This window comes from Bombina bombina, chromosome 6, assembly GCF_027579735.1.
Source record: "Bombina bombina isolate aBomBom1 chromosome 6, aBomBom1.pri, whole genome shotgun sequence".
Classification (NCBI taxonomy): domain Eukaryota; kingdom Metazoa; phylum Chordata; class Amphibia; order Anura; family Bombinatoridae; genus Bombina; species Bombina bombina.
Genome location: NC_069504.1, coordinates 474,498,506 through 474,786,863, shown reverse-complemented (window position 1 = coordinate 474,786,863; position 288,358 = coordinate 474,498,506). Strand labels below are relative to the sequence as shown.

Sequence of the window (288,358 nt, the reverse complement as noted above, 5' to 3'; positions counted from 1 at the left end):
ATTCCTCTGGTTCAGAGGATTCTGTCTCAGAGGTTGATGCTGATAAATCTTCATATTTATTTAAAATGGAATTTATTCGTTCTTTACTTAAAGAAGTCCTAATTGCTTTAGAAATAGAGGATTCTGGTCCTCTTGATACTAAATCTAAACGTTTAAATAAGGTTTTTAAAACTCCTGTAGTTATTCCAGAAGTTTTTCCTGTCCCTGATGCTATTTCTGCAGTAATTTCCAAAGAATGGGATAATTTGGGTAATTCATTTACTCCTTCTAAACGTTTTAAGCAATTATATCCTGTGCCGTCTGACAGATTAGAATTTTGGGACAAGATCCCTAAAGTTGATGGGGCTATTTCTACCCTTGCTAAACGTACTACTATTCCTACGTCAGATGGTACTTCGTTTAAGGATCCTCTAGATAGGAAAATTGAGTCCTTTCTAAGAAAAGCTTATCTGTGTTCAGGTAATCTTCTTAGACCTGCTATATCTTTGGCTGATGTTGCTGCAGCTTCAACTTTTTGGTTGGAAACTTTAGCGCAACAAGTAACACATCGTGATTCTCATGATATTATTATTCTTCTTCAACATGCTAATAATTTTATCTGTGATGCCATTTTTGATATTATCAGAGTTGATGTCAGGTTTATGTCTCTAGCTATTTTAGCTAGAAGAGCTTTATGGCTTAAAACTTGGAATGCTGATATGGCTTCTAAATCAACTTTACTTTCCATTTCTTTCCAGGGTAACAAATTATTTGGTTCTCAGTTGGATTCCATTATTTCAACTGTTACTGGTGGGAAAGGAACTTTTTTACCACAGGATAAAAAATCTAAAGGTTAAAACAGGGCTAATAATCGTTTTCGTTCCTTTCGTTTCAACAAAGAACAAAAGCCTGATCCTTCATCCTCAGGAGCAGTTTCAGTTTGGAGACCATCTCCAGTTTGGAATAAATCCAAGCCAGCTAGAAAGGCAAAGCCTGCTTCTAAGTCCACATGAAGGTGCGGCCCTCATTCCAGCTCAGCTGGTAGGGGGCAGGTTACGTTTTTTCAAGGAAATTTGGATCAATTCTGTTCACAATCTTTGGATTCAGAGCATTGTTTCAGAAGGGTACAGAATTTGTTTCAAGTTGAGACCTCCTGCAAAGAGATTTTTTCTTTCCCGTGTCCCAGTAAATCCAGTAAAAGCTCAAGCATTTCTGAAATGTGTTTCAGATCTAGAGTTGACTGGAGTAATTATGCCAGTTCCAGTTCCGGAACAGGGGATGGGGTTTTATTCAAATCTCTTCATTGTACCAAAGAAGGAGAATTCTTTCAGACCAGTTCTGGATCTAAAAATATTGAATCGTTATGTAAGGATACCAACGTTCAAGATGGTAACTGTAAGGACTATCTTACCTTTTGTTCAGCAAGGGAATTATATGTCCACAATAGATTTACAGGATGCATATCTGCATATTCCGATTCATCCAGATCATTATCAGTTCCTGAGATTCTCGTTTCTGGACAAGCATTACCAGTTTGTGGCTCTGCCGTTTGGCCTAGCTACAGCTCCAAGAATTTTTACAAAGGTTCTCGGTGCCCTGCTGTCTGTAATCAGAGAACAGGGTATTGTGGTATTTCCTTATTTGGACGATATCTTGGTACTTGCTCAGTCTTTACATTTAGCAGAATCTCATACGAATCGACTTGTGTTGTTTCTTCAAGATCATGGTTGGAGGATCAATTTACCAAAAAGTTCTTTGATTCCTCAGACAAGGGTAACCTTTCTGGGTTTCCAGATGGATTCAGTGTCCATGACTCTGTCTTTAACAGACAAGAGACGTCTAAAGTTGATTACAGCTTGTCGAAACCTTCAGTCACAATCATTCCCTTCGGTAGCCTTATGCATGGAAATTCTAGGTCTTATGACTGCTGCATCGGACGCGATCCCCTTTGCTCGTTTTCACATGCGACCTCTTCAGCTCTGTATGCTGAAGCAATGGTGCAAGGATTACACGAAGATATCTCAATTAATATCTTTAAAACCGATTGTTCGGCACTCTCTAACATGGTGGACAGATCACCATCGTTTAATTCAGGGGGCTTCCTTTGTGCTTCCGACCTGGACTGTAATTTCAACAGATGCAAGTCTCACAGGTTGGGGAGCTGTGTGGGGATCTCTGACGGCACAAGGAGTTTGGGAATCTCAGGAGGTGAGATTACCGATCAATATTTTGGAACTCCGTGCAATTTTCAGAGCTCTTCAGTTTTGGCCTCTTCTGAAGAGAGAATCGTTCATTTGTTTTCAGACAGACAATGTCACAACTGTGGCATACATCAATCATCAAGGAGGGACTCACAGTCCTCTGGCTATGAAAGAAGTATCTCGAATTTTGGTTTGGGCGGAATCCAGCTCCTGTCTAATCTCTGCGGTTCATATCCCAGGTGTAGACAATTGGGAAGCGGATTATCTCAGTCGCCAAATGTTGCATCCGGGCGAATGGTCTCTTCACCCAGATGTATTTCTTCAGATTGTTCAAATGTGGGAACTTCCAGAAATAGATCTGATGGCGTCCCATCTAAACAAGAAACTTCCCAGGTATCTGTCCAGATCCCGGGATCCTCAGGCGGAGGCAGTGGATGCATTATCACTTCCTTGGAAGTATCATCCTGCCTATATCTTTCCGCCTCTAGTTCTTCTTCCAGGAGTAATCTCCAAGATTCTGAAGGAATGCTCGTTTGTTCTGCTGGTAGCTCCAGCATGGCCTCACAGGTTTTGGTATGCGGATCTTGTCCGGATGGCCTCTTGCCAACCGTGGACTCTTCCGTTAAGACCAGACCTTCTGTCACAAGGTCCTTTTTTCCATCAGGATCTGAAATCCTTAAATTTAAAGGTATGGAGATTGAACGCTTGATTCTTGGTCAAAGAGGTTTCTCTGACTCTGTGATTAATACTATGTTACAGGCTCGTAAATCTGTATCTCGAGAGATATATTATAGAGTCTGGAAGACTTATATTTCTTGGTGTCTTTCTCATCATTTTTCCTGGCATTCTTTTAGAATACCGAGAATTTTACAGTTCCTTCAGGATGGTTTAGATAAGGGTTTGTCCGCAAGTTCTTTGAAAGGACAAATCTCTGCTCTTTCTGTTCTTTTTCACAGAAAGATTGCTATTCTTCCTGATATTCATTGTTTTGTACAAGCTTTGGTTCATATAAAACCTGTCATTAAGTCAATTTCTCCTCCTTGGAGTTTGAATTTGGTTCTGGGAGCTCTTCAAGCTCATCCGTTTGAACCTATGCATTCATTGGACATTAAATTTCTTTCTTGGAAAGTTTTGTTCCTTTTGGCCATCTCTTCTGCCAGAAGAGTTTCTGAATTATCTGCTCTTTCTTGTGAGTCTCCTTTTCTGATTTTTCATCAGGATAAGGCGGTGTTGCGAACTTCTTTTGAATTTTTACCTAAAGTTGTGAATTCCAACAACATTAGTAGAGAAATTGTGGTTCCTAAGAATTCTAAGGAGAAATCGTTGCATTCTTTGGATGTTGTTAGAGCTTTGAAATATTATGTTGAAGCTACGAAATCTTTTCGTAAGACTTCTAGTCTATTTGTTATCTTTTCCGGTTCTAGAAAAGGCCAGAAAGCTTCTGCCATTTCTTTGGCATCTTGGTTGAAATCTTTAATTCATCTTGCCTATGTTGAGTCGGGTAAAACTTCGCCTCAGAGAATTACAGCTCATTCTACTAGGTCAGTTTCTACTTCCTGGGCGTTTAGGAATGAAGCTTCGGTTGACCAGATCTGCAAAGCAGCTACTTGGTCCTCTTTGCATACTTTTACTAAATTCTACCATTTTGATGTATTTTCTTCTTCTGAAGCAGTTTTTGGTAGAAAAGTACTTCAGGCAGCGGTTTCAGTTTTAATCTTCTGCTTATGTTTTTCGTTAAACTTTATTTGGGTGTGGATTATTTTCAGCAGGAATTGGCTGTCTTTATTTTATCCCTCCCTCTCTAGTGACTCTTGTGTGGAAAGATCCACTTCTTGGGTAGTCATTATCCCATACGTCACTAGCTCATGGACTCTTGCTAATTACATGAAAGAAAACATAATTTATGTAAGAACTTACCTGATAAATTCATTTCTTTCATATTAGCAAGAGTCCATGAGGCCCGCCCTTTTTTTGTGGTGGTTATGATTTTGTATAAAGCACAATTATTCCAATTCCTTATTTTATATGCTTTCGCACTTTTTTATCACCCCACTTCTTGGCTATTCGTTAAACTGAATTGTGGGTGTGGTGAGGGGTGTATTTATAGGCATTTTGAGGTTTGGGAAACTTTGCCCCTCCTGGTAGGAATGTATATCCCATACGTCACTAGCTCATGGACTCTTGCTAATATGAAAGAAATGAATTTATCAGGTAAGTTCTTACATAAATTATGTTTTTGTTTGTCCAACCTGGACTGTAATCACAACAGATGCAAGTCTTTCAGGTTGGGGAGCTGTCTGGGGATCTCTGACAGCACAATGGGTTTGGAAATCTCAAGAGGTGAGGTTACCAATCAATATTTTATAACTTTGTGCTATTTACAGGGCTCTTCAGATTTGGCCTCTGTTGAAGAGAGAACCATTCATTTGTTTTCAGACAGACAATATCACAACTGTGGCATATGTCAATCATCAGGGTGGGACTCACAGTCCCCTAGCTATGAATGAAGTATCTCGGATACTTTCTTGGATGGAATCCAGCTCTCTAATTTCTGTGGTACATATCCCACGTGTAGACAATTGATAAGCGGATTATCTCAGCCGTCAGACTTTACATCCGGGGCAGTGGTCTCTCCATCCAGATGTGTTTTTTCAGATTGTTCAGATGTGGGGTCTTTTAAAAATAGATCTGATGGCTTCCCATCTAAACAAGAAACTTCCCAGGTACTTGTCCAAGTCCAGGGATCCTCAGGCGGAGTCGGTGGATGAGTCAGCAGTTCCTTGGTTTTACCAACCTGCTTATATCTTCCCGCCTCTATTTCTTCCAAGAGTGATCTCCAAGATCATCATGGAACAATCTTTTGTGTTTCTGGTAGCACCAGCATGGCCTCATAGGTTCTGGTATGCGGATCTTGTCCGGATGTCCAGTTGCCAACCTTGTCCACTTCCTTTAAGATCAGACCTTCTGTCTCAAGGACCGTTTTTCCATCAGGATCTCAAATCGTTACATTTGAAGGTATGGAAATTGAATGCTTAGTGCTTAGTCAGCTTAGTCATAGAGGTTTCTCTGACTCAGTGATTTATACTATGTTACAGGCTCGTAAATCAAGTTTGGAAGACATATTTCATGGTATTCTTCTCATAAATTCTCCTCGCATTCTTTTAGAATTCCTAGAATTTTACAGTTTCTTCAGGATGGTTTGGATAAAGGTTTGTCTGCAAGTTCCTTGAAGGGACAAAATCTCTGTTCTTTCTGTTTTATTTCACAGAAAGATTGCTAAGCTTCCTGATATTCACTGCTTTGTGCAGGCTTTGGTCCGTATCAAGCCTGTTATTAAATCAATCTCTCCTCCTTGGAGTCTTAATTTGGTTTTGAAGGCTTTACAGGCTCCTCCTTTTGAGCCTATGCAATATTTGGATATTAAACTACTTTCTTGGAAAGTGTTGTTCCTTTTAGCTATCTCTTCTGCTAGAAGAGTTTTCGAATTATCTGCTCTTTCTTGTGAGTCTCCTTTTTCTGATTTTCCATCAGGATAAGGCAGTTTTGAGGACTTCGTTTAAGTTTTTGCCTAAAGTTGTGAATTCTAACAACATTAATAGGGAAATTATTGTTCCCTATTTGTGTCCTAATCCTAAGAATGGAGAGATCCTTGCATTCTCTGGATGTTGCAAGAGCTTTGAAATATTATGTTGAAGCTACTAAAGATTTCAGGAAGACTTCTAGTCTATTTGTTGCCTTTTCTGGTCCTAGGAAAGGTCAGAAAGCTTCTGCCATTTTCTTGGCATGTTGGTTAACCCCTTAACGACCAAGGACGTATGCCACACGTCCTCAAAAAAAAGACAGTTAATGACCGAGGACGTGTGGCGTACGTCCTTGGTCTGGAAAGCAGCTGGAAGCGATCCTGCTCGCTTCCAGCTGCTTTCCGGTTATTGCAGTGATGCCTCGATATGGAGGCATCCTGCAATAACCCCCCTTGGCCATCCGATGCAGAGAGAGCCACTCTGTGGCCCTCTCTGCACCGGACATCGGTGGCCGGTATAGTTGGTGGGTGGGAGCTTACGTGGGAGGCGGGTGGGCGGCCATCGGTGCTCAGTGTGGAGTGGAGGGGGGCGGGATCGGGGGCGGGAGCTACGAGGGCGTGCACGGGAGCGCGCGCGTGCACGGGGGGTGGTGGGCGGGCGCGTGCACTGGGTGGGAGCGGGTGGGAACCGCTACACTACAGAAAAAAAAGGTTAAAAATTAAAAACACAATTACTGTAAAATATCATCTAAGGGACCTGGAAGGGGTTGGGGGTTGGTCTCGGTGGGGGGGGAAAGCTACACTACAGAAAAGGGATTTTTTTTTTTAAAAAAAGGCACATTTTGTTACAAAACTGGGTACTGGCAGACAGCTGCCAGTACCCAAGATGGCGCCCATTATTGCAGAGGGGAAGGGTTAGAGAGCAGTTTGGTGGGGGATCAGTGAGGTTGGGGTCTAAGGGGGGATCCTACACATCAGCATATGTAAATATGCTTTTTTTTTTTTTTTTTTAAAAGGGCCAAATACCTTTTATTTTAGTACTGGCAGAGTTTCTGCCAGTACTTAAGATGGCGGGGACAATTGTGGGGTGGGGGAGGGAAGAGAGCTATTTGGGAGGGATCAGGGGGTCTGATGTTTCAGGTGGGAGGCTGAGCTCTACACTAAAGCTAAAATTAACCCTGCAAGCTCCCTACAAGCTACATAATTAACCCCTTCACTGCTAGCCATAATACACGTGTGATGCGCAGCGGCATTTAGAGGCCTTCTAATTACCAAAAAGCAATGCCAAAGCCATATATGTCTGCTATTTCTGAACAAAGGGGATCCCAGAGAAGCATTTACAACCATTTGTGCCATAATTGCAGAAGCTGTTTGTAAATAATTTCAGTGAGAAACCTAAAATTGAGAAAAAATTAAAGTTTTTTTTTAATTTGATCGCATTTGGCGGTGAAATGGTGGCATGAAATATACCAAAATTGGCCTAGATCAATACTTGGGGTTGTCTACTACACTACACTAAAGCTAAAACTACCCCAAAAAGCTCCCTACATGCACCCTAATTAACCCCTTCACTGCTGGGCATAATACACGTGTGGTGCGCAGTGGCATTTAGCGGCCTTCTAATTACCAAAAAGCAACACCAAAGTCATATATGTCTGCTATTTCTGAACAAAGGGGATCCCAGAGAAGAATTTACAACCATTTATGCCATAATTGCACAAGCTGTTTGTAAATAATTTAAGTTAGAAACCAAAGGTTTGTGAAAAAATTTGTGAAAAGTGAACGATTTTTTTGTATTTGATTGCATTTGACGGTGAAATGGTGGCATGAAATATACCAAAACGGGCCTAGATCAATACTTTGGGATGTCTACTAAAAAAAAATATATACATGTCAATGGATATTCAGAGATTCCTGAAAGATATCAGTGCTCTAATGTAACTATCGCTAATTTTGAAAAGAAATGGTTTGGAAATAGCAAAGTGCTACTTGTATTTATGGCCCTATAGTTTACAAAAAAGCAAAGAACTTGTAAACATTGGGTATTTCTAAACTCAGGACAAAATTTAGAAACTATTTAGCATGGGTGTTTTTTGGTGGTTGTAGATGTGTAACAGATTTTGGGGGTCAAAGTTAGAAAAAGTGTGTTTTTTTCTATTTTTTCCTCATATTTTATAATTTTTTTTATAGTAAATTATAAGATATGATGAAAATAATGGTATCTTAAGAAAGTCCATTTAATGGCGAGAAAAACGATATATAATATGTGTGGGTACAGTAAATGAGTAAGAGGAAAATTACAGCTAAACACAAACACTGCAGAAATGTAAAAATAGCCTTGGTCCCAAACGGACAGAAAATGGAAAAGTGCTGTGGTCATTAAGGGGTTAAAGCTTTTAATTCATCAGGCTTATTTGGAGTCGGGTCAGGCCCCGCCTCAGAAAATCACAGCTCATTCTACTAGATCAGTTTTCACTTTGTGGGCTTTTAAGAATGAAGCTTCAGTTGATCAGATTTGCAAAGCAGCAACTTGGTCTTCTTTGCATACATTTACTAAATTCTACCGTTTTTATGTATTTGCCTCTTCGGAAGCAGTTTTTGGTAGAAAAGTTCTTCAGGCAGCTGTTTCAGTTTGATTCCTCTGCTTATGTTTTACGTTTTTTCTTTTCAATTATGAGAAAAACTTATTTTTTTGGATGTGGATTTAATTTTTTCAGCAGAAAATGGCTGTTCTTATTTTTATCCCTCCCTCTCTAGTGACTCTTCTGTTGAGTGCCACATCTTGGGTATTACTTTCCCATACGTCACTAGCTCATGGACTCTTGCCAATTACATAAAAGAAAACATAATTTATGTAAGAACTTACCTGATAAATTCATTTCTTTCATATTGGGAAGAGTCCATGAGACCCACCCTGTTTATGGTGGTTATGATTTTTTGTATAAAACACATTATATTTCCAGTTCCTTTTTTGATGCTTTCTACTCCTTTCTACTCCTTTTTCTATCACCCCACTACTTGGCTATTCGTTAAACTGAATTGTGGGTGTGGTGAGGGGTGTATTTATAGGCATTTTGAGGTTTGGGAAACTTTGCCTCTCCAGGTAGGATTGTATATCCCATACGTCACTAGCTCATGGACTCTTGCCAATATGAAAGAAATTAATTTATCAGGTAAGTTCTTAAATAAATTATGTTTTTTCTGTCCCTGATGCTGTCTCTGAGATGGTTTCTTAAGAATGGGCCAGGTAATCCCTTTAATCCTTCAGCAATGTTTATGTGTTTGTTTCCTTTCCGGCTACTAAAATTAACTTTGGGTAACTGTTCCTGAAGTTGACAGGGGGGGGGGGGGTCATTTCTACCTTGGATAAGTATTCTTCTTTCCCTTTGGTAAATAGTTCTTCATTTTAAACCCCTTAGATAGGAAGTTAGAATAGTTCCATACAAGGGTTTTCAACAAGCAAGTTGTATTTTTAGGCCACCAGTTTTTTACAGTTGGTTTAAAAGACTTTCTAAGCAATTTTCTGATGTTTCTTCTAGTGAAGTTTTATGAGCCATTTGGCATTGTTCAAATGTGCTAATGCTTTGATTTGTGTTGCTGTTATTGACATCATTTAGTTTAACTCTAAGAATATGTCTTTAATAGAACTCTAGAAGGACTTTATGGTTAAAGTATTAATTTGATAATATGGTTTCTAAATCCAGGTTTTATCTCTCTGCTTTCAGGGAAAGATGTTGTTTGGTTCTGGTTTGGATTTTATTATCTCTACTGTGTCTGGAAGCCAGGGAACTTTTTTATCCTCAGGACAGGAGTCCAGAGGCTAATCTAGAGCATCAAATTGTTTTCACCCCTTTTTGTCAGAACAGGGAACAAATGTTGGATTCCTCCTTTCAGAAACAGGGTTCATTTGGCTCTGTCTATAAGCCTAGTTAATTCTGGAACAAGTCTAGTATTCCAGGGAATCTACTCCCTTATCCAAGTCTGTTTGATGGTATGGCTTCTGATCCAGAAACTCTGGCGGGGGAGCAGGTTAGTTACCTGGGTTCTAAGTATAGTTTCTCAGGGTTATTTAATAGGTTTCAGAGCTAGGCCTTACATGTTCCTTAGATCCTGTGAAGGATCAGGCCTTGTTCATTCAAGTTTCAGGTCTATCGAAGTGCTTGTTCCTGTTCCTTTGTTGGAACAGGGGATGAGATTTTATTCAAATCTCTTTGTAGTTCCAAAGTAGGAAATAATAAAAAGGAAACTATTTGACTGAACTACTTGTTCAGTCAGTTTATGCCCTCATTAGATTTTAAGGCTGTCCTCCTTCATGTTCCAATTCAGGGAACATTATTCATTTTTAAGGTTTGCCTCTCTAAACAAACTCTTTCTGTTTGTTGTTCTACCAAATTTTTAATAACGTTCTGGGAACAACTTTTTGTCTGTGATTAGAATTCAGGGAATTAAAGTGTTTTCTTGCATGAGCTTTATTTTTTTCCTTTTAGCAGAAGCTCATTTTTTCAGACTGTTGTGGTTTCTTTTACAATAGGGGTGGAAAAATTAATTTTCCAAGGAGTTCTCTATTTTCTCAGACAAGGTTTTTTTTTTCTGAAAGCTCAGAAAGATACATGGAGATTGACGGTTTCTCTGATTCTGTTGTTGAGACTTTGATATATAGGCCCCAAGCCTGTGACTAGGAAGATTTATCATAAGGTCTAAAAGGCCTGTATTTGTTAGTGTAAAGATCATGTTTTTTTTCGCCAGCCATTCTTTTAGAATTCCTTGGGTTTTGTTTCATTTGCAGGATGGTTTAGATATAGATGTATCTGCCAGCTATTTGAAAGGTCAGGTATTCTGTTCTTTCAATTTTGTTCCCCTAGGACAGCGGGTACGTGGCAGACCGGTTGGGGGTACTTGAAAATATTATTGGTAATGGCGGAATTTGAGCCAGCGCTTCCCGCCATAATCAAAAATGTTTTATTTCTTTTTGGTCCTCCTAGCGCTACTGGTTGCACGCTGCAGCTAGGCAGATTGGTGGGACAGAGTAAATGCGAGCGCTACACTTTATAACGTGGGATGTTTGAGCAGGAATGAGGGGCGGGCATTAGGGCAACATCCTGCGCTAGTGCTACAGAACACAGGAATCACATCTGGTGAGTGTCCACGTGCTCTCCCGGGGCTCTCTTCCTGCAATTTTCCTTCCGCTGCAAAATACTCTGCTTCTTTTGGATCATCTGTACCCTCACTTCAGATCTCCCTTCTGCTGTAATGGCTCTGCAATTACCGGATCATCTTCACCACTTTCTGTCTTCCTTTCCGCTGCTATCATGCTGCAATCCAGCCTCCTACATACCTAACCAGGAACCGCAAGTATTTTAACTTCATTCTGGGGATTAACTTAAGTTAAATCCAGTAAAATTGACAAATGTAACAGGTTCATAATGCAGCAATTATATTTTGCCAGACTCTTCTGGAGAAATCCTAAGTGCTTTATTATTCCCAAACAAGCACTGAGCTTGTCATGCATATAGTAAGAATAAATATCGCAGTAAGCTTGATGCAGCTCCTGATTTGAAGTTATATCTATCTTTATTTGAACCTGATTTTAAAAAACTCAGTTCCATGAAACAAGCTCAAGGGGGCATATCTATCAAGCTCCGTACAGAGCTTGAAGCCCTGTGTTTCTGGCGAGCCTTCAGGCTCGACAGAAACACCAGTTATGAAGCAGCGGTCTAAAGGCCGCTGCTCCATAACCTGTCTGCCTGTTCTAAACAGGCGGACAGACATCACCGCAATTCAACCCGATCGAGTATGATTGGGTTGATTGACACCCCCCTGCTGGCGGCCGATTGGCAATGCTGAATACGGAGAGCATATTGCTCTCTGCATTCAGCGAGATCTGTCGGACCTGATCCGCACTGTCGGATCAGGTCCAAAAGACCTTTGTTAAATAGACCCCAAGGATCGCATTAAAATTATTAAGAGCCACGTTGGAAGATTTTTATATTAAGAAGAATAATTGTTATGTACTTTTATCATAAGTTAATATGGTTAAAAAATATTTTTATGCAGGTTTTATTTGATCTTAAGTTAGGCTGCTATTATAAAAATTTTAAATACATTATAAAATGTAAAATCAAAAATAAAAGCCTTTAAATGTCATTAGGTTCATTTGAGTCATTTGATTTAGCTGCTAACCAAAGAAAATAAAAAAAAATAAAAAACTTTTTTGAAGGATGGGTGGGGGTAATGAAGAGAGGGGGTACTCATAAATGAAAAGCCTAATCAAGGGGTACGGGAGAGAAAAAAGGTTGGGAACCGCTGTCCTAGAAGATTATTTTGGGTTTTTTTTGCTCTAGCTTTGGCTATATTTGAACCCTTTTCTTAATCCAATTTGTCTTTCTTTGGAAGATTCTTGCTTTCTTTTGGCAATGTCTTCTGCTAGAAGAGTCTCTGAGTTGTCTGCTCTTTCGTGTGATTCTTCCTATTCTATTTTTCATCAGGATAAGGCAGTTTTATCGTCTGCAGTTTACATTTTTCCTAAGGTTGTGTATTCAGATTATATGTCAGAAAGTTGTTGTCTCTTCTTTATGTCTTAATACTAGAATTCTTCAGAGAGGCTTCTACGTATCTAGGATGTTGTAAGAGCCTTGAGTATTATAAAGATTTCAGACAAACTTCCAGTTTGTTTGTTCACTTTTCTGGTTCCAGCAAGGGGTGGACAGCTTCTGCTGTTTCTTTGGCTTCTTGGTTGATACTTTTGATCAATAAGGCTTTCTTGGAGGTAGGTTAGCCTCAACCTAGATGGATTTCTGCCCATTCTTTCAGTTCAGTTTCCTCTTTTTGGGTTTTTTAGAATGAGGTTTCTGTTGACCAATTTTGCAAGGTAGCTTCTTGGTCTTTTTGCATACCTTTACTAAATTTCATCATTTTGACGTTTTTTGTTTCTTCTGTGGCAGCCTTTGGTAGAAGGTCCTTCAGGCAGTTGTATCAGGATAATTTTAATTTTGCCTGTTGGTCTTTTTAATTGCATATTACCCTGTTTATTATTTGGGTTCTATTTGGGTTGTGGATTTTGTGTCACTGTGAAAAAACAAGTCCTTTTTATCCCGCCCATATTTTTTATTACTCATAGACTCAACAGCTTGGTTATTAGTTCCCAGGAGTAATGGATTGTGGACTCCACGAGACCCTCACCCTGTTTCTTTGGTGTTGGTTTATTTTTGCGCACATCTTTTTCCACTGCTCCTACTATTTTGCTCTTATTTATTTTCCTACCTATTTCCTACCTATTTTGCATGGCTATATGCCGGACTGAGTTGCCAGTGAGGTGGGAGGGTTTTTTATAGAGCTCTTGGGGTTTGAGAATCTTTGCCACCTCCTAATGGCAGGGAAGAGTAATTCCCAGGAGTAATGGATCGTGAACTCTCACCACCATGAAATAAATGAATTTATCAGGTAAGCATTAATTGTATTTTTCAGTGTTTCAGTGTTTTTGCCAAAGCTTGTGACAGACTTCCATTCAAAAGATATCATTTGCTTTCTATTCTACACATAAAAAGCTTGTGGATGGAAAACCACTTTATAATTTGATGTTTTGATGTCTGCACTATAATGTTAACAGGACAAAGTATTCATATGTCTACAGTTTCCTCTTGGATTGACCAGTATATTTCAAAACTTTATAAATTTACACATTTTACAATTCCTGAAGGGCTCAGTGCACATTTTACTCAGTCTCAGACATCACAACATCTTGGAAGCTATAAGCGGCAATGTTGAAAACTTTTCCCACGTTCATCTGTCATTACAAGTTGTATGTCTTTCAATCTTTCTCTGCTAAATTTGGCAGGAAAATTATGACTGTTTTGCTTTATTAAAATCAATTTTACATTTATTTATTTTTTGGCTATATCCTATTACTTACCAGGATACTCATCCCTTGTTTTTCATCCTATGAAGGACAGTCTATTAACAGGGGTTTAAAAACTTGATACAAGTCAATGGGGTTTATTTTCTTAATGCCCCCTTCAGAAAGGGAAACTTTCTGGTAAGTATTAGCTGACATATAGGCCAAGGTATCCAATTATTTGCTGTTGATAATTTTCTCATGCTATGTATTCCTTTGCTGAATTACTTGTACAGCACTGGATAGTTTTAACTATTTTCTAAATGTTGTTTTATTGCAGCCGCACTGCAATAAATGATGCCCACAGCAATAAAATGAAGCCCCCTGCAATAAAATGATGTCCCCAGCCCCCTCCCACAATAAAATGATGTCCCCCAGCAATAAAATGGTGCCCTAAGCCCCCCTGCAATAAAGTGATGCCACCAGCACCCCTGCAAAAAAAGATGCACCAGCAATAAAATGCGCCCCCCCCCCCCGCGACCCCCCCCTCTCTAAAAAAAAACCCAGCAGTTATCTGCACAAGCAATTATTTAGATGATTCTGAGAATCTGCACTTTGTGGAAAGACAGTGACACGCAGTAATTATAAGGGAATAGGGAGGTCTATAAAAGAGAACTTGTTCTTTGGGTTCTGCAATGCAATCTGCACCATACGAAACCAAACAAGCCTTGTTTGGTTTCGTATGGTGCAGATTGCAGAACCCAAAGAACAAGTTGTTCACAAGGTCCTTACCTACCAAGAAGATCAGCTCAGCTCAGCTGCTGACTCACGACACAACACCATCACACCCGGCCCAGGTTGTCAGTCTCACTCAGACTAGACTATGCGCCCATTGCGCCGCTGCCTCTCTCTCTAGTCTCTAGTAGTGACTAGTCTGGTCTCTTCCCGCCCGATGTTCAGAGTGACTTCGATGACGTCACTCACAAGGGCTCAGCGCTGATTGGCTGGGCAATTGGCTGGGGCTCCCGAGGCGCGCCTCTTGGGAGCAATATGGGCCGCAAACTGAGAGACTTAACCACTGGGTGGCAGTCTCTGCGGGTCCCATATAAAAAAATATCCTCAGACATCCATATTGCGCAAAGGGAGGGCAGCTGAACGGCTCAGCGCCTCTCCTTCCTTGCACAATATGGATGAGTAGGTAATTTAAAAAAAATAATACTTATGCACTTTGAATTTGAGTGCATTAGTGCAGCCATGTTGGCAAACTTTGAAGTGGTGGGGGGTTGGGGGGGTAGAGTATACAAACAAAAAAATAAAAAGTATAAATGAAAAAATAAATAAAAAATGTATATATATTTTTTTACAAATTATTACAAAAAAGTGTAATTACACTCACAGGACAGGTGAGGCGCTGCCTCACCTGCCTCCTATGACTGCACGTCACTGCCAGGAGAAGATAAAAACACCCTTACATTCTAGAGCTTTGCTCCACCTACATACTCCTAGTAATCCTCTACTGCACTTATTTATTTATTTTATTCCAGAAAGAGAAGTGTTCTTAACCCTTCACATTGTTGCGATCGCTTCTTTAACCCATAACTGCATTTATTTGGCATAATTTAGGCTTTTGTCATTTTAAGACAGCAGCAGGGACATGAGCACTTCCTGACTCAAATTAAAATGTGTTATTTTGATAGTGGTTTCACCAGGAATTATAGGGGACTATTTCTACAGTAGTTCACTAGGGTTTAAGAGCTGCTGGATTGTTACGCTGCATAATGGTTAATTTCCTCCCGTTTCCTGTGCAGTAGCACTCTTTGAAGTTCATAAGCTGGTTCCTTGTGGTCCAACGAGGTGGTGAAAGCAGTATAGTACAGTTTCCTTTGGCTCCAATTTTCTGTTTCCAAGTCCTAAAATGCCTAACCTAGTTAACCTAGTAATTTAGATTACTGAATCACTGTTTCTTTTTTTTTTTTTGTCATGTCAATAACTTCCACTTGTTTGACGGTCTGTAAACATGTAATTTGTGTATGGGTTTGGGCTAACTTTGAAAATGCATGCATTCCACAGGTTTTGGATATTCTAAAGATTGCATAGTTATGAGGTTTTTATTATTATTAATTTTATGGTCAGATTATGAGTGGAGCGCTATTTTAACATGCGCCTGCAAAGGGTCAAATTTGTTGTGTATGGGTGCACGTTAAATAACCAGCCATTACAAGTGGCTTGTTAATGTGACCGCAAGCTTGCAGTTTCACTTTACGCTAGAAATCATTAGCCAGAGATCAGATCTCTGGTTAATGATAAAAAGTTGCCCCAATTGCCCCAAAATAAAGAGGACACTAGAGTATCATTATATAAACATATGAGCATCTTTATTTTTTTTCCCCAAAACTGCACAAAGCAGTTATAAGGGGTTAAAGTGAGGGGATGTGGGGTGTTAGAAAAAAAAAAGCACTGAAAGTGCCTTTACATGGAGCTCAATGGGAGACTGTGTTTTCACTATAAATATATATGTATGTGTTCATATACATATATATTTATTTATTGCTGCCTGATTTGCCCGCTGTGCTGGGTGGTTTGCTGTGTCTATCGGCATCAGAAAGAGGCTCACTCCCATTTGAAGCCTATGGAAACACGCTCTCCTGAGCTTACGTAAGCGCAATATTGCACTCCACTCGTAATCTAGCCCTTAGTCTTCTGAAAGTTCGGGCTCCACTTTCAATTATTAGAAAAAAAAGGTTAATATTATTATTTCAAGCATTCCGCTGTGGGTTCTAATTTTTGTTTTCAGATTTATCCATATATATTATATATATTATTTTTTTTCTATTTTTTCTTTTTTAAATTAAAGTGAATGTCAATTTTGATGCTAAAATGCCTGTTTGTTTTTTTAAAAAATTTGATTAAAAACAGGGGCACTTTAATTCATCAAAATTTACATTTCACTCCTGTTGAGAAAAAAAATCTTGCCTTTTAATCTTCACAGGAGCTCCAGCTTCCTCCACCCATCGCAAAGCCTCTTCCTGGATCTAAAATGGGGAATCCGGCTTCCTCCAATCACGGCGTTGAATCAGACACTGATTCCCTCGGGGTGGAATCCGTGATTCATCATCATTTCTGACATCAGAAATGGCTTGCAACGACCGGAGGAAGCTGGAGCTGCTGTGAAGATTAAAAGGTAAGTTTTTTTTTTTCTCAACAGGAGTGAAATGTAAATTTTGATGAATTAAAGTGCCCCTGTTTTTAATCAAATTTTTAAAAACCAGGCACTTTAGCATCAAAATTGACATTCACTTTAAGTATCTTAAAATTGCATGCTCTATCTGAATCATGAAAGATCAATCTTGACTTGAGTGTTTCAGTTTTGGAAGTTTCAGCGTCTTCCATGCCTTGATTGATGAACAATTGTACATAGGGAACACTGAAAATCAACACAGATGTTGCTAAATGACTACTGGGCGCAGAGTTGCCCATAGTTGTAGATAGTTATACTGCGAAGACTGTAGTCACATTCAATCTAGTTGTGGGTCTACTAACTGGGGATGTGCAAAATGTCATTTTCGGCATTTGTTTCACTAAAAATAAAATGGCTGCTGTCAGCGGCATTCGGTTATTTTTGTCACCAGATTTATTAGAGAAAATCTGTAACACAAATATTTGTTTTTGCACAAATGATTAGCTGTTACTTCTGGTATACTGTTGCTAATAGAGGCCTCTATTTTTTCCTCCCAGTGTTGCACTATGTATTTTTGTTTTTCTCTTTAGACCACACTGTTTATATGGAGAGAGAGAGAGGATTGTTAACTGATGTTTTGCTGTTGTGAAGTCCGCATTGAACAGTTTAACCAAGAGGATTCCATTTGTATTTTTATATGTTTTATGTTTTTTTATTTATTATGACTGTATTGCAAGTTTTTTTAAAAACTAGTATAGTTAAAGTATACAATAAACTGGAAATTAAACTTAGTTTGATTGTATAGAGCATAACATTTTAAACAACTTACCAAATGCTTTTTGAGGTTACAAAGCTGATAAACATAGGTAAGGTTACAATATAGTCATGAACAGAAACATATGTCTATATAATAGCATTAAAAAAAAGGTCCAACACATATCCCAAAGATGTAGTATGTGGTACACTGTTTTTGGATTAGCGCAGTATAATGGTACAAAATTTAAACCGTATACCTCTCATATAGTAACACATAACTATAGGGTAAAACATTAGACATAAGTACAACTAGTGATGATCGGCCTAGCCATTCTATAATGAACCTCTTTTATTGTTGTTTCTGACTATTTCCCATATTAATACAGGGTCGCTCTTGGACCATGAACATTAAGAATAGACAAAATTGGGAATGGTATTATTAAGATCAAGGGTGTAAGGGAAATAATTAGTAAAATAGAAGTAAATAAGAATATAATGTAATTGGTCAAAATAATCTGGACAGTACTTCTATAGTTAAAGATTATTTTCTAATAATAATTTGGGTGTATGAACCATAGGATGCATTTTCCGATATTTAAACTCGGGAGGCGGGGGGAAGATCTGTTTTTAAACTATGGGAGTTATAGTAGCAGAGAGTACATATCTTGTCAGTATGGAGATACCTAGACACATTTAATGAGGGGGAAGCATCCGGGTAGATGGGTTGTATTCTATAAGTGTATAAAAGTCATATAGGGCTGAAATAAGGGTATACTGTATAAAACAAATAAATACGGTAATAAACAATCCATCTATTAAAGGTCAAAAAAGTATTCAGCCCTCTAGTGTACTGTTCAGTTATTCACACTATGGTATTAACTATGTTGATTAGCTATCAAACAAGACACTTATGTGTACAAGATAGAGGGTATATAAAATACCTGAAACTAACCTCTGGACGTTTATTGCATTTCAGTAGGTCATTAAATACGGGGTGTTATGAAAGGTTTTATAATCAATATTTTATATTAGTTTATGCCATGGTAATTTGCTACTAAAATATGCGATAAGTTCAAGAAGAACCTGTGGGGAACATAAACCATAGTCCTAAACAGTTATAGGTTATAGCATAGCTTTAGAATCTAGCTCTGTTCTCAGGGGGAAGTAAAGGCAATTTTAAAATTTGAGTCTCTACCCCAAAAAAAAAATCCATCGTAGGAGCCTAAGATCCGGTACATAAATTCAGGGAGTACTGCTTGTGACATAATGGGTATTAAATAGAAACTAAAAATTAAAGTAAAGTAGGACCGCTCAACTATTGGCTATTGCCCTCAGGGAACATAATAGATGTACTATAAGTCTAAGCCATAAACTAGCAATTTAGTGTGGAACGCCATGCTGTCTCAGTCGTAGACAGCACAGCGTAGGGAAAACATAATCAGAGTGAATGGTTTGCTATAGTAGTATAGGTAAATAATATGTTCTTTGTTCTGAGCAATGAACTTTACAATAGCCTAAAAGTGCATGTCTGCAAAGTACAACATAAACTTCTACAACTCATAGATGTATTCTAACTATATTCAAATAGTATTATAATCACATTTATGTCAAAGTGACCCCTCTGTACACTGTCTTATTTGTATTATATTAATGTAATAGGCTGCTGGGGAAATTATGTTAAGGTTATCAAGTAGTAAAAAATGGCTGTACTAATCTTGTTATGACACATCAGAGACTATAGGATGGGATATCTATAGTTGTAGGATATAAAATGTGCTTATATACATAGGTCTGCATTACCTTGCTAATGGTACAATAGCAAACAGCAGGCATAGTAGATATGTGGGTATAATGTAATGCTAGCTCCACAACCAAACAGTAATACTTTAAATGTGCCATGGAGGAGAGATTGGGGGAGTGGGTTACTTAAGAGTTATGTACAATTTCTATGCAGGATTAGCGTTGACAGTCCCCTAATAAGGATTTGTAGGATATTATAAGTAAACTTACAGTATAACGAAACATATCAACTCGAAATAAGATAACTATCAAACAGTAGTTACAATTAGTATATTTACGATTGTCGTATATGAACAAACTTAAATACCTTAAGGTGAGCTAAGGAGAATAAACAGGCAAAAATAAATTAAGTATTGTAGTTGCTTTGTTCAGCCTACACCAGAACTGCGGGGCCCATAGGTAGCACTCTAATTGATGCAGGCTCTGGCCTAGCTGCTGGATCAAATTCAATTTCTTGTAAACCAACTGTGGCAGTCTCAAGGATCGATGTTCCACAGTGCCGAAATGACCTAGGTATCAGTTCTCCAACTTCTCCACATAGTTCTGAATATTCTTTGTGCAGGTCTGTGTCGACGAACCAGAGCAATATCTTCGGGGTTCTGCATGGCTCTGTTGGGTGGGTCACCGGTTTATCTTGCGTAGGTGTCAAGCCATAATGGATTCTTGTGCGTTGGTAGTATGAGACCATTCATATGCCCTATTGGTTTCTTTCAGGGATACTAGCGTCTTGCTGTCGGAGTCCATTGCTATCAGGATCGGATCCTGCAAAGCACTCCATTTCTGTAGACATTGCTGGGCATCATCAATGGACCCTCTTTTGCATATAGATGACACTGCCAGAGCTATTGTCTTCTCCAACTCCTTAAAATGAGTGCTGATTAACTTCTGTATATTCTCCTCCCATCTATAGATCGAATCCATTATGTCGTTAGTATAGATTACTAGTATGTCTATATTACACACAGGCTGCGTCTAAGGCAAACAGTCACTCGTGGTCATTCCAAACGGCTTAGGTTCTGGTAATTGCTGTTGCAAATGTTTAAAACCCCATCAAGTGGATCTTTAAAAAGTTTGCTTTACCAGTTCGTGAATATGAGTCATAAAGTTTGTTGGAATCTATTGATTAAACCTCTAAATCAGTTAGTTTTGCAGGAGCTCGTGAACTGTCTTTTCTCTTCTGTAGCTGGCTCTGCCCCCCCCTCACATAATCTATTTTAAAATTATTCTGCTAGTGGCTTTGTCCAGTCATTTTTATGAACTTTTTCACTTTAATTTCTGCTGAAGGTGGTTCCTTTTTTAATTATAGTTCCTTCCTTCTTTTTGAATCCTAGGAACATACAAAAGGCTTTTCTTCACAGGTTTGTTATTAGTGCAATCAAATATTTTGAAAGCTACTAAAGAAATTCGATTTCTAGATTTTAGCACCTGGAAGATCTAGAAAGCGTTCAATAGTTTATTTTGCCTCAGGGCCTGATGGCTTGGGTCACTTGGGTAATTGCAGCTTCCTGAGCTTGTAATTATAAAGCCTTAATGAAACAATAATGCAAGGTGAACACCTTATGCTTTCTCAGAGCTAAGTGCAGGTTTTGTCTCACCTTTGCATTCATATGATTCAACTTTGATACCGACCCACTAGCACTGATATGTTTATTCAGGAGTAAGGGCCTAGTGATCAGTATCTCACAGTTATGTAGGTAGAGAATTCAAAATATTTTATTAGCATTATATTGAAATATAAGTATATCAAGATTCAATGAGTAATCAAAAAATATTAATTTATATTAATGTATTCATCTTCAGCACAACTTACTAATTATCTGTGGGAGGGGTTGTTGCTTTTGAATTTACTGCTTTGGTAAAGTCTAATTTGTGATCGCTACTAGGGTGATTGAGTCAAGATATAAACTGAAATTAAACAATTTTATCAAATGTTCTGTATTGTAGCTTTAATTAAGTAGATTAATTTACCAATCATACGTAAAATAGGTGTCATATAGCACAAGAAGAAATTTGTGCTTTGTGCACCTCTCTTCTGTGTCAGAAATGTCCTCTATTTGTGACTAATAATTAGTGAAGTGAACAAAGATATAGGAATTTTGTCCCTCATGGTTTAATGTAAAAATGTGTATAATTTATATTTTAGCAACCTTGAACAAAAAATCACTAACTTTTCAGAAGTAACTGTAAAAAGGAATGTACTGATAATAGGTTCTGTAATATTCTATCTAAATTCATTCAAATAAAAAACCCTCAAATAAAAGCCCTGTTTAATGTGATTTCACGTGCCTATGTTTGTATGCACAGGAACATGGGACATTAAGTGATAAATGACCTCCGGGGCTGACATTTCTTTCTAAGGCATTTTTCAAATGTATTCATTTGTCCGTAGCTGATAACACAAGTTGCATTTGTCACCTTGCTGGCAGCTGCTGGCAGACACGCCTTGCGAAGTTACACAGCTTTACAACACACCACTCACCACTCCTGGATCTGCAGCAACAACATGATGGAGTTTGAAACAACATCCAGAATGTAAGTATACAAGCTACAAAAAAAATCATATAATTTATCTACCTTTAATACCTTTTAATAGATCATTTTATGGTGAGGAAAATATAATTCTATGGGGGAAAAATATATTTTCAGCAAAATACTGTTTCAGAATCCTTAAGTATCATGGAAAACAAATCATGGACGGGCACATAGGATTTAAGCATATGAGGCTTAAATGGATAGGAAAGTGAAAATTAAACTTGCATAATTCAGATAGAGGATGTAATTTTAAGACACTTTTAAATTCTCCTCTGTTTTCAAATGTGCTTTGTTCTCTTGGTTGAAAAAAGAATACGCACATATCCTACACTAGTGGGAGCTAGCTGCTGATTGGTGCCTGCATACATTTGTCTCTTGTGATTGGCTATCTAGATGTGTTCATCTAGCTGCTAGTAGTGCAATGCTGTTTCTTCAGCAAAGGATAACAAGATAATGAAGCAATTTTGATAATAGAAGTATATTGGAAAGTTGTTTAAAATCTTATTTTCTATCCAAATTGTGAAAGAAAATTTTGAGGTTCCTTTAATTGCATCCTAACATCTAACACATTTTTATGTAACAACAAGAATTAGTTCAGGAAGGTAACATTTAGGTAAACTGATGCTACAGCACAAAATATTCTACTGGCAAGTAGTAAGCTCAACAGAAAGGTGAGAGAAAGGTGAGAGATTATTAATCGTTTTTGTAAAGGGTGCAATAATAATCATTTCTCACAATACAAATATCCACCTGCAAATCATTTGTCTGGTTCTCATAATAACTTACTAAGCCAAGGTGACAATTCTAAACACATGAGCACAGTTCCTTGTGTCTTCTCAAGAAGTTGTTTCCAGTGCCACCTGCTATAAAGAAAAAAACAGTATGGTGGATGCACATGGATTGATATTTCATGTATGGTCAGATTGTATTTGGATTTTGCATGTGAAGCATTAACTTTTATCTTTACATTTTAGTGTAAACCTTTTGTGTCTGTGATACAAATAGATGTATTCATTGAGGAGCTGGATGTTTTGCAGTTTATCCTTAATTTCATAGAAAGAATAGGAATAAGACTGCTAGAATAGGAATCCTGCTGAACGCTCTCACCTGGAAACATGATATTTTAAACAACACAGTTCAGTATAATCAGTTTAAATGTTGCATATTAGGGTTAAGCTTATATTGCAGCCTTCTCTGGTAGGAAGACTTTTCAATAGTAAATTCAAGCATAGTTTAAAGGGACATAAAACCTACATTTTTTCTTTCATGATTTATATAGAGAATAAACTTATGAAATAGATCAAAACAGTGCAACTCCGACTTACATTAATTTATTAAAACATACAGTAAGCACATAAAACCAATGCACTTACTAGATAAAAGATTAGTCCATATCAGACTTAGACGCTGGTTGCAGATGAACGAGTGAGCATTTGGAGGACTTTTCACTGCAAAATTTTATAACTGTGATGTGTCTGGACTAATCTTTTATCTAGTAAGTGCATTGGTTTTATGTGCTTACTGTGGGCTAGGTTACAAGTGGAGCACAAATTTATTGCGCAAACTGCAAACTGGCAAATTTGTGCTGGTATTATTCAGTGGATTGCTAATATTGCTTGTGCACAAGCAATATTTAGCGCTCCACTTGTCATCTAGCCCTGTATGTTCAAATAAATTAACGTGAGTCAGAACTGCGCTGTTTTTATCTATTTCAGACCCAAGATTTTAATATACTCCAGTTTTTTTTTTTTGTTTTTTTTTTTAAATAAGCAGCAACTCCCTGAATGTTTTTAAGGTGCACATTGCTTGTATTCATCTGGGCAAAAACTGTGGATTATCATTAATTTTCTGGTGACTATATTAATGTTTATAAATTGGCTTAAAGCACTTTTTTGGAGGGTGTGTGTTATTTAAATGTGATTGTTTATGTGGTACATTGTTTGTTTTGTGCTGATACATTCCTTTTTGTTTTAGATAGAGCATGTCATTTAAAAAAAAAAAACAATTTACTAACATTATCACATTTTCTCAGTTCTCTTGCACCAAGATTACGAGTTTTGCGGTAACAGGGGTGCGTTGCTAACAAGCATTTTTTTTTTAATGCTCCCTTAAGACAACGCAGGTATTACAGGTTTTTTTAAACCCGGTGTTAGACGCAAAAAGGTGAGCATAGAGCAAAATTTAGCTCCACATCTCACCTCAATACCAGCGTTGCTCACGGTAGCGGTAAACTGGCTAAACGTGCTCGTGCATGATTTCCCCTTAGGAAACAATGGGGCAGATTCAGCTGATAAAAAACCTGCAAAAAAAGCAGCGTTCAGCTTCTAGCGCAGCCCCATTGATTCCTATGGGGAAATACTTTTTATGACTACATCTAACACCCTAACATGAACCCTGAGTCTAAACACCCCTAATCTTACACTTATTAACCCCTAATCTGCCACCCCCGACATCACCAACACCTACATTATACTTATTAACCCCTAATCTGCCGCTCCAGACACCACCGCCACCTACATTATCCCTATGAACCCCTAATCTGCTGCCCCCAACATCGCTGACACCTACATTATATTTATTAACCCCTAATCTGCCCCCCATGTCACCACAACCTACCTACATTTATTAACCCCTAATCTGCCACCCCATCGTCGCCGCTACTATATTACATTTATTAACCCCTAAACCTAAGTCTAACCCTAAGTCTAACCCCCCCTAACTTAAATATAATTTAAATAAAACAAAATAAAATTACTACAATTAAATAAATTAACCCTATTTAAAACTAAATACTTACCTGTAAAATAAACCCTAAGCTAGATACAATATAACTAATAGTTACATTGTAGCTATCTTAGGGTTTATATTTATTTTACAGGCAACTTTGTATTTATTTTAACTAGGTAGAATAGTTATTAAATAGTTATTAACTATTTAATAGCTACCTAGTTAAAATAAGTACAAATTTACCTGTAAAATAAATCCTAACCTAAGTTACAATTACACCTAACACTACACTATCATTAAATTAATTACATAAACTAACTACAATTAACTACAATTAAATTAAATAAACTAAAGTACAAAAAAACCCACTAAATTACAGAAAATAAAAAAATAATTACAAGAATTTTAAACTAATTACACCTAATCTAATCCCCCTAATAAAATAAAAAGCCCCCCAAAATAATAAAATTCCCTACCATATACTAAATTACAAATAGCCCTTAAAAGGGCTTTTTGCGGGGCATTGTCCCAAAGTAATCAGCTCTTTTACCTGTAAAAAAAAATACCATGCCCCCCCAACATTAAAACCCACCACCACACTCCCAACCCTACTCTAAAACCCACCCAATCCCCCCTTAATAAAACCTAACACTACCCCCTTGAAGATCACCCTACCTTGAGCCGTCTTCACCCAGCTGGGAACAAGTGGTCCTCCAGAGGGGCAGAAGTCTTCATCCGATCTGGGCAGAAGAGGACCTCCAGACGAGCAGAAGTCTTCACCCAGGCGGCATCTTCTATCTTCATCCATCCGGAGCGGAGCGGGTCCATCTAGAAGCCATCCGACGCGGAGCATCCTCTTCTTCCGACGGCTAAGACTGAATGAAGGTTCCTTTAAATGACGTCATCCAAGATGGGATTCTATCAGCCAATCGCAATTAAGGTAGGAAAAATCCTATTGTCTGATGCAATTAGCAAATAGGATTGAACTTCAATCCTATTTGCTGATCCAATCAGCCAATAGGATTGAGCTTGCATTCTATTGGCTGATTGCATCAGCCAATAGGATTTTTCCTACCTTAATTCCGATTGGCTGATAGAATCCTATCAGCCATTCGGAATTCAAGGGACGCCATCTTGGATGATGTCATTTAAAGGAATCTTCATTCAGTCTTAGCCGTCGAATGAAGAGGATGGTCCACGTCGGTTGGCTTCAAGATGGACCTGCTCCGCTCCGGATGGATGAAGATAGAAGATGCCGCCTGGATGAAGCCTTCTGCCCGTCTGGAGGTCCTCTTCTGCCCGGATCTGATGAAGACTTCTGCCCCTCTGGAGGACCACTTGTGCCTGGCTGGGTGAAGACCGCTCAAGGTAGGGTGTTCTTCAAAGGGGTAGTATTAGGTTTTATTAAGGGGGGATTGGGTGGGTTTTAGAGTAGGGTTGGGAGTGTGGTGGTGGGTTTTAATGTTGGGGGGAATATTGTATTTTTTTTTTACAGGTAAAAGAGCTGATTACTTTGGGGCAATGCCCCGCAAAAAGCCCTTTTAAGGGCTATTTGTAATTTAGTATAGGGTAGGGAATTTTATTATTTTGGGGGGCTTTTTTATTTTATTAGGGGGATTAGATTAGGTGTAATTAGTTTAAAATTCTTGTATTTTTTTCTGTAATTTAGTGTTTGTTTTTTTGTACTTTAATTTATTTAATTTAATTGTAGTTAGTTTAGGTAATTAGTTTAATTATAGTGTAGTGTTAGGTGTAATTGTAATTTAGGTTAGGATTTATTTTACAGGTAAATTTGTACTTATTTTAACTAGGTAGCTATTAAATAGTTAATAACTATTTAATAACTATTGTTCCTAGTTAAAATAAATACAAAGTTGCCTGTAAAATATATTAGTTATATTGTATCTCTCTTAGGGTTTATTTTACAGGTAAGTATTTAGTTTTAAATAGGATTATTTTATTTAATTGTAGTAATTTTATTTCGTTTTATTTAAAATATATTTATGTTAGGGGGGTTAGACTTAGGGTTAGACTTAGGTTTAGGGGTTAATAAATTTAATATAGTAGCGGCGACGTTGGGGGCGGCCGATAAGGGGTTAATAAATGTAGATGGTGTCGGCGATGTTAGGGATGATTAGGGGTTAATAAAATTTAACTAGTGTTTGCGAGGCGGGAGTGCAGCGGTTATGGGGTTAATATATTTATTACAGTGGCGGCGATGTCCGTTCGGCAGATTAGGGGTTAAAAACTTTATTTAAGTGTTTCCAATGTGGGGGGGGGGCTCGGTTAAGGGGTTAATAGGTAGTTTATGGGTGTCAGTGTACTTTTTTGCACTTTAGTTAAGAGTTTTATGTTACGGCGTTAGCCCATAAAACTTTTAACTACTGACTTTTAAATGCAGTAGGAGTCTTGACAGGAGAGGGAATACCACTCACTTCTTTCAAGACTCATAATACCGGCGTTAGGCAAATCCCTTTGAAAAGATAGGATACACAATTGACGTAAGGGGATTTGCGGTAAGCTCGAGTTGCGGAAGAAAAGTGAACGGTAGACCCTCTCCTGCCAGACTCGTAATACCAGCGGGCGTTAAAAAGCAGCGTTGGGACCTCTCAACACTGCTTTTTAAGGCTAACGCAAGACTCGTAATCTAGCCGTTGGTTTGCCTTTGTTGAAAAACTGCTAGGTAAGCTCAGGAGCACTATCACTATATGGCAGCAGTTTTGCAAGAATGTTATACATGTTCAAGAGCACTAGATGGCAGCACTTTTTCCTGCCATGTAGTTCTCCAGATGTGTGCATGCAACCTACCAAGGTATCTCTTCAACAAAGAATACCACGAGAACAAAGCACATTTAATAATAAAAGTAAATTGGAAACTTGTTGTCCCTTTAGAAGTTTACAAAATGGATATCTGAAAAGCTGTAAAACTAGAGTGTTACATACTCGAAGCTCGAAACATAATACTTTGTAGAACTGATGGCAGATACTTGAAATATTCTCCCAGCAGAAGCCATTAAGGGCCACATATGCATTTGCAAATACAAACATAAATGGCCGATGTATCTAAGATGCAGATCATCAGCAGTACCACTTTTTCTTTATTTTCTTCCCACTTTATTTGTATTCTCTGCAATTTTCCTTTTGTGTTTATCTCATTGTGCATTGTCTTATTGCTCCCATCTGTTCATTATTTTCATTTTAAAATCCCTTCTGTTTTCTCCATTTCTTTGTCTCTAATGTCTTCCCCCCTTTTCTCTCACCTTATCCTTTTCCGTATACCTTATCACTATAACAGCCCTATTGCAGGATACTATCTGCTCTTACCAGGTGGATCCATTATTTTCCTTAAAAGAACTTAAAGGAATAGTCAAGTCCAGAAAAGACTTTCATGATTCAAATAGGGCATGTCATTTTAAACAACTTTCCAGTTCACTTTTATCACTAATTTTGCTTTGTTCTCTTGGTATTCTTAGTTGAAAGCTAAACCTAGGAAGTTCATATGCTAATTTATTAGACCTTGAAGGCCGCCTCTAATCTAAATGCATTTTGACAGTTTTTCACCACTAGAGGATGTTAGTTCATGTGTTTCATATAGATAACATTGAGCTCATGCATGTGAATTTACTGAGGAGTGAGCACTGATTGGCTAAAATGCAAGTCTGTCAAAAGAACTGAAATAAGGGGACAGTTTGCAGAGGCTTAGATACAAGTTAATTACAGAGGTAAAATGTGTATTTTTATAACTGTGTTGGTTATGCAAAACTGGGGAATGGGTAATAAAGGGATTATCTATCTTTTATAACAACAAAAAGTCTGGTGTTGACTGTCCCTTTAAACTAATTTGTTTGCCACTGATTTACAGAACAAAGAAAGGGGGTAGTTTAAACATAGCCCTGTAGCCTATTTCATTTTGTGTAATGAAACAGATTGCAGTCATAACCATCAAGTTATTGTCCGAGAGAACAGCCATAAAAAATGCCGTCATTTAATGGTTGTGAGCTGATTTAGGAGTTTCTAGAAATCTTTTATTTCACAACATAAAGTTTTATGTAAAGCTAATTACTCTCTTAACAGCCTATTTCCTGCATTTAAAGCCTTTCACGTAATATTCTGGATGTAAATTGTCACATTGCTTTAGCTTCAAGAGGCACTGAGTGCATGTAAATGTGAAGATGAATCTCGTGTTCCATTTCCCTAAATCAAGAGGGATGGATAGAAATGCATTAAAGGGACACGAAACCCTACATTTTTCTTTTTTGATACAGATAGAGCATGCAATTTACTTCTATTATCTAATTTGCTTCATTCTTTAGACATCCTTTGTGGAAGAAATAGCAATGCACATGGGTGAGGCAATCACACAAGGTATCTATGTGCGGCCACCAATCGGCAGCTATTTAGCTATGCTTTTCAACAAAGGATATCAAGAGAATGAAGCAGATAATATAAGTACATTGGACAGTTGTTTAAAAGTGCTAAATCTAAATCATGAAAGAAAAAAAAATGTGTTTCATGTCCCTTTTAAGGGAGTTGATGAACCTGAATTTATATGATGCAAAATGTAATAATATTAATAAACTTGTGAAATGCCTCAAATGGGTAAATTCATATATCTTTGATTTATTTTGTATTTAATATATCTTTATATCTTTCAAACTCTTGTAATTTCATATTAATTACTGGTGGCTAAATAACATTTCCCCCAGAGTTATTTGGCTTCTTCCTCTTCCCTTATGTCCCCCCCCCCCTTTCCCTCTAGGTTTTAATGTGATTCTGTTCAGGGTAAGGTTGTCTTTGTTCTCAATGCATCTTTGGTTAAAAAGCAGGGACATCAGCATAAGAGCCTGTCCATTTCTGGAGCCCTATATGGCAGCAGCTTTGCAATAATGCTATCCATTTGAAAGCGCACTAGATGGTAGCACTATTTCCTAACATGTAGTGCCCCAGTCACCTAGCTAGCTATCTCTTTAACAAAGAATATCATGGGAACGATGCAAATTTGATCTTAGAAGTAATTTGGAAACTTTTTTTGTAAAATTGTATTCTCCGTCTGAGTCACAAAATAAATATTTAGGTTTCATATACCTTAAACTAGGAGGCTACCTGCCTGAGAGAATGTTCTGCCTTTGCATTTGCCTATATTGCTTGGAAATAAATCCTTTACTGGTGCTGTTTTTAATATGGTACTTTATTATTATTGGTTATTTGTAGTGCGCCAACAGATTCCGCAGCGCTACATTATGCTTGGTGCAGCAGAAATATCAGGGGTACTGAAGTGCATGGCCTGTATTGCAAGAGATAATGGGTGGATTTGCTCACATCCAGATGGAGGGGTTTGTGCTCTTTATTATAGAGAAATATATGAATATATCTTGACACACCATAGTCAATATTAACCATGAATGCAGATTTCAATGGAAGAATCAAAAGAACCATACTATCCCTTACTTGTATCTGTATAGCAGTGTGTTTTATTGCTGCTGCTAGCTGTAAATACAGGGCATTACTGCAACTGTGCAATGCGTTCTGATATCACAGTAAAATCTAACACATTACTGTGATATGCAATATTAGTAGCTAGCAGCAGCTCACAACAAAGTAAGCTTGTAACAGATAACCTAGATTAAAGGGACATGAATCCCATTTTTTTTCACTTTCATGATTCAGATAGTGTGTGATTTTAAACAACATTCCAATTTATTTCTATTATCTAATTTGTTTTGTTCTCTTGACATCCTTTATTGCAAAGGCTACCTAGGTAGGTTCAGGAGCTGCTCATTGGTGGCTGCAAATATATATGCCTCATGCTATTGGCTCACCAAATGAATTCCGTTAGCCTCCAGTAGTGCATTGCGTCTTCTTCAACAAAAGATACCAAGAGAATGATGCAAATTAGATAATAGAAGTCAATTGGAAAGTTATTTATAATTGTATTCTCTATCTAAATCATGAAATAAAAATTTGAGGTTTTATATCTATTTCATTATTTTGTTGAATAAATATTTACTTTTTTCAAAACTATTAACGTTTGTCTGCACCTTGAACATGGGTGACTGCAAATCAGTAGTGTAATGCAATAACTGCAATTAAATGCTTCAGTGTCATTACTTTTTTGTTCCACACATCTTTGTTGTTTGAAATAAGACTAACTTTATCCAGTCATGGAATTGACACAGTTTCTTCTTATGGGACCAGGTAATATTCCTGACTGCCATAGATCTGCAGTGCCATTTATATTCCCATAAGATTTAAATTTCCTTTAAACTGTCATGGCACAATTCAGTTTGGTTATCCTATTTTACTTGCTCACTGGTATCTAGTGTATTTGTCCCCAGATCTAATGGGATGCCAGTGACTCTTTATCTTAAATACATCCTTAAAAAAACAATGTTACATTTGTTGGCAACCTCAGTGGTGCCTTGGATTCTTTTGCTTTATGTTTGGCAAACCGGTCTGTCCAACACCTTGCTGTTGCCACCAAATTGAGTTTTATTTGTAGGTGTAACCAAATATACAACACTGTTATGGGTTGTACCCTAATATAAAAAGCGAGTAGTCAGACGAGTTGCAATCAGGAACCAGGAGGGACGTCAGACATCCAAATAAAACACAGGAACAGGAACTCACAAACAGGTCTGAGACAAGGGCAAAGCATACTGAACAGAGGCCCTTTAAATAATAAGTGATGACATCACAATTCTGAGACTGCAACCTGTCTAACACAGATGATGTACAACAGTTTGGCCATAAGAGGGCGTGCAGGAAATGAGCAGCATAACACACTCTGCACCAAATTCAGCAAGAAAAGGTAAGCGAAATGGCTGCCAGCAGCACATGGCAAACAAAGCAGGGAAAAAACATTGACAGTACCCTCCCCTCAACGACCCCTCCCCCACGGGAGGACAAAAGGCTTATTGGGGAAATGGGCATGGAAGGCATGGAGGAGGGCGGGAGCAGGTACATCAGAGGAGGGAACCCATGAATGCTCCTCAGGAACGTAGCCCCTCCAGTGAACCAAATACTGTATGCGGCCCCTGGATATACGAGAGTCAATTATGCTGCTGACCTCATATTCTTCATGGTTGTAAACAGAGATAGGACGGGGACGAGGCAACACAGTGGTAAACTGATTACAAACCAATGGTTTCAAGAGGGAGACATAAAAACATTGGAGATGTGCATTGCAGGAGGAAGGTCAAGAGCGTAAGCCACAGGATTGACCCGTCTGAGTATTCGAAAAGGACCAACATAACGAGGAGCCAGTTTATTGGAAGGCACACAAAGGTTCAAGTTTTGAGAGGACAGCCAAACCCTCTCACCAACCTGGTAGGAAGGCGCGGGCAGACGCCTATGATCAGCCTGGAACTTTTGGTGCTGAATAGAACGATGAAGGCAATCCTGAATCTGCACCCACGTGGAACGGAGTTGCCGGAGATGCTTCTCCAAAGCCGAAATACCTTGAGACATGAATGAATCGAGCAACAAGGATGGTTGAAACCCATAATTTGCCATAAACGGGGATAACTGGGAGAAAGCATTAATAGCACTATTACGAGCGAACTCTGCTCAATGTAACAGTTCAGACCAATTATTGTGGTGATCTGAGACATTGCAACAGAGGAACTGTTCCAGAGCTTGATTAGACCATTCCACAGCCCCATTGGATTGAGGATGATATTCCGAGGAGAAGGAAAGCTGGATCCCCATTTGAGCACAAAAGGAATGCCAAAATCTGGAGACAAACTGGCTACCCCGGTCCGAGACTATCTACTTGGGTAACCCATGTAAAAGGAAGACCTTCCGGGCAAAAATTTAAGCAAGCTAATGAGCGGTAGGCAGCTTCTTCAAGGGAATGCAATGTGACATTTTAGAAAAACGGTCAACCACCATTAGGATAACAGTATTGCCATTGGAAACAGAGAGCTTGACAATGAAGTCCATGGAAAGGTGTGTCCAAGGACGCTCACCATTAGCAATAGTTTGAAGAAGACCTATAGGAAGACGTTGAGGAGTCTTATTCTATGCACAAACTGAGCAGGAGGCAACATATGCAGCAACATCAGAATGAAGACCTGGCCACCAGAATTGTTGACTGACAGACCAAATAATTTGGTTCTTGACCGGTTGAACTGCGGCTTTAGGATAGTGGTAAGTGTGCAAAAGTTTAGTTAGAAGATTCTCAGGAACAAAGCACTTACTACTACAGGAGGTGCATTGGTTTGTGCAGCCAGGATCTCCTCCCCCAAGGGAGAAGTCAAATTAGTACGTTTGGTAGCCAAAATATGGTCAGGAGGTATAACTGGAGTAGGTACAGACTCCTCCTTGGAAAGAGGCGAAAATTGTCGAGAGAGGGCATCAGTCCTAACATTCTTACTACCAGGCAGGTACGAAACCACATAATTAAACCAAGACAAAAATAGCACCTGTCGGGGTGACAAACGTTTAGCTTCGGATAGATAAGTTAAATTCTTGTGGTCAGTAAGAATGAGCACTGGTACGCTAGTACCCTCGTGAAGATGCCTCCATTCCTTGAGTGCCAAAATTATGGCCAGTAATTCGCTGTCGCCAATTTAATAATTGCACTCTGCTGGAGAAAATTGCTTAGAGAAGAGACCGCACGGATGCAAGGAACCGCCAGGCGTAGGACGTTGAGACAAGAGGGCATCTACTCCAGTCTCAGACTCATCGAACTCAAGAACAAAAGGCAGGACAGGGTTAGGATGAGCCAGGACTGGAGTAGTAGCAAAGGCAGGCTTAAGACTATCAAAGGCCTTAATGGCAGTAGGTGACCAATGGAGTGGATCATTCTCTTTACGGGTCAAGTCTGTGATAGGTTTGACCAAGGAAGAAACGTTTTTAACAAACTTTCTATAGTAATTGGCGAACCCCAAAAAACGTTGAATAGAGCGAAGACCAACTGGGCGAGGCCACTGCAGAATTGCAGACAACTTGTCAGGATCCATGGAGAACCCCTCAACGGAAATCACATAACCTAGGAAGGTTACTTGAGTCTGATGGAACTCACATTTCTCGAGTTTACAAAACAGGCCATTCTCACGTAGTCTCTGAAGTACCTGTGTGACATCAGAACGATGAGCCTCAAGTGTGGGTGAGTGTATGAGGATGTCGTCTAAGTACACCACAACACACTGTTGCAACATATCTCGTAGGACATCATTAATAAATTCATGAAAAACAGCATTAGCATTACATAGGCCAAAGGGCATTACAAGATATTCATAATGCCCGCTCCTGGTGTTAAATGATGTTTTCTGTTCGTGGCCCTCCTTAATCCTAACGAGATTGTACGCTCCTCTTAAATCAAGTTTAGAAAAGACCGTAACTCCCTTGAGCCGGTCAAAGAGTTTCATAATGAGCGGAATAGGGTAAGCATTCTTAATGGTAAGACGATTAAGACCCCTATAATCAATGCATGGTCTTAACTCGACACCCTTTTTCTTCACAAAGAAGAAGCCAACCCCTGCAGGAGAGCAGGATCTGTGGATGATCCCCCGCGACAAAGCATCGGCAACATACTCCTCAATAGCACAATTCTCCGCAACAGACAGAGGCTAAACCCAACCCTGAGGAGAAATGGCTCCGGGTTGCAAGTCTATGGCACAATCGTAAGACCGGTGAGGAGGCAACGTACCGGCACGAACCTTGTCAAAAACGTCTATGAACTCTTGGTAATCCTCTGGCAATTAAGATACTGAAGAAGTGCACAAGACTTTGACTGGTTTCCGAAGACAAGTGGAAATACATTGCCCCAGGAAAGGACAACTGTGACCAAAGGTTTCTCCTTTAGCGGTTCCGGGGACAAGGATAAACCACCCAAGGTCTGCCCCCAACAGGACCTTAGGTGCCAGCGTTTCCCTGCCGTGTAGGACAAGACTTTAAAAGGTGGCCCTGTAACCCACAATAGAGGCAGAGCCCCTCCCTCCTCCTAAAGACCATCTCCGCTGCGGAGAGACACGTGAATCCCAACTGCATCGGCTCAGCAGTACCTGGTGACTCGGGACCAGGAGGCATGGGAGTAGAGGGAGTCATAGCTGGGAATGAACACGTAGGAGACAATGGAACAGGAGGCTTCTGCAAGCGCTCCTTGAAAGAGGGCCTCTCTCTGAGTCTGATGTCAATTAGGATCAAAAAAGACACCAATGCCTTGAGATCCTCTGGTAAATCTCTGGCAGCAACTTCGTCTTTAATCGCATCAGAGAGCCCATGAAAGAAGGCGGCAACAAGGGCTTCATTGTTCTAACCTACCTCTGCGGCAAGCATACAGAACTCAATGGCATACTGAGCAATAGATCTCGTACCTTGCTGAATGGACATGAGTCGTTTAGCAGCAGAGGAGGAGTGAGCCGGAACATCAAATACCCTTCAAAAGGAGGCCACAAATTAAGGTTTATTAGTCTCCCACAAGGGATTAGCCCAGGCAAGAGCTGTGTCAGAGAGTAATGAGATGAGAAATCCCACCTTAGCTCTGTCATAGGGAAACGTCTGAGGTAACATCTCAAAGTAAATGCCAACCTGGTTCAAAAACCCTCTGCACTGAATAGGATCACCTCCATATCGCTGAGGTAGAGGTGCAGAACCGGACATACTCCTGGTAGGACTAGGTGCAGCAGTGGAAACAGGAGCAGCCATAATTTGTGGAACACTCTGGTCCAAATGTGAAGTGAGTCAGCAGGGTTTGCAGGGCTAGTGCAAATTGATCCAAGCGGTGATCATGTTCATCCATCCTGGAAATGATTGTAAGCAAAGGTGGATTATTAGCGCCATCAGGATTCATGGCCCTTGCGTAATGTCAGGGTGCCAGGAATTAGACAGAGACGAGAAGTGCAAAAATAATCACACCTTTGTTAATAACAAAAAATAATAAAAAGTCCACAAGTCAAATAACAAGCCAAGAGTCAAAGCCAGAGCTGGTAGTCAGACGAGCCGAGTCAGGATTCAAAGTGAGTAGTCAGATGAACCAAACAGGTCTGAGACAAGGGCAAAGCATACTGAACAGAGGCCCTTTAAATAATAAGTGATGACATCACAATTCTGAGACTGCAACCTGTCTCACACGGATGATGTACAACAGTTTGGCCATAAGAGGGCATGCAGGAAATGAGGAGCATAACACACTCTGCACCAGATTCAGCAAGAAAAGGTAAGCAAAATGGCTGCCAGCAGCACATGGCAAACAAAGCAGGGAAAAAACCCTGACAAATCGGTCGCAGGGACTTGTGTTTTGCCTCCCTTTATGGATCTACATATACTCCTATTTCCATAACCTCTGCAAAGAATATATTTATTTGAGGTTATGGATTTTTCTCAGTGGAAAAATATGTTTTTTAAATCCCTTCCTTTTATTACTCGTGGCACAGCGTGGGTATTAGTTCCCATGAGTAATGGATTGTGGACTCTCACCACCTGTAGGAAAGAAAACATAATTTATTTACTTACCTGATAAATTAATTTCTTTCATGGTGATGAGAGTCTATGAGAGCCCACCCTTGTGTTTTTCTGGGGTTATTTTTTTGTTCAGCACAGTTCCCCTGCTCCTTTTATGACTCTTATTAATTTTTCTTACCTCACTTTGCTTGGCTATACATTAGACTGAGGTATGTGTGAGGTGGGAGGGTTTTAAAAAAGACTTTTGGGGTTTGGGGTTGTTTGCCACCTCCTAGTGGTAGAGAAGGGTAATTCCCATGAGTAATGTATCATAGACTCTCACCACCATGAAATAAATAAATGTATCAGGTAAGTATAAATTATATTTTTTCCACTTATTCTAATTAATTGATGGCTAGATTACGAGTTTTGCGGTATGAGTGAAAAAGCAGCGTTATGGCTCTTTTTCGCTACCGCTGGTATTACGAGTCTTGCAGGTTTAGCTGCACCGCACACTTTTTTGGCCGTAACCCAACGTAACTACCGCAGCTTTCAAAAAGTCCTTTTTCAATGGGACTTCCACAGCGCCGGTATTACGAGTCTGTCTGGGAGGCCAAAAGGTGAGCGGTACAGCCTATACCGTCAAGATCCATACCGTAAACTGAAAGTCAGTAGTTATGGGTTTTATGCTACAACGCCGTAACATAAACTCATAACTAAAGTGCTAAAAAGTACACTAACATCCATAAACTACCTATTAACCCCTACACCGAGGCCCTCCCGCATTGCAAACACTAAAATAACATTATTAACCCATAATCTGCCGCTCCCAACATCGCCACCACTATAATAAACATATTAACCCCTAAACTGCCACCCGACACCTACATTATACTTATTATCCCCTAATCTGCCGCCCCCAATGTCGCCGCCACCTACATTACACTTATTAACCCCTAATCTGCTGCCCCTAACATTGCCGCCACCTACCTATACTTATTAACCCCTAATCTGCCACCCCCAATGTCGCCGCCACCTACATTACACTTATTAACCCCTACTCTGCTGCCCCAACATCACCGCCACTATACTAAAGTTATAAACCCCTAATCCTAACCCTAAATCTAACCCTAACACCCACTAACTTTAATGTAATTAAAATAAATCTAAATAAAGCCTACTATTAATAACTAAATAATTCCTATTTAAAACTAAATACTTACCTATAAAATAAACCCTAAGCTAGCTACAATATAACTAATAGTTATATTGTATCTATCTAAGGCCTAGATTTAGAGTTCGGCAGTAGCCGTGAAAACCAGCGTTAGAGGCTCCTAACGCTGGTTTTAGGCTACCGCCGGTATTTGGAGTCACTCAAAAAAGGGTCTAAAGCTCACTTTTCAGCCGCAACTTTTCCATACCGCAGATCCCCTTACGTCAATTGCGTATCCTATCTTTTCAATGGGATCTTCCTAACGCCGGTATTTAGAGTCGTTTCTGAAGTGAGCGTTAGAGCTCTAACGACAAAACTCCAGCCGCCGGAAAAAAGCAGGAGTTAAGAGCTTTCTGGGCTAACGCCGGTTCATAAAGCTCTTAACTACTGTACCCTAAAGTACACTAACACCCATAAACTACCTATGTACCCCTAAACTGAGGTCCCCCCACATCGCCGCAACTCGAAGAAATTTTTTAACCCCTAATCTGCCGACCGCCACCTACGTTATCCTTATGTACCCCTAATCTGCTGCCCCTAACCCCGCCGACCCCAGTATTATATTTATTAACCCCTAACCTGCCCCCCACAACGTCGCCACCAGCTACCTACAATAATTAACCCCTAATCTGCCGACCGCAAAGCGCCGCCACCTACGTTATCCTTATGTACCCCTAATCTGCTGCCCCTAACACCGCCGACCCCTATATTATATTTATTAACCCCTAATCTGCCCCCCTCAACGTCGCCGACACCTGCCTACACTTATTAACCCCTAATCTGCCGAGCGGACCTGAGCGCTACTATAATAAAGTTATTAACCCCTAATCCGCCTCACTAACCCTATCATAAATAGTATTAACCCCTAATCTGCCCTCCCTAACATCGCCGACACCTAACTTCAATTATTAACCCCTAATCTGACGACCGGAGCTCATCGCTACTATAATAAATGGATTAACCCCTAAAGCTAAGTCTAACCCTAACACTAACACCCCCCTAACTTAAATATAATTTTAATCTAACGAAATTAATTATCTCTTATTAAATAAATTATTCCTATTTAAAGCTAAATACTTACCTGTAAAATACATCCTAATATAGCTACAATATAAATTATAATGATATTATAGCTATTTTAGGATTAATATTTATTTTACAGGCAACTTGGTAATTATTTTAACCAGGTACAATAGCTATTAAATAGTTAAGAACTATTTAATAGTTACCTAGTTAAAATAATAACAAAATTACCTGTAAAATAAATCCTAACCTAAGTTATAATTAAACCTAACACTACCCTATCAATAAATTAATTAAATAAAATACCTACAATTACCTACAATTAACCTAACACTACACTATCAATAAATAAATTAAATACAATTGCTACAAATAACTACAATTACATAAACTAACTAAAGTACAAAAAATAAAAAAGAACTAAGTTACAAAAAATAAAAAAATATTTACAAACATAAGAAAAATATTACAACAATTTTAAACTAATTACACCTACTCTAAGCCCCCTAATAAAATAACAAAGACCCCCAAAATAAAAAAATGCCCTACCCTATTCTAAATTAATAGAGTTAAAAGCTCTTTTACCTTACCAGCCCTGAACAGGGCCCTTTGCGGGGCATGCCCCAAGAAAATCAGCTCTTTTGCCTGTAAAAAAAAACATACAATACCCCCCCCCCAACATTACAACCCACCACCCACATACCCCTAATCTAACCCAAACCCCCTTAAATAAACCTAACACTAAGCCCCTGAAGATCTTCCTACCTTGTCTTCACCATCCAGGTATCACCGATCCGTCCTGGCATCCGGTGCTGAAGAGGTCCAGAAGAGGCTCCAAAGTCTTCCTCCTATCCGGCAAGAAGAGGACATCCGGACCGGCAAACATCTTCTCCAAGCGGCATCTTCGATCTTCTTCCATCCGGTGCGGAGCGGGTCCATCTTGAATCAGCCGACGCGGATCCATCCTCTTCTTCCGGCGTCTCCCGACGAATGACGGTTCCTTTAAGGGACGTCATCCAAGATGGCGTCCCTCGAATTCCGATTGGCTGATAGGATTCTATCAGCCAATCGGAATTAAGGTAGGAATATTCTGATTGGCTGATGGAATCAGCCAATCAGAATCAAGTTCAATCCTATTGGCTGATCCAATCAGCCAATCAGATTGAGCTCGCATTCTATTGGCTGATCGGAACAGCCAATAGAATGCGAGCTCAATCTGATTGGCTGATTGGATCAGCCAATAGGATTGAACTTGATTCTGATTGGCTGATTCCATCAGCCAATCAGAATATTCCTACCTTAATTCCGATTGGCTGATAGAATCCTATCAGCCAATCGGAATTCGAGGGACGCCATCTTGGATGACGTCCCTTAAAGGAACCGTCATTCGTCGGGCGACCCCGGAAGAAGAGGATGGATCCGCATCGGCTGATTCAAGATGGACCCACTCCGCACCGGATGGAAGAAGATCGAAGATGCCGCTTGGAGAAGATGTTTGCCGGTCCGGATGTCCTCTTCTTGCCGGATAGGAGGAAGACTTTGGAGCCTCTTCTGGACCTCTTCAGCACCGGATGCCAGGACGGATCGGTGATACCTGGATGGTGAAGACAAGGTAGGAAGATCTTCAGGGGCTTAGTGTTAGGTTTATTTAAGGGGGGTTTGGGTTAGATTAGGGGTATGTGGGTGGTGGGTTGTAATGTTGGGGGGGGGTATTGTATGTTTTTTTTTACAGGCAAAAGAGCTGATTTTCTTGGGGCATGCCCCGCAAAGGGCCCTGTTCAGGGCTGGTAAGGTAAAAGAGCTTTTAACTCTATTAATTTAGAATAGGGTAGGGCATTTTTTTATTTTGGGGGTCTTTGTTATTTTATTAGGGGGCTTAGAGTAGGTGTAATTAGTTTAAAATTGTTGTAATATTTTTCTTATGTTTGTAAATATTTTTTTATTTTTTGTAACTTAGTTCTTTTTTATTTTTTGTACTTTAGTTAGTTTATGTAATTGTAGTTATTTGTAGCAATTGTATTTAATTTATTTATTGATAGTGTAGTGTTAGGTTAATTGTAGGTAATTGTAGGTATTTTATTTAATTAATTTATTGATAGGGTAGTGTTAGGTTTAATTATAACTTAGGTTAGGATTTATTTTACAGGTAATTTTGTTATTATTTTAACTAGGTAACTATTAAATAGTTCTTAACTATTTAATAGCTATTGTACCTGGTTAAAATAATTACCAAGTTGCCTGTAAAATAAATATTAATCCTAAAATAGCTATAATATCATTATAATTTATATTGTAGCTATATTAGGATGTATTTTACAGGTAAGTATTTAGCTTTAAATAGGAATAATTTATTTAATAAGAGTTAATTAATTTCGTTAGATTTAAATAATATTTAAGTTAGGGGGGTGTTAGTGTTAGGGTTAGACTTAGCTTTAGGGGTTAATCCATTTATTATAGTAGCGATGAGCTCCGGTCGTCAGATTAGGGGTTAATTATTGAAGTTAGGTGTCGGCGATGTTAGAGATTAGGGGTTAATACTATTTATGATAGGGTTAGTGAGGCGGATTGGTGGTTAATAACTTTATTATAGTAGCGCTCAGGTCCGCTCGGCAGATTAGGGGTTAATAAGTGTAGGCAGGTGTCGGCGACGTTGTGGGGGGCAGGTTAGGGGTTAATAAATATAATATAGTGGTCGGCGGTGTTAGGGCAGCAGATTAGGGGTACATAGGGATAATGTAAGTTGCGGCGGTTTACGGAGCGGAAGATTAGGGGTTAATAATATAATGCAGGGGTCAGCGATAGCGGGGGCGGCAGATTAGGGGTTAATAAGTGTAAGGGTAGGGGTGTTTAGACTCGGGGTACATGTTAGAGTGTTAGGTGCAGACGTAGGAAGTGTTTCCCCATAGGAAACAATGGGGCTGCGTTAGGAGCTGAACGCTGCTTTTTTGCAGGTGTTAGGTTTTTTTTCAGCTCAAACAGCCCCATTGTTTCCTATGGGAGAATCGTGCACGAGCACGTTTTTGAGGCTGGCCGCGTCCGTAAGCAACTCTGGTATCGAGAGTTGCATTTGCGGTAAAAATGCTCTACGCTCCTTTTTTGGAGCCTAACGCAGCATTTTTTTGAACTCTCGATACTTATTTTTATGGTGCGGCCAGAAAAAAGCCCGCGGAGCGTTAACAGCCCATCTACCGCCAAACTCCAAATCTAGGCCTTAGTTTTTATTTTGATTTCACAGCTAAGTTTGTATTTATTTTAACAAGGTAGACTAGTTAGTAAATAGTTATTAACTATTTACTAACTACCTAGCTAAAATAAATACAAATGTAAAATAAAACCTAACCTGAGTTACACTAACACCTAACCTTACACTACAATTAAATAAATTACATTAATTAAATACAGTTAGCTAAATTACAAAAAAACCCCACTAAATTACACAAAATAAAAAAGAAATTATCAAATATTTAAACTAATTACACCTAATCTAATAGCGCTATGAAAATAAAAAAGCACTCCCAAAATAAAAAAACCCTAGCCTACAATAAACTACCAATGGCCCTAAAAAGGGCCTTTTGCGGGGCATTGTCCCAAAGAAATCAGTTTTTTTACCTGTAAAAAAAAAAATACAAACAACCCCCCAACATTAAAAACCCACCACCCACACAACCAAACCCCCCAAATAAAATCCTAACTAAAAAAACCTAAGCTCCCCATTGCCCTGAAAAGGGCATTTGGATGGGCATTGCCCTTAAAAGGGCATTTAGCTCTTTTTCCACCCAAACCCTAAGCTAAAAATAAAACCTACCCAATAAACCCTTAAAAAAACCTAACACTAACCCCCGAACATCCACTTACAGTTTTTGAAGACCGGACATCCATCCTCAACGAAGCCGGGAGAAGTCTTCATCCAAGCGGCAAGAAGTCCTCAACGAAGCCGGGAGAAGTCTTAATCCAAGCGGCAGGAAGTGGTCCTCCAGGCGGGCAGAAGTCTTCATCCAGACGGCATCTTCTATCTTCATCCATCCGGCGCGGAGTGGCTCCATCTTCAAGACATCCGGCGCGGAGCTTCCTCTCCTGACGACGGCTCTTCTCGATTGAAGGTTCCTTTAAGTGACGTCATCCAAGATGGCGCCCCTTGAATTCCGATTGGCTGATAGAATTCTATCAGCCAACCGGAATTAAAGGTGAAAAAAATCCTATTGGCTGATGCAATCAGCCAATAGGCTTGAGCTTCAATCCTATTGGCTGATCCAATCTGCCAATAGGATTGAGCTTGCATTCTATTGGCTGTTCCAATCAGCTTAGGGTTTATTTTATAGGTAAGTATTTAGTTTTAAATAGGAATTATTTAGTTATTAATAGTAGGTTTTATGTAGATTTATTTTAATTACATTAAAGTTAGTGGGGGTTAGGGTTAGGTTTAGGGGTTAATACCTTTAGTATAGTGGCGGCGACGTTGGGGGCGGCAGATTAGAGGTTAATAAGTGTAGGTAGGGGGCGGCAGATTAGAGGTTAATACGTGTAGGTAGGTGGCGGCGATGTCTAACTGTAATGTAGGTGGCGGGACTTTGGGGTGGCAGATTAGGGGTTAATAAGTGTAGGTAGTTGGCAGTGACATTGGGGGCAGCAGATTAAGGGTTAATAAGTGTAATGTATGTGGCGGTGACATTAGCAGCAGATTAGGGGTTAATAAGTGTAGGTAGGTGGTGGTGACATTGGGGGTGGCAGATTAGGGGTTAATAAGTGTAGGTAGGTGGCTGCGACATTGGAGGCAGAATTAGGGGTTAATAAGTGTAATGTAGGTGGCGGCGACATTGGGGGCGGCAGATTAGGGGTTAAAAAGTGTAGGTAGGTGGCGACGATGTCAGGGGCAGCAGATTAGGGGTGTTTAGACACAGGGTTTATGTTAGGGTGTTAGGTGTAAACATAACTTTTCTTTCCCCATAGGAATCAATGGGGCTGCGTTATGGAGCTTTATGCTCCTTTATTGCAGGTGTTAGCCTTTTTTTCAGCCGGCTCTTCCCATTGATGTCTATGGGGAAATCGTGCACGAGCACCTAAAACTAGCTCACCGCAGCACTGGTATTGGAGTGCGGTATGGAACTCAATTTTTCTTTGCGCTGCAATATTGCCCGCTAATGCCGGGTTTTTGTAAACCTGTAATACCAGCACTGTAGGGAGGTGAGCGGTGACAATAACTTGCAAGTTGGTACCGAGCAGCTCTTACCGCAAAACTCGTAATCTAGCCGTGAGTGATTTAGAAGATTGAGTGAGAGAAACAAACCATTCCTCTGCCTCTACCCTGGTCAATAAAGGTCTAGTTTTCAGGTCTTGTTCTTCTGCCAGGGCAAGATTATTGGTTGCATCATTTGCATTGTGGCTAAGTACATAGGGCTTCAGCTATATTTATGTTTCTATCTAATTTTTCATCAGGATAAGGTGTTTTTTGAAGACCTTTTCTTTGATTTTTCTAAGATAGTTGATTCCCAGAAAATTTAAATGTTTGTTGTCGTTTCACAGTTACATTTCAGTTGTCATTTTAAAGTTACTACACATTAGAATATCAGATTACCTTTTTTGTCCTTTATTCTGATTGCACATGTGTTTAGAACCGTATAAAACTTTCTAATAAGACTATGGGGTATATTTATCATAGAGCGAGCGGACATGATACGATGTAGTGTATCATGTCCGTTGCACATCGATAAATGTCAACAGCATACACTGTCGGCATTTATCATTGCACCAGCAGTTCTTGTGAACTGCTTGTGCAATGCCCCCCCCCTGCAGATTTGCGGAAAATCGACCACTAGCAGGGGGTGTTGATCAGCTAGATTGTATTCGAACGGGTTGATTTCTGTCTGCGGCTTCAGAGCAGGCGGACAAGTTATGGAGCAGCGGTCTTTATACCGCTGCTTCATTACTTCTGTTTTCGGTGAACCTAAAGGGCATCAATGGGCATCAAGCTCCATACGGAGCTTGATAAATCGGCCGTTATGGGTTCATCATGAAACAAATATAATGAAGCTTCTGTCAGGGGTCAAGTCCTACAAAAAAAGTGTGGGAACGCACCAAGACTTTAACCGCACTCACAATTAATATTGTTTTATACACACACGCGCGCACACACACACACACACTGTATTATTATGTATATAATTTATACAATCTGGTTAATGAAAGCAAATTAAAATCAATGAAGGACTGAGTGGTTGCCTTTGGGCCTGAATATGGACACCCATGGTTATATTTCTCTTGTAAGGTGTATCCAGTCCACGGATCATCCATTACTTGTGGGATATTCTCCTTCCCAACAGGAAGTTGCAAGAGGATTACCCACAGCAGAGCTGCTATATAGCTCCTCCCCTAACTGCCATATCCAGTCATTCTCTTGCAAACTCTCAACATAGCTGGAGGTAGTAAGAGGAAAGTGGTGTAATATAGTTAGTTTTTTCTTCAATCAAAAGTTTATTGTTTTTAAATGGTACCGGAGTTGTACTATTTTATCTCAGGCAGCATTTAGAAGAAGAATCTGCCTGCGTTTTTCTATGATCTTAGCAGAAGTAACTAAGATCCACTGCTGTTCTCACATATGTCTGTGGAGTGAGGTAACTTCAGAGGGAGAATGGCGTGCAGGTTATCCTGCAATAAGGTATGTGCAGTTTTAAGTTTTTCTAGGGATGGAATTTGCTAGAAAAAAGCTGCTGATACCGGATTAATGTAAGTTAAGCCTAAATACAGTGATTTAATAGCGACTAGTATCAGGCTTGCTATCAGAGGTATATACTCTGATTAATGTGCAATATAAAACGTTTGCTGGCATGTTTAATCGTTTTTATATATGCTTTGGTGGTAAAACTTATTGGGGCCTAGTTTTTTCCACATGGCTGGCTGGATTTTTGCCTAGAAATAGTTTCCTGAGGCTTTCCACTGTTGTAATATGAGTGGGAGGGGCCTATTTTAGCACTTTTTTGCGCAGTTAAAATTACAGACAGAGACATTCAGCTTCCCTCAGCAGTCCCCTGCATGCTATAGGACATCTCTGAAGGGCTCAAAAGGCTTCAAAAGTCATATATTGAGGAAGGTAAAGCCACAGTAGATCTGTGGCAGTTGTTGTGACTGTTTAAAAAAACATCCATTTGCAATCCATTTGCAAGTGGGTGCAATGCTCTGCTAACTTGTTACATACACTGTAAAAATTTCGTTAGTTTAACTGCCTTTTTTCACTGTTATTTCAAATTTTAGCAAAATTTGTTTCCCTTAAAGGCACAGTAACGGTTTTTATATTGCTTGTTTAACTTGATGTAAAGTGTTTTCCAAGCTTGCTAGTCTCTTTGCTAGTCTGTATAAACATGTCTGACATAGAGGAAACTCCTTGTTCATTATGTTTAAAAGCCATGGTGGAACCCCATATGAGAATGTGTACTAAATGTATTGATTTCACTTTAAACAATAAAGATCAGCTTTTATCTTTAAAAAATTTATCACCAGAGGATTCTGGCGAGGGGGAAGTTATGCCCACTAACTCTCCCCACGTGTCAGACCCTTTGACTCCCGCTCAAGGGACTCACGCTGAAATGGCGCCAAGTACATCAAAGACGCCCATAGCGATTACTTTGCAGGACATGGCGGCGATCATGAATAATACCCTGTCAGCGGTATTAGCCAGACTGCCGGAATTCAGAGGAAAGCGCGATAGCTCTGGGGTTAGACGTAGTACAGAGCGTGCAGATGCCTTAAGGCCCATGTCTGATACTGCGTCACAATATGCAGAAGCTGAGGAAGGAGAGCTTCAGTCTGTGGGTGACATTTCTGATTCGGGGAAACCTGATTCAGATATTTCTACTTTTAAATTTAAGCTTGAGAACCTCCGTGTATTGCTTGGGGAGGTGTTAGCTGCTCTGAATGACTGTGACACAATTGCAGTACCAGAGAAATTGTGTAGACTGGATAAATACTATGCAGTGCCGGTGTGTACTGATGTTTTTCCAATACCTAAAAGGTTTACAGAAATCATTAATAAGGAGTGGGATAGACCCGGTGTGCCGTTTTCCCCCCTCCTATTTTTAGAAAAATGTTTCCAATAGACGCCACCACACGGGACTTATGGCAGACGGTCCCTAAGGTGGAGGGAGCAGTTTCTACTTTAGCAAAGCGTACCACTATCCCTGTCGAGGACAGTTGTGCTTTTTCAGATCCAATGGATAAAAAATTAGAAGGTTACCTTAAGAAAATGTTTATTCAACAAGGTTTTATCCTGCAGCCCCTCGCATGCATTGCGCCTGTCACTGCTGCTGCGGCATTCTGGTTTGAGTCTCTGGAAGAGGCCTTTCAGACAGCTACTCCATTGACTGAAATACTTGACAAGCTTAGAACACTTAAGCTAGCTAATTCTTTTGTTTCTGACACCATTGTTCATTTGACTAAACTAACGGCTAAGAATTCTGGATTCGCCATCCAGGCGCGTAGGGCGCTATGGCTTAAATCTTAGTCAGCTGACGTGACTTCAAAGTCTAAATTACTTAACATTCCCTTCAAGGGGCAGACCCTATTCAGGCCTGGTTTGAAGGAAATTATTGCTGACATTACTGGAGGTAAGGGTCATACCCTTCCTCAAGACAGGGCCAAATCAAAGGCCAAACAGTCTAATTTCCGTGCCTTTCGAAACTTCAAGGCAGGTGCAGCATCAACTTCCTCTGCTACAAGACAAGAGGGAACTTTTGCTCAATCCAAGCCGGGCTGGAAACCTAACCAGTCCTGGAACAAAGGCAAGCAGGCCAGAAAGCCTGCTGCTGCCTCTAAGACAGCATGAAGGAATGGCCCCCTATCCGGTAATGGATCTAGTAGGGGGCAGACTTTCTCTCTTCGCCCAGGCATGGGCAAGAGATGTTCAGGATCCCTGGGCGTTGGAGATCATATCTCAGGGATATCTTCTGGACTTCAAAGCTTCCCCTCCTCAAGGGAGATTTCACCTTTCGAGATTATCTGTAAACCAGATAAAGAAAGAGGCATTCTTACGCTGTGTGCAAGACCTCCTAGTTATGGGAGTGATCTGTCCAGTTCCACAGTCGGAACAGGGACAGGGTTTTTATTCAAATCTGTTTCTGCTTCCCAAAAAAGAGGGAACCTTCAGAGGGAACCATTTTGGATCTAAAGATCTTAAACAAATTCCTCAGAGTTCCATCGTTCAAAATGGAAACTATTCGGACCATCCTACCTATGATCCAGGAGGGTCAGTACATGACCACAGTGGATTTGAAGGATGCTTACCTTCACATACCGATTCACAAAGATCATCATCGGTTCCTAAGGTTTGCCTTTCTGGACAGGCATTACCAATTTGTGGCTCTTCCCTTCGGGTTAGCTACAGCTCCAAGAATCTTTACAAAGGTTCTGGGATCGCTTCTGGCGGTCCTAAGACCGCGAGGTATATCAGTGGCCCCTTATCTGGATGACATCCTGATACAGGCGTCAAGCTTTCAGATTGCCAAGTCACATACGGACATAGTTCTGGCATTTCTCAGGTGAACGAGGAAAAGAGTTCTCTATCCCCACTCACAAGAGTCTCCTTCCTAGGGACTCTGATAGATTCTGTAAGAATGAAGATTTACCTGACAGAATCCAGGTTATCAAAGCTTCTAAAATCTTGCCGTGTTCTTCATTCAATTCCGCGCCCTTCGGTGGCTCAGTGTATGGAAGTAATCGGCTTGATGGTAGCGGCGATGGACCTAGTGCCATTTGCACGCCTACATCTCAGACCGCTGCAACTATGCATGCTCAGTCAGTGGAATGGGGATTACACAGATTTGTCCCCTCTGCTAAATCTGGATCAAGAGACCAGAGATTCTCTTCTCTGATGGCTATCTCGGGTCCATCTGTCCAAAGGTATGACCTTTCGCAGGCCAGATTGGACAATTGTAACAACAGATGCCAGCCTTCTAGGTTTGGGTGCATTCTGGAATTCCCTGAAGGCTCAGGGATCGTGGACTCAGGAGGAGAAACTCCTCCCAATAAATATTCTGGAGTTAAGAGCAATATTCAATGCTCTTCTAGCTTGGTGTCAGGGTTACTGTGCCTTTAAGCAGGGATTTGCATAGGAACTTTCTCATTGGTTGCCTAGGTTATAAGTTCCACCATTTCCTGTGGCTCCTTGCTTATTATTTTGTAGTGTAATCTACCTTTACCTGAGCCCAGCTTGTGTTCCTATTGCAAGCCTCTATTTGGATTTCAAATTAAAGTTTAAATCTATTCTCAGTGGAAGTGGACTTTAACCTTTTTTCTCCTACTACTGAATTTATTTGCCAGTTTTCAGAAAAGGAAGTCAGTGTGAATTTTTCGCTACAGTTTCCTAATTTCCACTAAACCTTTCTCACCTGCACTATTTACTTGTGCTGAATCAACACTGAATCTGCAGCAGCAGCTGCAAACTGCCACTTCTCCCTCTGCTGCAGCTAATTCATCTTACAGAGCCTCAAAGCATCAGACTGGAGATTGTCGCACAGTTTCAAATCACTTCTCAATACTCTCCCCCTGCTTTGTTTGCAAGTACCGTTCAGGAGTAACGGCTATCATTGTCAGCTGACCGGAGGGCGGATTAACCAAACTGAACCGCAAGTATCTTTTGTTGCTTTTCTTACAAAGTATCATTTCCATACTTAGTTGAATAACTGCAAGCAAGTCTAATCCGCTTAAAGTGATACTCCTCAGTTGAATGTTACCATACTAAGAGGTGCTGTAAGACCTTGTGTTATAAAATCCTATTGGAGTTATAAGGATTACCAATTTCCTGAATTGACATTCTCAGCACCCTGTATCTTTGTATCTGTTTTCAGTCTGCAACATATTGATTGAATGATTCGATAAACTGTTTATGCTATTATTTTACACATACCATATGTGTTTTCAGTGTTCTTAATTAAGGAACATATGAATCAATCCTCATAGGGATATTTGTCCATCATATTGATTTGCACTATTTCTTGCTGGGATTTCACTCCTCAATAGTGAACTCATATTTGAAACAGTGATACATTTAAACATTTTTTCTCTGCAATTGAGTTCCAGAATCTAAAGTCAATTAATTTTGAGATAACCTCACATAATACTAAGCCGGTCATGGAACCAGCAGAGCTTCCACAAATAGTATACAATTTATCCCAAAAAGTGGATCAGTTAGCCCAGGCTGTGCACGACCTACAGGTTGAAAACTAATCTCTAAGGGGTATTATCAGGGAGTCCATATCTCCACAACCCTCAACGGTACTACAAACCTCTGAACCATCGGTATCATTACCAGAACCTTTCTCCGGCAACAGGAAAAACTATAGACAATTTAAAAAATCCTGCCACCTTCTATTTAATTTAAGACCTCATAGCTACCCTACTGAGAGAATCAAGGTACTCAGTACCATTTCTTTTCTGAGAGGTGAGCCACGCACATGGGCAGATAATCTGTGCGAGCATAATGATCCAGCATTAGCCACTCTAACAGATCTCTTCAATACAATGGATGAACTCTTTCATGACACCGATGTCCAGATGTCTGCCGAAGCATCTATGAGAAGCCTGAAACAAGGCAAAAGACCTGTTGAGGACTACATAACCGATTTCAAACTGTATGCTGTAGACTCTCAATGGAGTCAAATTGCCTTACGTAACCAGTTTCGCTTAGGTCTTTCGGAGGCATTAAAAGATGAGCTAGCCAGAATAGAGCTCCCAAAATCACTGGAGGCCATCATGAAAACTGCTCAACAATTAGACCGAAGACTACGCGAAAGAAAATCAGAGAAATTTTCTACAGATGTGCGTCCAAAGGGTTATAACATTCCAGCCATACCTGCAACTACTCAACCAAGAACCACTCCTACTCCTATGGAAATAGGTGCAGTCAGAGGGCCTCTGACTTCAGAAGAACGCTATCGCAGGAAAATAAAAAATCTCTGTATGTATTGTGCTAGTCCATCCCACTCAGTACAAGATTGTCCCATACTTCAGAAAACTAAAAAAAGTAAGTTTTTACAAATTAATTCCTCTGTGCAATCTTGCCGCTTTAATACTTACGCTATGTTGTCCCTCTCCTTACAGTGGGAGCAAGATCAAGTGACGACTGATGCTATAATCGACTCTGGAGCTTATGGTTGTTTTATAGACCAACATGATGTAAAAGCAAATAAAATACCTACTATTCTAAAGCATACCCCTGTCTCCATTCGTATGATTGATGGTTCCGCACCCAAAACAGGTCCTATAACACACCAAACTGTTCCTATCACTGTTAACATTAATGGTCACACTGAATTAATCTCTTTCGAGGTTTTAAGTTCTCCTCTTTTCCCTGTGGTTCTCGGTATTAAGTGGTTACAACAACACAACCCGCAGATTGTATGGTCCCCTTTCTCTATTCAGTTCAATTCCGATTACTGCTCACAGACTTGTTTGCCTACCCATAGCATACTTCAGACTGAACACCAGTCTGAGATTTACGTGCCTGAGATTCCATCACACTACTCTGACTTTGCTGATGTTTTTAGTAAAACCGAGGCTGAAAATCTTCCACCTCATCGTCCGTATGATTGTCCGATCGAATTACTACCAGGTTCTACCATCCCATACGGACATCTCTACCCTATGAGCCAACCCGAATTAGTTCATCTAAAAGAGTATCTGGAAGAGAACCTCAGAAAAGTTTCATCAGGACTTCGACCTCTCCTGCTGGCGCTGGTATGTTCTTTGTCCGAAACAAGGACTCTACACTTAGACCTATAATTGACTACCGGGAGCTGAATAAACGTACAATCAAGAACCGCTATCCTCTCCCTCTGATCCCGGAGTTGATTGAACGTCTATCTGAAGCAAAGATCTATACTAAACTTGACCTCAGGGGAGCGTATAACTTGGTGAGGATAAAGGAGGGCCAGGAATGGTTAACTGCTTTTAGAACCAGGTACGGCCTATATGAGTATCTTGTAATGCCTTTCGGACTGTGCAATGCACCAGCTACTTTTCAGCACTTTATCAATGATGTGTTCAGGGATTTACTCAACGTCTGTTTAGTCATCTACCTAGACGATATCCTAATTTATTCTAAAGATCTGAATGAACACATCAAACATGTCCGGAAGGTATTATCACGGCTTAGAGAACATAAACTTTATGCCAAACTGGAAAAGATCAAGTCTCTTTCCTTGGATACAACATCTCTCCCACTGGTGTTACTATGCAAACACAAAAGGTTGAAGCAGTAAAGAACTGGACAGTTCCTAAATCCAGGAAAGACCTACAAAAATTCTTAGGGTTTGCGAACTACTACAGAAAATTTATTAAAGATTTCTCTAAAGTAGCCAAACCATTGACAACTTTGACCAGCACTAATGTACCTTATATTTGGAACGAAAAAGCAGATCTTGCTTTCAACTTACTAAAGACGAAGTTCACCTCTGCACCTATCTTGAACTTTCCGGATCCATCCTTGCAGTATATCTTAGAGGTAGATTCTTCGGATTTTGCTCTGGGGGCAGTTTTATCCCAACAAAAGTCCCTCAAAGATCCTATTCATCCCGTTTCATATTACTCTTCAATGATGACTTCCTCTGAAAGGAACTATTCCATCGGAGACAAGGAACTCCTTGCGATAAAACATGCCTTAGAAAACTGGAGGCATCTCCTTGAAGGCACTAAATATCCAATCTTAATTTTAACAGACCACAGGAACCTAGTATACCTACAAACCAGTAAAACCTTATCTGCAAGACAGGTACGATGGAGTCTGTTCTTCTCCCGTTTTAATTTCAACATAGTTTACCGACCAGCTTCAAGGAATGGCAAGGCAGACGCCCTGTCCCGTCTACCCGAAAGACTTACTCCACTAGATACACAGACTACCATTATACCTCATGAGCGTTTCATTGGACTTACCACTGATATGATATCCGAATTGAAAAGACATACCACAATGGAAAACCCTCCATCTTCATACAATTTGATAAAAAAGAATTCTTTATTCTATCATGACCAAAAAATCTATGTTCCTGAACCTATGAGAACATCAATTATTCAGATCCATCATGATACCCCACTATCTGGACATCCTGGCATACGACGTACCTTGGAAATAATTTCAAGGTCCTTCTGGTGGCCCAAGCAAAAGGACTCTGTGCAGAGTTACATTTGTTCCTGTCAGATTTGCTCTGTATCCAAACCAGAAAGAAGACCTCCTTATGGTCTACTGATTCCTATACCAGCTCCAACTAGACCATGGCAACACATCTCCATGGATTATATTGTTGAACTACCCAATTCCAACAATCAAACCACTATCTTAGTTGTAGTTGACTTACTTACCAAGATGGGACACTTCATACCTTTTCACAAACTCCCCACTTCATCTGAGACAGTTCTGCTCTTTCTGGATAACATAGTTGGACTCCATGGTTTCCCTTCCATCATAACCACCGATAGAGGCACTCAGTTCACCTCACGTTTCTGGACCAAACTATGTGAACTCACTCATATGCAACACCGTTTCACCACCTCTTTCCACCTGCAAACAAACGGTCAATCAGAAAGATTGAACCAATGGCTTGAACAATTTCTACGTTGCTATTGCTCTTACAACCAAACTGATTGGGTGAAATACCTATCAATGGCCGAATTCGCCTACAATAATGCTGTGAATACGTCTACGAAATATTCTCCCTTCTTCGCAAACTATGCTTTCCATCCAGATTTCGTAATTGCCTCTCCAGATGGTTTGAATTCACCCGCGATGGAAGATCTCCATGACTCTCTACAGCAGAATTTCCAGATTATACATGAGAACATTGAGAAAGCTCAACAGGTTCAAAAACATTACTATGACCTTCGAAGAAGGCCTCCTCCTCATTACACCGTGGGTGATCTTGTATAGCTATCTACCAAAGACCTGAAATTACAAATCCCTTGCAAGAAATTAGCCGGCTTATACATTGGACCTTATCCTATCGTCCGTGTCATTAATGACAATGCTGTTACACTCAAATTGCCTGACAATATGAAGATCCATCCTACATTCCATGTCTCACTTCAAAAACCATATACACCATCTAGAAGTTCCCTAACACTATTACCACCACAGCCTCTCACCTTGGATCAGGATGTGTTTGAAGTTCATTCCCTACTGGATTCAAGACATAAAAAGGGAGAATTACAATATTTGGTACACTGGAAGGGTTATCCCTCTGAAGAAGACTCTTGGGAACCGGCTTCGAATCTGAATGCCCCTAGATTGGTTACTCTATTCCACAGAGGGCACCCGGACCGACCTAGACCGACAACTGTGGCACAGTTGCCTTAAGGGAGGGGTCATGTCAGGGTTACTGTGCCTTTAAGCAGGGATTTGCATAGGAACTTTCTCATTGGTTGCCTAGGTTATAAGTTCCACCATTTCCTGTGGCTCCTTGCTTAGTATTTTGTAGTGTAATCTACCTTTACCTGAGCCCAGCTTGTGTTCCTATTGCAAGCCTCTATTTGGATTTCAAATTAAAGTTTATATCTATTCTCAGTGGAAGTGGACTTTAACCTTTTTTCTCCTACTACTGAATTTATTTGCCAGTTTTCAGAAAAGGAAGTCAGTGTGAATTTTTCGCTACAGTTTCCTAATTTCCACTAAACCTTTCTCACCTGCACTATTTACTTGTGCTGAATCAACACTGAATCTGCAGCAGCAGCTGCAAACTGCCACTTTTCCCTCTGCTGCAGCTAATTCAGCTTACAGAGCCTCAAAGCATCAGACCGGAGATTGCCGCACAGTTTCAAATCACTTCTCAATACTCTCCCCCTGATTTGTTTGCAAGTACCGTTCAGGAGTAACGGCTATCACTGTCAGCTGACCGGAGGGCGGATTAACCAAACTGAACCGCAAGTATCTTTTGTTGCTTTTCTTACAAAGTATCATTTCCATACTTAGTTGAATAACTGCAAGCAAGTCTAATCCGCTTAAAGTGATACTCCTCAGTTGAATGTTACCATACTAAGAGGTGCTGTAAGACCTTGTGTTATAAAATCCCATTGGAGTTATAAGGATTACCAATTTCCTGAATTGACATTCTCAGCACCCTGTATCTTTGTATCTGTTTTCAGTCTGCAAAATATTGATTGAATTATTCGATAAACTGTTTATGCTATTATTTTACACATACCATATGTGTTTTCAGTGTTCTTAATTAAGGAACATATGAATCAATCCTCATAGGGATATTTGTCCATCATATTGATTTGCACTATTTCTTGCTGGGATTTCACTCCACAATAGTGAACTCATATTTGAAACAGTGATACATTTAAACATTTTTTCTCTGCAATTGAGTTCCAGAATCTAAAGTCAATTAAGTTTGAGATAACTTCACACTTGGCCTCAGTTAGCAACCCTGAGGTTCATCAGATTTCAGTCGGACAACATCACGACTGTGGCTTACATCAACCATCAAGGGGGGACCAGGAGTTCCCTAGCAATGTTAGAAGTCTCCAAGATAATTCGCTGGGCAGAGACTCAGTCTTGCCACCTATCAGCAATCCATATCCCAGGTGTAGAGAACTGGGAGGCGGATTTTCTAAGTCGTCAGACTTTTCATCCGGGGGAGTGGGAACTCCATCCGGAGGTGTTTGCTCAATTGGTTCATCGTTGGGGCAAACCAGAACTGGATCTCATGGTGTCTCACCAGAACGCCAAGCTTCCTTGTTACGGACCCAGGTCCAGGGACCCAGAAGCGGCACTGATAGATGCTCTAGCAGCGCCTTGGTTCTTCAACCTGGCTTATGCGTTTCCACCGTTTCCTTTGCTCCCTCAACTGATTGCCAAAATCAAACAGGATAGAGCATCGGTGATCTTGATAGCGCCTGCGTGGCCACGCAGGACCTGGTATGCAGACCTTGCCTCTGAGACAAGACCTTCTACTACAAGGTCCTTTCAATCATCCGAATCTAATTTCTCTGAGACTGACTGCATGGAGATTGAACGCTTGATTTTATCAAAGCGTGGCTTCTCTGAGTCAGTCATTGATACCCTTATACAGGCACGAAAGCCTGTCACCAGGAAAATCTACCATAAGATATGGGGTAAATACCTTTATTGGTGTGAATCCAAGAATTACTCATGGAGTAAGGTTAGGATTCCTAGGATATTGTCCTTTCTCCAAGAGGGTTTGGAAAAAGGATTATCAGCTAGTTCTTTAAAGGGACAGATTTCTGCTCTGTCTATTCTTTTGCACAAGCGTCTGGCAGAAGTTCCAGACGTTCAAGCTTATTGTCAGGCTTTGGTTAGAATTAAGCCTGTGTTTAAACCTGTTGCTCCCCCATGGAGCTTAAACTTGGTTCTTAAAGTTCTTCAAGGGGTTCCGTTTGAACCCCTTCATTCCATTGATATCAAACTTTTATCTTGGAAAGTTCTGTTTTTGATGGCTATTTTCTCGGCTCGGAGAGTCTCTGAGTTATCTGCCTTACAATGTGATTCTCCTTATCTGATTTTCCATTCAGATAAAGTAGTTCTGCATACAAAACCTTGGTTTTTACCTAAGGTAGTTTCTAACAAGAATATCAATCAAGAGATTGTTGTTCCATCATTGTGTCCTAATCCTTCTTCAAAGAAGGAACGACTTTTACATAATCTGGACGTGGTCCGTGCTTTAAAGTTTTACTTACAAGCTACTAAAGATTTTCGCCAAACATCTACACTGTTTGTTGTTTACTCTGGACAGAGGAGAGGTCAAAAAGCTTCGGCAACCTCTCTTTCTTTTTGGCTTCGGAGCGTAATACGCTTAGCCTATTAGACTGCTGGACAGCAGCCCCTGAAAGGATTACAGCTCATTCTACTAGAGCTGTGGCTTCCACCTGGGCCTTTAAAAATGAGGCTTCTGTTGAACAGATTTGCAAGGCGGCGACTTGGTCTTCGCTTCATACCTTTTCAAAATTTTACAAATTTGATACTTTTGCTTCTTCGGAGGCTATTTTTGGGAGAAAGGTTCTACAGGCAGTGGTTCCTTCCATTTAAGCCTGCCTTGTCCCTCCCTTCATCCGTGTACTTTAGCTTTAGTATTGGTATCCCACAAGTAATGGATGATCCGTGGACTGGATACACCTTACAAGAGAAAACATAATTTATGCTTACCTGATAAATTTATTTCTCTTGTAGTGTATCCAGTCCATGGCCCGCCCTGTCTTTTTAAGGCAGGTCTAAATTTTAATTTAACCTACAGTCACCACTGCACCCTATGGTTTCTCCTTTCTCGGCTTGTTTCGGTCGAATGACTGGATATGGCAGTTAGGGGAGGAGCTATATAGCAGCTCTGCTGTGGGTGATCCTCTTGCAACTTCCTGTTGGGAAGGAGAATATCCCACAAGTAATGGATGATCCGTGGACTGGATACACAACAAGAGAAATAAATTTATCAGGTAAGCATAAATTATGTTTTTTCCATGGCAGGATTTAAATTTGAATTTGTAATTTAAGATTCAACTGATACTGAATACTGAGAAGCCAGACACACACTTTTTAGAACACATGAAGGGGCATTTCTATATAGATGATGTTGAATAATCCCAAAAACTAAGAGCCTTAGTAAAATTTTAGGAGATGTTACTCCCTGGCTCTCAGAATGTGTAGGGTTAATGTAAAGATCTGATATCATACAGTAAGAAACAATCAGCTAGATTACGAGTTTTGCGTTATGAGTGAAAAAGCTTCATAACGCTGCTTTTTCCCTACCGCTGCTATTACAAGTCTTGCAGGTATTTTGGCCATCACGCAAAGTCAGTACTGCCCTTTTAAAAAAGTCCTTTTTCAATGGGACTTCCATACCGCTGGTATTACGAGTTTTGCCTGGGAGAGGCCAAAAAGTGAGCGGTACAACCTATACCGTCAAGATTTGTACCGCCATCTATAGTCAGTAGTTATGAGTTTTATGCTACAAAGCTCTACCATTAAACTCATAACTAAACTGTCACAAAGTACACTAACACCCATAAACTACCTATTAAACCCTAAACCGAGCCTCTCCTGCATGTCAAACAGTTAAAGGAGTTAAAATTATTAACTCCTAATCTGGCGCTCCGGACATCGCAACCACTAGAATAAAATTATTAACCCCTAAACCACTGCCTTCCCACATAAAAAACACTATTTAAATATAATTAACCTCTAATCTGCCGTCCGCCCACTCTGCCGCTATAATAAACCTATTAACCGCTAAACCTAACCCTAACCCCCCCTAACAAATATAATTATAAAAAATCTAATTAAAACCTACTAATAATAACTAAATAATTCTTATTTAAAACTAAATACTTACCTATAAAATAAAACCTTAACTAGCTAGAATATAACTAATAGTTACATTGTAGCTATCTTAGGTTTTATTTTTATTTCACAGCTAAGTTTGTATTTATTTTAACTAGGTAGACTAGTTAGTAAATAGTAATTAACTATTTACTAGCTACCTAGTTAAAATAAAAACAAATTTACCTGTAAAATAAAACCTAACCTGAGTTACACTAACACCTAACATTGCAATAAAATTTAATTAAAAAAATACATCTAAATTACAAAAAATAATAAACACTAAATTACACAAAATAAAAAAAGAAATTATCAAAAATAAAAAAGAATTAGCCCTAATCTAATAGCCCTATCAAAATAAAAAAGCCCCCCAAAATAAAAAACCCTAGCCTACACTAAACTGCCAATAGCCCTTAAAAGGGCCTTTTGAGGGGCATTGCCCCAAAGAAATCAGCTCTTTTACCTGTAAAAAAATACAACCCCATAACAGTAAAACCCACCACCCACACAACCAACCCCCCAAATAAAATCCTATCTAAATAAACCTAAGCTCCCCATTGCCCTGAAAAGGGCATTTAGATGGGCATTGCCCTTATTTATTTTAACTAGGTAGCTAGTAAATAGTTAATAACTATTTACTAACTAGTCTATCTAGTTAAAATAAATACAAACTTTGCTGTGAAATAAAAATAAAACCTAAGATAGAAACAATATAACTATTATTTATATTGTAACTAGCTTAGGGTTTATTTTACAGGTAAGTATTTAGTTTTGGAAAAAGAGAAAGATGAGGTTCACTACACAGCGCTAATCATTAAATCACTATGTAACGGATAGAGTAATATGTATTTAAGAAATTTTAAGTGAAAGAGGATGCAGACATGTATATGAAAAGTATCAATGTCAATTGCAAAAAATAGTAACTGTTGGGGAGTGTTACTATAATAAAACAACCTAATTTAGATAAATAAACTAGGGTGAAAGAAGGTAAATGGAAAAGGTAGATCCTACTCTAGTTAATTAGCTCTTATGTGTGTACCTGATGGGACAGATGTTATATCACAATATAAGTTCAGTTGTTATAAAACAGAAGCATGCAATGTACACTATGCAATAAATCTGCTGCACTGAAAACGTCTCTCAGTATAATGAAATAACTAACAATAAGGTGTGCAATAGACTCTGAAATTTCTTCACAGATATTTAGTCAAGTTTTATATAGATAATAAAGTTCTCGTGCTCAGGATGATTTCTTGGCAGTGTAGGCAGGTAAATTTAACAACAATCCTTGTATGGGCTCACAGCCTACTTACGTTAGCTGACCTCAATCTCATGAGGTAAGGAACAGGCACTGTATGTAATATTCCGCTCTAAAGATCCTCAGGCGACTCTTTTAAATTCCTGTACGGTATCTTGTGGATCTCAGGCTTGTCAGGTAAGGGCCGGGCTCCGTGCTGCGTATTCAGCTTGTTAGACTCCCTGTGGCCTGCTTTACAAGTGAGGGTGATGACGGTCTCTCACTGGTAACTCCGTCGTTGTTATGTGGATTAGAGAGACAAAGGACATAGCATAATACTGTTTATAAAGTAAAAAAGCTTTTATTGCTAGGCGCAAAAGAACGGTACTCACAAACAAAACCTCAATTGATATGAGGTATCAATCATGCATATAGTACATCAGTACAGGTAATCAGAGGCAGGTAAATGACTCCACCGTGAACATTAAGTGGAATATGATATATATCAGCCAATGTTCCAATAAACTCTTATAAATATAAAAAATCCAGATATTAGCAAAATGAACCGTTGTCCAAAAACCGCTATATCGGAACCAGTTAAAATAAGCAGCCAGATTCAACACTCAGGAGACAGTCTGACGCGTTTCAAAGTATATAACTTCTTCCTCAGAGGCAATGTTGAATCTGGATAGTAGAAGCTGTTTTAAAACTCCCGCTTAGCGTGGAGAGTGGGTGTGTGAGCTGGCTGCTTAGTAATTGGTTGGTTCTTTGCTACACCCCTGTCTGCATCCGGGGATTCTTAGCTTAAAAAGAATGCACTGTAATTTAAGTACAACAACTGATCCTGCTTCTGAACAATAATGATAAGTTATCCTGCCTGATACATACTTACATATCCGATGTATACAATCTATCAAATAAAATCTACGGAGTTTATCACACTTAACTGGTTATTGTCATGTGTGTACCAGAAAGAATACGTTCAACAGTCACATCCTGTGTGATCAAGTACATGTACATAAATATTTTATTTTTCTTTCTACTGCGGTTGTTGAGAAGCCTATAATGTTTATCAAAAAGGGGCCTGTAATGCTTATATAAATAAACAGGTTGTTTATTGGGATAGAGTGCCTTTCTGAGTCCCATATTTTAAACACCATTGTTAATACCCTGCTGTGTGACCAGTATATTTATTCTTACTAGCCGTGTAAAAAGGTATATATAGTTAAAATAATATAAACGCTTAACGTGTGTGCATTAATTAGTTATGTACACATAGATTTCATTCCTATTCTTTGGTTTTCCTTTTGTTGAAGATGATTAGATAAAGGTCATTCATGGGCAATACACATTAAAAGAACAACCTAGGGTAAAAAGTGTTTTTATTTCAGATGAAACCCCTATGGTTCTGTCTAAGTATCGCTACAGGGCTATTTGTTATAGTTTGACAAATTATCTGTAGGGTCTATCCTGGGCAATAGGTTCTGTTCATTTAACTTATACTTTTATAAAAAGCCTAAACATAAATTTAATTTATATTTGTGTGGAAAGCCTGAACAGGAAATATATGGATTCTATAAAAAGGCTACAATATCTACATCTTTATTCAACCCCCTTGGATACAGAGTGTTAAAGGCATGTATCCAGTAGGTTTCTCTTTGTCTGAGTTTTTTCACTCTATTCCCACCACTGGGATCTTGGGGGATATGTTCGAGGACTGTTCCTTTTAGGCATTTTGGGTCCTTTTGATGGTATTTGCAATAATGATCAGAGAGGTTATGCCCTTTAAAGCCTGCCTCGATATTTTTGATGTGTTCTAACAGTCTGATTTTAAAAACTCTTTTGGACCTTCCAATATACTGGAGTCCACAGCTGCATTCCAGTAGATAGACACAGAACTCGCTCTTGCAGTTAGTTAGAGTATTTATTTTACAGCTTTTATTGTTTGATTTGGATTTAACCACATGTGTCGGTTTGTTCCCACTGTATGCATGAGCACAACCCTCACAATTTTTGCGATTGCATTTGTAAAATCCTTGACTATTGGTTTCAAGCCAGGTTTTTTGGGTTCTCTTTCCCTTCAGTTTGCTTGGGGCCAATAGATTTTTTAAGGATTTGTTCTTCCTAAAGGTTACTGTTAGACCGTCCCCTATGTTGTTCTTGAGGAATTTGTCCTGTTTGAGGACCGGCCAGTATTTCCTTAAAATGTTTTTCATTTCTGGGGCTGCTTCATTGTATGTGGTAATAAAACCTGGATCTCTGGTTTTCTTTCTGTTTTAATTTTTTATGTCTTTATTTTTCACTTCTGTTGTTTCTTCTTGGTTTTTCCCCAAGAGTCTGTTTCTATCGTAGTTTCTAGCTTTTGTGTATGCGGTATCTGCAATCTTTTTATTGTAATTTTTGCTTGCAAACTGTTGTTTCAATAGGTTGGATTCTTTATCATAGTCTTCCAACTTTGAGCAATTTGTCCTTAATCTTTGAAATTGCCCGAAGGGGATATTCCTGACCCATGATCTATGGTGTCCACTGTCTGCAGGAAGGTACCCGTTGCTATCGGTTTCCTTCCTATACAGTTTTGTAAGTATCTGGTCCTCTTCATGGAAGAGTACAAGATCAAGGAATTCTATTTCTTGAATGTTTGTTTTATGTGTGAAGGAGAGATTCATTGGGTTTGAGTTGGCGTAATTCACAAATTCTTTAATAGAGTCTTCACTGCCGTTCCATATTAATATGATGTCGTCAATGAATCTTCCCCACCACACAATGTTGTCCTCAAAGGGATTGTTATTATAGATGAAATTTTCCTCCCAGAATCCCATCTACAAGTTGGCATAGCTAGGGGCCACAATTGTCCCCATCGCTGTGTCACTAATTTGGAGATAGTGTTCTCCCTCAAATTGAAAATAGTTCCTTTCAAGGACAAATTTAAAATAAATTTAAAATAAAAGAAATCAACAAAGGTTTCCTTCGTCAATTAATATGGTGTGATTACTTACAAGGGTAGCGTGAACACACCTTTTAGGTTCACTCCAGCAGCTTTTCTCCTTTCAGTGTAAGTTTTAGCGCCTCCAGTGCGGCCTATACTTAGGTACAGTCCGCATGACATAAACTCTTTTCATCATAAGTATTTAGTTTTAAATATTATTAAATTATTTAATTATTAATAGTAGGTTTTATTTAGAATTATTTTAATTAAGTTAAAGTTAGGGGTGTTAGGGTTACGTTAGGATTAGATTTAGGGTTAGGTTTAGGGGTTAATATATTTATTTAGTGTTAATGATGTGGGAGGCCAGAGGTTTAGGGGTTAATAACTTTAGTATAGTGGCAACGGCGACATTGGGGGCAGCATATTAGGGGTTAATAAATTTATGTAGGTGGCAGCGACATTGGGGGCGGCAGATTAGGGGTTAATAAATGTATCTAGGTGGCGGCGACATTGGGGGCGGCAGATTAGGGGTTAATAAGTGTAATGTAGGTGTCGGCAATGTCGGGGGCGGCAGATTAGGGGTGTTTATACTCGGGGTTTATGTTAGGGTATTAGGTTTAAACATACATTTTCTTTCCCCATAGACATCAATGGGGCTGCGTTTACGGAGCATTACGCTCCGTCATTGCAGGTGTTAGGCTTTTTTTTAGCCGGCTCTCCCCATTGATGTCTATGGGGAAATCATGCACGAGCACGTCAAAGCAGCTCAATGCAGCACTGGTATTTGTGTGCGGTATGGAGCTCAACGCTGCCATATTGCCCACAAATGCCGTTTTTTTGCAAACCTGTAATAGCAGCGCTATTAAAGGTGAGCGGTGGAAATAACTTGCAAGTTATTACCGAGCCACTCATAACGCAAAACTCGTAATCTGGCTGAATGATAATGTGATTTAAAGTAAAATTATGGTCACAAGGCATCTGAGTAAACCCTTCTGTTAAACAAAAAGCAACTACTTAGCATTCCTTTTCCTTATTTTTTGTTTTCAATTAAACATGCTTGTTTCCTTCCAAATAATATTTGGTAAGAAGGTTTTACAGAAACCTTTATCTATCTGCTAAACATGAAATGCGTAAATGACAAGTCACTTTTTACTTTTCTTAGGACTAGATTACAAGTGAAGCACTAATTAAGCGTGCGCCCGTAAAGGGGGAAATTTGCACGTTTAAGGGCGTATGTTAAATAACCATCCATTACAAGGGTGCTGGTTAATGCTACTGAGTGCTCGCGGTAGCACTTTGCTCTAAGTGCAATTACCATAGGTCAGACATCTGGTTAATTAAAAAATGCACAGTTCCTTTATTATTGTTGTTATTGTTTTTTTAAAACTGCACAAAGCAGTTATAAGGGGTTAAAGTGAGGTGGAATTGGGGTGTTAGAAAAAAAAACAGCACTGGAAAGTGTCTTTACGTTGTTTTTTCCTTAAAATATATATGTATATGTCTGGTCGCGTTCGCATTGCGATTAACTTGTAATACCAGCACACATTTGCGTGCACTGGTATTACTGAGTGGAGCACAAATATCGTGCTTGCGAAAGCGCAATTTTGCACTCCACTCGTTATCTAGCCCATAATGTTTCAATTAACTTTTGACCTACTGCTTGGATAAAAACAAAGAAATAGTGATAACAGTATAAGTCTCTCTCTTTCTCTCTCTCCATTTTTCTCTCTCTCTTTGTTCTACCAAGAGAACAATGTAAATTTGACAATAGAAGTACATAGAACAGTTTGCTTTTAAAACATTGTAGGCTCCACCTGAACCATGAAAGAAAAATTTGGAGTTTCACTTCGAACAGGAAGTCATGAGTTAAATAGAGCCACAGGGAAATATACTTCAAGCCTGGAAGCAGAAAGTATGTATGACTGAAATGGATCAGTTCTTACTGGAAGTAGGAAAGAGGAGGGACAGTTAGGCTTTATCTATTTTTTTAAATGGCAATCATAGCTGTTATGCCCCGGTGGCTAGATGAATAATAAAGATCTGATCAACTATGAGTTATTGACACAATGTTTTTGGCAATAAGGATGTCTCTTCTGCCTCTGAATCCACCCTTATCCTTAAGTCCAGCTAAGCCTCCCATTGCTTTCGCTTTGTGGATCTGGATGTTTGATAACGACTTGCTTGCAATTAGTGATATAGAGGTTCCTGAAGCAAGAAAACATGCACTACTTATTCACTTCCTCTGTGTAGAAAGGCAACATATTTTACGGACAATGCAATTATTGTAAAAAGACCAGGCACTTTGCTAAGGTATGCCATAGTAACCAGTTCAAACATCAGGTATATGCTATTGCACTCTGAATATTTTACAACCCCAATTCCAAAAAGTTGGGAAAGTATGGAAAGTCCAAAAAAACAAACAAAAAGAGTCATTTTAAAATTCAATGTACCATGTTCTATATTGAAAACACATTACACCCTGTTCCAAATTATTATGCCAATGATATCTTTCTCATTTACCTAATTAATTGATGTAAACAACATTCAGCATAATTCTCATGTTATCAACTATTAAGAGTACAATTCAAATTTTATTGTACAAACCTCCTAATGATAACAGTATTTTTTTTTCAAAATAAAAAACTTACAATGCACTGTTCCAAATTATTACGCACAGTAAGTTTCAAAACACTTTATAGGTTGTAAAGAACTGAAAATTGTCATTTGTTGTGTTTGCAGCATATTTACTTAAATCAAAAGCTATTTCAATAAAACTTTGAACAACATTTTAACTTTGTAAACATTTTAACAGGTCACGTTACATTTTAACATAGGACCCCTTATTTGATAGCAGCTTCACAAGTCTTGCATCCATTGAACTTGTGAGTTTTTGGACAGTTTCTGCTTGAATTTGTTTGCAAGATGTCAGAATAGCCTCCCAGAGCTGTTGTTTAGATGTAAACTGCCTCCCACCCTCATAGATCTTTTGCTTGAGGATGCTCCAAATTTCTCAATAGGATTGAGGTCAGGGGAGGATGGAGGCCACACCATGACTTTCTCTCCTTTTATCCCCATAGCAGCCATTGATGCAGAGGTATTCTTTGCAGCATAAGATGGTGCATTGTCATGCATGAAGATGATTTTATTACGGAAAGCATAGTTCTTCCTTCTGTATCAGGGAAGGAAGGGGTCAGTCAGGAACTCCACATACTTTGCAGAGGTCATCTTTACACCTTCAGGGACCCTAAAGGGGCTGACCAGCTCTCTTCCCATGATTCCGGCCCAAAACATGACTCCACCACCGCCTTGCTGACGTTGCAGCCTTGTTGGAACAGGGTGGCCGTCCACCAACCATCCACTACTTCATCCATCTGGACCATCCAGGGTTGCACGGCACTCATCAGTGAACAGGACTGTTTGAAAATTAGTCTTCATGTATTTTTCTGCCCAATGCAGCTGTTTCTGCTTGTGAGCATTGGTTAGTGGTGGCCAAATGGAAGGTTTATGCACAGTTGCAAGACTCTGGAGGACTCTACACCTTGATGTCCCTGGGACTCCAGAGGCACCAGCAGCTTCAAATATCTGTTTGCTGCTATGAAATGGTATTTTACCAGCTGCTCTCTTGTTCTGATGAATGGATCTGCCAGGAATCTTCCTCAATGTGCCTTTATCTGCACGAACCCGTCTGTGCTCTGAATCAGCCACAAATCTCTTAATAGTGCGATGAGCATGCTTAAGTTTTCATGAAATATCTAATGTTTTCATACCTCGTCCAAGGCATTGAACTATTTCACTCTTTTTGGCAGCAGAGAGATACTTTTTCTTCCCCATATTGCTTGAAAATGGTGCTCTGCTTAATAATGTGGAACACCCTCCTTTAGTAGTTTTTCCTTTAATTGGGCTCACCTGGCAATCTAATTATCACAGGTGTCCGAGATTGTTTTCAGTGATCAAAAGAGCCCTGAGACACAATGCCATCCATGGGTTAAACTGAAAAAAAAAATATGTAATCTTTGTGACACTGAAATAGAATTTGCATAATAATTTGGAACAGGGTGTATTAACACATTATTTGATATTTTACTTTGTGAATGTAATGTATTTTTGAAAATATTCACTCTGATAACTGCAACACATTCCAAAAAACTTGGGACAGGGACAATTTAGGACTAATAGCAATGTGACAAGTTGAAATAAGAAGGTGATGTGAAACAGGTGAGGCAATCCTGTAATCATAGTTTATAAGGCGTCTCCATAAAAGACCTAGTCCTTCAAGAGCAAGGATGGGTTGAGATTTGTCAATCTGATGACAGATGCGTCAGCAAATAATCCAACACTTTGAGAACAACATTCCCCAAAAGACAAATTGGTAGGATTTTGGGCATTTCAGCTTCTACAGTGCACAATATAATTAAAATATTTAAGTAATCCATTTAAATCTTGGTACTTAAAGGGCAGGGCTGAAAACCACTTCTGAATGTGTGCAATCTCCGATCCGTCAGACGTCACTATCTCAAAAACCGTCATGATTCTGTAATGGATATCCTGACATGGGCTCGGGAATACTTTGGTAAACCTTTGTCAGTCAACAACATTCGCTGCTGCATCCACAGATGCAAGTTAAGGCTTTACTATGCAAAGCAGAAGCCATACATCAACACTGTCCAGAAGCGCCGCCAACTTCTCTGAGATGAACAGTAGATGGACAGTAGCACAGTGGAATTGTGTTTTGTGGTCCGACGAGTCAACATTTCAAATAGTATTTGGAAAAAAACATCCGTCCTATTCTCGGGGGCCAAAGAGGAAAAGGAGCTATCAAGCTTTTATCAGCCTCGGGCCCAAAAGCCAGTGTCTCTCATGGTATGGGGGGGTGTCAGTGCCCATGGCATGAGTAACTTGCACTTCTGTGAGATCACCATTAATGCAGAAAGATATGTATACATTTTGGAGCAACATATGCTGCCATCCAGACGCCGTCTTTTCCAGGGACGTTCCTGCATTTTCCAGCAGGACAACACCAAACCACATTCTGCCCGGATTACAAGTGCATGGTTGCGTAAGCAGAGAGTTCGGTTGCTAGCATAACCTGCCTGCAGTCCTGACCTGTCGCCTATTGAGAATGTGTGGCGCATTATGAATCACAAACGCCTAGATTTAGAGTTCTGCGTTAGCCGTCAAAACCAGTGTTAAGGGGTCCTAACGCTGCTTTTTACCGCCCGCTGGTATTTAGAGTCAGTCAGGAAAGGGTCTAACGCTCACTTTCCAGCCGTGACTTTTCCATACCGCAGATCCCCTTACGCCAATTGCGTATCCTATCTTTTCAATGGGATCTTCCTAACGCCGGTATTTAGAGTCTTGGCTGAAGTGAGCGTTAGAACTCTAACGACAAAACTCCAGCCGCAGAAAAAAGTCAGGAGTTAAGAGCCTTATGGGCTAACGCCGGTTTATAAAGCTCTTAACTACTGTGCTCTAAAGTACACTAACACCCATAAACTACCTATGTACCCCTAAACCGAGGCCCCCCACATCGCCGCCACTTTAATAAAATTTTTTAACCCCTAATCTGCCCACCGCACACCGCCGCCACATACATTATCCCTATGTACCCCTAATCTGCTGCCCCTAACATCTCCGACACCTACATAATATTTATTAACCCCTAATCTGACCTTACAACGTCGCCGCTACCTTACCTACACTTATTAACCCCTAATCTGCCGACCGGACCTCACCTCTACTCTAATAAATGTATTAACCCCTAAAACGCTGCACTCCCGCCTCGCAACCCCTATAATAAATTTTATTAACCCCTAATCTGCCCTCCCTAACATCTTTGACACCTAACTTCAAGTATTAACCCCTAATCTGCCGACCGGACCTCGCCGCTACTCTAATAAATGTATTAACCCCTAAAGCTAAGTCTAACCCTAACACTAACACCCCCCTAAATTAAATATAATTTAAATCGAACGAAATAAATTAAATCTTATTAAATAAATTATTCCTATTTAAAGTTAAATACTTACCTGTAAAATAAATCCTAATATAGCTACAATATAATGAATAATTATATTGTAGCTATTTTAGGATTTATATTTTTTTTACAGGCAACTTTGTATTTATTTTAACTAGGTACAATAGCTATTAAATAGTTATTAACTATTTAATAGCTACCTAGTTAAAATAATCACAAAATTACCCAATAAAACATCCTAACCTACAATTACAATTAAACCTAACACTACACTATCAATAAATTAATTAACTAAACTATCTACAATTACCTACAATTAAATCAACTAAACTAAATTACAAAAACAAACAAACACCCGCAAAAAGCCCTTTTAAGGGCTGGTAAGGTAATAGAGCTGTTAACTTTTTATTTTAGAATCGGGTAGTGCATTTTTTTATTTTGGGGGGCTTTGTTATTTTTTTTAGGGGGCTTAGAGTAGGTGTAATTAGTTTAAAATTCTTGTAATCTTTTTTTATTTTTTGTAATTTAGTTTAGTTGATTTAATTGTAGGTAATTGTAGGTAGTTTAGTTAATTTATTTATTGATAGTGTAGTGTTAGGTTTAATTGTAACTTAGGTTAGAATTTATTTTACAGGTAATTTTGTGATTATTTTAACTAGGTAGCTATTAAATAGTTAATAACTATTTAATAGCTATTGTACCTAGTTAAAATAAATACAAAGGGGGGGCGGAGCTAACTGCCGTGCAGAGTGGACGTCTCAGGCTAGAGCTCCTCTCAACTTATTAGTATAAAACAAATTTAAAGCCTATTTTGCCCTAAAAAAGAATACTATTTTGCTTGCTCTAGGTGTCCTGTCCTATACCCTTGACAGGCACCCTGCTTTGGGGCTCCTGCGGATCTTTTTACTCCGTTGTGCAGTGACCGGAGCTGATTCACCTACCAGCCCTCAACACATCTACCCAACTGTGATTGCCGACTGTACCGGAGGGTCGGGGCTCCGCTCCGGTACTAGCGACACTGACCTGGGACCTGTCGCATTAGATCGGTGAGAGCAGGGCAGCCTGCGGTGAGAAGCGCAGTCAGCGGTGAGCGGGACGGGGCGCTGGGGCCGGCGTGTCCTGGTGAAGAAGCAGCGGGCCACGTCTGGCCTTACAGGAGGGACCCGATCCGATCTGCAGAAGGAGACTGGTGGTCATCGCAGACGGGGTGCAGCCTTGGATCCCTGCTCTGCCCGGCGGCTGCATTGAAGAAGAAAGCGGCGGGAATAGCCGCTATCTTGCCGCCCCGGCCTTGCTTCCTAACGTCAAGCAGCAAGGTGGGATGGACACAGGAGCCTGAGCAGGGCTGCTACCCAGACCACCCCTTCTACTCTCGGGAGGAGACGCGGGAGAAGACTTTGCCTATACAATAGGCCTTCAGACGATACCTCAGCAGGGATTGGGTGAGTCACAGTTTTTGCCACGCAACATTTTTGCTGCACAGGGGATCCTCTTATTTGATGCTTCACACTGCCTAACTGAGAGGGGACAATTAACATTGGAAACAATGGCGGCCTTTACTTTGTTACCCTAGCCAGGGTGTTACTTTGGGGGCTGGGAGAGGTGTACCCTGAGGAAGCCTCTATTGTGCACCACTAGGCCCACTAGACCCTCAACTTAATTAAGATCTGTCTTGAGTTTCCCCTGGCAGCCTGGGTGTCACTAACATTATAGAAGGCGCAGCACAACACCTCATAGGCATTTAGTGCCAAGTTGCATGAATTCAGATAGTGCTGGGCAGGTGGTACAGATTCAGCCCTATCCCCTTAGTGTCATTGCAAGGAGCTTACATCTTCTAACCTGCTTGGGGGTTATACTGCGCCACGGATCTGCAACCACCCTCCTGTGCTCACGCAGACTCCCCTATCCATAACCCTCTTGTACATCTTACAGAACTGCTATTGCTTTAGGAGGCTGACTCATTTAGTTTACCCTTCCTGTTAGGTGAACTGACACTCTCCTGGCATTTCCCTTTTGCTGCATTATCAAGGCCACAAGCCGAGTCTCAGACCCACTCTGCTGCATTCCTAACTTCCCTTTTAGAGAGAGGCCCCTACCTAGGAGGGTAGCCACAACAGAACTGGACTTCTGGATCCTTTGCTTGTAAGTTGCTGTCGCTGATACCCTGTTTCCCTGCTTATGGGACATTTTGAGCATCTGTGTCCTTGGCAAAGCACAAGCAACCGTCCACACTTACTAACTCTTATTGGACTGCATAAATCTGCCATTCCAGCAAATAACAGTTTAAGGGCACAGATATATTTACACCTACATGTTACAGGCACCTTAATTACCACTTTCGTGCCACCTTCTTCCAGGACATTCATAAGCTTCTCAAGAGGCTTACCTTCCACACGGCAGCCCAGGCTACTGGTTGCTGCTGACTGTATCAATAAAGGGTACTGATCTGGAACTGTGATTGTTTGTGCTGCTGTGCCAGCTTATGATTCTCTGTGGCCCTAGCACAGAGTGGAGTGTCTTATTTTACTTAAGTGTTTTGCCATAACATAACCTGTACGTCTTCTTTTCAGGACAAGGGGACCCACACTGCTCAGACCCTAGCCTCTCCTGTCTGTCTGCTGCACATAGGCTGTTTGCGGGTTAAGGGAGTGGTCAAACTCAGCCTCTTGCCCTGTGAGTGGATCGACAGGAGACACAGACTCTGGTAGTGCACGCTGGCAAACCCATCTAAGTGTTAATCATCTTTGCTCTTGCTAAACCCTCCCCTTCGGACTCCCCCTTTCCGGCCTGCTCACGTAGGCTGGTCACCTCCACTTTCCCTTTTCCCTTCCAATAGGTCGTACCCCCCTTCCCTGGGTCCGAGGGGGAATACCTTGTCTAGGCTTAACTGAGGTGTTTCGCTATAAACTAAAGGTAAATAACAGTAGGCTCCACTGGGCCCCTGTTTCTGCGTGGGTCAGTGTCTTAAGCTAATTGCTCAGAGTTGTAGGGCAGTGTTCTGCTCATAAGCGCCGCCATGTGGAGATAGAGGTCATAAGTGGACGTCCGGCCCCACTCAGTCATGTAATACTAATGTGCAAGTGTATTTTCCTTTTTCCAATTTGTCAACCTGTTGGGCTTACACGTCTCCTTAGCAATTTCTAAACTCCAGTCTCAACTGCTTAGAATAGGATACTCTCTCCTAATTTGAAAATGCCCCACAACACTAAGAGACACTCGAAAACGCCAGGCCAAGTACAGAAAACGGTCCGGGACCACTTCACGCAACCAACTAAAAACCGGAATGAAGATCTACTTGAGGATCAGAGTGACTCTGAATCCCTTGGGGATGGATCCCAACCTGACCTTACACCTCAGGTCAGATCACAACACCTGATCACAGAGGACACCCTCAAAAAAATGCTAGCAAACCAAACCATCTCCATAACTAAGGAAATTCAGCGCAATCATGCTGAATTCCGCAAGGACATCTCTGAGATTGGGGACAGAGTGGACTCCCTGGAAAGAAAACAGGACGATCTTGCTACCGACCATACCAACCTGACCAGATCAGCCAACTGGAATTTAAACTCGCCGATGTGGAGGATAGGGCCCGCAGAAACAACGTAAGATTCAGAGGAATCCCGGAAGACATTCAACCTGCAGAACTTCAAACCTTCCTGAAAGACCTATTTAGGGACCTGCTGGGCCCAATAGATGGACTTAACAATACCATGGAAAGAGCTCATAGAGCCTTACGACCTAGAACTGTCTCACAAGAGAAACCGAGAGACGTCATAGTCTGTTTTCATAGCTTTCCATTCAAAGACAGGCTCATGCAGGCGGCCTTTAGGAAACCGCAGATATCAGAGAAGTTCAAAGACATACAGCTGCTGCCCGACCAATCTGCACACACTCTACAACATCGTAGATACTTCCAGCCGGTCACACAGATCCTCCGTAGGGAGAACATCAAATACAGATGGGGTTACCCTACTAAATTAATAATCACAAAGGACAACAAGCCATTCACGGTGGCCTCTCTGGCTCAGGGTACAGCCCTCCTGGGTCAGTGGGGCCTTATGGCAGTAGACCCCAGGGGACCCCCCGCGACCCAATCTAAGCTGAGAGTTTCGGCCCCCGAGTGGTCGGTGAAAGAACAAAGACCGAAGAGACTGAAAACACTGCAGCCTCTAGATCCTATCCAATCGGAGACTCGGCCCTCATGATAAGTGGCACTTGTTTTGGCCACACCTCAGGAACCTGACAGGCTACAGAATGCCCACTTTTGCCCACCAGCTGAGTTTTGCAGCTGGGCAGAGGAACTGAGATGGTTTGGCCTTACACATGTCCCCCCATGGTCCCTTGGGCCATACCCTATAGGTTCATGCATGCTAGGTTTATGTGTTTAGAAATTTAATTATGATCACTGTTCTTTCTTGACAGACCTACAGGCCCACCATATTTTACAGGCCTGATAAGATTAAATACGCTTACCTCTGCCTTTAATGCCCTTTGCTCTATGAGGTTACGGAGTGGGGTAGGTACTGTACTGGCAATTGTAGCTACTAAATGTATGGGACTGCGTTCCACCGCCTCATGACAGGTCTAGGTGCTGCCTACTTTCTTTACAGCTTAACGCTTTATACCCGGCCTCCGTATTTACTCTGCCTAGGGTCCTATGGACGTGACGTGGTGGAACGCATTCCCCCTTCCCCCCCCTGCCCTCGGGGGTTACACCGATGTAATAATGAGTGGGGCCTACATTGACTTAAATATGCACCTATATAATCATATGTGTCTCCATTCTATTCTATATATTATGGTTATGTGTTTTGACCTTATTGCATTCACTGTTCCTTGTCAGGCTTCTATGTTCAACTTGATGTTTTTGTTTAGGTTATGCCCTTAACGGGCGCATAGGTTGACACTCACTCACTTGCACTTTTGTTTACCTTCTCATAGCTTATTTATATAGATTTCGGAGTGGGGCTGGCCTTTCCAGCTCCCCTCTTCACACATTCGCTCTTAGCTCCCCCCCCCACTGGTTAACCCACGCCAGGGTTCCAACTAGGTGGACTATTTCCACCTGTGCTGTCAGTACATTTCCTTTTTACGTGCCAATCACTTCCCTTAACCCCCAGCCCTCCCACACCTCTCACAGGGAAGAGGATCTAGGTTTCCTAAATATTTCTCCTGCCCATTTACTTTCCTGGATAGGAGGTAGAGAATGTCCCGCTTACGAATATGCACACACAACTCTAGAGGCTTAAATTCTCCCTACAAGAGGAGCTTACTTTCCCGTATGCTACGTCACCACAATCCTGACGTAGTGTTTCTACAAGAAACACACTGGTTGTTAGCCTCCCCCACCAGATTCCACTCTCGATCGTACACGACCATCGAGTGCTCCTCATTCACAAAGAAAGCTAGAGGGACCGCTGTCATGATTCACAGGAGGATAGCTTATGAGGAAATCCAGGTACTTAGGGACCCCCAGGCCAGATTCACAATTGTAGTATGTAAACTAGATCATGTCACACATACCCTTGTCTCGATTTACCTACCCAACTCCCAACAGCCTGCTTGTCTCAGGAAAATTTTGAGGTTGATTGACCAGCACAAACAAGGCAGAGTCATAATAGCAGGGGACTATAACATGATTTGGGATGCTGACCTTGACTGTAAGACGCTAAACCCAACTAGGCCCTCTCCCCAACTGACCCTTCTCTCTACACGATTCAAATCAATCATGTCTGAGTTTGGATATTATGATATCTGGCGCTCTCTACACACCACAGATAGAGACTTCACTCATTTCTCCCAGGTACACAAAACATATTCTAGGTTAGATCATATTTTTTGCTCGGCCGGGACTTTGGACTCCAATCCAATAAGTCCAATCCAATATTCCTCTATGCCCATGGTCCGACCATGATCCGGTACTTGCGGACTTACAACTCAGTGACCCTTGCCCCCATAAAAACAGATGGTCTCTCCCACGCAATATCCTAGCGGACATCCCCTTTAGGGAGGAGTTGCGAGGGGATCTTATAGATCTCATCCAACTCAATGGCAACGGCCAGACTGCCGATGACACACTCTGGGGAGCCATTAAGGCGGTAACCAGAGGCTATATCATCCGCAAGCAAGCCCGCCTTAGGAAATTAGCCGGACTCTCCCTAGCCCAAGCCCACTGTAGACTAAGACTACTGGAATCTGCTAACAGAACCAACGTCACGGAAGCATTGTCATCCCAGATCTCAGCGGTGCGCTCGCATATTAGCTGTCTAGAATTGCGACGTACCCAAGAGAATCTCACAAGACTTAAACAGATGTTTTATTATAAAGGCAACAGGGCAGACACACTGTTAGCGAATAAACTACGCCAGCGGAACAGTATGTCTCGCATACACCAAATCTTTTACAACAACCAGACTCACAAGCTCCCCTCACAGATAGGGGACTGCTTCTCAGACTACTACTCTAAGCTCTATGATCTTGAGGGTACTGAGATCGAGGCCCCCGCCTCCACTCAACAGATTAGAGAATTTCTCGATTCCTTAAACCTACCCTCTCTATCGACGGAACAACAGGAGTCCCTGACTAATCCGTTCACTCAGTTGGAAGTTAAGCAGGTCATCCAGCGACTTAAATCTCTTAAGGCCCCTGGTCCTGACGGATTTCCTGCACAGTTCTACAAATCCTACAGCCAAGAACTAGTGCCGCTACTCCTTAGGTTTTTTAACACTGCCAGACAAGGAGGAAGCTTTAAAAGGGAATTTTTGGAGGCTGAGATCATTATGATCCCGAAACCAAACAAAGACCCCTCTCTCTGCCCCAACTATAGGCCTATTTCGCTTATAAACGTGGACATAAAAATCTATTCCAAGCTTATTGCGAATCGAATTTGCAAACTTCTGCCTACCCTGGTCAACCCAGATCAGGTAGGGTTCATACACAACCGGGAGGGCCCAGATAACACCAGGCGCCTCATTAATATAGTTTGCGAATCGACAAGAATGAACAAGCCTTTTTCGGTTATCTCTCTAGATGCCGAAAAGGCCTTTGATAGGGTTAGATGGAGCTACCTTTGGGAGACCCTTGATGTCCTCAAATTCCCCTCTGATATACGTCTAGCGATCCAAGCCCTATATTCCAACCCCACAGCTACAGTTAGGGGGATGGGGTTCCATTCAACTCCATTCCCCATCCGTAACGGCACGAGGCAGGGCTGCCCTCTCTCCCCACTTCTGTTCGCCCTGGCAATCGAGCCACTTGCAGAAACAATACGCACCAACAAAGACTTGGTGGGTATCACACTCTCGGGCTCTAAACATAGCATCGCCTTATTTGCTAATGACGTGACGGTGTTCTCAGCAGATCCTCTCCATACCATCCCTAAACTCCTGGATATACTTGAGGCCTTTGGCTCTCTTTCCTTTTACAAACTTAACGTCCCTAAAACAGAAATTTACTGGTGGGGTTTTCCCCAAAATTACATCTCGGCCCTCAAGAGGCAATTCGACTTCAAATGGTCTAGTAAAAGTATCACTCACCTTGGAGTTAAAATATCTAACGACCTGAAACAGATGGTCAAAGATAACTTTTCACCCCTGCTGGCAGATCTGCGAGCGTTAAAAAATACCTGGGATCACAAGAGCATTTCTTGGATGGGCCGCATAGCCTCTCTCAAGATGTCGTTCCTCCCGCGGCTCACCTACCTATTTATGTGCCTACCAATTAGAGTACCCTCCCACTTATTGTTGCAATTCCAAAGCGAGTGCACCAAATTCATTTGGCAGAATAAAACCCCTAGGATAGCCCATAAAACACTCCAGTTCCCGGTTCACTTGGGGGGTTTGGCCTCCCCATCCATAATAAAGTATTATGAGGGAGCCATGCTCACGCATATCTCCCAGTGGGGAGTCCTGCAATCTCAAGACAGGTGGAGGGATATCGAACAAGCTTCACTGCCCTTTGATATCTATCTAAAAGATTTAATCTGGACCCCGGTCCACAGTCGTAGAACCTTGAACATCCACAACCTTGTAATCGTAGAGTGTTTGGCGGTTTGGGATAAGATCCGGCACCGCAAGTTGATCGCGCCGCATCCCTCCCCAATTACCTCTATCCCTGGCCTCTTTACAGGCCTCCCAGAGACACACCCCAACACATGGGCTAGAATGGGGGTGACACAAGTTTCGGATCTCTGGTCTGCGAACAGTGGAGATGGCTATCTCAGGTTGTCTAGGGACAGCCTTGGTAAAGATGTCCCACCCTACCTCCACTTCGAGCTTACTAGGATTAAGAGTTTCCTATCTAGCTGGGGCTTTTCCCCCTCCGCTTCGCGCCCACTTACTCCATGGGAATCTACTTGGAAAGGTGGGCGTAGACTCCATAAGCCTCTGTCGAGACATTACTGTCTGCTAGAGGGTACGGCGCCCCCGGACCTGGCCCCGCATTTGAACAAGTGGGACACTATCCTCCACACTAGAATCTCGGCTGGTGCCTGGCAAGGGTCTCTTACCCTGACCAAAAAATCTTTGCATTGTGTGACAATGTTTGAAACGCACTATAAAGTCATCTCTCAATGGTACCTAGTCCCAGTGCGATTAGCCAAGATGTTCCCGACGTCCTCTCCACAATGCTGGAGGGAATGTGGGGCCCAGGGGAGCATGCTCCACATCTGGTGGGAATGCCCCAGGTTGTCTCACTTGTGGAGTCTATGTTTCCGCACTCTATCTGCTTTCAAGATACAACTGCCCAAAAGCCCTGCCACAGCACTTCTACATTTAAACTTACACGCCCTCCCCAAACATCAACAGATCTTTTGTGTTTACCTTCTAACTTCAGTCAAAACCTGTATTGCTAGATGCTGGAAGAAAACTTCCCCCCCTTGCTGGTCCGATATCCTTAGGAACATGGCCTACCTACAGGTCATGGAAAGGGATATATTTTATAGTCTGGACAAAAGTGACCTGTTTGAGATGGTCTGGGCCGACTGGACGGAAACACACGACACCACATGGCTCCCCCAGGTCAGAGTATAGTAACGCACATATTTCCCACCTCAGGCGAGGTGCCTTTCATTCCTCCCCCTCCCTCTCCACCTATATGGATGAATCCCTCCCTTCCATTCCCCCCCTCCCTCCCCCTTTTTGATAATTTCTCAAGCAATGTACTGACTTCTATGTCTGATATTTCAATGATTCAGATGTATCCTTTCTAATGGTTTATTCCTTTTTGTTTGTTTGTATTCCATTCTAGTACTCTATGGTATGCTTTGTACTATAATGTGCAGGGGATCTGCGAATCCCCAGACAGTGTTATACTTGTTAAAACAAATAAAAAAATTTGAAATAGAAACTATCAAAAAATAAATAAATAAATAAATACAAAGTTGCCTATAAAATAAATATAAATCCTAAAATAGCTACAATATAATTATTCGTTATAGTGTAGCTATATTAGGATTTATTTTACAGGTAAGTATTTAGCTTTAAATAGGAATAATTTATTTAATAAGATTTAATTTATTTTGTTAGATTTAAATTATATTTAACTTAGGGGGGGTGTTAGTGTTAGGGTTAGACTTAGCTTTAGTTAATACATTTATTAGAGTAGCGGCGAGGTCCGGTCAGCAGATTAGGGGTTAATACTTGAAGTTAGGTGTCAAAGATGTTAGGGAGGGCAGATTAGGGGTTAATAAAATTTATTATAGGCGTTGCGAGACGGAAGTGCAGCGGTTTAATAAATTTATTATAGTGGTGGCGAGATCCGGTCGGCAGATTGGGGGTTAATAAGTGTAGGTAAGGTAGCGGCGACGTTGGGGGGGCAGATTAGGGGTTAATAAATATAATATAGGGGTCGGCGGTGTTAGGGGCAGCAGATTAGGGGTTCATAGGGATAATGTAGGTTGCGGCGGTGTCCGGAGCGGAAGATTGGGGGTTAATAATAATAATAATATGCAGGGGTCAGTGATAGCGGGGTCGGCAGATTAGGGGTTAATAAGTGTAAGGTTAGGGTTGTTTAGACTCGGGGTTCATGTTAGGGTGTTAGGTGCAGACTTAGAAATTGTTTCCCCATAGAAAACAATGGGGCTGCGTTAGGAGCTGAACGCTGCTTTTTTGCAGGTGTTAGGTTTTTTTTCAGCTCAAACTGCCCCATTGTTTCCTATGGGGGAATCGTGCACAAGCACGTTTTTCAAGCTGGCCGCTATCGTAAGCAACGCTGGTATTTAGAGTTGAAGTGGCGGTAAATTATGCTCTACGCTCCCTTTTTGGAGCCTAACGCAGCCCTTCAGACAACTCTAAATACCAGCGTTATTTAAAAGGTGCGGGGGGAAAAAAACATGCGTAGCTAACGCACCCCTTTGGCCGCAAAACTCTAAATCTAGGTGAAAATAGGGTAACAAAGGTCCCGTACAGTTGAGCAGCTAAAGACATGCATAATGAATGAATGGGGGGAAATTTAGCTTGTTAAACTTAACCAACTGGTGTCTTCAGTGCCCATACACTTAATAAGGGTTATTAAAAGAAAAGCTGATGTTACACAGTGGTAAACAGTTGACTGTACCAATTGTTTTGGAGTGTGTTGCAGTCATCAGAATTGAAATGAGTGTCTATTTTCAAAAATAAATTCAATTCACAAAGTAAAACCAAATAATGTATTAATAATGTGTTTTCAATATAGTACAGGGTGAACGGAATTTTCAAATAACTCCTTTGGTTTGTTTTTTTGCATTTTCCATACTGTCCCAACTTTTTTGGAATTGGGGTTGTAAGTGTAGAAAGTAGAGCTCTCACAACATTTATTATACACAATGGAATATTTAAAGAGGTGTGTTCCCTATGGTTGTACTTATTATATAGATGATATTATTGTGTTTGTAAACACTCCTGAAAAACATGAAAATGTGAAACTAACCTTAATACATATAGAGGCATAGAGTTTCAGTGGGATATAAACGTGCCCCAGATCATGTTGTGGCTGTGTCACAAGCATCTTTACCAACTGACTTACAAACCTTGTCTTAAATCTTGGATATTACTTCCTAATATACAAAATGTTTGTGTCAAGAGCCAATAAACCACCAGTTTTGTGATTGATGATTTCATTGAACTTTGACAACATTGATCATGCATAGGCCCATATTTATCAAGGTCTGTCGGACCTGATCCGACAGTGCGGATCAGGTCCGACAGACCTCGCTGAATACGGCGAGCAATAAGCTTGCCGTATTCAGCATTGCACCAGCAGCTCACAAGAGCTGCTGGTGCAACGCTGCGCCCTGCAGACTCACGGCCAATAGACCGCCAGCAGGGGGGTGTCAATCAACCTGATCGTACACGATCGGGTTGATTTCCGGCGATGTCTGTCCGCCAGCTCAGAGCAGGCTGACAGGTTATGGATAGGGTGACCATATTGCTGCTTTAAAAAGGGACACATATGAAAAATACATATGTCAGGGCTGTTTTCAGGGCTGTTTAAATAAAGGTTTTGTATAAGAACCCTGACATATGTATTTTTCATATGTGTCCCTTTTTAAAGCGGCAATATGGTCACCATAGTTATGGAGCAGCGGTCTTTGTGACCGCTGCTTCATAACTGCTGTTTCTGGCGAGTCTGAAGACTCGCCAGAAACAGGGGCCATCAAGCTCCTTACGGAGCTTGTTAAATAGAGCCCATAGTGTCTGAGCAATATACAGTATCTAGACACCTCAACAACCCGATCAGCTTTATTAAGATAAGGCCGAGCAACTTTGCAGAGACAGTTTACAAGAGTGCTTTCAGGTCAAAAAAGCATGGAAGGCTCTTTGGGTTTTGTATAATTTAGTCCTGTGGTCTATTTTACTGCAATGTGATATCTTTCTTAGCATTAAAATAGGTATTGTCTGATTACAATTATCATAACAATAATAAACTTTGGTGGCTGAGCTGCATTTGGGCACAAGTGGTAAATCTTTATTCTACAAATGCATCTGGTATTTTATGCAGGGAACAGTGATTTCTGGCGTGATATTGAGGTAGTTGTGTACTGAATGCTCTTTGCTGGCCACCCTCCAATAAGCAAACAAAGCCTGTATTACCAGAATTTCACAATCTACAAGGCCTGTGTGACCATTATTTACTTTGCCTTTATGGCTTTTAGAAGCTGTTTGTACTAGAAAACTTTGCAAAATAATGTATAAAGGATTCCCACACCGGGAATGCATTCCATCTTAAACACAAAAGACATAAAGTAAATTATCTGTAGATGTTATATATTGATGTGTTATTAAAGGATGTAATTCGTCTTTGTTTTTGCTATATTAGTGCAGGCCTCTAAAGCAGAAGTGTTTACCATCAACAAATACGTTATTCCCATCACTATACAAAGTTCTGTGTTTCTGACACAGAATCAAATCACTTGAGATAATTCTCTTGGTAACTGTACACACAAATCCTTATATTTTGTATGTAAAAATGTATTTTAGTGTTTATGTTTTACTGATTGAATTGTACTGTAGGAGATGATACAAATTAGGTATTGAAGAATAATGAGAACTTTAGCTTTTATTTTGCAACCTAATAATCACTATACTGGTATTCTATATTTCAAATGTTATATATATATATATATATATATATATATATATATATATATATATATATATATATATACACATACATACAGGGAGTGCAGAATTATTAGGCAAGTTGTATTTTTGAGGATTAATTTTATTATTGAACAACAACCATGTTCTCAATGAACCCAAAAAACTCATTAATATCAAAGCTGAATAGTTTTGGAAGTAGTTTTTAGTTTGTTTTTAGTTATAGCTATTTTAGGGGGATATCTGTGTGTGCAGGTGACTATTACTGTGCATAATTATTAGGCAACTTAACAAAAAACAAATATATACCCATTTCAATTATTTATTTTTACCAGTGAAACCAATATAACATCTCAACATTCACAAATATACATTTCTGACATTCAAAAACAAAACAAAAACAAATCAGTGACCAATATAGCCACCTTTCTTTGCAAGGACACTCAAAAGCCTGCCATCCATGGATTCTGTCAGTGTTTTGATCTGTTCACCATCAACATTGCGTGCAGCAGCAACCACAGCCTCCCAGACACTGTTCAGAGAGGTGTACTGTTTTCCCTCCTTGTAAATCTCACATTTGATGATGGACCACAGGTTCTCAATGGGGTTCAGATCAGGTGAACAAGGAGGCCATGTCATTAGATTTTCTTCTTTTATACCCTTTCTTGCCAGCCACGCTGTGGAGTACTTGGACGCGTGTGATGGAGCATTGTCCTGCATGAAAATCATGTTTTTCTTGAAGGATGCAGACTTTTTCCTGTACCACCGCTTGAAGAAGGTGTCTTCCAGAAACTGGCAGTAGGACTGGGAGTTGAGCTTGACTCCATCCTCAACCCGAAAAGGCCCCACAAGCTCATCTTTGATGATACCAGCCCAAACCAGTACTCCACCTCCACCTTGCTGGCGTCTGAGTCGGACTGGAGCTCTCTGCCCTTTACCAATCCAGCCACGGGCCCATCCATCTGGCCCATCAAGACTCACTCTCATTTCATCAGTCCATAAAACCTTAGAAAAATCAGTCTTGAGAAATTTCTTGGCCCAGTCTTGATGTTTCAGCTTGTGTGTCTTGTTCAGTGGTGGTCGTCTTTCAGCCTTTCTTACCTTGGCCATGTCTCTGAGTATTGCACACCTTGTGCTTTTGGGCACTCCAGTGATGTTGCAGCTCTGAAATATGGCCAAACTGGTGGCAAGTGGCATCTTGGCAGCTGCACGCTTGACTTTTCTCAGTTCATGGGCAGTTATTTTGCGCCTTGGTTTTTCCACACGCTTCTTGCGACCCTATTTTGAATGAAACGCTTGATTGTTCGATGATCACGCTTCAGAAGCTTTGCAATTTTAAGAGTGCTGCATCCCTCTGCAAGATATCTTACTATTTTTTTAAGTCCTTCTTTTGACCCATTTTGCCAAAGGAAAGGAAGTTGCCTAATAATTATGCACACCTGATATAGGTTGTTGATGTCATTAGACCACACCCCTTCTCATTACAGAGATGCACATCACCTAATATGCTTAATTGGTAGTAGGCTTTCGAGCCTATACAGCTTGGAGTAAGACAACATGCATAAAGAGGATGATGTGGTCAAAATACTCATTTGCCTAATAATTCTGCACTCCCTGTATATATATATATATATATATATATATATATAATATTGGCACCCCTGCATTTCTGTCAGATACTGCACCACTTCGCCCAGAGAATTGTTGCAATTACAAATGTTTAGGCATTCTCATACCTATTTCTTTTGTTTGTATTGGTATGACACAAAAATGTGGAGAAAAAAAGCCAAATCTGACACATTCCACGCAAAACTCTAAAAATAGACTGGACAAAATTATTGGCATCCTCCATTTAATATTTGGTAGCACACTCCTTGGAATAAATAACTGAAATCAATTGCTTCCTGTAACCATCAATGAGTTTCTTACACCTCTCTACTGGAATTTTGGACCACTCTTCTCTTAGCAACTGCTCCATGTCTCTCAGATTAGAAGGGTTCCTTTTTCCCAACTGCTGTTTTGAGATCTCTCCACAGGTGCTCTATGGGATTAATATCTGGACTCATTGCTGGCCAGTTCAGTACTCTCTAGCGCCTTGTCTTAAACCATTTCTGGGTGCTTTTTGACGTGTGCTTTGGGTCATTGTCCTGCTGTAAGACTCATGACATCTGACGGAGACCCAACTTTCTGAAACTGGGCCCTAATTGCACCACATAATTCTTTGGTAGTCTTCAGATTTCATAATACCATGCACACAGTCAAGACAATCCAGTGGCTGAAGCAGCAAAGCAATCCCAAAACATCAGTGAACCTCCACCATGTTTGACTGTAGCGACTGTATTCTTTTCTTTAAAAGCCTCATTTCTTTTTCTGAAAACAGTAAAATGATGGGCTTTACCAAAAAGCTTTGATTTTGTTTCTTTTGTCCACAGCACATTCTATCAAAAGGATTTTGGCTTCCTCAGGTAAGTTTTGGCAAACTCCAATCTGGCTTTTTTATGTTTCTGTGTAAGCAATGGGTCCTACCCTTTTCATTCAGATGGCGATGTATAGCGCGAGCTGACACATTTGTAACTTGTGCCTGAAGGTCAGCATTACATTTGTCTGGAAGTTGATCAAGGTTCTTTATCCACCATTCAAACAATCCTTTGTTGCAATCTTTGATCAATTTTTCTTTTTCATCCACTTCCAGGGAGATTAGCTACAGTGCCATGAGATGTAAACTTCTTGACAATATTGCGCACAGTGGACACAGGAACATTAAGATCTCTGAAGATGGACTTGTAACCTTGAGTTTGTCCATGATTTTCCACAATTTTTGTTCTCAAATCCTCAGACAATTATTTGCTGCTCTTTCTCTTCTCCATCCTCAGTGTGGCACAGAGAGACACACAACAGAAAGGTTGAGTCCATTTTTCACCATTTTAACTGGTTGCCGGAGTGATTTCTTTATTGTCAGCACCTGTTAATTGATACAGGTGAGTTTAATTACAAATTGCAATAATTTTGTCCAATCCATGTTTGGAGTTTTGCATGGAATGTGTCAGATTTTTTTTTCTCCACTTTTTGAGTCATACCAATACAAAAAAAAGAAATAAACATGAGAATGCCAAAAATTTGTAATTGCAACAATTTTCTGGCCGAAGTGCAGGGGTGCTAATATTTTTGATCATGACTATATACTGTGTGTATATATATATATATATATATATATATATATATATATATATATATATATAGTATATTAGGTCTGTGTGTATGTCTAGATTTGTGACATATGTCTTACTAAAGAATTAATAAATTAGTTGCTAAAGAATTAATAAATTAGCTGTATTAAGTAATGTGGTGGGACTTGTGTTTCCTATATCATCTATCGAATACTCCTGTTGTTTTTAACTTGCATATATAAAAAGCTAAGTTTACTTGGAGTGATCCTCTATTGTTTGTTTTTAATTAGCCATTTGAACTAGAGATTTTTAATCAATTCAACATTTTTCTATTTACCTCCATAAGAGCTTGGTGATCTAAAGTTCTCCGCTCTGGTGAGATTTTCTAAGCTGTCTCGTCAGTACTGTGAGGCCTCTCAAAAAATGTTAAAAATGCTAATTTTAGTTTGTGAACTGTTTATCCAGCTAGATAGAGTTCTGTATGTGAAAGAGAGACACACATATTGAAATAAACAGCTCCCAAAGAGTTTGTGTGATTTCTCTCCATGTCGATGAGTTTTTGATCATCATTTTAAAGTTTTGGACTATATTTTATTATGACACATTTGTTGAATTTACTGCTGAACTCTAGTAAAATTTAATAGAAACTTAAGCTTTTATCCAAAACTAACACAAAGGACACACACAAATACATTAAAAACATGGGTAGATTGATTGAAACACGTATATGCATAAAGCAGTGAAGTGGAGTTTATATGGGATTTGTTTTTAACAACATTTTATTTATTTCCATGTGTGGTTGTCTAGGCAACCAGTCTATCCCTATTAATTTTAGAAATATCTGTAACTCTCATTCTGTAGACCTACAAAGTTGGCTCCTCAGTTAAACTGTATAGTACAGATTACAGCCTTACAACCGTATCTTCCATCATATTAATGTCATTTTAGAGGCCAAAAGAAGAGAGCCTGTTATTTTTAGAAAGACATCACGCTGTTGTTATCCTGTGCACCAAGAAGAATGTACTTTTACCATATGTTTTTTTGTCTTCTAAAAGATTCACGATCACAAATGTGACAGGTGTCTCTCATGCAGATGTTTGCAAAAAATCTGTGAATATGGACCTTTTTGTTCATCTTTTATTGATACCTGCGGTAAGTCTATTATAAAAGTAAAAAAAAAATTGACAACCAAAAATGGCCACGATTTGTACAAATATAACATTTATGTTAAATTAAATATGAGATCAGTCAACATGTGTACTTAATTATTTATGACTATAACCAAACGTACTAAATATCTTAACATCTATAAAAACCTTGAAAATATTTAGACACCTTTAACATATTATCAATACCATAATTACCAGCTTTACTTGGTGAACTTCATTAGATCAAGAAGGGGTGGTTGTTCCTTCACTGCTATATCACTCACCAATAATTACGCTCTAGTGTTAAATGTTAAAGAGTTAATATGTATGCTGGTGTTATAGTGCTACTAACATTGGCCCCTCAAAAGATACAATGTCCCTGAACCAATTAACCCATTATTAGCTTCAATAGCCCTGGCAAATCTGCTGCTCATATAATTCATAGGTACCGTCTTTGTTATTTAAATCTGATGTATTTTTAAAATTAATCTAGCTAAATATAATTCTATGGTGAAACCACTAAACTATTACAACTAAGTGATTACTCTATAGTAAAACACTGAAAGGTCCATCCATTTGTTGCAACAACTTTATTAGTTATCAAATTATATAAGTTAGGATAATATAAATAAAAATATATATTTATATGCACACATGTATTTACAGCATTTCAGTTTAATTTCTACAGGACAACCCTAGCTATAATAGCAACACCAATAACTAAATATAAGAATAAAATATAAAAAGAGAGTACTTAGCCAAATTCTCTAATGTGTGTTTTGTCTCTTTGTCGAAGATCAGCCATCTTTCAGCCACAGTAAAATAGAAGAGCGTTACTGTTGTTTCCCAATTTTATGCCCAATTAACTAGGGTGTGGCCCATTATATGCCATTCAAAGGTTATGTGGGAGTATCCTTATACTAGATCCAAAAGCCTTCTCTAGACTACAAAGGAGGATCTTGGGGGAGTTAGGTCTGGTGTTTTAAACAATTTGCTTTAAAAAGTGTCTATGTAAATATTCCAGGGATTAAATCTCTAAATTTTGTGTCCCCAATGCAAAAATTTTTCAAGTATCTCATGACCTGCACATGGTCTCCCCCTTTTTGCAACCCCCATCGACCCAAACTGCATGACCAAGGGGGGTAGTTATCAACGTGTCAACTTTCCTGCCTTCGCCGGCCCAATACGCCCGCCTAAGCTCGCCTACCTTCGCCGCCGCGGACCTGAAAAAATACGCCTAAGTTATCAAATAAAGCTGTCAAAAAGCCGCGGGGCGATGAGCAGCGGACTGTGAGAGTTATCACTCATCCGATCTCGTTGCTCTTCGGCTGTTTGACAGCTTTCTTGCTAGCCTGTCACTAAGCACTCACACTAAACTACACTGTTCTACCCCCTATACCGGCGCCCCCGGAGACCCCCGCAACTAAATAAAGTTACTAACCCCTAAACCGCCGCTCCTAGACCCTGCCGCAAGTCTTATCAATGTATTAACCCCTAAACCGCCGCTCCTAGACCCCGCCGCAAGTCTTATAAATGTATTAACCCCTAAACCGCCGCTCCCGGACACCGCTGCCACCTACATTATACCTAGTAACCCCTATCCTGCCCCCCCTATACCGTCGCCCTCTATAATAAAGTTATTAACCCCTATCCTGCTGATCCCGCACCTCGCCGCAAATAAATAAATAGTTTAACCCCTAAACCGCCGCTCCCTGAACCCGCCGCAACCTATATTAAATTTATTAACCCCTATCCTGCCCCCCCTACACCGTTGCCACCTATAATAAATTTATTAACCCCTATCCTGCCCCCCACTACACCGCCGCCACTGTAATAAAATTATTAACCCCTAAACCTAAGTCTAACACTAACCCTAACACCCCCCTAACTTAAATATTAATTAAATAAATCTAAATCATATTTCTATTATTAACTAAGTTAATCCTATTTAAAACTAAATACTTACCTATAAAATAAACCCTAATATAGCTACAATATAAATAATAATTATATTGTAGCTATGTTAGGATTTATTTTTATTTTACAGGCACCTTTCAATTTATTTTAACTAGGTACAATAGCTATTAAATAGTTATTAACTATTTAATAGCTTATCTAGCTAAAATAAAGAGAAATTTACCTGTAAAATAAAAACTAACCTAAGTTACAATTACACCTAACCCTACACTATACTTTAATAAATTATTCCTATTTAAAACTAAATACTTACCTGTAAAATAAACCCTAATATAGCTACAATATAAATAATAATTACATTGTAGCTATCTTAGGATTTATATTTATTTTACAGGTAACTTTGTATTTATTTTAGCTAGTTAGAATAGTTATTAAATAGTTATTAACTATTTAATAACTACCTAGCTAAAAGAAATACAAAATTACCTGTAAAATAAATCCTAACCTAAGTTACAATTAAACCTAACACTACACTATCATTAAATAAATTAAATAAACTACCTACAAATAACTACAATTAAATACAATTACATAAACTAACTAAAGTACAAAAAATAAAAAAAGCTAAGTTACAAAAAATAAAAAAAATAAGTTACAAACATTTAAAAAAATATTACAACAATTTTAAGCTACTTACACCTAATCTAAGCCCCCTAATAAAATAACAAACCCCCCCAAAATAAAAAAAATGCCCTACCCTATTCTACATTAAAAAAGTTCAAAGCTCTTTTACCTTACCAGCCCTTAAAAGGGCCTTTTGTGGGGGCATGCCCCAAAGAGTTCAGCTCTTTTGCCTGTAAAAGAAAAATACAACCCCCCCCAACATTAAAACCCACCACCCACATACCCCTAATCTAACCCAAACCCCCCTTAAAATAACCTAACACTAATCCCCTGAAGATCATCCTACCTTTAGTTGTCTTCACTCAGCCGAGCCACCGATGGAACTGAAGAGGACATCCGGACCGGCAGAAGTGATCATCCAAGGGGCGCTGAAGAAATCTTCCATCTGATGAAGTGATCCTCCAAGCGGCGCTGAAGAAATCTTCCATCCGGGCGAGGTCATCTTCCAAGAGGCGCTGAAGAAGTCTTCTATCCGGGCGATGTCATCTTCGAAGCCGGGTCTTGAATCTTCATCCCGCCGACGCGGAACATCCTTCTTTCCCGATGGACTACCGACGAATGAAGGCTCCTTTAAGGGATGTCATCCAAGATGGCGTCCCTTCAATTCCGATTGGCTGATAGGATTCTATCAGCCAATCGGAATTAAGGTAGGAAAAATCTGATTGGCTGATGGAATCAGCCAATCAGATTCAAGTTCAATCCGATTGGCTTATTCAATCAGCCAATCAGATTGAGCTTGCATTCTATTGGCTGTTCCGATCAGCCAATAGAATGCGAGCTCAATCTGATTGGATGATTGGATCAGCCAATCGGATTGAACTTGAATCTGATTGGCTGATTCCATCAGCCAATCAGATTTTTCCTACCTTAATTCCGATTGGCTGATAGAATCCTATCAGCCAATCGGAATTGAAGGGACGCCATCTTGGATGACGTCCCTTAAAGGAGCCTTCATTCATCGGTAGTCCGTCGGGAAAGAAGGATGTTCCGCGTCGGCGGGATGAAGATTCAAGACCCGGCTTCGAAGATGACCTCGCCCAGATAGAAGACTTCTTCAGCGCCTCTTGGAAGATGACCTCGCCCGGATGGAAGATTTCTTCAGCGCCGCTTGGAGGATCACTTCATCGGATGGAAGATTTCTTCAGCGCCCCTTGGATGATCACTTCTGCCGGTCCGGATGTCCTCTTCAGTTCCATCGGTGGCTCTGCTGAGTGAAGACAACTAAAGGTAGGATGATCTTCAGGGGATTAGTGTTAGGTTATTTTAAGGGGGGTTTGGGTTAGATTAGGGGTATGTGGGTGATGGGTTTTAATGTTGGGGGGGGTTGTATTTTTCTTTTACAGGCAAAAGAGCTGAACTCTTTGGGGCATGCCCCCACAAAAGGCCCTTTTAAGGGCTGGTAAGGTAAAAGAGCTTTGAACTTTTTTAATGTAGAATTGGGTAGGGCATTTTTTTATTTTGGGGGGTTTGTTATTTTATTAGGGGGCTTAGATTAGGTGTAAGTAGCTTAAAATTGTTGTAATATTTTTTTAAATGTTTGTAACTTATTTTTTTTATTTTTTGTAACTTAGCTTTTTTTATTTTTTGTACTTTAGTTAGTTTATGTAATTGTATTTAATTGTAGTTATTTGTAGGTAGTTTATTTAATTTATTTAATGATAGGGTAGTGTTAGGTTTAATTGTAACTTAGGTTAGGATTTATTTTACAGGTAATTTTGTATTTCTTTTAGCTAGGTAGTTATTAAATAGTTAATAACTATTTAATAACTATTCTAACTAGCTAAAATAAATACAAAGTTACCTGTAAAATAAATATAAATCCTAAGATAGCTACAATGTAATTATTAATTATATTGTAGCTATCTTAGGGTTTATTTTACAGGTAAGTATTTCGTTTTAAATAGGAATAATTTATTTAAGTGTAGTGTAGTGTTAGGTGTAATTGTAACTTAGGTTAGTTTTTATTTTACAGGTAAATTTCTCTTTATTTTAGATAGGTAAGCTATTAAATAGTTAATAACTATTTAATAGCTATTGTACCTAGTTAAAATAAATTGAAAGGTGCCTGTAAAATAAAAATAAATCCTAACATAGCTACAATATAATTATTATTTATATTGTAGCTATATTAGGGTTTATTTTATAGTAAGTATTTAGTTTTAAATAGGATTAACTTAGTTAATAATAGAAATATGATTTAGATTTATTTAATTAATATTTAAGTTAGGGGGGTGTTAGGGTTAGTGTTAGACTTAGGTTTAGGGGTTAATAATTTTATTACAGTGGCGGCGGTGTAGTGGGGGGCAGGATAGGGGTTAATAAATTTATTATAGGTGGCGACGGTGTAGGGGGGGCAGGATAGGGGTTAATAAATTTAATATAGGTTGCGGCAGGGTCAGGGAGCGGCGGTTTAGGGGTTAATACACTTATTATAGTTGCGGCAGGGTCAGGGAGCGGCGGTTTAGGGGTTAATAGGTATAGAGTAGCTTGCGGTGGGCTCCGGGAGCGGCGGTTTAGGGGGTAATACATTTATTTAGTTGCGGCAGTGTAGGGGGGGCAGATTAGTGGTGTTTAGACTCGGGGTACATGTTAGGGTGTTAGGTGTAGACAGCTCCCATAGAAATCAATGGGATGTCTGTCAGCAGTGAACTTGTACTTTCGCTATGGTCAGACTCCCATTGATTCCTATGGGATCCGCCGCCTCCAGGGTGGCGGTTTGAAAACCAGGTACGCTGGGCCGTAAAAGTGCCGAGCGTACCTGCTAGTTTTTTGATAACTAGCAAAAGTAGTCAGATTGTGCCGTACTTGTGTGCGGAACATCTGGAGTGACGTAAGAATCGATCTGTGTCGGACGGAGTCCGGCGGATCGAAGTTTACGTCACAAAATTCTACTTTTGCTGGTCTGTAGCCTTTGATAACTAAGGCGAATCAGCCTCGCCACAAATACGCTGCGGAATTCCAGCGTATTTGAGGTTGACGGCTTGATAACTACCCCCCCAAGTGTCTTGCCCCTTTGCTGTTATTAAAAATTAAAAAGAATACTGAATGATATACAGTATAAAATAAACAGAATAATTAAAATAGAACTAGATATAACATTTCAAACCTTTACAGAATCCAAAAGGTATAACAAATAAAGTATATTGGTTTATCATATCTGTCAAAGAAACACTAAGGGCTAGATTACAAGTGGCGCACTTAATTATTGGGCTCCCGCAAATGGGCAAATTTGCCAGTTTGCCGGAGAGCAATAATTAACCAGCCATTACATTGCTATCGCGAGCTTGCGGTATATATATATGGAAATATGTATTTAAGTATAAATATAACATATTCAGCTTTGTGAAGAACATTGGAATGTGAAATTGTCATTATTCATGTCTGGTTAAGGCACTTGAGAAAATGTGACTGTGTTTGCCCGCATGTAGGGTGTTTGTTTTATCCCCCCATTTTTGTGCTCTATTGACTTCTATGGGGGATATTTCAATGCGGTCACAATTAGGTTAGCCCGCAACAGAAAACGTTTTACTTTCAACTTGTAATATACGCGGTACCCGACGCGTGCAAAAAGCCTACTTCCAGCGGAGTTAGCTCCACTCATAATCTAGCCCTTAAAGGAATGTGAAACCCAAAACTTTTCTTTGATGATTCAAATAGAGTATGCAACTTTCCCATGTATTATCATTATCAATTTTGCTTTATTCTCTTGATATCCTTTATTGAAGGTTCAATTTAAGAAAGATGGTTTAATGGCACTACTTGTTAGTTACAAGGGTCTAATACCATTCAAATATAGTTTTGGCCTTCTAGAATATTGCCAGTGGTTAAGTGGTGCTATGTATCAATTACTAGTATTTCCCACTCATGTTAGACCCATGAAAGTGTAACTTTATTAATTGAACTATCATATATATATCTCCAAGTTGCAGTAATGTACAACAAGGCATAACAGAACTTGATACTTAATATAGGGACAGTCAACACCAGATTTGTTTTGTTTAAAAAGATAGATAATCTCTTTATTACCCATTCCCCAGTTTTGCATCACCAACACAGTTATAATAATACACTTTTTACCTCTGTGATTACCTTGTATCTAAGCCTCTGCAGACTGCCCCCTTATTTTAGTTCTTTTGAAAGACTTGCATTTTAGCCAATCAGTGCTGACTCCTAGGTAACTTCACGTGCATGAGCTAAATGTTATCTATATGACACACATGAACTAACGCCCTCTAGTGGTGAAAACTGTCAAAATGCTTTCAGATTAGAGGCAGTCTTCAAGGTCTAAGAAATTAGCATATGAGCCTACTTAGGTTTAGCTTTCAACTAAGAATACCAAGAGGACAAAGCAAAATTAGTGATAAAAGTAAATTGGAAAGTTGTAATATTTGAGACTAACTTTAAAACCCCGCAAAAGACACTGATTGCAGAAATGTCCTCCTGGCGTTCTCGCAACATCTCATGGTTAGGGAGGATTAATGCATTTAAAATGAATATACTCCCAAAAAATGTATACGTTTTGCAGACCCTTCCAATACCTCTCCCAAATAGTTTTCTTACTACTCTACAGAACCAAATCTTCTAATATATATGGAATAAAAAACCAGCAAGAATTAACAGACACATTATGTGCCTCCCAATTAATAAAGGGGGCCTTGGTGTCCCCGACTTGAATAAATACCTGCAGGCCATCTTTTTACAAAGAATACTAGATTGGTTCACTAACTATGATAAGAAAGCTTGGGTAAACTTGGAGCATGACATAGCAGGCAAATCACATCTTGGGGCCTTGTGCTGGGGACCCAAAATTAACAAACTAAACCAATCAGGATACACCTCTATAACACAAGAAACTTATACTGTTTGGGACAGACTGATATCACATTCCTCGTTACTGTCAAGTAGGCACTCCCCACTAACCCCTCTCATAGACAACTGAATTCCCTCCAGGAGCAACCACCATAGAATATTTAGCCAGGAAATCACATAGAGCATTATTAGCATACCACTTAGGTAATGAGCAAAGATGGTACATGAAAGAGGAACTGAAAGAGAAGGGACTTGACTTTTTACAAGACTGGTTCAAACTACATCAATGCCACTCTTACATTCACAGAAACCCAGATAGGAGAAACATTATGAGACCCCTGACACAGTTTAAATCCTTGTGCAGTAACCCCCAACCAATTAAACATTCTTTGTCACTAATATGTTCTATACTGCAGACTCAAATGCCAGGGCAGACTCCTTATTATATCGAAAGATGGGAGCGTGAACTTGACATCATTATCTCACCTATGGACATGAGTTTAATATTTCAAAATATTACTAAATCCACAGTCTCTAGCAGATTGCTAGAAATTAATTTCAAATGAATGCATAGGTGGTACTTAACCCCTGAGAGATGCCAGAAGCTATTTAAAAGTAAGAGTGATAAATTTTGGAGATGCCCCAGCCAAATAGGTCCTATGTCACATATATGGTGGCAATGCTCTGAAATAGGTCAATTTTGTATAAAAATTATTGAAGAAACAAAAAAAATTATTGGCCCATCAGTTACCAACAGTCCGCTCACATGGTTGTTCAATTTGACCCCCAAAAAGCTAAATACTTGCCAAACTGGAAAACAGCTACTATCCCTAATCTAATCTAGCACAGTGGATAGACCAGTGCAATAAAACAATACATTTAGAAGAATTCCACTATAATAAGACTAAACGTAAAGATGCCTATGTAGAGGTTAAAACAATGTGGGAAGACTACTTATCTGACAACTTCTAAGAGTCGGAAAACTCTACTAAATATACCATATTCTCCGCCATTTGTCAGTGGAATAATTAAACCAGCTTGTTAAAATAGGAGTATACCTGAAAGCTATAGAATTGATGAGTGACACATTTGAAACGGTGTAAACTTTTCAGTTATTTTTTCTTTTTTGATTCTGCTTTTTGTTTTGATTGCCATATTTGAGACACGATTGAATGTTACATCTTAATGCAACTGTGTATTAGAATGTCACAAATGTGAATGTATATTATCAAAATTGTTTAATAAAAATATTTGAAAAAAGTTGTTTAAAATTATATGCCCTATTTAAATCATGAAAGTTTATTTTGGACTTGACTATTAGTATTTAGAGTTATTGCAACAATAAAAGCCATGCATTTAAATTAGTATACTTCATATTAGTGTGTTGGTATTTCTAAGCAAGAAATGCAAACATTTTTACTTTTTGCTGTTCTACATTTATCGAATATCATTTCCTCATTGCAAGGGCTTTTATTACTGTCGATATATCATTTGAATTATAGGAGTGATATTGGCTGATTCATTGCCAGCATTTTAGTTTTAACCTTACCTGTTTTTTTTTAATATTTTTTCGTTTTAATTCACTAATGATGTACACTCATACATGATATATTACACCTTCATGGGTCTAACGTGAGTGCTTATATAGTATCGCTTTTTTGTTCAGTTACTATAACTGAATTTGGGAAATCCTTTATTGAAGGAGCAGCAATACAATGCTGGCAGCTAGCTGAACACATCTGTAAACGAATGACAAAAGGCATAAATGTGCAGCCACCAATCAGCAGCTAGCTCCCAGTTCCCAAGTCTACCTAAGTGTCCTTTCCAACAAAGGGTATCAAGAGAACAAAGCAAACTAGATACTAGAAGTGAATTCAAAAGTTGTATAAAATTGTATTATATGGGGCCGATTTATTAAGGGCCTAATGACCCTGAATACAGCTGTTTCTGTGCGAGCCTTCAGGGGTTAAGAAGCAGCAGTCTTAAGACCGCTGCTCCTTAACTCGTCCACCGCCTCTGAGGCTGTGGACAGCAATCCGCCCGATCTCATACGATCAGGTTTATTGACACCCCTTGCTAGCAGCCAATCTGCAGGGGGCGGCATTGCACAAGCAGTTCACCAGAACTGCTTGTGCAATGTTAAATACCGACATGCTGTCGAAATTTAGCGATGCAGGGCATTCATGATTCGCTAAAGCGAAACATGTACGCCCGGGGTATGATAAATCTATGCCTTATATCTGAATCATGAAAGAAAAATTTTGGGTTTCATGTCCTTTTAATATTTATCTTCACGCTGTGAAATGTAAGGATTATGCTGAGTGAATAGTGTAACTATAGTATGGAGAAAATATCACAGTTTATAATCATCTTCAAACTGTGATTGAGATAAAGAGGCCTATTTACAAGCCGTCAACTGCAAATACGCCGGAATTCCACAGCGTAATTGTGGCGATCTTGATTCGACCTAGTTTTCAAACCCTACAGACCGGCAAAATTTGAGATTTGTGACATAACATACAATCCGCCGGCTCAATCCGACACAGATCAATGATTACGTTATACAGATGTTCCGAATACAAATTCGGCACTATCTGACAACTTTTGCAAGTTATCAAATTTCTAACAGGTACGCTCGCCACTATTCCAGCCCAGCGTACCTGGTTTTCAATCACTACCATTAACTAAACCTATTAACCCCTAAACTGCCAGTCCCCCACATCGCCATAAACTAAATTACGCTATTAACCCCTAAACCTAACAACCCGCTAACTTTACATTAAAAATGACCTCATCCCTATCTTATAATAAATTAAAACTTATCTTTAGAATTAAAATAAATTATATTAAACTATTAATTAATTAACCTACCCTAACTATTATAATAAAATTATATTAAATTATTAATTAACCTACCCTAACTTTTATACTAAAATTACATTAAATTAACAATTAAATTAACTATATTACATATTTAAAAACCTAACCCGCCCATCTTTTATGCTCCAGTCACAAGAATTCACTCATAGCAATGCACAGGTCATTAGAATTGCTGATACTAGAACCCTTAACTGTGCCCATTTAACTGCAGTGTATCTAGTTGGAGATGGGTGAATTCACAGCAGACTTATAGGGGCCAGATTGCATAAACTCACTATACTTCTCCTTGTTAAATCATCATACACTACCCTTCTATTTTATACCACAACCCTTTTCAGATAATGTATCTCCATAACTAGACCTTCTCTTGTATCAATACTCCCTAAACTCTTCCATCAATACTTGAATATCACATAGATTCTGGCTGTCACTAATCTTTCTTACATGAGCGGCTCTCGTCCGCTGTTCCCCTTTTTCTTTCTCTTATTTTTCTAACTCACATTTATCATATGATCCTGATACGCGGCCTAAGAGTGATGATATATATTGATTAAGACCCTTCCTTATCCCATGTTATTCCCCTTATACTCTAGGGTATACAAAGGCCCAGGTTTTACGTATGAGATTACACAATTCTATATAAAATGAGGTTCTCTATTATTATGTCTTGTTATATAGCTAAGGCTGAAAATATCTGTATGCTAGCTATTTTTTTTCTTATGAGTGTTAAAGTTAAAAGTTACGTAATAGACTTTATTATCTTAATTACACTATATCTTTTGCTAGAGTCGCAGGGATATTGGTTATCAGATAAAAAGTACATATATTCCACTCATCATAACTGGATAGCTCATTTCAGCAACTTTTATTATTTGTAGACATATGATGTATGCTGTTTACTGTTCAAGTCAAAAACCTCCATAAAAAAAAGTTTGTAAAAAAAATAAAAAAAACCTAACCCTACTCAAATTATTTAATCTACTATTAAAAAATTACTAAATTACAAAAAAAAACTAAGTTACAAAAAATAAAAAACCACAGTATCAAAAATAAAAAACAATTACACCTAATCTAATAGCCCTATCAAAATAAAAAAGCCCCCCCAAAATAAAAACCCCTAGCCTACAATAAACTACCAATGGTCCTTAAAAGGGCCTTTTGCGGGGCATTGCCCCAAACAAATCAGCTCTTTTACCTGGAAAATAAAATATAAACACCCCCCCAACAGTAAAACCCACCATCCACACAACCAACCCCCCCAAATAAAACCCTATCTAAAAAAACCTAAGCTCCCCATTGCCCTGAAAAGGGCATTTGTATGGCCATTGCCCTAAAAATTACATTTAGCTCTTTTACATTACCCAAAGTCCCTACTCTAAAAATAAAACCCACCCAATAAACCCTTAAATAAACCTAACACTAACCACCGACGATCCACTTACAGTTTTCGAAGACCGGACATCCATCCTCATCCAAGCGGCAGAAGTCCTCAGCGAAGCCGGCAGAAGTCTTCATCCAAGCGTGCAGAAGTCTTCATCCATCCGGCGCAGAGCGGCTCCATCTTCAAGACATCCGGTGCGGAGCATCCTCTTCTTCCAACGTCTGTTGCAGAATGAAGTTTCCCTTTAAATGACGTCATAGAAGATGGCGTCCCTTACATTGCAATTAGTTGATAGAATTCTATCAGCCAATAGGAATTAAAGGGGAAAAAGTCCTATTGGCTGTTGCAATCAGCCAACAGGATTGAGCTTGCATTCTATTGGCTATTCCAATCAGCCAATAGGATGAAAGCTCAATCCTATTGGAATTCTATCAGCCAATCGGAATGTAAGGGACGCCATCTTGGATGACGTCATTTAAAGGGAAACTTCATTCTTCAACAGACATCGGAAGAAGAGGATGCTCAGCGCAGGATGTCTTGAAGATGGAGCCACTCTGAGCTGGATGGATGAAGATAGAAGATGCCATCTGGATGAAGACTTCTGCCCGCTTGGATGAAGACTTTGTCCCGCTTGGATAAAGACTTCTGCCGGCTTCGCTGAGGGCGCTTGGATGAGGATGGATGTCTGGTCTTCGAAAACTGTAAGTGGATCGTCGGTGATTAGTGTTAGTTTTTTTTAAGGATTTATTGGGTGGGTTTTATTTTTAGAATAGGGACTTTGGGCAAAGTAAAAGAGCTAAATGCCCTTTTAAGGGCAATGCCCATACAAATGCCCTTTTCAGGGCAATGGGGAGCTTAGGTTTTTTAGATAGGGTTTTATTTGGGGGGGTTGGTTGTGTGGGTGGTGGGTTTTACTGTTGGGGGTGTTTGTATTTTATTTTCCAGGTAAAAGAGCTGATTTCTTTGGGGCAATGCCCCGCAAAAGGCCCTTTTAAGGGCCATTGGTAGTTTATTGTAGGCTAGAGTTTTTTTTATTTGGGGGGGCTTTTTTATTTTGATAGGGCTAATAGATTAGGTGTAATTGTTTTTTTATTTTTGATACTGTGGTTTGTTTGTTTTTGTAACTTAGTGTTTTTTTATTTTTTGTAACTTAGTTGTTTTTTATTTTTTTTAACTTAGTTGTTTTTTATGTAACTTAGTAACATTTAATAGTAGATTTAAATAATTTGAGTAGGGTTAGGTTTTTAAATAGGTAATATAGTTAATTTAATTGTTATTTTAATGTAATTTCAGTATAATAGTTATGGTAGGTTAATTAATAGTTTAATATAATTTAATGTAATTTTAGTATAATAGTTAGGGTAGGTTAATTAATAGTTTAATATAGTTTATTTTAATTCTAAAGGTAAGTTTTAATTTATTATAAGATAGGGATGAGTTAATATTTAATGTAAAGTTAGCGGGTTGTTAGGTTTAGGGGTTAATAGCTTAATTTAGTTTATGGCGATGTGGGGGGCTGGTGGTTTAGGGGTTAATATGTTTAGTTAATTCTAGTGATGTGGGAGGCCAGGGGTTTAGGGGTTAATAATTGTATTACAGTTGCGGCGGGGTCCGGGAGCGGCGGGATAGGGTTTAATACATTTATTTAGTTGCGGTGGGCTCCGGGAGTGGCGGGATAGGGGTTAATACATTTATTTAGTTGCAGTGGGCTCCGGGAGTGGCGGGATAGGGGTTAATAGATTTATTTAGTTGCTGTGAGCTCCGGGAGCGGCGGGATAGAGGTTAATACATTTATTTAGTTGCGGTGGGCTCCGGGAGCGGCAGGATAGGGGTTAAACATTTTAGTATCGTGGCGGTGTTTAGTGACAGGATATAAATAAAGTTGGGAAAAAGCCGAATAGCAGCGAGATCGATGATTGCTAGTTAACAACAGTCAGCTGCTCATCGCCCTGTACTTGGTGCGCAACTTTTTGCCGGCATTTTTTATAAATATGGAGATCGTATTCAGGTGCGCGGCCACGATGTTAGGCAAGCGTATTGGTGCCGGTGAATGCAGCATTGTTGACGCTTTGATAAATAGGCCTCAAAGATTATTTAAACTGTAGATAAGATAAAAAAATATTCTTTTGCGTGGAGTGAATAGTATAAATATGATGTAAACATAAATGATTGGTATTTATCTTTAAACTGTGAATAATAAAATAAATAGTTCATGCTCCAAGTGAATAATGTAATTATGCTGTAAAGGAAAAAAAAGTCTTGTCCCTTTGTCTGATGAAAAACTCCAACAATGGTTTTACCCTTCATGACCCCCAAAACAAACCTTCTTCTAAACCCTAAAAATCTCTGTGCCCTTAAATAGCCATATTTTTTATACTTTTATCCACATTCTTTAATGATGTCCTCAGATAGATTGATGAATAAATATAATCACGTTAACATTTTACAACTGTTCAAACCGGGGCAATGTATTAGTTATTCATTTTAGAAAAGCTGATCTATATATTTTTTGGTTTATAGCTGTAACAGAAAATAGGATCAATATACTAGATTAGTCTTGTTAACCTAATATAAATCAATCAATCAATATCTATCTATCTCTCTCCCTATATCTATTTATCTATCTATCTATCTTTACATTAAGCCTATTTTGACCATGTAAAAAATTTTAAAAAATGTCTTTTCTCAGATTTTAATAACAATTCTGTTATCCTATTTGCAACGACGTGCAAAACATAAGAAAAGTGAAGACAAAGTTCCAATTGGAAACCGATTTGGCTTTATTGTGTAAGTTATATCCTACCATTCTGCATCAACAGTAAGTTAACCCTGTGTGCAAAGAAAGAGGTTAAAAACTGGGAGTGGCATATGAAAGAGTAATTGTGATAGAAGCAGATGTATTAGCTCTGCAAATGCAGAGCATTTTGTCCATAGGTTTTGTACGGATTATAAAAGTTTACATATTATTGATTAGCAATTTGACAATAATTGCATCATAGCAATGCCTTGAGTTAATAAAATAAGAGACAAATAAATGATTACACGTGTTTCTTCTTCACCACTCAATAGGCAACTCAGCCTCATTGGATGTCTCACAAAGTATATGATGAGTTAATGGCAGTTTGAAACTAATAAATGGGGTTTAATGCAGTAATTGTAATGTCTTATAATTTGAAAACAAATCAGTGGGCCTCTGTCACTTATCCAATAGTTCAATCATTATTTATGATTAGAAACTGCCTCATCTTTATTCTTATTAGGCAAGATATTTATATTTTAGTAGTGTTCCTGCTTCACTACATAACAGTACATAAGAGCAGCTTGCACTATACATATCATATGAATGAATATGTTCAGAAGGAAGTTAGGATTATGGGGCTTTTGGGTTATTACATCATGTATATGCTCAGATAGGACATAAATATCTTCACCTGCCTGTTTACTGATACATCTACCATAACATCATTTTATCATGACTGAATTTAAATGTATTTGTCTCCTATTTTTCACAAATGTTTGCATTTTCTAGGCCAGTGAACTTTCTAAACAGCTATTCAAACAGATGGTCATATGGAGCTGCATGTGGTGCAACTGCTACAACTGTATTTCTGCTCTTCTTCAATGAGTATTCTAATTACTTCAAATTTAATGCCCCTCCCTGGGCTAAAGGTACTCATGCACGAGTATTATCATTATAATAATGTGTCATTTACAGTATCTGACCAGGATCTCACTTGTGTCTAGTTATAGCAATATTATACCGCATATAGTTCTCCCTTATATGGTAACTATAGTATGGAAAAAATCATCAAAGTTGTCATATGTCAACCCTTACTTTAAATCCTTAGTGTGCCTTCCATTTTATGTCTATGCAGTAAATATACATCTAATGCTCTCTCTTCTTGCTGTTTACCTCTAGTCCTGGTCACCCTCCTTTGTTCTCTGGAGGTTGGTGTGGATTATTACCCTTTCTTCGCCTGCTTGTCAACAAGTCACAGAGTCATTGGCTCAGTTTTGGGATTTTCATATGCTTTATGCTGGTAATATAGAAGTTCCTCTCCTGTATCAGCAAAAATATCATAATTTCCATATCCAATAATTGTACAATTTGGAATATTAAATGTTTGATTTAAGAATATGGGTTAGATAACGAACACCATCTAAAGAGCACTCATCTCTTGATAATTTAGCTCATACATTTCATAGACTAAAATCAGAATTGGTAAAGACTGAAGTTGATTTCAGTGAATTTAGCCCAGTATGGTAGTTTTACGCACCCTAGATAAGAAAGTGTGCTGGTTATATATATATAGTTTCACTGTTAGCATTTTTTATAGGATGTATTCATTAGCCTATTTATCTTCACGTTTCCATTTGTATCATTGTATTATACACTGCTCAAAAAAATAAAGGGAACACTAAAATAACACATCCTAGATCTGAATGAATAAAATATTCTAATTAAATACTTTGTTCTTTACATAGTTGAATGTGCTGACAACAAAATCACACAAAAATTAAAAAATGGAAATCAAAATTTTCAACCCATGGAGGTCTGGATTTGGAGTCACACTCAAAATTAAAGTGGAAAAACACACTACAGGCAGATCCAACTTTGATGTAATGTCCTTAAAACAAGTCAAAATGAGGCTCAGTAGTGTGTGTGGCCTCCACGTGCCTGTATGACCTCCCTACAACGCCTGTGCATGCTCCTGATGAGGTGGCGGATGGTCTCCTGAGGGATCTCCTCCCAGACCTGGACTAAAGCATCCACCAACTCCTGGACAGTCTGTGGTGCAAAGTGAAGTTGGTGGATGGAGCGAGACATGATGTCCCAGATGTGCTCAATTGGATTCAGGTCTGGGGAACGGGAGGGCCAGTCCATAGCATCAATGCCTTCGTCTTGCAGGAACTGCTGACACACTCCAGCCACATGAGGTCTAGCATTGTCTTGCATTAGGAGGAACCCAGGGCCAACCGCACCAGCATATGGTCTCACAAGGGGTCTGAGGATCTCATCTTGATACCTAATGGCAGTCAGGCTACCTCTGGCGAGCACATGGAGGGCTGTTCGGCCCCTCAAAGAAATGCCACCCCACACCATTACTGACCCACTGCCAAACTGGCCATGCTGGAGGATGTTGCAGGCAGCAGAACGTTCTCCACGGCGTCTCCAGACTGTCACGTCTGTCAAATGTGCTCAGTGTGCCCCTGCTTTCATCTGTGAAGAGCACAGGGCGCCAGTGGCGAATTTGCCAATCTTGGTGTTCTCTGGCAAATGTCAAACGTCCTGCACGGTGTTGGACTGTAAGCACAACCCCCACCTGTTGACGTTGGGTCCTCATACCACCCTCATGGAGTCTGTTTCTGACCGTTTGAGCAGACACATGCACATTTGTGGCCTGCTGGAGGTCATTTTGCAGGGCTCTGGCAGTGCTCCTCCTGTTCCTCCTTGCACAAAGGCGGAGGTAGCGGTCCTGCTGCTGGGTTGTTGCCCTCCTACGGCCTCCTCCACGTCTCCTGATGTACTGGCCTGTCTCCTGGTAGCGCCTCCATGCTCTGGACACTACGCTGACAGACACAGCAATCCTTCTTGCCACAGCTCGCACTGATGTGCCATCCTGGATGAGCTGCACTACCTGAGCCACTTGTGTGGGTTGTAGACTCCGTCTCATGCTACCACTAGAGTGCAAGCACCACCAGCATTCAAAAGTGACCATAACATCAGCCAGAAAGCATAGGAACTGAGAAGTGGTCTGTGGTCACCACCTGCAGAACCACTCCTTTATTGGGGGTGTCTTGCTAATTGCCTATAATTTCCACATGTTGTCTATCCCATTTGCACAACAGCATGTGAAATTGATTGTCACTCAGTGTTGCTTCCTAAGTGGACAGTTTGATTTCACAGAAGTGTGATTGACTTGGAGATACATTGTGTTGTTTAAGTGTTCCCTTTATTTTTTTGAGCAGTGTACTTACAAGATAATGCATTATAGAAAATAGTCTTTATAATAGCTAAAATGTTATGTTCAACTTTTCCTCAGGTTTTGTGTGCAGTTGGCAGATTTATTTGAATGTCAGAAGATGGTTAATGTAAGTGGTGGCAGCCATTTTGTAAGATACATCAAACCTAGTTTAATTATGTTTATTAATCATCATCATATTTTAATCCAAATGTACAAGTCCTTTATATTAAAATTAACAATTTTGAAAGCTTACAGTTTTCCTAAAACAAATTTGGATGTTTACTTCAGAAATTTTGTTTTAAAAAAATAATCTTTGGACAGATTGTAATAGAACTATATGTGATTCAATCAATATGATTTTGCAACATCTAGTAGAATTACAATTTTTTTGTGAAATCGAATTGTTAGACAGAGAGTTACACAAATATAATATATATAATCCTGTTCAATAATGAGTCAGCAAAGTGATTGTTAGGAATATAAAATGGATGGACAGTTTGATCCTAAATCTTTAAATTTGTTGTCAATATTTAGGTCTCTATCTCCATCATCTTTGTCCCAGTCCCGTCTCTGGCTTGCTGCTTGTTTCTAATGGGAAAGTTTCTGCACACATTGGTTGAAACAGGAATTGCTTATTACAGATCTAAGGAAATACAGGTAAAGCTGACAGTATGTTACATTATGGGACAATTTTGAAACATCTGGAATACCAGCACACAAAATCTTATATGCAAAGTTTTCACAGGTTTTGTGTAGTACAAAATGGAAGTAGAAAATAAGCAGCCAATGGGAAAGAGAAATTCATCCATTCCTGATGACTACCTTGTTGGTTTCATTACAGGGATTTTTTCATAGTTTTATGCTAACTTTAACCTTTTTATCATTTCAATCCCTTGATTGCAATTGTGATTCTGATTATTTTATTTTTTTACTGATAAACATTTTTTATGGTTTAAAGGGACAGTCAAGTCCAAAAAAAAAAATCTTTCATGTTTCAAATAGGGCATGCAATTTTAAACTTTCCAATTTACTTTTATCACCAGTTTTGCTTTGTTCTCTTGGTATTCTTAGTTGAAAGCTAAACCTAGGAATGCTCATATGATAATTTCTAAGCCCTTGAAGGCTGCCTCTTATCACATGCTTTTTTATTTGCTTTTCACAACAGGGGAGAGCTAGTTCATGTAAACCATATAGATAACATTGTGATCACGCCTGTGGCTTGCGGCAGACATTGCACTAATTGGCTAAAATGAAAGTCAATAGATAATAAATAAAATGTCATGTGATCAGGGGGCTGTCAGAAGATGCTTAGATGCAAGTTAATCACAGAGGTAAAAAAGTATATTAATATAACAGTGCTGGTTATGCAAAACTAGGGAATGGGTAATAAAGGGTTTATCTATCTTTTCAAACAACAAAAAAATATGGTTTCGACTGTCCCTTTAAAAGTGTGAGTTGCTGACTATTTTAACATTTTAGTGAAACAATTCAATTATGTGAAATGAACATGAGCCCCCCCAAAATAAATAAATAAAAAGGCATGCTTAGGGTGGCGTGGCTAAATGGAATAAAGAAGTGACTAATGTTTGTCCTAAATGCTCTTTCCAAGATCCTAATTTGGGTCATCTGTTATGGGACTGTCCCAAGCTTAAACAATTTTGGGCGAAGCTAGAGTATTATCTCTCCTTAATAGGGAAATTGAGGATTTACTTGGAAGGGGACTCTATCCTCTTTTTGGTCGGCCATAACTCTTGAGGAAATTTAGCAAACTTTATACGTACGGTAATAATAATTGTGAGGACACTTATCTTAAAATACTGGATAACTTCTAAAACCCCCTCTATGAGGGAAGTGAAAAATCTTCTGCTTGACTCAATGATTAAGGCAGCCTTTGAGTCTAAGTTGAGTGGGGGAAGAGGAAATTCTTTTCTCAAGATATGGAGAGAGTTCGCTTGCTGTCAAAGTGAGGGTACGGTACTCTATATAGAGCAAATTATCAATCTAAAGATAACTTGAGGTAGCACAGGAGATGATGGAGGAGTGCTGAGGGGGGAGGGGGGAGCGGAGTGTGGGAGAGTTGTGGGAGGTTCCCCCCCCCCCTTTTTTTGTTTTTGTTTTGTGAACTACATGGATAGTTAGTATTTGTGGAAATAGATATGGGAGGATAGGGGGACAGGGACAAGGAAAATGATTAATTTGGGAATTGGTAATTGGTTTGATTTAAAATTGTTGCTATCTTGGGGAAATTTGTTTTATGTGCTGATTATTGTTTGTCTTTTTTTTCTGTTGGCTGTATTTGTTTTTTTCTTTTTTTGGATATAAATAAAGATTATAAAAAAAAAAAAAAAAAGGCATGCTTAAATGTGCAGTGGCCAATATATGCAGTGGTAAAGTAGACAAAATGGGTTCCTATGATGCAAAAGGTCTTGAATTAAAAATTGTGGGGAAAGATCTAATAAATTACTTAAAATGTTTTCTGATTTATTTGAATAATGTTGGAGATAAAATAATGACTCAAATGTATGCAGTAGAAAATCTAAAAAAAAAGTTTTCTAAATTGTTTTGAAAATAGCCTATTGTACCTGTGAATGCATAAACTCGTAAACCCATGGGAAACAAATCTATCAGACTGGAATAGACTCCAATGAAAGAAAAGCCAATCATCAAATAATTCTACTTCCATCTCATCACTAACTCTAGTTGGTAAACAAGTTCACATTTTTGGACTAATGGTGGGAGGCATTCGAAGATATCCACTACTTTGTAATGCTCTGTGCATGTTTCTAAGTTGTTTGTGGCTACAAAACCTGCCATCTTGGCAATCTCTGTGCCCGAGAAGATATATAATCTTGCTAACATTGTGTGAATTTCTGTTGTATCTTTGCACCAGCCACACTGTAACCAATTTGGATCTTTTTGAACAGAATGGAGAGCATTGTCTCAAGTGTAATACTGACACAGCTATTTGATTCCCTTCAATCCTCCATGGAAGTTATTTAGAATTATAGAGTTTCTGGTTCTTGGCATCTTCATTTAGGAACTTTCTGGATCTCCTGCCTTGTACATGAGCAAGGCTCTGTTTATATTTTACCATTACTTTGACCAATTTTTCTTTTCAGTTTGAAGTGAAGTGATTGTTTCCAAGCTGCAGTCCTGTTGGCTGTTCATTTGTTAATGAACTGTTGAAGAAGTACTTATTTATAATTGAAAAAATACTATATAGTTTTATATAATGTTCCTATTGTTGCATGCAGTATTGACACATGCTACTTGTTTAGATAACAAACATAATAATGGAATGTTTTGAAGAACAGTACACTCATCAATTAATCTTTATTTTGAACAGGAGGAAGAAGAACCTTTGCTTCCTAAGCATCAGATAAACTATGTAAAAAATCTTCTGAAACATCCACTGGAAGGGTAAGTGACTTTATTCTATGATAAGGGTGATAGTATTTACCTTCTTCAGTAAGACATTGGAATTCTGTTTCCAATGATGCTCTCATTCTCATGTTTGCCAGAGATATCTTTACAGCTTTAGTATCCACCAGCTTTCTTCTTTAACTATAAATTTAATATTTAATTGATTTTTTTATAATTATTATTGTTATTATTACAGAGACCATACAGTTTCATAAGAACTCTCATTTTAAATAGGAAATGTTTATTTGCAGAGAGGAATCTTAAAGGGACAGTCAACACCAGATTTTTTGTTGTTTTAAAACATAATCCCTTAATTACCCATTACCCATTTTTGCTTAACCAACACAGTTATAATAATACACATTTTACCTCTGTAAATACCTTTTATCTAAGCCTCTGCAGACTGCCCCCTTATTTCAGTTCTTTTGAGAGACTTGCATTTTATCCAATCAGTGCTCACTCTTCGGTAAATTCACGTGCATGAGCTCAATGTTATCTATATGAAACACATGAACTAACGCCCTCTAGTGGTGAAAAACTGTCAAAATGCATTTAGATTAGAGGCGGCCTTCAAGTCTAAGAAATTAGCATAGGGACCTCCTAGGTTTAGCTTTCAACCAAGAATACCAAGAGAATAAAGCAAAATTGGTGATAAAAGTAAATTGGAAAGTTGTTTAAAATTGCATGCCTTATTTGAATCATGAAAGTTTTTTTTTTTACTTGACTGTCCCTTTAAGTATGTGTTCATGGGTTTATATTTAGCAGAGATATGTACAAATTCTAAGATTATCCTCTTTTTCTTTCATAAAGGGGGTCCATAAGTCATTATTCCTGGGAATTATACTCTTGGCCAATAGGAGGAGGCAAAGATTCACAAAACGAGAGCCCTAAAAAACCCTCCCACCTGACTGGTAAAGCAGTAGTATAGAGGTGCTGCTTCAGTTGTTCTTTTGTGAGAGTGGTCCTCATACCGATTTGAGGCCCATTTTCTGCTCAGAGAGCTACTGTTTGGACAGAGGGAAGTTTATAGAGCACTGGGTAGTGGCACAATTACACCCAGTGGGCGTTAGTCACAGGCCTGCCACAGATGTCACCGGAGCCAGTCCCTAGCCTCCTGTTGGATCATTGTTAAACTCCACATACCCAGATCCTCTGCTGTCATGCGTACAGCACTGGATTGGCTATCTACTGGAAGCAGTTTTTTCTTCAGATGGTAAATCTAGTAGTCTGGGTGCTTATTAGTAAAGTATGTATTATGTGGGCACTCGCTTAGCCTATAGGCTATTAGTAGGTACACTTAGTATTGTACATCATAGCCTGGGGACTATTGAGACACACATTTTTTTATGTAGCGTGTTTTGGTTATTTTAAACGCATTAAATAGGTTTCAGGGAAACAGTTAGTTTGGCCCTGGTCTGGATGCTATTATTTCTCCTGTGACTGAAGGTATAAGGGCTTTTCTCCCTCAGGACAAGAATTGTCTAAGGGCAAAATCAGGGCTTCTAACTATTTTTGTTCCTTTCATCATTTTTGGAACCAAACGTCCTCCTCGTCCTCTCAGAAATAAGGCTCTTCCAGATCTTCCTGGAAACCATTTTCAAGTTAGAACAAGTCTAAGTCAGTTGAAGGTGTGGCCCCCTTTCCACAATTTCATGTTAGGAGACTGATTTCACCTTTTTTATGGGATTTGGTTTTTAATCTGTTCTACATCCATGAGCTCTGAATAATATTTACCAGGGATACAGATTTGGTTTATAATCTCGGTCTCTCAGGGGAAGGTCTCCTCTGTCTCACGTTTTGAAAAATCCTGTAAATGCAAGAGTCTTTTTTATTTCTTGGTGTGTAAAGCATGGTTTTTGCTGGCCCTTTTTTAGAATTCCTTTAATTCGCCAGTTTCTTCAGGATGGTTTGGATAAGGGTTTATATGCCAGTTTTTTGAAGGGTCAAATTTTTTTTTCACTTTTGTTTTGCAAGAAGTTTGCTAAGCTTCCTTACATTCAAAATTTTGTTCCAGCTTTAGTCAAGGCCACGCCCAGCTACGAGATCAGTTTTGAAGCAGTTTCCCTTTAGCCGGTTCAAAGGGTGCTTCACAGAGTCCGTGGTAATTGCTAATACTTGGCGATTTCAAGAACTTGCTTGATCTGCTGGTGCCGGATTACACAGTTCCTGTTAACGGAGTTGACTTGTCTCAGCCTGCAGGACACAGGCTGGTAATCAGAAGGACATTTTGGATCTGCATTATCGTTTTATGCAATACACGCCTGTTTCATACCTTATATTTGTTTGAGGGTACTTCATGTGAGTGTGTTATAAATACGTTTGATCTGTAATAAAACTATTTTATTGATTTACACTTAGAGTGGTTTTGGCGCTCTGTTTTCCCCCTTTTTGTTTTACATGTTTTGTTGAGAGTTGTTACAGCACCTGATTGATTGAGAGCAGCATCATCCACCTTGAGATCCTAACAGTTTAAGGACTCATTTACAGACTTATATACACACAACAAAACTTTTTATAGTTTGTAAGTATTGTATGTATTTTTTATAAATATCCATACACTGCTGCTATATTTGTTGCATGATATCTGTTTAGGAATACTATACAGTTTTTACTTATTATATGCCAATTTGATGTTTTTGCTTTTCCCAAAATCCTTCAAGCAATAGTTTTTGTACATTAGTTAAAAAAAAAGAGGGATTTGGTTTTAAAGATATACATAATTAAACAAAAAATGTTTGTCCCACCCCCATTTCTCATGGACTCCACAGCTTGGGTATACGTTTCCAAGGAGTAATGGCTTGTGGACTCTCACCACCTTTATGAAAGAAAATATAATTTATGCTTACCTCGTAAATTCATTTCTTTCATGGTGGTGAGAGTCCATGAGATCCTCCCATTTTTTGTTATATATTTTTTTTTCTGGTGGTAGTTAAAGTGTGCACCTCTTTTTGCCTTGCTCTCTTTTTCCTGCTCTTGTCCTTTCCTATCTTTCTTCTTCTTCTTGCTTGGCTATATGTCAGACTGGTTTATCAGTGAGGTGGGAAGTATTTTACAAGCTCTTGGAGTTTTGATAATCTTTGCCTACTCCTAGTGGCCAGCAGTATAATTTCCAGGAGTAATGCCTTGTGGACTCTCACCACCATGAAATAAATTAATTTATAAATGAATTTATAAGGTAAGCATAAATAACATTTCTTATTCTAAACATTGTACATCAAAAGTTCTATGACTGGCTTTTTAACTTCAACCACATGGTATTTAGTAGGCCATGTGACTGGTTCCACAGGTGTGACAGTTATCCAATTAAGGATTTTTTTATATGTCTCTATGTTTATTAAGCCATCTTTTTATTTTTTGGGAGCTGTCCTAATTAGCCAATTAAGAATTATATTTTGTATCCCTTTCTCTTGTGTACATATATATATATATATATATATATATATATATATATATATATATATATATACAGTATATATATAGCAAGGAATCTGTGAAAGGATCACAAAGAAAAGGGCACCTCCTAGTGCAATAATGCAATGATGATATACATAAAAACAAATACTGTGTAGGAATAATACGCACAAGGGGCGCGATCCGATATACGGCGCAGGTTTTGGCACAAGTGTGGAAACCTGCGCCGCCTGTAGCTTCAGCTCGCACAGTGAGCTATCTCATATACGGCGCCAGCAGTTGCTAAAGTGCCGTAAGTCGGACAAACTAGCGATGTCCAGAAATCTGCGTAAGTACAAATTTCTGGAGTCGCCAGTGACTTACGGCACTTTAGAAACTGCCGCCGCATAAAAAAACTGACTAAAGTATAAAATCTCCCATTACTGCCATAACATGCCTCCCAAAAATAGCCGTATACCCCTCTATCCGCAATCCCCCCTCTCACTCCTAACAATAAATGTATTAACCCCTAAACTGCCGCTCCCTGACCCCGCCGCCACCTATATTAACTGTATTACCCCCTAATCTAAGCCCCCTACACAGCCGCTACCTATATTATATATATTAACCTCTAATCTGAACCCCCTACCCCGCCGCCACATATATTAACTGTATTAACCCCTAATCTAATCCCCCTACACCGCCGCCAGCTACATTAAATGTCTAACCCCCTAAACCGCCGCCAGCTATATTAAATGTCTAAACCCCTAATGTGATCCCCCTACACTGCCGCCAGCTACATTAAAATGATTACCCCCTAATGTGAGCCCCTACCCCGCCGCCACCTACATTAACTATATTACCCCTAATATGATCCCCCTACACCGCCGCCACCTATATTAAATTTATTAACCCCTAATCTAATCCCCCTACACCGCCGCCACCTATATTAAATTTATTAATCCCTAATCTAATCCCCCTACACCGCCGCCACCTATATTTAATATATTAACCTCTAATCTAATCCCCCTACCCCGCCGCCACCTATATTAAATATATTAACCACTAAACCTAAGTCTAACCCTAACACCCCCTAACTTAATTATTATTAAAATAAATCTAAATAATATTAATAATATTAACTAAATTATTCCTATTTAAATCTAAATACTTACCTATAAAATAAACCCTAAGATAGCTACAATATAATTAATAATTACATTGTAGCTATTTTAGGGTTTATATTTATTTTACAGGTAACTTGGTATTTATTTTAACTAGGTACAATAGCTATTAAATAGTTAATAACTATTTAATAGCTACCTAGTTAAAATAATTACCAAATTACCTGTAAAATAAATCGTAACCTAAGTTACAAATACACACCTACACTATCAATAAATTAATTAAATAAACTACAATTATCTAAACTAAAATATAATTAAATGCACTAAACTATATTACAAAAAAACAAACACTAAATTACAAAAAATAAAAAAAGATTACATGAATTTTAAGCTAATTACACCTAATCTAAGCCCCCTAATAAAATAACAAAGCCCCCCAAAATAAAAAAATGTCCCTACCCTAAACTAAATTACAAAAGTAATCAGCTCTATTTCCAGCCCTTAAAAGGGCCTTTTGTGGGGCATTGCCAAAAGGAATCAGCTCTTTCACCTGTAAAAAAACAAACAAGAACCACCCCCCCAATACAACCCACCACCCACACACCCCTACTCTGAAACCCACCCAATCAACCCTTAAAAAAACCTAAGTCTAAACCCCAAGTGATAATTACCTGTCCTGAAGACCGGCGGAGAAGGTCCTGTTCCAGGCGGAGAAGTCTTCTTCCAGGCAGCGACTTCTTCTTCCAGGAACCAGCCGGCGCGGAGCGGAGGAGTTGAAGACCGATGACCGCGGAGCTGAAGACCGTCCTCTCTGGAACTGAAGACCGATGATGCAGGAACTGAAGATCGGCAACGCTGGAACTGAAGACCGCGGAGCCATGGAGCGTGGAGGATCCTCTTCCTACGATCGCCGCCGTACACTGAATAGGAATTCAAGGTACGCGATTAAAAATCAGCCAATCGGATGAGAGCTACTTTAATTCTATTGGCTATTCTAATCAGCCAATAGAATTACAGTAGCTCCTATTCTATTGGCTATTCAAATCAGCCAATAGAATAAAAGTAGCTCTCATCCGATTGGCTGATTTGAATTTGAAGGCTCAAATCAGCCAATAGGAATTCAAGGGACGCCATTTTTAATCGCGTACCTTGAATTCCTATTCAGTGTACAGCGGAGATCGTATCGCTCCATGGCTCCAGTCTTCAGTTCCAGCATCGCCGATCTTCAGTTCCTGCATCGCCTGGAAGAAGACTTCTCCGCCTGGAACAGGACCTTCTCCGCCGGTCTTCAGGACAGGTAAGGACCACTTGGGGGTTAGACTTAGGGTTTTTTAAGGGGGGATAGGGTGGTATTTAGAGTAGGGGTGTGTGGGTGGTGGGTTGTAATGGGGGGTTGTTCTTTTTTTTTTACAGGTAAAAGAGCTGATTACTTTGGGGCAATGCCCCACAAAAGGCCCTTTTAAGGGCTGGTAATAGAGCTGATTACTTTTGTAATTTAGTTTAGGGTAGGGACATTTTTTTATTTTGGGGGGCTTTTTTATTTTATTATGGGGCTTAGATTAGGTGTAGTTAGCTTAAAATTCTTGTAATCTTTTTTTATATTTTGTAATTTAGTGTTTGTTTTTTTTGTAATATAGTTTAGTGTATTTAATTATATTTTAGTTTAGATAATTGTAGTTTATTTAATTAATTTATTGATAGTGTAGGTGTATTTGTAACTTAGGTTAGGATTTATTTTACAGGTAATTTGGTAATTATTTTAACTAGGTAGCTATTAAATAGTTATTAACTATTTAATAGCTATTGTACCTAGTTAAAATAAATACCAAGTTACCTGTAAAATAAATATAAACCCTAAAATAGCTACAATGTAATTATTAATTATATGTAGCTTTCTTAGGGTTTATTTTATAGGTAAATATTTAGATTTAAATAGGAATAATTTAGTTAATATTATTTAGATTTATTTTAATAATAATTACGTTAGGGGGTGTTAGGGATAGACTTAGGTTTAGTGATTAATATATTTAATATTGGTGGCGGCGGTGTAGGGGGATTAGATTAGGGGTTAATAATTTTAATATAGGTGGCGGCGGTGTAGGGGGATTAGATTAGGGGTTAATAATTTTAATATAGGTGGCGGCGGTGTAGGGGGATTAGATTAGGGGTTAATAATTTTAATATAGGTGGCGGCGGTGTAGGGGGATCATATTAGGGCTTAATCATTTTAATGTAGGTGGCGGTGGGGTAGGGGCTCACATTAGGGGGTTATCATTTTAATGTAGGTGGCGGCGGGGTAGGGGCTTACATTAGAGGGTTATCATTTTAATGTAGGTGGGGCGGGGTAGGGGGATTAGATTAGGGGTTAATAATTTTAACATAGGTGGCGGCGGTGTAGGGGGATTAGATTAGGGGTTAATAATTTTAATATAGGTGGCGGCGGTGTAGGGGGATTAGATTAGGGGTTAATAAATTTAATATAGGTGGCGGCGGTGTAGGCAGATCATATTAGGGGGTAATATAGTTAATGTAGGTGGCGGCGGGGTATGGGCTCACATTAGGGGGTTATCATTTTAATGTAGGTGGCGGCGGGGTAGGGGCTTACATTAGAGGGTTATCATTTTAATGTAGGTGGCGGCGGGGTAGGGGGATTAGATTAGGGGTTAATAATTTTAATATAGGTGGCAGCGGGGTAGGGGGCTCACATTAGGGGGTTATCATTTTAATGTAGGTGACGGTGGGGTAGGGGGATTAGATTAGGGGTTAATAATTTTAATATAGGTGGCGGCGGTGTAGGGGGATTAGATTAGGGGTTAATAAATTTTAATATAGGTGGCGGCGGTGTAGGGGGATTAGATTAGGGGTTAATAAATTTAATATAGGTGGCGTCGGTGTAGGCGGATCATATTAGGGGGTAATATAGTTAATGTAGGTGGCGGCGGGGTATGGGCTCACATTAGGGGGTTATCATTTTAATGTAGGTGGCGGCGGGGTAGGGGCTTACATTAGAGGGTTATCATTTTAATGTAGGTGGCGGCGGGGTAGGGGGATTAGATTAGGGGTTAATAATTTTAATATAGGTTGCGGCGGGGTAGGGGGCTCACATTAGGGGGTTATCATTTTAATGTAGATGGCAGCGGGGTAGGGGGATTAGATTAGGGGTTAATAATTTTAATATAGGTGGCAGCGGGGTAGGGGGCTCACATTAGGGGGTTATCATTTTAATGTAGGTGACGGTGGGGTAGGGGGATTAGATTAGGGGTTAATAATTTTAATATAGGTGGCGGCGGTGTAGGAGGATTAGATTAGGGGTTAATAATTTTAATATAGGTGGCGGCGGTGTAGGGGGATTAGATTAGGGGTTAATAAATTTAATATAGGTGGCGGCGGTGTAGGCGGATCATATTAGGGGGTAATATAGTTAATGTAGGTGGCGGCGGGGTATGGGCTCACATTAGGGGGTTATCATTTTAATGTAGGTGGCGGCAGGGTAGGGGCTTACATTAGAGGGTTATCATTTTAATGTAGGTGGCGGCGGGGTAGGGGGATTAGATTAGGGGTTAATCATTTTAATATAGGTTGCGGCGGGGTAGGGGGCTCACATTAGGGGGTTATCATTTTAATGTAGGTGGCAGCGGGGTAGGGGGATTAGATTAGGGGTTAATAATTTTAATATAGGTGGCAGCGGGGTAGGGGGCTCACATTAGGGGGTTATCATTTTAATGTAGGTGACGGTGGGGTAGGGGGATTAGATTAGGGGTTAATAATTTTAATATAGGTGACGGCGGGGTAGGGGGCTCACATTAGGGGGTTATCATTTTAATGTAGGTGACGGCGGGGTAGGGGGATTAGATTAGGGGTTAATAATTTTAATATAGCTGTCGGTGAGGTAAGGGGCTCACATTAGGGGGTAATGTAGTTAAAATAGGTGGCGGCGGGGTAGGGGGCTCACATTAGGGGGTAATAATTTTAATATAGGTGGCGGCGGTGTAGGGGGATCACATTAGGGGGTTAGACATTTAATGTAGCTGGCGGCGGGGTCCGGGAGTGGCGGTTTAGGGGTTAAACACTTTATTAGGGATTGCGGCGGGGGATTGCGGTTGACAGGTAGATAGACATTGCGCATGCGTTAGGTTTTATTTTGCAGGCAGTTAAGGGAGTTACGGGGCTCCAATACTCAGCGTAAGGCTTACTACGCCTGCAATTTGTGGCGAGGTGAAAATGGTGTATATTGGATACCAAACTGCGTGGGTTTGGTATACCTGTCTATGGGCCAAAAAACTACGGCCGAAGGCAGAAATATACGAGCGTAACTTCTATGTTACGCCGTATATGTGATACCAAACCCGCGCAAAATTTGGCGTCGCCGGCTTTTGCGGGCGACGCTGCATATCGGATCGGGCCCAAGGAGGGCAGCACCAAATGTGCTAATTTTTGCGAGCTGGGGACTCACAGTGGCTGAGCAACACTGATCCGGACACCGGAAAACAGGATACAGGAGAATCCAAGTGGCCCGAAAGGACGAGTCAGGCTCAGGCTTCCATATATATTGACATATATTTATTAAAAGCAAATATAAAAACAAAGGGTATTATGTTCACCCACCTTGACGTGGTACCTGGGCTTATCCTTTTGGCCAGATGCAGTAACTATCTTTTCCATTTTTGCTTTTAATCTTAGCTGAGAGCTTGTAAGTGAGTGCTGGACATTCTCTGTGTGTTTCATATATATATATATATATATATATATATAAAGTAGCTCTGTAGATGGAGGGCACTCACAGGACTTATATAAAATGTAATCTTTATTTACAACATCAGTCTCACATCAAAGAATGTCGACGTTTCGGCCCATCTAGTGCCCTCCATCTACTTTATATTTCAATTTGAGGACTGCACCCAGGCGTTTGCTACAAACATGTGGAAGGAGTGCTAGGCCACCGGCTATATAGTATAGATATACTGTATATATATATATATATATATATATATATACTGTATATATATACAAAAACCTGCTGTGACACCTAGATGTCCAACTCTAGGGGGCGCTATAGTAAAGACAATATATTAAGAAAACTCCTAGCTCAATAATTACAGTGAACCACAGTTATATGACTAGTGTAGTGGAATAGCTATTCTACAGGGAGTGCAGAATTATTAGGCAAATTAGTATTTTGACCACATCATCCTCTTTATGCATGTTGTCTTACTCCAAGCTGTATAGGCTCGAAAGCCTACTACCAATTAAGCATATTAGGTGATGTGCATCTCTGTAATGAGAAGGGGTGTGATCTAATGACATCAACACCCTATATCAGGTGTGCATAATTATTAGGCAACTTCCTTTCCTTTGGCAAAATGGGTCAAAAGAAGGACTTGACAGGCTCAGAAAAGTCAAAAATAGTGAGATATCTTGCAGAGGGATGCAGCACTCTTAAAATTGCAAAGCTTCTGAAGCGTGATCATCGAACAATCAAGCGTTTCATTCAAAATAGTCAACAGGGTCGCAAGAAGCGTGTGGAAAAACCAAGGCGCAAAATAACTGCCCATGAACTGAGAAAAGTCAAGCGTGCAGCTGCCAAGATGCCACTTGCCACCAGTTTGGCCATATTTCAGAGCTGCAACATCACTGGAGTGCCCAAAAGCACAAGGTGTGCAATACTCAGAGACATGGCCAAGGTAAGAAAGGCTGAAAGACGACCACCACTGAACAAGACACACAAGCTGAAACGTCAAGACTGGGCCAAGAAATATCTCAAGACTGATTTTTCTAAGGTTTTATGCACTGATGAAATGAGAGTGAGTCTTGATGGGCCAGATGGATGGGCCCGTGGCTGGATTGGTAAAGGGCAGAGAGCTCCAGTCCGACTCAGACGCCAGCAAGGTGGAGGTGGAGTACTGGTTTGGGCTGGTATTATCAAAGATGAGCTTGTGGGGCCTTTTCGGGTTGAGGATGGAGTCAAGCTCAACTCCCAGTCCTACTGCCAGTTTCTGGAAGACACCTTCTTCAAGCAGTGGTACAGGAAGAAGTCTGCATCCTTCAAGAAAAACATGATTTTCATGCAGGACAATGCTCCATCACACGCGTCCAAGTACTCCACAGCGTGGCTGGCAAGAAAGGGTATAAAAGAAGAAAATCTAATGACATGGCCTCCTTGTTCACCTGATCTGAACCCCATTGAGAACCTGTGGTCCATCATCAAATGTGAGATTTACAAGGAGGGAAAACAGTACATCTCTCTGAACAGTGTCTGGGAGGCTGTGGTTGCTGCTGCACGCAATGTTGATGGTGAACAGATCAAAACACTGACAGAATCCATGGATGGCAGGCTTTTGAGTGTCCTTGCAAAGAAAGGTGGCTATATTGGTCACTGATTTGTTTTTGTTTTGTTTTTGAATGTCAGAAATGTATATTTGTGAATGTTGAGATGTTATATTGGTTTCACTGGTAAAAATAAATAATTTAAATGGGTATATATTTGTTTTTTGTTAAGTTGCCTAATAATTATGCACAGTAATAGTCACCTGCACACACAGATATCCCCCTAAAATAGCTATAACTAAAAACAAACTAAAAACTACTTCCAAAACTATTCAGCTTTGATATTAATGAGTTTTTTGGGTTCATTGAGAACATGGTTGTTGTTCAATAATAAAATTAATCCTCAAAAATACAACTTGCCTAATAATTCTGCACTCCCTGTATATATATATATACACAGACTTGAAAACTGAGCAACAAATTGTGCACAATAAAAATGTACAATAAGGTTAATATCACAAGTCCAGATATTGCAGGTAATCCAAATTCTGCGGGTAGTCCCAAATAATAATTAATTTGAAATGGTGTTGCCAAATCTTGCAGGCTTGATGGATGACGGCAGCTCCTCTCATATATAATGACAACAGAAGGAATCTGTGAAAGGATCACAAAGAAAAGGGCGCCTCCTAGTGCAATAATGCGATGATTATATACATAGAAACAAATCCTGTGTAGGAATAATACTCACAAGAAGAGCAGCACCAAATGTGCTAATTGTTGTGAGCTGGGGACTCACAGTGGCCCAGCAACACTGATCCGGACACCGGATAGCAGGATACAGGAGAATCCAAGTGGCCAAAAGGATGAGTCAGGCTCAGGCTTCCATATATATATACATATATTTATTAAAAGCAAATATAAAAACAAAGGGTATTATGTTCACCCCAAATACATAAAAACGTATAGTGTTAACAGATTGCTACGCGTTTCTCAGCTAGTCTAGCTGTTTCCTCAGGCATCTGTTGACAATATGGAAGCACTGACCTTTATATCTGAAACAGGAGCCCTTGAGCGCCTCCCTACACCTGGTTCCACAGGTGTGACCAATTAACATAAAGATCCTTCTAACTCTATGAGGGATATTTATCAAGCCGTCAAAAGCAAATACACTGGAATTCTGCAGCGTAATTGTGGCGAGCCTGATTCCTATTATTTATCAAAGTTGAAATTTGTGACGTAACATACAATCCGCTGGTCTCAGTCCGACACAGATCAATGCTTGCGTCACTACAGATGTTCCGAATGCAAATTTGGCACTATCTGATTACTTTTGCTAGTTAACATATATCTACCAGGTACGCTCGCCACTATTCCGGCCCAGTGTACCTGATTTTCAATCCGCCACCCTAGAGGCGGCGGATGCCATAGGAATCAATGGGAGTCTGAAAGCTGCGAAAGCTCATGTTTGCTGCTGCCCGAATAAAGAATAAAGAGAATAAAGTTACGTTTACACCTAACCCCCGAGTCTAAACACCCCTAATCTTCCGCCCCCAACATCGCCGCCACCTACATAATGTTATTAACCCTTAATCTGCCGCCCCCAACATCGCCGCCACCTACATAATGTTTTTAACCCCTAATCTGCTGCCCCCCCACCGCCACCGCTGCCACCTACATTATGTTATTAACCCCTAATCTGCTGCCCCCAACATCGCCGCCACCTACATAATGTTATTAACCCCTAATCTGCCGCCCCGACACCGCCACCTACATTATGCTATTAACCCCTAATCTGCCGCTAACTTTATATTAAATATTAAATCATCCCTATCTTATAATAAATTTAAATTTACCGTTAGATTTAAATTAAACTATATTAAACTAATAATTAATCTACCCTATTATCCTACAATTACATTAAACTAAATTAAACTAATAATTAATCTACCCTAACTGTTATACTAAAATTACATTAAACTACAAATTAAATTAAATATATTATATATTTAAAAACCTAACCCTACTCAAATAATTTTAATCTACTATTACAAATTACAAAGTTACCAAAAACTAACAACTAAGTTACAAAAAATAACAAACACTAAGTTACAAAAAAAAACATAATTTATGTAAGAACTTACCTGATAAATTCATTTACGTCACTAGCTCAAGAGTCCATGAGCTAGTGACGTATTGGATATACAATCCTACCAGGAGGGGCAAAGTTTCCCAAACCTCAAAATGCCTATAAATACACCCCTCACCACACCCACAATTCAGTTTAACGAATACCCAAGTAGTGGGGTAACAAAGAAAGGAGTATAAAGCATCAGCAAAGGAATCTGGAAATAATTGTGCTTTATACAAAAAAATCATAACCACCATAAGAAAAGGGTGGGCCTCATGGACTCTTGCCAATATGAAAGAATTATCTATTTTGCTTTGTTCTTTTGAAATTCTTTATTGCAAGGCATACCTAGGTAGGCTCAAAGTGACTTATGGGATATCAAATACCCAAGATGTGGAACTCCACGCAAGAGTCACTAGAGAGGGAGGGATAAAAATAAACAACAGCCATATGCTGAAAAATTAATCCACAACCCAAAATATAAGTTATTCTCATGAAGAAAAGAAAAACTTAAAACATCAGCAGAAGAATCAAACTGAAACAGCTGCCTGAAGAACTTTTCTACCAAAAACTGCTTCTGAAGAAGCAAATACATCAAAACGGTAGAATTTAGTAAATGTATGCAAAGAGGACCAAGTTTCCGCTTTGCAAATCTGATCAACTGAAGCTTCATTCTTAAAAGCCCACAAAGTGGAGACTGATCTAGTAGAATGAGGTGTAATTCTCTGAGGCGTGGCCTGACCCGACTCTAAATAAGCTTGATGAATCAAAAGCTTTAACCAAGAGGCCACGAAAATAGCAGAAGCCTTCTGACCTTTCCTAGAACCAGAGAATATAACAAATAGACTAGAAGTCTTTCTGAAATCTTTAGTAGCTTCAACATAATATTTCAAAGCTCTCACCACATCCAAAGAATGTAAGGATCTTTCCAAAGAATTCTTAGGATTAGGACACAAGGAAGGGACAACAATTTCTCTACTAATGTTGTTAGAATTCACAACCTTAGGTAAGAACTTAAATGAAGTCCGCAAAACCGCCTTATCCTGATGAAAAATCAGAAAATGAGATTCACAAGAAAGAGCAGAAAGCTCAGAAACTCTTCTAGCAGAAGAGATGGCCAAAAGGAACAACACTTTCCAAGGAAGTAGTTTAGTGTCCAAAGAGTGCATAGGCTCAAATGGAGGAGCCTGTAACGCCCTCAAAACCAAATTAAGACTCCAAGGAGGAGAAATTGATTTAATGACAGGCTTTAATATGAACTAAAGCCTGAACAAAACAGTGAATATCAGGAAGAGTAGCAATCTTTCTGTGAAATAAAACAGATATATTATTTATGAGCCTCATAAATAATAATAATCTGATAACTTTTCATAAACCTCTTTGATGCAATGCTTGAAGTGATCATGGTCTCATTTACTTGACTAGTCTACAGTATCTGTCTGGAAAGCTGGCTCTGTCTTGCCCCTCTCACACTGAGCAAGCCTCTGTCATAGCCTGTACCACATGCACTCTCCCTCTCAATAGCAGGTACAACCCCTCATTACTTCTCACTGTTACACCAGCCCAGCTACTGCCAAACGCAGGACCCCTGTCAGTGCTGGTTCAAATGCTCACAAACCTTACTGGCACACTGAGACCTTCTTACAAGCCTACAAACATCCTGTTTTTATAGTTTACCCAGTCCAAGCAACAGAAAACCCATTTCCTTTTATTCCTATTTAGGCTTTAAAAGGGAGGCACTTTTAACTAATTGGGAAGAGTCTGGGAGAGGGCTTCAATTCCTTGCCCCACTTTACTTTATTTACCACTCCATATAAAAATCACTGTTAGGTAGAAAAGTGTGTTTGTAAACTAAGTTGCTGAAATAATTAATAATGGTGAAGCATTCAAGTGATATTGCTTTGACTTAATCTAATCATATGCAAGTCTGTACACAACAAATTATCAGGGATATCTAACTAGCAGAGAACATGTTTGTTGTTATTTAGGGATGGTCTGGACACACAAAGCAGATGGAAGATTTACAAATGGGATCCGTACTTCAAGTTCCCTACCAGGATGATTGTAACTTCTGTGCTATGTCTGATCTGTTTATACAATGTAAGATACAAGTTGTGGAATGTGGATATGAAACCAGTTACAAGTTAATTTACATGCTCATCGTACTGCAACTAATGTTTAGCGCATGCCTTCCATATTGTATGTTCAGAAACTTTATGACACTCAATTACAGCCAGTTGAACTTTTTATAGTAAAGCTTATGGTGGCTCAGAATGGCCACACTGATGAAGCTGGCATTTCTCAAAAGAAACAAATTAATGTTTCAAATGTTAGCATTAGAAACTCTTAATGACTAATGTATATTAAAGAAACAATTCAATCTTAATTTAACCTGCTTTAAAATGTTGTGACTTTTTAATATATGTAAAAAAGTTTGTGATACTCCATGCTAAAATATTTACAATTACAAGATAAACTGCCTATTTGAACTGCAATGGAACACTCCAAGGCCTAGAACCTATTGCAGTTTTAAACTTTACTATCTGGTAGTAACGATTTGAGGAATGTTTACATTGCTACTATCGTACAGGAAAGATTACAACTGCAATACAATCCTGACATAAATATGGTGTGACAGCAATACTCAATATTTATATAGACTGTTTATTATAAATTCTGTGCAAGGACAGCTTTAATAGTCACATACATGTTTACTCATTATACACTCTAATTGGTAAATATCACAATTCTGTACCTAGTGAAACTAACAGTTTTCATGTTCAGTTTGTTTTAGTGGACTTAAATGTCTCCCCGAAAGCTGTACGAGGACTGAACAAGTGGATTATGGGAGCAGTTAATCTTGCTCATGCTAACCAGACAAAAAGAATCCTGTTCTTGTTGAAAGGTCAACTGATCTACACTATAATTCTTAGCGTAATGCACTGGTTTTCAAACCTGTCCTCAGGCCTCCCCAACAGGACAGGTTTTCAGGATTACCTCGAATGAGAGCAGGTAAAATAACCAGGTTACTAATCAGCTGATTATTTCACCTGTGCTCCAGTTCAGATATCCACAAAATGTGGCCTGTTAGAGAGGCCTGAGAACAGGTTTGAAAACCAGTGGCGTAATGTAAATGTAAAATACTTATTTTAATTGTTTTTTTTTCTCTTGTTATTTATTGCAGAGAGCTGGTTTTATTCAACATTCCCTTCCATCTTTACCAGTGTTATTTATATATTGCTCCTTTTATCCTGCTACAGGTAGGTTACTACTGCCATGGAGGAGATTCACTAAACTCCTGATTTTTTGGGGGTTTTACAAATTCAGTTTAAAACCCCTCCTACAATTTCTGTAATGTTTCTCCATGTTACTAGGAAACAAATGAAGGAGCTTTATAAAGGTACTTCTGAATTCACCTGTTCAAATCGTCCACCAGTGGTCTTGGTAAGAAACTGATTTATTCTTTTCTGACATTAATTTTATTTATTTTCAAATGTATTCATTTTAGAACAAAATACAAACAACGAGTTATGTCTATAAACAAACATTTTTAAAGAACAGGAAAACTCAGCAACTCACAATATATAACAGTCCTTCACTAGTATAAATGAGGTCTTGTTGGACCTCTCAGAAGAGAGTTATGAAATAAAAAGCATTTGCATAATAATACCTCTAATTTACAATACAAATCGGTTATGTATTAAACATTAAAAAAGGAAAAAGTAGCACAGAATAACTATATATAACCAAATTTGCTATTGCTAATATTGTCTGTGTGACTATATATATATATATATATATATATATACTGTACAGTATATATATATATATATATATATATATATATATATATATATATATATATATATAATGTGCAAAAATATGCCACAATGCTCACTGAATAAATATTTGTATGAAGTATAAGTCCCGGCGAGTGCTTTCTATTTTTGCACATATGTTTATTTCTTGAATGCACCCCAGGGTGGCTGAGGACAGAAAAGTGTGTGCAGGGCTCTATGGACATCAGTGGTGTATTTAGGATTAGTGCTGCCCTAGGCACTGAAAATTCTGCTGCCCCCCCACCCCCCCCTCCCCACACAGGTTTTAGGCTGTTTTTTTGCCCATAATAACACACTTGCATACACCCAGGTCATATAAATATATATACACAGTATATATATATATATTTATGTTTCCCATAACCTGTAGAGACAGTAGGCATGAAATGCACTATAACGTTTATATTGCAATAATAAAATATTATGAATTGATAACAAAGACTGAATATTTCAGTTTCAGCAAATAGTGTGCCTTTGCTAACACACACCTTATAGCAGTTCAACATCACTCACTTGAAAAAAGCCCCAAGACAGTGCCCCACTGATGCCTATGTCATTACAGTCTAACAATACCATAATTACATTACTGATGCACCCTTACAACACTTCATAATTACACACATGTCACATGTGTGTGTGTGTGTATATATATATTTATATATATATATATATAGCACAAACCCAAGGTGATCGCACTGACAAATTTCAATAAAATAAACATTATTGAAGGAGGTACTACTTCCAATGTACACTCTATGAATAACTATGAATAAGGTTCTTATAATGCTGGCAACAGCTGCTTTTTAATTTTATATTACTTTCATAAAATTCCTAAGTTGACTTACTATATAAAATTAAGCTTTTTAATTATTTGGCCACCTTTCTTTTCTGCCCTGATTTTATAAATGTATATTTGCTTTTAGTCTCACTTTTAGTGAGCAGCTGTGACTTCAGTTAGGAACAAAGTAATTCGATGAAGCTGGGTCATTAACTAAATATTTCTCTTTTTTCATGCTCTTTTTCTTTTTGATGTTGTGGCAGTGCAAATATTTTTTGTTTTGTTTTTTCCAATGTTGCACTTCTTGTTTGCAATTTCAGAGCTAAGAGTCACTCGTTGCACTTGCTTGCAATTTCAGAGCTATCATGGTAGTAGTAGTAGTGAGAGACTGAGAGTCTGACCGTCAGACTCTCAGTCTCTCACTACTACTACTTCCATGATAGCTCTGAAATTGCAAGCAAGTGCAACGAGTGACTCTTAGCTCTGTAATTGCAAACAAGTGCAACAAGTGGTTGTTGCCCAGCTGAGCCGCTCCAGTCCTCACTTGTTCCGCCGCTCCACTGATCACAGTGTGTGCGTGTGGGTCTCCTCTCCACCCGATCTCATCACTCGACAGTCGACTCCAACACCGTTGCCGCCTGGCCTAGGAGATCACGTCCGCATATGCGTGACTCCCTCAAGCCATGTGCGGCACCGGCATGCAATACAGTCAGAAGTTAGCAGCGCTGGTTGAAAACGTCAGTTACTTGGACGAAAAGGCAGTCATGTGACCGCTCGGCGGTAATCCGCCAGTTTCAAATTATTATTATTTTTTTTTTTAAAGCAAGCAGCCATAACCATATTCAAGTGTGCAGTGCAAAGTGCTGCCCCCCAAAAAGAGACGCCCTAGGCACCGGCCTTGTTGGCCTATCCATAAATACGCCCCTGCTGGACATTGTTTATATATATATATATATATATATATATATATATATATATATATATACTGTATATATTCAGTGTCATCTGGTATATAAATATATGATCATAAAGGAATATCATAACTAATAGAATATAACACTAACTGGCATGAGGAATAAAATATCCTTACAGAGTAAATTGACTTATTTTTGAGTTTGGAGAGCGAGGGCTCAATACCATTTACATTAAAAATAAAGAACAGTGAATGCTGACACTTTTCAAGTAATTTCAATATTATATCAAATTATAAGCATTTTAATAACTTATATGAAGTATTCCAAAACATGACTTACTGGCCTCTGAAATAGTAATAACAAAATCATACACAAACATACATAAAAAAGACCTAAAATTGTCCCATATACTACACATTGACAATGACAAACAAAGAATCAGAACTGCACATGTCTTATTAAAGGACCAGTAAATACAGTAGCTTTGCATAATCAACAAATGCATGATAAAAATACAATGTAATAGCACTTAGGGGTAGATTTATTAAGTGTAGCGGATCATGTCCGCCCAACATCGCTAAATGCTGACAGCATACACTATCGGCATTTAACACTGCACAAGCATTTCTGGTGAAATGCTTGTGCAATGCCGGCCCAATCGGCAGCTAGCAGGGGGTGTCAATCATCCCGATTGTATCCAATTGGGATGATTGCTGTTCGCCACCTCAGAGGTGGCAGACGAGTTAAGGAGCAGCGGTCTTAAGACCCCAGTTTCTTAATTCAAGTTTCCAGTGAGCCGGAAGCTACGGGGGTAGATTGCAGCATCTGATGCTTGTTAAATCTAACCCCAAGTCTGCACCTCAAATGAGTAGTAGATTTTTTTACCGACAAATTTCAAAGTTATATCTATTTCCACTCCACCTGCATCATGTGACATCCATCAGCCAATAACAAATGCATATACGTATATTCTGTGAATTCTTGCACATGCTCAGTAGGAGCTGGTGAATCAAAAAATGTAAATATAAAAAGACACTTTTTGCACATTTTGTTAATGGGAGTAAATTGAAAATTTGTTTAAAATTGCATGCTCTATCTGAATAATGAAAGTTTAATTTTGACTTAAGTGTCCCTTTTAAGGATTCAAACTCGTATATGTTAAAACAACAAAGGAAAGTCTGCTTTCAAAAATAAATATCTTAATCAACTTCACATTTCAAATTCTTGCACTGCTACATATGCGCAGAATGCAGAACACTGACCTTTAGCAACCATGCCAGCCAGAGGTTAAATGTGACTGAAGAAACATCTAAATGCCGATCTTAACACACAAATCAATGGTGGTTTAAGATACAAGAGATATAAACCTGAAGATAAAAGATTAAATAAATAGGAATATACTGTCAAGTACACAAGAGCACAAGTTGTAATATGATTTATTTGTCTTGATCTTTCAGGCTGCTTGTATACGATATACAGGAAATCAAATTGCGTATTTACTTTGGGGTAGGTTGAATGGGCAGTTGGTGTAAGTATTGTCTGCTGCATGACCAACCATGGTAGCACAATAAAAAATAAAACTGTATACATTTTCTGTTTAAAGATTTTTCATGTATTAAGAACAAAACAAAAAAGCATATTTAATGCTATTATTAAATTATACTTCGTTTATTTTAATTAAATATAATTATAAATAGGTTTACTAATATTCTAAAAACAATGCTTATGGAGCACCCTGTTGCTTTCACAATACACATACACAATACACAAACAAACAACCATAGTAAGACACAAAAGGCAAAATGTTTTTTTTTTTTTTTTAAATCCAGGGTTAATTTTGCTGCCTATTTCAATGCATGTGATGATGTTAGTGACAGCCTGGTAATTCTATGTCAGGAAGTTATACCTGTGTCTTCAGTGTAGAGGCCCTGACCATCTAATAAGCATTATCTTAAACCTTCATTATATATGTACCAATGTTATCTCTCTATACTGGGTATTATCCATCTCTCAAACCATCCTCTTCTTAACACCATTACCAACTATCGCACCACCTAAATAACTCCTAACCAGGACATTCCCCCAAATAAATCATAACTGCAGTGACTGCAACCCGTACAATTATCATGTTATCTACTGGAACCACCAACATGAAAAAATACTCCTAACTGTAACCCCCAACAATGGTTCACTTTACTACTTAACACAACTTATTGGACCCCACACCAATGCCAATTAACTGCTTGAACCCTTCACCCAGTGCAAATTCCCTAGTACCTTATTACCACCTAGCACCCAAGTATCATGCCCTGCATAATCTTTCATCCTAACTCCACACTATCACCTATATCTAACTCAGAACCCAAAGATCTTCCTCACCATCAGCACCCACCTACTACAGGCCCACTAGGAACTCTCCTCTAGAACCCCTTCATCATAGGGCCTTCCATCCTTAAATATACCCTAATATAACACCTAATAACTTCATAACAACTCTTTAAAAGTGTTTTTTACTTTAATGCTCACTTCAGTGATGTCATCTTTTTTTTTTAAATGGGCTAGATGTCAGGACTGAGAGAGGGGAGGTTCATCAAGGGTACTAGCACAACTGGGTGCAAGAGGGATTTGCATTGAGTTGTGGGTTGCAATTAAAGGGACAGTACACCTTGTGATGTTTATATAAAATGTTTAGTTATATGTAGTTATACAAATTTGCAATATACTTTAATTATTTATTTTGCCTCTGTTCCTATAATTTAGGAGATTAATTCTCAGTAACTGAATTGTACCTTGCAAGCTTCATACGGCTAACTCTGTTACATATCGTTCCCTAATTGCATTTAACTTATAACAACTGCAAAACATTGCATTTTACACTAAGATTATGACCATTTCTAGCCTTGCTGTGTGCACATTAAACACTAAATAAAATCATAGAAAAGATTTGTCTGAAAATAACATGTAGATGTATTTTTTAACGTTTCATTAGCTGTTAAAATATTAACAAAATAAGTGTAAAGTTTTGGTGTCTATAAAACAATGGGAGCTGCAATGTTGTAACATAGGTTACCTTCTCTGTTGTGACCAATTAGAGACAGTTATAAATAGTTCACTAGAGTGTGCAACCAATGGCTGTGTGGAATATAACAGTGTTCTGCACTTCCATTTTTAATAGCAACTGAAAAGCTCAAAATTTCAGAATTGAATTACAGGCAAAAAGGACAAAATAAACCGTACGCTAAGTGCACACTGAACAGGTAGGAGGGCGGGCGGGGGTCTGGGGGTGGGCAGAGTGCAGAGGTGATTGGCCATAAGAAGCGGTAGGCACGCGGCTCGGGGCTGTGCACTGACAGACTTGGAACAGAGTCAGAGAGCAGAATTTTCATAGTTTACACCTAAAACTTTTCTTTAGTGATTTATTTTTAGAGTGCACTGTTTATCTTTCATTTGATGCTCTGCTGAGCCAGGGAGCAGCTCTAGGAATGAGCTTTATAATTAATGCAGTGCAGTTTACATATTTTGTATGTGTGTGTCTGAGTTTTTGTGTGTGTGTGTGTCTCAGTGTTTTTGTGTGTGTGTTTTTGTGTGTGTGTGTGTCAGTGTTTTTGTGTGTGTGTCAGTGTTTTTGTGTGTGTGTCTGAGTGTGTTTCCGAGTGTTTGTGTGTGCATCTGAGTATGTTTTAAGTGTGTCTGAGTGTTTGTATGTGTGTTTGCCTGTGTTTTTGTGTGTGTCTGCTTTCTGGGGGGGGGGGGGGTGACACCATAACTTACCGCACCGGGTGACACCAACCCTAGTGACGCCACTGAAAATAAATATAGAAAGTATATTGCAGAGTGTTTTTTTATATACAATTTATCCTTTTATATTACTATCTCAAAGTGTTTAATGTCCCTTTAAACTTGGATTAGCTCCTCAAAATAAGGAAAATGGTGGGTGGAGTTGGGCTATTGAAATAAAAATTGTGCAGAAATGTGTTGTAATTCCAATTGTTTACTGTCCTGTTAAGGGTTCCTGTGGGCAATAAGGTGCAATAGGGGTAGCTGTGTCTGGCTGGATTACGGTTTGTTGTGATAGTGGAACTGTGGTTAGGGTTTAATGTGGTGGGGTCACCTGAGCATTAAATCTGTAATTATGGTGCTAGTATCCAGTGCTGTTAGTGTTTCATGCATTGGTGGTGGGGCTTTGTGGGTGTTTCTGGATGTTCCATGGGTGGGTCTAAGGGAAATTCTGTAAAGAGGGGACATATGGCTGTCTCAGAGGGACAGAGTTCAGAATCAGGGACTGCCCCTCTTAAATAGGGACAGTTGGAACGTCTGAAACTGGGTTTTGCAAACTCATTTTAACAAGTTACAACAAATGCTAACAAAATTGTAATACTTGCAAAATCTTGAATCATAAAATTATAGGTGTTTGGTTCATTTTGTTTTTTGTACCATGATTTTGTTTATGATTTACAGCTGTTTGCAAAAGGGGCAGAATCCAGACCATAATTATAACACATGAATATGTGCAATTTTCTAACTGCATTAAGAATTACAAAAAAAAAAAAATCCAGAAAGAAAAATGTATTTCCTGTCTGTGTTAACCTTATTAGTTGATTCACTAAATCTGAAAATAGCTCTCATACGCCTTGTATTCTTTGGATAACATTATTGTCACTTCTTTGAATTTTATTGAACTACTTTGACTGCATAAATTCTATAGATAATCTTGTTTGTATTTATTTGTTTGCATAATGTACTATTAATAGACTGTTACAATATTTTGTGTCTCCCGCTAGGATATTTTATTTTGCATGTTTTGTTCTTCCTGATAAGTCTGCTGTTAACATTTTGTATCATACTCCCAATACAAGAGGGGAATGGGCTGCAGATCCTGGAAGCCTTGGGCTATGCTGTGTAAGATTCACACCTCTACTCTGTTGATTTGTACATTTTGTCACAGTTGCAGGACACTTTCATCCCCTAGCATTTCTTTCTTTTAAAACTGATGCAGAAACTATACAATTATTCAATTAGCTTAATCTGCCAGAAAAAATACAAATATTTAAATTATGCACCAGGGGTGTAATTAGGCCCAAAGGATGTAGCAGGGTATCTCAACTGAGCCCTTTAAGTAGGGTGACCATATTGCCGCTTTAAAAAGGGACACATATGAAAAATACATCTGTCTGGGTTCTTATAATGAAACATTATTCAAACCATTTCTTTAAACAGCCCTGACATATGTATTTTTCATATGTGTCCCTTTTTAAAGCGGCAATATGGTCAGCCTGCCTTTAAGGCTGTTTGCTATAAGCAGAAGCGGAGCCAGCAGCTAAATAGGAGAACGCTGCTTCTCTGTAACTGTGAGTCTTCCCCTTGGTTAGTCTTCCACTACAAATATTATGGCAGATTTTTCTGTACAGCAACACTGTGGTGGACATCTTGGAATCCCTGCCATGATGTAACCATGATGTAAAGACGAGCCAACTGTCAGTTCAGTTTTGCAGGGGAGCATAATGATAGGCCAGACATGATGCAGGTGGAGACCAGGTCCACCAGGCTCCCCTGTCGTGACACCACTACTAAGTGCATGCCAATATGGGCCCCTTAAACTTGTATACTCAGAGACCCCTGTAGCTGCGCCCCTGTTATGCTTTATTTTTTAAAAGTGATCTGTCATTATATAACAATATTTATGTCACAGTCTTGTGGTATCAGATGAGTCTTCACTGGTAGGGATATAGCTTTGGAGTATAAAGAAACATTTCAGAAATCTTTGCAACTCCTCCCCTTTCCTTATACACACACTACTTTTTTGACAACTTAACTCTGCTTCTAGCTGTTTGGAGTCTGGTCGTGTGGGCTGTAGCTCTGCTGAAGCTTGATTTATTTTTTGTTGTTTTGTATATATAAAGAACATAGTGACCAGCTGCTGCAAGAGTATGGCCATCCACTGACTTACATCAGAACTAACTGCAGCATGTCGGAGCCTTACATGTTGGCTCCCCTAATAGAGTTTGGTCTCAGGGATTTATTGGTATATGACAATGCTGTTAGGGGTCATCTTCATTTTCAGGCTTGTGAGGATACCAGGCTGTATAGGGAGAATAACCCTCTAATTATCCGTCTCAGTCTGTTTATTTCTGTTTTGTATTTTTTTTGTCTCTTTTTCTTTTCTTTTTTATTAGTTTGGTGCACTTAATGGCACTGTAAAATAGGTCTGCATGTTACAAATACATAGCCCTATGATAATAGCCTACTGGCAGCTTTTCTAGCAGTGGAGTGTGTTTGAGGCGTACCAACAGTATTTCCCTCACTGGATCCACCTGTATAATGTTATCCCTGCCAGTTCTGCTCCAGTGACCTCCTTGACACGTCTTTATGATGTATGCTCCTTATAACCCCACAACCGCATCCCTGTTTGTGCATTTATTAATTTACTCTTGTTCTGTAGATTATTAAAAGTTGTGACTTTCTATTTAGCTCTTATGTGGCTTTTTATTCTTCTCACTGGGGCCCTGATATTCAAAACATTGACAGACCCGCAAGAAACTGCCTGTTTGGTTTTGCAAGGCTCGCAGTCCATCGGTCTGTCGTTATATTCTAAAAGTGGCCTGAACCTTGTTGTGCTGATGAGTGGCGATGTGTCTCCCATAGGACATAATGGGGATTACAACTTCAGAAAAGGTCAGCTGACATCTCTACTGAGCTTTTTAATACAAAATACACTGTGCATTCACGAAAATTAAAAAGTTTTCTGTATAGTAACACTTCAAATTATGCACATATATATTCAATTTCACTGTATATTCACTAGATTTGTCAGACTGGGAAATATCTCCACTGAAAAGCAGGTGAGACTGATATGGCCGGAAAGGGAAAGCTTGCCTAGATAATCATTTCAGCAAAGGATTACAAGAGAAAGAAGAAAATTAAATAATAGAAGTAAATAGGAAAGTAGTTTAAAATTGTATACGTTCACTGAAACTCCTGTGGAGTTTACATATCTAATGTGCTCACTCAGGTTAAAAGTTGGACATCCCTGTAGAGTTATGGCTTCATGAGCTAGGTATAACCAAGAAAAAAAAAAGCAAAACGTAATATTTAATTTGGGAATCTGCTACCTACATAAATATATAACACATGACATAAAGCTATATAATCCCCAGTGAAGACTCTTAAGATATCACTTTGCTAAGAAAATTTATCTGTAAGTATGTACATTATTATGTGATGCATATAGTGGTTTACAGCATAGGTAATAAAGGCTTATTACATTTTGTTTCCTAGGCTAGGAATTGCACTCATGGTGGGTGTCATCATTGCTCAAGTAATTGCAGCTCACTTCTTGTTTCTACAAGACAAACTCTACCCAACGGACCAGAGCAAACCATTGGCTATTAACAACAGGTCAGCATTAATTAAACACTTTATTATCAGCCACTTTTTGAGCAATAAACTAACATATCTTGATAGTAACAACACAAAATTTGATACATTGCATATAAAGTAAAAAAAGATTATCATGGAAATAAGCCGATTCAATCAGCAGTACATGTATATATTTTTTTCTAACATTTGATACATATTTCTCTCATAGGGCCTTATGATAAAAGATTCTCGTGCTTGTAGATAAATTATAGTGCAGACTTTACAGGGGCTGAGCTCACTAAATGATATTAGCAAAGGGGCGGAATCTGGAAGTCCCAGAGAGATGAGAGATGCCTCCCATAAACCTTTACACTCAGATGAGACAATCTAAAAATTTCTATACTTGTCTAAGGGGCGTTTCCTGCATTACTGGGGAGACAAGCCCATGCATAACATGAGAGGTTTATTACAATTACATATTGTGCTTTATATTGTATATTACTTTACACTTGTAAGAGAAGTATAGCAAAAGCTGCTTTTTTTTTTTTTCAAATCTCGTGAGGGATCCTGCATTGCTGGCGGATCATTTTAGATCATCTCATCTGAGTGGAGAGGTTTATATCATCTGGCCCATATTCTTGTTGTGTTATATTCGAAACTGGTTTATAGTCCTATGCCTTGATGCCTTAGTGGTCTACCCCCTAATCTTTGCCATGGCTATTAGCATCCTGTTTTGGATCCTGTTATTTAAGCACCAGGTTAACTCCTAGAAGTCTATGGGCTATAATTTTACTCTATGAGGCTCTTCTTCTGGGTAGGCCAAAGGAATATTATATAGTATTGCAGGGTCAGTCAATATTGTGTTGAAGAAGACGTTTCCTCATTAGATCTTAATTTGTACTTTTTGCCCTTCCTGTGTTTTCAAGATGGGCCACAATATTTCCAAATAAATGATTAGCTCAGAGTTAAAATATTATATTATGTGGGGCATCATATGGTGCAAGGTACCAGTGTTTTGCTACCTTTTGTTCAATATGGGTCTTTGTGTCAGTGTAATATAATATATACTTGTGTGTACAGTTTGAATACTGGTTTGCTGTTTTTTTTTTAGTTATTAAAGTAGAGACTATGGTCTCAAGGCTGTGGGTACTTAAAGGGACAGTCAACATCAAAATTTTTGTTGTTTAAAAAGAAAGATAATCCCTTTATTACCCATTCCCCAGTTTTGCATAACCAACACTGTATATGAATACAATTTTTACCTCTGTGATTACCTTGTATCTAAGCCTCTGCAAATTGCCCCCTTATTTCAGTTCTTTTGACAGACATGCATTTTAGCCAATCAGTGCTGACTCCTAGGTAACTTCACGTGCGTGAGCTCAATGTTATCTATATGGCACACTAACGCCCTCTAATGTCAATGCATTCAGATTAGTGGTGGCCTTCAATGTCTAAGAAATTAGCATATGAGCCTACCAAGGTTTAGCTTTCAACTAAGAATACCAAGAGAACAAAGGAAAATTGGTGATAAAAGTAAATTGGAAAGTTGTTTAAAACTACATGCCCTGTTTGAATCATGCAAAGTTTATTTTGGACTTGACCGTCCGTTTAATGCCAAGACTAAAAGTAAAATAGGATTTGTTATTTCTATCATGCATGATATTTGAAAAATTGTCTCAGCCTGGGCAGACAATATTCTTCAATTAAGTTTGTAGTTGTATATTCTTTCAATATCATACAGTCATAGAGATGTATGGTGACAGAATTGTAAAAATTGTTTTACATCTTTTTACCAGTATTCCATGTAAGTTTAAAGTAATCTTTAGACCTAAGCTTGCATATTTTATTAAATAAATTACAGGGCAAAACAATTTGATTCAGCATGAGGTTAAAAGTGCAAATCCAAGGTGGGTTTTTCCTCATATATTGCATTTCATGTGACCATTTAGTAGCAGGAAAGACCTCTTGGGAGTCTTTTAATGTTTGTGCACTTGCTTGGTAAGAATATGTCCTTGTACATTTTTATTTTGAATTGAAAACACAGTTTACGAGTCATCACATGTGGGAATTACTGTCCTGACCACTAGGAGGAGGCAAAAGACACCCCAACTGTCACGTAATTTCCCCTTTTGTTCAATACATGTTGTACTATACCTTTAATTCACCTATTCCATCTAACAGGAACAGGTATAAAAGGCTCCTCCCTTCACTACTTCATTGCTTGGTAATTTATCGTTGTACTTAACATTGAGTCTCACTCTTGTTAAGTGAATTTTTCCAGGTTCCAGAGTTTCGTCTCTAACTTGTTATTTTTCCTTTAATTCCTTCATTTGGGATTGTTTCTGATAAATTTAGCTAAGTCAGGCTATCTTCTTATACACTGGATATTCAAACTACTAAAGTTACGATATTCACTTGCCTCAAGCCGTCTCTCAGCTGTTCTCCTGATCAAAGAGTCTCCTCCCCCTGCTGCAACAGATTTGAAGCTTGGATCATCCACGTCACCCAGCTGATCTTATTACAGAGATTCCTATGGTTATTTTGGCTTCTGACTTTTGACTCACCTCTCAGCGTTACTGACGACTTCCTCAACTTCAATACTCACAGTGACATCTCAGATTCTAAATTATCCAGGAGACCACTTCCCATGATCCTCAGTCATTTTCATCTGCCTCGTTGATGATGAGTGAGGTGAAAGTGAAGTGCAGATCTACTCGTCGTTGAATAGGGACCCTTTAACTGAAATGAGGCCCATTTCCTCCTTGCAGTACCATGTTTGTCAGAGGGGTAGACAATGAGTTATCAGCCAGGCAGTGAAATATCTTTTCTCAGTGATAAATGTCACAGGTCTCCCAGGCAATATGTGGACTTGTCCACCAATACCCTGATCTAGAGTGAGCTGCTCCTTGTGGGATTCACAGCTTTCCCGCAGGTGAAATGTGGGCTTGTTAACCAATCTTCTGGGTTGTAGATGCTGTTACTTGTTTAGATCCTTGGAATCATGCTTTCACTGCCTAGGATAGGCTTGTCTACTGGAAGCAAGTTGCTGCAGCTGAGGCAAGCACAGTGGACAAAGGTGCTGACAGGCAAGTACTTCCACCACCTTCATAGCCAACCATCTATTAGTATGAAAATGTACACATGCTTCACACGCTGCTGCTGCTGCAGCAGAGGAAATGTTCTTTAATTTCAGACTTCAGCATATTCATGTTTATTGGTAGACATTTTAATTGCTTTAGAGGATTGTCTTACTACAGATAAGCAACCAGTTAAAAGGATTGATAAATTCTTCAAGGCAGCTCCCAAACAGCCTTCCTCTTTTCCCTTGTCTGACTCAGAACTGATTTCTTTTTTTTTTTTTTAATATATATTTATTAATTGTAATCCAATATCCAAATACAGCAAAAAACATCAGAACATAATAATAGAAAAAAAAAGATGCATAATAAACGCACATGAATATTCTGACTGAAAATCTTTGACCTCAGAAATTCAGGAGTTGCCTTCTTATTTATACATATAATTTTGGATTAACAATTTTTAAACCAGGAAATAGAAGAAAAGAAGAGAGAGAGAAAATAAATAAATAAATAAATAAATAAATTAGATTCTCCCCTGTCTCCCAGGAACCCCGGCCCTGGCCCATGAGATTCGATTCAGAGGCAATAACCTTTAAGATATTAATGACCCTTAGTATACTTCTCTGTAAAGTGAGATCCAAGATGCTGGAAACTCGCCTAGTAGTACTAATTCTGCGAAGCTATCAGAGCTCAAAAAGGGATTCAATATGTATCTTTGAACTTGGGCGGAATATGTTTTGATTACAGGGAGCCATCTTATTAGAAATGTTTTAATTTTTTTTCCCCTGCTAGTTGCGTATGAAAGGATTCAAATATGATTTGGTTTTGTATTTCTTTAATAAAGAGTGAAAAACTAGGGGCTGTTTTTCCCTTTCCACGCTTTCAATATTAAATGTCTGGTCAATAAGATTATTGTATTAAACTTGTTCTCAATTCACCGTCTGCACATTATCTGCTATCTCATTCTGAGGCCTTTATCTTTTACACCATCTGGCCTCACCAACCCCCCCCCCTTCAATAATACCTAAGTTTACGGACGTAAACTTGTGGATCAATTAGAATCCCTACGTTTCTTAAGAATACTGTTACTCTCTGGTACATCTGAACTCTCAGAATCTATACATTATATTTCCTTACATTTTCAATTTTCCTTTCATATGTTCTTTCTATTTTAGTCTTTTTACTTGTATCTTTCTTTTTTTTTTTTTTTTTTTCACCTCTTCTCTTGCCCCATTTTTCATAATGGAGACCTCCATACGATTCCTCACTCTAAATGCTAAGGGCCTAAATTCGCCTGATAAACGCAGTATGTTATCAACATACGGCAAAAGATTAAAGGGACATGTCTTATTTATCCAGGAAACTCATTGGACAATAGACAGACCTCAACCATATAGATCGACTCTATACCCAAGCCTGATTACGGCCTCTTATACCGATAAGACAAGAGGAGTTGCAATACTCCTACACAAAGACCTTCAGTTTGAACAAATATACTTAGATAGAGACCCTGGTGGCAGATTCATTATCTGTGTGTGTAAACTCAATGGTACCCTTTTCACCTTAGTTAACCTATATGCCCCAAATCAACAACAACTACATTTTCTATCAAAAGTTCTTAATCTAGCAAAATCGGTGAGACAAGGTCATATCGTAATTGGAGGTGATTTTAATGTCATTTGGGACCCTAAATTAGATAAAAAAACTTGTAACGGGTAAACCCATTGATCCTTATACCAGCTCTACAGCAATTAAATTTAGATCCTTATCCGCTAGACATGAATTATATGATGTCTGGCGATCATGCCATCCTGAGGACAAAGATTTCACTTTCTTCTCCAATCCGCATAAATCCTATTCTAGACTGGATTATTTTCTAGTTGATTCTTGGCTTCTTAATGAGGTCACAAACTCACAAATACATATCTGTACATGGTCGGACCATGATGCGGTTTCTTTTGACATTTTTCCATCAGGGGCTCGCAAGGGGGGATATTCTTGGAGGTTCCCAAATTTTCTTTGGGAAGAACCAGGATTTAAGGATTCACTTACAAAAGCGATTAATGATTACATACAGTTTAATATACCAGGCCAAACTTCCTTCCAAATCCTGTGGGGGCATTTAAGGCATATATAAGGGGGTTCTGCATCTCTGAATCGGCTAGAGTCCGGAAGAACAGAGGAGGTCCTTTGGGCCAGCTGGCCATGAAACTGAGGGACATGGAGAAAATCAACAAGGATAACCCTACTAACTCAATTTCTGATGAAATTAGTGCCCTCAGAAGACAAATCCTCCAACTAGAGCATGACAGAATCAAAGCCAATCTGGCAAAATTTAAGCAAGTAACGTACCATAAAGGTAATAAGGCAAACGAGCTTTTAGCTCGAAAACTTAACGCAAGAACTGCCCACTCTAGGGTTCAAGCTTTAGAGATCAATGGCTCTAGAATTCTAGCTCCCGAGGATATCGGAAATGCTTTCGCTGATTATTACTATCAACTCTACAATCTATCGGAAGCAGAAAACCTTGATACCCCCTCTATCGACAGGATACAGGAGTTTTTAGACCCCCTCAAGCTTCCTACACTCACAGAAGATGCAAGGAACTCACTCTTACATCCGTTCTCTACTAAAGAAATTTATAATGTCATTGTCCAACTTAAACCGAATAAATCTCCAGGACCTGACGGTTTCACGGGCTCTTTTTATAAAATGTTTAAACAACACCTATCATCCCTCCTTCTTTAATGAGGTGGCCGAGGCAGGAAGTTTTTCAAGAGAGTTCTTGGAAGCATCTATTATCGCGATTCCCAAACCAGGAAAGGATCCCCTCTACTGTGCCAATTATAGACCTATCTCACTGATAAACTTAGACGTCAAGATGTACTCTAAGCTCTTAGCCAATAGGATTGTTCATCTACTCCCGGATATCATACATATAGACCAAGTTGGCTTTACATCTGGCAGGCAAGGTCCTGACAATACTCGTAAACTTTTACAGGTGTTCTCTGAGTCAGTCCACCAGGAAGTTCCCATCGTGGCCCTGTCCCTAGATGAGGAAAAGGCATTTGACAGGGTCCGATGGGACTATATCTGGCAGGTACTTAAATCTTTTGGCTTTCCTCCACAATTCATTGGCATGGTTCAGGCGTTATATACTGCACCATTTGCAACGGTCAGAGGCGTAGGTTTTAGATCTAGAGCCTTTCCCATTACTAATGGGACCAGGTAAGGCTGCCCTCTTTCACCTCTGATTTTTGCTATGGTTATGGAACCTCTAGCCCAAGAGATCAGGCATTCTCAAGGCATAGAGAGAGTCAAGATAGGTGAGCGAACAGAGAAAATCGCCCTTTTTGCTGACGATCTGACCATCTTGTTAACTAACCCGAGTTCTTCAATTCCGGAAGTTTTTAGGACCTTAGAATCATATGGGGTTCTCAGTCTCTACAAAGTAAACATTCTTAAAACGGAAGCCCTAGCAATTAATCTTGATTCCGGGATCCTCGCCACACTTAAGACCCGCTTCTCTTTTACCTGGCACACAGATCTTATTAAACACCTGGGTGTATTTCTTGGCCCTGATATAAATAAGGTTATTAAATACAATTTTGAGCCATTGATTGCAGAAATTAAAAGCCTTTTACAGAGGTGGGATTATAGAGAAATCTCTTGGATGGGACGTATCTCTACTCTTAAAATGGCTATACTTCCAAAAATCTTGTACCTATTTAGGTGCATACCCTACACGATACCAAAAATCTATCTATCTCAGATTCAGTCCATATTCATTAACTATGTCTGGAGAGGAAAGATTCCGAGGGTGGCGAGCCGTATTCTCCAACTACCGATAAACAAAGGAGGCATAGCTTTTCCCAATATATATCTATACCATGACGCAGCCAGGTTAACTCACATTGCAGCCTGGAGCAATGAGAAAGAGAAACCGGCATGGTTTTTGCTCGAGACTGAGGTTATCCCTAGAAAATTCCTTCTAAAAGATCTAATATGGATTCCTAAGCATAGGCTCCTTGATGCAGCGCTTACGAATAAAATAATCTTAGACAATTGCCGGACATGGCATAGACTTAGACATCACAAAGGACTGGCACCCCATCCCTCACCTATTCATAGTCTCCAGGGACTGATGATGGGTCTCCCAGATATACATAGACAGGACTGGCTATCATGGAATTTTATCTGTGTTGGGGACCTCTACACCCAGAAGAGGCTATCAACAACTAAACAAATAGTCGCGCAGGTGAAAGAGGCTCCGAGATGGTTAATGTTTGAAAGTTATAGATTGTTAGAATATTGCCAGGCTTGGGGTTTCCCCAAGACACAGTTGAGAGAAAGTACTACTTGGGAGAAAAGATGGCAAGCAGGGACTAAGCCTATAAAATCACTTACAAATCATCATCTGCTACTTCTCAGTGACTATAGCGAAATCATACCTTGGCAGATCAAGGCGTGGGGACGCGAAATAGACGTTCAAATTACCTCGATGGAAGTGGAACATGCGACAATGATTACTAAATCAGCTATACATTGCATAACTTTCCTTGAAATTTATTTCAAGGTCCTCTTAAAGTGGTATCTAACCCCCTATAAGTTGTCTAAGATATATCCTACAGCCTCCCCGCAATGCTGGAGGGAATGTGGCCAACAGGGCACAGATCTACATATCTGGTGGTCTTGCCCAAAAATTGCCCCCCTGTGGAGAGAGATTTTTTTATTGCTCTCTGACTTGGGTATCACGCTACCTAAATCCCCAGCATTAGCCCTTCTACATATCGGTCTTAGGGAACTACAAAAACCCCAACAAATCCTTGGAGTTGCAATTTTTATTGCAACCAAGATGTGTATAGCCAGGTCATGGAAAAAACTTGAAGCTCCAACTTTAGCTCAGATCACTCAACTCATAGACTATTTAGCGTCGATGGAGAGAGGTTTTTATAACACGACTGACCGTATCGACAAGTATTGGACGATCTGGAGTAGGTGGGTTCTTAAACCTTCTTAGACGCCCAAATGCTTATTATTGTCTTTTTGTCCCTATGGCGGATCCATTACCCCTCCGAGAATCTTCTCCATTTCCCTTTCCCTTTCTCCTTTCCTCCCCCTCCCTTTTTTTTTTTTTTCTTCCTTTCTATATCTTACTGTCTGTTTTTTTTTTTTCTCTTTTCTTCTCTCTCTTAACTTTTGCTGTTAATTTGAACCTGATGTCCCTACTTAGTAACCTTGTTAGGGACTATCTGTTTTCACATTAGGACTCAACGATAGAAGAGACAATGGGAACAGACATGGCCAAAGACTTTTGTGATGTCCCACAATTAATTAATTTTGATAAACTAAACTTAATTTTTGAATACAATCTAAAGGACACCACCCTATCTCTTGAGATATTTCTCTTCAACTCAGATGTAAGAATGAGAGTAACCTATTGGTTGGTAATTATTCCTATGTCAAAATTCTGTGTCAGTTTTGCATTATGAATACCCTCGTATTTTACACTTGAAAAATTGTTCAAAGTCTGTTTTTATGCTGATTGTTTTACTTGCATTTTCTTTGTACTGATTTATGCTTAATAAAGCTTTAAAAAAAAAAAAAGATTATTGTGTTAAGTATATTTTCATGTAGGGCTTGATTGTCTGTATGATTTTTAAGAAATATGATCTCTTCTAACCCAATAGAGATGTCAGCCCTATAAGTTTTATTAAGCCAAAAGATAACCTTTTTCCAGAATTGATTAATCTTGGGGCAACGTCCAAACATATGCAAGATATCTGCTCTTAAATACGTACAACGTGGGCAGAAAAATGTTTGTGATGTGAACATTCTTCTTAGTCTAGATGGGGTATAATAATAGTTATTCAGCAGCTTCATGTGTGATTCTTTCCAATTTATTGAGATCTTACATTTGCTTAGGGCTAAAAAGCTTGTCTTTATTTTTTCATGGTTCATGTCAGGGAAATAGGATATCCAAATATCGCATATTTTATCTAAAAAGATTTGACTTTGTTTAGCCAACATTATATTATATATTAATGAAATTGACTAAATTCCACCTGAAAACTTTTGTATATATATTCTAATATCAGACCATGCGCCACATCTATCCGGAATCCAACCTTTACTATCAATAAAATGTCATACTTGTAAATAAGCAAAGAGACTATTTCTAGGGAGATCAAATTGCATTACAAGCGATTCAAATGAAAGTGTCTGACCAGAATCTAGTAGTATTTGATAGACATATTTCAAACCCTTTTCTTCCCAGGTTTTAAATACTGCCTGGGTGTTTCCAGGAATGAATCCCGCATTGCCTTTTATTGGGAGATATTCAGAAAACATATAGTTTGCTCCAGTTAAGTGGCAGAATTTGCGCCATGCTATCAATATATTATTAAAAGATATTAAGTTACGTATATTAATCAGGATTTTACCTGGGGAGTTATGTAAAATAGCTTTAAGTGAAAAAGGGTAGATCATATAGCTTTCAAGATCGATTGAAGAAAACCAATTGGTTTCTGCTAACCAGTCAAATGCAATTTTGACCAAAGCGGCCAGGTTATACAGACTAATATTGGGTAATGCAAGGTCCGCAGTATTACGTTTTTGTGTCAATTTATTGAGAGAAATACGTGCTTTCCTACCATGCCATATGAACTTACTAAACATGGCATTTATTTTATTAATATCTGATTTCTTTAAAAGTAACGGTAGATTCTGCAGAGGATATAATAATTGTGGAAAAATAATTGTTTTTAATAGACTAACTCTAGCTGTTATAGATAAGGGAAAAGCTGTCCAAATTTCTAGGTTTGTCTTGATCTTTTGAATAAGCATTTGATAATTTAAATTATACCAGTTCTGGGGATTTTTATGCAGATATAAACCTAGATACATAAGAGTGTCGACAACTTTAAACGGAAGTTCCCGTATACTATATTTAGTCTTTTGTAGCCACATCAGTTCACTTTTAGTATAGTTTATTTTATATCCTGGAAAAGTACAAAAAGATTTAAATATGTTAAGATTAAAGGTATTACCTGGGAAGTATTATATAGAAAAATTATAATATCATCAGCGTATAGAAGGATTTTTAATGTTGGTGTAACTAAAGGGGTCCCTATGCATACCTGTCTTAACCGAATGGCCAGAGGTTCAAGGGCAATATTAAACAGTAGCAGGGAGAGTGGGCAGCCCTGTCTTGTGCCTTTTTTAATGAGATTGCCCTAGTTAGTGATCCATTAATCAATAAAAAAAGATATTGGGTTCCTATATAAATTGTGTATAAAGTGAACAAAATTATTTTTGAATCCAAATTTTTCCAATGCTTTGAAAAGATAGTCCCATTCAGTTGAGTCAAAGGCCTTCTCGGCATCAAGCGTTAGTAAGGCTGTATCATATTTTGCTTGTTTCCCTTTAGTATTTTTTATATTCCATATATAGTCTAGAAAAGTTATCACTTTGCGGATGTTTTTTGACGCTTTTCTGGATGCCATGAAGCCCGTTTGATCCGGGTGAATGATTCCATCAAGACAATTCATTAATCTAGCAGCCACAATTGATGTTAAAATTTTGTAGTCTGCGTTCAAGACCGATATTGGCCTATATGATGATAAATCTTCCACATTTTTACCTTTTTTTGGTATTAACGTAATGTTTGCCGCTGAGAAATAAGCTGACATTGGATTGTTATGTATAAAATAATTATTAAAGAGTTTTTCTAATTTCGGACTAACCTCCTCTACCAGGATTTTCAAATATTCTGCCGGCAGACAGTCTGGACCTGCTGCCTTATTCAGGTTAGCCTCGTTAATTGCCTTAACTATCTCTTGTATGGTAATAGGTGCATTCAAGGCTGTAAGTTGTTCCTCAGTGATTCGAGGTATTGTGACTTGTGACCAGAAGTTTTCTTGATTAATCTCATCCCCACTAATATTTGTATATAACTGCTGGTAATAATTAAAAAATAACTTGCTAATATCTCTAGAGTCTGTATACCTCTGGTCGCCATCTTTAATAGCTAATATGAAGTTTTTCTTCTTTCTATTTTTAATTATGCTGGCTAAATACTTAGCCGAGCAGCCATGAAATCCTTTAAACTTAGTACTAATCTTTTGCTCTTCTTCCTGAGATTTTTGTCTTAGCACAATATCCCTTTCCTGTCTTGCCTTATTATAGTTCCCCCAATTTATATCTGATGGATTATTATAAAACTTTCTATACGCATTTTTGACCTGATTAGATAGTTGTCTTTCCCTGGATAGTACTTTCTTTTTTCTACTATTCACATATGACTTAATTTCTCCCCTTAACACCGCTTTAGATGCTTCCCAAAAAATTTGAACTTTATTAAGGTATGTGATGTTATATGTACAATAGTCTCTCCATTTCTGTTTTAACCAGTAGGCAAACCTAGTATTATTATATAAATATCGTGGAAAGGGAATGCTTTGAGTGTCAGGTTTAAGCCTAGTCCCTATCTGGAAAGACAATGAAATAATCGCATGATCCGATACTACAATATCATTTATCTGGGGTTCAATCTTCATTATAGAGAGAGATTCAGATACCAATAGAAAATCAATTCTCGAGAAAGATTTATGCGATTTGGATTCACATGTAAAGGTGTGTAGATTAGGGTTTTTAATACGCCAAATATCGAAAAGCTTGAGTTTAGAGCAAAAGCTCTTAATATATTTGGCATATTTATTGTGTTCTTTCATATTTTTTTTAGAAAATCTTTCTGCTTCTGGAAATAGGGACATATTAAAATCACCACCTACAATTAAATTAACTGATGCAAATGGGAATAATTTAACCTTAATTTTTTCCCAAAATTCCTCCGAAAATTTGTTTGGAGCATAGATATTACAAAGCACAAACTTAACTGTATCAACCTGAATCTGTACAATCATATACCTTGCCTCTTTATCTAATTCAATCTTATTAATCTCATAGGTTAAGTTTTTATTCAGCAGTATAGCAACTCCTAACTTTCTATTAACACATGGAGTGGCCAACACCTCACCAACCCATTTGGTTTTTAATTTAGAAATTTCGGTCTCCTTTAAATGCGTTTCCTGTAAAGAAACAATACTCGGATTATGCTTGCCTAATTCTTTAATTATAAGTTTACGTTTGATCGGTGAGGTGATGCCACCTACATTCCATGAAAGCACATTCAGGTCATCAAGCATAATCACCTCTTACTTTTATTCCCCTCCGTTTTCCCTCTTCCTAGCCAGAATTAAAACTAGCATTACAGTATCTAGCTGGGAGACAGAGGAGAGAGAGAGAGAAAAAAAAAATAAAAATAAATAAAAAATAAATAAAGGGAAAGATAGAGGAACCCCCCCCCCCGGATGTAGAAAAAGAATATACATCTTTATAACAAAATAACAGATGGATATGCACATATAATAGTACTTCTTCAAAATTGACTTCTACTAAATTTATATCCTTTTGCATATAATCTGTATCCTGATAGACAGTTATTTGGAATTTATAAATTCTTTAGCCTCATTAGTATCGCTAAATATATGCCTATTACCATTCTCTTCCACTACGATTTTGGCTGGGTATATCATACAAGCTTTTAAACCTTTTTTAATCATTAATGAACATATGGGAGCCATATTCTTCCTTTTCTGAGATGTCTCCACAGAAAAATCTTGAAGTAACAAGATCTTTTCCCCCCCTATAATGAGTGTATCCATTTTTCTGAACAATTTTAATAGTTCTAGTTTGTCTTGGTATCTTAATAGTTTAAAGATGCACATTCTGGGTCTTGGATTATTTTCAGTAGGTCTCCCAGCACCTATTCTATGTGCTCTTTCGATAGGGAGGGGAAGGCAGTGCGCAGGGAATCCTAGCGCTTGGGGCAAGATCTTACTAGTAAATTCTATTAGATCCACATACTCTTGGGTTTCTGGTAATCCAACTATTCTTATATTATTACGTCTGGAGCGATCCTCCAGATCCTCCAGACGAGCTTGCATATTTTGGATTTTAGATATTTGTATAGTTAAAGCTGATTCTTGTGAACCAACTAGGTCCTCTAAGTCCGAGACTCTGTTCTCCACCTCCGTCATCCTATTGGCAAACTGTTTTACCTCAGTATTTAGTATAACTAGTTCAGAGGATATGCCCGATAATTCTTTTTTAATCATATCAAATTGTGGGGAGAAGAGATTGCTTAACTGTGTTACTAGGGTTTGCATGTCAAAAGGGGGTAGAGGTGTTTCAATACAATCAGAACTAGTATTGGTGATCCTAGTTCTTTTATCTTTAGCTTTGGCAGGCATTGTGGGGGAGTGATATTTTACCTGGGTGACAAATTTTTCCATTTAAATGTGTACATAAAGAAAAAAAAAAAAAAAAACAATAAGTGAGTGTGATATGGGAAATGGTGTAAAAAACAAAGGATCAAAGACCACCAGTAGGTGGGAAAAAAAAGAGAGAAAAAAAAAAAAGAAAATAGATCTTTTTCTCCCTTTAGTGTAGGGATTAGTGAAGTGTTACTATCCCCGAGGGGATTATACTGGGGTGCTCGTGTGTGGTATCACTAAGTGCTTATTAAGCCTGTATTCAATTATTTTGACTTTGCAATACTAAGTCTCACCTATACCAATACTGGATCCTTTACCTATGTATTATATTACAAGGTACCTTTACATTTTTTAAGAGGAATTAGCTGCATTTTCCCAAGATGGAAGTTTAACCTTCCTATTTTCCCCTTTCCTTTCCCTTTCTACCCCTTTCCCTTTTATCTCTTCTTTTGCCTTGTCCTTAAATATATTGGGATACTAATCCAAACGCAAATGCTAATCGCCACACAGAGTATTATACAATATAGCCTAGGTTTATATAGCAAATACCATGGAATAATTCTTTAACTTAATGTCCCAATTTACATCAAGTTATATAAGCAAGATCCTAGCTAAAATGACATAAACCAGCAAGCTCACAATACAATATAGCCTGAGTTATATAACAAATACCATAGAATAATTTTTAACTTAATGTTGCAATTTACATCCAGTTGTATAAGCCAGATCCTAGTTAAATGACATAAACCAGCAAACAGATTGATGCATGTAACCATAGAATCTTAATCAGCGAAAACCAGGAACTAGGAACAAATGCAGGGTTCCATAATTATTTAACATGTACTCCTTAACAGATATAATTATTACAGCTGTAACCAGCGATTACACCTCCAATTCAGAGGTATAATCTAGCAAATAATACCTATATATTTAGGATTCTGTCCCCTTTTCTTCTTTTTTTTTTTTCAACAATGAGCCTCTAACAACTCTTGGTAGCGTCTCTAATAGACTCCCATATGTTAGTCCAAGACATAAAGGGTAGAAATATCAGGCAGTCAGTTTTAAGGGCCATTAATGAGTGTCTTGCGGTCTGTTAGAACACCACTATGAATGAGAATTAGCAACAGTTTGTATCAATCCGAGCATATAGATAGAAGCCACTAACAGATAATTTGTATCGGGTATTTATCAAAAGTAGGTTTCCATCCGGTATCTTACCACTACGATCTGAAAAGATGACTGAGATAGCAGGTCCCACAGCAAAATTACAGCTCCACTTTATCCATCTTATCCTTGTAGTGTGTAGGATTATTCCTTTCTTGCCTCACCTTTTCTGGGTAAGCCAGGAGACCACCAACAGATTAATAGCAGGAGCTGGTCAAAGGGAGCACAGTGAGAGGCCGAGTTCCGATGTATAGGTATTAACTTATCTTATGTTCTTTATCGCTGCGCCCCGACACAGAGCACTTTTCCTCACTTGATATACATTCTCAGCGCAGGTCCGGCTTAGCCCAATTCTTACTTCTCCGGTCCTCGATGAACACCCGGAATTGCCTGTAGTCTGGTCCCAGCCGCACACCTCCTCTCCTCGAGTGCGGCCACACAGATAAGCGGGTGCCCTGCTAAACACCGTCTGCATCCAGGCGCGGTAGATTCCCCCCTCTGCCACTCCCGCCACGAGATCCAGTCCACGGGAGATCTGCTATAATGGGTAGGCAGGGACCGATACAGCCACAACTGCTCACCCTTGTTCCTCCTCGCGGAGTTAACGGAAGGTCTGCTGTAGTGGGTAGGCAATGACCGGCACAAACACAACTGCTGACCCTTGTTCTAATCCACTTTACCGGTAAGAGATCTTCGATGTATCAGGGTGTTCCTTTTCCCTCCGAGGGCAGCTTGCGGGGTAGTTCCCCTAAAGAAGTTAAAAGTTCCTTGCGAACAGGTCGCTTGCTGAATCAGCTATGGGAGACTCCTAAACTTGGGCGGGCCGTAGCCTCACAGAGCGCCACACGATACACCTGGTAAGCACTCCAGGGCAAGTGGCTAGGAGCAGGGAGCGATGGGATAGCGTTCTCTCACAACACCTGTGCGCAGGTAATCTGCACAGCACCTCCCTCAACGGAAGTCTCTTCACACCTAGAACTGATTTCTAAGGAATGGAAGAAGCCAGGTATTCCTTTTGCTCCATCTGCTAAGTTTAAATTGTTGTTTCCTCTTCCTTCTGTAAATAAAGAGATTTGGGAAATTATTCCTAAGGTCGATACAGCTATTTCTATGTTTTTTTTTTTTTATAATTTTTATTGAGGTTAAAGAGAAAGCATTACATACATATAATAATACGTAGAGCATAGGTAACAAGACAGAAACAAAATCAATGCAAACATACAGACAGATCTGTTACATCACAGATGCATTACTGTAGGCATTAAATAAAATAAACCTAATTTTTCCTTTTAGTTTGAGGGATGGGGAGGTTCTCCTGTAATCTTAAAGGCATCCTTTGGACCGCACCTTTGCAAGTAATGAGTTACATAAATAGAAATATAAGAACCGCACTAATATTATCAACTATTATCCTATAAGTTATAAAGCATATGGAAAGGTATGTTCAACATAGACATGAGTACAAATAAAGATGAAGGTGACCCCCATACCATTTATACAATGTAAACTGGAATATTAATGAACTTAAGCAGAATAATCACTCTGAAGTTGTCCCCCTGTTACATTAGGCAGCATATAGGCATCAAAAGCAGTACATGAGTCACCAGTCTGAGCATTCATCATGGTATACTGAAATTTATGTTTCACCAAACATAAATATATGTTTCCTCATACACAAGGGAAAAACTGACTCATAAAAACTTTCCTCCTGATAATAAAGAGTTTAACCCTAGCTGTAGTCTGTAGGAGGCAGTAGGAGAGAGAAACTTAAAAAAAAAAAGATTGTATATACATAAATACCTAGCTGTAACCCATATATATATAAGTAGAGGGGATATCAGTAGAGGGTACCTCGACAGATGTATAGCTGGGAATTTCTGAGAAAACACAAATATTATGATAGAGTAAGCCCAACTTGCACAGAGATATGTGACATATAAAATACAATTGAGCCTTTACTCCCCTCCGGTGGTACAAGATGGTAATTACACCTTCTACACGCAAAAAAAAATAAAGAAATATATCATTTTGAGGCTAAGTTCCTCAATGCGGTGTATTGTGATATAAATAAATAAATTATATCTATGGTGCTTAAAATGGTAATTTTTCTGCCTATCTATCCCAGGTAACCCCTATTAGAGACAACACAACATTGCATAAAACATCTGCAAGCTTTAAAAGAAGAAGTAAACAATCACATTTGAAGATGGTAATTAAAAACTAGTCAAATAATACTCCATAGCTCTTCAGAATCAGTCTAAGGCATCATATAAGTAGCCCCTGTATTATGCAAACCACCAGAGAATGGAGAATATAAGCATATTAGAACGTAAGTTACAAAACTTTTTACCCTACGCCAGTTCTCAGAGTTATAGGCAGAAAGCTTTAAAGCAGGAACATGTGACAATAACAAGTTGGCATTTGACTAAGCTTGCCAAATACCCACCACGGCAGTAATGTCATTAATTTCTTCTTAATGTCCATGTCTTGTAGGCTTCCCATAAAGTCAATGAACACATTGTCCTTACATAGAAGTGTCACAGTTCCATTTGTCATGTCGGTCTCCTGATAGAGGGGAACATGATGTTGGAGAATCACATCGCCCTTAGAAATTGTCCAATTTGTCTTCTGTCTCCTGGTAGTTGTCACAGGCAGCTTTCGTTGCCTTAGAGAGGCTGACTCCTCAAGAGACTGTGTAAAGTGCTGAGGGAGTGTGTTCACTGCAGGACCCTCACCTCCTTTCTGAGACACAATTACCAGCTCTCTCATGGCTTCGCTCAGTAGCGAGGTGAGGTGTAGATAGGGTTTTGCACTAGCAGGTATGTGCGCAGCCACCACAATTTGTACAACCAAGGTCTCCGTTATACACACTTGGCTAGAGGTAATCTCTGGATGAAGCCCTCCATTACTCATATCGATGGCCACCTCCGGTGCTCCTTTCACTGCTGTGAGAGCCTCAGACTCCACATACACTGCTCCTTCTGCTGCTGGGAGAGCCCCAGACTTCACATACAGGGGTTTTGTTGGAGTTTCGTCTGATAACGTAGCTGCGATGGCATCATATTGGTCACACTCAGGGGCAGTGAAAAAGCTGCTCATGGAGGAAGTTTCTAAGGGGGCTTGGAATGCTTTATTTAGGGTTTCTGAAAATGCCTTTCGGTGAGCGCAAAGCAAACTACGTAGCTCACTCAGCAAATCAACAGGTTCCATGGTAGGAATGTTCATAGCTGTGAACAGCTGGCTATCCTATTTTAGGATATCGTAACCCCGAAGTTCAGGGGGGGTAATGTTGCGGCAGCCCCAGACCTATGCTCCAAATCCTTTGCAGGCACTTCTTCTATCTCTGGACTTACTGCGTAGGTGCAGAAGTTTTTCAAGATGGCTTCAGGGCTTGAGAAGAAGTGTGTCACGTAGCTGACTCAACAAACATAGGCAAAAGCTTTGTCAAATTTATCCACTCTTAGAGTTTGGCTGTTAATAATAGTAGAAAGCTGCTACAGGGTAGGAAATGTCGAGGTTTTCCAGAAATAACTCCTATAATTAGTGTCTGTCTCAGAGAGCTTCATTGAGACACGTCTTGCCGCATTGAGTGTAGGCTCTGCTATTTCTATGTTTTGTCAGGCATTCCACTATTCCTCTGGATGATAGTTCTTCTTTTAAGGATCCTTTAGACAGAAAACTTGAAGGTTTTAATGGAATATACTTTAATCTTGCAGGTTTAATGTTTTAACCTGCTATCAGTGTTGCCTGTGTAGATGCTGCTCCTGAAGTTCAGGATTGCATTAATCTCCTGAAAACGCTTTTTCATTCTAATGACATGGTGAGTCCACGGATCAAGTTAATTACTGTTGGGCATATCAATCCTGACCAGCAGGAAGAGGCAAAGAGCACCACAGCAAAAGCTGTTAAATACCACTCCCCCTACCCACAATCCCCAGTCATTCTCTTTACTTGTATCAGTTGCAAAGAGGGGTAAAGTTAGGTGTCTGATTCTTCAATCAAGAGTTTGTTATTTTTTAAGCAGAGCAAGTTTGCTCTGGTTTTCTTTGGGGTTTAGCCATAGTCCATGTCAGTCTCTTCAGTAGAGCCAGTGGTGGCTTTTAAGCATTTGGGAACTTGTGGGGTATAATCCCCACTGGGCCTCCTAAGTAATGTCATGCTGCCCTTGGTTGGAAATTTGAGTAAGTTTACGCAGCCTTTTCTTTTTTCCACAGGTTCATGTGAGGTAGGAAGCCCCTCTCATACCAAGTGAGCTGTCCTGCAGGCGGACAGATTTTTGAGGTAAGTGCCTATTTCTTTCCCTGTTTTGAGATAGGAGAATTTGGCACTTTGACAGTTAATTCTGTCTAAGTATACAATCAGCCTTCTAGGTTAACGGTTTATTGTATGGCAGTTTTGCAGGCACTGGGGATGTTTGGCTCAGTTTATTATGTTTTTTCTTTGATGTACATGTTTTTTGCTTGTGTATTAATGGCTACCGGGATGTTTGTTAGGCCACGCCCACAATAGGCAGGTTTATCTGAGATAGCAAGGGCGTTTTTGGCGCCCTTTTAGCTGTTTTCTGTTGTTCCTGGATGTTGAAGCTCTGTTGCATAGCTCCTCAGAGGTGGTTCAGCGTTCTCTCCAGTGCGGCTGTATGGGGGTCCGAATCAGTTTCTGACTTTGTTTCCGGCAGCAAGGAGGTCAGGTAGGCACCTCAGCAGAGCTTGCTGAGGTGTGGAGGTTGCCTGTTGTTTTTTTGTGGGGCTGTTGCTCTGTTTATATTTAAGTTTCTGTCTTTTTGCATTAAATTTTGTGAAAAATTGTTGCTGCAAGATTTATTGTGCAATTTAAGGATTTTCTAGGTTTTAAAAAAAAAAAAGTAAAATTTAAAGGGACAGTAACGTTTTTTTGTTTCATTATAATTCTGATTTGAACTTAGAATTTTTTATTGATTAAGGTTTTTTCCTTTGGAATAAGATGGACCAAGAGGCCCTGCAAGCTGTTGCTTGTTCTTTATGTTTAACTACTAATGTTGAGCCTCCTATCCCTTTTTGTTCCTCTTGTATTGATAGAACATTACATTACAAGGACAGACTTTTTGATTTGGAGCCTTCATTGTCTAAGGCGGATGTTGTTCAGGAGTCTCCTGTTCAGGCTAATCCGCAGCTTTCTCCTCATACGTCCCAATCTTCTGCAGTGCCCTGTGTTTCGTCTCAGGTTGGTTTTACCTTGCAGGATGTGGCTACCCATATATCCTCTGCAGTATTTGAGACTTTGTCTGCTTTTCCTATGTTACAGGGGAAGCGCAAGAGGAAGTATAAGGTTTCTGATTCTGTTGCAATTGTGTCTAGTGTTTCTTCTCATAAGTCTGAGGAGGAAGATACTTCAGTAGCATCTGAGGGTGAGATCTCGCATTCTGATAGTGTAAATCCTTCTTCTGGACCTGAAGTTGTTTCCTTTAGGTTTAAGCTGGAGAACCTCTGTTTGTTGCTCAAGGATGTTTTGGCTACCTTGGATGACTCTGAGGCGTCAGTCATGGTTATTCCTAAGAAATCTAGTAAATTTAATACGTTTTGTGATGTCCCTTCCTCTGTGGAAGTTTTTCCTATACCAGATCGTGTTTCAGATATTATTGCACGAGAATGGGAGAAGCCTGGGATTCCTTTTTCCCCTTCTCCAATTTTTAGGTAGATGTTTCCTATTGCTGATTCTATTAAGGAATCTTGGCAGATGGTTCCTAAGGTGGAGAGAGCAGTTTCAACTCTGACCAAGGGTAAGACCTTGTTTGGGCCAGGTTTGGCTGAGATTATTTCTGATATTATGGGAGGGAAGGGGCATTCTCTTCCTCAGGATAAAAGAAATAAACAGAAGGGTCAGCAGAGTAATTTCCGTTCCTTTTGTAACCTCTCTGGTAAATCTTCCTCTTATTCCTCCAAGCAGGAACAGTCCAAGCCATCTTGGAAGTCAAATCAGTCTTGGAATAAGGGGAAGCAGTCCAGGAAGCCTGTTGCTGACTCAAAATCAGCATGAAGGGTCTGCCCCCCCCCCATCTGGGAATGGATCTTGTGGGGACAGACACTCTTTCTTCACTCAAGCTTGGGTTTGAGATGTTCAGGATCCCTGGGTGGTATATATCGTGTCCCAGGGTTACAAACTGGAGTTCAAGAATTTTCCTCCCAGAGGCAGGTTTCTTCTCTCCAGGTTATCTGTAAACCAGATAAAAGGAGAGACGTTCTTACATTGTGTTCAGAATCTTTCCGACATGGGAGTGATAGTTCCTTTTCCGGTTCAGGAAGAGGGTCTGTGTTTTTATTCCAATCTCTTCATCATTCCCAAAAAGGAGGGAACTTTCAGACCTATTTTAGATCTCAAGAGTGTAAACAAGTTTCTCGGGGTTCCGTCTTTCAAGATGTAAACTATTCGTTCCATTCTTCCTTTGGTTCAGGAAGGTCAATTCATGACCACAGTGGATCTAAAGGATGTGTATCTGCATATTCCCATTCACAGGGATCATCACAGGTTCCTAAGATTTGCATTTCTAGACAAACATTTTCAGTTTGTAGCTCTTCCTTTTGGTCTGGCAACAGCTCCAAGAATTTTTTCAAAGGTCCTGGGAGTATTGTTGGCGGTGCTTCGATTGAGGGGTGTTGCAGTGGCTCCTTATCTGGACGACATTCTAGTTCAGGCTCCATCTTTTTAACTAGCACACGGAGTTGTTGTTGTCTTTTCTGCTCTCCCACGGTTGGAAGGGGAATTTAGGAAAAAGTTCCTTAATTCCAGCTACAAGGGTGGTATTTTTGGGGACCATTATAGATTCTCTAGAGATGACAATTTTTCTGACAGAAGCACAAAAGTCAAAGATTTTCAATACGTGTTTTGCTCTTCAGTCCCTTCCTCGACCGTCAGTGGCTCAGTGCATGGAGGTTATTGGTCTGATGGTTTCAGTCATGGACATCATTCCATTTGCTCGGTTCCATCTCAGACCTCTGCAGTTATGCTTGCTCAGGCATTGGAATGGGGATTATGCAGATCTATCTCCAAAGATTCTAGATCAGATTCTCTTCCATGGTGGTTGTCTCAGGATCCTCTCTCTCAGGGAACTTGCTTTCGCAGACCTGCCTGGGTGATTGTAACCACGGATGCCAGTTTGCTGGGCTGGGGTGCTGTCTGGGGTTCATTAAGGGCTCAGGGTCTATGGACTCGGGAGGAGTCGGTTCTTCCAATAAATTTTTTGGAACTGAGAGCAATTTTCAATGCTCTTCTAGCCTGGCCTCAGCTAGCTTCAACCCATCAGTGGCTTACATCAATCATCAGGGAGGAACTCAGAGTTCCTTGGCCATGACAGAGGTAGCCAAGATTATTCAGTGGGCGGAGATTCACAACTGTTTACTGTCTGCTATACATATTCCAAGGGTTGACAATTGTGAAGCGGATTTTCTGTGCAGACAGACTTTTTATCCGGGGGAGTGGGAACTTCATCCAGAGGTATTTTACAGCTTGACTCTCAGTTGGGGGCATCCGGAGTTGGATCTCATGGCATCTTGTCAGAATGCCAAGCTCCCGAGGTACGGGTCAAGGTCAAAGGATCCTCAGGCTGTTCTGATAGATGCTCTGGCAGTTCCATGGACTTTCAGTCTGGCATATGTGTTCCCTCCGTTTGCTCTTCTTCCTCGGGTCATTGCTCGGGTCAAACAAGAAAGGGCATCGGTCACTGAGACTATGATTCAGGCTCGTAAGCCTGTGACTAGGAAGATTTATTATAAGATTTGGCATAAATATTTGTATTGGTGTGAATCCAAAGACTACTCGTGGAGTAGAGTTAGGATTCCTATGATTTTGTCTTTTCTCCAGGAGGGTTTGGAGAAAGGTTTATCTGCTAGTACCCTGAAGGGTCAAATTTCTGCTTTAACTAATTTATTGCACAAGTGCCTGGCGGATGTGCCAGATGTTCATTCTTTTTGTCAGGCCTTGGTTAGAATTTTGCCTGTGTTTAAGTATACTACTCCACCTTGGAGTCTTAATTTGGCTCTTAGAGTCCTTCAACAGGCTCCATTTGAACCTATGCATTCTTTGGATATTAAGATGTTATCTTGGAAGGTTTTGTTTCTGGTGGCTATTTCTTCGGCTTCAAGAGTTTCGGAGCTTTTAGCCTTACAGTAGGAATCGACTTTTTTTATTTTTCACTCTGATAAGGTAGTTCTGCGTACTGCCTTGGGTTTTCTTCCCAAGGTTGTTTCTGATAAGATTATTAATCAATAGATTGTTGTTCCTTCTTCGTATCCTAATCCTTCTTCTCATAAGGAGCGTTTGTTGCACAACCTGGATGTGGTTCGTGCATTGAAAATATTATTTGCAGGAGACTAAGGATTTTCGCCAGTCTTCTTCTTTATTTGTTGTCTTTTCTGGGAAGCATAAGGGTAAGAAAGTTATGGCTACTTCTCTTTCTTGTTGGTTGAGGAGTGTTATTCGCTTGGCATATGAGACTGCTGGTCAGCAGCCTCCTGAGAAAATCACGGCTCATTCCATGAGGGCTGTTTAATCTTCTTGGGCTTTCAAAAATGGAGCTTCTGTAGATCAGCTTTGCAAGACTGCGACTTGGTCATCTTTGCATACTTTTTCTAATTTTTACAAATTTGATACTTTTGCTTCAGCAGAGGCTTCTTTTGGGAGAAAGGTTATTCAAGCAGTGACGCCTTCTGTTTAGGTTAACTGTCTTGTCCCTCACTTTTCATCTGTGTCCTCTAGCTTGGGTATTGGTTCCCAACAGTAATTAAGATGATCCGTGGACTCACCATGTCATTAGAAAGAAAACATAATTTATTCTTACTTGATAAAGATAAAGTGGTGTTAGGATCAGCACTCCTGGGTCATCCCCTCCATATGTAACACTGCAGGATTTGCAGGAGATAGGTGCTCAAACCTTCACAGACCCCCAACCAAGATCTGAAGGAATCAAGTAGGAAAAAAGGATGAAGGTAGCACTCTCAGCAACTGGAAAACACCTTTAATAGGAGCAACGTTTCGAGGCTACTTGCCTCTTTCTCAAGCTTACACAAACTGAAAAGTGAACAAGACTTTATTCACATGGCAATTAGTGGAGGGCCAATCCCCAAGCTCACAAGGGGCGTGTGCACTATGACATCACACTCACATTGAAAAATTCAATTGTTAACCAATTAGAGACTAACTGGAGGATTGGTCCAACAACTAAATACAATAATAAAACAAAAGCAATTACACAGAGACTAGAGATAGCATAATAGGATCAAAAATAAAAATGTTAAACAAAAATAAAAAGCAAAATACTTAAACAACAACAGTATTTTAAATTAGTGGCAAGAGATCAAACTCTCTATTGAGTCCTTTAGGTGACATAGTGTCTAATTGCCAAATCCATTTGGCCTCTCTATACAATAAGTCTCTCAACCTGTCTCCTCCTCTGGGTTTTTTATTGGCATGGTCAATCACCATGAATCTTAATTGATTGGCTTGATGGCCTTTTTCCAGAAAATGTGAGGGGACAGGAAGATGAGACAATTTCTCATTGCCAATACTGGACTTGTGCTGACAGAAGCGGTCCTTGACCTTCTGGGTGGTCTCGCCTATGTATAGTAAACCACATGGGCACTTAAGGGTATGTAGAGTTACATGTAAAATACCCTGGGATCTTAAATTTCTTGCCTGTGTATGGGTGAGATATTTCTCCACCTTTAATTACGCTGTTATATTGTGCACACCCCAGGCATGGAAAAGTTCCATTCCTAGGGGTACCCAAAAACGTTTGACCCTTAGTAGAGGTATTAACATACGCATGCACCAATTTTTTGCCCATAGTATTGCCTCTACGATAAGCTGCTCGTGGGACTTCTTTAAATTCTGAAATCTCTGGACAAGCCTCCTTCAGCACAAACCAATATTTTTTGATTATATGAAAAATGCTCTTACTCATGGTACTAAAAGTACTCACAAAAGAGATCCTATTTGAATACCCTGTGTTTTTAGCTACAGGATCAACAGTAGGATCTACCTGGATCTGATTAAGTTCATGTGGGCTATACCCTCTCTTGATGAATTTCTCCACCATCTGACCTGATCTTGCCTGACGTTTCTCTGGGTTACTGACAATTCTATTAACTCGTATGAGTTGGGACTTAGGTACGCTTTTGAATGTTCTAGGGGGATGAAAGCTAGATCTATTCAACAAAGTGTTGCGATCAGTAGGCTTTGTGTATAAATCTGTCTCCAATTTACCTCCTGAGACATATACCATGGTGTCAAGGAACTCAATATTAGTGGTACTTGTTTTTGCACTAAATCTTAAAAATGGGACCCTAAACACCTTTTCTGAAACAACGGATGAGTGTAAACATACTTTTCTTACACCCAATTCATTGTTAAACAGGCGTAAGATGGGGCCACATTTGACCCCAACGCCGTCCCTTTCTTTTGTAGATAGAAATAATTGTCATACATAAAGTAATTGTTAGTTAATACCAGCTCAAGTAGCCTGGTCAGAAAATCACATTGTACATCACTGTAAAGACCACATTTGGATAGTGCATCATGTACACTCTCAACCCTCACACCATGGGGGATGACAGTGTACAATGATGCCACATCCCAAGTTGATAACAAAACATCTTGTAAATCATCAATTTGTTGAATTTTAGATATAAAATCCAAAGTATCTTTAACATAGGATTTGCCAGAACTAACTAGAGGTGACAGAATCTTGTCTAGAAACTGGGCTGTGGGGCTTAATACTGAGCCTATGCCCGCCACAATAGGGCGGCCAGGAGGGTCAATTAAGCTCTTGTGAATTTCGGGCATCACATATAAAACTGGAGTGACAGGATTCTTAATAAGTAAAAACTGGGCCAGTTTTTGACTAATAATATCATAACGAACACCCCTTTCAATCTCTTTCTTAAGTATTCTAACAATATCTCTAAGGGGGTCACTATCCAGTCTTTTGTAAACATCAGAGTCACCCAACTGTCTCAGTATCTCAGTATTATATTTTGTAGTGTCCAGAATAACCAAGGCTCCGCCTTTGTTGGCCGGCTTGATGGTAATGTCTCTGTCGTTCTGTAAAGATCTAAGGGCCTGAGAAATTGTCTCATCTTCCTGTCCCCTCACATTTTCTGGAAAAAGGCCATCAAGCCAATCAATTAAGATTCATGGTGATTGACCATGCCAATAAAAAACCCAGAGGAGGAGACAGGTTGAGAGACTTATTGTATAGAGAGGCCAAATGGATTTGGCAATTAGACACTATCTCACCTAAAGGACTCAATAGAGAGTTTGATCTCTTGCCACTAATTTAAAATACTGTTGTTGTTTAAGTATTTTGCTTTTTATTTTTGTTTAACATTTTTATTTTTGATCCTATTATGCTATCTCTAGTCTCTGTGTAATTGCTTTTGTTTTATTATTGTATTTAGTTGTTGGACCAATCCTCCAGTTAGTCTCTAATTGGTTAACAATTGAATTTTTCAATGTGAGTGTGATGTCATAGTGCACACGCCCCTTGTGAGCTTGGGGATTGGCCCTCCACTAATTGCCATGTGAATAAAGTCTTGTTCACTTTACAGTTTGTGTAAGCTTGAGAAAGAGGCAAGTAGCCTCGAAACGTTGCTCCTATTAAAGGTGTTTTCCAGTTGCTGAGAGTGCTACCTTCATCCTTTTTTCCTACTTGATTCCATCAGATCTTGGTTGGGGGTCTGTGAAGGTTTGAGCACCTATCTCCTGCAAATCCTGCAGTGTTACATATGGAGGGGAATGACCCAGGAGTGCTGATCCTAACATCACTTTATCTATGTGTTTACCCACCTTGGGATTACAGCACCCACAATAAATAAACATTTTCTTCAAGGATACTCACCTTATTCCATCAATATGGCAAGTGAAACTGGTGTGTTTGCTTACACAGAGGAAGAGGCAGCACGTAGTGCTACGCTCACAGTGGGACCCAGGGAGTTTCTCACGGCTCCTGACAAAGACATACAAAAACGGGAACTTGAAAAATTGGTTAAAAGACAGATTAACTTAAACTCCATTTGACAACATTAGCGGAATACTACAGAGTCCACCGGATACCTAGAGGTATGCGCTCACCACTCCAGCCCACCTTCTTTGCTGACAACCCTGAGTTCTGCATTAAATATCAGCAGATTCTCAATAAATCCTCCATGGACATTATGACCTTAAATATCAAATTTTCCAATATGGAACTGAATACGTTAGGACCCGCTATTGTTACACAGCAGAATAAGCTCCGGGAAACAACCGGTGAAGCGGAGTATGACAAAGTCCTTACCGACATCAAAGATGCGACCGATGCCTTCAAACAGGAAGTGGAGGAGAGGAAGCACAGGTGGAACCGCGGCAGGAGGAGATCAGGCAATACCTTTGCCAGGAGACCCAACTATTACACAAGGCGTAATGCCGGATCCAATACTGGATCATCATTGGGGTCTGAAGGATCGATCACAGAGCCAAGTAATGCGGTTATCACTTCCACCCAGTCCGCTCCTTTTTTAGGGGCAGGGACAAGTACTGCAAGCGGCGGAGGACCAGGAGAGGCAGCGGTGGGCCGAGGAGTGGACACCCGAGCGAGATCTTACCAACAACGCAGGAAGAGGTAAATGTAGTTAATCTGTCTTCTAGGATATTGACTGTTCATGACATTTCTGTGCTCAATAAGGGGTTATCGTTTTGCCCCACTGAGGAACCTGACCCGTTTGCCCTGATGATTGACCTCACACGATTCTTTAGGTTACTTAGATTGAAGGCCTTCTTTAATAATCCCACTAGGCCAATTATGAATCCCCCATTGGATTCCAACCCAGAGATGTTTGATATCAGTAACCTGGGACTGCATAGTAAAAGTACATTTAACCCCTCAGGGGATAATCCAGCTGTGGAGACCTACATTAAGACTGTGGAAACTGAATTTAAAGCAGCAGTTGACAAACACAAACAGAAACAAAGGAATTATAATGTGACCAGAAAAGAATATCAGGCCCTTAGATCTTTACAGAACGACAGAGACATTACCATCAAGCCGGCCGACAAAGGTGGAGCCTTGGTTATTCTGGACACTACAAAATATAATACTGAGATACTGAGACAGTTGGGAGACTCTGATGTTTACAAAAGACTGGATAGTGACCCCCTTAGAGATATTGTTAGAATATTTAAGAAAGAGATTGAAAGGGATGTTCGTTATGATATTATTAGTCAAAAACTGGCCCAGTTTTTACTTATTAAGAATCCTGTCACTCCAGTTTTTTATGTGATGCCCAAAATTCACAAGAGCTTAATTGACCCTCCTGGCCGCCCTATTGTGGCGGGCATAGGCTCAGTATTAAGCCCCACAGCACAGTTTATAGACAAGATTCTGTCACCTCTAGTTAGTTCTGGCAAATCCTATGTTAAAGATACTTTGGATTTTATATCTAAAATTCAACAATTTGATGATTTACAAGATGTTTTGTTATCAACTTGGGATGTGGCATCATTGTACACTGTCATCCCCCATGGTGTGGGGGTTGAGAGTGTACATGATGCACTATCCAAATGTGGTCTTTACAGTGATGTACAATGTGATTTTCTGACCAGGCTACTTGAGCTGGTATTAACTAACAATTACTTTATGTATGACAATTATTTCTATCTACAAAAGAAAGGGACGGCGATGGGGTCAAATGTGGCCCCATCTTACGCCTGTTTAACAATGAATTGGGTGGAAGAAAAGTATGTTTACACTCATCCGTTGTTTCAGAAAAGGTGTTTAGGGTGAATTCGCTATATAGATGACCTCTTCATCTTGTGGCGGGGCACCCAAGAGGAACTCGATATATTGAAAGGTGATATAGAAAGGGAAGTCCCATTTTTAAGATTTAGTGCAAAAACAAGTACCACTAATATTGAGTTCCTTGACACCATGGTATATGTCTCAGGAGGTAAATTGGAGACAGATTTATACACAAAGCCTACTGATCGCAACACTTTGTTGCATAGATCTAGCTTTCATCCCCCTAGAACATTGAAAAGCATACCTAAGTCCCAACTCATACGAGTTAATAGAATTGTCAGTGACCCAGAGAAACGTCAGGCAAGATCAGGTCAGATGGTGGAGAAATTCATCAAGAGAGGGTATAGCCCACATGAACTTAATCAGATCCAGGTAGATCCTACTGTTGATCCTGTAGCTAAAAACACAGGGTATTCAAATAGGATCTCTTTTGTGAGTACTTTTAGTACCATGAGTAAGAGCATTTTTTATATAATCAAAAAATATTGGTTTGTGCTGAAGGAGGCTTGTCCAGAGATTTCAGAATTTAAAGAAGTCCCACGAGCAGCTTATCGTAGAGGCAATACTATGGGCAAAAAATTGGTGCATGCGTATGTTAATACCTCTACTAAGGGTCAAACGTTTTTGGGTACCCCTAGGAATGGAACTTTTCCATGCCTGGGGTGTGCACAATGTAACAGCGTAATTAAAGGTGGAGAAATATCTCACCCATACACAGGCAAGAAATTTAAGATCCCAGGGTATTTTACATGTAACTCTACATACGTAGTCTATGCCCTTAAGTGCCCATGTGGTTTACTATACATAGGCAAGACCACCCAGAAGGTCAAGGACCGCTTCTGTCAGCACAAGTCCAGTATTGGCAATGAGAAATTGTCTCATCTTCCTGTCCCCTCACATTTTCTGGAAAAAGGCCATCAAGCCAATCAATTAAGATTCATGGTGATTGACCATGCCAATAAAAAACCCAGAGGAGGAGACAGGTTGAGAGACTTATTGTATAGAGAGGCCAAATGGATTTGGCAATTAGACACTATGTCACCTAAAGGACTCAATAGAGAGTTTGATCTCTTGCCACTAATTTAAAATACTGTTGTTTTTTAAGTATTTTGCTTTTTATTTTTGTTTAACATTTTTATTTTTGATCCTATTATGCTATCTCTAGTCTCTGTGTAATTGCTTTTGTTTTATTATTGTATTTAGTTGTTGGACCAATCCTCCAGTTAGTCTCTAATGGGTTAACAATTGAATTTTTCAATGTGAGTGTGATGTCATAGTGCACACGCCCCTTGTGAGCTTGGGGATTGGCCCTCCACTAATTGCCATGTGAATAAAGTCTTGTTCACTTTTCAGTTTGTGTAAGCTTGAGAAAGAGGCAAGTAGCCTCGAAACGTTGCTCCTATTAAAGGTGTTTTCCAGTTGCTGAGAGTGCTACCTTCATCCTTTTTTCCTACTTTCTTACTTGATAAATGTATTTATTGTCCTAGTGTCCACGGCCTGCCCTGTTTTTCAGACAGTTTGCTTTTCTATAAACTTGAGGCACCTCTGCACCTTAGATTACTTCCTTTCTCCTTTCCCTTTGGTTGAATGACTGGGGATTATGGGTAGGGGGAGTGGTATATAACAGCTTTTGCTGTGGTGCTCCTTGCCTCCTCCTGCTGGTCAGGAGTGTATTCAATAACAGTAATTAAGATGATCCGTGGACTCACTGTGTCAATAAATAAATAAACTTATCTGGTAAGAATAAATTATGTTATTTGTGATGCATCAGGGAAAATGATGCATTAGCTGGACTGGATGCTATTATTGTCACAGTCACTAGGGGTAAGGCGTATTCAAGGAAAAAAAATATATCTAGGAATAAGCTTTTGTTTCTTTTGGCAACCTAAGGCTCAGAAAGCTCTAAACCCTGTCCAGAAGTCTGGCTACCTAAAATTTTCCTGGAAGACCAACCCTTCTTGGTCCAATAAACAAACAGTCCAAGAAGTCTACCCCAGCCTCCAAGACCACATGAAGGTGCAGCCCCAATACCAGACCAGTCTCTGGTGGGTAGATTGAAGCTTGTGAGAGATCTGTTCTGGAACCTTGGGTATTGCTATTCCCAGGGGTATTGAATAAGCTTTCCCTCATGGAGAAAGCTTGGGGAACATCCTTTCTGTCTCAAGTGCCTCAGTATCCTTTAAAGGTCCAAACTTTTTGTCCTGTGTAAGAGGTCTGAAATTAATGAGAGTGATAGCTCCATTTCCAAGTTCAAAATTAAATCAGTTTTTTTTTTTTCCAAATAGTACCAAAGATGGAGGGTATCTTTGATCCTGTTTTGGATCTCTTAAGTATTAAACACATTCCTGAAAGTTACTACTTTCAAAATGGAGACAATTCACTTTACTTCCTATAGTACAGGAGGGTCAATTTATGTCTACCATTGAATTAAAAGAATTAAAATATGTTTATTTACAGATCCCTATTCAAAGTGATCATGTTAAATTCCCAATTTACTTTTTTTTTTTAAGTAAGTTTTTTATTGAGGTTGTGTAAGACGTTACATAAAGAGTTACCAATATACAATATCAATATTATAATGATACATACATTTTTAACGTTAGACATATTACAGAATCAAGCGTTAGTCATTCTAGACATACATTTTGGGAATCTTTGAAACAGTGAAAACACTACGTCTATGTAGTGTGTAGCTTAGTCTATTATTCCACATATCTGTAAAAGGATATAGCAGTCTATAACATAAAACTAGTGAGTAGTAGTAATAGTCAAGAATAAGTAGGGCTAGTATGCTTAAGGGAATGGTATATAGTTAATTATGGAACCTCGATTTTGCGTTATGAGTACAAGTGGACCCCTCATTGCAGTGAGAAAGAATATGTTAACATAACTACTCAGAAGATTTGGAGCAAAGTTGGCTTTATAATTTTTGGGGAAGGAAGATTCAGCGGGCAAGAGCCGCTTTAGATAAGGTAAAGGAAGGGGGAATGGGAGGGCGGAGCCAGTTAGGATGTTAGACTTGTAATTACTATTGGACATCTGGTAAATCATGGTACTCATTATTGTAAGTCTATGGAATAAAGAGAAAGATGAGCCAGAATATGGTAATATATGTGTAGTGGGGGGGGGGGGGCATCTGTAGACAAGGGCTACTTCAGATTAGGGGGAAAGAAGGAGGACTGGCGGGTGTACTAGTTGTTACTATAAGCGCTTATGTATTTAGGGGGTCAATTTTAAGACCATATTCAACTAAGTATGAAAGCTTTGGACAGAGTATCTGTATGTATAGGAGATTAGGTGCTGGCGTTAACCTATGTGGGGACACTCTACATAATTAAACATCCATAAATCTAATTTAGCCAGGTCAGTAGATAATATAAGTTGAATTCTAAAAGTTGTTGTTTAGGGCTATTATGAAGTGTAGGGTTATATTTAAGTTACAAGCGACTAAGTCCTAGGCTTAGCAGAGTAATAAACACATAATATAGGGACAGTTATACCCCTTACCTAATTCTTGGGCCTGCAGGTAAGTTGGGATGTGCGAAAGCAGAGATCAGAGATGAGGGACAAATATAGGGACATTGTTTGTATAATAGGGGGATCCCTTAGTCGTCTGGCTCAGGCGTCCCTTTCAGAGTTTGTCATAACCTATGTAATGAGGAGTTGTGGGAACATTAATAACTAACGAATAAAAGGATAACCTAACTGAGACTGAACTGTGAGTGTCTGACTGCTTCTTATTCTGTCATAAGAGAAAAGAGTACTGACATCTTAACTGAAATGCAAACAACAGGCTTAACAAACTGGAGCTCATTACAGGGATACGTAGACCATAAGCAGACATGTTATTAAAACTTTTGGAGATAATTAATACTAAGCAGCGATGTGATATAACCTTTATGCAGACTCATACATGAGCTATAAGTTTCCAAAGAATAATCCTTATATGTGATCTCCCACATGTCTTGCGGGCGTGTAAATTTAAACTAGAAGAGGAGATTTACATGGCCAGCTGGAGTATACCTACAAGGCAAACTATTAACTGTATCAGTCACTCTAGGACCTCAATGACAACAGTTGAAGAAGATAGCAACCATAATCATTTGTAAAAAGTGTAGTAGATTATATGCTATGAGATTAAATAGGAGAGCTGCATATTTAAAATAAGGCATAGTGAATTTGCTAGCAAAGTAGCAGCGTGTAATAGTAAAACTTGTGAGTAGCAACAGAAGACCTGAGTGCCTATTATTATCTTTCATCTACCATAAGCAGAGATGTTATTAAAACTTTTAGAGATAATTAATACTAAGCAGCAATGTGATATAACCAGTATGTAGACCCAAACTTAAGCTATAAGTTTCCAAAGGATAAATCTTATATATGAGCCCCTGCATGTCTTTCGTGTATGTTAATTTGAACTAGAAGAGGAGGTTACATGAACATAGCTATAGTACATTTACAAGGTAAGCTGTTAACTGTATTAATCACGTTAGGACCTTAGTAACAATATTTAAAGAAGGTAGCAACTAGGATCAATTATAAAACGTATAGTACATTGTATGCTATGAGAGTAAATAAGAGGGCTGAATATATAAAATAGGGCGCAGTATATTTGCTAGCACAGAAACAGAGTGTATAGGTGAGACTGTGAATAACAACAAAAGACCTGAATGCTCATTATCATCTTCCAAATACCAGATCAAGACATACTTGGGTCTAGAAAATATAAACTCACTAGTGAAACTTTTTGTCTCTCCAGTACTACAGCATTAATTCAGACTCTTGTAATATAGTAAAATCATCTATACCCTGGTAGATTACAATGTGTATTATGGAAGTTTAAATGAGTAATTAGTAGTTATATCATTCTCCAAAAAGCCAGGACATATATCAAGCAACTACAGGTGTTAAACATCAGACAACATTGTCATCATTAAAGGCCAGAATAGCAATAGTAGTATTGGCATGCATCCATGACTCAAAATTAGGCAGAGGAGAGTTCTCAAAACACTGAGTCCCTTTTTCTGCATGATATCTTGCTGCTTTATCCGATGCCAGCTACCATTAAGAAGCAGGAGAAGAGATACTTAAGGTGCTGCGGATCTAACCCTGGTCTTACAAGAGCAGTTTGAGAGTAAATCATCCAGCATTTGGAATCAGGGGACCAGCTATCTTTAAACAACTCTGACAAGTTTATCATAGTTCCCTTGTGGATAGAGTGTTTCAAACATATGAATAACAAGCAATAAAGATGGGTTTAAACTGACCTACAATCTGGCTTTCTAATCATGGTAAGCAATTTAGTTACGGTGAGCCTAGGTATCGACCCTCCTATATGATTAGAGCTAGTCTACTTCACAATGAGACAAAGCCAGTGACCGATGTACAGGCCAGTGCTCTCCTGTGTGGTAAAGGGTTGTAGATTGTCCAGGGTCCCACAGTGATCTCTGCACTTTATTCGGAGCTCCTGAAACAGTCCAGCAAGTATCAAAAGTGCTCAGCAAAAACGCATCACGAGAGTAACCTGAAATCCAGCATACCCAAGTCCATGTGTTAAGCAGCCACTCGTGGGTGAGATATACAGAGCGGCAATCTTCGCCTACCTGATAAGGGCCGCAGGAGTTCCCGGTAAATGGGTGAGGGCTCAGGGGCTTTACGATGTGTCTGAACCTCTCAGGTTTTTCTGCGTGAGAGAGCTGAAGCCCAGTATCGATCAGTCGAACTGAGGTTGCTGCGGCCTTCCACTGATCACTAGAATTTGGCATATCATACCGGAAGCTTGTAGGTGGTGCCTCATAGTGAGTACTACATTGCTTTGGCCCTGTGAGGACTGGGGAGTGCTGCAAGAAACAGTTCAGACCAGGAATTTTCATCTGTGTTGTTGATCCCGAAACTAGGTCGTCTGGAGCTGTGAGATGCCAATCTGCCGGGTCTTGGGGCAAATCTGTGTTGCTTTGCGGTGGGTCAGGTTCCGACCAGTCTACCTCCGCCTCCACTTCTCCAGACAGTGCTACATGTTGTGGTCTCTCGCCGATCTCAGTTCAGCAACAAGAGCTTGCTGGTGTAGGTCCAAGGAGCGCATTAAAGCGTGTATTGCTGAAAGAAATTGTTGCTCCATTAGAATTCTGAGGGTGCTATTATAAGAAGTATGTGCCCACTTGTTAAGACAGTGCGTAGGTAATTGCAAGTATAGTGGTGAGAGCGTCGCAGCAGTCCCAGCTAATTAATAGGCCTCAGTGTTAGTAATATGCCAAATACATGTCAGCTTAGCTCCAAACTCTACGATCAACATCCCAAGATATAGCAGGAGCCAAATATGAAAATATATTAAGTCATAGGGTGCCATAAAATAATATCTTAATAGTCAGATTGCAGGAGCTCTGAGATGGCACGTCCTGTTGCTTCGGCAGTTGGCTCCGCCCCCTCTACTTTTTTTTAAGTAAAATTTTTTATTGAGACAAGTGTACTAATAACAGAAACAACACCTTTGTAAACATATGGTGTGATAGTTGGTAAATACAAACAGTAAGGATATAATTTTGAAAAGGATATGTTAAGGATAGGTCAATGTTTGTCTGGGTGCTAGGACCTGCACCCGAACAGCTTAATTGAGGTTTGTCAGTGGGCTAAAAGGTGATATTAAAGAGCCTCTTTTTCAGGGAATGTATAGATAATGGATAGCTAATGGATAGTTATATCTGCTGTAGGTGTCAATGTAGATAGTTTTGCTAATGGACCTGTGCAGTTAGGAAGAAAGCGTGGTCCACAAAATTTATATAAAGTGGGGTCCATGTGGGTAGTCATATATAACTAAGTCGTAACTATTTTAAGGGGGTGTGGGTGTTCAGCGGTCAGAAGCCGCTTTGATTAAAAAGTAAAGGGGAGGGGGAAGTGGGGGGTGAAGGGAGATATGTCTAGCCTATGATGGGCTAGAAGTTTCAGTATGTATTTATGCAGAAGTGTGGAGAAGGGACGAAATTGAAGGTAAGAAGCGTAGGGAGGGGAGAAAGAGGTGCTCGAACATGAGGCACCCCCCGGTTCATGTAAGGTGGAATAGGTATGTAAGGAAGGTTGGGAGTGTAGGGGTTCTGGATGAATCTGAAAGGGGTTTAGGACGGTTTGGAGATCTGTCAGGTTTTGTTCATAGTGGGTCAGGGAAGGCAGGGTAGGAGGGTTCTGGATTGCTTCAGATTTGGGTACACGGGGAGGGGCTGGGTGTTGGACTCTTAACCCATGGGCATATCTGAATGAAGGGGACTGTTTCGAGTTGGAGCCTGGATGAAGGCCGGGGCACCTCTGAGAAAGAGGGGTTAGTTTAGAGAGGAATCCGGCTAGGTCTATGAAGAGTCTAGTCAGGGGGCTGGTTGGTCAGGGAGCTGTATGGTAGACACATTGAGTAAGAATACAGATGAAATATGCATGAGACCAAATTAACAATAAAAAAGCTGAACTGTGCATAAATAGAAAGAGTTAGCTAAATGTAACACAACATTTTGAAACATTTTGAAACTTATAAGTGGGGGTCTGTGTAAATAATGTCACTGTGGAGCGTTGCCAGTATGGGCCTTAACTAGAGTTCATTAAATGTCCTACATGACGGTCAACCATCTCAGTGTCTACAGAAAATGGGGATGCTTCCCTGATAAGTATAATGGGTGATAATGACATAATTACAAGTAAGTGAGGTGTAATAAAAAAAAGAAGAGAAAGTAGAGAGAAAAAAAAGGAGCAAAGAGCTAAAAAAAGGTAAGATATGTACCCGTATGTGAGCTCTAGGCTTACCTGAGTGATGATCTTCCATCAAGAGAGTCTTCATTATAGGGACCTGTAGCTATAGAGCAGTATAAGAGTAAGGTGTGTACCCGTTAGTAGGCTCAGCTAGGTCTCCATTAAAAAGTCTCGATCTGAGGAGTGGGAAGCATCAGTGCTAGAAGTCTATGGGAGTTTCTGGCCTCTGATCATCGTTAGTCTTCGTCCTGATGGGAGGGTGCAGGATTCGGTGGTCGCCAACCTGGGGCTGCCGTGTTGAGCCCTTTGGAGATTTCTTGGCACCTTTTAGAAGGGTCAGGAGGGGTAGTTAGTCCCAAAGTGTGGAGTAATTTTAATCCTTGATCCAAGGATGAGACTACATATGAATGGTCTTGATGTTGTAGAAAAATCTTCACCGGGAACCCCCATCTGTGTTTTACCTTGTGATGTCTCAGAGCCTGTGTAAACTGTTGGAATGTTCTCCTTTTGGCTAAGGTGTGCGGGGACAGATCCGGGAAGATTTGTAATTTATGATAGGGTTCTTTGAGTGGCTTGTTGTTGAAGGATGCTCTCAGTATCCTCTCTTTAGTTGTATAGTAGTGGAGACGGAGAATGACATCTCTCGGGGTGTCGGCGGAAGAGCCTATGGGCTCTGTCAATCAGAAGGTCTTGTTCCGTAGCTGTGCCAAGGAGATCTTTGAAGAAGGTGGTCAAATAATTATGGAGATCGGCTGGAGAGACGTCTTCAGAGATGCCTCTAATCCGGAGGTTGTTTCGGCGAGATCTATCTTCTAGATCAGCTAGTTTGGTTTCTAAGTCTGAAATCTGTTCTGCGAGGTTCTGGGAATAGGAGAGTAGGTTAGAGTGATCGACTGCTAGATCCTAATGTTTCCTCTCTAGTGTCTCGGTCAGTTCCCCTAATGAGGAGATGTCTCATTTGTGTTCGCTGACGGATTGACGGAGATCTTGCCGCAAGGATGTGTAGTGCTTGTCCATCTTATCAGATAGAATTTTGATAGAGTCTAGGAAGGTGGATTGTAAGAGAGCCACTCTGTCTTTATGTGAGTTGTCTGCTTTAGGATTTCCTGTGATGAACGTAGTGGAGTCTCTGGAATCTTCTTCTGAGAAGTCTGGATCAGATAAGGTCTTTTAGGGTTCACCTGAAGCTTTGGTTTTCTCTTTCCAGAGTGTGCCATATTTTGAGGAGTTATTCTCGGGGCCTCTAGGATCTCGTAAAATAAACTACTTCCTAATTGAAGTTGAGAACTGGGGGAGGAGCAAGCCGGCACCTCTACTGTTTGGACCTTAGCCCTCCATGACCACCGCTGGCTTTTATAAAGGGGTGGCCAGAGTCAGCCGCTTTAAGACAGAGTTAAATGTCCAGAGTTGGAGTTAAAGCTCTCAAATCGGGGTCTGGTATCAAGCATGTAGGTGTGTGCTTTCTCTGGGGTGTGAGCCATTTATGGGTGACCCCTCTCCTGGGGATATGCCACCTCTGTGCGGGCTCGGGAAAAGGAATGTGGGTATGACCCGCAGACCAAGGGGGGCTGCAGGAAAGGGAGGAGAGGGACCTCTGTGCAGCAGGAATGGAGTGTTGTACTTGAGAGGCTTAGTTTATCAGTTAGTAGAGTAGCGTATGTATAAGCCACCTGTGTGAATAAGCTGCAACCCCCTTATGATTGGTAGGTTAGGGGGAGTAATATGCTTCCGTTAGGGTAATGGGAAAGGAATATGGCGTTGAAGCTGCCTCCTAATGTGGTAGTCAAAGGGGGGTGACAGCGTCTGCGTATGATCTGTTATCCCCCCTATTTGACAGCTATACTACTAAGTATTGCATCTAGGGAGAGTTAGGAGGAAATGGGATCAAAAGATGCAGGTTGAAGCTTAGTGAACTAGTTGCCCCTGTGGAGTTTCCCTTGCAGTTCATAGGCAGTAGACATGTGCATTTCATATTGTGAAGAATTTGTCAAATTAGGAGATTCGGATCGATTTGAATTTCCGAATTACCGTAGCATCGAATCTAACTAATAAATCCGAATTAGTTCGGATTTATTTGTAACATTCGGATGTCCATGGACTAATCACAGTTACACTAGTATTGTACTGTATATTAGGTTATATCACTATGCTATGGGTTACACCTAATATTACAGTACATAATACTAGTTTAATACACAGCACATCCCACCTAACACATACCGAACTTCCGAATTTATGAATCGAATCCGAACCGAATACATCCGAATTTATTCAAATCTGAACGAATCCGAAACAAATGCATTTGAATGTATCCGAATTCGAATCGATCCTAAAACGAAATTCAAAAACATTGATCCGAAACGAACCGAAACAAATTTTTTCGCCGCACACAAGTCTAATAGGCAGTATGATGTGTCTTTAATGTAGCGATAGCGCTGAGATGTTAGGAGGGGAAGCTTGATAGCTCCTACCCTTATTGAGGTACGAAGTACTTGGGCCTCCCTGATCATGAGAATCCTAGGAGCTCCTGTGTGATGCAGCACCTAATATGGCATCTGTTGGGGCCAGAGATGTTTTAAATGCTCCAGGAAGCTGAAGATCCGGATCTGGACTGGGCTTACGTTGTGTGACAGGATCCCCACTTTCCTCTATGTTATGGAGGGGTAAACTGTGGGTGAGTAAGAGGCAGGAGGCTCCTTAAGTCAGAGGAAAGGTTGTATGGAGTTGCGTGTAACTCCGGAGTCAGTGTCGGCTGGCAGAGTTAGAAAGCCCAGCATGGGGTCTGCGGCTGGCTCTCACCTGGTCGGATGGCTCAGCGAGTGGTGGTAGAGCCTCAGAAATGGAGGTAGGTTAATGTGGACGCCTGTTAACCTGGTATGGGAGGTCATGCTGTTGAGGCAGCTGGTTGTGTAGGAGCTGAGTGTTGTGGGATATCCTGAGGGATAAAAGGCTTCTGTTTCAGGCTATATTCGTTCAATGGGGTAATGGGGATGATGAGATGGATAAAATAGGGATATTACCCCCAGAAAAAAAGTTTAAAGTGGTTATGAAAGAATATGAAGGGAGAGCTCCTGCTTTATGCGACCGCTCAGTATGGCTGTAGGCTCTGCCCCCCCCCCCCAAGATTTACTTATACACAAGCCTTTTGGTCTGGCTACAGCACTTATACGCCTAGATTTAGAGTTCTGCGTTAGCCGTCAAAAGCAGCGTTAAGGGCTCCTAATGCTGCTTTTTACCGCCCGCTGGTATTTAAAGTCAGTCAGGAAAGGGTCTAACGCTCACTTTCCAGCCGCGACTTTTCCATACCGCAGATCCCCTTACGCCAATTGCGTATCCAATATTTTCAATGGGATCTTCCTAACGCCGGTATTTAGAGTCTTGGCTGAAGTGAGCGTTAGAACTCTAACGAAAAGACTCCAGCCGCAGAAAAAAGTCAGGAGATAAGAGCTTTATGGGCTAACGCCGGTTTAAAAGCTCTTAACTACTGTGCTCTAAAGTACACTAACACCCATAAACTACCTATGTACCCCTAAACCGAGGCCCCCCCACATCGCCGCCACTCTAATAAAAAATTTTAACCCCTAATCTGCCAACCGGACACCGCCGCCACCTACATTATCCCTATGTACCCCTAATCTGCTGCCCCTAACACCGCCGACACCTACATAATATTTATTAACCCCTAATCTGCCCCGCCAACGTCGCCGCTACCTTACCTACACTTATTAACCCCTAATCTGCCGACCGGACCTTGCCGCCACTATAATAAATGTATTAACCCCTAAACCGCTTCACTCCCGCCTCGCAAACCCTATAATAAATAGTATTAACCCCTAATCTGCCCTCCCTAACATTGGCGACACCTAACTTCAAGTATTAACCCCTAATCTGCCGACCGGACCTCACCGCTACTATAATAAATGTATTAACCCCTAAAGCTAAGTCTAACCCTAACCCTAACACCCCCCTAAGTTAAATATAATTTAAGCCAATCAGATTGAGCTTGCATTCTATTGGCTGATCGGAACAGCCAATAGAATGCAAGCTCAATCTGATTGGCTGATCCAATCAGCCAATCGGATTGAACTTCAATCTGATTGGCTGATTCAATCAGCCAATCAGATTTTTCCTACCTTAATTGCGATTGGCTGATAGAATCCTATCAGCCAATCGGAATTCGAGGGACGCCATCTTGGATGATGTCATTTAAAAGAACCTTCATTCGTCGTTAGTCCGTCGGTGAGGAAGGATGGCTCCGCGTCGGCTGCTTCAAGATGGACCCGCTCTGCTCCGGATGGAAGAAGATAGAAGATGCCGTCTGGATGAAGACTTTGGACCCTCTGGAGGACCTCTTCTTGCCGGATAGGATGAAGACTTCGGACCCTCTGGAGGACCTCTTCTTGCTGGATAGGATGAAGACTTCGGACCCTCTTCTGGACGGATCGGTGATACCCGGCTGGGTGAATACAAGGTAGGGAGATCTTCAGGGGCTTAGTGTTAGGTTTATTAAGGGGGGTTTGGGTGGGTTAGATTAGGGGTATGTGGGTGGTGGGTTGTAATGTTGGGGGGTATTGTATGGGGTTTTTTACAGGCAAAAGAGCTGATTTCTTTGGGGCATGCCCCGCAAAAAGCCCTTTTAAGGGCTGATAAGATAATAGAGCTGTTAACTTTTTATTTTAGAATAGGGTAGGGCATTTTTTTTATTTTGGGGGCTTTGTTATTTTTTTAGAGGGCTTAGAGTAGGTGTAATTAGTTTAAAATTCTTGTAATCTTTTATTATTTTTTGTAATTTAGTGTTTGTTTTTTTTGTAATTTAGTGTTTGTTTGTTTTTTGTAATTTAGTTTAGTTGATTTAATTGTAGGTAGTTTATTTAATTAATTTATTGATAGATAGTGTTAGGTTTAATTGTAACTTAGGTTAGGATTTATTTTACAGGTAATTTTGCAATTATTTTAACTAGGTAGCTATTAAATAGTTAATAACTATTTAATAGCTATTGTACCTAGTTAAAATAAATACAAAATTGCCTGTAAAATAAATATAAATCCTAAAATAGCTACAATATAATTATTCGTTATATTGTAGCTATAGTAGGGTTTATTTTACAGGTAAGTATTTAGCTTTAAATAGGATTAATTTATTTAATAAGAAATAATTTATTTTGTTAGATTTAAATTATATTTAATTTAGGGGGGTGTTAGGGTTAGGGTTAGACTTAGCTTTAGGGGTTAATACATTTATTATAGTGGCGGAGCGGTCCGGTTGGAAGATTAGGGGTTAATAAGTGTAGGTAAGGTAGCAGCGACGTTGGGAGGGCAGATTAGGGGTTAATAATATAATCCAGGTGTGAGCGATAGCGGGGGCGGCAGATTAGGGGTTAATAAGTGTAAGATTAGGAGTGTTTAGACTCGGGGTTCATGTTAAGGTGTTAGGTGCAGACTTAGAAACATTTCCCCATAGGAAACAATGGGGCTGCGTTAGGAGCTGAACGCTGCTTTTTTGCAGGTGTTAGGTTTTTTTTTCAGCTCAAACTGCCCCATTGTTTCCTATGGGGGAATCGTGCACGAGCACGTTTTTCAAGCTGGCCGCTACCGTAAGCAACGCTGGTATTTAGAGTTGAAGTGGTGGTAAATTATGCTCTACTCTCCCTTTTTGGAGCCTAACGCAGCCCTTCAGAGAACTCTAAATACCAGCGTTATTTAAAAGGTGCGGGGGGAAAAAAACACGCGTAGCTAATGCACCCCTTTGGCCGCAAAACTCTAAATCTAGGTGATAGTGTTTACAACATTTTTAGTAGCTCTCAGCCAGATTACGAGTTTTGCGTTATGGCTGGCACGCTACTAACTTGCAAGTTATTTCCACCGCTCACCTTTAATAGCGCTTCTATTACAGGTTTTCCAAAAACCGGCGTTTGTGGGCAATATGACAGCGTTGAGCTCCATACCGCACACAAATACCAGCGCTGCTTTTAGCTGCTTTGACATGCTCGTGCACAAATTCCCCATAGACATCATCGGGGAGAGCTGGCTAAAAAAAAGCCTAACACCTGCAATGACGGAGCGTAATGCTCCGTAACGCAGCCCCATTGATTCCTATGGGGAAAGAAAATATATGTTTAAACACGCTAACATAAACCCAGAGTCTAAACACCCCTAATCTGCCGCCCCCGACATCGCCAAAACCTACATTACACTTATTAACCCCTAATCTACCGCCCCCAACGTTGCGAACACCTACATTACACTTATTAACCCCTAATCTGCCGCCCCGATATCGCCAACACCTACCTACACTTATTAACTCCTAATATCCCCAATGTTGCCGCCACCCACCTACATTTATTAACCCCTAATCTGCCGCCCCCAATGTCGCCGCCACCACTATACTAAAGTTATTAACCCCTAAACCTCTGGCCTCCCACATCACTAACACTAAATAAATATATTAACCCCTAACCCTAAGCCTAACCCTAACACCCCTAACTTTAATATAATTAAAATAAATCTAAATAAAAATTACTATTATTACCTAAATAATACCTATTTAAGACTAAATACTTACCTGTAAAATAAACCCTAAGATAGCTACAATATAACTAATAATTACATTGTAGCTATCTTAGGTTTTATTTTTATTTCACAGTTAAGTTTGTATATATTTTAACTAGGTAGACTAGTTAGTAAATAGTTATTAATTATTTAATAACTACCTAGTTAAAATAAATACAAACGCCTAGATTACGAGTTTTATCAGTAATGCTGTGCGGTGCTAACAAGCAGTTTTCCCTCACCTACAGACAACACTGGTATTACGGGTTTTTAGAAACCCGGCGTTAGCCGCAGAAAAGTGAGAGGAGAGCAAAATTTAGCTCCACATCTCACCTCAATACCAGCGCTGCTTACGGTAGCTGTGAGCTGGCTAAATGTGCTCGTGCACAATTTCCCCATAGGAATCAATGGGGGAGAGCCGGCTGAAAAAAAACCTAACACCTGCAAAAAAGCAACGTAAAGCTCCTAACGCAGCCCCATTGATTCCTATGGGGAAATAAAAGTTATGTCTACACCTAACACCCTAACATGAACCCGGAGTCTAAACAACCCTAATCTTACGTAACCTAACTACATTTATTAACCCCTAATCTGCCGCCCGCAAAGTCGCCGCCACTATATTAAAGTTATTAACCCCTAAATCTAAGTCTAACCCTAACCCTAACACCTCCCTAACTTAAATATAATTTAAATAAATCTAAATAAAATAACTATCATTATCTAAATTATTCCTATTTAAAACTAAATACTTACCTATAAAATAAACCCTAAGCTAGCTACAATATAACTAATAGTTACATTGTATCTATCTTAGGGCTTATTTTTATTTTACAACTTTGTATTTATTTTAACTATGTAGAATAGTTATTAAATAGTTATTAACTATTTAATAGCTACCTAGTTAAAATAAATTCAAATTTACCTGTAAAATAAATCCTAACCTAAGTTACAATTACACCTAACACTACACTATAATTAAACTAATTACCTAAACTAACTACAATTAAATACAATTTAAAACAATTATCTAAAGTAAGAAAAAACCCCCCACTAAATTACAGAAAATAATAAAATAATTAAAAGTTTTTTAAACTAATTACACCTAATCTAATCCCCCCAAAATAATAAAAAGCCCAACCCTACACTAAATTACAAATAGCCCTTAAAAGGGCCTTTTGCGGGGCATTGCCCCAAAGTAATCAGCTCTATTACCTGTAAAAAAAATACAATACCCCCCAACATTAAAACCCACCACCCACACACCCAACCCTACTCTAAAATCCACCCAATACCCCCTTAATAAAACCTAACACTAACCCCTTGAAGATCCCCCTACCTTGAGAAGTCTTCACCCAGCCTGGCCGAAGTCCTCAATGAAGCCGGGCAAAGTGGTCCTCCAGACGGGCAGAAGTCTTCATCCAGGCGGCATCTTCTATCTTCATCCTTCCGGCGCGGAGCGGCTCCATCTTCAAGACATCCGACGCGGAGCATCCTCTTCAAATGAAGTCCAACTGAAGAATGAAGGTTCCTTTAAATGATGTTATCCAAGATGGTGTCCCTTGAATTCCGATTGGCTGATAGAATTCTATCAGCCAATCGGAACTAAGGTAGAAAAAATCCTATTGGCTGATGGAGGGCTTTTTTATTTTGATAGGGCTATTAGATTAGGTGTAATTAGTTTAAATATTTGATAATTTCTTTTTTATTTTGTGTAATATAGTGTTTATTATTTTTTGCAATTTAGATAAATGTTTTTTTTAAATTTAATTTATTTAATTTTAGTGTAATGGTAGGTTTTAGTGTAAGATAGGTTAGGTTTTATTTTACAGGTAACTTTGTATTTATTTTAACTAGGAAGATATTAAATAGCTAACTATTTACTAACTAGTCTACCTAGTTAAAATAAATACAAACTTACCTGTGAAAAAAAATAAAACCTAAGCTAGATACAATATCACTATTATTATGTAACTATATTGTAGCTAGCTTAGGTTTTATTTTACAGGTAAGTATTTATTTATTTTTAAATATGAATAATTTAGGTATTAATTGAAATTTTTATTTGGAATTATTTTAATTATGTTAAAGTTAGTGGGTGTTAGGGTTACGTTAGGGTTAGACTTAGGGTTAGGTTTAGGGGTTAATAATTTTAGAATAGTGGCGGCGACATTGGGGGCAGCAGATTAGCGGTTAATAAGTGTAGTTAGCTGATGGCGATTTTGGGGGCAGCAGATTAGGGGTTAATAACAGTAATGTAGGTTGCGACAATGTTAGAGACAGCAGATTAGGGGTTAATAAGTATATGTAGGTGGCGACGACATTGGGGCAGCAGATAAGGGGTTAATAATATTTAACTAGTGTTTACGATGCGGGAGTATGGTGGTTTAGGGGTTAATATGTTTATTATAGTGGCGGCAATTCCGGAGCAGCAGTTTAGGGGTTAATAATTTTATTTTAGTGTTTGCACTGCGGGAGGGCCTCGGTGTAGGGGTTTATGGGTGTTAGTGTACTTTGTAACACTTTAGTTATGAGTTTTATGGTACAGCTCTGTAACGTAAAACCCATAACTACTGACTTTCAGATGACGGTACGGATCTTATAGTTATAGGCTGTAATGCTCACTTTTTGGCCGGACAGGCAAACTCATAATACTGGCGCTGTGGAAGTCCCATTGAAAAAGGACTTTTTGAAAGGTGCGGTAGTTACGTTGCGTGACGGCCAAAAAAGTGTGCTGTACAGCTGTACCTACAAGGCGGTAGGGAAAAAGCAGCGTTATACTCATAACCCAAAACTCGTAATCTAGCCGTCTTTTTGCGCTAGTTCAAGAGAAAAAGATCTCTATAGTTTCTTATTTGGAGAGATTCTGTTTCAGGCTCCCTCTTTTTATATGGCTGTTTTTCCCACTCAGGTGCTTTAGATGCTTTAGAGTCACGGTTGGGAAAAAATCTAGCAAAGATCTCCTTAACTCCTCAGAAGTGTGTGTCTTTTCTGGGGTTTAAAATTGATTCTATGACCATGTTTTTCTGCCCTTCTCCAACTGAATCCTCTCCCTCCAGTTGCTCAGTGCATGGAAGTTGTGGGTCTCATGGTGTTTTCTTCAGATGCAGTTCTATTTGCCAGATTTAATCTTTGAGCCCTCCAATTGCAGATCCTGCATCAATGGAATTGGGACCAAAATGCTTTGTTTCTAAGGATCTTTTTAGATCACAGGACATGAAAGTCCCTAAGCTTTGTGGAAGACTTAGCATTGCTTGGTTCAGGGGGCCTCTTTTCTTCAACCATTGTAGGTAGTAATCTCCACCGATGTCAGACTGTTAGGTTGGGGGTCTTGGAGAGTGCAGGGAGTTTTAGACCCTCAGTATGCTAGGTTACAGATAAATATTCTGGAACTTTGTGCAATCTTCACAGCTCTCTAGAGTTGGCCTGACCTCATACAGGAATCTTTTCTGCAATTCCTGTCATAAATTGTCACAGCAGTGGCCTATATCAGTTATCAGAGAGGTACACATAGTTACATTGCTATGAGGGAATTTTCATCAACTGGATAGAACATTATCACTGCATGATTTCTACAATACAGATTCCGGATGTGAACAAATGGCAGATATACTTCTCAGTCTCCAGTCTCTTTACCCAGTAGAATGGTCCCTGAATCAGCAAGGTTTTAACCATATTGTGATACATTGGGGCCTACCAGAGATAGATCTCTTGGCCTCTGTCTTGAATTGCAAACTGCCCTAATTTTCTACTCCCATATGATGAAGGAGAACAACATTTATGCTTACCTGATGATAAATTGCACAATGGTGAAAGTCCACAAACTCTACCCTTTCTTTTTGTATATGTGGCGGAAATACTTGCTTTGCACATTGTCACAACCACCTCTCCAAATATGACTGCACAGGTACAGTTGTGACTGAGATGGGAGAATGAAAGCCTTAAAACACCTTTTCAACTATTCTAGCTCCGGAAAGTACAAAAAAACCTTTTATCACCAACCACTACCTGCATCTATAACTCTAAACGGACTGGGGCTTTTAAACTGACATTAGGACCCAGGCCTCTAGCTGTGTGTAATAAAATTTTCTCAAGTGAATTTTACTAGCTATTTATGACAGGAGGTCTGTTTTTTTAAGGAAAATTCACAGGGACATACATCATCTGAAAAACAAAATAATTAGCACACAGAGGAAAAGTTAACCCCATACACCTAAAATCATGAGGTCTTCATGACACTCATCCTTTAAACCACCTTTATCTTACCTGTTTTCCTCAGCTACTTGGCTAAATGTATGACTAGCGGTAGCAATAACCAGCCACATGTAATTTTGCCTGTTTGCGGGAGCGTGATAAATTAGTGATCCACTTGTAATCTAGCCTATATTGTACAGATTAGAATTTAGAAGTAAAAACCAAAAGTAATGCCACAAATGGTACAAAATCATAACAAGGTTTAAAAAAAAAATCAAAAAAAAAAAATCACAGCAATGTCAACCTAGGTAAATTACTATGTGTAAATAAAATTTTCTATATAAATGTGTTGTAGTTTATATGAAGCAAGATGATATTTGTTCTCTCTTTAACAGACATTTTACATTTTTCCATCTTACACAACTAGATCTCTTTGTGATCCTCATCTATATTGTTCACTTTCCCTATAGGAGAGGCTTCCAAAACTTCAATTATTTCTTCATGTTCTACTCTGTTATCATGGGATTGGGAGCATGCCTATTCAGGGTCATACTCAACGTGTTCTTAGGAAGCTGGTTACTGGCCAGGATTGACCTACCCCTTTTCCCAAGAGGCTATGAAGGGGTTGATATGGGTGAGCTTGCTCCATTAAACAAATTGATTTAAATATATAGTGATAAAATATACTGCAAGGAACAAGTTCCAAACAACAGGAAAGAGCCAGACAGACAAATAGCATGGATAGTCACACAGTCTGACTAAGTAGAGCAGTCTTTGAAGACCAGAGCTAATAAAACCATCAGCTTTTACAAATAAGTCTTCCTAAATTTGAGCAATATAGGGTCCACTTACTAAGGTTTGCAAGTATGTAACATCCACCACTAGGCTGTCCTTGTTTTACAAAAAGCTATAAATTAAATTTAGCTTACGGTTGCTTCTTTGTGATTATGAGGGATCTGATATATAACAATGTTTTGGACTGGGAAAGGCTGGAAGGTGTATAGGTATGTTTGTAGACATGTTTGTGTATATGTATGTGTGTGTACATATGTATGTGTGTGTATGTGTGCACACCTATATCTACACACATAAATATACTGTACATATCTACATATATTATACACCTTTGAACCCTTCCCAGTCCAAAATCTTGTCATATACTATATCCCTTTAAATCATTGTTAAAACACTTTTATCAATAATAATAAAAATAATCACCTAGATTACAAGTTGTGCTCTAAACCGGGTGTGTAAAGAACGCAAAAAAATAGCATTATCACACTTTCTATAGCGCTGCTATTACATATTACTGAAAAACCTCCTTGTTCTGTGCGTTATGGTGCGTTAAGCTCCATACCGCACAAAAGCCAAGGGCTGAGTTTACGTGCTCGCGCACACTTTCCCCCATAGACATCAATGGGGAGAAATTCTTCAAAAAAAACTAACATCTGCAATCGCGGAATGGAGATCGCCGTAACGCAACCCCATTGATGTCTATGGGGAAAAGAAAGTTATGTTTAAACCTAACACCCTAACATAAACCCCTAGTCTAAACACCCCTAATCCGCTGCCCCCGACATCGTCGACACTAAATAAAATGATTACCCCTAAACCACCGCCCCGACATCACCGACGCTAAATAAAAATGATTAACCCCTAAACTGCCACCCCCGACATCGCCGACACTAAATAAAATAAATAACCCCTAAACTGCCAGCCCCCCACATTGGTACTAATAAACTAAACCTATTAACCCCTAAACCGCCAGCCCCCCACATCGCAATACACTAAATTAAACTATTAACCCCTAAACCTAACACCCCCTAACTTTAAATTAAACTTACAATATAATTATCTTTAAATAAATAAAAACTTACCTGTGAAATTAAAAAATATCCGGCTAGATTACAAGTTTTTCGTTTTGAGCTGTGCGGTGCTAACGAGCAGTTTTGTCTCACCGCTCACTTACCTGCAGCGCTGGTATTACGAGTTTTTACAAACCCAGCGTTAAAAGGCAAGAAGTGAGCGTTGAGCAAAATTTAGCTCCTTACCACACTCCAATACCAGCGCTGCTTAAGTCAGCGGTGAGCTGGTCATAGGTTCTCGTGCACGATTTCCCCATAGGAATCAATAGGGAGAGCGGCTGAGAAAAAGTCTAACACCTGCAAAAAAGCAGCGTAAAACTCAGTAACGCAGCCCCATTGATTCCTATGGGGAAACAAAATTTATGTTTACACCTAACACCCTAACATGAACCCCGAGTCTAAACACCCCTAACCTTACACTTATTAACCCCAATCTGCCACCCCCAGCATCGCCGACACCTGCATTATATTTATTAACCCCTAATCTGCCGCTCCGGACACCGCCGCCACCTACATTATACTTATGAACCCCTAATCTGCTGCCCCCAACATCGCCGACACCTACATTATATTTATTAACCCCTAATCTGCCGCCCCCAATGTCGCTGCAACCTACCTACACTTATTAACCCCTAATATGCTGCCCCCAACGTCACCGCCACTATAATATACATATTAACCCCTAAACCGCCGCACTCCCACCTCGCAAACATTAGTTAAATATTATTAACCCCTAATCTGCCGTCCCTAACATCGCCGCCACCTACCTACATTTATTAACCCCTAATCTGCCGCCCCCAATGTCGCCGCCACTATACTAAATGTATTAACCCCTAAACCTAAGTCTAACCCTAACCCTAACACCCCCTAACTTAAATATAATTAAAATAAATCTAACTAAAAATTCCTATAATTAACTAAATTATTCCTATTTAAAACTAAATACTTACCTATAAAATAAGCCCTAAGCTAGCTAGAATATAACTAATAGTTACATTGTAGCTAGCTTAGGGTTTATTTTTATTTTACAGACAAGTTTGTATTTATTTTAACTAGGTAGAATAGTTATTAAATAGTTATTAACTATTTAATAACTACCTAGCTAAAATAAATACAAAAGTACCTGTAAAATAAAACAATAACACCTAACACTACACTATAATTAAATAAATTTACAAAATTAACAACAATAATAATAATTAATAAATTAAATTAAATTAGCTAAAGTACAAAAAAAAGCAAACACTAAATTACAGAAAATAATAAACAAATTACAAGATATTTAAACTAATTACACCTAATCTAATAGCCCTATCAAAATAAAAAAAGTCCCCCAAAATAAAAAAAAAACCCTATCCTAAACTAAACTATCAAAAGCCCTTTAAAGGGCCTTTTGCAGGGCATTGTCTTAAAGTAATCAGCTCTTTTACCTGTAAAAAAAAATACAAACAACTCCCCCAACAGTAAAACCCACCACCCACACAACCAACCCCCCAAATAAAATACTATCTAAAAAAAACTAAGCTCCCCATTGCCCTGAAAAGGGCATTTGGATGGGCATTGCCCTTAAAAGGGCAGTTAGCTGTTTTGAGGCCCAAACCCTAACCTAAATATAAAACCCACCCAATGCACCCTTAAAAAAACCTAACACTAACCCCCTGAAGGTCGACTTACAGTTCTGAAGATCGGACATCCATCCTCAAGGAAGCGACAGAAGTCTTCATCCAACCGGGCCGAAGTCCTCAATGAAGCCGGGAGAAGTCTTCATCCAAGCCGGGCAAAGTGGTCCTCCAGACGGGCAGAAGTCTTCATCCAGACGGCATCTTCTATCTTCATTCATTCGACGCGGAGCGGCTCCATCTTCAAGACATCCGACGCGGAGCATCCTCTTCTTCCAACGACTAAAGACGAATGAAGGTTCCCTTAAGTGACAGCCTTAGTAAGTCAGCCAATCGGAATTAAGATAGAAAAATCCTATTGGCTGATGCAATCAGCCAATAGGATTGAAGTTCAATTCTATTGGCTGATCCAATCAGCCAATAGGATTGAGCTTGCATTCTATTGGCTGATTGGAACAGCCAATAGAATGCAAGCTCAATCCTATTGGCTGATTGCATCAGCCAATATGATTTTTTCTACCTTAATTCCGATTGGCTGACGTCACTTAAAGGAACCTTCATTCGTCTTTAGTCGTTGGAAGAAGAGGATGCTCCGCGTCGGATGTCTTGAAGATGGAGCCGCTCCGTGTCGGATGGATGAAGATAGAAGATGCCTTCTGGATGAAGACTTCTGCCCGTCTGGAGGACCACTTCGCCCGGCTTGGATGAAGACTTCTCCCGGCTTCGTTGAGGACTTCAGCCCGGTTGGATGAAGACTTCTGCCGCTTCCTTGAGGATGGATGTCCGGTCTTCAGAACTGTAAGTCAATCTTCAGGGGGTTAGTGTTAGGTTTTTTTAAGGGTGTATTGGGTGGGTTTTATTTTTAGGTTAGCGTTTGGGCCGCAAAACAGCTAACTGCCCTTTTAAGGGCAATGCCCATCCAAATGCCCTTTTCAGGGCAATGGGGAGCTTAGTTGTTTTTAGATAGTATTTTATTTGGGGGGTTGGTTGTCTAGGTTGTGGGTTTTACTGTTGGGGGGGTTGTTTGTACAGGGTTGCAATATTGATATCGCTCCATTTGTAATCTAGGTCAAAACATGTAGTCCTTTTTGAACCTATTTGAACCTAAAACAACAACCCGCAATTAGTTAACAATCAATACATATGACATGTTAAAGTCTTATATTATCTCACAAGATGTTTATTAATTTAATTTTATGACCACATTTTTTCTTTCTCTGTAGGATACAACACATGGACTGGAATGCTGCAAGTAGATTTGTATCATACCCATCCCGTGGCTCTATCCTTCTGTCACCTACTAATACAAGACGTGGCCATCAGGAAGCAGAAAAGTGCAGGTACTAACTAAATGAATGTCTGTTTCCAAAAGGAAAACATAACTGTCATGATAAGGAAAAAATAATGCTATGTAGAAGAATCTCTTGATAAGTTATGGGTATATATTTTTTTCTCATTCAAATAGGCCATCTAAAAAAGATGATGGCTCTATGTTATATTTAAAAATACATTCTACACAATTGTAAGAGTTTAATTTTTTTTTATAGATTTAGAATTAACTATCACATAAGGAAGTTCACTACTTGCTGGCATTGATCTAACTCATTAAATTGTCATATTAAGAACTCTTAGGCATTTTTGAAGTTGTATTTCTTTTTTCTTTCATACAGGTGGTGAGATTGCATGATCCATTACTATTGTGGATTACTCTTCCCTACTACTAGGAGGAGGAGGCAAAGATTCCAAACCCCAAGAGCTCTATAACCACCCCCCCCCCACACACACACACACACCATATAGGTACCTCAGTCTTGTTTTTGCCTCCACTAGAGGTGGTTGAAGAATTCATATTTGCATTTGATTCTTTAGAGAGAGGGTTTTCAGTCTATGATGATGCCCGTTTTCCCTCAGAGTACAGTGTTTGCCAGAGGAATGTTTATGAGGTATGGTTAGTGACTCTTTTTTTCACCTCATGGGAAAATTTGTCACAGACCTCCCATAAGTGGTTGCAGGGACTTGTCTTTTGCCTCCTTCTATGAATCTACAATATATTCATATTCCATAACCTCTGTAACCTCTGCTGATATCTTTCAGTACTGGCTTGGCTTTCTACTGGTTTACTGGTAGATGACTGTCTATTGGTAAGTTTCATATTTTTTTATTTGACACTCTATAGCTTTATATGGTTATCTATAGTTATACCATTTATTCTGGCTACAGCTCCAATAATTTTCTCAAAGATTCTGGGTGCCCTATTGTCTGTGATTAGATCTCAGGGTATTACAGTGTTTCCTTATCTAGACGATATCTTGGTTCAAGCTCCCTCTTTTTATTTAGCAGAATATTTCACTAACAGACTGTTATTTCTTCAAAAGCATGGGTGGAAGATCAATTTTCCAAAGACATGGGTTACTTTCGTGGGTTTCAAAAAGATTCTCCATGAGTCTTTCTCTGAAAGATCAGAAAATGCAAAAATTGGTGTCAGCCTGTCTGAATCTTCAGTCTTTCTCTTTTCCCTTTTTTGCTCTTTGTATGGAAGTACTGCTATAAATCTCCTTCTCGCCTAATCCTTCTTTCCACCTTACTGCTATTAGCATTAGATGACATCTCTCCAAATCCTGGACCCACCCTCATTTCCATCATTACCCAATCACGCACTCCTTATAGAAAATTCAACAAAAGCAACACACATAACCTCATTTCTATCCCATGCATCCCATACGCTCACACTCCTTTCACTTGTGCACTATGTAACTCTCGATTTGTCTGCAACAAAGTCACAACCATTCATGACCTGTTTATTTGTAATGATTTTACCCTTTTAACAATTATTGAAACCTGGCTATCTTCTTCTGACACTGTTTCCATTGCTTCTCTCACACATGGAGGTCTCCACTTTAGCCATACCTCAAGGCCAGGTAAGAAACATGGCGACGGTGTTGGAATCCTGCTCTCCCCCTCCTGCACTTATCAGTACCTACCTCCAATCTCATTGCTCTCCTTCTTTGAAGTCCACTGTATTTGCCTGTTCTCCCCCCTCTCCCTCAGAATGGCAGTCATCTATCGCCCTCCTGGACCAACCTCCCAATTCCTTGACAATTTTGCCACCTGACTTCCTCATTTTCTCTCTAGAAATATACCAGTGCTAATTATTGGGGACTTCAACATTCCCATTGACAACCCATCTGCTCACATCCTCATTCGGTCTCTCACAATCCACCCTACTTCCTACTCACCGTGATGGACACTCCATTGACCTGGTATTTTCCTACCTCTGCTCTATATCTGACCTCACCTGTCGCCCTTTTCCCATTTCAGACCATCACCTGGTCACCTATAATATTAATGCAACCGCTAAACCCACTTCTTCATCCCGCCCCGCACTTGTAGAAATCTACATGCTGTGGATCCTCTCCAATTTTTAAAAATTATTCAAGATCTCCTTCCTTACACTTTCACTGTAACCTGCCCTGATTTTGCTACAGCTCACTATAACAAAACTCTCTCCTCTGCACTAGACACACTGGCTCCTCTCCAACTGCGCAAAACCTCATGCCATCAGTTACTGCCCTGGCACTCTCAGCAAACACGCTATTTGCAAAAATGCTCCCATACTGCTGAGTGTGTCTGGAAGAAAACTCACTCTGAACCTGATTTCATCCACTATAATTTATTTTTTTGTTAATACACTTCTGCCATTCACTTAGCCAAGCAAACCTACTTCTCTTCTCTCATATCTACTCTTTCCTCAAACCCTAAATGACTCTTCTCCACCTTTAACTCTCTCCTCTACCCACCTGCTCCACCCCCTCAGTCTCAGTCTGTATTTAGTGCTCAAGACATGGCAGACTACTTTTTAAACAAAACGCATACTATCCGACATCCCAACATCAACCTGCAATCTTCAAACTCCAGGCCCAGTTACTCCCTCTGCCATCCTCTGCATCTTCCATCCAGCCACTAAATATTATATATATCCCTTCCCATCTAATACCCTCTCTGTCTTCCACCATCACTCCTGCTCTCATTCACATCTTCAACCTATCTCTCTCTACCGGTTCATTCCTATCTTCTTTCAAACATGCAAAGGTCACTCCCATACTCAAAAAACCCTCCCTTGACCCTAATTCTCCTGATAGCTACTGCCCCATATCACTACTTCCACTAACATCAAAACTCCTGGAAAAACTAGTTTACAACTGCCTAACCCACTTTCTGTCCTCCAACTCCTTGCTTGACACCCTGCAATCTGAATTCCGCCCCAACACTCAACTGAGACTGCATTTACCAATGTTACTAACTATTTTATTTCTGCTAAAATTATTGGCCACTACTCTATACTTATCTTACTTGACCTCTCAGCTGCCTTCGACACAGTTGACCACCCCCTCCTACTACAGACCCATAGCTCTCTTGGCCTTTGTAACACTGCTCTTTCTTGTATTCACTCTTATCTTTCTCACAAGTCATTTTCTGTGTCATTTGCTGGTGACTCCTCTTCAATGCATCTGTGTGTTGGAGTACCTCAAGGATCTGTTCTGGGTCCTCTACTCTTTTCCATTTATACTTCTTCACCGGTTAAACGTATCAACAGTCATGGCTTCAAATATCACCTCTATGCCTGCTGATGACACCCAGATCTACCTATCCACCCCTGCTCTTTCTCCTTCTGTCCTTTCTCATGTCAGTTATTGCTTATCTGACATTTCTTCCTGGATGACCTCTTACCACCTAAAGATTAACATGTCCAAGACTGAGGTCCTTCTAATCACCCCCCTCTAGCTCCTTCTAATCACCCCTCTAGCTCTACACCCCAAGTCCGCTCCCTCAGAGTTACACTTGATGCAAATCTATCCTTCATCCCTCATATCCAATCTCTTTCTTCATCCTGCCGCAACCACCTATGCAATATTTCCAAGATTCACACTTTTCTGAGTGCTAACACCACAAAGCAAATAATCCACTCCCTTGTTATTTCCCAACTTGACTACTGCAATAACCTACTTACTAGCCTTCCTCTTTCCCGCCTCTCCGCCTTCAATCCTTCCTAAATGCCTCTGCCAGGCTAATCCACTTTTCCCATCACTCTGTATCTACTGCACCTCTCTGTGAGTCCCTTCATTGGCTTCACCTCTCTGTGAGTCCCTTCAAAATCAATTCAAAATCCTCACCCTTACATACAAAGCTCTCACAAATGCTCCCGTCTACCTATCCTCTCTAATCAACAAGTATACTCCAGCCCACCCACTAAGATCCAACAATGACCTGTTCCTTGCATCTTCAACTATCACCTCTTCCCATGCTAGACTGCAGGACTTCTGTTGTACAGCATCTTCCCTCGGGAACACTCTCCTTTGGTTGTCAGGCTTTGCCTTAATCTTTCTTATTTTAAATGCTACCTGAAGACTTTTTTTGTTCAGAGAAGCCTACCACCCAACTCAGTAATAAATTACTTCCACTTACCTAATATTCCCTCATCGAGCTCTGTATTAACTTCTTTCTCACTCCTGCAGTCCTCACCTCCTGTTTCCCAAGCTCCTACCCTTCTAGATGGTAAGTTCCCACGGAAATAGGGACCTCAATTTCTCCTGTATGTGTTCCTCAAATTTTGTCTTGTCTCTTACAAATTTTATATCATTGTTTTATTTAAGTGAATTGTACCCATGAACAGCGCTGCGGAATATGTTGCTGCTTCATAAATAAAGTATAATAATAATAATAATAATAATAAAAGTACTGGGTCTCGCCGGTGGGAGGCGAATCAAGATGGTCGTGGGTCAGACCGGCTCTGCCTAAGATTTAATCATTCTCCTATCTCAGGATCATTACTTGGCCATCCTGCTCGCCCTTAACAGTCTCAGCTGTTCGGGCAATCTCAAGGATCAAGATCTACATCTCTTGACCCCTGGAACGACGAAAAAGTACAAGGAAGGAAGAGGCGGTGGTGTGTACAGTTTGCCACATAGCCACAGACTGACACAGACATGGGGATTCCCCCAGCTAAAACGAAGCTTCGGCATAAGGACATTCTAATGGCTCTGCGGGACTTGCTCTCACCAACACTGAACAAATTGGAGTATACCTTGCAAGCCCTTCTGGTCGACATCAAAAGCATGGGGCCTTCTTCAAAATGGCGCTGCCTAACAGCAGGCTCATGCGACGACCATGCTTACGTACACCTAGAAGTGAGGCAGATGGAGCAAAGAGAGAGCTCAGAGGGACAACCACTAAAAAGCCTGATAGGATCATCTCTGCCCTGCCCGACAACATATCTGGATGTAACCGCCATCCTTAGAGCACAACAGGAACCGCAGATTGAGCGCGACACTACAGGGCCGGGAATGGTGACAGAGAGGCTCTTTGATCAGCAGGATATTGGCGCCTTGGTCTATGCCCCCTCACGGGACCGCAGCTTACTCCACACTTTGAAAGTGTCTGCCCGATATGTTGTGAATTCACTTGCTGCCGTTGGGGAAGACGCAAAGGGGAATCAGAAGTTCGCAACTTTGCAAGAACCTCATAACTGCTACCGCTTTGGAATGTGCTGCTGGTGGAGGCAGAGTCAGGTACGGCTTGCTACAGGAGTCGGTTGACGAACACTCTGTGATTCACCGGTCAAGGGACACACTGCTTTGGGGTTACAGCTCGGGGTAGGTAGAGTAGTGTAAAGTTGATTAGGTCTTTCTGTTTGGTAACGTCTAATGTTTAACAAATGACTATAAGTGCTGCGTTTCAAATTAACTGGAACTCTGAGGATTGTGCCTTACTGGGATCATGGTCTTGTTTGATCATACTATGCTTTTGCGTGACTATAGGTGTCATTGGATCGCGGCACATTGGAGACCAACTGCATCCTTGAACGTTCTAATTGCCCACATTACTGTCAGCCATTCTTGGACTCCCGTGGGTCAATTATGAGTGAAATACACAGAGATAGCTACAGCTCCACTTTTAAGATAAGACACTGTATTTTAGCTATGAGAGAAGCCTCATTGGCAGATCGTATTGTACAGAGTGGAGGGGCTAAATATATTTTGCTACAGGTACTCTTATAAATAAAGCTGTCCGCAGGCAGAAGAGACTGTCACTAAGGTCCCTGTATGATGATACCTTGAACAGTTGTATTGGACAGACAGTGCATCACACAGCAGCTAATACTGAGCTTAGTAATTTGTTCATATTTCTAAAATGTGTTGAGGTTTATTTCCTTGTCCTTCATATAGATATTCTTATCGGGTTAGCTGTTTTTGCTTTTAGAACTCACATGTTTCATGCTTCATGAAAGTAATACCACTATGCTGATGTTATAGTTTTTGTAATTTGCTCAGGAAATCATGCCGCCAGCTAATAACATGACCCCTGCAAAGACTACTTGACTCACATATGTCTGTGCTAAGTATAGAGTCTCTGCAATCTGCAATCATATCTAATTTATTGTGCTGGGCAACATATTCAGGTATACATACTAATCATATTAAGCTACAGTATTGTTTAGTCTTTTCAGTTTAGATTAAAAAGTTATGTAACTATGCTGAACAGTTCATATTGTTACAACATAATCCGCCTCCATCAGAAACACCCAGTTGCAGTTAATGTACTGTAATGAATAACCACATTAAGTCTGAGTGGCCAACTAATAACAAGACCCCCACTAAGAATATTTGACTTACATTTGTCTTTGCAAAGTATAGAGTCTCTACAACCTGCAATTATATTTATTATAAATAAAGCTGTCCGCATGCAGAAGAGACTGTCACTAAGGTCCCTGTATGATGATACCTTGAACAGTAGTATTGGACAGACAGTGCATCACACAGCAGCTAATACTGAGCTTAATAATTTGTTCATATTTCTAAAACGTGTTGAGGTTTATTTCCTTGTCCTCCATATAGATATTCTTATCGGGTTAGCTGTTTTTGCTCTTAGAACTCACATGTTTCATGTTTCATGAAAGTAATACCACTATGCTGAGGTCATAGTTTTTGTAACTTGCTCAGGAAATCAGGCTACCAGCTTATAACACGATCCCTGCAAAGAATACTTGACTCACATATGTCTGTGCTAAGTATAGAGTCTCTGCAATCTGCAATCATATCTAATTTATTGTGCTGGGCAACATATTCAGGTATACATACTAATCATATTAAGCTACAGTATTGTTTAGTTTTTTCAGTTTAGATTAAAAAGTTATGTAGATATGCTGAACAGTTCATATTGTTACAACATAATCCGCCTCCACCAGAAACACCCAGTTGCAGTTAATGTACTGTGATGAATAACCACATTAAGCCTGAGTGGCCAACTAATAACAAGACCCCTAAGAATATTTGACTTACATATGTCTTTGCAAAGTATAGAGTTTCTACAACCTGCAACCATATTTAATTAAATTTACTGTACTGGGCAACATATTCAGGTATACATACTAATCATATTAAGCTACAGTTTTGTTTTAGGCTTAGTTTCGTTTAAAAAGTTAAAATAAGAGAGCGTGGGTAGCAGACAATGAGAAAATCTTGGTGAACTTGTACAGTCGATATTTGCCATGTCTGTCTGGAATGAATCTTCATGTATTCTTTTATTATATCCCAATATATTGCATGTTATGGAAGCCCGCTTCATAGTCGTATACAGACATGAAACAAATCAGCTCATAGGGTTATTTTCCTGTAATCCATGTCTATCATTCTCATTTGTTGAGTATCATTTGTTTTCCTTACAATATCTATTGTGAATGTATTAAGTGTGTTCTTACACAATTTCAAATTGCTTGTGTGTAAATGTTTACATGATGTATGCCCAAACTCTCTTCAATATAAAGTGGTTAGTGTTTTGGGGTTTGGGGGGAGGGTTCGGGGACTAGTTGGGGATGAAAATGTAAAATGAGAGGGCTAAACATATGTAGATATCAAAATGTCAATTGTCATTAGCATCCGGATTATCTTAATTATCAGGTATGGATCTACTGAATCTCTGTTATGTCCTGAATAATATCGCCCCTCAGGGGATGGTATACCTACTGTATCTGTGGATGTAACCTTCATGATACTGTGTGGAATTGTTGATTATTGTACTCATGTGTTGGCTCTCAATAAAAAGAATTAAAAAAAAAAAAAAAAAGTACTGGGTCTCATGGTTGCAGCTTCAAATGCAAATCCATTGCTCATTTCCACATGAGACCTCTTCAGCTTTTTATGCTTCGTCAGTGGTGCAGGGATCATATTCAGCTATCTCAAAAGATTTCTCTGGATCACGGTACAAGTCAGTCTCTAACTTGGTGGCTGGATCATCAGTTCATTATTCAGGGGGCTTCTTTTGCTTGTCCTACCTGGACTGTGATCACTACAGATACTTTTTGGGGTTCTCTGAGAGCACAAGGGGTTTGGGCCCCTCGGGAGGTGAGGTTGCCAATAAATGTTCTAGAACTCTGTGCTATTTTCAGGGCTCTTCAGACTTGCCCTATGTTGAAAAGGGAGTCTCATCTCCGTTTTCAATCAGACAATGTCCCAGCATTGGCTTATGTCATTTATCATGGGGGAACAATGCCATGAAGGAAGTGTCTCATATTCACTCATGGGCAGAAGTAAATTCCTGTCTAGTCTCAGCAGTTCATATTCAAGGAGTAAACAACTGGGAAGCAGATTTTCTCAGTCATCAGTCTCTTTACCAGGATGTGTTCAATCAGATTTTTGGGGTCTCTCAGAGATAGATCTGATGGCTTCTCGTTTGAACAACAAACTTCCCAGTTACTTTGCGAGGTCAAGGGACCCTCAAACCGAGCATGTGGATGCTCTAGTAGCTCATTGGTTATTTCAGCTTGCTTACCTGTTTCCTCCTCTTCTTCCCAAAGTGATTTCCAAGATAAGGCTGGAGAAATTGTCAGTAATCCTGATTGCTCTAGTTTGGCCTTGCTGGATGTGGTATGCAGATCTGGTTCAGATGTCCAGTTGCCCCCCTTAGCCACTTCCTGTGCATCCAGACCTTCTGTCTCAAGGTGCGTTTTTCTAACTGGATCTTAAATCTCTAAGCTTGATGGCATGGTGATTGAACGGTTAGTTCTTAAGCATAGGGGTCTCAGATTCTGTGATTGAAACTTTAATCCAGGCTTGTAAGCCTGTGACTAGAAGGATTTATAATAAGGTCTGGAAGGCTTTTACTGCTTATTGTATAGATCATTTGTTTTTTCTGGAATTCGTTTAGAGTTCCTAGAATTTTGCAGTTCTTACAGAATGGTTTAGATAAGGGCCTATTTGTCAGATCTTTGAAAGGGCAGATTTCAGCTTATTCCGTTTTGTTTCATAGGAAGATTGCTAATTTTTCTGAAATTCATGATTTAGTTAAGGCTTTGGCACATATTAATCCTGTGACCAAGCAACTTCTCCCCCCCCCCCCTCCCCCGGAGTCTTTACTTGGTGTTAAAGGTTTTGCAGGCACCTCCTTTTGAGCCTATGCATAAAGTGGATATTAAGCTTTTTTCTTGGAAGGTTTTGTTTCTTTTGTCTATCTCTTCTGCTAGAAGAGTTTTCCGAATCGTCTGCTCTTTCTCGTGACCCTCCTTAACTTATATTTCATCAGAATAAGACATAATAAGGTCTAGGTTTGATTTCTTGGCTAAGGTTGTGTCTTCAGACAATATCAGTCGGGAAATTGTTGTCCCTTCTTTGTGTCCTAATTTCAAGAATGCTTCAGAGAGATCTTTGCATAGTTTGGATGTTGTTAGAATATTGAAGTATAACATTGATGCTACTAAGGATTTCAGACAAACCCCTGGTTTGTTTGTTAACTTGTCTGGTTCTAGGAAAGGACAGAAAGCTTTTGCTGTTTGTTTGGCTTTCTTGATTGAAATTTTTGATGGAGGGCAGGTCAGCTTCCACTGAAACAGATTACTGGTCATTATACTACTTTAGTTGCCACTTATTGGGCTTTTAAGAATGAGGCTTCAGTTGCCCAAATTTGCAAGGCAGCTACTTGATATTCTTTGCATACTTTTACTAAATTCTACCATTTTAATATTTTTGCTACTTCTGAGGCAGCTTTTGGTAGGAAGGTCCTTTAGGTAGTTGTCTCAACTTAATTTATTTTTGCCTGATTGTTTCAATTTGAAGTGCATCTAAAAAAATGCTCTTTTTGTGGGGTTGTGAATTTAGTTTTTCAGTGAAAAAAGATGTTTCTAAATCCCACCCTTTATGTCTCATTACTCGTGGACACCACAGCTTGGGTATTAGCTCCCAGGAGTAATGGACCATGGACTCTCACCACCTGTATGAAAGAAAACATAATTTATGCTTACCTGATAAATTCATATCTTTCATGGTGGTGTGAATCCATGAGACCCCACCCTATATTTTTGGTGTTGTTTTTTGTTTTGTTTTTTAAGCACATCTTTTTTTCCTGCTCCTTTTTTTCCTGCTCCAGGATTATTGGAAAAAAACTGAGATGATATATCCCTGTCTCTTGACAAATAACAGTCAGCTAGATTACAAGTTTGGCGTTATGAGTAAAAAAGCATTGTTATGGCCCATAATGATGCGTTTTCCCTACCGCTGCTATTACAAGTCTTGTCAGAATAGCTGTACCGCACACTTTTTTAGCTGTACTGCACACAACGTCATAGCTGTACCGCACACAACGTCAGTACCGCACTTTAAGAAAAGTCCTTTTTCAATGAGACTTCCATAGCGCCGGTATTACGAGTTTTGCTGTGAGGCCAAAAAGTGAGCGGTACAGCCTAAAATGACAAGATCCGTACCGCCATCTAAAGTCAGTAGTTATGAGATTTACGCTACAAAACTGTACCATAAAACTCATAACTAAAGTGTTAAAAAGTACACTAACACCCATAAACTACCTATTAACCCCTAAACCGAGGCCCTCCCGCATCGCAAACACTAAAATAAAATTATTAACCCCTAATCTGCCGCTCCGTACATCGCCGCCACTTAAAAAATGTATTAACCCCTATTCCACCGCTTCCCGACATCGTCGCCACTATAATAAACCTATTAACACCTAAACCGCCGCCCTCCTGCATCGCAAACACTATTTAAATATTAACCCCTAATCTACTGTCCGCCAACACCGCCACTATAATAAACCTATTAACCCCTAAACCTAACCTTAAACCTAACGTAACCCTAACACCCCCTAACTTAAATATAATTAAAATAAATCTAAATAAAACTTACAATTATTACCTATGGCCTAGATTTGGAGTTTTGCGGCCAAAGGGGTGCGTTAGCTACGCATGCTTTTTTCTGCCCGCACCTTTTAAATACCGCTGGTATTTAGAGTTCACAGAAGGGCTGCGTTAGGCTCCAAAAAGGGAGCGTATAGCATATTTACCGCCACTGCAACTCTCAATACCAGCGGTGCTTACGGACGCGGCCAGCTTCAAAAACGTGCTCGTGCACGATTCCCCCATAGAAAACAATGGGGCTGTTTGAGCTGAAAAAAAACCTAACACCTGCAAAAAAGCAGCGTTCAGCTCCTAACGCGGCCCCATTGTTTCCTATGGAGAAACACTTCCTACGTCTGCACCTAACACCCTAACATGTACCCCGAGTCTAAACACCCCTAACCTTACACTTATTAACCCCTAATCTGCCGACCCCGCTATCGCTGACACCTGCATATTTTTTTTAACCCCTAATCTGCCACTCCGTACACCGCCGCAACCTACATTATACCTATGTACCCCTAATCTGCTGCCCCTAACACCGCCGACCCCTATATTATATTTATTAACCCCTAATCTGCCCCCCACAATGTCGCCGCCAGCTTCCTACAATAATTAACCCCTAATCTGCAGACCAGACCTCACCGCTACTATAATAAATGTATTAACCCCTAATCTGCCTCACTAACCCTATAATAAATAGTATGAACCCCTAATCTGCCCTCCCTAACATCACCGATACCTAACTTCAAGTATTAACCCCTAATCTGCCGACCGGACCTCGCCGCTACTCTAATAAATGTATTAACCCCTAAAGCTAAGTCTAACCCTAACACTAACACCCCCCTAAGTTAAATATAATTTTTTATCTAACGAAGTAAATTAACTCTTATTAAATAAATTAATCCTATTTAAAGCTAAATACTTACCTGTAAAATAAACCCTAATATAGCTACAATATAAATTATAATTATATTGTAGCTATTTTAGGATTTATATTTATTTTACAGGCAACTTTGTATTTATTTTAACCAGGTACAATAGCTATTAAATAGTTATTAACTATTTAATAGTTACCTAGTTAAAATAATTAAAAAATTACCTGTAAAATAAATCCTAACCTAAGTTACAATTAAACCTAACACTACATTATCATTAAATTAATTAAATAAAATACCTACAATTATATACAATTAAACCTAACACTACACTATCAATAAATAAATTAAATAAAATACCTACAAATAAATACAATTAAATAAACTAACTAAAGTACAAAAAATAAAAAAAGCTAAGTTACAAAAAATAAAAAATTAATTACAAACATAATAAAAATATTACTACAATTTTAAGCTAATTACACCTACTCTAAGCCCCCTAATAAAATAACAAAGCCCCCCAAAATAAAAAAATGCCCTACCCTATTCTAAAATTAAAATAGAAAAGCTCTTTTACCTTACCAGCCCTTAAAAGGGCCTTTTGCGGGGCATACCCCAAAGAATTCAGCTCTTTTGCCTGTAAAAAAAAACATACAATACCCCCCCCAACATTACAACCCACCACCCACATACCCCTAATCTAACCCAAACCAACCTTAAATAAACCTAACACTAAGCCCCTGAAGATCTTCCTACCTTTTCTTCACCATGCCAGGTATCACCGATCGCTCCAGGCTCCAAAGTCTTCATCCAAGCCCAAGCGGGGGCTGGAGATCCATCATCCGGCTGAAGAGGTCCATCATCGGGCTGAAGTCTTCATCCAAGCCCAAGCGGGGGCTGGAGATCCATCATCCGGCTGAAGTCTTCTATCAATCGGCGGCTGAAGAGGTCCAGAAGAGGCTCCAAAGTCTTCATCCTATCCGGGCAGAAGAGTAGATCCGGACCGGCAACCATCTTCTTCCAAGCGGTGACAAGCGGCTCCATCTTGAAGACCTCCGGCGCGGATCCATCCTCTTCTTCCGACGTCCTAAGTCCGAATGAAGCTTCCTTTAAATGACGTCATCCAAGATGGCGTCCCTCGAATTCCGATTGGCTGATAGGATTCTATCAGCCAATCGGAATTAAGGTAGGAAAAATCTGATTGGCTGATGGAATCAGCCAATCAGATTCAAGTTCAATCCGATTGGCTGATCCAATCAGCCAATCAGATTGAGCTCGCATTCTATTGGCTGATCGGAACAGCCAATAGAATGCGAGATCAATCTGATTGGCTGATTCAATCAGCCAATCAGATTTTCCCTACCTTAATTCCGATTGGCTGATAGAATCCTATTAGCCAATCGGAATTCGAGGGACGCCATCTTGGATGACGTCATTTAAAGGAAGCTTAATTCGGACTTAGGACGTCGGAAGAAGAGGATGGATCCGCGCCGGAGGTCTGTAATGTTGGGGGTGGATATTGTATTTTTTTTTTTACAGGCAAAATAGCTGAATTCTTTGGGGTATGCCCCGCAAAAGGCCCTTTTAAGGGCTGGTAAGGTAAAAGAGCTTTTCTATTTTAATTTTAGAATAGGGTAGGGCATTTTTTTATTTTGGGGGGCTTTGTTATTTTATTAGGGGGCTTAGAGTAGGTGTAATTAGCTTAAAATTGTTGTAATATTTTTATTATGTTTGTAATTAATTTTTTTATTTTTTGTAACTTAGCTTTTTTTATTTTTTGTACTTTAGTTAGTTTATTTAATTGTGTTTATTTGTAGGTATTTTATTTAATTTATTTATTGATAGTGTAGTGTTAGGTTTAATTGTAGATAATTGTAGGTATTTTATTTAATTAATTTATTGCTAGTGTAGTGTTAGGTTTAATTGTAACTTAGGTTAGGATTTATTTTACAGGTAATTTTGTAATTATTTTAACTAGATAACTATTAAATAGTTAATAACTATTTAATAGCTATTGTACCTGGTTAAAATAAATACAAAGTTGCATGTAAAATAAATATAAATCCTAAAATAGCTACAATGTAATTATAATTTATATTGTAGCTATAGTAGGGTTTATTTTACAGGTAAGTATTTAGCTTTAAATAGGAATAATTTATTTAATAAGAGTTAATTTATTTCGTTAGATTTAAATTATATTTAACTTAGGGGGGTGTTAGGGTTAGGGTTAGACTTACCTTTAGGGGTTAATACATTTATTATAGTAGCGGTGAGGTCTGGTCGGCAGATTAGGGGTTAATAATTGAAGTTAGGTGTCGGCGATGTTAGGGAGGGCAGATTAGGGGTTAATACTATTTCTTATAGGGTTATTGAGGCGGGAGTGAGGCGGATTAGGGGTTAATAACTTTATTATAGTAGCAGTGAGGTGCGGTCGGCAGATTAGGGGTTAATTATTGTAGGTAGCTGGCGGCGACGTTGTGGGGGGCAGATTAGGGGTTAATAAATATAATATAGGGGTCAGCGGTGTTAGGGGCAGCAGATTAGGGGTACATAAGGATAACGTAGGTGGCGGCGCTGTGCGGTCGGCAGATTAGGGGTTAATAATTGTAGGTAGGTGGTGGCGACGTTGGGGGCGGCAGATTAGGGGTTAATAAATATAATATAGGGGTCAGCGGTGTTAGGGGCAGCAGATTAGGGGTACATAAGTATAACGTAGGTGGCGGCGGTGTGCGGTCGGCAGATTAGGGGTTAAAAAAAATTATTATAGTGGCGGCGATGTGGGGGGACCTCGGTTTAGGGGTACATAGGTAGTTTATGGGTGTTAGTGTACTGTAGAGCACAGTAGTTAAGAGCTTTATGAACCGGCGTTAGCCCAAAAAGCTCTTAACTCCTGTTTTTTTTCTGCGGCTGGAGTCTTGGCGTTAGATTTCTAACGCTCACTTCAGCCAAGACTCTAAATACCGGCGTTAGAAAGATTCCATTGTAAAGATAGGATACGCAAATGGCGTAGGGGGATCTGCGGTATGGAAAAGTCGCGGCTGGAAAGTGAGCGTTAGACCCTTTCCTGACTGACTCCAAATACCAGCGGGCGGCCAAAACCAGCGTTAGGAGCGTTAGGAGCCTCTAACGCTGGTTTTGACGGCTAACGCCAAACTCCAAATCTAGGCGTATATAATTTAAAATTAAATACATGTAAAATAAACCCTACAATAGCTACAATATAACTAATAGTTACATTGTATCTATCTTAGGTTTTATATTTATTTCACAGCTAAGTTTGTATTTATTTTGAATAGGTAGACTAGTTAATAAATAGTTATTAACTATTTACTAGCTACCTAGGTAAAATAAATACAAATTTACCTGGAAAATAAAACATAACCTGAGTTACACTAACACCTAACATTACAATAAAATAAAATTAAATAAATTTAATTAATAAAATACAATTATCTAAATTACAAAAAAAATAAACACTAAATTTTGCGGGGCATTGCCCCAAAGAAATCAGATCTTTTACCTGTAAAAAAAAATACAAACACACCCCAACAGTAAAACCCACCACCCACACAACCAAACCCCCCCAAATAAAAACCTAACTAAATAAACCTAAGCTCCCCATTGCCCTGAAAAGGGCATTTGGATGGGCATTTGGATAGGCATTGCCCTTAAAAGGGCATTTAGCTCTTTTACTGCCCAAACCCTAATCTAAAAATAAAACCCACTCAATAAACCCTTAAAAAAACACTAACCCCCGACGATTCAGTTTTCGAAGACCGGACATCCATCCTCATCCAGGCGGGAGAAGTCTTCATCCAAGCGGGCAGAAGTCTTCATCCAGACAGCATCTTCTATCTTCATCCATTCGGCATCTTCTATATTCATCCATCCGGCACGGAGAATCCTCTTCTTGCGATGGGCAACAAAGAATGAAGTTTCCCTTTAAGGTACGTCATCCAAGATGGTGTCCCTTACATTCCGATTGGCTGATAGAATTCTATCAGCCAATAGGAATTATAGGTGAAAAAATCAAATCAGCCAATTGGATTGAGCTCGCATTCTATTGGCTGTTCCAATCAGCCAATAGAATGTGAGCTCAATCCTATTGGCTGATTGGATCAGCCAATAGGATTTTTTCACCTTTAATTCCTATTGGCTGATAGAATTCTATCAGCCAATCGGAATGTAAGGGGCACCATCTTGGATGTCATACCTTAAAGGGAAACTTCATTCTTCATTGACCATTGGAAGAAGAGGATGCTCCACGCCGGATGTCTTGAAGATGGACCTGCTCCGCGCCGGATGGATGAAGATAGAAGATGCCGGATGGATGAAGACTTCTGCCCGCTTGGATGAGGACTTTGCCGGCTGGATGAGGATGGATGTCCCGTCTTTGAAAACTGTAAGTGGATGGTCGGGTTAGTGTTAGGTTTTTTTAAGGGTTTTTTGGGTGGGTTTTATTTTTAGCTTAGGGTTTGGGCAATGTAAAAGAGCTAAATGCCCTTTTAAGGGAAATGCCCATACAAATGCCCTTTTCAGTGCAATGGTTAGCTTAGGTTTATTTAGATAGGTTTTCATTTGGGGGGGTTGGTTGGTTGGGTGGTGGGTTTTACTGTTGGGGGGTGTTTGTATTTTTTTTACAGGTAAAAGAGCTGATTTCTTTGGGGCGATGCCCTGCAAAAGGCCCTTTTAAGGGCCATTGGCAGTTTAGTGTAGGCTAGGTTTTTTTTTATTTTGGGGGAATTTTTTATTTTGATAGGGCTATTAGATTAGGAGTAATTTGTTTTTATTTTTGATAATTTCTTTTTTTATTTTGTGTAATTTAGTGTTTATTTTTTTGTAATTTAGATAATTGTATTTTATTAATTTAATTTATTTAATTTTATTGTAATGTTAGGTGTTAGTGTAACTCAGGTTAGGTTTTATTTTACAGGTAAATTTGTATTTATTTTAACTAGGTAGTTAGTAAATAGTTAATAACTATTTACTAACTAGTCTACCTAGTTAAAATAAATACAAACTTACCTGTGAAATAAAAATAACACCTAAGCTAACTATAATGTAACTATTAGTTATATTGTAGCTAGGTTAGGGTTTATTTTATAGGTATTTATTTTTCAATAGGAATTATTTAGTTTTTATTAGTAACTTTTATATAGAATTATTTTAATTATGTTAAAGTTAGGGGGTGCTAGTGTTAGGGTTACGTTAGGGCTAGACTTAGGGTTACGTTAGGGGTTAATATATTTATTTAGTTTTAGTGATGTGGGAGGCCAGAGGTTTAGGGGTTAATAACTAGTATAGTGGCGGCGGCGACATTGGGGGCGGCAGATTAGGGGTTAATAAGTGTAGGTAGGTGGTGGCGACATTGAGGGCGGCAGATTAGAGGTTTATAAGTGTAATGTAGATGACGGTGATGTTAGGGGCAGTAGATTAGGGGTGTTTAGACTCGGGGTTTATGTTAGGGTGTTATGTTTAAACATACATTTTTTTCCCCATAGACATTAATGGGGCTGCGTTACGGAGCTTTTCTTTCCACGATCGCAGGTGTTAGGCTTTTTCTTAGGCGGCTCTCCCCACTAATGTCTATGGGGAAATCGTGCACGAGCACATCAAAACACTGCTTGTATTTGGTGAGGTATGGAGCTCAACGCAACCATATCGCCAGCACAAGCCGTTTTTTTGCAAACCTGTAATAGCAGCGCTATGAAAGGTGAGCGGTGAAAATAATGTGCAAGTAATTAGCAAGCCAGCCATAACGCAAAACTCGTAATCTGGCTGAATGCATTTTCTGAAAAATCAATCCTGATTTATTCCTCTCTTTTACAGATGTGCTACCAAACAACGTGAGAAATCAAGGGAGAATAAAATGGCACCTGGCTTACACTTTGATAAACAATCCAGCACTCATCATCAGCCGAAAACAAAAAAATTGTTGCCAGTCCACATTTACTTCAAGTCAAGGGGCATTGGAGAGGTTACTGATTTCGGCTGTACGCACTCGTTACCAGAAACAGATACAGACTAAAAACAATATAGGAACGTTATCAAGGGCAGGGAGCATGGAAGATGAAAATAGAATATAAATTATACATGTTGTTAGCAGCACATTCTGCTATGGAAACTACACCAACCAGCTGCTTCTGTGCGGATATTTGGACATTTTATTGCAATATATTATATAAATTCACATTCATTAGTATTTGAATTGTGCTGTCATAAGAAACCTTTCAGCCATAGCCAGCCTATTACATACATTTATGACTCCATAGGATACACTAGTATCCAGATATCTATAGTTGTGTTTGTGAGTTCTGTTTAAATGGGGGGGGGGGTTCTACTTTTGTAAGTGGCCAATCCTTTGTTTGAAATTGTACATAACATAGATCTCCCTAAATGAACATAATTTAGTAATAAAGAATTATATATGCAACTGAGTTTTATAAATTCAAATTGGTAGAAGACTATAGTTATAGTCTATAGAGCAGACATTTTCTTAGATATTCTCATATGCTAATGTCTAAGCCCTAGAAGGCCGGCCTCTTATCAGAATGCATTTGACAGTTTTACACAGCTAGAGGATGTTAGTTTATGTGTGTCATATTAACATTGTGCTCACTTATGAGGGGGCACTGATTAACTAAAATGCAAGTCTAAATATAGAGAGACAGCACACCCTAGTATAGCATTAAACGGAGTGAGCTTACCATGCCTATAACATATCAAAAGAAGAAAATCCTCCAGCTGCTTATAACTTTAAAAGACCTTTATTTTTCACAATAGTGCAGGGTCCTACAGACAAAAGCAACATTTCAGGCTTACACTCAGCCCTTATTCATGCTTTGAAAGCATGAATAAGGGGTGAGTGTAAGCCTGAAAGGTTGCTTTTGTCTATAGGACCCTGCACTGTTGTGAAAAATAAAGGTCTTTTAAAGTTACAAGCAGCTGGAGGAGTTTCTTCATTTCATAAAATGCAAGTCTGTTAAAATAACTGAAATAAGGGGCAGTCTGCAGAGACTTATATACAAGGGGGCATATGTATCAAGGTCTGGCGGACCTGATCCGACACTGCGGATCAGGTCCGCCAGACCTCGCTGAATACGGTGAGCAATACGCTTGCCGTATGGTGCAATGCCGCCCCCTGCAGACTTGCGGCCAATAGGCCGCCAGCAGGGGGGTGTCAATCAACCCGATCGTACTCAATCGGGTTGTATTGTGGCGATGTCTGTCCGCCTGCTCAGAGCAGGTGGACAGGTTATGGAGCAGCGGTCTTTGTGACCGCTGCTTCATAACTGCTGTTTCTGGCGAGCCTGCAGGCTCGCCAGAAACACGGGGCATCAAGCTCCGTTCGGAGCTTGATACATATGCCCCAAGGTATTGACAGAGGTAAAATCTATATCAATATTACCGTGTTAGTGATGCAAAACTATGGAATGAGTAATGGGATTATCCATCTTTCTTTCATGTAAGTGGCAAGAGTCCACGAGCTAGTGACGTTTGGGATATACATTCCTACCAGGAGGGGGCAAAGTTTCCCAAACCTCAAAATTCCTATAAATATACCTTCTACCTCACTCACACCTTAGTTTTACAAACTTTGTCTTCGGTGGAGGATGGTGAAGCAAGATGTGCTTGATTTCTTCTGTGAAAGGCGCTTCTAAGCATGTTGAAACCCAATTCCTCTCAGAATACGGCGTTTGTCAGAGGGATGTGAAGAGAGTATTGCCTGTTGATTTTATGATTTCTATTCAAAGGCTCTCTGTTATCGGTCGCAGGGCTTCATCCCCTGCCTCCCTTTTCAGATCAACGTTATACTTCTATACCATTACCTCTGCTGATATTTTTAAGTACTGGTTTGGCTGTCTGCTTTATGTGGATGGGTGTCTTCAGGTAAGTATATATATTTTTTAAGACACTCTCAGCTATGTTTGGCACTTTATATTTTTAAAGTTTTTAAATATATATTACATATATTTGCCATGAGTCAGGTCTATGTTTATTTCCCTTTGCAGTTTCAGCATGGAAAATTATGTTTGGGAGAAATTTAGTATAATTTTTATCTTACCTGAGGTTTCAGCTAGTTGTAACTTCGGACAAATTAGGTTCACAATGGCACAAAATTATTATATTTATTGCGTCATTCTTGGCGCAAATTTTTTTGGCGTGAAGGTTGTGTTTGTTGTGACGCGAGTCCCGTCATTTCTTGCGTCTTTGTTGACGCAAATTTTGTTTACCACGAAGTCGCGTCTGTTATGACAAGAATCGTGTCATTCCCTGTTAATCTTGGTGCCATAAGATTTTTCCTTAGAATTTGAGTCATCTTTGTTTGCGTAATTTTTGCCGCCAAAATTTTTTGTCATATTAAGTCTCTCCCTCTTTTTGCTCTCTGTTTTCATTTGTTACAGAGGGCTATGTTATTTGCTTTTGTTTTTCTTCTAAGCATTTTTTTTCCATTCCTGAAACTGCTATTTTGAGGAAATTGGATGTTTTGTTTAAATGTTATTTTTTTCTCTGCAAGATGTCTCAAACTGATCCTGCCTCTGATATTACTGTAGAAACAATACTGCCTGTACACAATTTCTACCAAAGCTAAGTGTGTATATTGCTTTATTAGCTGATTTTATTTATTCAGCTTCAATATGTGGCACTTGTTATGTTTTATTATTCATACTGATAATGTTTCTATAGTACAAATACATCTACTGTTTTTCCTTCACAATCTAATGTACATAATATTACTGTTGATATAAAGGATTATATTGCAAATGTTATAGAGAAGGCTATGACTGCTATTCCGCTTTCAAATTAATGTAAACGATCTCTCCTAACTTCTCATGTACCTATGAAGTTTGTATTGATAGACAGCATACTGTAGTATTTCTGCTGATGTGGTTTTCTCTGACTCAGAGGATCCTATTTCAGAGATTAATTTTGAAAAATCATACTTTTCAATTGAATGTATTCATTATTTATTATGGAACTGTTTACTTTGAGTATTGAGGATTTTAGTCCTCTTGATAACAAGAATAGCAAATGTTTGAATTCCGTTTTTTTAAAAAAAAAAGCTTCTCAGGTAACTCTTGACGTTTTTCTTACTCCAGATGCTATTTATCATATGTTTAGCAAGAAATCTAAACTTAGGTCTTCCTTTTACCTTTCTTCTTGGTTTAAAAAGCTACAGTATATCCTTTTCCTTTGGCTATTTCTTCTCTTGCTAAATGTAATTCTATCCTATGGAAGATATTTCTTCTTTTAGGGATCCCTTAGTTAGGAAGTTTGTTTCCTATCTTAAGAGAAGCATATTTTTTAACCTGACATTTATATGGCTGATGTTGCTGCTGTTTCAACTTTTTTGTTGGACAGTTTAGTTATCAGATCTTGATTTGTCTAAGCATTGTTCTTTTACTTCAACATGCTAATCATTTCATTTATGATGGTGTATTTAATGCCATTTTATCTGATATTAAATCTTTGTTTTAGCCATTTTTACTAGAAAAGTTTTATGGCTTAAATCTCTGATATGGTGTTTAAATTTAGATTACAATCTTATTATTTTAGGATAGTAATTTTTAAAGGTTTTCTATTGGATGTTATTATCCCCTCTATTTATGGGGGAAAGGGAGTCTTTTCTGCCTCAAATTTAAAAATCTAAGGGTAATTTTTTTAAACTTCTTATTGTTTTTCATTCCCCTAAGGCCTCTGTCTCTGATTTTAGATTTTTTTTCTGAATTTTAATAATTCCAAGCCATATAATTAAACTAATTTCAGCCCCTAAGACTGCATGAAGGTGCAGTCTTTTTTCCAGTTCTTCTGGTGTGTGTGTGTGTGGGGGGGGGGCAGATTGTATTTATTGCAACACTGTTGGACGGTTTCTGTTCAAATCAATAGATTCCAAATATTTTTCTCAGGGGTATCGTTTATTTCAGAATAAAAAACCTTACATGGGAAGATTTATAACAAACTCTGTGAAAGCTCAGGTTTTTCTAAAATGTCTTTCAGATTTAGAGTTTTCAGGGGTAATGGTTCCAGTTTCTCTGCAGGAACAGAGTTTTGGTTTTCTATTCAAATCTATTCTTTGTCCTAAAGAAAATAATTTGTTCAGACCAATTCTATATCTGAAAGTCCCAGCTTTCCAGATGGTGACTATAGTGACTATTCTGCCTTTTTGTTTAGCAAGGTTACTTCATGTCCACAATAGACTTACATGACGCTTATTTTTTTGTTCTTTTAGACCACTATTGTTTTCTGAGATTCTTTTTTCTAGATAAGCATTACCAATTTGTCGCCTGTCCTTTTGGGCTAGCGGCAGCTCAGATATTCTTTTCAAAGATTCTTGGTGCCCTTCTATCTGTATTCAGAGAGCAAGGTATTGCAGTGTTTCTTTATTTGGATAATATTTGGTACTAGCTTTAATCTTTTCATTCAACAGAATCTCACTTGAAACAACTACTGTGGTTTATTCAAGACATGGTTGGAGGATCAATTTACGATAATGTTTTTTGATTTCTTAGACAACGGTCACCTTTTTTGGTTTCCAGATAGATTTTAGTATCTATGGTTCTTTCTCTAATAGACTAGAGACGAATGAAGTTAATTTTAGTTTGTCTAAAAACCTTCAGTCTTTATTATTTCCTTCAGTGGTTATGTGCATGGAAGTTTTAGGTCTCATGACTGCAGCATCAGGTGCAATCCTCTTTGCTCGTTTTTGTTAGAGGCCTCTATAGCTTTACATGTTGCACCATAGGTGCAGGGATTATTTTCGGATATCACAAATGATATACTTAAATCCCAACACTCTTTCTCCTCTGATTTGGTGGTTGGACTATCACCTTATTGTTCAGGGGGCCTCATTTGTTCATCCTACCTGGTCTGTATTCTCAACAGATGCAAATTTTTCTGGTGGGGGAGCTGTCTTAGAGTCTCTGACAGCACTAGGGGTTTGGAAACCTCGGGAGGCGAGGTTACCAATCAATATTTTAGAACTCCATGCTATTTTCAGGGCTCTTCAGACGTGGTCTCTATGGAAGAGACAACTTTTACATTTTTTTTTAAACAGACAATTTCACAACAGTGGTATATGTCAATCATTAAGGAGGGACTCGCAGTCCTTCAGTTATGGAGGAAGTATCTTCAATACTTTCTTGGACGGAATCCATAAATTCTGTGATTCATATCCAAGGTGTAGACAATTGGGAAGGGGATTATCTCAACCATCAGACTTTATATCCGGGGGAGTGCTCTCCATCCAGATGTGTTTTTTTCATCTTGTACAGATGTAGGGTCTTCCAGCAATGGATCTGATGGTCTCTCATCTAAACAAGAAGCTTTCCAGATACCTTTCCAGGTCCAGGGAGCCTCAGGCAGAGATGGTGGATGCTCTAGCAGTTCTTTGGTTTTTACCAACCTGTTTACATTTTTCCGTCTCTGGTTCTTTTTCCAATGGAAATCTTCAAGATCATAATGGTACGATCTTATGTGTTTCTGATGGCACCAGCTTGGCCTCTCAGGTTTCGGTATGAGGACCTTGTCAGAATGTTCAGTTGCCAGCCTTGGCCACTTCCTTTAAGGCCAGTCCTTCTGTTTCAGGGGCCATTTTTTCCATCAGGATCTCAAATCTCTAAATTTGAAGGCATGGAAATTGAACGCTTAAGTGCTTAGTCATAGAGGTTTCTCAGACTCAGTTATTAGCACTATGATACAGGCTCGTAAGTCTGTTTCAAGGAGAATTTATTTTCAGGTTTGGAAAATCTATATATCATTATTTTCAACGTGTGCTTATTCTTGGCATTCTTTTAGAATTCCTAGCATTTACAGTTTCTTCAGGATGGTTTAGATAAAGGTTTTGTCTGCAAAAACTTTGAAAGGATACATTTCTGCTCTTTCTGTTTTATTTCATAGAAAGATTGCTAAACTTCCTGATATTCACTGTTTTGTTCAGGCTTTGATTTATATTAAACCTGTTTTTTTAATCTATTTCTCCTCCTTGGAGTCTTAATTTTGGTTTTCAGATTTTACGGGCTCCTCCTTTTGAGTCTATGCATTCTCTGGACATTAATTACTTTCTTGGAAAGTGCTATTTCTTTTGGCTATCTCTTCTGCTTGAAAAGTTTCTGTATTGTTTGCTCTCTCTTGTAAGTCACTTTATCTGATTTTCCATCAAGATAAAGTTGTTTTGCGGTCTTCATTTATATTGTTGAATTCTATCAACATCAATAGGGAAATTGTTTATTTTTTGTGTCCTAATCCTAAAAATACTTTTGAAGGGTCTTTACATTCTTTGGATGTGGTAAGATCTTTGAAATATTATGTTGAGGCTACTTAAGATTTAAGAAAGATTTTTAATCTATTTGTTATTTTTTCTGTCAGAAAGCCTCTGTTATTTCTCTGTTTTTTTGGTTAAGACTTTAGATTCCCAAAGCTTATCTGGAGACGGAGCAGTCTCCATCTCAGAAAATTACATTTCATTCTACTAAATCAGTTGCCACTTCTTGGGCTCTCAAGAATGAAGCTTAAGTTGATCATTTGCAAAGCAGCAACTTGGTCTTCTTTGCATAATTTTTCTAATTTTACCATTTTTAATTTTTTTGTGTTTGCTTCTTCGGAAGCAGCCTTTTATAGTAAGGTTCTTCAGGCAGTTGTCTCAGCTTGATTCTAATGCCTTTGATTTGAGTTTTTTTAAAAATTTTAAGAAAACAATTATTTTTTGGGATTTCATTTCTCAGCAGAAATAGCTGTTTTTTATTTATCCCTCCCTCTCTAATGACTCTCTGGATTTCCACATCTTGGGTATTATATCCCATACTTGCCACTTACATGAAAGAAAACATAATTTATGTAAGAACTTACCTGATAAATTAATTTCTTTCATAGTGGCAAGAGTCCATGAGACCCACCCTATTTTTTGTGGTTATGTTTTTTTCTCTTGTAAGATGTATCGAGTCCACGGATTCATCCTTACTTGTGGGATATTCTCCTTCCCTACAGGAAGTGGCAGAGAGAGCACCCACAGCAGAGCTGTCTATATAGCTCCCCCTTAGCTCTACCCCCCAGTCATTCTCTCTGCCTGCTTAACTGCTAGGAAGGGCAAAGAGCTATGTGGTGACTAAAATGTTAGTTTTTTTTTACTTCTCAAGCAAAAGTTTATTATTTTAAATGGTACCGGTGTGTACTATTTACTCTCTGGCAGAAAAGGGATGAAGATTTCTGCAAGAAGGATGATGATCTTAGCACTTTGTAACTAAGATCCACTGCTGTTCTCACAAGGCCTGAAGAGTATTGGAAAACTTCTGTTGGGAGAACAGTTTGCAGGCTAAGCTGCATATGAGGTATGTTCAGTCTATATTTTTCTAGACAGACTGTGTTAAATCTAGAAAAGGCTGGCAATATCCCCATGAGGGAAGGGTAAGCTGTATTCAGATACTTTAATAGGAATTTCAGCTTGCTTGAAGGGCTTATTAGTTACTGGTGACACTGTTAGGAAAAAACGTTTTGTTTTTTGATGCATTTATAACGTTTTTTGAAGGGACTAAAGGGGTCATTGTGGCTTGGTTTTGAGTTTTGTAACTCACATGGCTAATTAAGAGACACTCTGGTGTTTCTCTGATAGGCCTCAAAACATTGAGTGAGGTGGGAGGGGCCTATATTCGCGCCTCAGTTGCGCAGTTTCCTTTCCTCTGAGACATATCACTGCTTCTCCTGTCGTTTCTGCTGTGTTTGAGGGTTGTTAAAGAAGTTTTTTCCCCCACAAATCGTTCTGAAGGGCAGGTAGGAGCCGCAGCAGAGCTGTGGCATGGTGCTGAAAGTCTTTTTTACTGGGTTTAACGTTTTTTCAATCCATTTTTGCCATTAAAGGGTTAATTGTTTTTTTGCATAGCTGTGCAAAGTTACTAAGCCTTTATAATGCTACTGTAAAAATTTCGTTAAGTTTACTGCTTTTTTACACTGTTTTGCAGAACTGGTGCAGCTTTTTTTCTCTTAAAGGCACAGTACCGTTTTATTTCTAAGTGTTTTTTACTTTGATTACAGTGTTTTCCAAGCTTGCTTGTTACATTACTAGCCTGTTTAACATGTCTGACACCAAGGAAAATCCTTGTTTAATATGTTTGGAAGCCATTGTGGAACCCCCTCTTAGAATGTGTCCCAATTGTACTGATATGTCTATAAACTATAAAGAACATATATTAGCACTTAAAAATAGAGCAATAGATGATTCTCAGTCAGAAGTAAATGAGGGTTCGCGGGACAGCTCTGGGTTTAGAAAAAATGCTGAGCCGTCTGACGCTTTAGTAGCCGTATCTGATATGCCCTCACAATGCTCTGAAGTAGGGGTGAGGGATTTGTTATCTGAGGGAGAAATTTCTGATTCAGGAAAGACGCTTCCTCAGACAGATTCTGATATGACGGCCTTTAAATTTAAGCTTGAACACCTCCGCTTGTTGCTCAGGGAGGTATTAGCGACTCTAGATGATTGTGACCCTATAGTGGTTCCAGAGAAATTGTGTAAAATGGATAAATACTTAGAGGTTCCTGTTTACACTGATGTTTTTCCAGTTCCTAAGAGGATTGTGAATATTATTACTAAGGAGTGGGATAGACCAGGTATTCCGTTCTCTCCCCCTCCTGTTTTTAAGAAAATGTTTCCCATATCTGACACCATGCGGGACTCGTGGCAGACAGTCCCTAAGGTGGAGGGAGCTATTTCTACTCTGCCTAAGCGTACAACTATACCTATCAAAGACAGTTGTGCTTTCAAAGATCCTATGGATAAAAAATTAGAGGGTCTCCTAAAGAAAATTTTTGTTCATCAGGGTTTTTCTCTTCAACCTATTGCGTGCATTGTTCCTGTAACTACTGCAGCTGCTTTCTGGTTTGAGGCTCTAGAAGAGGCTCTTCAGATGGAGACTCCATTAGAAGAGATTATGGACAGAATCAAGGCCCTTAAGTTGGCTAATTCTTTTATTACATATGCCGCTTTTCAACTGGCTAAATTAGCGGCAAAGAATTCAGGTTTTGCCATTTTATCACACAGGACGTTATGGCTTAAGTCCTGGTCTGCTGATGTGTCATCCAAATCTAAACTTTTGAACATCCCTTTCAAAGGAAAGACCCTATTCGGGCCTGAACTGAAAGAGATTATTTCAGACATCACTGGAGGAAAAGGTCATGCCCTTCCTCAGGATAGATCAAATAAGATGAAGATCAAACAAAATCATTCAAGAGTGGTTCCGTTTCGGCTTCCTCTGCTGCAAAGCAAGAGGGGAATTTTGCTCAATCCAAGTCAGTCTGGAGACCTAACCAGGCTTGGAACAAGGGTAAACAGGCCAAGAAGCCTGCAGCTGCCTCTAAGACAGCATGAAGGGGTAGCCCCCGATCCGGGACCGGATCTAGTAGGGGGCAGACTCTCTCTCTTCGCTCAGGCTTGGGCAAGAGATGTTCACGATCCCTGGGCTTTAGAAATTGTGTCCCAGGGATATCTTCTGGAATTCAAAGACTCCCTTCCATGGGGGAGATTTCATATTTCTCGATTGTCTGTAAACCAGACAAAGAGAGAGGCGTTCTTATGCTGTGTAGAAGATCTGCTTACCATGGGGGTGATCCGCCCAGTCTCAAAAGAGGAACAGGGACTAGGGTTCTACTCAAACCTGTTTGTGGTTCCCAAAAAAGAGGGAACTTTCAGACCAATCTTGGATCTCAAAATTCTAAACAAGTTCCTCAGGGTTCCATCATTCAAGATGGAGACCATTCGGACTATTCTGCCTCTGATCCAGGAAGGTCAATATATGACTACCATGGACTTAAAGGATGCGTATCTACACATCCCTATTCACAGAAATCATCATCAATTTCTCAGATTTGCCTTTCTAAACAGGCATTACCAGTTTGTGGCTCTTCCCTTGGGTTAGCCACGGCTCCAAGAATTTTCACAAAGGTGCTAGAGTCCCTTCTGGCGGTTCTATGACCTCGGGGCATAGCAGTGGCGCCTTATCTAGACGACATCTTAATTCAGGCGTCGACTTTTCAGCTAGCCAAGTCTCACACGGACATTGTGTTGGCTTTTCTGAGATCTCACGGGTGGAAGGTGAACATAAAAAAGAGTTCTCTCTTCCCTCTCACAAGAGTTTCCTTTCTGGGGACTCTGATAGATTCGGTAGAAATGAAAATATTTCTGACGGAAGTCAGAAAATCAAAACTCTTAACCACTTGCCGAACTCTTTATTCCATTCCTCGGCCATCTGTGGCTCAGTGTATGGAGGTAATCGGACTCATGGTAGCGGCAATGGACATAGTTCCTTTTGCCCGCCTACACCTCAGACCACTGCAACTATGCATGCTCAAACAGTGGAATGGGGATTATGTAGATTTATCTCCTCAACTGCATCTGGACCAGGAGACCAGAGATTCTCTTCTCTGGTGGTTGTCTCAGGACCACCTGTCTCAGGGAATGTACTTCCACAGGCCAGAGTGGCTCATTGTAACGACAGATGCCAGCCTGCTAGGCTGGGGTGCAGTCTGGAACTCCCTGAAAGCACAGGGCTTATGGTCTCGGGAGGAATTTCTTCTTCCGATAAACATCCTAGAACTGAGAGCGATATTCAAGGCGCTTCAGGCATGGCCTCAGCTTGCTGCAGCCAAATTCATCAAGTTTCAGTCGGACAACATCACGACTGTAGCTTATATCAATCATCAAGGAGGAACAAGGAGTTCTCTAGCGATGATGGAGGTAACCAAAATAATCCGATGGGCAGAGGATCACTCTTGCCATCTCTCAGCAATCCACATTCCAGGAGTAGAGAACTGGGAGGCGGATTTTCTAAGTCGTCAGACTTTTCATCCGGGGGAGTGGGAACTCCATCCTGAGGTATTTGCTCAGCTGATTCAGCTATGGGGCACACCAGAATTGGATCTGATGGCGTCGCGTCAGAATGCCAAACTTCCTTGTTACGGGTCCAGGTCCCAGGATCCCAAGGCGGTACTGATAGATGCTCTAGCAGTACCTTGGTCCTTCAATCTGGCCTACGTATTTCCACCGCTTCCTCTCCTTCCACGTCTGGTTGCCAGAATCAAGTAGGAGAGAGCTTCAGTGATTCTGATAGCACCTGCGTGACCACGCAGGACTTAGTATGCAGACCTAGTGGGCATGTCCTCGGTTCCTCCATGGACCCTGCCAATGAGGCGGGACCTTCTAATCCAAGGTCCGTTCTCACTTCCAAATCTAGTTTCTCTGCGTCTGACTGCTTGGAGATTGAACGCCTAGTTCTATCAAAGCGTGGGTTCTCTGAGTCGGTCATTGATACCCTGATTCAGGCTAGAAAGCCTGTCACCAGGAAGATCTATCATAAGATTTGGTGCAAATATCTTTATTGGTGTGAATTTAAAGGTTACTCGTGGAGTAAGATTAGGATTCCTAGAATATTGTCTTTTCTCCAAGAGGGTTTGTAGAAGGGATTATCAGCTAGTTCTCTAAAAGGACAAATATCTGCTTTGTCTATTCTACTACACAAACGTCTGGCAGAATACCCAGACATTCAAACTTTTAGTCAGGCTTTGGTTAGAATTAAGCCTGTATTTAAGCCTGCTGCTCCGCCTTGGAGCCTAAACTTAGTCCTTAGAGTTCTTCAAGGGGTTCCGTTTGAACCTATGCATTCCATAGATATTAAATTTCTTTCTTGGAAAGTTTTGTTCTTAGTTGCTATCTCTTCGGCTCGAAGAGTTTCTGAGCTATCTGCTTTACAGTGTGATTCCCCTTATCTTATTTTCCATTCAGATAAGGTGGTTTTGCGTACCAAACCTGGTTTTCATTCCTAAGGTTGTTTCTAATAAGAATATCAATCAAGAGATTGTTGTTCCTTCTCTGTGTCCTAATCCTTCATCAAAGAAGGAACGTTTGTTGCACAATCTTGATGTGGTTCGTGCTTTAAAGTTCTACTTACAAGCAAGCAAAGATTTCCGTCAAACATCTTCATTGTTTGTTGTTTATTCTGGTAAGCGGAGAGGCCAAAAGGCTATGGCTACCTCTCTTTCCTTTTGGCTGAAAAGCATCATCCGTTTGGCCTATGAGACTGCTGGACAGCAGCCTCCTGAAAGAATTACTGCTCATTCTACTAGAGCTGTGGCTTCCACATGGGCTTTTAAAAATGAGGCTTCTGTTGAACAGATTTGTATGGCGGCGACTTTGTCTTCGCTTCATACTTTTTCCAAATTTTACAAATTTGATACTTTTGCTTCTTCAGAGGCTATTTTTGAGAGAAAGGTTCTACAAGCAGTGGTGCCTTCCGTTTAAGATCCCTGTCTTGTCCCTCCCTTCATCCGTGTCCTAAAGCTTTGGTATTGGTATCCCACAAGTAAGGATGAATCCGTGGACTCGATACATCTTACAAGAGAAAACATAATTTATGCTTACCTGATAAATTTATTTCTCTTGTGATGTATTGAGTCCACGGCCCGCCCTGTTTATTACGACAGGCATATATATTTTTATTTTTTAAACTTTCAGTCATCACTGCACCCTATGGTTTCTCCTTTTTCTTCCTAGCCTTCGGTCGAATGACTGGGGGGTGGAGCTAAGGGGGGACCTATATAGAAAGCTCTGCTGTGGGTGCTCTCTCTGCCACTTCCTGTAGGGAAGGAGAATATCCTACAAGTAAGGATGAATCCGTGGACTCGATACATCACAAGAGAAATACATTTATCAGGTAAGCATAAATTATGTTTTTGTATAAAGCACATTATTTCTCTTGTAAGGTGTATCCAGTCCACGGGTTCATCCATTACTTGTGGGATATTCTCCTTCCCAACAGGAAGCTGCAAGAGGACACCCACAGCAGAGCTGTCTATATAGCCCCTCCCCTAACTGTCACCCCCAGTCATTCTCTTGCAGCTCTCGACAAGATAGGAAGTATCAAGAGATATGTGGTGACTTAGGCCTAGATTTGGAGTTTGGCGGTAAAAGGGCTGTTAACGCTCCGAGGGCTTTTTTCTGGCCGCACCATAAATTTAACTCTGGTATCGAGAGTTAAAACAAATGCTGCGTTAGGCTCCAAAAAAGGAGCGTAGAGCATTTTTACCGCAAATGCAACTCTCGATACCAGAGTTGCTTACGGACGCGGCCGGCCTCAAAAACGTGCTCGTGCACGATTCTCCCATAGGAAACAATGGGACTGTTTGAGCTGAAAAAAAACCTAACACCTGCAAAAAAGCAGCGTTCAGCTCCTAACGCAGCCCCATTGTTTCCTATGGGGAAACACTTCCTACGTCTGCACCTAACACTCTAACATGTACCCCGAGTCTAAACACCCCTACCCTTACACTTATTAACCCCTAATCTGCCGCCCCCCGCTATCGCTGACCCCTGCATTACACTTTTAACCCCTAATCTGCCGCTCCGTAAAACGCCGCAACCTACGTTATCCCTATGTACCCCTAATCTGCTGCCCTAACATCGCCGACCCCTATGTTATATTTATTAACCCCTAATCTGCCCCCCACAACGTCGCCGACACCTGCCTACACTTATTAACCCCTAATCTGCCGAGCGGACCTGAGCGCTACTATAATAAAGTTATTAACCCCTAATCCGCCTCACTAACCCTATCATAAATAGTATTAACCCCTAATCTGCCCTCCCTAACATCGCCGACACCTACCTTCAATTATTAACCCCTAAACTTCCGATCGGAGCTCACCGCTATTCTAATAAATGTATTAACCCCTAAAGCTAAGTCTAACCCTAACACTAACACCCCCCTAACTTAAATATAATTTACATCTAACGAAATAAATTAACTCTTATTAAATAAATTATTCCTATTTAAAGCTAAATACTTACCTGTAAAATAAACCCTAATATAGCTACAATATAAATTATAATTATATTATAGCTATTTTAGGATTAATATTTATTTTACAGGCAACTTTGTATTTATTTTAACCAGGTACAATAGCTATTAAATAGTTAAGAACTATTTAATAGTTACCTAGTTAAAATAATAACAAATTTACCTGTAAAATAAATCCTAACCTAAGATATAATTAAACCTAACACTACCCTATCAATAAAATAATTAAATAAACTACCTACAATTACCTACAATTAACCTAACACTACACTATCAATAAATTAATTAAACACAATTGCTACAAATAAATACAATTAAATAAACTAGCTAAAGTACAAAAAATAAAAAAGAACTAAGTTACAGAAAATAAAAAAATATTTACAAACATAAGAAAAATATTACAACAATTTTAAACTAATTACACCTACTCTAAGACCCCTAATAAAATAACAAAGCCCCCCAAAATAAAAAATTCCCTACCCTATTCTAAATTAAAAAAGTTACAAGCTCTTTTACCTTACCAGCCCTGAACAGGGCCCTTTGCGGGGCATGCCCCAAGAAGTTCAGCTCTTTTGCCTGTAAAAAAAAACATACAATACCCCCCCCCCAACATTACAACCCACCACCCACATACCCCTAATCTAACCCAAACCCCCCTTAAATAAACCTAACACTAATCCCCTGAAGATCTTCCTACCTTGTCTTCACCATCCAGGTATCACCGATCCGTCCTGGCTCCAAGATCTTCATCCAACCCAAGCGGGGGTTGGCGATCCATAATCCGGTGCTGAAGAGGTCCAGAAGAGGCTCCAAAGTCTTCCTCCTATCCGGCAAGAAGAGGACATCCGGACCGGCAAACATCTTCTCCAAGCGGCATCTTCGATCTTCTTCCATCCGGTGCGGAGCAGGTCCATCTTGAAGCAGGCGACGCGGATCCATCCTCTTCTTCCGATGTCTCCCGACTAATGACGGTTCCTTTAAGGGACGTCATCCAAGATGGCGTCCCTCGAATTCTGATTGGCTGATAGGATTCTATCAGCCAATCGGAATTAAGGTAGGAATTTTCTGATTGGCTGATGGAATCAGCCAATCAGAATCTAGTTCAATCCGATTGGCTGATCCAATCAGCCAATCAGATTGAGCTCGCATTCTATTGGCTGTTCCGATCAGCCAATAGAATGCAAGCTCAATCTGATTGGCTGATTGGATCAGCCAATCGGATTGAACTAGATTCTGATTGGCTGATTCCATCAGCCAATCAGAAAATTCCTACCTTAATTCCGATTGGCTGATAGAATCCTATCAGCCAATCGGAATTCGAGGGACGCCATCTTGGATGACGTCCCTTAAAGGAACCGTCATTAGTCGGGAGACATCGGAAGAAGAGGATGGATCCGCGTCGCCTGCTTCAAGATGGACCCGCTCCGCACCGGATGGAAGAAGATCGAAGATGCCGCTTGGAGAAGATGTTTGCCGGTCCGGATGTCCTCTTCTTGCCGGATAGGAGGAAGACTTTGGAGCCTCTTCTGGACCTCTTCAGCACCGGATTATGGATCGCCAACCCCCGCTTGGGTTGGATGAAGATCTTGGAGCCAGGATGGATCGGTGATACCTGGATGGTGAAGACAAGGTAGGAAGATCTTCAGGGGCTTAGTGTTAGGTTTATTTAAGGGGGGTTTGGGTTAGATTAGGGGTATGTGGGTGGTGGGTTGTAATGTTGGGGGGGGGGTATTGTATGGTTTTTTTTACAGGCAAAAGAGCTGAACTTCTTGGGGCATGCCCCGCAAAGGGCCCTGTTCAGGGCTGGTAAGGTAAAAGAGCTTGTAACTTTTTTAATTTAGAATAGGGTAGGGAATTTTTTATTTTGGGGGGCTTTGTTATTTTATTAGGGGGCTTAGAGTAGGTGTAATTAGTTTAAAATTGTTGTAATATTTTTCTTATGTTTGTAAATATTTTTTTATTTTCTGTAACTTAGTTCTTTTATATTTTTTGTACTTTAGCTAGTTTATTTAATTGTATTTATTTGTAGCAATTGTGTTTAATTAATTTATTGATAGCATAGTGTTAGGTTAATTGTAGGTAATTGTAGGTAGTTTATTTAATTATTTTATTGATAGGGTAGTGTTAGGTTTAATTATATCTTAGGTTAGGATTTATTTTACAGGTAAATTTGTTATTATTTTAACTAGGTAACTATTAAATAGTTCTTAACTATTTAATAGCTATTGTACCTGGTTAAAATAAATACAAAGTTGCCTGTAAAATAAATATTAATCCTAAAATAGCTATAATATAATTATAATTTATATTGTAGCTATATTAGGGTTTATTTTACAGGTAAGTATTTAGCTTTAAATAGGATTAATTTATTTAATAAGAGTTAATTTATTTCGTTAGATGTAAATTATATTTAAGTTAGGGGGGTGTTAGTGTTAGGGTTAGACTTAGCTTTAGGGGTTAATACATTTATTAGAATAGCGGTGAGCTCCGATCGGAAGTTTAGGGGTTAATAATTGAAGGTAGGTGTCGGCGATGTTAGGGAGGGCAGATTAGGGGTTAATACTATTTATGATAGGGTTAGTGAGGCGGATTAGGGGTTAATAACTTTATTATAGTAGCGCTCAGGTCCGCTCGGCAGATTAGGGGTTAATAAGTGTAGGCAGGTGTCGGCGACGTTGAGGGGGGCAGATTAGGGGTTAATAAATATAATATAGGGGTCGGCGGTGTTAGGGGTAGCAGATTAGGGGTACATAGGGATAACGTAGGTGGCGGCGCTTTGCGGTCAGAAGATTAGGGGTTAATTATTTTAAGTAGCTGGCGGCGATGTTGTGGGGGGAAGATTAGGGGTTAATAAATGTAATACAGGGGTCGGCGGGGTTAGGGGCAGCAGATTAGGGGTACATAAGTATAACGTAGGTGGCGGTCGGCAGATTAGGGGTTAAAAATTTTAATCGAGTGGCGGCGATGTGGGGGGAGCTCGGTTTAGGGGTACATAGGTAGTTTATGGGTGTTAGTGTACTTTAGGGTACAGTAGTTAAGAGCTTTATGAACCGGCGTTAGCCAGAAAGCTCTTAACTCCTGCTATTTTCAGGCGGCTGGAATTTTGTCGTTAGAGCTCTAACGCTCACTTCAGAAACGACTCTAAATACCGGCGTTAGAAAGATCCCATTGAAAAGATAGGATACGCAAATGGCGTAGGGGGATCTGCGGTATGGAAAAGTCGCGGCTGAAAAGTGAGCGTTAGACCCTTTAATCACTGACTCCAAATACCAGCGGGCGGCCAAAACCAGCGTTAGGAGCCTCTAACGCTGGTTTTGACGGCTACTGCCGAACTCCAAATCTAGGCCTTAGTGTAGTTTTTACCTTCAATCAAAAATTTGTTATTTTTAAACGGTACCGGCGTTGTACTGTTTTACTCTCAGGCAGAATTTAGAAGAATAATCTGCCTGGAGGTTGATGATCTTAGCAGTTTGTAACTAAGGTCCATTGCTGTTCTCACGCATAACTGAAGAGTATGGGAAAGACTTCAGTTGGGGGAACGGTTTGCAGATTACCTGCTTTGAGGTATGTTCAGTATATTTATTTCTAGAGAGATGATAAGATCTAGAAAATGCTGACAGAGCCTTGTATAATTGAGGTAAGCCTGATGCAGTGATTTAACAACGACTGGGTTCATGCTTACAAAAAAGGGTAATATTCATGTTAATACTCATATTTCTTAGTGACAAAACGTTTACATGTTATATAGAAAAAACGTTTTTTCTCTGAGGGTGATAAATCATTTTTTTGGGGCCTAGTTTCCACATGGCTAGTCAGATACTCCCAGGAGTATTTTCTTAAGGCCCTCTGACATTGAGTGCATGGTGGGAGGGGCCTATTTTTGCGCTCTAGATGCGCAGTTCTTATTCAGACTGAGACATCCAGCTTCCCTAAAGGAGTCCTATGGCATCTGAGGACCACTATAGATGGCTTATTCCTTTCCTAAATCGTATTTGAGGGCAGGTAGGAGCCACAGCAGAGCTGTGGCAAGGTGTTTAACTGTTTATTAACGTTTTTTTAACGTTTTTCAAATCCGGTTTGGGGCCTAAAGGGTTAATCATCCATTTGCAAGTGGGTGCAATGCTGCTTTAGTCCCTTATACACACTGTAAAAATTTTGAAGAGTTTACTACTTTTTAACACTGTTTTGCAGTTTATGTGATAGTTTTTTTCTCTTAAAGGCACAGTACCGTTTTTATTTAATTGCTGTTTCACATTTATTAAAGTGTTTTACAAGCTTGCTGGTCTCATTACTAGTCTGTTAAACATGTCTGACATAGAGGAAACTCCTTGTTCAATATGTTTAGAAGCCATTGTGGAACCCCCTCTTAGAATGTGTACCAAATGTACTGAAATTTCTATAACTTATAAAGACCATATTATGGCATTTAAAGATTTATCACCAGAGGTTTCTCAGACTGACAAAAGGGAGGTTATGCCATCTAGCTCTCCCCACGTGTCAGAACCTATAACTCCCAGTCAAGTGACGCCAAGTACATCTAGCGCGTCCAATGCGTTTACCTTACAAGACATGGCGGCAGTTATGAATCATACCCTCACAGAGGTATTGTCCAAACTGCCAGGGTTACAAGGAAAGCGAGACAGCTCTGGGGCTAGAATAAATACAGAGCTTTCTGATGCTTTAGTAGCTATGTCCGATATACCCTCACAATGCTCCGAAGCCGTGGCAAGGGATTTGCTATCTGAGGGTGAGATTTCAGATTCAGGGAAGACGTTACTTCAGTCCGATTCTGAAATGACAGCCTTTAAATTTAAGCTTGAACACCTCCGCTTATTGCTCAGGGAGGTTTTAGCGACTCTGGATGATTGTGACCCCATTGTAGTTCCAGAGAAATTGTGTAAAATGGACAAATACTTTGCAGTGCCTGTTTACACTGATGTTTTTCCAGTCCCTAAGAGGTTTTCGGAAATTATTACTAAGGAATGGGATAGACCAGGTGTACCGTTCTCTCACCCTCCTGCTTTTAAAAAGATGTTTCCCATAGATGCCGCCATACGGGACTCGTGGCAGACGGTCCCTAAGGTGGAGGGAGCAGTCTCTACCCTAGCTAAGCGTACAACTATCCCCGTCGAGGACAGTTGTGCTTTCTTAGATCCTATGGATAAAAAATTGGAGGGTCTCCTTAAGAAAATTTTTATCCATCAAGGTTTTATTCTCCAGCCTCTTGCATGCATTGCCCCAGTTACTGCTGCAGCGGCTTTTTGGTTCGAGTCTCTTGAGGAGGCTCTACAGGTGGAGACCCCGTTAGATGATATTTTAGACAGGATTAAAGCTCTCAAGTTAGCTAATTCCTTTATTTCTGACGCCGTTTTTCATCTAACCAAACTAACGGCTAAGAATTCAGGTTTTGCCATTCTGGCACACAGGGCGCTATGGCTTAAGTCCTGGTCAGCAGACGTTACTTCAAAGTCTAAGCTTCTTAACATCCCCTTCAAAGGACAGACCCTATTCGGGCCGGGCCTGAAGGAGATCATTTCTGATATTACTGGAGGAAAAGGTCATGCCCTTCCTCAGGATAGGTCAAATAAATTAAGGACCAAACAGAATAATTTTTGTTCATTTCGAAACTTCAAGAGTGGTGCAGCTTCAGCTTCCTCTAATGCAAAACAAGAGGGAAATTTCACCCAGTCCAAACCAGTCTGGAGACCGAACCAGGCTTGGAACAAGGGGAAGCAGGCCAAAAAAACTGCTGCCACCTCTAAGACAGCATGAAGGAGTAGCCCCCAATCCGGGACCGGATCTAGTAGGGGGCAGACTTTCTCTCTCCGCCCAGGCTTGGGCAAGAGACATCCAGGATCCCTGGGCATTAGAGATTGTTTCCCAGGGATATCTTCTGGACTTCAAAGCTTCATCTCCAAAGGGGAGATTTCATCTCTCACAATTATCTGTAAACCAGATAAAGAGAGAGGCATTCTTATGTTGTGTTCAAGACCTACTGGTTATGGGAGTGATCCACCCAGTTCCAAGGGAGGAACAGGGGCAGGGCTTCTATTCAAATCTGTTTATAGTTCCCAAAAAAGAGGGAACTTTCAGACCAATCTTGGATCTCAAGATCCTAAACAAATTTCTCAGAGTCCCATCCTTCAAGATGGAGACTATCCGAACCATCCTCCCTATGATCCAGGAGGGTCAATTTATGACTACCGTGGACTTAAAGGATGCTTATCTCCACATTCCGATTCACAGACATCATCATCAGTTCCTCAGGTTCACCTTCCTAGACAGGCATTATCAGTTTGTGGCTCTTTCCTTCGGGCTAGCCACGGCACCAAGAATCTTTACGAAGGTTCTAGGGTCCCTACTGGCAGTTCTAAGGCCACGAGGCATAGCTGTGGCTCCTTACCTAGACGACATTCTGATACAGGCGTCGACTTTTCAAATCGCCAAGTCCCATACGGACATTGTTCTGGCCTTTCTGAGGTCTCACGGGTGGAAGGTGAACGAAGAAAAGAGTTCTCTCTCCCCTCTCACAAGAGTTTCCTTCCTAGGAACACTGATAGATTCAGTAGAAATGAACATTTTTCTGACAGAGGTCAGGTTATCAAAGCTTCTAACTTCCTGCCGTGCTCTTCATTCCACTTCTCGGCCGTCAGTGGCTCAGTGTATGGAAGTAATCGGCCTAATGGTAGCGGCAATGGACATAGTTCCGTTTGCCCGCCTACATCTCAGACCACTGCAACTTTGCATGCTCAATCAGTGGAATGGGGACTACACAGATTTGTCCCCTCTGCTAAATCTGGATCAAGAGACCAGGGATTCTCTTCTCTGGTGGTTATCTCGGGTCCATCTGTCCAGGGGAATGAGTTTCCGCAGGCCTGAGTGGACTATAGTGATGACAGATGCCAGCCTTCTGGGCTGGGGCGCAGTCTGGAACTCCCTGAAGGCTCAGGGTTCATGGACTCAGGAGGAAGCCCTCCTTCCGATAAACATTCTGGAACTGAGAGCGATATTCAATGCTCTTCAGGCTTGGCCTCAACTAGCTGCGGTCAGGTTCATCAGATTTCAGTCGGACAATATCACGACTGTAGCCTATATCAACCATCAGGGGGGAACAAGAAGCCCCCTGGCAATGTTGGAGGTTTCAAAGATAATTCTATGGGCAGAGGTTCACTCTTGCCATCTCTCAGCTATCCATATCCCAGGAGTAGAGAACTGGGAGGCGGACTTTTCATCCGGGGGAGTGGGAGCTCCATCCGGAGGTATTTGCCCAGCTGATCCAACTATGGGGCAAACCAGAACTGGATCTGATGGCGTCTCGTCAGAACGCCAAGCTTCCTTGTTACGGGTCCAGGTCAAGGGATCCCCAGGCAGCACTGATAGATGCTCTAGAAGTGCCCTGGTCCTTCAGCCTGGCTTATGTGTTCCCACCATTTCCTCTCCTCCCTCGTCTGATTGCCAAGATCAACCAGGAGAGAGCTTCTGTGATTTTGATAGCACCTGCGTGGCCACGCAGGACTTGGTATGCAGATCTGGTGGACATGTCATCTTTTCCACCATGGACTCTGCCGCTGAGGCAGGACCTTCTACTCCAAGGTCCATTAAAACATCCAGATCTAATTTCTCTGCGGCTGACTGCTTGGAGATTGAACGCTTTATTTTATCAACACGTGGTTTCTCCGAGTCGGTCATTGATACCTTGATTCAGGCTCTAAAGCCTGTCACCAGGAAAATCTATCATAAGATATGGTGTAAATATCTTCATTGGTGTGAATCCAAGGGTTACTCATGGAGTAAGGTCAGGATTCCTAGGATATTATCCTTTCTCCAAGAAGGATTGGAGAAGGGATTGTCAGCTAGTTCCTTAAAGGGACAGATTTCTGCTCTGTCTATTCTTCTGCACAAGCGTCTGGCAGATGTTCCAGACGTTCAGGCGTTTTGTCAGGCTTTAGTTAGAATTAAGCCTGTGTTTAAACCTGTTGCTCTGCCATGGAGTTTAAATTTAGTTCTCAAAGTTCTTCAAGGGGTTCCGTTTGAACCTCTGCATTCCATACAGGGAGTGCAGAATTATTAGGCAAGTTGTATTTTTGAGGATTAATTTTATTATTGAACAACAACCATGTTCTCAATGAACCCAAAAAACTCATTAATATCAAAGCTGAATAGTTTTTGAAGTAGTTTTTAGTTTGTTTTTAGTTATAGCTATTTTAGGGGGATATCTGTGTGTGCAGGTGACTATTACTGTGCATAATTATTAGGCAACTTAACAAAAAACAAATATATACCCATTTCAATTATTTATTTTTACCAGTGAAACCAATATAACATCTCAACATTCACAAATATACATTTCTGACATTCAAAAACAAAACAAAAACAAATCAGTGACCAATATAGCCACCTTTCTTTGCAAGGACACTCAAAAGCCTGCCATCCATGGATTCTGTCAGTGTTTTGATCTGTTCACCATCAACATTGCGTGCAGCAGCAACCACAGCCTCCCAGACACTGTTCAGAGAGGTGTACTGTTTTCCCTCCTTGTAAATCTCACATTTGATGATGGACCACAGGTTCTCAATGGGGTTCAGATCAGGTGAACAAGGAGGCCATGTCATTAGATTTTCTTCTTTTATACCCTTTCTTGCCAGCCACGCTGTGGAGTACTTGGACGCGTGTGATGGAGCATTGTCCTGCATGAAAATCATGTTTTTCTTGAAGGATGCAGACTTCTTCCTGTACCACTGCTTGAAGAAGGTGTCTTCCAGAAACTGGCAGTAGGACTGGGAGTTGAGCTTTACTCCATCCTCAACCCAAAAAGGCCCCACAAGCTCATCTTTGATGATACCAGCCCAAACCAGTACTCCACCTCCACCTTACTGGCGTCTGAGTCGGACTGGAGCTCTCTGCCCTTTACAAATCCAGCCACGGGCCCATCCATCTTGGCCCAGTCTTGACGTTTCAGCTTGTGTGTCTTGTTCAGTGGTGGTCGTCTTTCAGCCTTTCTTACCTTGGCCATGTCTCTGAGTATTGCACACCTTGTGCTTTTGGGCACTCCAGTGATGTTGCAGCTCTGAAATATGGCCAAACTGGTGGCAAGTGGCATCTTGGCAGCTGCACGCTTGACTTTTCTCAGTTCATGGGCAGTTATTTTGTGCCTTGGTTTTTCCACACGCTTCTTGCGACCCTGTTGACTATTTTGAATGAAACGCTTGATTGTTCGATGATCACGCTTCAGAAGCTTTGCAATTTTAAGAGTGCTGCATCCCTCTGCAAGATATCTCACTATTTTTGACTTTTCTGAGCCTGTCAAGTCCTTCTTTTGACCCATTTTGCCAAAGGAAAGGAAGTTGCCTAATAATTATGCACACCTGATATAGGGTGTTGATGTCATTAGACCACACCCCTTCTCATTAAAGAGATGCACATCACCTAATATGCTTAATTGGTAGTAGGCTTTCGAGCCTATACAGCTTGGAGTAAGACAACATGCATAAAGAGGATGATGTGGTAAAAATACTCATTTGCCTAATAATTCTGCACTCCCTGTAGATATCAAGCTTTTATCTTGGAAAGTTCTGTTTTTGGTAGCTATCTCTTCGGCTCGAAGAGTTTCAGAGTTATCTGCCTTACAGTGTGATTCCCCTTATCTGATCTTCCATGCAGATAAGGTAGTTTTGCGTACCAAACCTGGGTTTCTTCCTAAGGTGGTATCTAATAAGAATATCAATCAGGAGATTGTTGTTCCGTCACTGTGTCCTAATCCTTCTTCAAAGAAGGAACGTCTATTACACAATCGGAGGTCGGAGGTGTATTTATAGGCATTTTTAAGGTTTGGGAAACTTTGCCCTTCCTGGTAGGAATGTATATCCCATGTGTCACTAGCTCATAGACTCTTGCCACTATGAAAGAAATTAATTTATAGGGTAAGTTCTTACATAAATTAAGTTTTTTAAACAATAAAAATTCTGGAGTATGCTGTCCCTTTAATCTTTATAAAAACACATGCTGCAAAGCAAAGACATGGATACTTTCTCTAAGAATATTAGAAAAGGAATACTCCTGGAGACAGTGCATTGTTGTTAGGAAGTAGTGTGAAACTCTGTAACCCAAATAATAACTCTATTTAGAATAAGAGTATGTTACAAGGATATAGATGGGGTAGGCAAATAGTAATTTTCAGGCCAATTTCCCGGGGTCTCTGGTAGCCTATTGGTGAGCAGGGAATACTTTCCGGGGGTGTCTGGGAGCATATTGGCAAGCAGGGACCACTTTCCTGGGTTACATGGAAGTCTATTGACGAGCAGGGGACAATTTTCTGGGGTGTCTGGGAACCAATTGGCAAGCAGGGGACACTTTTTGCGAGCAATGGCCACTTTTCCGGGTGCCTGGGAGCCTATTGGCAAGCAGGGGCCACTTTCCGGGAGGACCTGTGAACTTATTGGCAAGCAGGGGCCACTTTCTCAAGGTGCCTGGGAACATATTGGTGAGCAGGGGCCACTTTCCCAGGGTGTCTTGGCTTTGAAAAGCTGAAAAAACTGTGCACAGCTAACTTGACTTTCTGAATAATTTGACTTTCTGAAAACTATTTGCCTGAATAGTAGTTAGGCAAATGTTTTTTAAAGCTTATACAATGTCTCAAAAACTATTTGCCTGAAATTACTATTTGCCTATCATATAGACACCAAACAGTAACAGCATCATAAAAATGAAAACACTAAACCAATTATCTTGCCACAAAGCAATACTTGCAAAATGTTGTATATCTTTGAATTGTAACACCATGTCAATTTTTGCACACATATTTGTTTATTTTGTATAACTTTTCATTTAAATTTTAATAAAAAATAATTGTTCTAAAAAAATGAATTTTTTCCCCATACACACCTTAAATGATAATGTGATTTTTTTCAAAAATACTGAAATAATTCATCTTTAAGCATAATGTACATTTTGGGCCTGATTACGAGTGGAGCAAATAAGTTTAAGCGCAAGCGATAAGGGGTTTATCGCGGGTGTTTGTGCTCGTCAGGTAGATAAGGGGTTTATCGCGGGTGTTTGTGCTCGTCAGGTATACTGCTGGTATTACGACCTGAAAGTAAACGTGATCACTTGAGGATTCTGCCACGATCACCTCCCCTGGTTAGAGGTGGTATATGAGTGCAATCACAATTTACACTAGAATGATTACCACTACTTCAGAGCGCTGGTTAACTGTTTCGTTAAATTTGCACAAAACACATCAAAATTACATTACAAAGTATAGTTACACTCATAATAACGCCATCTAATGAAAATTATGAAAAAAAAATAAAACTTAGCTTTTATTGTAGAATTTTCAAAGATTAAAATGATCCCATGAAGTTTCGGTGCCCACCAGCACCTTTATCAAATGGTTCAAACAGTTCCTTCAGGCAGATGACAAAGCCTGACATCCACAGAGAAAAACAAGTTAAAAACAATGAGACAATGCAGCTTTATATACACATTCTATCTTGATTGCAAACTTAGTTCCACTGTGTGTGTGCACGTTCGTGTGCACGTCACTAAGGCCACGCCCCTTCCGGATTCGTAGTGTGTTGTCATAGGTGCAACCAGCACCATCAAAACTGAAATCCCTGGTAACGGAGCTGTGTTTAGCACATGGCTCATTTGCATATTCACTGCTGTGTGACGTATCAAGCTAGGAGAAGCGTTTCTGTGCAGATCTGCAAAAGTCCCATATCGATGTTAAAAGCAAAGCACTGTTTGCAGAGGACACACTAAATCCTTAAAATAGAACATGTTTTATGTAAGGCTAGAAATTATATATAATATGCTGCTGGTTTGGAGGGTATGCTTAAACATTTAAAATAGACGTGCAATAAATATTGGAATGTCATGTGCCCCAGATCATACATGCCAATCAGATATAAGAAATGACATTGATCTGATACAGAGGAATAGGCATTAGTTAGAGACCAAACAGCATCAGACCGGCACTGTATTATGACTAGTAGTATTGTGCAGTCCAATTCCTGTTAACTGTGTCTTTATCCTATAAAGGGGCCATAGTCAAGTTGTATGTTAAGTCCCTTGGGCTCCACAGTGTCTAGAGTATAAATCCATTTGTTTTTTTGTTGAAGTAGGATTCTGCCACGATCACCTCCCCTGGTTAGAGGTGGTATATGATCTATGATCATGGTCCTCAAACTAGAGACACTATGTTTCAGTTGTGCAAAGTGGCGTGCCACTGGTTGATCTGAAGTGCCCTTTTAAATTGCATCCCTAATGGTGTGTCTATGATTAGCCATTCTTTCACGGAACGTTGTGATGGTTTTCCCTACATAGACAAGGGAGCACGGACAAATGAGGATATAGAACACATAGGTGCTGCTACATGTGACTCTGTGTTGTATCCTATAGCAATTGTTGCAATGTGGGTGTTGAAAGGTGGGACCCATCTGCATCCAATTACAGGTGATACAGTCTCCACATCTAAAGCATCCTTTCTTGGTGGATTTGAGCCATGTATCCTTTTGGTAGGAGTCCTTCGGGTCAGTCTTGACCAGGATATCCTATATATTCCTGGCACGTCTATATGCCATACGGGGAGGATTAAGTCTCCAATTCGATAGGCTCTTGTCAGTCTGTAGAATGTCCCATCAATTGTGAACTGCTTTAGAAACACAGTGATGATCCAGAGCGAACATCGTGATGAAATTCAAGTCAGCAGTAGCGGTCTGTTTCAGTGCCTTGGTCTGTGCCAAAAGTGTATTTTGAGATTGACCATTCAATCGTTGTCTAGCTGTGTCTATGTCTTTTTTTGCATAACCTCTAGCTTGTAATTTAGTACACGTCATCCAACTGAGTGTGGAGGATGGTAGAATAAGAATTGTTGCGAACTACTCTCGTTAACTGAGAGGCGATAATATCCAATTTTTGATGTTCGGGATGGCAACTGGTAGATAAGAGAAGCAAGTTTCTGTCTGTAGGTTTGGTATATAGCGAGGTGCCAAACATAAATGACCTTTCTGTGGGGACCTTAAAAATATTAAGGTCCAGGAAGTGTACGATATGCGTACTACATTCCATTTTAAATTTAATGGGTGAATCAAAATGGTTCAACTCAAAAACCCATTCTTGAAGGTGTGCTAAGCTCCCTGTCCAAACGAAAAACAAATCATCTATGTAGCGAGTGTAAAAGGAAATACATGGATGTGTTAGAGGTTTCATGATGGTAGACTCATAACCCAGCATAAATAGATTGGCATATACAGGGGCCATATTAGACCCCATGGCCGTTCCAGACAACTGAAGATAAGTTATTTTCAAATTTAAAATAATTTTTCTTCAAACAATGTTCCATGAGCTCTATAATGAACTCTAATGGTGGGCCTATATAGTCAGGAGAATTCCCCACAATTGTTCTGATAGTGTCTAATCCTAGCTCATGGGGAATGACAGTATACAAACTGTCAACGTCCATAGTGACTAGTATATCATCAGACTGTAGACAAGTATGTTTGTGTAGTTTATGAATCAAGGCGGTGGTGTCCTGTATATATGAAAAAGAGTTGCGTATCACTGGCTGTAAATGAAAATCAATGAATTCCGCAATGCCTGAAAAAATTTACCCCCTGGCAGACACAATGGGTCTGCCAGGCAGATTGTTTAAACTCTTGTGTATCTTAGGAAGTAGATACAAAAATGGTATCTTGGGATAAGATATGGACATGTAATTAAATATCACCTGTAATGGGATGCAGATGGGTCCCACCTTTCAACACCCACATTGCAACAATCGCTATAGGATACAACACAGAGTCACATGCAGCAGCACCTATGTGGTCTATATCCTGATTTGTCCATGCTCCCTTGTCTATGTAGGGAAAACCATGACAACTTTCCGTGAAAGAATGGCTAATCATAGACATGCCATTAGGGATGCCATTAAACATGAAACACAGTGTCTCTAGTTTGAGGACCATGATCATAGATCATATACCACCTCTAACCAGGGGAGGTGATCGTGGCAGAATCCTACTTCAATGAGAAACCAAATGGATTTATACTCTAGACACTGTGGAGCCCAGGGGACTTAACATACAACTTGACTATGGCCCCTTTATAGGATAAAGACACAGTTCACAGGAATTGGACTGCACAATACTACTAGTCATAATGCAGTGCCGGCCTGATGCTGTTTGGTCTCTAACTAATGCCTATTCCCCTGTATCAGATCAATGTAATTTCTTATATCTGATTGGCATGTATGATCTGGGGCACATGAGATTCCAATATTCATTGCTCGTCTATACTAAATGTTTAAGCATACCCTCCAAACCAGCAGCATATTATGTATCATTTCTAGCCGTACATGATGCATGTTCTATTTTAAGGATTTAGTGTGTCCTCTGCAAACAGTGCTTTGCTTTTAACATCGATATGGGACTTTTGCAGATCTGCACAGAAACTATTCTCCTAGCTTGATACGTCACACAGCAGTGAATATGCAAATGAGCCATGTGCTGCACACAGCTCCGTTACCAGGGATTTCAGTTTTGATGGTGCTGGTTGCACCTATGACAACACACTACGAATCCGGAAGGGGCGTGGCCTTAGTGACGTGCACACAAACGTGCACACACATAGTGGAACTAAATTTGCAATCAAGATATAATGTGTATATAAATCTGCATTGTCTCATAGTTTTTAACTTGTTTTTCTCTGTGGATGTCAGACTTTGTCATCTGCCTGAAGGAACTGTTTGAACCATTTGATAAAGGTGCTGGTGGGCACCGAAACTTCATGGGATCATTTTAATCTTTGAAATTTCTACAATAAATGCTGTTTTATTTTTTAACCCAGTGAGTGCTGTCCTACTAAGTGACTGTTTTATATATAATTTGAGATATATATATATATATATTTATCTGCAGTGATCAAGTGCGCAGGCACGAAACATGTATGCTACGTTCCTGTCTACACTGATGTGATTTTATTTACCAACACTCCGTGCTACGGTTTGTCTATTTTTTTAACATGTATCAATAAATTTGGATTTTACTCTACACTGGTCTGAAGAAGTATCTTTGCGCATCCTTTTTCTATTTTTATATATATATATATACAGTATATATATATATATATATATATATATATATATATATATACATATTTATAATCATCTGTGTATGAATGTATATATATATATATATATATATTGTACAAAAATACCATCAGATACTGTGGGGCCTATTTATCTAGCCGTCAACTTACTTGCATTCGACGGCACTAATACGCTCGCCTAAGATCGCCTAACATCGCTGCCACGGACCTGAATACGCTCTCCAAAGTTACCAAAAAAGCTGTCAAAAAGCCGCACACCAAGTACGGGACGATGAGCAGCCAACTGTTGTTAACTAACAGTCATCGATCTCGCTGCTCTTCGGCTTTTTCCCAGCTTTATTGGTATACTGTCACTAAACACCGCCACTATACTATACTGTTTTAGCCCTAAACCGCCACTCCCGGAGCCCACTACAACTTGAATAAAGTTATTAACCCCTAAACCGCGGCTCCCAGACCCCGCCGCAACAAAATAAACTTATTAACCCCTAAACCGCCGCTCCCGGACCCCGCCGCAACAAAATAAACTTATTAACCCATTACCACCACTCCCAGAGCCCACCGCCAGCTACATTATGTTATTAACCCCTAATCTGCTGCCCCCTACACTTCCGCCACCTACATTACATTTATTAACTCCTAATATGCCGCCCCCAATGTCACTGCCACTATTCTAAATGTATTAACCCCTAAACCTAAGTCTAACCCTAACACCCCCTAACCTAAATATTATTTAAATAAATCTAAATAAAAATTAATATTATTAACTAAATTATTCCTATTTAAAACTAAATACTTACCTGTAAAATAAACCCTAAGCTAGCTACAATATAACTAATAGTTACATTGTATCTAGCTTAGGGTTTATTTTTATTTCACAGGCAAGTTTGTATTTATTTTAACTAGGTAGAATAGTTAGTAAATAGTTATTAACTATTTGATAACTACCTAGCTAAAATAAATACAAAAGTACCTGTAAAATAAAACGTAAGCTAAGTTACAATAACACCTAACACTACACTACAATTAAATAAATTAACTAAATGAACAACAATTAAATAAATTAAATTAAATTAGCTAAAGTACAAACCCCGCCCACTAAATTACAGAAAATAAAAACAAATTACAGATATTTAAACTAATTACACCTAATCTAATAGCCCTATCAAAATAAAAAAAGCCCCCCCAAAATAAAAAACCCTAGCCTAAACTAAACTACCAATAGCCCTTAAAAGGGCCTTTTGTGGGCATTGCCCCAAAGTAATCAGCTCTTTTACCTGGAAAAAAACCTAAGCTCCCCATTGCCCTGAAAAGGGCATTTGGATGGGCATTGCCCTTAAAAGGGCAGTTAGCAATTTTGCAGGCCCAAAGCCCTAACCTAAAAAAATAAACCTACCCAATAAACCCTTAAATAAATCCTAACACTAACCCCATAAATATTCACTTACCGGGAGACATCTTCATCCAAGCGGCAAGATGTCCTCAACGAATCCGGCAGAAGTGGTCCTCCAGATGGGCACAAGTGGTCCTCCAGACAGGCAGAAGTCTTCATCCAGATGACATCTTCTATCTTCATCCTTCTGACGCGGAGCGGCTCCATCTTCAAGACATCCGGCGCGGAGCATCCTCTTCCAACGACGTCTTCTTGCTGAATGAATATCACTTTAAGTGACGTCATCCAAGATGGCGTCCCTTCGATTCCGATTGGCTGATAGAATTCTATCAGCCAATCGGAATTAAGGTAGAAAAAATCCTATTGGCTGATGCAATCAGCCAGTAGAATTGAGCTGACATTCTATTGGCTGTTCCAGTCAGCCAATAGAATGCGAGCTCAATCCAATTGGCTGATTGGATCAGCCAATAGGATTGAAGTTCAATCCTATTGGCTGATTGCATCAGCCAATAGGATTTTTTCTACCTTAATTCCTATTGGCTGATAGAATTCTATCAGCCAATCGGAATCGAAGGGACGCCATCTTGGATGATGTCACTTAAAGTGATATTCATTCAGCAAGAAGACGTCGTTGGAAGAGGATGCTCCGCGCCGGATGTCTTGAAGATGGAGCCGCTCCGCGTTTGAAGGATGACGCTAAGTGAATCTTCATGGGGTTAGTGTTAGGATTTTTTTAAGGGTGTATTGGGTGGGTTTATTTTTTAGGTTAGGGCTTTGGGCCTGCAAAAGAGCTAACTGTCATTTTAAGGGCAATGCCCATCCAAATGCCATTTTCAGGGCAATGGGGAGCTTAGGTTTTTTTAGTTAGTAATTTATTTGGGGGGTTGGTTGTGTGGGTGGTGGGTTTTACTGTTGGGGGGGTTGTTTGTATTTTTTTTTCCAGGTACAAGAGCTGATTACTTTAAGGCAATGCCACGCAAAAGGCCCTTTTAAGGGCTATTGGTAGTTTAGTTTAGGCTAGGGTTATTTTTATTTTTTGGGGGGGCTTTTTTGTATTTTGATAGGGCTATTAGATTCAGTGTAATTAGTTCAAATATCTGTAATTTGTTTTTTATTTTCTGTAATTTAGTGGGGGGGGGGGGGTTTGTACTTTAGCTAATTTAATTTAATTTATTTAATTGTTAATTTAGTTAATTTATTTAATTGTAGTGCAGTGTTAGGTGTTATTGTAACTTAGGATAGGTTTTATTTTACAGGTACTTTTGTATTTATTTTAACTAGGTAGTTATTAAATAGTTAATGACTATTTATTAACTATTCTACCTAGTTAAAATAAATACAAACTTGCCTGTGAAATAAAAATAAACCCTAAGCTAACTACAATGTAACTATTAGTTATATTGTAGCTAGCTTAGGGTTTATTTTACAGGTAAGTATTTAGTTTTAAATAGGAATAATTTAGTTAATAATAGTAATTTTATTTAGATTTATTTAAATAATATTTAAGTTAGGGGGTGTTAGGGTTAGACTTAGGTTTAGGGGTTAATAACTTTAATATAGTGTCAGCGACGTTGGGGGCGACATATTAGGGGTTAATAAATGTAGGTAGGTGGCGGCGATGTTAGGGGCTGCAGATTAGGGGTTAATAAGTATAAAGTAGGTTGCGGCGGTGTAGGGGGTGGCAGATTAGGGGTGTTTAGACTCGGGGTTTATGTTAGGGTGTTAGGTGTAAACATAACGTTTATTCTCCCATAGGAATCAATGGGATATCGGGCAGCAGCGAAAATAAGCTTTGCTGCTTTCAGACTCCCATTGATTTCTATGGCATCCGCCGGCCCCAGGGCGGCGGATTGAAAACCAGGTACGCTGGGCCGGAATAGTGCCAAGCGTACCTGGTAGTTATTTGATAAGTAGCAAAAGTAGTCAGATAGTGCTGAATTTGCATTCGGAACATCTGTAGTGACATAAGCATCAATCTGTGTCGGACTGTGACTGGCGGATTGTATGTTATGTCGCAAAATTCTACTTTTGCCGGTCTGTAGCCTTTGCTAAATAAGGCGAATCAGGCTTGCCACAATTATGCTGCGGAATTCCAGCGTATTTGCGGTTGACGGCTTGATAAATAGGCCCCTGTATGTGTAGAAATAATTATTTATGAACAAATATAACATATTCTGTTATGTGAAGAACATTGGAATGTAAAATATTCATATTTTAATGTCGGGTTAGCGCACATGAGAATATGTGATCAGGTTTTCCCACTTTTTTTCCATTAACTTATATGGGGGATGTCAGTATATTTATAAGAATCTTAGTAGTGCTATCCAAATAATATATCAGTTTATGGCAGGGTTATAAACACAATACAAAAAAAAAAATAGAAACCCTAATTAACCATGCATCTACTAGACCATACAATTAATATAAATACCTGAACTCTTTTATTTAGTTAATATCCATGAACATTTTTGAAATATATTTGCAATATTAGAATATGACACAAAATTTATATGCGTTAAAACCAACTCTTAAAATATGCTATCCTTCTTACAAAACCCAGAAAAATATACCTTCACAATTCAGCCTTATTTATTTAACACAATGGGACTAAAAACCTTTAACATCCAAGCAATACAATTCTAAACTGTGCTCTTTCAACAATAGGATAATATATATATATATTCTGCTATTTAACTGCAATTTATCCTAATACAGAATTAACTTACAATATCAGAACTTGCACAGCTGATTTACCCAGCAAATTAGATACAGATTTAAAAGTATAATCTGCTCTTTAAATCTATTAACTGTAAAGGCTATGCATATGACTTATCTTACAAAACCCAGAAAACTGTATCTTTAAACTGCAGTGACTTTAAAATATCACATGTAATTAGCAGCCCTTTTCTTATACTCTATATATATACGTTACCAAAATGAGATCCAACTTCAAGATTTTTCACACCTCATATAAAATAAGTGTAATTGCAATGGAATAGGAGAGTATGGCCCACTTTGTTTTTATAGTTTGACTGTGTCCCACGCAAAACAGTTTCAGTCAGTTACAAAACTTTGCAGCCAGAGTGTGTCTCTTTCCTTCTGCATACAACTTATTAGTCTAATCATAGGTGTGAAATATGGGTGGCCCTTCGAAACCTTGTCCCTCTATTGGATAATCTGAATATCCCATTTCCAACAGCCAAAAAGCTTTCTGGCTGTAGTTCTCTCATGGCAACACTGGGTGGCATCATTATAAACATACATAGCAACATTTGAATCAACTTAAATCAGTATTTCTATTAAATGGTTATTCATTTTTTCATAATTTACTGCAACAACTATTCACAATATTTGTTTTGGATAAGTTATATCTTAATGAATTTTCTGATCATTTTGATATGAAACATCAAATACATCTAGCATTATATTAAAATAATTTATATTTCATAGTCATATCACATCAAATATATATCTCATAGTCATATCACATCAAAGTAACTTCCATATTTTCATCTCACTATATTTTAAAAGATGTATGTGAAACTTTATAAACATTTATTTGTACGTTTATACAATATGACTTAATTCATTTCATGCAGGCATTCCGTCTCTTTCTAAGTGCATAGATTGATGCTCATGATCAATGGTTGTCTGCAATAAAAATAGAAATAATTATTAGAGATGATCCAAGCATTCATATGTCTATGGTCCATAAGTATTTATTTATATTCTTAAAAACACAGAGGCTAAGTAAGATCTTTTATGTTTTCAAAACATATATATCATTTCTATGTATATCTGAATTTATTTCCTATATAAATATCCCCTGCAGAAATTATCTATTTAATACAATGTGCTTAATTTCAATATATATATCATGAATCATTCTAAACATACATGGAAAACTGGCATTGTTCCCCTTGCAAAATGTATTTAATTTTATTTGTGTCACCTTCCCCCAAGATGGGGGTCTGCAGTACGTCTTCAAATATCAGAGATTCAGTGAGATAGAACTGTTGTTATCACACGTGTCAAATTCCAAAGGGGTCCTTGAACACATTCTTTTATCACATCACCAAATGTTCTGAAGTTATAAAACTCTGCATATATAGTCAAATGAATAGGGTCACTGAGCTATTTCCTTTAGAAAAGAAATGTTTGTGTGTTTTACACTACAGGGGTCGTGCTTCAAAAGGCTCTGCTGATCGTCAATCCTGATAGACGTGTATTAGAAGCTGTGTTCAACAAACTCATGTTCAATTAATCCTGAGGTCTCATCTAACATATACAGTGTATAAAATATACATATATATATACATATATATGTACACATATGTAATATTCATCACAATATTCATATACTCTGACATAAATCCCCCTTCCAACTTCAAATAGATGTAGGACACATGTATTTGAATTGGCTTAAAGTCAGTGGTATTTGATGAGGATCAACCGTATACCTCATAGATAGTCTTCTATGTAGATAGTCTGTCGATTTTGAGTCTTCATGTTTATCAGCTAGGCATCTTTGAACTACAATATGTCTTTAGTTCATTTGGGGATATGACACTTCATTTTTCCTCTATGACTTGTAGTTGGGATCTTGGATGACACGCTCGCAATTGATTGATATGGACCCATTTATCTATGAAACTTTCATTTTTGGGATCCGTATTTTATAGGCCACTGGAGATATTTTGTCAGTAATGACGAAAGGACCTTTCCATGAGGGAAGAAATTTCTTCTCCCTAACCTGATCTCTTCCAAAGTTATAAAGATAAACTTTATCATTTATTTCATATTCCTTTTTGGATGTTTTGAGATCATAATAGGTTTTAGTGGCAGTTGCGGCTCTTTCTAAATTCCTTTGAGCAAATGCAAAGGCATGTTGCAGGTGTTTTCTTAAGTTTTCCACATATTGATGTGTATTGGCAGCGTTTATCAAATTTTGGTCTGATGTACGGTACAGCAGATGCTGAGGTAGAACCATTCTTCTACCAGTCATCAGCTCAAAAGGTGACATTTTGGTAGCACTACTTGGAGTTGCTCTCAATGCCATTAAGACTAGAGGTAGTTTTACATCCCAGTCTTTACCTGTTTCACTCACAAACTTTTTGAGGATTTTAACAATAGACTGGTTGTAACGCTCTACACCACCACTTGAGGCAGCTCTATAAGCAATATGGAGCTTTCTTTTTACCCCTAGTATTTTCCACATTTTTGTCATCACTTCGCTAGTGAAGTGGGTCCCCCGATCTGATTCGATTCTTTGGGGCAAACCAAATCTGGAAAATACATGGTTGATGAGCAATGCTGCACATGTTTCAGCACTATTGTTAGGTGCACTAATGCACTCTACCCATTTAGTGAACAGGCATGTCACTGTTAACATGTATTTGTTACCTCTTGATGACCTTGTTACCGGACCAATAAAATCAATTTGTATATCTGACCATGGCATTACCATCCCCCTTTTCTGCAATGGCGCTCTATGCGTTGGTGCAGTGGGTTGAAACTGTGGGCAGATTAAACACCCTTGACAGTAGGTTTGAACATCTTTCAACATGTGTGGCCAAAAAGCGTAATCACGCAATATTTCATACGTGAGTTTGGCACCACGATGACCAGATGTGGGAGCATCATGGGCATGTTGAAGCATTAGACCTCTGAACTTGGTGGGTACTACCCACTGCTGGATGCCATTTTTGGAGGTTCTAATTAACAAACCCTCCTGTAACTTGAAGTGTGATTTAGATTTTATTAAGATTCTAAGATCTTCCTTGCCAATACAATCATCTTTTGAGATGGGGTTGCTTTCAGGATCTTCTATGTGTTTATAGAAGATGCCTACAATGGGGTCTTCTTTTTGACTAGTGATCAGGTCCTCACTAGGAGAATCCTGACTCCATTGTACCAAGTTAGGCTCACTCTGTTGTTTTGCCTGGTTTCTGGTAATGGCTTCTACCTGAATTGCACCCATTAGGTGGTCAATATTAAGGAGTTCTCCAGTTATGGCTCCTTGTTTGGCTAATGAATCCGCAAGGTCATTGCCTTCCTTATCAGGACCTAAAACTCTGGAATGACCCTTGGTCTTTTTCCAGTGTATGGTTAAATCATTGGATACTACCAGATTATCAATCTCGCAGAACAATTTGCCATGCTTGACTGGTTTGTTATTGGTTTTCTGCATGCCATTTCTTTTCCAAGTTGGCAGGTATTCAACAAAACTGTCACGCACATAATTTGAGTCAGTTATGATCACAAATTCATGAATACCATGTTCAATAGCCATTTCAATGGTTTTGAAAACAGCAGTTAGTTCAGCAACTTGACTGGATCTTGGTCCAATGTTGAAACCTATAGATATATTTGGGAATCCATTTGCCCCCGTTATACCAATGCCAGTGACTGATCTGCGCTCATTATCAATAGTGGCATGGTAAGAACAACCATCAACATATACCCAAGGTAATGTTTGACAATGGTCCTCATTGTACATTTTATATGGGGAAAGCAATTGTTCCTCCAGAAAATCATCTTCTGATAATTCTTCCCCAGGATCTCTAGCAGTACAGTCGTGGAGCTCAGCAAGCCCTTGTGCGACTGGATTCTTTTTATTCTGCTTGTAGCGAATTTCTAATGGCCAGCCTTGTAAGGAAAGAGTCCACGCTGTTATGCGGCTATTAGACAAATTCCCATCTCTTATTCTCTCACTCTGCAAATATAGCAAAGGCTGGTGGGCCGTTTCTACAATAATTTTCTCGCCCTGTATATAGCTGCGGAAATTTTGTAGAGCCCATACAGTAGATAAGAGGGCTTTTTCGCAATCGCTAAATTTTATTTCTATTGGGGATAGATTTTTGCTCGCATAAGCAATGGCTTTGTTCAAATTATCATGCTTTTGGTATAACACAGCACTCATGCTTATTATATCTGTGTACCCTGTTTCTAAGTAGAAAGGTTTGCCACCTTCAGGGTACACTAAGCAAGGTGCTTGAGTGAGTTTTCTCTTCAGCTCTCTGATGGCTGTCTCTTGAGACTCACTCCAGTGCCATTTCACATCTTTCTTCAGAAGAAGCAGTAGTGGTTTAGCTAATTCCGCATAATTATCAATGAATTTGCGAGAATAATTTGTCATACCCAGGAATGATCTCAATTCCTTTAAGTTAGTTGGGTTTTTAGAATTCACTATAGCTTCCACCTTTTTCTTTTGGGGATTTAATCCTTCAGAGGTAACTTCATGTCCCAAGAAGTTTACACAAGTGCGGCATCATTGAGCTTTTTGCAGGGATAATTTGACACCTGCCCTTTTAAGTTGGCTGAGGACGTGTTTAAGCTCTGCGATGTGTTTTTCAAAGTCTGTGCTTTTGATTAAAACATCATCAACATAAGATAAGGTCCCCCTTTCCAGTGCATCAGGCATAGCCTTATGCATGAATACAGCAAATTCATGTCCAGAATTTATGTATCCAAAAGGAAGTCTTTGAAATGCATATTGGACCTTTTGGAAGGAGAATGCTAGCTTATATTGGTCCTCTTCATGTACCCTTATGGTCCAGTATCCCTGTGCACAATCAATGGCAGTGAATATTTTGGATCCCTGCATTTGTGCAAGGCACTGGTCAATGTATGGTACAGGCCAGCCAGACATGTATACTCGTTTGTTTAGCTGTCTTAAGTCAGCACACAAACGCCATTGTCCATTGGGCTTAAGGACACCTAGAATAGGATTATTATAAGAGCTGTGCACCTGTCTGATAATACCTCTTTCTTCCAAATTCCTTATGATCTCTGCAAGAGAATCATATGAGGCTAAGGGAAGTCTGTATTGTTTGACAAATACAGGTGGCGCATCAGGATCTGTTTGTATTCTTGCAATGTGCAAGTCTGTAGTACCACAGTCATAAGAATCCTTAGCGAAAATATCCTTGTATTCCATTAGGAGTTCTCGCAGCTGTTGGCGTTCATCATCGCTGGAACAGCCATTAGCTAAGGATATTTGCTCTTCGACTATTTGTTGAAATCCTGGAAAGATTTCAGGCTGTCCTATTTCATAGGCTTCTTCCAACCTAGAGGTGAGATCCCCTTGATTATAATTTACATTGCTCCCATGACTCTGGGTATTGGGGTAATCTTGCTGTTTGATTGGCTGATCAAACACTAGAGAGGCTTCTTCAATTTTACAGATGCCTTCCTCTGAGCTAAAGGGATAAATGGACTGAACATTAAATAGACCCTCTGGCATAGATGCAAAGGATTGTTCTATTAATTGTTCTTCAGTTAGGTATCCTTCAGGTATTAGCCCAATTACATTATTCTGGAATCCAAAAGTGTAATAACTTGATTCCAGTGCATATCCTATGGTAGTTCCCTTGGATAATGTTATATCCTGTGGGGTCATGTTATGCACAATAATATGTATTGGAACAGTTCCAATATTCACCATAGGAGTGTAAGTCACTGTGACACCCAGATTTTGTATTCTATGGGAGAGGCAAATCAGTGTTTCAGAAGTTTTTAATTTCTGACCCCTCTTTACCTGTAAGGGTAAAATAAATTTATCAGCCCCAGCAGGAATTATGACATCGCTAGATACCTGCATATTTACAGCATATGGCAATTGCTGGTTTGATTTCAGGGCTGCATTTTCATCCTGAAATACTTCAGGGTCCCCCTTTAACCTGCTCCAGAGGCAAGAATTAATCAAATCTATTTGTATGGCATATCTATGTAAGATATCATTGCCAATGTATATTTGATTATGGGGAGTATTTAAAACTAAAAACAGGTGTTTCACTGACTTATTACCAATAGAGATAGATAATAAGCACTTAGCTGTGATGTTATAGCTTTCAGACCTGTTATCCAGGTTGTGGACACAGTGGTCTTGGGGAGAAAGATATTTAATCACTTTAGGTTCAGCTATTTGCGCTAATAAACCTTCGCTTATATAGCTAGCTTCCTGTTTTAAGTTTATTTTAGCATACTTGGTTTTACCAAGGTCATGTACTTGTATAGGGATAAATAGATCCTCTTTAACTCTTTCAATCCCTGTGAGGTATTGAGCATGGTCTCCCCCTTTAGGGATTTTATGATCCCACTTGTGGAGTGATATGGTTAATAAATCGCCATCTAGGGAAATATTCGCTATCTTTCCAGGCGATATTTTAAAAATATTACCATCAGAGCCACTAAAAGGAGTCTGATCATCTATTTGTAGAATAGTGATTTCAGGTATAGAGTTATTCCTGAAATGAATCTCCACAGCATCTGGTTTCTCTTCCACCACGTGACAGCTATGTCGGGCGCGAGATATACCAGATTTTTCATAATTGATAGGCCTCTTAACTTGTGACCAAATTACATTATTTATGCAATCAATTATGGTGCTTAATCGCTTCAGGAGATCACTACCAATAATTAAACGATCAGTTGGCAGATCCACTATGACGACAGGGTGTCTTATGACCCTGTTCCCAAATTTAAATTTTAACCAGGCAGTACCGTAAACTTTTAGGGAGTCACCCCCAACACCTATTAGAGAACCGTCAAATTCTTTTATTTTAGGTTTGTGGGGTGTTAGCTCATTTAGCTGTGTGTAGTACCTGTGGGATAAGATAGTTGCCTGTGACCCAGTGTCAATTAATCCCCTGATAGGATTGGAGACTGAATCTTGCAGCTCAACTAATACATAATATCTTCCTGCAGTTTCTACCATTTCACACATAAAATTGGCATTCTCACACATCTGTGGGCTTCGCCACGTGTTACCTGAATTCGCCGTGTGATTTGATGCAGAGGAACCTTCATACCTACCTGTTTCCTCTATGACAGGGTCGGCTGGATTCTTTTGTACTGCATCTGTGGAGATAAGGTTAGGAGAGAGCTGCAAGGGAAGAGATTTGTTAACTTTTCTCGGATAAGGTTGCTTGTCACCACAGCTAAATTGTCCGTTTTCGGTCTGTGGGGAGAGAACATGATTAGTATCATTGATATTTATTATTACATTTTGTATATCTCTCCCCTCCCCTTCAGGTGACACTGCAGTATTTATGACTGTGCCTGTGGTCCACTGCTGACCACTGGCTGTACCCCTAAAAAAGTATTGTTCGGTTGCTGAGCCGTAGATTTTTGACTCATATTAGCGATTTGTTCACTCAACCGATTTAACTGGGTAAACAGCATATCTACCTGATTGTACAAGTTACCTCTACCCCTGGGCCTATCTCTTGGTGCCCCATTGTACTGATTCCTGGACCATTGGGTTCCCTCAGAATCAGGGACACTATTTCTATTCTGGCGTGGTTGCCCCTGGGGTTCAGCTTGTTCAGTATTAGTATTTTGGGGAGCATTATATACCTGGGGTGTCTGGTTACCCTGAGAATATCTTCGCCGTCTATTGTATCTACCCTTGCGCGGATACCAATTATTTGGTGGGTATTCTCTTTGTGAGTAATTATTCACCTGATTATGTCCCCCACTTTGGTTATAGTCTCCCTGCGCCTCAACCTGTGTAGGGGGAGGGGCGGAATTAAACCTCTGTGGAGATGGCCTGTTTTGACTGGCCACCTCTGCATAAGTTCTGTTTTTAGACTCCAAATTGAGGGGTTTAGGTGACACCCTAGTTTCTGCTACAATTTTGGGTTTTGATTCCTTTTTAACCCCCTGCTCACTGGACTGCTGAATAGAGTATAATTTTGTACTCTCTTTGATCAGCCATTCCAATGAGCAGTCCTCATCAAAATCTCTAGCTAAGTTGATTTTGATGGGTGTAGGCAATGCTTCAAAAAATAAATTTACAAATTCTGAGCCATCAAATCTGGGATTATCTTCAGCCATACTGTACGCATTTTTCAATACAGAAAGGAATTCGATTGGATTCGCACGACACTTTAAACCATATACCGCTATTTTCGCGGCAGTTTTAGTGCGATATTGCCCGAATTCTTTTCTGCATTGTTGTTTTACCCCATTCCAGGAATGAATATTCATATCCTTTAGTGAAGCAAAGAATTTGTGATGCTTACTGTCAAATACCCAAGGCAGAAATTCAATTTTCAATTTCTCACTTGTAACATTCATTATAGCTAACGCATTTTCAAAAGCCTGTAAATGATCAATTACAGATGTTGTTCCCTTATTGGAGAATATAGGTACTGCGCGTTGTACGAAGGTGATTATTTTATGGGAATCATAGACTTTATCAGACTTACTCTGGGCTTCTCTGTTAGAGTTTCCCTCCCCCGCGCCAGCTGTGCTACAGCTGTCCTCTGGATTTACATCCTGAGGGGATTGTCTATTTGGGAAATCTATTTCTGACCCGTTAGGGGTCATTTGTCTATGTTGTTCTATATATTTTCGTACCTCGTCCCTGACGCGTTCGCTAAAGGAGTTAGCATTATCTGTATTATTCTCACTGCTAATATAGGGGTTCTCATTATGGCGATATGACCTTTTTAAATTGCTTAATTCTCTCTGGCTTTGCGCAAGCTGTTTATTTAAATCTTGTATCTGCGCGATTAAGTCCATATTATGCTTATCTAAGGCGGCTAGGTTTTGGGCAAATTCATCCATTTTATTTTTAGATATTTTTAAACCCTCTTCGCGTCTGCGCAAGGAACGAATACTATTTTCTAGCTCCTGTATTTGCAATCGTTTTTCTGTGACACAAAACGACATTTCGTCAATTATGCATATTAAAAGGGGCCAGCATTTTAGTATTAGTTCGTCTCGCTTTTTGAGAGCCTTGCATTGATTAATCATTAATAATTCCTGGAAGAATTCATTCTCTTCATTCCACATATTATTATTAACGGTAATATTTTTAGCCCTAGTTTCAAGCATATCCACAAAATCATTTAATTCACCAGCAATATTTAACTTCCCTTTAATGTAACTTAAGATATCTTTCTTAAGGACCTGACCTTTAGTAATGGGTATTGTAATGGGACCAATTTCATCGCTGTGTATAGAATTAAATGAGTCACTTCTGGCTACAGACATTATTGTATTGGTTTAGTATTTATTTAACTAAAACGCTAATACAATTTTTGCCAATAAAAAGAGAGAAGAAAAAAAAAAATTTATATTTCAAAAAAAATATTATTAATTTTGAAATATGAAAAATTAATATTTCGAAATATGAAAAATTAATATTTTCGATTAACTTTGAAAATATGAAAAATTAATATTTTTGATTAATTTTGAAATATGAAAAATCAATATTTTCATTAATCTTTCAAAAATTAATCTTTAATAATATTTCAAGATATTAATATCAATCTCGAAATATGAAAATCAATATTTCAACTCTTTAAAAATGATATCTTCAAAATATTAATATCGAAATATGAAACTTTTTCTCTCTTTTATAATAGTTTCTATTTACTTACAAATATATTATATCAAATATGATGGAATATTAATAAATCTCATGCAAAGTGCCTCCAATTATTATGTCAGTATATTTATAAGAATCTTAGTAGTGCTATCCAAATAATATATCAGTTTATGGCAGGGTTATAAACACAATACAAAAAAAAAAATAGAAACCCTAATTAACCATGCATCTACTAGACCATACAATTAATATAAATACCTGAACTCTTTTATTTAGTTAATATCCATGAACATTTTTGAAATATATTTGCAATATTAGAATATGACACAAAATTTATATGCGTTAAAACCAACTCTTAAAATATGCTATCCTTCTTACAAAACCCAGAAAAATATACCTTCACAATTCAGCCTTATTTATTTAACACAATGGGACTAAAAACCTTTAACATCCAAGCAATACAATTCTAAACTGTGCTCTTTCAACAATAGGATAATATATATATATTCTGCTATTTAACTGCAATTTATCCTAATACAGAATTAACTTACAATATCAGAACTTGCACAGCTGATTTACCCAGCAAATTAGATACAGATTTAAACGTATAATCTGCTCTTTAAATCTATTAACTGTAAAGGCTATGCATATGACTTATCTTACAAAACCCAGAAAACTGTATCTTTAAACTGCAGTGACTTTAAAATATCACATGTAATTAGCAGCCCTTTTCTTATACTCTATATATATATATATACGTTACCAAAATGAGATCCAACTTCAAGATTTTTCACACCTCATATAAAATAAGTGTAATTGCAATGGAATAGGAGAGTATGGCCCACTTTGTTTTTATAGTTTGACTGTGTCCCACGCAAAACAGTTTCAGTCAGTTACAAAACTTTGCAGCCAGAGTGTGTCTCTTTCCTTCTGCATACAACTTATTAGTCTAATCATAGGTGTGAAATATGGGTGGCCCTTTGAAACCTTGTCCCTCTATTGGATAATCTGAATATCCCATTTCCAACAGCCAAAAAGCTTTCTGGCTGTAGTTCTCTCATGGCAACACTGGGTGGCATCATTATAAACATACATAGCAACATTTGAATCAACTTAAATCAGTATTTCTATTAAATGGTTATTCATTTTATCATAATTTACTGCAACAACTATTCACAATATTTGTTTTGGATAAGTTATATCTTAATGAATTTTCTGATCATTTTGATATGAAACATCAAATACATCTAGCATTATAAAAAAATTATTTATATTTCATAGTCATATCACATCAAATATATATCTCATAGTCATATCACATCAAAGTAACTTCCACATTTTCATCTCACTATATTTTAAAAGATGTATGTGAAACTTTATAAACATTTATTTGTACGTTTATACAATATGACTTAATTCATTTCATGCAGGCATTCCGTCTCTTTCTAAGTGCATAGATTGATGCTCATGATCAATGGTTGTCTGCAATAAAAATAGAAATAATTATTAGAGATGATCCAAGCATTCATATGTCTATGGTCCATAAGTATTTATTTATATTCTTAAAAACACAGAGGCTAAGTAAGATCTTTTATGTTTTCAAAACATATATATCATTTCTATGTATATCTGAATTTATTTCCTATATAAATATCCCCTGCAGAAATTATCTATTTAATACAATGTGCTTAATTTCAATATATATATCATGAATCATTCTAAACATACATGGAAAACTGGCATTGTTCCCCTTGCAAAATGTATTTAATTTTATTTGTGTCACCTTCCCCCAAGATGGGGGTCTGCAGTACGTCTTCAAATATCAGAGATTCAGTGAGATAGAACTGTTGTTATCACACGTGTCAAATTCCAAAGGGGTCCTTGAACACATTCTTTTATCACATCACCAAATGTTCTGAAGTTATAAAACTCTGCATATATAGTCAAATGAATAGGGTCACTGAGCTATTTCCTTTAGAAAAGAAATGTTTGTGTGTTTTACACTACAGGGGTCGTGCTTCAAAAGGCTCTGCTGATCGTCAATCCTGATAGACGTGTATTAGAAGCTGTGTTCAACAAACTCATGTTCAATTAATCCTGAGGTCTCATCTAACATATACAGTGTATAAAATATACATATATATATACATATATATGTACACATATGTAATATTCATCACAATATTCATATACTCTGACAGGGAATACGTGAACATACACACAATATTCTAAGTTAGACTTTTGCGCTTGTCAGGTTAGCGAGCAAATGGAAAAAGTTTACTTTCCACTAAAACTAGCACAACCCAACGCACGCAAAAAGCTTACTTCTAGTGCAATTAATGCTCGAGCAGGAGTTTTAAATAGCGCTCCACTTTCTGGCCGTTTATTGTTACAAAATCTATACAATGTTTCTTCATTAAGCATTCTTGAGCCCTAAATATAATTCTTTATCGTCTTCTGATGTTATAAATAATTTGCTGAATTATCCTCAGAGTTATGATCATGTTTTTGCAAGGAGTTGACGAATGCATATCAAACCTAAAAGAAAGCAAGAATGTTAATGAGTTATCCATGCAAGGAGCAAGAGAAGGGTACGATAATCAAAACATTATTAGCCTTTAGTACAAATTTAGGAATCCTACCTCCTTGGCTTTTGCAGATAATGAAACCCTGGTTTATGCCACATATGTTTCAAATTCTAACTCAACCTTAAAATAACTTAAAGAAATGTGCACAATAGTGCTTGTCAGATATGAATATAAGCATTTTTGCACGTTACTTTTATTTATGATTCTAATACACTGCTTTAATGATTACTTTTACTGTTCATGTCCCCTAACGGGCATTTGGCGATAGGTTGCATGAGCTTGTATTCCCAGTTTGTGCCTTCTCAATTATGTGAATGTGAGCGAATAAAGTTTTTTGCATAATAATTCTTTGAAGTATTAATAAAAGGTCACCCTAGCTGTCATTTGCCATTCTTTTTGTAGGTCACTTGATGTCATCCTACGGTTGTTGCATGAGTTGGCGGTCATCCCAGGCAGTTGAGTGTTGTTTTCGCCCTCTGCCTGTCTGTAGCTTTCTTGTTCCCAGTGTCTGCTGCTTGACCATGTTCTTATGAACCGCCATCTTTGAAATGTTAAAGATGGAAGCAACCAGATGCTCACTGTATCCCTCTGCCAGAAAAGCCAGAATTAATCCCTTCTTTTCCTCCCTCAAAACTTTTCTTTTCAACTCTTTTGGCATGGTCAATAGCTATTTTTGTATTCCAATTAATTTTGAGGTACTACTAGCATTGTTTTTAGCATCCTGCTGGTCCTATTGCAATAGGATAGAGATGACCCCAGCAGTGTTTTTTATACTTTTCCTCATTAAATAAGATTTGGTTAAGGTGATTGCCTATTCAGTAAGTAGAATGAGGCGTGCCTGTGTTGGAATTCAACAGACACAGAAATGCAATGGCTGCCATATAAGTGTACATAGTAACATAGTAGATGAGGTCATAAAAAGACAGAGATCCATCGAGTTCAATCTATACCAATCTTAATATACTTACAAAAAAAAACTCCATTTGAGCTTAAATTAATCCCATTACAAAGAAGGTGACCCATTTAAAAGAAGCAATCATATCCTTGAATTTTGTTTCTAGACAGAAATGTAATGTATCTAAACCATTTGTAAATGTATCTAAGGTATGAGCATTTACCACCTCCTCAGGTAATGCGTTCCACAATTTTATTGCACTTACAGTGAAGAAACGTTTACGTTGCAGGAGATTAAATCTCCTTTCCTCCAGCCTTAAATTGTGACCTCTTGTCACAAACTATTTTCTTGGTATAAACAGAGCTTCTGCCATCTCTGTAAATAGACTTCAAATACACACTGTTTCCAGCCACCAAATCTTTAAAAACTACCTTTATTTCTTAAGCAGTGTCCTTGGGTGCAAACATACAAACAACGTTTCAGGCCTGCAATAGGCCCTTAGTCATGTCATCTAAATTACATACAAGTTTGTCTCTTTTATACCTTTGCAACTTTCACCAATCAATCACTAGCTGAATTCTACTGCCATCCTGTGGTCATCAAGTGATGTACAAGTACAAACTTTATTTTTCTATATTTATCAGCCTGAGTATACACATTATATTTTATTAAAAACACAAAGTTATACAAAATTAAAATACAAACCCCATATATGTATATTTAAAAATTTGGAAACATGCACATACTTAACACCTAGGTTATATGAATAGAGACCAATTAAAATCCCTATTTAACGCCTTAGGAACTAGAGAGTTCAGTTTGTGCATCCAAAAAAATTATCTTTTCTTGAAGATTATTTCCCTGTCACCTCCCCTCCTGGGTTTTGTCATATGTTCGATAACCTGGAACCTAAGTTGACTATAATATTATGTCCCATGGAGAGGAAGTGAGAGGAAAGAGGTGCCTCTTTATTTTTTGTTCTAATGTTACATTTATGTTCAGTTATTCGCTCTCTAGCTTCCCTACAGGTCTTGCCCACATAGATCGTGGCACATGGGCATTTAATAATCTATATTACAAATGAGGATCTACAGGTTAAGTACTCCCTAATTTTAAATTTAGTCCCATTTATGGGATGGAGAAAATGTTTACCTTTGATTACACAGCTACAGTGGCTACAGTTTAGACAGGGATAGCAACCAGTTCTTGTTTGTCCTATAGTCCTTTGGAGGCCGATTCTACTGCTACCAATGTCTGCTTGGATTAATGTGTCTTTAAGACTCCTATTTCTTTTGTATGCTGTCATTGGACTCTCCTGAAAGCTGTCTACTTACAACGGCACGGTGATATAACCTACATGGATGCTGTAGCAGTACATTAACCTGTGAGAGAAGAGGGCTTGAAGGAGAGGGGGAGCTCTTGTGAACAAATCAATGACAAGAGAAATATAGGTGCAGCCACCAATCAGAAGTTAGCTCCCAGTAGTGCTTTGCTGCTCCTAAGTCTACCTATGTATGCTTTTCAACAAAAGATACAAAGATGATGAAGCTAAATAGATTATAGTAAAATGGAAAGTTAAAAATTGCATGGTCTATCTGAATCATGCAGGTTTTATTTTCACTTTATTGTCCCTTTAATATGACCAGCTGCTGGGTCATGGGTCTAATCTCTAAGATTTAATATCTGCATATAACTGGCATGCACTACAGGCAACAGGGTCGTTTCTGAGGTTGGATGAAGGAATGTGGCTGACATTAGCTGGAGCTGCATACTGATTTCTTCAATCACATGCTAACTATCCAGTAATTATGTGGAAGACTGATGGCACTGAGGCAACCAACTGGCACTTGCAGCACGGTTGAAAAGAAAACACAAAGGAACACAACCTGCTGCCTTATTGCCACCATGCAACTTTCATCACAAAAGCTGCAATAACATCTTTAAATAATCATATTTGCAAAAGTGATTCCCATTGAATTCAAAATGCAGTGCTGAAAATCAACTTTTATGCCCTTTAAAACTAAGGTGAACAGATGTCCCTATTTTTTAGGGAGTCACCAAATGTGGGCAGTCTGTCCCTAATGTATTAAAGGGCTAAGCTAAACATAAGCATTTCTGTCCCCCAGTAAAGGAATATTTGTTTTTTCAGGAAACAGCAACTGCATAACCTTGTAATATATATCTAAAAAAACATCTGTCTGGGTTGTCTGAATAATGTAAAAACACTGTAGGTTTTCTGTACGTTTCTACTTGTTTTGGTCTATTTGCTATACCTGTTGTAGAAATAAAACACATTTTAAATTTGTTTGAAATCCCAACTATTGTTATTTTAATACTGAGCCGGTGTTCTGTCAGATTTTGCTACCTCTCAGTGTGCATACTCAGTATTACGTAATCGCACTCCACATATGTTAAAAAGGAATGTGTGAAATGTGATTATGTAATCAGCAGCATGCACACAAAAGAAGTAGCAAATTTCCCCAATTAAATTTTTCTGTCGGATTTTGCGAAGCCCAAAACATGAGCGTATGTGGGGGGTGATGAGATCTCAGCTTATTACATGCAAAGTGTACAAGTGATATTTATAATACACGACCTGGCAAAATAAACAAGTATAGGGAAGTAATCATGTGTTATTTTCCAGATACACAGCCAGCTTTTCAAATCTTACTGTTATAGCCACCAGACTTTTATACTATATATACTATTTATATATATAAACATCCTTTAATCCTCTTCAGAAAAAAAAACGTTGCACTCACCGGTCTTGAGAATGATACATTTTATTCAAAATCTCATCACATCAGCTCATAGCCACATGAATACCCCCAGACGTTTTGGTACCAAGCTGGCACCTTTTTCAATGGGTAGTGTCAAAGTCTGCAAATGTTCCCTAACAATAAAACACACCCGTTCCCTATTTATACCCTAATGTGCTCTACTTTTCCGGGTCAGCCAAACCCATGTGATTACACCACGTAGACTCCGACGTACATCCGATACTTCTCCGCCAAACACATGGCTAATTATCATAGCCTCTCCCACTCATGACGAGTAGCTGCTACGTCACCATTGGAGTAATCCAGCAGTGAAACACAGCGGGTGACTGAACCCGGACTGGTCTAAAAACATTACACCTCCACTATATAATCAAGACACTAAAAAAATTACTTAAAGCCTGTCCCTATATTACGGACAAGGCTACAAAACCTAAAACATACACTAATCGAATTAGAACAAAAAAATGTCATTGTGCCTGACACAGCATGGTAGAAACTTATAAAGGTGGATAACACACTCATCTGTTGCAATTACATATTCTGGTATATATGAATTCTGTAGTTGTCCATCTTCAACCAGGGATCATATTCACTTTATGTTCAATTAGGATGAGACCTAGATCGTCCAATCATAGCCACATCAGGCTAAAGGAACACCTTATAATCCAGCTGGACATTTAAACCTCTTGGGGCTACAGTATCCAAATGATAGATTCATGAAGCCTCCAACTGAAGGAGCTTCTTGTGCCTATCCCCACCTCGACTCAGTGGTGGCACATAGTCAATTAACATGGTCCTTAGGCTGGCTGAAGTATGTCCTGCTAGCATACAATGCCTAGCTACAGGTTGATCTGATTCTTGTTTGTCGATAGCCACCCTTATCGTGTGGCGATGATTGGCCATCCTCTCCCTAAATGTAGTTGAGGTCTTTCCTACATATAAAATAGAAAAATTATTTAAAAATTACACTTTATTCACATATATGCACATAGAGGACAAAACAGTAGTGGGATGTGGAGGTGGATACTTAGAGATGGGGAAATGTGCTTCCAATCTCAATAATTTCAATATATCCATCTATTAACATCTAACTACAAAAAAGACATACAAAGTCATAGTGGGATGCTATAGTAGGTATTAGAGATGGGAATGGTCACTACCAAACTCTTATATCAGACCTAACTATTCTTGCATAACCCTACTACAAAATTAAAAAGAGGGCTAGTGGCTCAGGGGACATGTGTGTACCTTTAAATAGGGATGAGTCAATTTTCCACTTTCCAATCAATCAAAGCTTACACTTTGCGGTTCTCATCAGCTCAGAATTCAAACAAGCTATGCGCTCAAAGGCGTCCTCCTGCCTGCGTACTGCTTTGATTAAACAAAGTCAGCCGATTTCTAGCTGTATCCCTATTTACTAATTGTTCCATACAAACATACAGACTCGCAATTCAAAAGCATTCATACTTATCAAGCGTAAATTCATCTGCTGAGAATATATCAATGATTCCCAGTATGTCAGTAAATTATGTGTATTAGCAGAGCATGATCAAGTATTTACAAAGTCATAAAATATAACTGATATAGTATGCCATATACATTAGCATTAATCAACAGTCTATAACTTGTTCCACAAAGTATCGCTTTGACAGATAAATATGTGCAGCCTGTATGTAACAAGCTGCTGTATCGAACGCTACGAGTCTGCAACAGACACACTGTCTACTGAGGCCACGCCCGCCGACGCGTTTCCGTCACTTAGAACGTGACTTTGTCAGGGCAAGTCATGTTCTAAGTGACGGAAACGCGTCGGCGGGCGTGGCCTCAGTAGACAGTGTGTCTGTTGCAGACTCGTAGCGTTTGATACAGCAGCTTGTTACATACAGGCTGCACATATTTATCTGTCAAAGCGATACTTTGTGGAACTAGTTATAGACTGTTGATTAATGCTAATGTATATGGCATACTATATCAGTTATATTTTATGACTTTGTAAATACTTGATCATGCTCTGCTAATACACATAATTTACTGACATACTGGGAATCATTGATATATTCTCAGCAGATGAATTTACGCTTGATAAGTATGAATGCTTTTGAATTGCGAGTCTGTATGTTTGTATGGAACAATTAGTAAATAGGGATACAGCTAGAAATCGGCTGACTTTGTTTAATCAAAGCAGTACGCAGGCAGGAGGACACCTTTGAGCGCATAGCTTGTTTGAATTCTGAGCTGATGAGAACCGCAAAGTGTAAGCTTTGATTGATTGGAAAGTGGAAAATTTACTCATCCCTATTTAAAGGTACACACATGTCCCCTGAGCCACTAGCCCTATTTTTAATTTTGTAGTAGGGTTATGCAAGAATAGTTAGGTCTGATATAAGAGTTTGGTAGTGACCATTCCCATCTCTAATACCTACTATAGCATCCCACTATGATTTTTTATGTCTTTTTTGTAGTTAGATGTTAATAGATGGATATATTGAAATTATTGAGATTGGAAGCACATTTCCCCATCTCTAAGTATCCACCTCCACATCCCACTACTGTTTTTTTCCTCTATGTGCATATATGTGAATAAAGTGTAATTTTTAAATAATTTTTCTATTTGATACCCATTGTATAATTCTACACTTGACTTAAATGTCTCAAACCCTTTAATCTTTCCCTAATCTCCCTATACTTTCCTACATATACTTAGGAGCACGGACACATCAAAATATAAACAACAAAGCTGGTTGTACAGGTCAATCTATGGAAGATTTTGTAGCTTCTCCCTGTTCGAGGGTGGTGGAATTGGGTACCCGTCAACATGCTGTTGCAAGTGGTACAATCCCCACACTTAAAGCAACCCATTTTTCTTCTGGTATCAATCCAGGTATCCTTCTGATAAAATTTCACTGGATCATTGTGGACCAGAATATCCTTTAGGTTCGGAGCCTTCTTGTAGACAATGCGGGGTCCATCTGTCTGTGTAAATGGGAGTGACCTATCAGTCTTCACTATATCCCAATTGGTCCGAATGGATTTCTCATGTACCTTATGCAGGGGGGTAAATGTAGTAATGAGATTAACTTTATTGGTGCTATCATTCTCATTTTTTGTTTTAGTTAAGAGTGCCCTTTGATCGTGTTGTGACATTTTTTTCTTGTATCTTGTCAATGTCCAATGTTCTATAGCCCCTCTCCTTCAGTTTCAACTTAATTTCAATTTCTTGGGTGTCTCTAGTCTCTGTGAGTGTGTTATTGTGTGCTACTTGCATGAGCTGTGAGGAGATCACACTCCTTTTCTGATGTTCAGGATGAAAACTAGTTGATAAGAGTAAAGAATTCTTATCAGTTGGTTTAGAATACAATGATGTAGCAAATCTAAAACCATCATCAACTGCATATTTGGTAATATTTAAGTCTAAAAAAGGTATGGTTGTAGTGTTGAACTCATATTTAAAGCGAATTGATGATCCCAACTTATTTAAACCATCAATCCAATTCCTAAGTGAGTCTAGTGTGCCCCTCCATACCAAAAACACATCATCAATGTATCTAACATAAAACTTTATGTTAGGTACAGACAAGGTCATCATGATAAATGTTTCATACCACAACATGTAGATGTTGGCATATGCGGGAGCCATATTCGATCCCATAACAGTCCCTGCTATTTGAAGAAAATATTCCTTTTCAAATTTAAAATAATTCTTCTCCAAGCAAAAGGTAAGTAATTCAAGCATGAACTCTATGGGGGGTCCCGCATATGCCAACGATAAGACTACCATAGACTTAACAGCCTGCACACCTCCCACGTGTGGGATAACGGTATAGAGGCTGTCAACGTCCATGGTAACCAATAGATCACTCTCATCCAACCAATCCAGATCCAACAACCTTCCAATGAGGGAGGGGGAATCTAAGAGATAGGAAAATGATTCCTTGACTACAGGTTGTAGATGGTTATCAATAAATTCTGCCACTTTTGAACATAGTGAGCCCCTGGCAGACACAATAGGTCTGCCTGGGGGATTGATCAGAGTCTTGTGAATTTTGGGGAGTAGATATAGAACTGGAGTGACAGGAAAGGAAACAGTCAAAAATTCATATTCATCTTCATTAATCATACCTGCCTCAAAACCACATTTTAAAATGAGGTTTAAAGATTTTTTAAAAGACATTGTAGGATTACCTCGCAGTCTACTACAGTAGGTAGTACTATCAGATAACTGCCTGTAGGCTTAAAGGGACATGAAACACAATTTTTTTTCTTTCATGATTTAGAAAGAGCATACAATTATAAACAACTTTCTAATTTACTTCTATTATCTATTTTGCTTCATTCTCTTGATATTCTTTGCTGAAAAGCATATCTAGATATCCTTAGTAGCTGCTGATTGGTAGCTGCACATAGATGCCTCCTGTGATTGGTTCACTGTGTGCATTTCTATTTCTTCATTAAAGTATATCTAAAGAATAAAGCAAATTAGGTAATAGAAGTAAATTGGAATGTTGTTTAAAATTATATTCTCTACCTTAACCATGAAAGAAAATGTTTGGGTATAGTGTCCCTTTAATTGTGATAATCAGAATAATTCTGAATTACTATTGATCCCCCTTTATCAGCAGTGTGGGTGATAATGGAATGATCATCCTTTAAACTTTGTAGGGCTCTTTTTTCTTCCTTACTAAGATTAGAGAAATGTCTATCAGGTATAGTTTGTTTAAAAGAATTTGTGACCATTCGAGTGAAACTCTTGATGGAAGGATTATGGTTAGCTGGATCAAAATTACTTGGGGATTTGTGCTTGCCAGTAATGGCTTGTGGTTTGTCCTTAAAAAATCCCTTATCCTTAATTGTCTCTGCAATTTATAAACATCCACTTTCATGTGAAATTTGTCAACTTTAGGGGTCGGGACAAAAGACCCTATTTAGCAACTTATTTTCCATTTCACTTAGGGGACGGTCACTGAGGTTATATATGATGTCTATTTCTTTTTGGGGGGCTTTTTCTTTGTACCCTCCCCTTCTGATAGATTTCCTGTGTTGTTTCTTTTTACACTTGGTAGGGGGGGGGGGGGTTGTTTGTAGACCTTGTTATAACACCTCCTAAAGGGAGTTCACTACCACTTGCACCACTAGGTATCTCTGTATCTACTTCTGAAGAATCCCCATCACTACCAAAGGCGTAACTAGAAACCTCAGGGCCCCGGTGCAAGAATCCATGAAGGCCCCCCCGTCGCCAAAAAAAAATGTGATTTTGATACATCTTTGTTTTGCGCTATATATCTATCTATATATATATATATATATATATATATATACATATACATACACACACATATACATACTATAGGTATGGGATATCACAAGCCTAACCCACCAGCATATTACTATATTTACCTGTGTGTGTACTTGTCTGAATAGGAAGCCGTGGTGTTATTTTTGTATATTCAGCCATTCATTTTCCAGGTATGATAGACACACTTTTTTATTTTTTAATCAAAGCACCAGCTTTATCATACCTCCCAACATTTAATTTAGCCAAAGAGGGACACTTTTCTCCCCTTTAACAGAGCTCCGCTAGCCGCCCCCACAAATAGAGGGGACACACATATTTACACACACACATATTATACATACTAATACATATTTACACACTCTTACACACACACATTTACACATGCTCATACATATTTATACACACATACTGTAAATATTTACACACACTCATACATAAACACACACATACACATTTATATGCACACACTGATAACACATAATCACACACACATACATATTTACCCACACACACTTACACATATATACATTCACACACTCTTACACCTCAATCACACACACACACACACATATTCATATACATTCTGACAGCCCCCTTATCATAAGGCTAGTTATTTATTAACTATTGACTAGTCAATTTGTGCTGTGTCATGCACAACAATGTTATCTACTGTATATGGCACAGAAACTGTATAAGGCTGAGAGGGAGGGGTACTCTTGGAAAATTGTAAAAATGTATTTTGTTATTATTTACTATATAAGGACAACCACTTCCACAAATCCCAGAGAGGGGGATCTTCAAAGCCTAATGTTTTCTAATCTGACCAATGCTTACTGATTGAAAATCCAAGTGAACCCGCTGTGTAATACAGGACATCTCCTTTTATGTTTAACTGGCTGAGACAATGCAGCATGAACATTTTAACATTGTAAATATTGAGATTTAACATTTGTTATGTGAAAGATCTGACCCGAACCATTACATCCAGCATTTGTATCTTCAAGTGCGGGGGTTAGTTTTGCATAGCACTAGCTGAACAAGCCATCATAAGGGAGATAATAGATTTACTCAGCTCACAGTACTTTCACTGACCGTGCCCCCGCGCAGCGGCCCCCCACCTCCCCCTCCCTCCTTCAGTCTGAGCAGCTTAACATAGCGTATGATAGGGACGCTTACCTGAGGTTGAACGGATTTTCCACAGTTCCACTCCATTCTCCTCAGTAGTCAGACTGTCACACTGGCTCTGGCTGTGAGCTGCTGCTGTGCCAGCCTGCCGCGCTAGCAAGGGAGGGACTCCCACTGGACCCAGGACAGGTCCCAGACGTTCCCACGCCACACACACTCCACTGTCGACAGACTCCTGCTAGCTGCTCCTACTGACTGCACGTGCAGTCATGAGACAATTGCTGAGGAGATATACATGTGTGCAGCCGTCAGTACTCAGGCGGGAGAAGAGAAGCCAGAGATCAGTGCGCGTGCGCCGCCAAAATGGAAAGTTCCGTCCGGGCAGAGTAGCAGAGAGCACCCGCCGTTTAGTAGACTCACAAAGTTAGTACGTCTACAAAGTTGTGGCATCATCAATGATCACTGGCATCATGTGCTGCTGCCTGCGCCTGGCTGTCCTAATGCGGCAGTGCCCCCTAAAAAATAAAAAATGAATAATAAAAAAAACAACCACCTGCCTTGTTGGGCCCCCCCTGTTTGGAGACCTGCTGGGCCCGGTCGCAATGGCGACCCTTGCATCAACGTTAGTTACGCCCCTGATCACTACTGTCTACTGTGTCAAGGTAACGTCTTGGTTACGTCTTGGTACCGAAACGTCTGGGGGTATTCATTTGGCTATGAGCTGATGTGATGAGATTTTGAATAAAATGTATCATTCTCAAGACCGGTGAGTGCAGTGTTTTTTCTTCTGAAGAGAATTAAAGGATGTTTGTATGTTTTGTATGCAGCACCCTGGCTGTTGCTAAATAAGTTATAGTGAGTGCACCTGGAATTGGACTTATATATATATATATTATATATATATATATTGGACACACTTCTGTTTCAGTTGTGGACGATAACATTTGCACAACACATTTCAATTAGATTGGCGACGATAAAAGCGTCTTTCTTTTACCAGGTTGTTTATTATAAATGTCACTTGTACACTTTGCTTGTAATAAGCTGAGATCTCATCACCCGCGCTGCCGCGCATGTCCTGGGCTCAGCAAAATCCTACAGAACAATTTCCTTGTGGAAATGTGCTACCTCCTTTGTGCCTATGCTGATGATTACATCACCACATTCCACACATTCCTTTTTAACCTATGTGGAGTGCGATTCCGTAATACTGAGCATGCCCACTGGGAGGTAGCAAATTCTGACAGGGTAGCAAAATCTGACAGAACACCGGCTCTAGGGTTTTTGAAGCCAGGTGCAAGGTAAAATGCAAGGCCATTAAATTTTTTTAGAAGCAGATAATATATTTCAACACTATTGTACGGAACATTTACTAGCTTATAAATAAAAAGACAACATATTATGTTAACTTTTTTATACTTATTCTGTCATTTTTAATGGGCAAACTCATTACAGAATCGATAAATACCATTTTATCACAGTATTATTAACCCAATGCGCCACTGACACACATCTTAAATTCAGACAGGCACTAGTACACAATACTATTACCAAAATAAAACTCCCACTCTCACAGTGTCAGTCACAGCGAGTGCACATTGCAGAATAAATTTCCCACTGACTGAAATAAAGGCAGCTGAGCTTGTATGTATCTGCACAGGCTGCACTTCTTTGCCCACTTCTGCCACTGCCACACTCCGTGTCACTCCTTCTCCATACTCGTCCAGTCGCCCACCACATGCCACTGGGCTGACTGCATATCCAACCCAGCGACTCCCACTTCCACTCTCCTCTCAACATCCTCAAGACACCCTTGACCGTTCTTCTCAGCTCAACTGCACTGCCGGCACCACCCCTACAGCATATACATATCACTTAGCTGTCCCTGGGTATTGTAGTCCAAACCAACCCAGCCATACTACAAGGCTGCAGCACTCGCAGCCAACCTGATCACCCTAGTCAAAAAAAGGAGGATCTTCCTGGAGTCATTCTGAAGTAATCGATGACTCCAAACTAGTCATCAGAAGCTATTCTGAAGTATGCCCACAGGCCAAAATATGTAAATAAGTTGACTCTAGAGTCATTCACTGGCTGTTTGTGCTTGTGAAGTAATCAGTAAGGTAATCTACTTATCATTCTGAAGTCATCACCCAGAATTTTTTACCTTAGCTGATGACTTTACAAGCCTGATGATGTCTGATGATGTTCAAATGACTTCTAAAGTAGTTTGATGATTTCTAAAGTAATCCAGTTTGTCTTGGGCAGGCCAAATTTCGAGGCCGAGTGTGTTGCACCTCTCACATCTGCCTGGAGCAAGTGTTCTGTTTTTTTTTGCAACACTAACTACGCCTGCCTGTGCACCGGACTTCACAGTTCCAGCACCCCTTAGTAAAGAGCAGATGCGTGTGTGAATGGCAAAGTGCGCCCGTTATTCTAAGTAAGTAGGCAGCAATTAATTGTATGGTATATGTTCCCACAGGCACTCTATAGTCTATATTATTTATGTGTTTGCTTTTGAGTTGTGTACCGGGTGAGAGACCACCTATTAATTAATTGCTTCCACGCACTGGGAATTACTGGTGCACTTTGCCAAACATGTAACCATTCACACACGCGCCTGCTCTTTACTAAGGGGTCTTGCACACGCAGTGGCAGTTAGTGTTGCAAAAAATGTGAGGAATTTTCTTATCCTTCAGATTTTGCTACCTCACGATCTGCGCATGTGCGCATATAAGTCACTGCATTCCACACACATTTTTGCAATATGTGTTGAATGCACTAACGTATTTGTGCGCATGCGCATAATGTGATGTAGCAAAATTTGACGGGTAGCAAAAATTGACAAAACACAGGCCCTGGTTAAATATATTGCATTTTTATACAGTTTTTTTTTATAATGTATAAAGGAAGTATTCCACAGATTATGTGTAACATTTTAAGGAGAGAGTGTACTGTAAAATAGGATTCCCCTTAATGTGTTTACAATAACTTGTCATACCGAATGCAAAATATAACATACAGTATACTGTAAAATACTCAATTATGTTTATTTTAGTATATGAAATAGATGTTTTTGCACATTAAAAGCCGCCCATTTAAATGTGCTGAGCTTGCATAAAGAGAAGGCATTCTTAACTTATTTTTCTCTATATGCACATGGATTTATATCTTTTTTTCTATACACAAAAGCTAATACTCATAGCAATTGAAAAATAACACTTTAGTTTTGGTCACTCCAACACCCACTGGGCTGCTACAAATGCTTGTTTACACAGGTTTTCTTTAAAAAATACATTATTCATATTTTTAGTATAAGTTGTAGTTTAAAGAGGCATACTCTGCTGTTTCAAATAACGAAATAAAGATAAAGTAACTATGTGTTTATAAATAAATTAAAAAAAAGAAAGAAAAGAAAATAAATAATTGGGAACACAAGGGAGAACATTTTGCAATGCAATGTTCCTTTAGGTTACTGATGAATAATATTTACCTGGTACTTAGTAAGTTATATTAGTCACAGCAAGGCCACATATAATTTCTGACAAACCATATTATAACTCGTTACACAGAAATAAACGTCATATTTAAATAAGAATAAACCTGCTTTAAACCATTGAGACAACAATACAAGAATAAAGCAGAGCTCTGATTAGTGTTATTATAGTTCCATCAAATTAAATACAAAGGGATTGGTATTAAAACTAATCATAGCAAAAAAAAATGATTAAACAGCGTGTAAATATATTAAAATGACATGCTAGATATTTCACATATATATTTATTCACATTTATAATGAAAAAAAACTCAGCCCACTTGCCGTGCCATTGTTATTACACAATGCCGTGACTCGGATTCGAACCGAGGTTGCTGCGGCCACAACGCAGAGTACTAACCACTATACGATCACGGCGAGCTACTTGGGCTCTGGATGTCTGCGGCTCTCAATAGTCTACTTGACTTTTCTTAATGTCAATTATAATGAATATTAAACATCCAGATCATTTCAGAAAATAATACACATTTAACGAACACTACAAAATGTAATGACTGATAATATTATAGTAAAGAAATTATCTAAAAATAAAAGCTCTACACATTTACAGCATTAACAAATGGTGTTGCCCCATTTATCAAACAATTGTTTAATAACCGCTCGGTAACTCAATAAAAATAAAATAGCTCAATACATGTTTTGTTTACAATAGAAAAAGTTTATTTTCATTAATTATCAAACACAATTAAGAAACATACTTTTAAATATAAAAAAACACTGATAAGTGTGTACATAAATTGCATGTCAAATTTGATAGGTTGTGTAAAATGTTTTATTTACACATTAAAGATAAGAAAATGAATTATAAAGTAAAATAGTCACACAAAAAAAAATATAGCCCACATGCCGTGCCATTGTTATTACACAATGCCGTGACTCGGATTCGAACCGAGGTTGCTGCGGCCACAACGCAGAGTACTAACCACTATACGATCACGGCGAGCTACTTGGGCTCTGACGCTTCCACGCAGTACTAGGATCTTTAACTAAAAGAAAGTCTCTGACGTCATCCATATATTATTACTAACAACAATAGTTCATTTTATCTACTTTGCTATTTTAGTTCTTGAGCCAGCGACGATCTGAACTGCAGGTTCGAATTAAAATACATAATATTATAAAGAACATACTAAAAAGTTAGTTCCAGAATATCAAGTGAAAGTGAGGGAACGCCATCTAGTGTCAGTTTTATATTGCTGATGTTGTAGCTGTGTTCCATTTTGCACTCAGTCCGTCAGTCATATTATTTATCAAGCATTTTTTTCAGAATTAAATTGAGCATGCGTGAGATTTCAATCTATCGTATAAACTATACCAGGGTTTGATTGGCCAGCGGACTCCACGTGGTCTAGACGTTCAAAATACAATAAAATTATAACCGTATTTTATAAAAGACGATAACTTCAACTCAATTAGTATTTGAATATTTGTCGTTTACTGTTTGGTTTAGCCAATATTTAATGGTCCTAATTTCTTAGTGAACCAATGCTATTGCAACCTGTTCTGCACTGCACATAGTACTAGTAGCTCTAAGTTAACAAATCATTTTAGTACCTGCTATAGTATTATAAGAATTTGGATAAGAACCAATATTGATTATTGATCAGCCACGACTGGACTGGGCAACTGGGGCGGGGTCTGAGCAGTACAAGTGCAGGGTCTGGGCAGTTAACAGGGAAAGGCTCTAAACGTTACAAGGGCAGGGTCTGGGCATTACAGGGAAAGGCTCTGAGCAGTACAAGGGCAGGGTCTGGGCAGTACAGGGACATGCTCTGAGCAGTACAAGGGCAGGGTCTGGGCACTTAACAGGGAAAGGCTCTAAACGTTACAAGGGCAGGGTCTGGGCATTACAGGGGCATGCTCAGAGCAGTACAAGGGCAGGGTCTGGGCAGTACAGGGACATGCTCTGAGCAGTACAAGGGCAGGGTTTGAGCAGTACAAGGGCAGGGTCTGGGCATTACAGGGAAAGGCTCTGAGCAGTACAAGGGCAGGGTCTGGGCATTACAGGGAAAGGCTCTGAGCAGTACAAGGGCAGGGTCTGGGCATTACAGGGAAAGGCTCTGAGCAGTACAAGGGCAGGGTCTGGGCAGTACAGGGACATGCTCTGAGCAGTACAGTGTAAGGTTCTAAGCAGTACAAGGGCAGGGTCTGAGCTGTACAAGGGCAGGGTCCGGGCATTACAGGGAAAGGCTCTGAGCAGTACAAGGGCAGGGTCTGGGCAGTACAGGGACATGCTCTGAGCAGTACAAGGGCAGGGTCTGAGCAGTACAAGGGCAGGGTCTGGGCATTACAGGGAAAGGCTCTGAGCAGTACAAGGGCAGGGTCTGGGCAGTACACGGACATGCTTTGAGCAGTACAGGGAAAGGCTCTGAACAGTACAGGGAAAGGCTCTGAGCAGTACAAGGGCAGGGTTTGGGCAGTACATGGGCACTTGGACAGGGTCTAAACAGTACAAGGACAGGGTCTGGGCAGTACAAGGGCACTTGGGCAGGGTCTGAGCATTAAAAGGACAGGGTCTGGGCAGTACAAGTGCAGGGTATGGGCAGTACAGGGACATGCTATGAGCAGTACAAAGGCAGGGTCTGAGCAGTACAGGGAAAGGCTCTGAGCAGTACAAGGGCAGGGTCTGGGCAGTCCATGGGCAGGGTCTGGGTACTTAACAGGGAGAGGCTTTGAGCATTACAAGGGCAGAGTCTGGGCATTACATGTGCACTTGGGCAGGGTCTGAGCAGTAAAAGGAAAGGGTCTGAGCAGTACAAGGGCAGGGTCTGGGCAGTACAAGAGTAGGGTCTGGGCAGTACAAGGGCAGGGTCTGAGCAGTACAAGGGCAGTTTCTGAGCAGTACAAGGGCAGGTTCTGAGCAGTACAAGAGTGGGGTCTGGGCAGTACAAGGGCAGGGTCTGGGCAGTACAAGGACAGGATCTGAGCAGTACAAGGGCAGGTTCTGAGCATTACAAGAGTAGGGTCTGGGCAGTACAAGGGCAGGGTCTGGGCAGTACAAGGGTAGGGTCTAAGCAGTACAAGGGAAGGGTCTGAGCAGTACAAGGGCAGGTTCTGAGCAGTACAAGAGTAGGGTCTGGGCAGTACAAGCACAGGGTCTGGGCAGTTCAAAAAACAAAGACAAAAATCACCCAAGCATGCATGGCTTGGATGTATTTTTCCGTAATCTGAATAGTTTTGCAATATAACTACAATAATTCTTTTGTTAAAAGTTATTACTGTGATACCTCATAAATAGCACTGAGTATGGGTTGCAGGACAATGCTTGGTCTATTGGACTATAGCCATATCAGCAGCAGGTTGGGTGCATGTTAATATGTATAACTCTATGAGTAATAACTTTTAATGTAAGTATTTATTATTCACACCTGTGCATTTTAAAGACAATTTTAATGTCCCCTTAGGTTTTAGATAATTTGTCCAAGATATGTTTTCTTATGCAGTAGATAGAAAGCTTATGTAAAAGTGGACGTGTGCTTGTAGACATCCAATATTAAGTTAAATAAACTATTCCAGAAATTGGGGTTTTTATGTATTTACATCTACATGCTATATGTTTTTTAAAGAAACATAGTACAGGTACAAATCCTCAACATCCAGAATTATTCCAAAATCAAGACTTTTTCATAAATCATTTTTTAAAATAAAATGATTAAAATTACTATTTTCCCCACTAGTAAGTCACAATCTTCTCTGCCTGCATCTTTGGTTTGAATTTTTGTTTTCTAAAATACAAATAATAGTCTATATTTATTATCTTCTTAGTTAATAACTATACCAATTTCTTATCCCCAATGTCCCCATACCTATGTCAGCTGTAACGCCCCATACTATTTTATTGCTCCAATGCCTGACACTTCTATTTCTCTATAACCCTCTTCCATCCCCATGGATCCTGTTGGTCCATGACTTCTTATACATTGCCTTATCATAACTCATTTCATTCCCCTCACTCCAACCCTCCTCTGGACTCTCTTCTTATACCCAGTCAGATCTCCCTCCTAGAGCAATTTCCCCCCTTTATGTATATATAATACCACCATCTCATATCCTCTCTCATTCAATTCCATACCAATTGCATCACTATCATACAGCCCTGTACTTCCTCAATACCTCTCCATTTAACTATGCATCTCTCTAGTTGTATTCTCCTCAGACTTTCCACTACTAATTCTCTCTTTCATTATACCTCTATTCCCTGCTTACCATTCCCCCATCTCTGCTCAAACACACTGACTTTCTTAAAATAGTGTTATATTGTTAACTCCTTAAAGGGACACTGAACCCATTTTCTTTCTTTTGTGATTCAGATAGAGCATGCAATTTTAAGCCATTTTCTAATTTACTCTTATTATCAATTTTCTTTGTTCTCTTGCTATCTCTTTTTGAAAAAGAAGGCATCTAAGCTAAGGAGCCAGCCAATTTTTGGTTTAGGCCCTTGGACAGCACTTGTTTATTGGTGGGTGAATTTATCCACCAATCAGCAGAACGACCCAGGTTGTTCACCAAAAATGGGCCGGCATCTAAACTTACATTCTTGCTTTTCAAATAATGATACCAAGAGAATGAAGAAAATGTGATAAGAGTAAATTAGAAAGTTGCTTAAAATTGCATGCTCTGTCTGAATCACAAAAGAAAAACAATTGGGTTCAGTGTCCTTTAACTGCTGAGCCATTTCCACCTCTGTCCTGAACTGTTTTTACACGCTGGTCACATTCAATCCCCAATGTAGGCCATTTTAAATTGAGAAACCCACACATATTATATATTGTTTTTTTCCAGAAGACCCAACAGATTCAAACTATAATGTTATTTTATAAATATATCATGACATGTGAGAACTGTGCAACAAAAGTATGAAAAACATATTTGTATTAAAATTTCAACAAATAAGGTTGCAAACAATAGTGCATGTGTTTGATCTGCACATGGGGGCTCCCACAAGTCTCTATGCAAAGACATTTACATTAATTCATGCTAGGTGATCACTATTACCGCAGTGATCACCTGGCTGTTTAAACTTATATAGGGGCTTTATTTTTTTTTTATTTTTTTTTTTAATAATTTTTATTGAGGAAATATGCATACATGAATAGCAAGTACAAGATAGGAAAACCAGAATGTATTGGCATATATACAAGTACAGTATATTGCTAAACCAGTCCTCATTTTTGTCCCATATAACAAGTTTCTAGGTCACTCTTGGACCTATAATTAATATGCTTCCAAAAGATATTGGGATTATTTAAACTAGATATAACTATATACAAAAAACATTGTGAGATAAGCAGAAACAAGACAAGATCAGGTCCGAGTCTTCAGGCGTCATCTCATAAATGTAGACAAGTTGCTTCTCGCACAAATAATTTTAATACATGGCAAAAGAGCTTATTAATAAGTAAAAAAAAAAAAAAAAAAAAAAAAGAAGTGTACAAGGGTATTCCTTTCCCTGTCATAGTGTGTGCTCTTATAAGTTCTGGCAGGTCAATTGCTGCAATGCTATTATAATAACAGTGTCATACAATGTGCAATCTGGGGGATGTGAGGTATGACTCCCCTGAGGGTGGTTATGACAACTTAGGGTTAATATACCTAGATACCACGGACAACATAATGCGTAAGGTTGTGTATAGACCGATATGTAGCATTGCATTACTTTTTAAATGTATAAGCAGCTACTGCCCAAGCAAGTGCCGTGCATTAAAGTACTGTTTATGAGGTGCAAAGCATAATTAAGTATCACCAATGTCAGTCTTGCACTCCCAAATATTATGTTAGTGTCCAGGAAATAAGCATATGCTATGAATGGAGTATTTGCTAACAGAGTGTGTTACAGAGATACCGAGGATATGGTAGTAACCGTCTTTTGCCAGATATACATATAATAAATAACATTTTGGAGTGCTTATTATATACTTATGGAGACATAGCATAACGTTTTAAACCAACAAAAAGTTTCTTGGGAACAGTAACGATAGATCCATTGAACAGGGAGACACACTGACAGTTTTAATATGAGCCTTTTTACTGTTCGTCAGCCCCCTGAGTCAAATTGCAGCCTGAGCAGCATCCCTTTGTGATTACCCAGATTGCATGGCCCCAGAATAATGCAATCTTTCCCATACACGGCTTTTACCTCTAAGTGCAAAGAGGGACATGAGTACTCATGTTCAATCCCCCCGGTCTTAGGATCAAAGGTAGGATTCCCACAGGCTAATAACTGTTGTAAATTACCCGTTGCAAGACACTTCTGATTAGGCTTAGTATGTATATGTGTCCCGGTATCACCACGTGTCGCCAATACTTGTACAAGGGGAGTCTTTGGCGTCAACATTACCTCGTCAATGACAGAGTCTATCTGTGTATCTGGACCGGACAAAGCCAACCCCTCGGCATCTGGAGGGGTAAGTATGCTCACTTCAGACAGCCCAAGAGTGTATGTTATTCTTGCAGCCGCGCCAGGGCCCTTTTGCGCGGGTCGCAAGCCGGAGCTATTCAGGGCTGCCTCCTTGCTGCCTGGAGTAAGCCTAACGGCCTGTGCTGTTGCGGGAGGTTCCCTTGTCTGTGGCTGTATCGGGGGATTTTCTACGGGCTGAGGAGCAATCTCTGTCGTTATCTCTCTCCTGTCGCCATCTTTGTTCGAATGTGGTATAGAGGTCTGTGTTGGTTCTTCCATGGGTATGTTGTTTATCGGTGGTAGGGTGCTCTGAGTACAGTCTAATGGGAGTGATCGATGATAGATTCTAAGGAGCAGATTCTCCAATTTAGCAAAACGCTCATCTAGCTCCTGCTCCAGGCTCATCTCCCATGCGGTCTCCATCTTGAAAGCAATCTTGTGTGCGGTAACTTAGGGACCCGATCCCTTGCAAAGTTGTTGTCTGTGAAATTATTTTTTCTGCTTAGCGATGTTTTAGAGAACAGTAAGGCAGAAACCTGCTGCCAGCACTGGTAACCCGGAGGAGCCGGGGGGGAGTTGCTACCTATTAATAGGCCACCGCCTTAGGTCTTAGTCGTCCGATCTGTGGCTCTTGGATCATGTAAACAGCTATCGAAGATTGAAATATAGCCACCGTACGAATGGCAACCATAAATCACTAAGATATAAGTATATTTTAGCTGTTAAGGCCTCTAAAATCGGTGGATAGAAGAGGTTTCTTCTAGAGCCTGCAGTAGATACGTCCTATCCAGTACGTGGTTCGGACACGCCCCCCATAGGGGCTTTATTTTTAAAGGGACAGTCAACACCAGACTTTTTGGTGTTTAAAAAGATAGATAATCCCTTTATTTACCATTCCCCAGTTTTGCATAGCTAACAGTTATATTAATGTACTTTTTACCTCTGTGATTACCTTTTATCTAAGCATCTTCTGACAGCCCCCTGATCTCATGACATTTCATTTATTATCTATTGCCTTTCATTCTAGCCAATTAGTGCAGTGTCTGCCACAAGCCACAGGCGTGAGCACAATGTTATCAATATGGCTCACATGAACTAGCTCTCCCCTGTTGCGAAAAGCAAATAAAAAAGCATGTGATAAGAGGCGGCCTTCAAGGGGTTAGACATTATCATATGAGCCTTCCTAGGTTTAGCTTTCAACTAAGAATATCAAGAGAACAAATCAAAATTGGTGATAAAAGTAAATTGGAAAGTTGTTTAAAATTGCATGCCCTATTTGAAACATGAAAGTTTTTTTTTTTTACTTTACTATCCCTTTAAGATTGTGGAAATTGTGGTCTTTAAAACAAGGGGCCCTAGGGGTCTTTAGTCCTTTATATAGCCTATTATAAGTGCCCAGAGACCCCCCTCATTAAAAAAAATGTATTAACATTTTAATAAACAGGGTTGTAAACAAAAGTGTATGTTTTTTTTTTTGTTCTAAACTCTATAGTGAAAATAATGGGATATTTTCATATAAATTAGGGCCTTTTGGTATAATATACACTACAGTATATATATATATATATATATACACACACACATATATCACTTTTATTTGAACATAGGGGCTCCCATGAGCGTCTGCTCAAATAAATGCACATTTATTCACGCCAGGTGATTACTATAAACTATGGTGATGACTCTGCTAGTAAATCGAATATAGAGGCTTTTTGTTAAAGAGGGGCTTTTGGGTTTTAAAATAAGCGGGCATGGGGGTCTCTAGGCCTTTTTGATGGCTTGTTATACCGTGATATATTGTGTTTTAACATTTGATTTATTTATTTATTTTACATTTTAATTGTGCTTGATACACCCAAGACCCAAACTGTTTGAAAGAGTCTCTAGGACTTAAGGGATCTGAGATTGAGATGTTTAAACATTTACTCCCATCCATCTCCCTTAAATCCTGTGCAGTTACTGTGCACTTTGGCCACTTGGCCACCTCATAGACTTTGTTAGTGCGCTGGGGGGCTGCAATTATCTCTCAAAGCAGCTCCCCCTGGATGACGACACGTGGTGCTCCCTCAAAGAAGTGTGTAGATGACGGCCATGCATCGTCACCCATGTTTAAAGGGTTAAAATACATTAACTTAGAACTCAGATGCTTATATGCGCAACCTATTGTTTTCACCTTTTACACCTTTAGATGATAGGAGTCGTGCAATAAACTATTGTTATCACACAGTGTAGGGAAATATAAGATAGACAATAACCTTTGGAATTTATCATTCTTTTTAAAATGACATTGTTGGTCAGCATATTGTTTTCTGATATCTGATAGTATTCAAGTTCTGTATATCGAGAGGTTTTAAAGCTTTAGTTTTTAAAACTGTCCCTATGAGACTGTTCCTATAAGTGATATACACACAACATATCATCTTTCTTGTAAGACTTACATACATTTACTGGAAGTTATTACACAATAATCTTAGCACAGAATAAAGGATCATTTCTGCATACTGAGCCCCTCAATAGTAAAGTCATCTATATTACAATATGTTTAATTAGCAAAGATTAAACCTTACACAATGATCAGTTTCAGCAATGTGATGTTAACAAGTACAGCATATATAAGTAGTACAGATTGTGTTTTTGTTAATGTAATAGATGTGCTCCAACAACAGAGAAGTGGTGAGAAAGGGTAAGTTTTTTGTAGCCATCAAATACCAAGAGTAAGTCACAAATTATTTTTACTCAAGAATGTGTGACGTGCAGTGGAATGAGATGTTATCTGTACCTATATCATTTTACTTACTTTATGTTATTACAATACCTATAAAATATCTTGTTAATAAATAACTTAATCTTTAAAATGCTTCTAATTTTTATTACTACAGTAATCAAAGATATTTATGTTTGGCATTGTTTACACCAGCAGAACTGAAGCTTTGCTTTCTATTTAAGTGAAAGCTAAATTTACTATAAAGTACTTTTGTTTTGCACTCTCCTAATTGTTTCCTAAGAATATGTTGTTTCCTTTTATCGGTGCTTAGAGAACACTGCACCCACAATGAAATGTCAAATGACAATTCTCTGATCTTTGGCATTTCTCTAGCAGTGTTACAAGAAATGCAAATCTATGAAACACACCCTTCAGCCTCACATTAATCAGCACACCTCCAGGGGTGACATACACAGGTGAAGTTTGACCTTTTGTAACAATATTTATGCAGAATAAGATTGAAGTACTTCTGACTTCATAAAACTTGCAGTTTGATAAGAGTTGTGATGCTGTGATTAAATCCTGCCTCATAATATGTGTAAGAATATGTATCATAAAGAAACTGGCAATACTGTGATAAACATCTAATTCCCCTTTATGAAAACTTAAATGGACTGTAAATACTTTAGGATAGTAATGTTAAATGGTTTGATTATTTTTAGCAAAAAAAGGAAACATAATTGCAGTATACTTTTATTTAGTCTCCCTTGCCATGCAATTTAAAATAATAATAATAATAGTTTTCCAGTTGATAGAATTGATAGAGGATATGACATTGACATGCCTCAAAAGCATAATCTTGCTACATATCTGTCCCTAACTGGATTCAGCAGAAATAAGTAGATGAGAACTGCAAAACAACGGAGAGTTTTTTTTACATAATGACCATGGCTAGCCTTCCCTACTTCAGTAACAAGTCCAAAATGATTCCTCCAAATATGACAAGTAATGGGTAGAGTTTGGTCATTGCATTCCAAACATTTTCAAACTCATACAGTATGTTAGTTTAAAAAGGTATTAACTGGCCATTTAAAGATATATGGCTGACTAGCAGTAGCCTGCATAAGATCTCGCTGAACACTCATGTATATGTGCAGAGCCGCTTTAGAATATCCCTAGCAATCTGGTACAGAGTATACATACAATAAAATGGGGCTTTATGGTTGAGGTGATAAAGCCTCTGATTGGCTATACTATCCCAGCCTTATTTTGTAAAAAACAATAACCAAATTAGGAGGAGCAGGGCAGAGCTTGTAGAAGAGAAAAAAACAATAGAATACTCATTTTCAGATGTCTTTAGATCTAGATCTAAATTAATGGCAGTTCATCTAGCTTAGCTACAGGTTTCTTACTCTTACTTATTACAAGATAACTAAAAAGTGATTAATATAGAAAGTCTACAGAATGAATGTAATTTTTTTTTTTAAATAGCAAAAGTTTTTGGAAGAGCCAAGCCATTGTGTCTTACTTTTGTTATAGTATTTATATAAAAAAAAGACAGAAAATGCATTTTTATAACAGGAATATTGTGGATTTTATATGTGTGTTTTCAATTTTACTCCAAAGCATCTTCTTGCATGGACTTTGAGAGTAACGTAATTACTGTAGATGTGAAAACTGTATAGACTGGTAAAAAATACCACATCATTTTATAATGCTTTGTTCAGTCATACACATAGCCACTATTACGTGCTTTGGCTCACCATTTGTGTAATTATGTAATCAATGCAATGTTCAAGTTCCAAAGAACTTTTCAAAAGCCTTAATATTTTTCAGTAGATACTGTGCCAAAACCACCTCCCTTCAATCACATTTTTGATGATTCCAGATATTGTACCAACTAGAAAACGGTATATTCCGGGGCAATATTTTATCATATAAATTATCAGAAATACAAAACAGTAATCAGGGCTGAAGTGTTTGAATAGTTTCTGTAATGAACATATTAGTCAGAATTAGCAGACTGAAAACAATTATAACACACTCACTGTCTACAGTACATTTAAAGCACTCAGCACTAACAGATTAGTTGAAGGTCGAATCCCTCATGTTGGTTCCATTTCAATCTTTTAGAATTATCATGCAAGAACATTATATGGCTGTTCAGGTGATTATTTTTATTTATTTTTTAAACCCTCACAATCTATTAGAGAAGTCACTGTTTATAAAACCTCTCAAAATAGTACACACTATTACAGGCATATCACAGGTTTTAAAGGGGAATTTGATCTGGGCTTTCAGAGATTTACAAAGTAGAAAACATATTCAGCCTAATCAAGAGTATAACATGCCAGCTAAGTACTTCAATATTGATGATCATGGTTTAATGTGTCTGAAAGTAGTTTCTTTCATCAATAATATCAATTACTGTTATATGCAATTCCCAATTTCATGTCATTTTATAATTAACATTTATAATGTCGAAACACTTAATTACAGTTATAAATAGAAATAAAGATTCTGTTGATCATATTTCATTTGAGTACAACATTAAAGAGGCGATTTGAGCTATGTTTTTAACTTTTAATGCACCAAGAAATCATCAACTATTAAAGGGATAGTAAAGTCCAAATTAAACTTTCATACTTCAGATAGGGCATGTAATTTTAAACAACTTTCTAATTTACTTTTATCATCAAATTTGTTTTGCTCTCTTGAAGGCTGCCTCTTATCTGAATGCATTTGACAGTTGTTTACAGCTAGAGAGCGTTAGTTGATGTGTTTCATATAAATAACATTGTGCTCACGCACATGGAGATATTTACGAGTCAGCACTAATTGCCTGAAATGCAAGTCTGTCAAAAGAACTGAGATATGAAGGCAGTCAGCAGAAGCTTAGATACAAGGTAATTACAGAGGCAAAACGTATATTTCTATAACAGTGTTGGTTATGCAAAATGAGGGAATGGTAAATAAAAGGATTATCTTTTTAAAAAAAATAACAGTTTGGGTGTTAGCTATCCCTTTATTTTTGAAACATTAATAAAAAAAGCTGTGACTAACCAAGTTAGTCTGTCCAAAATGTTTCTAAGAGGTCAAAGGTGTTGAACTACTGGATAGTGTTTTCCTATGGATTAGAATACTGCTGTACAATTGTTCACAATCCAATTTATATTGTTGCAATGAACGTTTTGATATTTATACAATACTTATATGTTTTGTTTTTCAACCTTTTAATCATTCAGATGGTTTTGATTTGATATTAAATATCTTCATTTTTATTTTGAAGCTTGTTATTGGTTGATTTGTGTAAAGTATAATTTATTCTGGTTTTAAATTAGTGAGTTTTGTTAAAGATTTTGATTCATCTTATAGCAAGGTGGCCTAAACAACATTCTGATAAAAGTTGTGATTGCAGATAAGCAATTTGTCATTCCTCACCAGTGTTTCTTCTTGGTGGGTCAATCTAGCCAAACATGTTCTAGTACCATCAAGTTAAGAATATGGAACCTTGAAGAGTTTTGGGATGATTTCTACTAACTCAAAGAAGGAAGGAAGTAGTACATGCTAAAGAGTGCTATGGGCTCCATTTAACAATGCCCGGACGGTCATTGCGCAAGCTGCTATCATTCACCGCAGTCGGAGAAATGCCAGCCTGCTGCCGAAGGTGCTCCAAAGCTACAATCACAGTTTCTTAAATGGAGCCCTAAGTCTCCACTAATAGTGTGATCAAAATATATTAGTAGGACAAAGAGATTAGTCTGTGAATATGTCACTCCTATAATATCTCTAAGAAGGGATGACTTAAGAAATGTCACATTAGAAAGTATGGAGGAAAGCACTCCAAGTAACAGCAGAAAGAACATAACAATTAAATTTATAACAACACATGCAAGAATCAGGACAGGTAAAATGGGGGAGCTGGAGCTCTTAGTTGCAGAAGAGGACTATGACGTTATCAGTATAACTGAAACTTGGTGGGATGATTCACATGACTGGGCAGTTAACTTAGAGGGGTATACTTAATTTAGAAGGGACAGGAATAATAAAAGGGGTGGATGAATCTGCATGTAAATTAAACCTAACCTTAAACCTACAATAAGGGAAGATATTTATGATACAAGTGACAATGTAGAGACCCTATGGGTTGAAATGAAGAGTGGGGTGAAAAATCCTAAAAAAATATTACTAGGAACATGCTACAAGCCCCTTAACATTAGTGAACTGAAGAAAACTCAACTACTAATGCAAATAGGTAAGGCTGCTAATAACAGTGCTGTAATTTTGGGAGATTTTAACTACCCTGATATAAACTGGGCCAATGAAACTAGTAATTCAGCTAAGGGGGGTAGATTATTAAATTTTCTCAGGGATAACTTCACAATTAAAGGAGGAGCCAACTAGGAGTAAAGTGATTTTGGATTTAGTGCTATCAAACAATACAGATATATTATCAAACATAGAAGTCAAAGAACATTTGGGTAACAGTGATCATAACATGGTCACATTTGAAATTTCTTTTCATAAGCAGTGTCTTAAAGGCTTAACAAACGGCTAGATTGTGAGTTGTGCGTTAAGGTAAAAAAGCAGCGTTAACAGGCCCTAACGCTGCTTTTTTACGCCCGCTGCTATTACGAGTCTTGCAGGTATAGGTGTACTGCACACTTTTTTGGCCTTACCGCAAATCAACTTACGTAAATTTCGTAAAGGCTTTTTTTCTATGGGACTTCCATAGCGCCGGTATTACGAGTTTGCCTGGGAGGCCAAAAGGTGAGCGGTACAGCCTCTACCACCAAGATTCCTAACGCATTTTAAAGTCAGTAGTTATGAGTTTTACACTATAACACTGTATCATAAAACTCATAACTAAAGTGCTAAAAAGTACACTAACATCCTTAAAATATCTATTAACCCCTAAACCGAGGCCCTCCCGCATAGCAAACACTATAATAAAAATTTTAACCCCTAATCTGCCGCTCCGGACATCGCCGCCACTAGAATAAACATATTAACCCCTAAACCGCCACACTTCCGCCTCGCAAACACTAGTTAAATATTATTAACCCCTAATCTGCCGTCCCTAACATCGCTGCCACCTACCTACATTTATTAACTCCTAATCTGCCGCCCCCAAATCTAAGTCTAACCCTAACCCTAACACCCCCTAACTTAAAGTGTCAGTAAACCTCAAAAATAATGTTATATGATTCTGCAGATAGTGCAGAATTATATAACATTATATTAGCGCAAACTTTATAAAACATAATATTCCCTGTGAATTTTTTAAAACAACGGCTGTTTTTCAGACCCGCTCTCTGCGCTCTTCTGAGCGGGTCTGTTTTTTTCACACATCGCATCGGGGCAGCTGTATAGTTACAGCCCGGCCCGACCACGCCATAACACTAAGTGCAGCTCGCTCCTGCTCTGTCTGACAGCAGGAGTGAACTACACTGTGTATAATGGCACGGTCGGGCCAGGCTGTGACTATCCAGCTGGCCCGATTCGCTGTGTGAAAAAAACAGACCCACTCAGAAGAGCGCAGAGAGCGGGTCTGAAAAACAGCTGTTGTTTTAAAAGATTCACAGGGAATATTATGTTTTATAAAGTTTGCGCTAATATAATGTTATATAATTCTGCACTATGTGCATAATTATATAACATTATTTTTGAGGTTTACTGTCCCTTTAAATATAATTAAAATAAATATAAAGAAAAAATCCTATCATTAACTAAATAATTCCTATTTAAAACTAAATACTTACCTATAAAATAAACCCTAAACTAGCTACAATATAACTAATAGTTACATTGTAGCTAGCTTAGGGTTTATTTTTATTTTACAGGCAAGTTTGTATTTATTTTAACTAGGTAGAATAGTTACTAAATAGTTATTAACTATTTAATAACTACCTAGCTAAAATAAATACAAATTGACCTGTAAAATAAAACCTAACCTATGTTACAATAACACCTAACACTACACTACAATTAAATAAATTACCTACATTAAATACAATTTAATACATTAAATAAAATTAGCTAAATTACAAAAAACAAAACACTAAATTACAGAAAATAAAAAACAAACTATCAGATATTTAAAAAATTACACCTAATAGCCCTATCAAAATAAAAAAAGCCCCCCAAAATGAAAAAAAAACCTAGCCTAAACTAAACTACCAATAGCCCTTAAAAGGGTCTTGCCCCAAAGAAATCAGCTCTTTTACCTGTAAAAAAAAGTACAAACAACCCCCTAACAGTAAAACCCACCACCCACACAATCAACCCCCCAAATAAAAGCCTAACTAAAAAAACTTAAGCTCCCCTTTGCCATGAAAAGGGCATTTGGATGGGCATTGCCCTTAAAAGGGCATTTAGCTCTATTGCTGCCCAAAGCCCTAACCTAAAAATAAAACCCACCCAATACACCCTTAAAAAATCCTAACACTAACCCCCGAAGATTCACTTACCGGGAGAAGTCTTCATCCAAGCGGCAAGATGTCCTCAACGAAGCCGGCAGAAGTGGTCCTCCAGACGGGCAAAAGTGGTCCTCCAGACGGGCAGAAGTCTTCATCCAGACGACATCTTCTATCTTCATCCTTCTGACGCGGAGCGGCTCCATCTTCAAGACATCCGGCGCGGAGCATCCTCTTCCAACGATGTCTTCTTGATGAATGAAGGTACCTTTAAATGACGTCATCCAAGATGGCGTCCCTTAGATTCCGATTGGCTGATAGAATTGTATCAGCCAATCAGAATTAAGGTTGAAAAAATCCTATTGGCTGATGCAATCAGCCAATAGGATTGAACTTCAATCCTATTGGCTGATCCAATCAGCCAATAGGATTGAGCTTGCATTCTATTGGCTGATTGGAACAGCCAATAGAATGCAAGCTCAATCCTATTGGCTAATTGGATCAGCCAATTGGATTGAAGTTCAATCCTATTAGCTGATTATGAAGATAGAAGATGCCGTCTGGATGAAGACTTCTGCCCTTCTGGAGGACCACTTCTGCCAGCTTTGTTGAGGACATCTTGCCGCTTGGATGAAGACTTCTCCCGGTAAGTGAATCTTCGGGGATTAGTGTTAGAATTTTTTAAGGGTGTATTGGGTGGGTTTTATTTTTAGGTTAGGGCTTTGGGCAGCAATAGAGCTAAATGCCCTTTTAAGGGCAATGCCCATCCAAATGCCCTTTTCAGGGCAATGGTGAGCTTAGGCTTTTTTAGTTAGGCTTTTATTTGGGGGGTTGGTTGTGTGGGTGGTGGGTTTTACTGTTGGGGTTTTTTTTTTTTTTTACAGGTAAAATAGCTGATTTCTTTGGGGCAATGCCCCGCAAAAGGCCCTTTTAAGGGCTATTGGTAGTTTAGTTTAGGCTAGGGTTTTTTTTATTTTGGGTGGGCTTTTTTATATTGATAGGGCTATTAGATTAGGTGTAATTAGTTTAAAGATCTTGTAATTTGTTTTTTATTTTCTGTAATTTAATGTTTTTGTTTTGTGATTTAGCTAATTTCATTTATTTAATTGTATTTAATGTAGGGAATTTATTTAATTGTAGTGTAGTGTTAGGTGTTATTGTAACATAGTCTAGGTTTTATTTTACAGGTCAATTTGTATTTATTTTAGCTAGGTAGTTATTAAATAGTTAATAACTATTTAGCAACTATTCTACCTAGTTAAAATAAATACAAACTTGCCTGTAAAATAAAAATAAACCCTAAGATAGATACAATGTAACTATTAGTTATATTGTAGCTAGCTTAGGGTTTATTTTATAGGTAAGTATTTAGTTTTAAATAGGAATAATTTAGGTAATGATAGGAATTTTATTTAGATTTATTTAAATTATATTTGTTAGGGGGTGTTAGGGTTAGACTTAGATTTAGGGGTTAATACATTTAATATAGTAGCGGCGATGTTAGGGGCGGCAGATTAGGGGTTAATAAGTGTAGGTAGGTTGTGGTGGCATTGGGGGCGGGAGATTATGGGGTTATTAAATATAATATAGGTGTCAGCGATGTTGGGGGCAGAAGATTAGGGGTTAATAAGTATAATGTAGGTGGCGGCGATGTCCGGAGCGGCAGATTAGGAATTAATAAGTATAATGTAGGTGTCGGCGATGTCGGAGGCAGCAGATTAGGGGTTAATAAGTGTAAGATTAGGGGTGTTTAGACTCGGGGTTCATGTTAGGGTGTTAGGTGTAAACATAAAATGTGTTTTCCCATAGGAATCAATGAGGCTGCGTTACTGAGTTTTACGCTGCTTTTTTGCAGGTGTTAGACTTTTTCTCAGCCGGCTATGTCTATGGGAAATCTATGGGGAAATCGTGCACGAGCACGTACAACCAGCTCACCGCTGACTTAAGCAGCGCTGGTATTGGAGTGCAGTATGGAGCTCAATTTTGCTCTACGCTAACTTCTTGCCTTTTAACGCCGGGTTGATAAAAACCTGTAATACCAGCGCTGTAGGTAAGTGAGCGGTGAGAAAAAACTGCAAGTTAGCAACGCACAGTTCATAACGCACAACTCGTAATCTAGCCGTAAGACTTTTAATTTTAAGAAAGCAAAATTCAATGATTTAAGGAAATCATTAAAAAATATAAATTGGGACAAAGTATTATCTAATAAAAATACAGAGGATAAAAGGATAACATTTAAAACTTTGTTAAATAAATAAACATATCAACAAAAACCATATGGTAATAAAAATAAAAAATCCAAACCAATGTGGCTAAATAAAAATGTTTTAAGAGAAATTAGGAAAAAACGTAGGGCATTTAAATTATTCAAAAAAAATAGTACAGACTCAACATACCATATTTATAAGGAATATAAAAAGCATGCAAAAAATGCAATCAAATTAGCCAACATTGATAATGAAAAATTAATTGCAAAGGATTCTAAGTCTAACCCTAAAAGGTTTTTTAAGTACATAAATAGCAAAAAATCTAAGAACAATATAGGTACATTAATATACATGGAGGGTAGCATGGTTAACAGTGACAGGGAGAAGGCTGAGGTACTAAACCAGTTTTTTTCTTCAGTATACACAAGAAAGGAACCAATGGATGATACTTTGGAACAAACTAGAACATGCCAGCCCATTGGGTTATGTATAGAGGATATCAGGCAAACAACTGGATAATATTAAGGTAAATAAGACTCCAGGGCCAGATGGAATACACCCAAGGGTGTTAAGGGAATTTAGCACTGTTATAGACAAACTTCTACTCTTAATTTTTCAAGACTCATTATCCTCAGGCATAGTACCCCAGGATTGGCGTAGAGCTGATGTGGTGCCACTCTTCAAAAAGGGAAGCAGGGATGATCCAGGAAGCTATAGACAAGTTAGTCTGAGATCAATAGTGGGGAAGATATTTGAAGGAATTATAAGGGATTATATTGATGAGCACATTCGTGTAAACAAGATTATGAGTTCAAATCAGCATGGTTTTATGAGAAATAGATCATGTCAAACTAATCTAATTGGATTCTATGAGGACGTAAGTAAAAATATAGATAAAGGGGAATCAGTTGATGTGATATACTTAGATTTTGCAAAGGCATTTGATACAGTGCCACATCAGAGATTAATGCACAAAATTAAGGGACTGGGAATAGCTGAAAATGTTAGCTCATGGATAAATAACTGGATAAAAGATATGGAGCAATGAGTAGTATTGAATGGATCATACTCAGATTGGACAAAGGTAATCAGTGGAGTCCGCCAGGGATCAGTACTGGGCCCTGTTCTGTTTAATATTTTTATAAATGACTTGGAGCAAGGATTTAATAGCGACATCTCTATTTTTGCAGTTGATACTAAGTTAAGTAAGGTCATTAGGTCAGAGAAGGATGAACTTTCATTACAAAGGGATCTGCAAAAATTAAAAGTATGGGCAGGTAAATGGAAAATGAGATTTAATACGTAGGCTTACCAGAAGTCCCAGTTTGACTGGGATTGTCCCTGTTTGGAGGCGCTGTCCCAGTGTCCCACCCAATTGTTTATTCTGTCCCAGTTGTAGGGTTGCCACCCAGCCAGTGCCGGAATGAGTAAAATACTGGCAACACAAAAGCCTTTTTTTTGTAAAATTCTAACTGTGCGCAATCTGCGTCAGTCTGTGCCAGTGACATTACTGATGTAATTTCATCGGGCTGTGTGTGTCCATGCTGTCTCTTGTCTGCCTCTGATGCGGCTGTGCTGCAAGACTTGCTGGTAAGGATACCTTGCTGAGGTTACAAATGTTACTAGCAATGTAACTGTGGTGTCTAAGCTTGCCCACCGGTCTTGATCATGCAGCTGTCAGAGTAGTTTGCTTTTGCCACGCTTAACTACCCATGTTCCCTATGGTACATCAAACTGCCCCCTATTGTGGTGATTGCATAGCTCCTTTAATTGTACCCGTGCATCTGTAAATGCTTTACTACATTTAGTAAGAGGGGTGGGTGCAGTAAATAAAATACAGATGAGTTACCACTCTAGTTCAGTAACTTGTGCAGTGTTGTTAAAAGTTTTGAAGTTCTACACTCTAACGTACCTACGTGCGAAATAAACGTCCACTTTACTCATAAAGTGAGAAATTATCAGTATGGGTATTTGCGCTGCAGCCCATTAAGTCACATTATTTTAGTTAGCCTCAGTGTTCTCATTTTCATGACTTGAAGAAATTGGTTTGTTTGACCTCTGTATCTGTAAAGGTTTGCCCATTTGCACATGCATTGTGTTTATTTCTTGGAACATATCAAAGGCATGTTTAACAAGTTTGGATGTATTTATCTCTAACTGGAAAATTAGTTCCGGCCGGCAATCACCATGTCCCCTTGACCATGCCCCTGACCACACCCCCACTGGCACTGCGCCAGGTGGTCCCAGTTTAACCTCTAAAAATTATGGTAAACCTATATGTGCATATTATAGTGTTTATGTGCATATTATAGTGTGTGTATGCATATCTTAATGCATATGTGCATATTATAGTGTGTGTGTGTGTGTGTGTGCATATCATAGTGTGTGTGTGCATATTATAGTGTATCTGTGCATATCATCGTGTGTGTGTGCATATCTTAGTGTGTGTGTTTGTGTGTGCATATTATAGTGTGTGTGTCTGCATATTATAGTGTGTGTACATATTATATTGTGTATGTGCATATTATAGTGTGTGTGTGCATATCATAGTGTGTATGTGCATAGTGCATATTATAGTGTGTGTATGCATATCTTAGTGAGTATGTGTATGCATATCTTAGTGTGTATGTGCATATTAAAGTGTGCGTGTGCATATCATAGTGTGTGTGTACATATTATAGTGTGTGTGTGTGCATATTATAGTGTGTATGTCCATATTATAGTGTGTGTGTGCATATCATAGTATGTATGTGCATATTATAGTGTGTGTGTGTGCCTATCATAGTGTGTATGTCCATATTATAGTGTGTGTGTGCATATCATAGTGTGTATGTGCATATTATAGTGTGTGTGCGTGCCTATCATAGTGTGTATGTGCATGTCATAGTGTGTGTATGCATATCTTAGTGCGTATGTGCATTTTATAGTGTGTGTGTGCATATTATAGTGTGTGTGTGCATATTATATTGTGTATATTCATATCATAGTGTATATGTGCATATGCTTACCAGAAGTTCCAGTTTGACTGGGATTGTCCCTGTTTGGAGGCGCTGTCCCAGTGTCCCACCCAATTGTTTATTCTGTCCCAGTTGTAGGGTTGCCACCCAGCCAGTGCCCGAATGAGTAAAATACTGGCAACACAAAAGCCTTTTTCTTGTAAAATTCTAACTGTGCGCAATCTGCGTCAGTCTGTGCCAGTGACATTACTGATGTAATTTCATCGGGCTGTGTGTGTCCATGCTGTCTCTTGTCTGCCTCTGATGCGGCTGTGCTGCAAGACTTGCTGGTAAGGATACCTTGCTGAGATTACAAATGTTACTAGCAATGTAACTGTGGTGTCTAAGCTTGCCCACCGGTCTTGATCATGCAGCTGTCAGAGTAGTTTGCTTTTGCCACGCTTAACTACCCATGTTCCCTATGGTACATCAAACTGCCCCCTATTGTGGTGATTGCATAGCTCCTTTAATTGTACCCGTGCATCTGTAAATGCTTTACTACATTTAGTAAGAGGGGTGGGTGCAGTAAATAAAATACAGATGAGTTACCACTCTAGTTCAGTAACTTGTGCAGTGTTGTTAAAAGTTTTGAAGTTCTACACTCTAACGTACCTACGTGCGAAATAAACGTCCACTTTACTCATAAAGTGAGAAATTATCAGTATGGGTATTTGCGCTGCAGCCCATTAAGTCACATTATTTTAGTTAGCCTCAGTGTTCTCATTTTCATGACTTGAAGAGATTGGTTTGTTTGACCTGTTTATCTGTAAAGGTTTGCCCATTTGCACATGCATTGTGTTTATTTCTTGGAACATATCAAAGGCATGTTTAACAAGTTTGGATGTATTTATCTCTAACTGGAAAATTAGTTCCGGCCGGCAATCACCATGTCCCCTTGACCATGCCCCTGACCACACCCCCACTGGCACTGTGCCAGGTGGTCCCAGTTTAACCTCTAAAAATTATGGTAAACCTATTAATACGGGAAAATGCAAGGTTCTACATTTTGGAAGTAAAGCTAAGCAGGCAACGTATTATTTAAATGGGACAAGACTTAGCCAAACAGAGGAGGAAAGGGATTTGGGAGAAGTAATAGATAACAAGCTAAAGATGGGTGCACAATGCTGGGCAGCGGCTTCAAAGGCTAATAAGATACTAGCATGTATTAAAAGCGGCATTGATTCAAGGGAGGAAAGCATAATTCTGTCACTATATAAATCGCTGGTAAGACCTCACCTTGAGTATGGAGAGCAGTTCTGGGGACCGATCGCAAAAAAAGATATTGCAGAACTAGAAAAAGTTCAGAGAAGGGCCACAAAGCTAATAAGGGGAATAGAGAATTTAAGCTATGAGGAGAGGCTAGCCAAACTGGGTCTGTTTTCTTTAGAAAAAACGCACTTGAGAGGTGACATGATTACTTTATTTAAATATATTCAAGGCCCATATACAGAGATGGCAGAATCTCTGGTTATTCCAAGAAAATTGTTTGTGACAAGAGGTCACAATTTAAGGTTGGAGGAAAGGAGATTTAATCTCCTGCAACGGAAACGTTTTTTTCACTGTAAGAGCAATACAATTGTGGAACTCTTTACCAAAGGAGGTAGTGAATGCCAATACCCTAGATACATTTAAAAATTGTTTGGATACATTTCTGTCTAGAAACAAAATTCATGGATATGATTGCTAGTATTAAATGGGTCACCTTTTAGTGGGATTATGTAAGTTTAACTGGAGCTTTTTGTAAGTATTTTAGATTTGTATAGGTTGAACTTGATGGACTTTGGTCTTTTTTCAACCTCATCTACTATGTTATGTTACTATGTAGTATATACTTCTGGGAATGCAAATTTCATGAATTAGTTTTAAATCTTAAACGGACAACAAAGTGAAAATGAAACAGTCATGATTCAGATAGGACATTCAATTTTTGACAAGTATCCAATTTACTTATATTATCAAATTTGCTTCATTCTCTTGGTATCCTTTGCTGAAACATAAATTTAGGCAGGCTGATAGGAACATAGAAGTGTGCATGTGTCTTTAATAGTCTATGACAGCAGTACTTGCAACATTGAATAACACTGCAATAAACAACATTGCAAACACTGCTCCAATGGCTATAGACACATGCACGCTCCTGAGCTCACCTAGGATTACTCTTTAACAAAGGATATAAAGAAATCTCAGCTAAATTTATAATAGAAGTAAATAGGAAAGTTGTTTAACATTTCATACTCTATCTAATCCATTCCAGTTATTTTTTTACTTTACTGTCCCTTTTTTGATTATATGCCAAGCTATATAAATCATGATGCTAGTACATGCTTTGAGCCTTTAATCTCACCATGTAATGAATTACTGTTACAATGTATGAATGTTCTTTCAGATCTAGTTAGTAAATGTTGTGTGGTTTAAACATGTTTGCCTATAAACATAATTAGAAATGGCACCAGTTGTTTGTCCTCATAAAGGGAAATATCAACTCAAAACTGAAATCCTCCTAAAAGATTTATTTAGGCAGACTAATTATAAGTATTTTTAAATAGATATTCCTATATATTTCTGTTGTGTATCTATCTATACCTATATATAATCAAATACTGTATATTAAAATTAATATTTTATGTCGGGTTAGCGCACTTGAGAACACGCATGTTCGTGCTCCATTGAAGTCTGTGGGGGAATACATAAATGGGGTTGTGATATTCAGAGTTAGGCTTTTTGAGCGCATCTGGTTAGTGCTCGTGCAATAAATTTTTACTTTCCACTTGTAATACGCACGTTACACCGCTCCGTCTAGCAGAGTTAACGCACAAGCTGGAGTGATAAATAGCTTTCCGATTATGGTCTAGCCCACTGTTGGGTAATTTTGACATTAAAATAAGTAACAAAAGCTGTAAAAACAGCAAATATATGCCATTTGAATCAGCCCAAAAATCAATGTTCAAGTGGTAAAAGCTATTAGATATAAAAGTACAGTAATGATGTGAAAGGGTTTTTTTTTTTATAAAGGGTTTTCTGATGGATTTGAATTCAGCTTTTAATATTTCTGCTTTTAATATCTTGGTGGAGTTTATGTACTGTGAAGGCACTTGAAACCCATGTGAAAACTTGTTTTTCTATTGGATTGAAATGCTTTGAATTTGAGAAACCCATTTAACCCCTTAGTGACCAGAGCACTTTTCCATTTTCTGTCCGTTTGGGACCAAGGCTATTTTTACATTTTTGCGGTGTTTGTGTTTAGCTGTAATTTTCTTCTTACTCATTTACTGTACCCACACATATTATATACCGTTTTTCTCGCCATTAAATGGACTTTCTAAAGATACCATTATTTTCATCATATCTTATAATTTACTATAAAAAAAATGATAAAATATGAGGAAAAATGGAAAAAAACACACTTTTTCTAACTTTGACCCCCAAAATCTGTTACATATCTAAAACCACCAAAAAACACCCATGCTAAATAGTTTCTAAATTTTGTCCTGAGTTTAGAAATACCCAATGTTTACATGTTCTTTGCTTTTTTTGCAAGTTATAGGGCCATAAATATAAGTAGCACTTTGCTATTTCCAAACCATTTTTTTCCAAAATTAGCGCTAGTTACATTAGAACACTGATATCTTTCAGGAATCCCTGAATATCCCTTGACATGTATATATTTTTTTTTTGTAGACATCCCAAAGTATTGATCTAGGCCAATTTTGGTATATTTCATACCACCATTTCACCGCCAAATGCGATCAAATACAAAAAATTGTTCACTTTTTCACAAATTTTTTCACAAACTTTAGGTTTCTCACTGAAATCATTTACAAACAGCTTGTGCAATTATGGCATAAATGGTTGTAAATTCTTCTCTGGGATCCCCTTTGTTCAGAAATAGCACACATATATGGCTTTGGCGTTGCTTTTTGGTAATTAGAAGGCCGCTAAATGCCACTGCGCACCACAAGTGTATCATGCCCAGCAGTTAAGGGGTTAATTAGGGAGCTTTTAGGGAGCTTGTAGGGTTAATTTTAGCTTTAGTGTAGTGTAGTAGACAACCCCAAGTATTGATCTAGGCACATTTTGGTATATTTCATGCCACCATTTCACCGCCAAATGCGATCAAATTAAAAAAAACGTAAAATTTTTCACAATTTTAGGTTTCTCACTGAAATCATTTACAAACAGCTTGTGCAATTATGGCACAAATGGTTGTAAATGCTTGTCTGGGATCCCCTTTGTTCAGAAATAGCAGACATATATGACTTTGGCGTTGCTTTCTGGTAATTAGAAGGCCACTAAATCCTGTTGCGCCTCACACGTGTATTATGGCTAGCAGTGAAAGGGTTAATTAGGGAGTTTGTAGTGAGCTTGCAGGGTTAATTTTAGCTTTAGTGTAGAGATCAGCCTCCCATCTGACACATCCCACCCCCTGATCCCTCCCAAACAGCTCCCTTCCCTCCCCCACCCCACAATTGTCCCCGCCATCTTAAGTACTGGCAGAAAGTCTGCCAGTACTAAAATAAAAGGGTTTTTAAAAAAAAATGAATTTTTTTTTTTAGCATATTTACATATGCTACTGTGTAGGATCCCCCCCTTAGCCCCCAACCTCCCTGATCCCCCCCAAAACCGCTCTCTAACCCTCCCCTCTGCCTTATTGGGGGCCATCTTGGGTACTGGCAGCTGTCTGCCAGTACCCAGTTTACAATAAAAAAATGCTTTTTTTTTGTTTTTTTTGTTTTTTTTCTGTAGTGTAGCTTCCCCCCCCCCCACCCCCCACAGACTAACCCCCACCACCTTGCTTATTGTTTGACATTTTTGTTTGACCTTTTTGATATATTTTTTATTTCCCATTTTCTGTAGTGTAGCGGTTCCCACCCGCTCCCTCCCCGTGCACGCGCCCGCCCCCACCCTCCCGTGCACGCGCGCGCGCCCGTGCGCGCCCCCAGCCACCCCCCGCCCACGATCCCGCCCCCCTTCACCTCCACATGGCCATCGATGGCCGCCACCCGCCTCCCGGTCCGGCTCCCACCCACCAACGCAGGTAGCCACCGATCTCCGGTGCAGAGAGGGCCACAGAGTGGCTCTCTCTGCACCGGATTACTTAAAAACGTTATTGCAGGATGCCTCCATATCGAGGCATCACTGCAATAACCGGAAAGCAGCTGGAAGCGAGCAGGATCGCTTCCAGCTGCTTTCCACACTGAGGACGTGCAGGGTACGTTCTCAGGCATTAACTGCCTTTTTTCTGAGGACGTACCCTGCACGTCCTCAGTCGTTAAGGGGTTAAAGAGCTTCATACATGTTTTGAATATATTGGAATAGATTTTAAAAGTTTGAGATGTTCAATAAACAATGATCTCTATACTTAAATGATTCTGCATGAAGAAACAAGGATGAGATAAACAAAAAGTTGAGGTAAATATTCACATTAAAGTTCTGTAAACTAGGGGGGCGTGTCCTAGCCGCAGCCATGAGGAGTCGCAAAGTTGAGAAGCTCTCTCTATAACTTTAGAAAATGTCAGTTATCTCTGCTCTAATTAGCTATAATTACTCATAAATTGTGAAACTTAAAAAGCAGTAGCCAATGATCTATTTAACACCAAATATTGCACAGTTTACATCGGCAGAAAGAAACAACTTGAGCATCCAAAGATTGACGACTGCAGCCTCATACTTTTCTCACATTCAACCCCCCCCCCCCCCCCGGTTTGCTAGCAGCCGGGTAAAGCAGCTCCACGCTAGTGAAAATCGTAACTACTCATTACAACCTTGTTCCTAGATATGGAGAGGGATTTACATTGGCAGATGCAGATGATGCTTGAAGAGCTGGAACTACAGATGCTCCGCAATTTTGAGAACTTACACCATACCTTACATGTTGCCAGTGGTAAGGTAGCACACGAGTCATCTGAAATGGCAGAAGATGACGATTAGTTAGGAGATGGAACTAGCGCCTACTCTATGCCCCTGGCTCGGGGGGGGGGGGGGGTGTACCTAGTGACCACCAATAGAAGTCATGGTACCTGCAATTGAAGGGGACAGCCATGGGGTCCAATGTTGCCCCATCATACGCCAACATGTTCATGAGTTGTTTTGAAGACAAATTTGTCTATGAAAATGCTTTATTCTTACAATATGGGGCAGCCTGGTGGCGCTTCATAGATGACGTGTTTGGCGTGTGGTGGGGTGACATTGGTTCCCTTTTGGCATTTGTAGATCAGTTGAATAGTGCAGGGACTAAAATTTACACTTAATTTCAGTGAGACAAATATTGTATTCTTGGATACTGAAGTGCACAAGGATGTCATGACTGGCAACTTAAAAATTGACATGTACAGGAAGAGTATAGACAGAAATTCCCTACTTAAATATGATAGCTTCCATCATGAGTCTTTGAAAAATTCCCTACCAAAAAGCCAGATGCTAAGAGTTCACAAAATAGTAAGTGACAGCCATGTGAAAGAGATAAGACTTAGAGAGATGACTGAGAGATTTGTACAAAGGGGTTATCCTTCTAACTTAGTGGAAAGAGAGAAACAAAAAGCCAATAGTGTCAGTGAAAATAGGCACAAAATTAGGAATAAACAGGATAGAATAGTGTGTGTAACACAATACAATCCATATAGTGCTGAAATTGCCCAATACCTTAAAAAACATTGGCATATTATAAAAAATTGTAATACAGATATAACTGAGTTTCAAAACTATCCACTTATGGCATATAGGAGAGTGCCCAATATTAAAGATCTAGTGGTTAAGAATGACATTGGGGCCAAGGTAAAAAAACAGACATATATATCATCTAAATCATGTGGTACCTATCCTTGTTTAAACTGTGCCAGCTGCCATTCGGTCATAAAGGGCAGAGAGTTTGTACACCCCCAAACAGGTAAGAAGTTTAACATCAACAAATTTTATACATGTGAGTCTACGCATGTAATTTATCTCATTAAGTGTCCATGCTCCAAAATCTATTTGGGCAAGACAGTTAGAAAAATACGTGATCGCCTCAGTCAACACAGATCAAATATAAGATGTGGGGACATGAAAGCCCCGGTAGCCTGTCACTTTATTGAAGCTGGTCACAATATCTCACAATTGAGGTGGCAAGTCATTGATAGTGTTGAACCCCATAGAAGGGGTGGGAATAGGGAATTACAACTAAAGAGGAAAGAATCCTTTTGGATACATAAGTTAGACGCTTTAGTTCCCAAAGGGATTAATAGAGAAATAGATATGACAGTATTCTTGTGAGTAAAATTTAAAATGAAAAACATTTTTTAAGTTTGTAATACAAACAATATTGCATTCTCTGTGAATAAGTAAACTGTAGCAAAGATAATAATATTATCATATGATGAATTTGTAAGATATATATCTGGAAATTATAACTACTTACAGCAGATTGTTTTTAACTATGTATTTAACAATTTTTATAGGAATAATGAGTCTTGACCACTAGGTGGTGATATTTTGTAGTTGTTTAGGTAACACAATGTTATTTGGTGTGTTAAGGGTTAATGTCATATGGTATTTAAGGAGCAGCTAACAGGTGTTCTGAATAAGCATGAGTAAGGGTTAACAGCCCGAAAAAAAGGGAATAGGCTTACCAATACTCAGTCGATGCATTTCGGCCCCTGTAAGGCCTTTATCAAGACTTGATAAAGGCCTTACAGGGGCCGAAACGCGTCGACTGAGTATTGGTAAGCCTATTCCCTTTTTATGTATTATTGTGTGAAGTTACCTGCACCATATTTTTCTTTACAATTTTAGGTGGATATCGTTTTTTTTTTCTTTTGGGCCAATCTAGTTCAGACTTTTTCCTGTTTTTTCACTCCTGTGGACACTACTTCTCCTCTTCTCACACCCTCAAGGATATATCTACACTGTGGGATCACTACAAGGAATATCCATTTAGGTTTGGGTGACTATTTTTTACCATTTATTTTTCTATTTTTCACTTTGTCTACACTACATATCTTTTTCATTTTTTGCTCTGTTTGCCACAGAAT

General features: G+C 39.2%; 1 protein-coding gene and 2 non-coding genes across 3 annotated transcripts; 1 reads left to right on the top strand and 2 right to left on the bottom strand.

Annotated features, from left to right (window-relative positions):
* Positions 1–70,780: 70,780 nt before the first annotated feature.
* Positions 70,781–200,962, top strand: LOC128664476 (stimulated by retinoic acid gene 6 protein-like). The gene is made up of 18 exons (XM_053719301.1): positions 70,781–71,193; positions 73,557–74,514; positions 98,842–98,939; positions 99,682–99,821; positions 100,072–100,192; positions 102,197–102,245; positions 102,653–102,775; positions 105,465–105,538; positions 120,439–120,550; positions 121,235–121,355; positions 121,635–121,710; positions 121,825–121,894; positions 125,439–125,487; positions 128,763–128,880; positions 131,257–131,376; positions 178,658–178,821; positions 182,895–183,011; positions 200,554–200,962. The coding sequence occupies exons 1-18, from the start codon at positions 70,781–70,783 to the stop codon at positions 200,808–200,810; spliced, it is 3,180 nt and encodes a 1,059-aa protein (XP_053575276.1). The 3' UTR covers positions 200,811–200,962.
* Positions 200,963–259,917: 58,955 nt separating this feature from the next.
* TRNAH-GUG (transfer RNA histidin (anticodon GUG)) lies at positions 259,918–259,989 on the bottom strand. Its single transcript has one exon. It is a non-coding gene; the product is annotated as a tRNA-His (tRNA).
* A 511-nt stretch (positions 259,990–260,500) lies between these two features.
* On the bottom strand, positions 260,501–260,572 carry TRNAH-GUG (transfer RNA histidin (anticodon GUG)). The gene has a single exon. It is a non-coding gene; the product is annotated as a tRNA-His (tRNA).
* Positions 260,573–288,358: the final 27,786 nt, after the last annotated feature.

Coding starts and splice junctions, on each gene's coding strand:
- LOC128664476 (XM_053719301.1), top strand. CDS start 70,781: ATGCCCCACAACACTAAGAGACACTCGAAAACGCCAGGCCAAGTACAG. Junction 99,822..100,071: donor TGCCCCTCCCTGGGCTAAAG/GTACTCATGCAC, acceptor GTTTACCTCTAG/TCCTGGTCACCCTCCTTTGT. Junction 125,488..128,762: donor AATTGCGTATTTACTTTGGG/GTAGGTTGAATG, acceptor GTCTCCCGCTAG/GATATTTTATTTTGCATGTT.